Here is a 243,793-nt window from a genome sequence, read left to right as displayed (position 1 = left end):
AAGTGGAGACATGTCATTAATACAAAACGACCTTGGAACAAGGAGGCATTGGTGGGGTCATGTGCTGGGACGGTGGAGAAGGCTGCAGCGGACTGCTGGGTCAGCTGCTAGGCCCTTGGGCATAGCCTGAGGGGCCCTGCACTCTGACCGAGTGAACTCAGGGTAACCCTGCCATTGGCCATTTTGCAGGGATCCAGGGGACCTGGTCGCCAGCAGCAGCAAGAGCAGGGCACCCACAGCAGGGAGGTCAGTGAGGATCCACAGCCACCCCTGCAGAGAGACTGATGTCAAACAGGATCACACGGATGCTTCCAGCAAGGATGGCAGTGGCGAGCGTGTCAGGAGCATTGGGATGGCATTGGCTCAGGACATGAAGAGGACCTGGGTTCACATCGAATTCATGCAGGCAAAACAGGGGCATGAATAGTGACTGGGACCCTCACCATCAAGCCCCATTTTCACCTCCCAAGGTTGTTCTGAAAAACAGTCCATTCGGGAGAAAAATGCTCTAAGCTCAAATCTCATCCCCAAGGTGACTGATTCACTTTTCAGCAACTATGGATAACTTTTAAAAGATACACAAGATTAGAATGAAGGTGGTCATGGTAACTATAAAACCCAGGATGGATGCTAAGGGCTTTATGGTATAGCTCATCTCTTTTTAAAAAGGGCTGTTTCCCCCAAAGCTGAATCTTTCCTGTGACAACAGCTGTAAATTAGCCAAGGCAGAAATGGAAGACATTGAGCCCATTGCCCATAAACGCAGAACCCCGCTGTTGATGAGAAAATGCTGGCATCCCAAAAGAATAGGAAGCCAGGGGTCCGGGAAAGGGGATTCTCAGTAGCCAGGCAGGTAAAAATATCCATCGATATCTTTGCCCAGCCTTTTTGTATATGAGGCTCCCTTTGAATGTGAAAAGGAATGTGAGAGGCCTCGATTGATTAACTGAGAAAAACTCACAGTGACAAGTATTTACAATGACACTTAAATACCATTCAAGAAATAGTAATGCATGGAACGTGTGAGAGACTGTTTTTCAACCTCAGGCAATGTTTGGAGGATATTAGCAGAGACACAGTAACAGCTCCTGTAAACCCAGGAGGTAAAAGACTGAGATGTATCCCTACCCTTAAGAAATCTATTGTTTAGTTTTTAAAATTGGGCCCACACAGGCTTTGACCTGGCATTAGCACAGCACTGACAGGCTGAGAACTTCGGGACAAGGCAGGCAATTACGCGGACCCTCCACCCGGAAAGTCCCTTGCTGAATAACTGGGGACTATGAGGGGAGAGCAGGGCTTCCCAGGGGGTGAAGACATAACAAACGTGGGTTCGATCCCTGGGTTTGGAAGATCTCTTGGTGGAGGGCACGGCAACCCACTCCAGTAATTCTTGCCTGGAGAATCCCATGCACAGAGGAACCTGGCAGGCTACAGTCCATGGGGTCATAAAGAGTCAGACACGACTGAAGTGACTTAGCGTGTATGCACAGGAGGGGAAGGGAGAGGATAGGAGGTGGAAACGGAGGGGGAGGGGAGGGGAAGTGGGCCTGACACACAGCAGCTGCTATGCTGAGCCTCCAGGGGAGCTAAAAGAGTAAGATGGGACTGCCCATTTCTCGGTGGTTCCCTACCTGAAGACCTAATTGGCATTGCCTGGTGTAGAGCTGAGACAGTTCTTTCTGTCTGCCTCACAGAAAATGGGGATTTCCTTCAGAAGCTCTCCAGGGCCCAGCAGGCTTGAGAAACGGGACCCTTGTAGACAGAAGCTTAGCCTGAAGGCAGTCTGGCTCTATTACAGGCTCATTCCAGTGCTTTAGAAAAGAGTTCATCCTTCTTGCCCTAAATGGGAAGGAAATCCAGAAAAGAGTGGATGTATACACAGGACTGATTCACTCTGCTGTACAGCAAGAGCTAATACAACGTCATAAAGCAACTACAGTTAAAACAATACACAGGGATCATTGGGCAAGACAGACTGACTTCTCGAAGAGCTGGACAACACACTGCCCCATAGTTCTGAAAGGTCATCACAGTGATACTTAATGTTTTTTAAAAAGTTCACCTTTCTACCCACAGATTAGTCCTCCTTCCCTGGATACTTTAGAGCTAAGTGGTTAAAGAAAAACTAAATCAGTAGTCTGATCTGATGCTCCCAGACCAGCGAGTGGTTAGACTTTGATGAGCTGGGGTGGGGAGATTGAGATTGGCAAGTCTGCCCCTCCCTTCCCCCTTTCCCTTATCCCCTCTCCCCCACGCAGGTCCGGAAGTCCATAGGTCTCTTTTTCCAGGGGCCAGGGGTTGTCATGTGAGTGCAGGAAGGCACCCTGACTCAGCATGAGAGAACACGGTTGAGCAAACAAAAATTTTGTATTTTACAGTTGAGTTAGGGACGTGGTGGCAAGCAGAAGATGTAATTGGGACATAGTCATAATAAACCAAGGGCCCCCAGGAAGTTGGCAGGCTCCAGAGCTGGACCCAGGTAGAGAAAATTAGACCTTCCTAAAAAGCATCTCTAAAACACACCAACACAAGCAGATAGAAACCACGTTGCTTTACAGTAATGCCAATTCAGCAGAAATAAGGATCCTCCAGGGCAGATTATCTATGGTTAGGAGCCAGATGAGTCTGGTAACTGTATTATAATATTTTTCTCTTCTCCTTTGCACTCAGGAGCACTTGGCATCCTTCTTCAAGGCTATAATTACATTTGGTACCTGCAAAAGGCTTTGATAAAAGTAATGTAATTTTGTATTTCTCTGATCATTTGCTGATTCAGTAAGAGGTCAGAGTCTGCTACCAATGGCAGCTCTATGAGCAGGGACTGTAGTTTAAATATCGACTACTTTTGTACACAATGATATCAGAGGGATGGGAAGATTCCAGAGATCAGTCCTGCCTTCCTTTCTCCTGTCTTTCCTCTCTCCTTCCTTTCTCCATTTGTCGAGTGCCTCCCATGTGCGAGAGAGACAAAGACGAGCTAGACATAGTCCCTGGCCTCACAGTCAACTGGGGAAACAGCAAAGGTGGCCCTTGCTAAAAAAAAAAAAAAAAAAAAAAGAGCTAAATCCAATGGTTAGAAGTTGGTAAACCATGAAGATATAACAAAAACCAACTAACAGGAAACAAGGCGAAACAAAACAGTCCCTTGGCATTTTACCTGAGCATCAGTGATATGGGCCAAAGCTTTGTTTGTGAAGGGGTACACACTGAAGGTGTTGGCTAAGTGCTTGTTGGAGAAATTAACACTGTCACAGATGCTAGTGCTAGAGAGTGCCTCTGAGATTCTCTCGTTAGTCCTTTCATTTTACAGAAGAGGAAACTGAGACTTGGGAAGATCAGAAAGCCTTGGTCTTCACAGTAAACCAAACCTACTGGGTTCAAGTCCCAGCTCTGTCAGGGTCTCAGCTTGGAAACTCCAGGCTGTGGCTTCAGTTTGCTCATTTCTGAAATGGAGAGAACATTATCTCCTTTATAGGACTATGGTGATTAATGATGATTAAATATATATAGAAACTCTCAGTTCAGGCATTGCTTTTTTGCAGTTGCTCAGTAAGTCTTAACTAAATCTAAATTGTTTAAATCCATCATCACTAAAAGAAAATAAAAACATTAAACAATCCAATGATTCCAAATGCTGGTGAGAATGTGGATGAAGGACCATGTCCATACAGTGTGGTTGAGAGTGTAAATTGTACAACTACTTTGGACAACTGTCTCATATTCAGTGAAGTGGACAATGCACATGGCTTTGACCTGGAAGTTTTTCTATTAAGTACTTGCTAAGCTCATTCACACGTGCCAAGGAATGCTCAGTACAACAACGTATGCAGTTACCTGAACTGGAAGCAACCCAATTACCCATCAGCATCAGTCAGTTCAGTTCAGTTGCTCAGTCGTGTCCAACTCTCTGTGACCCCATGAATCGCAGCACACCAGGCCTCCCCGTCCATCACCAACTCCCGGAGTTCACTCAGACTCACGTCCATTGAGTCCGTAATGCCATCCAGCCATCTCATCCTCGGTCGTCCCCTTCTCCTCCTGCCCCCAATCCCTCCCAGCATCAGAGTCTTTTCCAATGAGTCAACTCTTCTCATGAGGTGGCCAAAGTACTGGAGTTTCTGCTTTAGCATCATTCCTTCCACAGAAATCCCAGGGTTGATCTCCTTCAGAATGGACTGGTTGGATCTCCTTGCAGTCCAAGGGACTCTCAAGAGTCTTCTCCAACACCACAGCTCAAAAGCTTCACTTCTTCGGTGCTCAGCCTTCTTCACAGTCCAACTCTCACATCCATACATGACCACTGGAAAAACCATAGCCTTGACTACACGGACCTTTGTTGGCAAAGTAATGTCTCTGCTTTTGAATATGCTATCTAGGTTGGTCATAACTTTCCTTCCAAGGAGTAAGCGTCTTTTAATTTCATGGCTGCAATCACCATCTGCAGTGATTTTGGAGCCCCCAAAATAAAGCCTGACACTGTTTCCACTGTTTCCCCATGTATTTCCCATGAAGGGATTGGACCAGATGCCATGATCTTCGTTTTCTGAATGTTGAGCTTTAAGCCAGCTTTTTCACTCTCCTCTTTTGCCTTCATCAAGAGGCTTTTTAGTTCCTCTTCACTTTCTGCCATAAGGGTGGTGTCATCTGCATATCTGAGGTGACTGATATTTCTCCCAGCAATCTGGATTCCAGCTTGTGGTTCTTCCAGCCCAGCGTTTCTCATGATGTACTCTGCATATAAGTTAAATAAGCAGGGTGACAATATACAGCCTTGATGTACTCCTATTTGGAACCAGTCTGTTGTTCCATGTCCAGTTCTAACTGTTGCTTCCTGACCTGCATATAGGTTTCTCAAGAGGCAGGTCAGGTGGTCAGGTATTCCCATCTCTTTGAGAATTTTCCAGAGTTTATTGTGATCCACACAGTCAAAGGCTTTGTCATAGTCCGTTCAGTTCAGTTGCTCAGTCATGTCCAATTCTTTGCGACCCCATGAATTGCAGCACGCCAGGCCTCCCTGTTCATCACCATCTCCCAGATCACTCAGACTCACATCCATCGAGTCAGTGATGCCATCCAGCCATCTCATCCTCGGTCATCCCCTTCTCCTCCTGCCCCCAATCCCTCCCAGCATCAGAGTCTTTTCCAATGAGTCAACTGTTCTCATGAGGTGGCCAAAGTACTGGAGTTTCAGCTTTAGCATTATTCCTTCCAAAGAAATCCCAGGGTTGATCTCCTTTAGAATGGACTGGTTGTATCTCCTTGCAGTCCAAGGGACTCTCAAGAGTCTTCTCCAACACCACAGTTCAAAAGCATCAATTCTTCGGTTCTCAGCCTTCTTCACAGTCCAACTCTCACATCCATATATGACCACTGGAAAAACCATAGCCTTGACTAGATGGACCTTAGTCGGCAAAGTTATGTCTCTGCTTTTGAATATACTATCTAGGTTGGTCATAAGTTTCCTTCCAAGGAGTAAGCGTCTTTTAATTTCATGGCTGCAATCACCATCTGCAGTGATTTTGGAGCCCCAAAAAATAAAGTCTGACACTGCTTCCACTGTTTCCCCATCTATTTCCCATGAAATGATGGGACTGGATGCCATGATCTTCATTTTCTGAATGTTGAGCTTTAAGCCAACTTTTTCTCTCTCCTCTTTCACTTTCATCAAGAGGCTTTTTAGTTCCTCTTCACTTTCTGCCATTAGGGTGGTATCATCTGCATATCTGAGGTTATTGATATTTCTCCCAGCAATCTTGATTCCAGCTTGTGTTTCTTTCAGTCCAGCGTTTCTCATGATGTACTCTGCATATAAGTTAAATAGTCAATAAGGCAGAAATAGATGTTTTTCTGGAACTCTCTTGCTTTTTCGATGATCCAGCGGATGTTGGCAATTTGATCTCTGGTTCCTCTGCCTTTTCTAAAACCAGCTTGAACATCTGGAAGTTCACGGTTCACGTATTGCTGAAGCCTGGCTTGGAGAACTTTGAGCATTACTTTAATAGCATGTGAGATGAGTGCAATTGTGCAGTAGTTTGAGCATTCTTTGGCATTGCCTTTCTTTGCAATTGGAATGAAAACTGACCTTTTCCAGTCCTGTGGCCACTGCTGAGTTTTCCAAATTTGCTGGCATATTGAGTCCAGCATTTTCTCAGCATCATCTTTCAGGATTTGAAACAGCTCAACTGGAATTCCATCACCTCCACTAGCTTTGTTCGTAGTGATGCTTTCTAAGGCCCTCTTGACTTCATATTCCAGGATGTCTGGCTCTAAGTGAGTGATCACACCATCATGATTGTCTGGGTCATGAAGATCTTTTTTGTGCAGTTCTGTGTATTCCTGCCACCTCTTCTTAATACCTTCTGCTTCTGTTAGGTCCATACCATTTCTGTCCTTTATCGAGCCCATCTTTGCATGAAATGTTCCCGTGGTATCTCTAATTTTCTTGAAGAGATGTCTAGTCTTTCCCCTTCTGTTGTTTTCCTCTATTTCTTTGCATTGATTGCTGAGGAAGACTTTCTTATCTCTTCTTGCTATTCTTTGGAACTCTGCATTCGGATGCTAATATCTTTCCTTTTCTCCTTTGCTTTTCATCAGCATAACAATAGATAAATGTAGATATCTCTATATACAGGTTATGGCTTCCCAGGTGGTGCTGGTGGTAAAGAATCTGCTTCCCAGTGCAGGAGACACAAGAAATGTGGGTTCGATCCCTGGGTTGGGAAGATTCCCTGGAGAAGGGCATGGCAACCCACTCCTGTATTTTTGCCTGGAGAATCCCACGGACAGAGGAGTCTGGTGGGCTACAGTCCACAGGTTCACCAAGAGTCAGACATGACTAAAGTGACTCAGCATGCACACACATACACAGGTTATAGACAGATAACTCTTCATATAACAGAGTACCATGTGGCCACGAAAATGAGTTAAGTACAGCAGCACACAGCACCATGGGTGAACTTTACAAACATAATATTAAGAAGGAGAAGCAAGACAGAAAAGAATATATGTGGTGTGATTCCATTCATTGAAGGTCAGTTCAGCTCAGTTCAGTCACTCAGTATTATCCGACTCTGTGACCCCATGAACCACAGCGTGCCAGGCTTCGCTGTCCATCACCAACTCCCAGAGCTTGCTCAAACTCATGTCCATTGAGTCAGTGATGCCATCCAACTATCTCATCCTCTGTCATTCCCTTCTTCTCCTGCCTTCAACCTTTTCCAGCATCAGGGTCTTTTCCAGTGAATCAGTTCTTCCCATCAGGTGGCCAAATTATTGGAGTTTCAGCTTCAGCATCAGTCCTTCCAATGAATATTCAGGACTGATTTTCTTTAGGATTGACTGGTTTGATTTCCTTGCAATCTAAGGGACTCTCAAGAGTCTTCTCCAACACCACAGCTCAAAAGCATCAATTCTTTGGTGCTCAGCCTTCTTTATGGTCCAACTCTCAAACCCATACATGGCTACTGGAAAAACCATAGCTTTGACTATATAGACCTTTATCAGCAAAGTGATGTCTCTGCTTTTGAATAGACTGTTTAGGTTTTTCATAGCTTTTCTTCCAAGGAGCAAGTGTCTTTTAATTTCACAGCTGTAGTCACCATCTGCAGTGATTTTGGAGCCCTCCCCCAAAATAAAATCTGTCACTGTTTCCACTGTTTCCCCATCTATTTGTCATGAAGTGATGGGACCATATGCCATGATCTTAGTTTTCTGAATGCTAAGTTTTAAACCAGCTTTTTCACTCTCCTCTTTCACCTTCATCAAGAGGCTTTTTAGTCCCTCTTCACTTTCTGCCACTAGGGTGGTATCACCTGCACATCTAACGTTGTTGATATTTCTGCTGGCAATCTTGATTCCAGCTTGTGAGTCATCCAGCCCAGCATTTCACATGATATATTCTGCATATAAATTAAATAAGCAGGGTAACAGTATACAGCCTTAATGTACTCCTTTCCCATTTTAGAACAAGTCCATTGTTCCACGTCTGGTTCTAGCTGTTGCTTCTTGACCTGCATACAGATTTCTCAGGAGGCAGGTAAGGTGGTCTGGTATTCTCATCTCTTTAAGGCAGGCAAAACTAAATGATAGTGTTAAGTGTTAGTGCAAACATAGGTGGAAAACTATGAAGAACAGCAAAGAAATGATTACCACACAAGTTAGGAGTGATTAGTTTGAGGCAGGAAGAGGAAAGTTTTCATGGAGACGGGTACCCCAAGAATGTGTAAGGTGTTAGTAACATTTTATTTCTTGACCCAGGTGTTACTTATATGGGTGTTCTTGCTCGCTTTCTCTTTTTAATATGAGTGTTCTCTTTGTAACCACTCCTTAAACAGCACTATTAACATAAACTGTCAGCTGTTCTGTGATTTTCTGTAAGCAGGTTAGATTTCTCAACAAAAAGTGAAAAAAAAATATGCTGAAGAAAATGGGAGAACCACCCTCAGAGATATAGGACAAGAAAAAATGTGTCTTTTAAAACATTTTAAGTGCCTGTGATTCATATTGGATAAGTAGAGACATTCAAGGCTTGTAAATTTTTATATCTGACAGAATACAGTAGCATGAGTAGGATCACATTAAGAATTTCCAGAAGGAATTTTTCAAGCCATCTAACATTCTCATCTTCTGAGTATTTCTTGGATTCAGAAGTTAAGTAACAATGATAGATAAATTTCAATCTGGCCTAATTTCAGTGTTAACATACAACTATGAAAAACCTATATATGCAAACAAGTCTTATACGATTGAGACAGGAATGCAACTCTTATTTTTCACTAGGGGATCAATTAATTTGAGAAGAACAATTTACTGACAACATGGAGTTTTTACAAGGGAAATGGGTCAAAACAGTCACTTCTTTTAGTCTGGGCCTCATGGAATTCTTTTGCCTCTGGTTTCCCCAGATCAGGCCTGATCCTCTACTCATTGGGTAAGCAGACTTGATTTTACCACTTAACCCAGAGATTTGCAGGTCTGGGGGCCTGCTGGCAGTGGTTCCTGAGGTCAGTGACCTTCCCTTAGCTTTTGGGCCCTCATCTCCACTGCCCGTTCACTGGAGAAAGGCCTCCTGTGCATCCCACGATCCCTCCCATCTTAAAGCTTCATGTCACAACCCTCCCAGTCAGTTGTCATGATAGCCCATTCACTTTTCAACATCTGTTTTTCTTTTTTTGTATTGGGGTGTAATTGATTTCTTTAAAAACATTTTTATTTATTTCCTTGGCTGTGCTGGGTCTTAGTTACAGCACATGGGATCTTCCATCTTAGTTGCAGCAGGCGAGATCTTTGGTTGTGGCATGCAAACTCTTAGTTGCGGCATGTGGGATCAACTTCTCTGGCCAGGGATTGGACCTAGGCCCCCTGCTTTGAACTGTGGAGTCTTAGCCACTGTACCATGAGGAAAATCCCTGGGGTGTAGCTGATTTACAATGTTGTGTTACTTTCTGCTGTACAGCACAGTGAATCAGTTATACATATACACATAGCCACTCGTTTTTAGGTCTTTTCCCATGTAGGTCGTTACAGTGTGTTGAGTAGAGCTCCTGGGGCTGTATACAGTAGGTCCTTGTTAGTTATCTATTTTATATACCGTATATTTTAATCCCAGTCTCCCAATTTATCCCCTGCCTTTACTCCCATGTAACTGTAAGTTTATATTCTACATCTATGACTCTACTTCTGTTTCATAAATAAGTCCATTTGTACCATTTTATAAGATTCCACATACGAGTGATATCATATGATATTTGTCTTTCTCTGACTTACTTCACTCGGTATGACAATCTTTAGGTTCATTCATGTCAACGACATATTTTTATGGCAAAAAAAGTGAAAAAAAAAAAAAAAGATCCAGCTTAGACCTCATCCTTTTATTGGCTGGCAAAATTCCCACTCCCAAAATTCCAAAGGGAGTTTCACTCTTCACAGAGAATAGGGAAGCCTGACCAAAAGTAATGGGTTTGGTCAGTTCCCCATACAGGACAGGTACCCTGGATTTATGTTCTCTTTGTTTTTTTAATTGAAATATAGTTGACCTATAATATTATGTTAGCTTTAGGTGTACTACATAGTGATTTGATGTTTGCATATATTATGAAAGGAGGGATTGTGTTCTTTTATGGAATTATTCACTAAGCTTAGTTATTTGTTTCCCAAATACAGATTTCATGAAAATCATTTTAAGTGATAAAATATGAAGGCTTCAAATTATACATTTGAGAAATGAAATAGCAAAAGGACTCTAAATGCTATGCAAATCTGTGAGGCTCAGATTTAATGCTTTCACAAAATAACCACTCTTCGTAGGCCTGGACACTTCCTCCTCACATAGGTTTCACTTAGTGATTCTGTCATCTACTTTGGGGGCATCAGCTGTCCTTCCAGAAATGAGCACAAGTAGTCCATAAGAGGGCAGAGAAATGTGTTTAAAAAAATGTGATCTACTCCAGGGAACGGGAAAAAGAGTGAAGGTGAGCCCTTTCCAACATGAGGAGAAAGAGCTACTTTCTGAGAAGAGGGGATCAAACCATTGACCAGAATTTCTTCCCTGGTGAGAACCTGAGTGCTCTCAGGTCACTCGCCTTAAACTCCATCTCCTGGAGTGGGCCAAGCCAGTTCCCAAAGCATGCCTCACAGCGCCCCTACGCTAACAGGCCACCACAAAGGACCTGACTCAAAGAACATTTCTTCCAACGAAGGAAACACTTTCTCTTAAGACGTTTGAACCATTTGTTGATGAATAGCATTCGAGCTCAAATACGCCATCCTCAGAGTGACAGTGGAGTGGCTTTGCATGGTACTTTTCTATGTTACAGCCAGGGTTTGCTATAACATAGACACAGGCCTCACACCCTGTCAGCTTGAGAACTTTAATTTATGCTTGCAAACTTTGTCAAACTCTACAGTTTTTCCTCTGACATCTTCCTGCTTTACAGGTTTGCTCCATTCCCAGGTCTGGATTTGGCAGAGGCAAAAATCAGACTTGATATCCGTTGAGTCCTAAATCATACCCTGTTGGGGGATTTCGTATCAGACTATTCCAGAAAACTTCACACGTTAGTGGACATGCCACATTACCCCAGGGAGATGCCATACATTCTGAAGAGCAGTGAATGGTTCCATATGGCCTTGATTTCTTTAAAGTACCACATCAATGTTTTAAACTAATTAGTATTTAAGATGCCAATCCTAGTCATTTAAAATAGGTTTCATACCAAGGGGACATGGTCGCATGCTCACTTCACAAGTTTTCCCAAGATGAAAAGTGGAGTATGTGAACCACTTTCAGAAGTGCTTCCAGATCCACTCAGTTGTTTTTTATCGACTCTTGTTCCTTGTTTATATGTTCAAACTTCTCTTTTATTTCTTGAAATACATTAAGCACACTTATTTTCTGCATCTGCTTATTCCAATATGCCAAATCTTCCTGTGTTTGACCCAACATTTTCTTTCCATCTGCTCTTACTTATGCAGGCTTGCTTTCTTCTGTGTTCTGTGTTTTCTGATTGTGAGCTTTTGCTCTTGAAATTTTATCTGCATCGTTTGGGGCCTAGGCTCAAGATATTACTTCAGAGAGGCATTGTGTTTGCTTCTGCCAGTTGTTTGGAGGACTCCAAACTTGAACTCTAGGTAAGTGATCATACCATCATGATTATCTGGGTCATGAAGATCTTTTTTGTACAGTTCTTCCATGTATTCTTGCCACCTCTTCTTAATATCTTCTGCTTCTGTTAGGTCCATACCATTTCTGTCCTTTATCGAGCCCATCTTTGCATGAAATGTTCCCGTGGTATCTCTAATTTTCTTGAAGAGATCTCTAGTCTTTCCCATTCTGTTGTTTTCCTCTATTTCTTTGCATTGATCGCTGAGGAAGGCTTTCTTATCTCTCCTCGCTACTCTTTGGAACTCTGCATTCAGATGCTTATATGTTTCCTTTTCTCCTTTGCTTTTCGCCTCTCTTCTTTTCACAGCTATTTGTAAGGCCTCCCCAGACAGCCATTTTGCTTTTTTGCATTTCTTTTCCATGAGGATGGTCTTGATCCCTGTCTCCAGTACAATGTCACGAACCTCATTCCATAGTTCATCAGGCCCTCTATCTATCAGATCTAGGCCCTTAAATCTATTTCTCACTTCCACTGTATAATCATAAGGAATTTGATTTAGGGCATACCTGAATGGTCTAGTGGTTTTCCCTACTTTCTTCAATATAAGTCTGAATTTGGCAATAAGGAGTTCATGATCTGAGCCACAGTCACTCCCAGTCTTGTTTTTGCTGACTGTATAGAGCTTCTCCATCTTTGGCTGCAAAGAATATAATCAGTATGATTTCAGTGTTGACCATCTGGTGATGTCCAAGTGTAAAGTCTTCTCTTGTGTTGTTGGAAGAGGGTGTTTGCTATGACCAGTGCATTTTCTTGGCAAAACTCTATTAGCCTTTGCCCTGCTTCATTCCGTATTCCAAGGCCAAATTTGCCTGTTACCCCAGGTGTTTCTTGACTTCCTACTTGCATTCCAGTCCCCTATAATGAAAAGGACATCTTTCTTCTGTGTTAGTTCTAAAAGGTCTTATAGGTCTTCATAGAACTGTTCAACTTCAGCTTCTTCAGTGTTACTGGTTGGGGCATAGACTTGGATTACTGTAATATTAAATGGTTTGCCTTGGAAACGAACAGAGATCATTCTGTCCTTTTTGAGATTGCATCCAAGTACTGCATTTCGGACTCTTGTTGACCATGATGGCCACTCCATTTCTTCTAAGGGATTCCTGCCCGCAGTAGTAGATATAATGGTCAACTGGGTTAAATTCACCCATTCCAGTCCATTTTAGTTCACTGATTCCTAGAAGGTCGACATTCACTCTTGCCATCTCCTGTTTGATCACTTCCAATTTGCCTTGATTCATGGACCTAACATTCCAGGTTCCTATGCAATATTGCTCTTTACAACATCGGACCTTGCTTCTATCAACAGTCCCATCCACAACTGGGTATTGTTTTTGCTTTGGCTCCATCCCTTCATTCGGAGAAGGAAATGGCACCTCACTCCAGTGTTCTTGCCTGGAGAATCCAAGGGACGGGGGAGCCTGGTGAGCTGCCATCTATGGGGTCGCACAGAGTCGGAATAAAATGACTGAAATGACTTAGCAGCATCCCTTCATTCTTTCTGGAGTTATATCTCCACTGATCTCCAGTAGCATATTGGGCACCTACCTACCTGGGAGTTCCTCTTTCAGTATCCTATCATTTTGCCTTTTCATACTGTTCATGGGGTTCTCAAGGCAAGAATACTGAAGTGGTTTGTCATTCCCTTCTCCAGTGGACCACATTCTGTCAGATCTCTCCACCATGACCCGCCCATCTCGGGTGGCCCCACACAGCATGGCTTAGTTTCATTGAGTTAGATAAGGCTGTAGTCCATGTGATTAGATTGACTAGTTTTCTGTGATTATGGTTTGTATGTTGCCCTCTGATGCCTCTTGCAACACCTACCATCTTACTTGGGTTTCTCTTACCTTGGACGTGGGGTATCCCTTCACAGCTGCTTCAGCAAAGCGCAGTCGCTGCTCCTTACCTTGGACGAGGGGTATCTCCTCACTGCCGCCCCTCCTGACCCTGAACATGGAGTAGCTCCTCTCGGCCGTCCTGGCCCTCGGCACATTCTGGAATGTGAAGTCAAGTGGGTCTTAGAAAGCATCACTACGAACAAAGCTAGTGGAGGTGATGGAATTCCAGTCGAGCTATTTCAAATTCTGAAAGATGATGCTGTGAAAGTGCTGCACTCAATGTGCCAGCAAATTTGGAAAACTCAGCAGTGGCCACAGGACTGGAAAAGGTCAGTTTTCATTCCAATCCCAAAGAAAGGCAATGCCAAAGAATGCTCAGACTACCGCACAATTGCACTCATCTCACGACTGAGCGACTTCACTTTTACTTTCCACTTTCGTGCACTTGAGAAGGAAATGGGAACCCACTCCAGTGTTCTTGCCTGGAGAATCCCAGGGACGGGGGAGCCTGGTAGGCTGCTGTCTATGGGGTCGCACAGAGTCGGACACGACTGAAGTGACTTAGCAGCAGCAGCACATGCTAGTAAAGTAATGCTCAAAATTCTCCAAGCCAGGCTTCAGCAATACGTGAACTGTGAACTTCCAGATGTTCAAGCTGGTTTTAGAAAAGGCAGAGGAACCAGAGATCAAATTGCCAACATCTGCTGGATCATTGAAAAAGCAAGAGAGTTCCAGAAAAACATATATTTCTGCTGTATTGACTATGCCAAAGCCTTTGACTGTGTGGATCACAATAAACTGTGGAAAATTCTCAAAGAGATGGGAATACCTGACCACCTGACCTGCCTCTTGAGAAACCTATATGCAGGTCAGGAAGCAACAGTTAGAACTGGACATGGAACAACAGACTGGTTCCAAATAGGAAAAGGAGTACGTCAAGGCTGTATATTGTCACCCTGCTTATTTAACTTCTATGCAGAGTACATCATGAGAAACGCTGGGCTGGAAGAACCACAAGCTGGAGTCAAGATTGCCGGGAGAAATATCAATCACCTCGGATATGCAGATGACACCACCCTTATGGCAGAAAGTGAAGAGGAACTAAAAAGCCTCTTGATGAAAGTGAAAGTGGAGAGTGAAAAAGTTGGCTCAAAGCTCAGCATTCAGAAAACTAAGATCATGGCATCTGGTCCCATCACTTCATGGGAAATAGATGAGGAAACAGTGGAAACAGTGTCAGACTTTATTTTTGGGCTCCAAAATCACTGTAGATGGTGATTGCAGCCATGAAATTAAAAGACGCTTACTCCTTGGAAGGAAAGTTATGAGCAACCTAGATAGTATATTCAAAAGCAGAGACATTACTTTGCCAACAAAGGTCCGTGTAGTCAAGGCTATGGTTTTTCCAGTGGTCATGTATGGATGTGAGAGTTGGACTGTGAAGAAGGCTGAGAGTCGAAGAATTGATGCTTTTGAACTGTGGTGTTGGAGAAGACTCTTGAGAGTCCCCTGGACTCAAGGAAATCCAGCCAGTCCATTCTAAAGGAGAGCAGTCCTGGGTGTTCATTGGAAGGACTGATGCTAAAGCTGAAACTCCAGTACTTTGGCCACCTCATGAGAAGAGTTGACTCATTGGAAAAGACTCTGATGCTGGGAGGGATTGGGGGCAGGAGGAGAAGGGGACAACAGAGGAGGAGATGGCTGGATGGCATCACTGACTTGATGGACATGAGTTTGGGTGCACTCAGGGAGTTGGTGATGGACAGGGAAGCCTGGCGTGCTGTGATTCATGGGGTCACAGGAGTCAGACATGACGAAGTGACTGAACTGATCTGAAACTTGAACTCATTAAGATTTAAAAATTGTCTGGTATCATGAATTTGGGTCACAATTTTATGTGTAGACTACACCATAGTTAGGAACTCTCAAGGAAGATTTAGATATCTTTTTAAAGTTCATCCAGCACTATAATGAAGACAGCCAAGTTTTAGGGGTTCTCTTCTGCAGGTCAATTCCGTGTGCACCTTCACGTTAGCTCTTTGGAGTCCCAGTTTTACGGGTGAAGTTCTTTTTTAAATATATACATTTTTAGCATATGTGAAATTATTTTTTTCCAAGTTTACTGAGATAACTTACATACAAGATTGTATAGGTTTAAGATTTTCATTATTTGGTGTATATATATATATTGTGAAATGACTGCCACAATAAGGTTAGTTAACACATCTGTGACCTCATATAGTTACTTTTTTTGGTATGTGGAAAGAATATTTAAGATTTACTCTCTTAGCAACTTTCATGTATACAACAGTATTGTTAACTATAGTCACCAAAACTTATTCATTTTATAACTAAAAGTTTATACTCTTTGACTAACATCTTCCCATTTCCCTCTTTCACCAGCCTATAGCAACCACCAGTCTACTCTCAGTTTCTGTGAGTTTAGCTTTTTTAGTTTACACATACAAATGAGATCATACAAGTTTTTTTTTTCTATCTGACTCATTTCATCTAGCATAGTGCCCCCAAGTTTCATCCAGGTTTTCACAAATGGCATAATTTCCTTTTTTATGATTAATATTCCATTATATACACACACACACACACAATGGAATATTACTCCATCATAAAAAAGGGAAATTATGCCATTTGTGAAAACCTGGATTGCCTAGAAAATCCCACGGATGGAGGAGCCTGGTAGGCTGCAGTCCATGGGGTCGCTAAGAGTCGAACACGACTGAGCGACTTCACTTTCACTTTTCACTTTCATGCATTGGAGAAAGAAATGGCAACCCACTCCAGTGTTCTTGCCTGGAGAATCCCAGGGACGGGGGAGCCTGGTGGGCTGGGATCGCACAGAGTCGGACGCGACTGAAGTGACTTAGCAGCAGCAGCATGTGTATATACATATATACAGATATATACGTACCACGTTTCCCATGTATCTGTTGACAGATACTTAGCTTGTTTCCATGTCTTGGCTACTGTAAGTGGATGTAGGGGTGCAGATATCTTTTTGAGATAATGATTTCATTTCCTTTGGATATATACCCAAAAGTGAGACTGCCGTATCATATGGTAATTCTATTTTTAATTTTTTGAGGAACTTCCATACTCCTTTCCATAGTGATCATATCAATTTACATTGGGAGAGATTTCTTATTTTGCTCATAATCTTGCACAAGCCTGAGGCTTTATCTTCTCTCAGCCCCTGTACCTTGACAGTGTGAAAACTTATGACACTATGGTTTGACAGATTTTCTAGGAGCTTGCTCACTTCCCAGGAGTCTCACTTTAACTTTGTTTTTGGTTTCTGTGGTTCTCTTTCCAGCTCAATGATTCGCTGAAAAAAATATTTTAAAATCTTATCCAGCTTTGGTTTTCATCAAGTGGTCTGTTCCAGTTATCTACCCACCATGTTAAAGTGAAGTGCTATAGAAACAAGGTTAGAAATGTATAACCAGGTGCTATGCACAGCTTAAGTACAGTTTCTCAAGGATTTCTGTTGCCTTTACTTTTTATTTGGAGCAAATCTCTGTCCTCAGAATACCAGACGGTAGCTGAGTGGAATAGGGATAATGGTGTGCTAGCAAACTGGGTCTCAGAGAGAAACACAGACTTGTTTATGAGCATTTGCCATTTCTGGGGGTTGAATATTCCCTCAGCAGCTGCCTTCAAGCTACTGGGTCAACTCACAGACCAAAGAGTTGGAAAGAGATGTGCACAGTTGTTCCTCATGCACTAGAGTGAACTAACTCTCCCTACTGCACAAGGAGGAGACGCAGGACAGAGTGGCTGAGTCGAGTGCCTGGAGGCCAGTCAGGACTCACGAGTGAGGGAAGAGGGCCTGATGAGGAAGAGGGGAACTGGAGCGCACGGGCCAGCTTCCTGTTGCCATGTGGGCATTGTGCCAGTGTCACCAGATGTGAATTTTCAAGGAGAGTTAGAAATCTAGCTTTTAGCTGAAATCTTTTTAAATGTTGGCCATTGACTCACAAACTTTAAAAATATGTGAGAGAGCCAAAAAAACACCCTAAGGGGGACAGATTTGGCCAGATATCCACCAGCTATGGACCGGTTGGGCTAGTGCTTGGGGTTACGCTTGCTTATCTAGTTCTAGCCTTATTTCTTTAGGCCAAATGGCCCATGTAAAGAAATGCTGTTAGAGAGACAGTGGAGGGTTGGGGGAAGAGCACACACCGTGGATTCAGACAGACCTCAGATTTCAAATCCTGAGCCTGCCGCTTACTCTGTGATCTTGGGGAAAGTCCGTAAAAGGAGAGCGGTGGTCCTTGTTTGAGTAGGTTGTTCTAGAGATAAACCGAGATGTTATGTGTAGGGAACCTGCCCTCTGTGTGGAGATAGTTATGGCTCTGTTATCATTCTTAAGCAGAAGCCAATTAGTCACAGCTGAAGGCAAACACTGGTGTGTGTGGAAGAAAGACCTCTAGCTCACTCTTCACAACCTTCACTGCCTTGGAATTACCTGGAAAATATTTTTAAAATATCAGTGCCAGAGCCTCCTGTTTAAGATTCTAATTCAGTTGATTCAAGAAGCCTGGTCATCATTATCTTAAAAAGTACCCCCTTCTCCTCAGATTCTAATCCTAAATGCTTTAGATTCATCATCTTATTTCACCTAGCCCACGCCAACAATCTTAGATAGTATTCTTCTCATTTTATGAATGAGGACCTAAGGCTCAATCATTAATAACAGCCCAAAGTCATATAACTGGTAGGGAAGAGGATCAGACTTAAAACCTCAGAACTTGAATTCTCAAACCCCATGCCGTTTAGCACTATTGTACATATCATATAGGGTTTTTGTGAGGCTAAAATTAAACACTGACAATAAAGTGCTTAGTTCAGGACTTGGAGCATGTTAAGTGACAAATGTTAGCTATCATCATTACCTCATAACACCAAAACAGAGAATCCTTTCCCACTTTCTCTTGTCTGTGCAATTCCATTTCAGGTAAATCTTCACCATTTTTTGGATCAACTTTTTTTCTCCCTGAAAACATACATACTTGCCCTCCAAATGAACCACAGGCCAGTCATTGTAATGACCTAGGGGAGACTCTGCCAAGGTATGTCTCACCTGAAGGGGGAAAAGAGAAGGAGAGAGGACAAGAGCTCCAGACTCCTAGAGAGAATGGTGGTGAAATATGCCTGGGTTGATGCCCCAGAGGACAAGTCTAAGCTCAAGCTCTTTGGTACATACTGTTCAGTATGTTTTCCAGAGGAGTAGTATGCGGAGAAGTGGGGAAGCAGAGGAGGGACTGATGAAGATGTCAGACAAAGAATGGGAAGCCACTGGAGACCTGAACATAGGGGCTCCTTCTTTCTTTCCTGGTGGCTCAGTCGGTAAAGAGTCTGCCTGCAATGCGAGAGACCTGGGTTCAGTCCCTGGGTTGGGAAGATCCCCTAGAGAAGGAAATGGCAACCCACTCCAGTATTCTTGCCTGGAGAATTCCATGGACAGAACAGCCTGGTGGGCTATAGTCCATGGGGTCACAAAGAGTCAGACACGACTGAGTGTTTCCTGTCTTCATTCTTGAAATAAGACACAGAAGCCAATCCAAGAGGGAAATGAGTACTTTGCTCATGGGCAGCATGCTCAGTCCCTGGTGTTTGGGCTCTGGTGTTAGAGGGAGTATCCAGCTGCAAAGGGGCTGGGCAGGGACCCAGTGCTAGTGGTGACTCCTCAGAGAACTCTGGCATCTACTATCAAAACCCCCACAAGTTGGGTGTTTGGGATGGTGAATTTACTTAGCTTACTGAAGTAAAAAATTTTTTTTAATGTTTGTTCCTCCAGTGATTCAATTTACAAATTGGAGTGGACAGTTACTACCTTAAATCAACTGTAGAAATTAACAAGGTATAATAAGTAGGGAAAATTTTGACCAAAAATTCTATTGCAAAGGTAATGTTGGCATTCCTTCCCGATCAACAACCATAACTTATTCAGCTTTCGTATACTAAACTGCGAAGAAATGAAGGACCAAGGAAGCCTTCAAGGGGAAGACAAAGGTCAAAGCAATTTCTGACTTAGAGGGAACAATCACTCTGAGTTTTCAAAGGCTTGCCCATAGGGACACATTACAAGTGTTAATTTTTTGGGTAGATTTACCAGTCTGTATGTTTATAGTCACTGCCATTTGAAGTTTTGATCTTCAACTCATTTAGAAACTTACCCAACACTGTATGTATGACCTCTTCTATTTGTCTTGTACTGCCTTTAAACTCTTGAAATACTGAAGTTTTCAACGTTTTACCCTCACAATTAAGACTGTAAAGCTTTTTGAGGAAAGTAGCTTTATTATGTCCCTACCCCCCTTTAATCACCAAGAGAGTCACAATGAGCTCAATTAATCTAGGAATCTTTAATTTTTTTCATTTTAGGGGGAAGGTCCGTGGGATATGCATTCTGTTAATGAACACACACTCAACCTGTTTTCATTAGTGAAATTCTAATGGCCAAGATCCCGGCCAGTGTAAACACATTCTTTCTATGTCTTAAAGACAAAGAATTGCCTAGATTTAGAGAAGAAAGGGGGTGATTTCTTTTACAGCATGTTAAAGTATTAAAAAGAAGCAACTGAAAGTTCTTTGGATTTTATGCTGTACCATAGGGCAAAACCTAGATGATGAGGCCTCCTGGTTCTTCGTACAAAGCAGAAAACCAGACAGCAATAAATTCTACCACACCTTCCACACTGCTAGGCTATAAACCAGATGTAAACTCGGCTTCTCAGCGGGGCAGGCCCACGATGAGAGGAGAGGGGCCGCACTGAGAACAAGCCCTAGAAGCAGAGACCGCTCTACTCCAGACTTCCACCTCTGCACACGAAGCGCAGCGACTCGCGGGCAGAGATGTCCACCCAAGAGACAGGTACAGATGGACTGGGGACATTCGGAGCAAGGGAGGAGGGCACAGACAAGGGTGTTTAGTGCGTTAAGTGTGTTGAAATCTGCTCCGGAGCCGGTGGCCACGGAGCCTAGCCTGGCGCGGCCTCCAGGATGAAAAGAAACAGGTGGCTTTGCTCCGGAATGTGAATAAGGGAGCCGAGCCCGGGCTTACAAAAGGCAGTATTCTGCAGCGAGAACACGTTGTCTCCGTAGAAGCTTGAAACTCTCACGAAACAGCGCGCGAAACTCCCAATCAGGCCCAAACGGCCGTCTGCAAAGGAAGCCCGTAGCGGGGACAGCCTTGCTGTCCCGTGAGCTGCGCTCAAAGAGGCCGCGGCGCCGCCCCGCCGCGTCCCCCAGCCGGCGCGGGCAGCCCCACGCGCCAGCCACTCGACCGAGCTGCCAGCACAACATTCCATTTAAAAATAACACCCACGTGCGCTGGTAAACAAGCGCGCGCGTCTCTCGGAGCCGCGTGCCCTGGGCGAGCCCGTGCGGCGCGCGTCCGCCCTCCTCCCGCACGTGTCTGCCAGCTCCGCCTGCGCAGCGCTAGCGAGGCCCAATCTCCGCCCCTTCGGCTGGCAGCGCACCACCGCGGAGTCCTGAGCCCTGCCGCTCCGGGGCCCTAGAGCCCCCCTGCGTTACCAGGCGTGCCCCGCAGAGTGCTTTCCAACTTTCCTTCCCTGATGCCACCTCAACGAGGCGGGACAAATCGCCTCAGGTCTGCTCCTTCCCCCCGCAACCCGGTCCTCGCAAACCCTCTTCCTTTTAACTCTCCCGTCAGCACGCGAAGGATTGGCTTCTGGGTTCGCCGTCTCTGTCCTCTCCTCCCTTCCATCGAATTTTACTCGATTGTTTATTATTTGATGGGGGGGCGGAGGCGGGGGGCGGAGAGGGGTGTCTGGGGCCTGGAGACGGGTGGCCGCGGCCAGTCAGAGCGCGGCATGGCTTGACGATTGAGCGGCGCAGCGAATGGCAATGCGGCGCAGAGATCCCGGGTCACGCGCTTGTGGATACAATGACATCATCTGTTTGTACGCGTCGAACTAGCTTGGTGCAGGGGCGGGGCCGCGCGTCACTTGAGTGACGGGTCCTGAGCAAAGCCCGGAGCATGGACTCGGGTGGATGGGCGCATTCCTGCCTACGCTGAGTTGGACCTTTTTGTGTATGGGGTTGTTGCCGAGACCGCTCTGGACTGCTTAAGATACTTCTCGTGACTTGGAAGGATGGGGCGGGATATTTATAAATCAAAATTGATAGACTCTCGGTGTGTGTGTTGCATGTAGTGCATTCTTAGTGCACGAATGAACGACTTGGGTACTGTCGTAGGATAAGGACGTGTGAAGATGTTTTTCTAAACCTGAAGAAGTGTCTTTATTTTTAAAAAGTTTAAAAAAGCACAGTTAGCTGCTTTGCCATCATTTAAAAATTAGACTCATTATTTCCCCTTCACAGTTGTTCAGAATTTGTTCTTGCATTTAGGAATATGGAATAATTTGCTTTTCTCCCGAGTCAGTTACACTTCTGCACTCGCTGGCCATGAAATTCATGCGAAACGAAACACGACTGCAGTCAAGTGTCCTACGTTAGAGACTCAGTTGCAAACCTGGTTCCTGATCAAATCTGAGAGCATCAGTTTATCGACGTCCTGAGAACACCAACATCTTCGCTTGCCAGTATTTTCACGCTGAGGTAACCCTTGCCGCCTGCGGTCAGCATCTTATCTCGGGTGTTACCTGGTGTCCGGTTCTAATGGGGAACCGGACACTAGGGCGGGCCCAGAGCCTGGCGGAGCGACGGGGACCCTTCGTCGCTGGGGAGGGTGCCAGGCGTCCTGCTTGGAGTCTGGGAGGCCACGCGACTGCGCTCGTTGAGCTTTTGGAGCTCTGCTGGCCCCCCTCCCTCGTCTCCTGAGCCAGCGCCGTGCTTTGTTGTTGAGGCTCGCAGGAGGGAGGAGGAGCCCGCCGAGTCTCGGTCCCGGCGCGCGCCCTGACACTCAAGCCTGCAGCCTCGCGGAACCGGGTCGCGCGGGCGCGCGCACACACGCACGCACGCGAGCACACCCCGGCCCGCCGCCCAGCCCTCCCCCTGGGCGGGGACCTGCCCGCCCGCCCGCCGTCAGCCTAGGTTGAGGCACCCTGCGTGTGTCTATAACTTTGTGTTGCTGCCGCGGCCGCTTTGCTTGTGGAAGGGAGGAGGAGGAATGTGGAAGGCGGCGGGGCGCAGGCTGACAGGCGGTTTCTCAGGCGGGCTGCGGCGGCGGCGGCGGCCGGAGCGCCTCTCGGCCGAGGTTGCGCGCCCCCTCCTCACCGTGCCCCAGGCCCGCGCGGGATTGTGCGTCCTCCCCCCTCGTCCCTGAGGGGAAGGAACCGAGGTAGGCGCCGGAGCTGTGAGCGGGTCGACCGCCTTCCCGGCGACTCCGGATCTGCTTCTGAGCTGGGCCAGGCGCTTCCCTTTTCCCTCCCCGTGACTCGTTGTGCGCGCCCCTCTTCTCTCCCGCTAGTGTTTTTAAAGGACTTGAGTGAAGGGGGGGAAACTGTCAAGATGGCAGCAGCGGGAGCAAGGAGGTGAAGAACGTGCTGGTCTGAGCTTTCTGGCGGCCCGGGAGACTTGGTGCTTCCTGACCTGTTGGTAGATTTACGTTCCGACTTGCCCCCTTCTCCCGTTCTTCACTGGGAAGGGGGTGTAAGGCACAACGCCCGTGGGAGAATAAGCCTCACAAACCCCGAAAGTGGCCGTTGCCGCTCGGCTCGACCCTTGGCAAATACCCACCGAGCTGCTTGCCCTCCTTTTTCCCGGCTTCCCCTTTTTCTGGAAGTGACAAGGGCCCGTTTGCGCTCGGACCCACGCTTGCCCTCTCAGCCCGCGGGCAGATAGGGAAATAAGGAGCTTCCCGCGCCGTCCCCGGGCTCGAGCCCTCCGCTGGGAGGGGGTGGCAGAGGGGCGCGGAGGCAGCAGGGCCGGGGACTGGAAGAAGAGCCAAAGACGCCACAGACTTTGGCGGCGGCGTCGCGGGAAGCACTTGAGCGGGCCCGAGCGAAACATAAACAAACGCACGCCCGCCCGCCCGGACTCGGGCTCGGGCTCGGACCGCAGCTGGGCTGCGCCAGCGTCGGCTGCTGCCCGCTTTAAAGGCGCGGCCCGCGCCCCTCCCCCGCCCCGCCCCTCCCCCTTCTTCCCCGCCCAGCCACCTAGCCCAGGAGAGACCTGCAGCTCCGGCGGCGGCGGGGGAGGGGGTGCCCCGTGCGAGCCCGTCGATTCGCTCCCGTCTCCCCAGCGGCCTGGTCTGGGGGCGGCGTCTGCTGCGCCAGGTTCGCGGGACGCACGTCTCCAGGTCTGCCTGCTCCTGGGAGGCGGGCGCGGTGCGGTCGCGAAGCGGTGGCGGCGGCGACGGCGGGCGAGGACTCGCCGAAGACTGGGTTCCAGCCCGGGATAACCAACTCTCCTTCTCTCTCCTCTCGTGCTTCCCCAGGCGGCGGCAGTAGCGGCGGCGGCGGCGGCGCCGCCTGGGAGCCCGAGCCTTCTCGGCGCCCCCGTCCCTCCCCCGCCGCACCCCGCCCCGGCGCGAGAGGAGAGCGCGAGAGCCCGAGCCGCGGGCGGGCGGGCGGGCGGGCGGCGAAGATGGCAGAGGCGCCGGCCTCCCCGGCCCCGATCTCTCCGCTCGAAGTGGAGCTGGACCCGGAGTTCGAGCCCCAGAGCCGGCCGCGCTCCTGTACGTGGCCCCTGCAGAGGCCGGAGCTCCAGGGGAGCCCGGCCAAGCCCTCTGGGGAGGCGGCTGCTGACTCCATGATCCCCGAGGAGGAGGACGATGAAGAGGACGAGGACGGTGGCGGTAGGGCCGGCTCGGCCATGGCGATCGGCGGCGGCGGGGGCGGCCCGCTGGGCTCTGGGTTGCTCCTGGAGGACTCGGCCCGGCTGTTGGCTCCTGGAGGGCAGGACCCCGGGTCCGGGCCAGCCCCCGCGGCGGGCGCGCTGAGCGGGGGAACGCAGACACCGCTGCAGCCTCAGCAGCCACTGCCACCGCCGCAGCCGGGGACGGCTGGGGGCTCCGGGCAGCCGAGGAAATGCTCGTCGCGGAGGAACGCCTGGGGGAACCTGTCCTACGCCGACCTGATCACTCGCGCGATCGAGAGCTCCCCAGACAAACGGCTCACTCTGTCCCAGATCTATGAGTGGATGGTGCGCTGCGTGCCCTACTTCAAGGATAAGGGCGACAGCAACAGCTCTGCCGGCTGGAAGGTGCGTACCCACCTGGGGCGGGCGGCCGGACCCGCCGGGCCTCCTGCGCAGTGCGAGGCGCGTCTTCGATTCGACGGAGCGCTCCTGCGGGCGCGGGGGAGAGGGGTTGGCAGGGAGAGCCTCCGCTGTGAGGTTTTGGGGGTTTTGTGTGATCCCGGAGGAGGGGCAACCGGGGACGGCCGCGAAGGTGGCAGGATGGGGAGAGAAGGCTCCTGGGGAAACCTCAGGCATGGCCAGGTGAGGCGAGGGGTTGAGGGACACCGGCGAGGGAAGGACAGACGGACCGGAGTGAATTTGCTGGATTCCTGGGTCATCGCAGAGAAGGTAGGTCTGCGGCCAACTTGGGAGTAAAAGTCCCCCATCGTGGGGGTGCGGCGAGGCCACTACGGGGGGAGTGAGGGGACGGGTTGGGAGGGGTGGATTTGTGGTTTTAAGTCAGTCGCTGAAGCGTGGTGTGTTGTGACTACCTGGATGATAACCCTTGTGCCCAAGTTTTCGGGCTTGTGGGTGTTCATTCCCACAGGCACATCAATCCAATTACAAAAAGCGGTGGTTGTAAACCTCTTCCTGGCCGGTTTCCTTTCCTTGCCTGTGTCCACACCTCTGTTCTTCAGAGATGTCCCTACAGCAGGTAGCTTCTGAGATGCTTTGGGGCCTGGCACGGGCCAGCCCTTCTACCTCAGCGGGGACTCGCTGCACCTGCTGGCTTCTGCGCAGAGGTCCGGATTCTGGCGCTGTTTGAGACAGAGGGTCCAGGTGCCCAGGACCCGCGCCCGGCGCCTCACCTGGGCCTTGGGGAGGGAGGTTTGCTGGCAGGGCTGGACCGTAATGGCTTCTACCTGTAAGTGAACCTGAAGAGAGGCTCTCTACTGTTCGTTTTCAGCCTCTTGGGGCACTGGACACGTGGTAGGGAGAGAGGTGTGGAAAGGCCTATGATGTAATGACTTCCTGCAATTGGGCATCCAAAGAGATTAACTCCTGTGCCCCTGCTGGGCCGCTGATACCCAGCGGCTTTGCTCTTGCACCTCATCCTCCTGGCCCCATCTCCCAAGACAGGAATGCATACCAGGCTAAAGGGAGCCCTGTGCAGCTGTAGACACATATCTTTCTGTCAGTTGCTTCTAGTAACAAGTTGGATTTTTTTTTTTTCCAATTATAAAGGTGGTTGCTTCCTCCTTCTGTCCCTTCCTTTGTTGTCTTTGGGGAGCTCTGTACTTCATAGATTCCAGTGGGTGTATAAAATAAGAACAGTTTGACCTTAGGTGGAGAACTGAAGCACTGGAGAGGAGCTAGTACATGAAAAAGCTAAAGAATTTAGTGTCATTGACTTTTAATTTGGTTAAAAAAAATCTTGAACTATGCCTTAAAATTTTTTTATGGTTAGTATAGGGAAAGGGTTTGATACTTTAAAAGGAAAACAAGTGCTTTGATATTGTTCCACAAATCTATCTCATCCTTGAACAAACGCTGTTATTATGAATCTTAGGTTCGATTCAATTGTATTGCTTTGCAAAAGAGTGCCAGTTTTGTGATAATAGGTTATTTATGAAAAGGATGAGAATTTTGTTTCAAAGCAGTGCTGATGTGATACTTTTAAAAATTGAGTTTTCAAGTGGATAGCAAGGGTTGATCTCAGTGTATAGTGTTAGGAAGGGATGAATTTGTGGGATCTAAGAAGATGGATTGGGTGGGGTGTGGAGTCTTTTCCAAATTTCTCACACTTGAAATTTAGTCCTACATATTTTGGATTTGGTGCAGATAATCTGTTAGTTAAAAGTTAGCTTTAAGTTAGTTAGAAAGTTAACATAGCAAGGGTTTTCACCTTTTTTATGATTTTTAAGGTTATGAAAGTAATTTTCCATAAGTAATATTTCTTGCATCATGTTTATGGTTAAAGATAATACTAGTTTATGGCATTTGAAACTTTTTTTTTAAGACTTATGTGGGAAAGTGTGGCTACCAAAAATAACCATGAATTGATACTGAATTAATTATATTTTCACATAGCTTACAGGATCTGCAATAGAGATTTGGGGCCTAGTCTTAAACTTCGTGGTTTTATATCTTAACTCTTTTTGGTCTCATGGTTTGTTTTTTCCTTCTCTGCTATCTCATTTTTCTTTAACTAAAATCTTATGAAGCGTTATAAATTGAAACTGTCCAGCAGTCATATGTTTAATACTGGGCACATATTTTATAAATATTTTATCTTTAAAATTTTACACCAGGTCCATTTCTGATTATCGCATGATAACTAATCCTTGAAGACTGTAGAGATATAATTGAGTTAGAGTTTTTGCAAGATAATCTTTACCAAAAGATGCAGCCATGCAAGAACTTCCAAATCTTTGATGATGGAGAAGGCCCTTTGAAACTGGGGTTGTGGTTTCACATTCCGATTATGAGTAATAGCCAAGCTTTTTTTTGTGCTTGTGGTTTAGTGGAGGTGGAAGAGAGGGAAAAGGGAGAGGTCAGGAGCTAATTGTGACCTGTTTCTATGCATCCAAGTTTCAGGAGTTGATTCCTATCATGATTAGTCATTTGGAAGCAGGTGTGTGCTTTTAAACCACACTACTTCCATTCTGCGTTTTACATTCAGGTTTTTAACTTCTAAAAATGTCTAGAATTCAGGTTAACCTCTGCCAGTCATGTGTGCACATAGGTGTAGTATGCAGCACCTAGGCCTTACTTCTTTTATAGTTTCTGGGCCTTTATATTAATGAGATCTTGTAACTAGAATTATCACCCTAAGAGCATAGAGCGAATTAGAAAAGAGGTCTTAGCGATCAGAATCAAGACCAGTGAATCAAAGCTCTGGTTGCATGTAAGAATTATCTGGGAGCTTTTAAAAAATATCAGTACCCAGAGAACCTGATTTAATTGGGCCGATGTGAGGGTATTGGTTGGTGACGTTGTTTTTGTTTAATTTTTGAAGTTTCTTAGGTGATTCTAATGTACAGCCAGGACGAGGTTTGCTGATATAGTTCAGTCCCCTTATTTTATAGGTGAAGATCTTAATTCTTCAAGTTAATGACTTTACTAAGATCACACAGCTGGTTAGTACAGAGATAATTAGCAGCCTGTGGCTCTAGAGATCTTTATTACACTATTTTTTTCTCTTTAAATTGATCCTTTCTAAAGGTTATGTACTAAGCACTGGGTAGTCTTACATAAGTAGAAGTTGTTTTCCTAAAAAGCATATTTGTCTCTCCATCTAAAAAATCTCGGTTATTATTTCAGCATCGAGAAGATGACTGATTATTGGTAGAGGCTGAGTGAGCACAGTGTCTGTAAAGCTGTCTGGTGCCTATCAGGAAAGAGTACTTAGGAACTGTGAAGTGACAAAGGTGGCAAAAAAGGACCATTTTAACAAAAGGAGGAAGCTCTTGGTTAACTTGAATTTGTCAGATGCAAACCGTGCCAGGGAGAAAGGTGATAGCTATCTCGCAGGTTCCCTTACCTCAGGCATTAAAGTAGAAATGAATAATCAGATGTGGTTAAAGGGGGAAAAGGTTACATTTCCTTTAACTCAGATTAAGCTTACTTGCGCTGCACCGTTAATTGAGCTGGTGAGGTCTCTGTTTCCTCCTGTCTCAGGCAGACCTCTAGAACTCCAGAGTTTACCTGGTGAGGCCCATTTTTCACTGATTCTCCTGCACACGCCCACTCATCAGTGCTTCCCATGGGTCAGGGCACAATAATATCAGGCGGCTATGAGTTTATGTGATGGTTCCTACAGCTTCACAAATGTGAGAGGACTTCTGCTGCTGCAAGTGACCAAGTCTTCCTTCATGTGAGAATGTGCCCTCTTGCTGATTCTTCGCAAGGTTAAAAGATGAGGGCTGGCCTGCCACATAATACTTGCTCACGTCCTTATAGTTCTAGCTCTTTAGATGAATGCACCCAGTTCCTTTTCACCATACTGTATTTTTTAAATATGTTATTTTAACTGCAACTTTGATGTTTAAAAATATTTTCAACAATTTCAAAACGACAGAGGCATAATAATTTCATACTGGCCTCTGATTTTGACCCCAGTCACCTTTTGGACTAACTCACTAAAGGGCCAGTTAGGGTTGTGCTGTACGAGGAATCTATCTTCAGCTTGGCCCCTGTTGCTGAAATACTGTTTTGTAATTTCCTTCGGCAGTACTGTCTTCGTCAGTGATTCTCAACTAACATACTTCCTCTTTCTACAGTGGCAGTACACTAGGGGGACTGTTTTTCTTCTTTTTCAAAGCTGTGTCATCGACCTATGAGGTGAAGAAATTGACCATTTTAGACTTTGATCTGTGAGCCCCATGTAACAGAGAGGCTCTTTTAAAAAGAAGTTAAGTGTTTGTTTTGATATGTTTATCTCCTTCTTTGAAAATGAAATGAAACTATGCAGACTTATTTTTAGGAGTTTTTAGGAGGGTTCTATTTTAAGGGAATGATACCATAGAAGAACATCTGTAGTTAAACTTTTTAATACTCTACTTATGATGCTTACTTAAAACCAGCACGATATTTTTATTTGGAAAATTTGTGAAGAAGCCTTGTCCCACTAAAAAAATCATTTACCTGATTTGCAAAAATTTAGCAGACACTGTTCATCTAAAGATCTTTATAAAAATGCAAAGATAAGACTGTTTAAGCTAGTGCCTTTTGAGAAGATACCCAGCTTACCCCTTGCTGATCAGTTTTTGGATTCCCTGGGCTGGAGAGAATGAAATTTATTTTGTTTTCATACTCTTTTGTCTTGTCTGTGAGGAACAGGCTCAATCCTATTTTTGACTCCTCGTTTTTCTCCTCACCTTTTCCTGTATCACAAATGGAGGAGCCCTGAGGGCCACTTGGACTTTCTGCTGCTATAAAAAGAGCTGGGGATGACATACATGCAGGTGGGTTGTATCAGTGGATGATGCAGCTGGTGCACAGTAAGTAAAAGACTGAAAAGAGAAAACCCTTTTTACTCATTTGCATCTCATGCCATTTCATTCATTCAGCAAATATTTATCAGAGGCATGCAGTGTGCAGGGCGTTCTGCCGGGCCCAGGGATGTAGTGGTAGCACAGGGCAGATAAGGTTCCAGTTCACAGGAGTTTGTGTTCTCTTGGGGGAAGACAGAAAATAAACATGCAAATCTGTGCCCTGTAAACTTGTCATCGTTGCCCCTTCTCTTTGCCTTTTTCCCATCTGTACTTCTGCTTTCCTTAGTGCTCCGGCTCTCTGCGGAGAAGTCACCAGCAAATGGCAAAGTGGATGCTGGGCCCTGGCTTGGAGCTGGCCTTTAGCTCTCTGCAGATCATAATTTTCAGCTTGCTTTGGAGATGCAGGGCCTCTGTCACATGGCTCCTGTAGTCTGGATCTTTTGGGGAGAAGCTGGAATTAGAGCACACTGGTAGCCCTGTACTCATCTTGGGTCCCCAGTTCTGTCTTATGGGGTCATGATATAGGACCAGCCTCTTGGCGTGGATGTGGAGCCTTGATGCAGTCAAATTGTCTGTATGACTTCTTGTCTCAAATTAAACACTAAATGAAGTCTTAAGGATTATCTAAATACTTCATTTTGCAAGTAAGGAAACAGGCAGGAGCATGTGAGTGACTAGCTCAGGGGCCCAGAAGTAGCAGGGGTGGAGTTAAATGTGTCCGTGTGAGTCCCGGGCACCAGTGTTCTGTAATGTCTGTTGCTAACCATTGTGGTTTCACAGCTGTTCGAGTCAGTGCCTCCATTTCTGCAAATTCTTACTTCATTTTCTCTCCTCGGCTCCCCTCCCCCATCCCCTAGATTGGCTGGCCAGCAGGAGAGTAGCTGTGTTTCTCTTTTTGCATTCTCTATCAGCACTCAGCTCACCTTGCTGGAAAAGCCTATTCTCTCAACCTCGCCCTACCCTGCCCACCTCCTGACTTCTGTCTGTTCCTTTTGCCATTTTTCTGTGACTCCTCTATATTTTCAAGAACAGTGTAAGAACCTTCAAAGCAAGGAAGGTGCCTACCAGACAAAAACATTTCTGATAACTTGGAGCTGCTTTTGGGCTGATTATGTCCTCAGCCCATGAGCTTAGCCTCGTTCTGGGACAGTGATACTGGAAGGGGGATGATGTGACTCAGGAGTGGAGTGATGTCATGTGTAGAATCTTTTGGATACTTGTAGCTACGAAGGTGGCCCAGACCTCCTAGTGCTGGTATCGATATGATGTCATGTAATTATGAAATGGTGCTGTGCTATCTAAGGCATTTCTTAGTGTCTTGTTTGCTAGTGTAGAAGTCCCTGAAAACTTCATCAGTGCCAGTCGTTACGCATCACAGAAACGGAGAGAAACCTGATCTTGGGATGACCTTTCCTGAAGAGAAAGTTGAAATCATGTTTTCCTTCTGTGTGTGGACCCTGCTTTATGCAGCATCAGTATTACTGTCTAGAAAGAGTCACCAAATATACATATCCACTTCAGAAGCAGAGCTCTGGTGTAAAATTAAGTTGTCCAAAGTGTTTTGCATTTGCAGATGTAAGTCTCAGATGTACTTGAAGTTTTACATAATGGATTGGTAAATACAAGTCACAGATGAAGGAAGAAGAGATAGTGAGCAGTCTGAGCTGGACCTGTCCAGGGCCAGTCTGCCTCTCTTCCGAGATGGTTTTCTGAATAGGTGTTTTGGCTACTGATTATCATGGAAAACCTCAATTCTGGTCAAATCAGTGTCCAGACAGGCTCAGCATCTCTCATCATTTTATTCTTGATCGAACGACTTCCATTTCTCAGTATTATAATTTCCCCAGTTGGAAAAAGAAGTAAAATAGCAAGCATCTGTGGAATATTGTGATGTATCACTCCTTTCTGGTGAAATACAAATGTGTGGAGTATGCTTCAAGCTGGGCTTCCCACCCCCCTCAGAATGTGTATTTTCACTTGGACCTTTTTGGGATATTTTAATCTTGAGACTTTTTCTCTGCAGCATGTCAGTCCCTACTATGAGATAACGGTACAAAGTCAAGTAGATGAAGTTTTCTGGTGGCCTGTGGTACTTGCACTCATTTGGTCCTCTCATGATTGTGTGTAGTGAAGAAGCCAGCTTATCTTCTGGGGGCTCACCATGCCTGGGTATCCAAATGCACCCCCATTCTGCAATGAAGAGGTGAGCTTAGAGCAAGGAAGCTGTGGCTCACTTGTAGGGGGAAAGGCCAAGGTGGGAAGTGGCCCCTGCCACACACAAACAAAATGTATTAGCTTTCCTTTGGAAAAGGAAACCCATAATAATTCCAGCAGATGCCTTTGACAGTTTTCAGTATGTGTTTTGTAATTTCTTATTTATTTCTGTGAAGACTTTTGAGTGTGCATGTGTGGGAGAATCTGCATCGTATTTTTTCTTGTGTTTTGGATGTCTAGTGAAATTAATAACTTGGCTCTTGGAGCCATTGAGAATTTTCTTTAAATTTAGAGCCAGCAGAGGGAGTGCACATGTCTTTAAACTGATCTTGAGTTTTTTTCCCCACATAGCTAAAATAATACCTTGGTTAAAAACACCAAAAAAAAAAAAAAAAAAAATCTGTAATATATAGTGTTTCCATGTAGGCTTATGTCATTGTTAGAAAAGGGTAATTTGGAGGAGAGAGTGTTTAAAAACCTAAGATAACTTTTTAAAAAAGGAACTTTGGTCTTCTGAGACTTATGGTCTAATTCCCATCCTCAAATAATTGAAGGCTTTCTAACTGAAAATTTTCCTCCTCTGTTTCACATATTTTTGCTACTTCACTCTTTTTTAAAATTTATTTATTTTTGAATTGAAAGATAATTGCTTTACAGCATTTTGTTGGTTTCTGCCAAACATCAACATGAATCAGCCACTTTCAGGGGAGTCGCAGTACTTCACTCTTGAAAACATGTGAATGTTCTTCTATACCTGATAGCACACGTCACAATGTGTCAAGATCAGTGGGCTCTGTGTTTTAGTGCTCTTTTGGTTGAGACTCTTGATGTTTTCCAAGACGTCATTTTCCTGTAGGTGAAAGAAAGGCAGAACCTCCATTATTCTTAATTCAGATTTAGCAGTCATGGACCCGCTAGCAGTTTTGTAATCTAAAGTTCTGTAGTTCTGTGTTCTGTAGTTTGTCGCACTCTTCACATTGCCCCGTATTCTGGTGGTGGCGGCTTATTTTAATTTGGGAGCTGTAGTGGGTTGAATAGTACCCCTCCAACCGCCCCCCCCCCCCCCATTAAGGTCCACCTGTAACCTCAGAGCGTAACCTTGCTTGGGACTAGGATCTCTCTGGAGGGAGGTAGTTACATTAAGGTGGAGTCATATCAGATTCACGTGGGCCCTGTGTCCAGTGACTGGTGTCCGTATGAGGGGGGCAGAAGACATGGTAGATTCAGAGAAGGCTGTGTGACACCACGGCAGGAGGTGGGGCAGCACAGTCACAAGCCAAGGAGCGCCAAATTGCTGGGGGCGCCAGGGGCTGGTTGGAGGCCAGGCGGGACCCTCCGCTGCAGCCTTCAGAGGGAGCATGGTGCTGCCCACACCTTGACTGTGGACTTCCAGCCTCCAGCACTGAGAGAATAGGTTTCTATTGTTTGAAGCCCCTAAGTTTGTAGTAATTTGTCATGGTAGCCCTAGGAAACACACAGGAGCACAGGGATGGAAGAGAGGAGCGTGAAGGGTTGCAGATAGAGGAGAAGAGGAAAAGAAGGTTTTATTTTTAAAATTGAGATATAATTGACATAACAACATTATTAGTGTCAAGTGTACAACATAATGATTTGGTATTTATACATGTTGCAGAATGATCATCACTATAAGTCTAGTTAACATTTTTCTTTTTCTTTCTTATGTTGAGAACTTTTTAATATTTACTCTCTGAGCAACTTTCAGATACCTAACTATTAACTATATTCACCAAGCTGTATATTGCATCCCCAGGACTGACTTATTTTGTAATTGGAAGTTTGTCTCTTTTGACCTGCTTCACCCATTTTGCCCTCTCCCTCCAAATTTATATTTAGATTAAAATTAAAATGTTAATCACTCCTAGGCTACTTTCTGGTAACTTAAATTTCTTCTTTCTTCATCCCGCTGTGAGGCACAGAAGGGAGGTGTGAATTCCCCTGATTTCCCAGTGAGAACTGCTGCAGCGAGCCTTCCACCCTCCGTTTAGCATTTAGCGTGTATCCTGGGCACCCTCCCTAACCCTCCCACTCTGCTTACTCAGTTTCTACTTCGTGAGGCTGGTGGAATGGCTGTACTTGGGGAGTGTGGACTTGAGGTTTAAGGCCAAGGTCTAGCTGAGAGCTTTGGTCTACGATAGCCTTTCAGGGAGGGAGCAGCCTGGGTCCTCAGCGGAAGGAGAAGGTTGAAGAATTCTCTTTTCTCCATCTCAGTCAGGCTTGAGAAGATAGAGCCCCATCAGATTCACTGCCGTCCATGGTGGCAGTAAGGATAATCAGAATCTCTCTGGAGTCTCCTTGGCTCTTCCTGTGGTTGGTTCAAGCCCTTTCAAAGTGTCAACACTTGAGCCTTCAGGCTCCCATCCCCTCTGTATACATTTATGTCTGCAAAACCCAGCCGTCCTGAAGGAGCATGGAGTGGTAGTCCTCATTCAAGTAGCAACAGGTGTTTCCTAGGTACCGTGAAGGTGTTTGAGTTGAATTGTTCAGAAGTATTTCAGAATTAGAATTGCATCTGTTTATGCTCATATTTCAAAATAGTATTTTGGGAAAAGGGAACCAGGATTATAAATCAATTGGAAACACAGTTTGGTTTTTACAATAGAAAGAGGAGTTGACACAAGATATTCTGAAGCCTAGTTATAATAATAATAGTAGCTATGATTTATCGAACACTATCATAGGCCAATTACTCAGGTAGATTTTTTACATCTAATATTGATCCTACATGTTAAGCATTTAAGTATAAACCCAATTTAGAGACAAGAAAATGGTTCAGAGAAGTTTAATTGCTTGGGATTCAGAGGAAGGTTTCTTTGAACGTCAACATTTTCTGCTAAGCTTTGCTGCCTCCTGAGTGTGGTGGGACTTTGCCTGGCAGTGAGTACAACAATAAGATTAAATAGCTGCCATTGAAAAAGTTGCTACTATGTGCCACAGTCTTCGTATATATTACCATCAGTCCTGATGTTAATCTTTCAGAATGCTGTCTTGAATGTTTATCTTCTGGACTGTGGCTGACTCGGGGTAACTGATACCTCTCTCTGTGTTGGAGGTGGAGTAGACAGAGACCCATGATTTAGGCTCCTGCCTTTGATTTTGTCTGAGTGAATAATTTTAAGAATCCAATCAGTGCCTGGGCTCTTAGTGGAGCAATTTAATTTGGGGATTTCTATTTCTGTTTGGACGCTGCTTTAGTAAACCACTGTTTAACCATGGTTTACTATGGGTCAGATAGTATACTAGTGTTCAGAACTAATAGAGTGATACCATAGTGTGTGGAAATCCTTAGGGCTGGGCTATTATCTTTGAGAAATTTCTGCCTTGGGAGAACAGGGTATATCTCTGCTTCTATAGGCTTCAGGTAGGTAGATGGATGGAGATAATACCACCAAGAAAGATGGATTTCAGGGAAAAAAAGACATTTATAAAAGGTTTCTGGCAGAAGTGTGGTCGAAGCCCAAACAGATCTCAAAATGAAAGGTATCAAGCATATTTTGTGAGGTATTAAGCATACTTTCCAATGCAGTTACTAACACGTTTAAAGGCAAGACAGACACAGAAAATGTTGCAAAATGCAAGCTGCTGGCCAGGTTAAAGGGTTTATCTTATTAAGGCACTTACTGCTTTTGTCTTCAAGGTAGAATATGTATGAGTAGGACCTAAAATGATGGTTTTAATTGGCCACGGGAATACAGCACCCATGCGCCCTGAGATAAAATACGGCTTGCAGAAGACTAATCCCATGTATGTGTTGGAAAAAATTTTAGAACTCTCAGTTTCACAGTAAAGATAGGTGAGTAGTGTCTGGAGAGTGTCCAGAAGATAGACTGAAACCCCGTGATAAATGTGGGGCAGGCAGAATGGCTCTGCCTGATAACTGAGGGAGCCCAGGGTGTGGGGAGCGTGGTGGGGCCAAAGGCAGTTATGAAGAAGGTGGCCTTGGCCTCGTGGACTTTAAAAGATACAACTCTGGGTATAAACCTGAAGTTGAAGGAGGGCATAGCATTACATCCAATACAGCTTGTTAGATGTCTCCTTGAAAATTGGTATTACATTAAAAAGATCAAATGGAGAGTTAGGCCATTAATCACATAATTCAAATTTCAGAACTGCTTTTTTTCCCCCCAAAGTGTCATAATAATTAATTTCTAAAAAATGATAGTTCTTTCATCATAAATTATCTAAATAATTGCCACAGTTCCATATTTCACATTAAGTTTGGCTGAATGATGTTTAAAGCCTTCTCTCACCTTCCTCTCCTTTCTCTTTTTAATTTTCATTTCTATTTTACTTAATTTTTTTTTAATGCGGTTTTACTTCTAATGCTGTAAATGGTTTCATAAAGTAAAAACACTCTCTCAACATCTTTCCGTTAGAACTTCTTGTTGGTAAATTCCTTTAAAATTCAACCTAATTTGAAAGTCAGTTTTGCTGTTTATTTTTTCTAGAATCTTTACCATGTATGATAGCTGGTCCGGAGTTTTCTGTCAGCATTCGTTTCCAGTCAAGGACTTGTTGATCTCACCCATCATGCCTTTGCATCTTGGTCTGTATTTGAGTACCTTGGTTTTTGCTTTTGCTTCCTTCCCCAGCTGGTGGAATGAGAAGGAACATGCCTTTACTCATTATTTGTCAGAACAGTCCAATTAACAGCATTAATTTGCCACTTATGAATATACCTATGATTATAAATAGACCATGGCCCACAGACTACATTTTAAGCAAGGTAATTTTTTTTTTTTAAGTAAAAATTGGCACTGAGCCCCAGTCATTCCTGTGAATTTTTTTTAAGAACAATGATCAGTTATTTTGGGGGGTATCGTTTGTGTAATCCTGAGAAACCCAGAATGGGCCTTAGAAATGTTATGGGCCCGATTCTTTCAAAGTTGTCTTCCGGCTGACAGAGTTGTGAGTGGCTTGCTTCAGCACAGTTGGGCTCTTAAGCTCCTGATAGGCAGCTTCTTAGGTGAGCTAGTATACTGTTTCTTGAAATTAGTGGCCTCGATCAGGCCTTCTATCTCCAACCCTGTCCAGTATAGATAAGCTTACTGCCTCCTCTTTGAATAGATGTGTGCCCTGTGCTGAACTGAATTTGCTAAATCAGTCCTGTTTAGTCTCCTTCCTTTACATGAAAGATCCTTTTTTTCCAGGCTGGAAGTCTAGGTGATCTGGGCCACATGTTAGGCTTCACCACAGTCAACCTTCATGTCAGTCACCAAGGTGAAATTTGGCATCCGATTATGCCACTCAGCTTACTGGGTCTTAGTTCCCTTCTCAGAGATTGAACCCCAGGCCCTCAGCAGTGAAAGCATGGAGTCCTGACTACTGAACCGGAGGGGAATTCCCTGGCATCTGATTGTAGGCATCTTTTAGTAGTTTGGGAGGAGGTGAGGGATCTATTCTGATAATCTCATAATATCGGGGAGTGCTCCAAGTTTACTTGTGGGTAGTCAATACTGAGGAGAAGGCAATGGCACCCCACTCCAGTACTTTTGCCTGAAAAATCCCATGGACAGAGGAGCCTGGTAGGCTGCAGTCCATGGGGTCGCTGAGTCAGACATGACTGAGTGACTTCACTTTCACTTTTCACTTTCATCCATTGGAGAAGGAAATGGCAACCCACTCCAGTGTTCTTGCCTGGAGAATCCCAGGGATGGGGAAGCCTGGTGGGCTGCCGTCTGTGGGGTTGCACAGAGTCGGACCTGACTGAAGCGACTTAGCAGCAGTAGCAGCAGCAGTTAGTACTGAATTAAGTAAAGCACCATGTGTCAAATTAGGAGAGCTAATTTGTGGTGTTATGGGCTCCCTGGTGCTCAGCCACAAAGAACTGGCCTGCAATGCAGGGGACACAGGTTCAATCCCTGGGTCAGGAAGATCCCCTAGAGAAGGAAATGGCAACCCACTCCAGTACTCTTGCCTGGGAAATCCCATGGACAGAGGAGCCTGGCGGGCTGCAGTCCACGGGGTCATCAAGAGTCGGACACGACTGAGTGACCAATAGCAACAACCTGAGGTAGTGAAAACTGCCATCCTCCAAATTGGGTTTTAACATAATGACTTCACAAATGAATATTTTTATCAAAAATTACCATGCTCGTTTTTAAGGTGCATATTTTTCCCACATCTTGGTTTTCTAATCACATCAGGGCTTTAAATTGATGGGTAAGTTTTAACTGTTAACACAGTGGGATAACATCTGGGCTTTGCTCTCTGGGCTCCCAGTGTTTGTCCTGCTGTGAGCAAGGATAATTTTCACCTGACTTCTGTCTGTTACCTGAGCTGAGATTCCTGCTGTGTCCACTAACCAGCAACACTACGTTCTTCTAACTGCTTTGTTTTGTGTTCATCATTCTATCTTAAACAGGATCATAAAGCTTTCATATGTCTTTTCTAGCTTGTTACCTCATGCTTCTGTCCTTAGTCAAGAAGGAAGAGAAGAAAACAACTCTATCTTGGTTTTATCATTTGCATCACATGATTTTACAGCTCTGAAAACTCACTTGTCAGTGTGGTTACTGGGGAGATAATTTTGATTACCGTGGGCTCTGAGAGTTACTGCTGTCATCTCTTCCCTTTTGCCATCCTTTTGGGAAAAAAGTAATTTTGCTCAAGGATACATTTTATTGTTTTTCAGGCAAATAATTTCTAAGTTGAACCTTGTGAGACATTAAAGCTCTTTGCCTCAAGTTCAGTTATTCATTAACTTCCGAAAAAAAAAGTACCCTTTTAAAAAAGGGTTTCCTGATACTTCCTTTGGACTGTAGCCTTGTCTTTGACAAGTGAGGGCACTTCCTTGATTATCTGGCTGTTTCTGATTTTTGAACCTGAGACTGCCAGTGCTGGGTTGAGCCTTAGCTCAGTCTCAGAATCTAAGAGCCCGTTTTACTTGTCCTAATTGCTCCCAGCTGCTGTCCCATTCTTTCCTGTTTTGTGTCATTAGACATTAGCTGAAGAGGTCTTCCTGTCCTTCTTCCCTCTTTCCCATCACCTATGATCTCTCTGGGACCTTTCTCCTGCATCAGTGGTTTTCAACCTTGGCAGTATTTGAGAATCACAGGGAGCTTTTAAAAACACTGCCGTCTAGGTCTAGTCTGAAACCATTTAGGTTAGAATCTCTCAATGTAGGGCCAGGGCATCTATATTTTTTTAAAGCTCCCAGGTAGTTATGGGTGTGCAGCTAGGGTTGAGAACATTGCTTTAGAAAAAATGAGATTTTGACTGTGGAAGTTATCAGCCAATTTAGTGATGACTTTTAGGTCTATTTCCACCGTCTGCTCCTTGGGGAGGTTACAAGGTGAATTTACTCCCTGAAAGTTCCATATAAAAAGGGAGGAGTGCTGTCAAATTGGGATCTAAGAGAACAGTTGACTTCTAAGACAAGGGCATCATTATTTAATAAACTGTGTTTAGGATTTCTTCTCTACTTTCTTTTGTGCAAATGAATGTGGCTTCTTTAAAGTTTTCCAGCTCCCACTTGTTTTTCTAGTCTCCACTGGACCCTATTTAACTAATTTTTAAGTATTAGGGAATTTGTAAGAAGAGATGCTGCTAGTTCAAGTTATGGTATGATTCTTGAAATCTGAGACAGATAAACTCATTTTTCCTCTTTTGTGCAGCCTAATCTTATGTACTAGAGGGTTCTACCATGTTCTGATGCATTAAGCTAGTGCTTCTCAAAGCATGGTCCCCACACCAACAGCGGCAGCATCACCTAGGAACTTTTTGGAAATTCATATTCTTGGCTCACCTCAAACATACTGACTTAGATATTCTAGACCAGCAATCTGTGTTGTCACAAGGCTTCCAAGTAATCCTGCTGCAAGCTCAAGTTTGAGAACCACTGCTTTTAGTCATCCGCTGAGTCCAGATTAGGAGTCAACAATCACATTTTTCATACCATCTTGACTTCAGAGGCCTGATAAAGAGTTGAAAAAGATGAACAGAGAGCTTGAAGTGGTATCTGTGGAGATGTAATTGAGTTCTTGGCTCTAGAATAGACTATCCACAGATCCTCATTTGCTGTGTAGCTTTCTGTGCAGTGAAGGTCACCAGCCTCCCTCTCACCTCCTGCCAAGTTGCTTCAGTCACATCTGACTCTTTGTGACCCCATAGACTGTAGCCCGCCAGGCTCCTCTGTCCATGGGATTCTCCAGGCAAAAATAATGGAGTGGGTTGCCATTTCCTTCTCCAGGGGATCTTCCTGACCCAAGGATCGAGCCCACATCTCCTTTGGCTCCTGCATTGCAGGAGAATTCTTTACCACTGAACCATGGGGGAAGTCCTTTCTCCTCCCCCAGACAGCAGTAATAAAGAATCCGCTCCGGTGCACAGAGGAAGCCACGTGTTCACCCTGGTGCATATACTCTGTTCAGAGAACTGTGTTTAGGTTGGATTCTTGTTGTTTGGCGATCTTTTCCCGTTCTTATTTGTTTTGGTCTTTGGGGAATGTTCCTAGTTTAAGACCAGCATCAGACATCAGCCTGACTCATCCACAGACAGACATGGGACATGTGGAGGAGAGATAAGATTAAAATGTGCTGGGTGTAATCAGTGTGAGAGGGCGAGGGAAGTGAAAGGAAGAGTGATGCTGCTTTCGTCCTGAGGTAGAGGTGAGGCATGGATCTCGGCCCAGAGTCTTAAATGGTGCTCGGCCTCTCCTACCACAAGGTGAAGCTAGGTAGAGACCAAATTAGCGGATCGCTGCTTGTCAGTATCATTGGATTCTGTAGTCCATTAAACAGGGCCTCACGATCAGCTGTATCTAACATAGCTATTGGCTTTAGGAATATAAATAGTGCAAAGAACAGGGGGTTGGCCGGGTCTTAGAAGTTCATTGCAGGACCACTTAGCAGCTGCTTCAGGATGTTGCCTGAGATTCATAAATACTCATATATCTGACACATTAAAAAAAATAGGATTAGTTTGGATTACAAATTTTTCTGCAGTTGAGTAGATACCATTTTCTGTATCAAGCTCTGCCCGAGATGACTCAGCTTGGATGCTGGGCTTTAGTGGGACAGTAATCTGGGTTTTCTTCTTGGCAATGGGGAGGGCAGGCAAGTTACTCTCCTCAGATTCACCAGGATTCTTGAGAAGGATCAAGAAGGTAGGTTCAGTTGTTGGAACATCAGAAGATTCACACAGCAGTGGGGAATGCTGTGTTGAGAGGCTTATGTCTGGGGCCAGAGTTTGGACAAGAATCCCGAATATGGTGCCATTAACACCGTGAGCAGCATTCAAAGTTGGACTCCTGGAGAGCGCTCAGGCCTTTTAAAGAAGTCACACATTAGTCAGCTGGTGGAAACCTGAGTGTCCCACATGGGGGGATGCTTCCCAAAGCAGCTGCTGCTCACAGATGAAGAGACACGTGTTAGTTCATTTCCATTTTAGTTTTCCTAAAGAATGGACTGCTGTCTGCATGTTCGGCGAGTGGGCTGGTGGTGGTGTATGTTGGGAAAAACACCTGATATTAAGGATGCATTTATAGAGGAGTACAGTGCTTTAAGGAACAGCCAGGCCAGCCAGGCTCCTAAGAAAAAGACTGCCTGCCAGCCATGGAGAAGGCGTGACTCCCAACCCAAGGACCAGAGGGGTCTGAGTCTTCAGCTCCAGTGGCCCAGATCTGAAGATGGAAGTAAGGGATGTTGGTCTGCTCAACCCCTCTTCAGAAATCCCCTCTGCCAGGTGGTAATGGAGGCCTCTGGTTTTGAGGATATGGTCCCTGAGTCCTGACTTCTATGGAAGAAGTCACAGTTGAAGCTAGAAAGTTTTTATCTCTCTCCCCCAACAATTGTATCTTTGAGTTGTACTGGTGCGAATGGTTGTAGTGTGTGCAGGCATAGCCTTAGGTTGATGCATCATTTTCATGCTGTAACTAAAATCTACTATTAATTGAACAGTTATTTATGTGCCAGACACTGTTGTGGGCTTTATACATGTTAGCTCTTCTTTAAGACAGGGAAACTGATAGGGTGGTTATGTGACTCAGCCAAAGCCACACAGTTGGGAAGGGATAGAGGTGGGATACCTCTATCAGCACGTCTCTGCATTGACTAAATAAACTCCACAGCCAGTAATTCAAGCTTTAGGAATTTTGATTTTATAGAACTGCCTGAAATCTCACTGGGCTATTTGTTCCTACCATCTCTCTCAGTTTGGTTTAAAAGAGGAAGGAGGGGAGTTTGCATGATCTTCTATTAAAGTTGAGGCAGATGTGTTACACCTGGCTTGTCACTCTTTCAGAACCTGAGAGGAACAGACTTCAGTGTGTATTTGTGGACAAGCATCCATAGTGAGCACAGAAGCCTTGTAAGACTTGCACTCCTGTGTAGTGTGACTATGCCTAGGGATGGGACCTCTCCAGACTGCCTGTTTTCTTCAAACTGCTTGCAAAACAGATTTAAGTGAAGTTATACACACACACAGAGCCCCAGGAAAAAGGATAAATCACCTTTCTTTCTTGGTTTGGTATAGGCCATTTATTTACTAGCCATAGAAGCAAGTGTGTACCAGCTTCATTTAGATTAAACACAGGGATCATCCTAAACATCTTATTTTCCAGATGTGAGGGGCAGGCCCAGTGGGCTTGTGACTTCTCCTGGAAGTGGAGGGGAAGCAGGTGCTAAAAAGGCCATGACACCCAGCCCCAGGTGCTGGTGGGAAGTAGTTTTTCATCCCAGAAGTCACGTGAAAGTCTTTATATCTAGTTGTAAGAAGTCAGAACTAGTAATGTATTTTTTAAATTATTTATTTTAATTGGAGGCTAATTACTTTACAATATTGTAGAACCAGTAATATTTTTAAAAGGAGTGTTTAAAATGAAAAATTTGCATTTTGCATGTAAATAGAAAATAAGGAGGTGTTTGTAAGATAATGCATTAATCCTGTTTAACTTCATACCTTCTAGTTAAGGCTTTCATCATGTAGATGGTGAGTGCCTCCTTCAGAAGATGTTAAGGAATGGGATTATTTCTTTTTTGAAGAGATAGTTTTCAGGACGGACTTTCGGTATTTTGTTTTCCCCTTCTTCCTGGATATTCATATAGGAACCAAAAAAACCAACAGTGCAGTAGATCAGTCCAGCCCTCGATTCTGTTCTCCACCCCTGTGTGAGGTGTGACGGACTCCACATCTGCCAGCCCTTTACTCCTGACTCTTGGTAGCTAGACCACCCTTCTGGGCACCCCCATGTAATATACCCAACATCGCCCTGTTCATCTAACCCAGACCCTGCTTCCTTAGGGATTTTCTAGGGAAAGGACTGATCTGAGAAACAGATTGATGCTAAGTTGGTGCTGGAACCTCTGAGTTCCAGGACTGAATGCCTCGGATGTTGTCTGATCTCTCCCTTTATTTTCTGGAGGAGGAAATTGAGGATGAGAGATACAAAGCACACAGGGAGGCCACTCTTAGTTGTGAGCTGCCTCAGTGGTCCGCTCAGTCATTTTTACAGAGGATGACCTGCCCCACTGTCTCATGAGGGTCTGTACACCGGCTAATACCTGCCTGGACAGATTCCTCACTTCGGACAGCCCTACACTATTTATTCTCCAGGGAGGAACAAGGTAGAGCCAGTGTGGAGGCATTCTGTGGAAGTGCACCCGTAGGAGACCCTCGGGCAGCCAAAATGCTGCCTCATAGACCTCCGGGCCTTGAAGAATGACGGCCTGGTAGCAGCTGTATAATCCAGAGTGGTGGGGCCTAAGTTTTCTTAAGTGGTTGTAACTTGGAGGTGTGTGACTATGGGAAAGAGTTGCACTGCATGTAATGTTCCCAAGAATTAGTTACTTTGTGCTGGAGGAGTGGATACTGCTGCCTGGGTCAGTGGTTTTAATTGCAGCGAATTGCTCCAAGGAATATTCCTGGTTCCATTGGTCTTAATGCTGGGCAGCCTGTACATTACATCTGTTGGGTAGACTTGGGAGTCTTTTATTGAGAATTAAGTCCCCAAAGCAGCTTTCTGTAACTATTAAAAGTCCGATTGATAATGTTTAAGCTCTTTTGTAGGCACTGGAGAAATTTGGTAGTCTTTGAAACAAGCGGTTTTTTAGGCTTTGGCATTGAGAGGAAAAGTGCCACTTCTAGTTGCTTTTAATGTTACTGGGAGCTCTCAGGCCTGGTGTTGATTATTTACAGGTCTGTAGCAAATAGGATTTCTAATGTGGTGAGTGAATCCATATGTGCCTTAAAGGTGAACTAAAAATACAGCAAATTATGTGACTAAAGCTCACGTGAATGTAAGATTTTCCAGCCACACAAGTTTTTGGAAGCTCTGGTCCCTCCCCAGCAGGTTGGTGGCAGTGGTACTGGCTTCTGTAGCTTGGGCCAGGGTCTAGGTCTTACCCAGGGCTCACACGACATGGACCTTTGGGGATAGGAGATGAGTTGCAGCCATGATTATTCATTCATCTGCTCTCATCTCACTCAGCCAACAGGGTGATGTGTGGATGACCACGATGGTTGTAGAAGTGGGCACCGCCTTAGTGAGTGTCTGGTCGGCTGAATGACAGGGATGTGCACAGGACGCTGACCTTTGTCTGCTGAGGCGGCACTGAGCAAGGCCCCTCTGGGCCCAGAGTCTGTCTCACCTGGAAAGGAGGGCAGTCTTGCTGAGCTCTGCATCCCGGCGTGTATTTCTGCCCATCCTTCATTATTTCCACCTCTGATAAGGAAACTTCTCACAGTGCAGTGTGTTGGAGTTCACTTTCTTTCGTTGATGAAAGTATCACAGTCATCAAAGAATTCTTGCACAACTTTTGCAGCCCTCAAGGAAAGGTCTGTGATAGAACACAGACCCGGCTTGACAGATAGCAGGGTGTGGGGAGGAGGGAGTTCTTCCTTTTGTTTTGGCTTGGCTGTTTGTTTGTGTGTCCCCAAGAGAAGACTGAGTCTGCTTTTTGTAAAGGAGGTTCCTCGGCTTACCCCTAAAGTGCCAAGCATTGGGTGAATTGATGAGTGGAAGGCGCAGGATGATACGCAGCACTTATGTAGTCTTTTGATGGTTTCACCTAGAATTGTGCCATCTGGAAACTCACATTTACCAGGACGCAGAGCCAATTTCAGGTGGTGCTGAGTCCAACGTGTACTTTAAAAGCGGTTTAGATTTTCATTTGGCTAAAACCTAGGAGGTTGCAGACTAATAGAATAATAATAATGATGGCTTCTCCTAAGGAGCCCTGAATAGCTTCAGAAGCATTCTGATGGGAGGTGAAAGGCAGGACTCTTTTTTCTGTTTGGTTAGTGATGAAATTGATACATGGTAGCCTGCACAGGGTCATAGAGCTGCCCCCTTTGAACGGGAAGTTAAATTCGTTAACCTACAGCTTTGACTCTTGCTTTGCTGCTAGGAATTGCTGTCTGCAGAGTCTCCACACCATAAAGGATCTTTTGCTGTCGTTGGAGCAAAGGTTTCCCATCTGGAGTCTGACTTCTGCTGAAAGTGCCTGTGTCGAAGCTTGACCAATCTCAGAGTGGGTTGGGGTCCTCGGGCCCCCCGGCTTGGGGACCAGTTGCTGGCTGTTGGATCTGGAGCCAGCTGGCAGCGCATGCGTGGCTCCTCCGCCCTCTGGAGCGTCCCGTGCCCTGGTCGGTGCTTCAGTGGGGAGTGGCTGTGTTCTTTTCGCCAGGACGACAGAGAGCCTCTGCAAGGCGTGCCGCATGCTCTCCCCACTTTAGAGATGCCTTCTACCTCCCATTAGAGTGCTTCTAAGGGCAACTTAGGAAAAGCTATTGCTATTACTATTCTATTAGTCCTCAGTGAAAACCTAAACTGCTGTAATTAGGCGCTGGAAATGGTATCATCCCACGCTGGCTTGCACAGAGTGGTAGGGTGTGCTGCCCCAGGCATCTGTACCCCTTGTTCAGGCTGCTGCCCTCATGCCTCCTTCAGGGGTACCTGGAAGAGAAGTGAGGGGCACAGGCCTGAGTTTGCTTCTACCTCATTTCCATCCCACATTCGTACAGGCTCCGTGCTTTATTATTGCTGGTCTAAAAACAGACATCAGTCTACTGTTCCTGCTGCTGCTAAGTCACTGCAGTCGTGTCCGACTCTGTGCGAACCCATAGAAAACCTGCAGAAAAGCAAAGACCACCTTTCCCTTAAGGTGTTAATTTCAAATGAAAGTTTGTTTATGCTCCTCTGTACCACCGCAGCAACTTAGTAAGACACATGCAGCGTGAGGGGATAAAACCTGAGGCCAGAGGACAATACAGTAGTCGACAGGTGCTGAGTTAGCCCACAGATCTGGCTCTTGAGTTTCACAGCAGCTGAAGGGAAGAGGGACGTAGGATCAGCTTCCAGATTTGTAATTGCCTGTAAATAAAAACAGATCAGTTTCGCAGAAGAACCATGGCATTTTCTGTTACTGAGGAACTTTCTCCTCCTAGGACATCATAAAGAGAACACTGGTCTAATGGGTGACACGCTCCTATTTGGGACTTGGTTCTCGTGAGCCAGTCTGAGCGTTCTCTCTTCATTGTATTTTGTCTGTCTGTCTAGCCTTGTAAATCCGTTTCTGACATATCAGGAGTTTGGTTGGATGTGTGTGGCTCCAGACCTAGGGAGCAACTGGGACTTACGCAGATGAAGCAGCGTGAATGAGGTTCTTTGGGAAGGGCCTCGGAGCAGCCCAGGGCAGGAGACTGAGGCTGGTGGGGAAACTGAGGAGTGAGACGATGTGGCTGAAGGTGGGTGTCTTTGTTTAAGGAATTGTGTCTACCGAGAAGCCCAGGGCTCAGCAGAAGGGGAATGTTAGGGGTCAGTTGGTGCTCAGCTCAATGTGGTGGGGTGTCTAGCTTCCGCCAGGATTTGGGTTGTGAAACCAGACTGGTTGTCGTGATGCCTCAGGGAAGGGCCAGGGAGTCAGCAAGGTGAGCGTGTTGGTTTATTGAGCACCATTCTCCTGATAAACCTGAAGATAAGATGATTCCTTTTTTAGTTGCTGAAGAATCTGAAGCTTGGGGCTGGGGCTGGCCCCAGCTGGGTCTAGTGGGTGTTTGGTACACCCAGTGGGCCCAGCCCAGCTGGCTCCTGAGTGGCAGTGAATGAATACCTAGCCTGCCTGCTCCACCTCCTGGCTTCCCCTCCTTTGTCAGAGGCCCCTGTTTCTTAGAACAGTTGCTCGGGGCTGGAATCAGCCTCCAGGTGACAGATGAAGGGATCCCGAGACTGTTTCTCTGGGCAGAGTTGGTCCCCAGACCACTCATGGAAGTCTTGTGGCTCCAGTGGAGGCATCAGATACAGGGGCTAATGGGAGTGGGGTGTCTGGCAGCGCTCAGAGCTTTGTGTGCCCACCAGTGGGACACAGATTATGTTAATTCTTACACACACACACAAGTTCCACAGTTTGCCTGTGAAGTGGAAGCTGGGCCTCGGCACTGTCCTTGTTTTTTCTCCCCTCCATTTTAGGCCAGCCCATGTTCCTACAAACAGACAAGGCATTGTGGAAAGTACAGTGTACTCGCCTGCTTTTGCATTGTCATCAGAAACCCTTGACGAAATGTTTAATTTCTCTCTGAGGTTATCTGTACTTAGTTGACTTGCCCGATAATACATTTGGTTCCTAGAACCTGGAACTTTCTTTTTGCCTGCTCGTGTTACATTAAGTCAGTCGTAGGACACACAATTATTTTTATAGAAAACTTAAGGATTCCTGCACTCTGAGATGACTCAGACCAGTGTTTCCAAACTGTTACTAGTTTGGAACACAATTAACTGGGACACACGCTGGAGAAGGGCGTCCTATTCTCTTCCCTGCCCTAGCTTTTCACTAGGCTAGCTGCCTGTCCTGTTATCTCTTGTTTGCAGTAAGGCCAAAGGGACCTGCCTTCTAAGTGTAAGGTCCCATTTAAAAGTGAAGCTGCTTCTTAAGGCTACTTTAACAGAGTTAAAAGCTGTGAAGTTCTTGAGACAGTCTGCTAACCAGTTGCATTGCCTGTGATGTTTTATTTAAGAATAAATAAATCTTTAAATTGATGAATTCAGCAAAGGTAGAGATGATAAGTGTGAGCTAAGTAAATTGCTTTTGAGCTATATATTTTTAAAAAGTCTGCTCACGGTTTTTCCCCACATTTGTGGTCACTCTCTTTGTGAGCGTGCTGATTCATTGGCATGGACCATGGACTGGATATCATAGTATTTTTTTAAAGCTGAACTGTATGAAAACTTAAGATTTACAAAAAAGACACAACTGAGGTTGTTGTACAATTACATTTGTTTAATTAATGAGCTGTTACATTAAAAAATCAAATTCCAGAAGTGTAATTAGAATCAGCTTTATAGGAATGCATGTGTTATACAAAATAAGATGTGTATGCAGAGACCCAGACTCAGCTCTCCCAGCCTCTTGCTTTCTCCCTCCCCAAGAGGCAGAGGCTAAGAAGAAACTGACTGTTGGGACACACTGAGACTGTCTTAGTGGTGACTGAAGATGTGGTGTCATGTTGGCTCAGGGAGGCAGTGGTCTGGGCTGAAGAAACAGACCAGCTTGATGGTGCCTTGTGCTTGCATGCAAAGCCTCTGCAGGATGCTTTCTGCTCTGCTGGGTTTATTCTCTGCAACTGGGTGAAAGCCAGAAAGGTAGTTTGCTCTGGTAGGACTGGAAAATGGGTAAGGTTGAAGGAATGCTGGCAATTTTTGATGAGAGGTCCTGACAGGATCTCATTCCTTAATATTTCTTAGGTAAACATTGTAAACATTCTGCAGTAGAGAAGTTAAAAAAGGACATCTCTGAGGGTCTTTCCTAACATAAAATAGCTAAGCCTATTTGGGTCTGGTAGGGCTGGGGTAGTTCGATGGAGCTGTATTTTGAGAAGGGGTGGCACCGTGCACAGTGCCTGGTGCGATTCCTGTGGGCCATTCCACATGTAGCTGTTTCCGTGTTCCAGCTTTGCTGAACTTCTTCAGAAAATTACTGTTTTTGAAAGAAGAAAATCTAAACGGTGGAGAGAAATCTAGGCTGTATTTAAGCTGGCCTTTGTAATTTTTTCCTGGTCACACACAGCCCACATTCTGGAGCTCTGTGACGTCAGCACCCTTGCCTGGAGGGTCAAGAGTTTTGACCAGCCGGGCCTCGGCCAGCCTGGGTCACACAGTCGCATGCACAAGCCGGGGCCCTTGTTTACTTCCTCTCGTGGCTGGGACATCGAGTACTAAGAAGGACTGCGCGCCTGCACACAAGTGCTCCTGCCAGCACGCTCAGCCCTGCTGTTCCTGACTGTCTTGGAAAGCTCTCCATCCGCAAGGCAGGCTTTTGTTCTTGGAGTGCAGGCTTTATACCTCAGCTACACACCCCTTCCCCAGATTCCAGAGAAGACCCACAGGCTCTCTCCCCTGCAGCCGAGCCCCCACAGAATTCTCAGCTTTAGCAAGCTGTGAACTTTCAGAGCCGTAGGAGGAGTCAGGCTGGGTAGACTGTGCTGGAGCTGCATGGCTGTCTGCACGGCATGGGATCCTGTGACTAACGTTTAGGAAAGGAGTGCTTTCCTTGGATTCTGATGGGAAAGTTGAGGGGCTTTTGGATTATACACTGTTGCCTAATGTGGATTCTAAGACACAGCCTTCTAATTGCAAGTGTATAAACTGTTTCATACTGAATGTTAGTCAAGCTTAGGTGATCCTTGCAACTTCATGAATAATCAAAATGCAAAAGATATTGCCCATGTTTGGAACTGTTGCAAAATCAAGTTTATATACATATATATAATATATATATATATATAATATAATATATATGATATATATAATATATAATATATATAATATATAATATATAAATATATATCATATATAATATATATATATAATATATATATATAAATAATATTCCCCTCCCCCCAGGGAACTTTTCATCCTCTAGAGATTTATTCTTAATCAAAGAAGACCATTTTCTATGCAATAAGTCATAATAAAAGCTGTTAAGCATTAGTATTCCAGATGAGAACAGACATATAAATGTATATAGTTAAATGTGAAGACTGCAGCTCATTAATAGGATTTAATTTAAATCACACCTCTCCTCCCCCTCCTTTTTTTGACAGGGTAATACTTTAGAGGAAAGGAAAGAGAGAATAGATAGGCAAAAGTCTTATTTACAGACTATAATGGCCAAAAATTATGAATGAACAATTGAGGCTTATGTTTCTGTCAGAATTTTGAATGGCCATATTTACAGATTCTGTCATGGTTCAAAAATTGTGCAGCTTTTCTCATCTTAATCTTGGCATTATTGCCTTTTTCCTTTAAATGTTCATTTATTTATTTGTCTATACCAGGTCTAGTGCAGCATGAAGAATCTGTAGTTGCAGCATATGGAATCTAGTTCCCTGACCAGGGATGGTTCCAGGTTCCATGCAGGGGGCCACTGGGAGCATGGAGTCTTAGCCACTGGACCACCAGGGAAGCCCCAACATTATTGCTCTTTTATGAGACTCGTATTACTGCTTTCAGACTGGAGGAAGTAACAGAGCTCATTCTAGGCCAGCCTCTTCCTTCAATAGAAGAAACTGAGGCCCACAATTTGGAGTGGACTCAGCACCCAGCTAATAGGTTAAGCAGAGTAGGCAGGAAGCTGAATTCTCATTCCACAATTTTCCTTTAAAAGAAGTTGCTGCCTGTCTCTGTGACTGTTATTAATATAAAGACCTGCTTGAGGTGCAGGTAGGGAGTGGGGGATGGGGACACAGAGATCTCCTTTTGCCTCTGGGGCATTAGAGTTTCTCATTCCCAGCCCAGGTGCGGCTGGGGCTACTGGGAGCTCTGTCAGAACCTCAGGTTTTGACACTGTACCCAACAGTGGGGCTAAGGGTGGTCCATTTACATTGAGGATAACCTTACCCATTACAGCTGGGCAGGCCTCCTAGGGATATTCTTTGCATCTGTTAGAAGAGTGCTTCCCAAACTGTATTCTCCTCTAAATAGTAGTGGGCTTCCTGATTTGGACAGTTAAAAGTGCCTTAGTCCCACAGTCGTGTCCGACTCTTTGCGACCCTGTGGACTAAAAGCCCGCCAGACTCTTCTGTCCATAGAGTTTTCCAGGCAAGAATACTGGAGTGGGTAGCCATTCCCTTCTCCAGGGGATCTTCCTGACCCAGGGATCAAACCTGGGTCTCTAAGGCAGTTAGGTTGAACACAGTTTAAGTGATATATTTTCATTTATTTTCTAAACAGGACTTCTTGAGGCAATCTCATCATATCCTTTTGGTGGTAAAGTAACTCAGGAGTCAGCATGAAACCCCAAATTCTGACTATAATCAGGCAGAAGCAGAAGGATGAGAATTAAATTAAACATAGCCCTGAAGTTCACTTTTGGGTCAGGCGTTCAGGAAGCAGCACATAAAAATTTGCTTGGATACAGTTTCCTCATAGTTCTTCAGCAGCTTGAAATATCATCTTGAGCTGGCAGTAAACAGAAATCTCAGGTTGTCATTTTTCTTTCCATCTAATCGAATGAATTATTATGTAGGGAGGTGAAACAAAACAAAACCTGTGTTCTTTAAGCCAAAGGTTTTGAGATCCACACTTCAGTTACTTAGAGGTTCCAATTACTTTGAAAGAAAAGAATAATGGTATTCTTAGGTTTTATGGTTTGACAGAAAACAACAAAATTCTGTAAAGCAATTATCCTTCAATTAAAAAATAAATACATTTTAAGAAGTTTTATGTACCTTTTAGAGTTAACCACAGCTGCCTTTTTATTTTAAAAATTTGAATAATTGTAGTATCTTGATTCAAAAGGAGTGTTACTCAGCAATAAAGAGGAACAGCCACTGATTAAAAAAAAAAGAATGATTTTCAAACATGCAGAAGGTGCAAGCTGTTTGATTTCATTTATTATGAAGTTATAGAAAATGCAAGATTCACCCATGGTGACACAAAGCAAATCAGTGATTACCAGGGATTACGGGGGTAGGAGATTGACTGTGAAAAGGGCATAAGGGAACTTTCTGGGGAGATGAAAATTGTACTGTATCTTTGTGGTGGTTACATTGGTGTATACATTTGTCAAAATTCATCTAACTGCTGAAGAAGGGTGCATTTTTGGTATGTAAATAATACATCAATAAAATTGATTTAAAAAGAGGAGAAAGTTTAGAAAGGCTATGATTGGAATTTGTGCAGCTTGAGGAACAAATCGTGCATGTTGGCCAGTTTTTCAGCATAGTAAGCCTGGCCCTTTGCTTTGACGTTCTTCATTTATTCCTGTGTTCATGACTGCTTAAGAAGCTGCCCATCTCTTCTGCTTGATCACTGTTTTTGTGATTTGAGCTTTAGAAAATTCTTTCCTTTTGGGAACTTAGAGTCCTTGTTAGTCGTCAGCAAGAATGCGTATTAAATTCCCCTGAAATTATTTTTCATGTAGGCGGCCTTTTAAGCATTAGTGGTTCTCTGGAATGGAGGTGTGGTGAAGTGTGAGAGTGTGTGTGTGTGTGGGAAGAGGGTGTGTGTCCTCAGATAATTGTGCCATGGTTCCTCACACCTGCCTAAGTCCGCTTCTGGCCCAGCTGGGGCCTAGGGGTGCACATTTGTTGTGGTTTTAGAGTCTCTGAGAAGCCATTTGTTGAGAATGGTTGCATGGGTGGTAATTTGGTGGGTAAGGGGTGGAGGATGGTCCTCAGCATTTTCATGGCTCCCTGCCCCCTGCACCTGGTCTTTAATCTCAATCCCATTAGAAGTTAGTGAGGTTATTTGTCTGTGTGTCCACAGAGAAGTGAACGCATGCCCAGGAATGTATAATTTAGAGGGTAATTTGAAACGTCCAGGTATTGGGAACATTGTTGAGTGTTTGTTCTTAAAGTTCAAGTCCTCCATGTATAATCAGAGTTAGGCTTTAAGAAAGAACAGGCTTGCTCTTAATGGATCATGTTAGCTGGAATTGGTTCAAGTGTTTTTTCTTAGAAGGGAGGATTACGCATTATAGTAACAAGATGTTCCTTTATTTCCTAGTTTATCAAAAGATGTTGATTGGGAAATAGGGTGTGTAGGTATTTTAGATCTTACTGTTTTAAAATAGATGAGCTCAAAAGAATAAGAAAAGGTAAGCTGTGCCAGAGGAGAGCTAAATAATTGGGGGTGGGGGTGGGGAAGGTAATTTTTTTTTCTTTTCTGTATTTCTCTTGGACATCTTTCGGTTGTGTGCTTGTGTTTCTGTAAACTGGCTTCCTTAGGACGACTAGAGCTGAGCAGAGAGATGGTGCAGAGCTTTACGCAGATGCTCTTCCCTCATTCTGGTTTTTCCCTCCCCAAAAAGTTGTTGGTAAGTTAACTTCAAGTTGATGGGGACCACTTGAGATTTTTATATGGGTGTGAGCTGTCTATTTGTTCACCAAATAAAGCAGATGAAGTTTATGAAACTTTAGAGAAGAAAAAAGAGTCCCTACCTCCCTCTTCCTTCCCCTTCTCAGGAGAGTTGTTAGAAAATTTAAAGCTTATCTAAAAGCCCCTCTGGTTACAAGCCAAATAAAGAAAACTCCAGGCGAGTTACTGGAGTTCTGGCTGCTTCTTAATAGAATTGAGGTACTGGCCTCCTGGCCCTAGGGTCAGGTGAGTGGCCTCAGCCCCATTTCCCTCTGTGCCCTCACTGTCCTATCACAGCTCTTCTTCCGTGGGCTTGGCCCTGCTAGTTTCATCCCCTGCTGCAAACTCTTTAAGAATACAGATGACAGAGCCGGGCTCTGCATCCCTGGTGGTGGCCCTGGTCTTCCGTGCCCCCTCACGCCCCAGTGGCCTCAGGGCCTGGCTGTCCTGTCGCAGTGACTGAGTTGGGATAGGTTGGCACAAGCAGCCCTCGTCCCCAAATCTGGCTTTGTTGACTCTGGCAAAAACCCAGCTGTTTCCAAACCGCCTCTTGACACCCTTGTGCTGTGAGATAAGAATGGGCTTCACCTGAGCGGTTTTGTGGGGTGTCTCCCCCTTCCTTTGTATAGAAACCATTTCAGAATGTGGGTTAGTGGGCTGTAGTGTCAGGGAAAATGTGTGATTTTGGCAGAGATGTTTGTGATCCAAAGTATTTTCATGGTGGTTCCCCAAACAACACTGGCAAGAACTAAGAGTTCGGTTTATCCTTTGGTATTTTAATGTTGTTCTCAAGCAGATATATATATATATATATATTTTAAGAGGCATATAAGAGTTGACTATATTGAATTTACTTGAAACATGCCTTTCTAGAGGGGAGGGGAAGTTTGTTAATGCAGTTCCTGAAGATTAGTTATTTACTTCAGGACAGAAAGGCATAATGAAAGCCGAAACTTTATAGAATCTGCCTTCTTACGTCTCTCATTTCTGAGACTTTAGAATAAAACCTGCTTTTATGTTTATAGTAATTACTATCTAAAGGGAACTTTTTGTGCACACATGAAATCATAATGACCTCTGTAAGACCACATGTTATGTGTGCCTTGCTGGTGTTATCATGCCAAAGTGAAAGTCGCTCAGTCGTGTCTGATTCTTTGTGACCCCATGGACTATATATAGTCCATGGAATTCTTCAGGCCAGAGTACTGGAGTGGGTATCCTTTCCCTTCTCCATGGGATCTTCCCAACCCAGGGATCAAACCCAGGTCTCCTGCATTGCAGGCAGATTCTTTACCAGCTGAGCCACAAGGGAAACCCAGGAATACTGGAGTGGGTAGCCTATCCCTCTCCAGGGGATCTTCCCGACCCAGGAATCGAACTGGGGTCTCCTGCATTGCAGGCGGATTCTTTACCAACTGAGATAGCAGGGAAGCTGCCACTTTATCTTGCTAGTGATAAGCTTCATAGTTCAGTTGGAAATTGATTTTGCATTATTGCAAAATATATAGGGTTAAGCATAGGATATTGCTTTGGAAGGACTGATGCTGAGGCTGAAGCTCCAATAATTTGGCCACCTGATGCAAGGAGCTAACTCATCAGAAAAGACCCTGATACTGGGAAAGATTGAAGGCAGGAGGAGAAGGGGATGACAGAGGATGAGATGGTTAGATGGCATCACCTACTCAATGGACATGAGTTTGAGCAAGCTTCGAAAAGTGGTGAAGGACAGGGAGGTCTGGTGTGCTGCAGTTCAGGGGAGTCACAATAGAGTTGGACGTGACTGAGTGACTGAACAATAGCAATAGTATGTTTCAGTATTCCAGTAAAATGTTATAGTGGTGGCAGCCTGGTCCTCTGTCATTCTGTCCAGCTTTGCTTTAGACCCTGATTCCTTTCTCCTGTCGTTTTTGTTTAAGCTTACCATTTTGTTTTTCCTTCCTACAATATTCTCTTTTTAGAATTTTCCCTAAACTTATAATCTGTCAGTATGTATTATTTTATCAAAAAGGTCAAATGCTCTATTTTGTATATGTCTCCTCTCCATTCCATTATCCCATAGCATTGAAAATATTTTTATAATACAATTTTTCCTATTATTTACGTGTTATTATCAGACCCCTTTGAGAGAGTTGTACTGCCTATGTCCAGAAAAATGTGGTTACATAAGACATTTTGCATGTGATTTGCATATAATTTTAGGAGCTTATTTTATGCTCTAAATCCCATCCATGGACTTCTGTTTAATTCCCTAATTAAAAAAATACTGCTCAAAGTAAAAGTAGGAATGTGGACTTGGATATATAGGGGGAAAAAAACCTATGTCCAGATTACTTGGAAGAGTTATGAGTTGATGAGTGATGAACATCTCAAGTATGTTTGGTAATCAGGGAAGCAAAATGTTTGTTTGTGAGGGGGTGGGAAAGTTTAAGCAGGAAATGAGAGTCCAAGATAGTGCTGAGCAGGACTATTCAGGGGAAAGAGGAGGTCACCGTGCACCTGTCCAGAGGCAAAATTGTAGAGTGTTTGGGAGACTCTAAAACCCTAGCATGATCACACATACTGTTTCTTAAAAGATTTGTGGTTAGATGAACTTGGAAAATGCTTAATATACTGTCACTCTTTAGAGTCTTGAACATGCATATCTTCTGGCTCATGTCCCTGAGGAGTCCTGCAGTAAAGAACCTGTTTTACATAGTTTAATCCAGCATCTCCCAGTTTTAGGTCCAAGGAATGCTTTCTGCAGAAAACAGTTGTCAGCAGAACACACGTTAGGAAATGAAATACTTTCTGAGGTGTGGATGACATCCTGAACTCACAATAAGCAGAAAGAAATCCCCAGAGATTAGAAAATATCACTGTGGAGGTAGCAGAAGCTAAGTGAGACCATAAGTAGGCCATGCGGTTGTGTCTTCCCGTGGTCCAAAGGGGATATGCAAGAATGTGAGTAATGCCGTTGGACTGCGTTGAGAGGCACGCAGCCCAGAAGTTGTGTGAGTTCCTACTAGGGACAGGGAAAAAAAAAAAAAAGAGCAGAGCTGAGAGTGTCCAGCTGAGCTGTCAGAAGTAATGTTGCCCGTTAAACCCAGAAGCCCACCAGTCTGAGACCAGGTAACACATGGAAGTAGAACAAGATTAACGTATCCAGGTGTAAAAGGGAGTTTCCTTTTCAGCTGTGAGGATGCTAGCTTAAGAGAAATTGTTTCTTCTTAAACAGAATGATTGTGATGTGTTTAATGAGATCAGGACATCTCCTTGCTGCCTTGTGGTATTCATACCATTCTGGATAATGATTATGTGAAATTATGGATTCCACGGGCTAAAATTAAGCCTAAATTTTGCCTTTACAGGGCAAAAGGCACTTTGATTCTGCTATGCCTCTTCTACTGTATTATTAGTCTCCTGAGCCTAGCATTCACTTGGTTAGGTGCCCCCGTGTTTTTGATATTTTTTTTTAAACATATTCTGCAGTATTAATACACTTTGATGGCTCATACTGTAGACCTGTATGTGGCTGAGTCCAGCCATACCATGTGTGGTAGCTGGAGAGCTATTTTGGGAACAAATCTCATGTTTCTTCTAATTTTTAATAAGCACTTAGGTCTGCCTGGCTTTTGAGGTGTATCACAGAGTCCATCACATGCCACCTACTACAGTACTAAAGAGAGTCTAAAATTAGGATCCGTGCTTTGGCTTTTATTTTTATTTTTTTTAAGTTAGTGATTCTTCTTCCTTTGTTGAAACTACTTCTAGTCAGCCATATTTGTTAAATAACCTCTTCCAAACCCATAAATTCTAAGCTAGAATTTGTGAACCTTCCAGCTAAAGCAAGCAAGAAAAAACTTAATAAAAAATAGAGATATAATTTCTTTCATGCAGTTTTTAGGTTCCCAGATACTTGGTGAGGCTCGTGTCTGTCTTTAAGGATCTGGTTCCCATGCAGTTCATAATAATACAGTGTTGTGGGTTCTCTCTGATTTAATTCTTGCCTTCCTCTGGACCCTCCTGTCTTCTGTCTCCCCCAGTTTAGTGAAGGACCTCCCCCTACCACCTTGCTTCTCCCGGTTTGAAACAGTCTTTTTGCCCTAGAATTGTGTTCTTCAGCGGTTTCTTCATCTTCACTTATGTCACCTCAGCCTTCAGAGGAGGAAGGGATTGGCTCAGTTCTGCTGACACGTCACTCCCCAGCTCTGTTGATGTGCACATTCACGGTGGGGATGACAGGGGATTACCAAGCAGTTGCTGAGTGATAAACTGAACCAAGGCAACCGCAAGCAGGATGTCCAAAAAAAAAACCACTGAGACACACTGGCCATGCTCTGAACCAACTGTTTATGCTGGGACTACTGGGAAAGAGGAGGAAAAAATCTAGAACTGACTCTTGAGCACAGTTTTGAAGTACACCATGAGTCAGAAGCACAATTCCAAAGGTTTGGGGCTATCCAGATTTGGGGGTGGGCTGGGGGAGGAGTGTTACACATTTTATGGAGATTGACTTACTGGAAATTCACCATCATGGAAAGAGAGATTTAGGGCAAGAATTCTGAATATGTTCTGGGAAGGCTCCCATTCATGGAATTGGTTTGGCAGACAAATGGTTTCCAGGAATGCCAACCAGACTTATATAGCAAGATGAAGATTGTTGATAGTCTCTGTTCATTTCACTGCAACCTGTAATGACTGGAAAACTCCCACCTAGGGCAGAGGCCCTCTCTCTCAAGAGAAGAGGGAGAGAGAGACTTCTTTGCTCTATCGAAAGAAGTATGATAACGGGTTTTACTCTTGGCTCTTCACTAAAATGGCCAGGGAGAGATTTCTCAAAGTCTCCTCTGTGCATGTTCTTTTTCTCTTCTTTTTTAGATGTAATTAATAGAAAGATTATTAAGTTACTCTATAAGAAACTTGAGATGTAAACTGGGTTTATTAGAAAGTTGAATGACATCTGTCTGCATATTCCTGGATCAGAATAACTTTGTAAGAGCAGGGTGTTTTTTTATTCCTTGCCCTCCATCTTCCTTTTACCCTGTTATTATTCCAATTAATAAGTAAATGACCCTCTGAACTGAAGAAGGCTTAGGAGTGTTCTTTAAAACATAAGCGTTTTAAATAGGGCTTTTCTTTTAAACAGGGCCATTTTATATAAAAAGTATAATCCTTTTAGGTATTATTTTAGGCTTATTTTAGGACCCCCGAAAATTTTTTTCTCTTTTTTAGTATTTAAATTATGGAAGTATGATAACACATTTACAGGAGACTTGGAAAATACAGAACAAAGTTACATGTAATTCCACTGTATATAGCAAGTAGTATTTTATGTAGATAAATTAAGATTTTTAATTGACGTTTCAGTATCAGACTCTCAAAACTAATAGAATGAATATACAGAAAGTAAAAGGGTATAGTAAACCTGAAAAGCACCATGAATCAATTCAACATGATTAAGATTTATATAGTTTTCATACAATAGGTTACAAATTCCATTCAAGTTAGGATACCCCCCCAAATATTTTACTTCTGTACATCTGTATGCTCTCAGCTGTGTCTAGAATTGTGTGTATGTGAGTGTCTGTGTACTTATCACAACTGGAATTTGTAGATTTATGTTTTGAATACGGTTATTTTTCCTATTTTGAATGGTGTTTACTGTTTGATTTAGAAAGTAGTATAGGGCTTCCCTGATGGCTCAGTGGTAAAGAATCCACCTGCCAATGCAGGAGACACGGGTTTGATCCCTGGTCCGAGAAGATTCCACATGCTGCGGAGTGTTTAAGCCCATGCACCACAACTATTGAGCCTGTGCTCTAGAACCCAGGAGCCACAACTACTGAATCTCGTGTGCTGTAAGGCCCATGCGCCGCCACAGGAGAAGCCACTGCAATGAGAAACCCACACACTGCAAGTAGAGGAGAAAAGCCTGGGCAGCAGTGAAGACCCAGCACAGCCTAAATAAATTGAATTAAAAAAAGAAAGCATAAATGTTTCAAAATTATAGGCTTTTATAAGGCTTCTCATAATGATCTTTTATGTGGTGTATATCTTGCCCTGGCATTGGATGGGAATTTTGTGCTTCTACAAAGATGGTCTTTTCTACTACAGAGTTGATCTTTTTTCTTGGTTAACTGTCACAGAAGACTTTCCTGAGTTTATTAATATTTTTAACTATTTCAGTGGGCTTAGTTTTGTAAAACCCTCTTCCACCTTCCTTGGGGGGGAGGGGGCGGTGGCGGGGAAACAAGCCAGTGACAAATTTTAGTCCATTAAACTCTGATTTACAAACTTAGCAATGCTTTAGAGTAAGTATCTGAGAAGTAGGCTTTGCTCCACATCCATTATATAGTTCTTTCTGTTAAGGCTTATACTCTTTCTTCAGACAAATTCCATCCCTTCTTTCCATCCTATTTATTCTTGACTGTGGATGTAGATTGTTGCATTTCAAGTTTTCTTCCAGAATGTAACCACATTCCAGCAAAAAGATGTTGCATAGATGGTTCTTTCCTAAAAGATCCTCCTGGCTATACCAGCCCTCTATTTGAGCAAAAGATTGAGTTGCTGCCCAGTAACATTGCCTCTAGATATTTGTCTTTCAAGACTTCTGAGAAGTAAGCCATTTACTTTATTTTTTTCTTTCTTATTGAGATATAGTAGACATATAACACTGTATTAGTTTTAGGTGTACAATGTAATGATTTTATATGTGTATATTATTTTGAAGTGTAACCACAATAAGTTTAGTTAACATCCATCACCATACATATTTGCAATTTTTTAAAGTCATTCACTTTTAAGAGACTACTGACAAACCTTATTGTATTACCTAGGAGGATTAGCTTAACACAAATTGGTGCTGAATATTTTCTTTCCTTATTAAAATATTTGTGTTCACTGATTAAAATGTAAAACCGCCAATTGCGAAAACAAAGAAAATAAAAACCACCTATGATTCTGTGGTTTATTGTTAACCTTTTATTGTGCTTATTTTTAATTGTTTGGCTGGCTAGTATTATGTATTATTATACCTATGGCCTTAAAACCTGTTTTTTCCTATAAGCCTCAGGAACTTGGTGGTTTGATGTCTTGGTCAGTTTTCATAAAAGGAGTGGGATTTATGGAAACTTTTCCATATCATTAACAGTTGTTAATGACTTTAATTAAGAAATTAAACATCTTATTTTGAAATAATTGTAGACTTACATGCAGTTGTAAGAAATAATACAGAAGGATCTCATATGCCATCCCCAGATTCCCCAGTTGGCTACATCTCACAAAATTCTAGTACCCACAGGCAAGTTACTGACATTGATACGTTCAAGCTATAGAACACTGCTATCACTAGGATTCCTCCTGTTGCCCTATTATAGCCATGCACACCTTTTATTGCCTCCACCCTGACCCCTGGCACCACTCATCTGTTCTCCCTTTTTATAATTTAGTCTTTTCAAGAATGCAGTATAACTGTATACAAGAATGATACAGTATGTGACCTTTCAGAACTGGCTTTTTCCATTAACCTAATTCCCTGAAGATTTATCCAAGTTGTTACACATAATCAATAGTTTATTTTTGATTGCTGAATAATATTCTATTATTTGGATATATCGCATTTTATTTGTCCATCTATCAGCTGACTGGGTATTTGGGTTATTTCCAGTTAGGGGCTATTTTGAATAAAGCTGCTATGAACATTTGTGTACATGTTTTTGTGTGAACATAAATTTCCATTTTTCTGGGCTAAATGTCCAATGACTTCGTTTTAATGATGGCATAACATTTAATGATGGCATAATGTGTTTTTCATAGCATGTTTTCACATAGTGTAATGCCCTCCAAATCCATTCATGTTGCTACAAATGACAAAATTTTGTTCTGTTTTTTTTTTTTTGGTGGAGTATATCTGTACCACACTGTGTATATATACCATATCTTCTTTATCTATTTGTCTATTACAGACACTTAGGTTATTTCAATATCTTGGCAATTGTAAATAATGCTGCTGTGAACATTAGGGTGCATGTATCTTTTAGAGTTGTAGATAAGTCTTTATGTACATCTTTTATTTCTAGAAGTGGAATTGATGCCTCAGAGTATGCATAATTTTAAAACTTTTTCCCCTAGTATCTCTTTTTATCTTTCATAAAAACCTGCTCGACTCCCACCAGCAGTGCCCATTTCCATGCCCTTGACAACACAGAGCATTATTACTTTAATAAATCTTCATAAATTTCTCCCTTACCCAGTAGCAGCATACATCCACAACTCAACTGTTAGTTTTCCAGTCTTGCTTGCCTAAAAAAACCTTCTAGAATCAGAGAATACCACCAAGATCTTGTTTTGCATGAGATTTGGGAGTCTGCTAAAACCTCACAAGACGTGGTATAAGATGGATACAAAGAATTCTGAACTTCTCTATGTTGTTTTCTTTTGTATCTCTTATTGGTGCAGAAGAACTAGACCTTAAAAAAGAAAAAACCTTTGAGATGTGAATCACTTTTTATAAAAGCTGGTTAATATAAACAACATAGTGGTATTTGTATGTGTGTCTGTGTGTTATGCTCATCTGAAGCTCTTAGAGATGAGGTGAGATTTAAGTATAGACTTTTTATGAAACTTAGAGTGGTGAGATACTTTTCTTTCTCATGCTAAAGTGTTTTAGTGTTTCTGTGTGTGTGACTAGGCAGTGATTTTCAAGGATTAAGATAAGGTTAAGAATATATATGTACTAAAACCTGGGGAACGTATTTTTGTTTCTCTGATATAAATGAAGTCTGGTTTCAGAGTTACTTTCTGGTTGGAATATGACAAACTGACATTCCTTCCAGTGTAAGATGTTTTCTCCTTTTTGTGTTTCAAGATCTATAGTTACTTGTTTTCTTCTTTACCTGTGGTACCATATTTAACCTGAATCAGTCTGATTTCAGTAAAAATTGTTTTCCTCTTAGAATAGCTAGTCACTCTTACAGAAGGTTGGACAATTTCAGAAGAGATTGTGCCCACCAACTTGTTCGGTGCTTAATTGATATGATGGAGGCAGACCTCGTTCTTACAAATAAATGAATAAAGGAGGCTAGCAGCATCTGGCATTTTTCTTTTTAAAGTTATAAGCAATCCTTACTCATTTTGCCATTTTAATACACAGGTTCATAGCTGAAGACTAATAGGGAATGTAACAAAATGAGTGAATCAAGTAAAGTATCATCCATAAAAACTATTCACTTTTTAAGGAATGATAAAACTTTCTATTGTCATTTTTTCCCAATTTCTTATGATTCTTACAACATTGGTGGTCTTCAGTTTATCTGGTGGGAGTTCTCTGTTGGCCTAATAGTTAGGATTCTGGGCTTTTCACTACAGTGACCTATGTTAAATCCCTGGTCGGGGAATTGAGAGCCATGTGGTATGGCTGAAAAAAAAAAAAAAATTAAGTATCTAAAACATTCATATGCATGTTGACCTAGGAAAGAAAATATAGTGTTGAACATCAAGTTGGTTGTTCTTATCTCCAGGTATATATAATACAGGAAGGAGTCTCTGCCAAATGCAGGAGAGAGGGTGACCTGCTGGGGGAGTGCTGGCTAATTTAGCCTTTCCCAGACTGATATGTAGCATCATTTTCCTTCATGGCAGTATGAGGGCTTTGGAATTTATCAACTTATTTTAATCTCAGAGTTTAGTTCTATTTTGAAATAAAAATTTTTCTCTGGTATGGTACATTTTAGATAGTTTTTTAATTTAAAAAGAAGTGTTTTGGTAATGATCATGGAAACACCTGTAGGTCTGGGAACTCCTAGAAAAATCTTTTGGAAGAGAAGGCAATGGCACCCCACTCCAGTACTCTTGCCTGGAAAATCCCATGGATGGAGGAGCTTGATAGGCTGCAGTCCATGGGGTCACAAAGAGTAGGACACGACTGAGTGACTTCATTTTCACTTTTCACTTTCATGCATTGGAGAAGGAAATGGCAGCCCACTCCAGTATTCTTGCCTGGAGAATCCCAGGGACGGGGGAGCCTGGTGGGCTGCCATCTGTGGGGTCGCACAGAGTTGGACACAGCTGAAGTGACTTAGCAGCAGCAGCAGCAGCAGCAGAATCTTTGCTTATGAAATTTACTAGTAATGGTGACTGAAGCCACCCTGAAAGAATATGATTTACATTTGATCAAATGCAAACAGCAGCATCAGACTTTCAGACCATTTTGACTGAAATGATGATGTTTAGTTCTAATCTGCATGTTGACTAGGAGACAGTTCGATGTCATGCAAAATTAGTTTATTGAGGAAGTCAGAAGGGGCTGTGTGTGTATGTGCTCAGTTGCTTAGTTGTGTCCAACTCTGCAGCCCCCTGGACTGTAGCCCGACAGGCTCCTCTGCCCATGGAATTTTCTAGGTACAAATGCCGAAGTGGGTAGCCATTTCCTTCTCCAGGGGATCTTCCCAGCCCAGGGGCTGAACTTGGGTCTCTTCCATCTCCTGCACTGGCAGGCAGGTTCTTTACCTTTACCTGGGAAGCCCCAGAAGATGCTAGAGGAGAGGAAAATGTACATTTTAGACAAACAAGACTTATTTTATAGCTATTTCAGGAAATTTTTGCATATGGAAATCTAGAATTATGGTGGTTTTAATAAGTAATAAAGAGGAACTGAAAGACAGCAGTATGTTTCTTGGTGAATAAATATGATGAAAATCATTGGGTTACTTTGACCCCTTCAGTGTCAAGTCAAATTTTTGTGGATTGTTATACCTTTGGGATGACTATGTGGAAGAACTCCCTGACATATTTTTTTAAAATTCTTTTTGGATTTGGATAACATTTAACAGCACCATGCCTTTGCCTGAAGTGAGTGAATAGTCCTATTCTAAAACTGTATTGGAGTGTGGAGGTTTCACATGATTTATTAGTACATCGTATTCGACATTGACCTATTTGTGAACAAGGAATATTCAGTTCACATTCATTGTTCATTATTGTGTTTGAACAACAAATAAATGCTACAGTTTTAGAGTCTGTGCTTGAACTGAAATTGAACAACAGCCTGTGAATTCAGCCAAAGAAAACAGCCAGTCTGGATGTTTCAGGGTTCCCAAAGTTTTTAAATATTGGTTTTTTTGGCTGTTGCTTTTTTGCTGTTTGGTTTGGGCCTTTTTTTTTTTTTTCTTCCTTTAAAGCATCTGGAGAATTGTCCTAGCTCTGGTGCATCCCCATGGAGAGGCCCTCACACTACTTCTGAACGTCCCGAAAGGGTGGTGATTTTGAGATATCTACCATTTTCGTGTGGTACGGCTCACCTGGGGATTGTAACAGCCCAATGAAAAGAGAGAAAGGGGTACTTAAAGCCAAGTACTTCTGTTTTGTAGATGTTTTTCATACTTTTTTACAAGGGCATGGCCTCCTGGCTTTCCTAATTTTTATTTTTAAATTTAAGATATTGCTTAGGCCAAAATAAACTTTTTAATTGAGATGAGTGGAGTTTGCAGTCACACCTTACCAGCATCCTTCTGTTTAAGTACTACTACTCTTTTTGAGTACACATAATGTATCAGACACTGCACTGGGTCCTGTACATACACTGTTTCTAATACACACTTTGAAAGTTACTCATTTCTCAAACAAGAAACAGAGGCTTAGATCAATTAAAAGTCTGCCAAAGGTGACACTCTTCATAAATAAAAGGGTGGGAATTCAGAATGAATTATCTTAATTTCACATTTGGCTCAGGGATGATTGGAATTACCCTACAAAAAGAACATATATTTGTTTTTCTTTTTTGTTTTAGCACAGGGAATATTGGAGTATTTCCAGTTTTGATAACCTGCTCAGAGAAAATGAGGGGCCTGACCAGAATGGCTGAGATGGGGAGTGTGGAAATGTAGTATGAGGTTGAGGTAGGACAGAAAATTAGGTTCAATGGAAAAGTCACAAGATACAATTATTTTGTAAAATGTGGTACTTCCACATCACTCAAAAGACCAGAAAAAAGGTTTTTCTTTAATCTTATAATGTGAATACGTGATACTTGAAAATTAATTTGCTTTGCAGATTGTCATCGGTAGAATGTTTTGGATTTTTTAATATAAGAATTACAAAAAAAAAAAAAGAATTACAAGTAAATTAAGACAGTTGTGCATTAACAAACTTTGATCTGGACAGCTTTAGTCTGAAACAGAACAATATAAATTTTAAGAGAGGTAGGGGACTTTCTTGGTGGTACAGTGGAGAAGAATCCAACTGCCAATGCAGGGGTCAAGGGTTTGATCCCTGGTCAGTTAAGATTCCTTGGAGCAACTAAGCAACTAAGTGCCGTAACTATTGAGCCTGTGCTCTGGAGCCCGCGAGCCACGACTGCTGAGCGTAAGTGCTGCAACTGCTGAAGCCCGTGCACGTAGAGCCTGTGCTCCACAGCCAGAGAAGCCACCACACGGGGGAAAGTCCTCAAACAGCAAAGAGCAAGCACAACCAAAAACCTTAAAAAGAAGAGGGGGGCAGGGTGGGGGCACAGTTTGGTATTCAGGATTTGAGGACCAGAATTCTGTATGCTTTTGATAGAAGGCTGATCACAGCCTTTTTCTTGGCTGTCCGTAATGTTCTTCTCAGTTAATGACTAATTGCTGCTCTTGCCTAGAAATCCAGAAACTCTGGAGATGAGGGATTCTTTCTGAAACGAATCCCACAGTACATCACTCTTTTTGTTTGCTGCCACGGACTACACCCTGGCTCCTCTTCCCAAGGGCGGTTTGCTGTGTGGTAGGGTGGTGTTTTCTTCATAGTAATCAGGCTTCTACTATTGTGATTTTCACTCTTTGGGTTCTTCACACACAGTGGCATGACTGCTAGTAGAGCAAAAATCAATAAGGGGGGGGGGAAGTTTTCTCAGATTTGATGTGTCTGCATAGTTCTGCCATGCTGTGATCAAGGAAGCCCCATTAAAAAACTTTCTTCTCCTTCTTCCCAGGAAGCAGCCTTGTTAGGCAGGTTCAGAAAGCCAGGGAGCCAAGAAACTTTTTTCCAGTGCTTTTATCAGCCAGACCTACTTTTACCAAGGGCTTAGTGATCAATCTCTATGTTTTAAGTGGTTACCCTGTGTATTTTGATCACTTTTTACATCAGCCGATTTGCACAGCTGGCTTGGTCGCTGTTACGTGTGTGATTTTCATTTTTCTTGCCCTCTGTGGCACCAAGGGTCAGGGTGCAGGTCCCATAAAGAAAGCTCAACAGAAGCAGGTTGAAGAGGCAATGTTAGTTTAACTAGCAAGTGTCCATGTTGAGTTTGTTTGTTTTTTTATTTTGTTATATTTGAAAAACAAATGAACCTCTGAGATAGAAGAATACTGAGGGGCAAAGTATGGTCATTGGTTCTTAAACTCATGGAATTTAGAACTGGACTTTTTAATTGATTAACTTGTTATGTTTTGTCTTTCATACCCAAAAGGGCATACTTAGGAGGTAAAAGTGTTCTTTTTTTCTAAATCACTACTTGAAATACTGTGGAAGAATAACATTTCTACACTCTTTTTTCAGAAACTTGTTTCATTAATACTAGGTTTTCTGATCCTGGTGAAGTTTTATGTCTTGAAGACTGGATTGTAAGATGCATTTGTTTCTAACCTAGTTTGTCTTGCTCTACTCAGACGCCCAGATGACTGAATAAATTCTACTCAGTCTCCAAAGCCCAAGGGAGGCCCTATATTACTTGTCTGCCATCCTGACATGTAGTAATATATAAGCATCCTTTAATGGCTCACAGATTAAATTCTTTGGATGCTTTACCTTTAATGTTAAGGAAGAAATTTATTCATTCACTCAGTAAATGTTTATTGATGCCTACTACATGGCAGGCACTGAAATGTATATTCTTTAACAGTGAGTTACCCTGGAAGAACTATCTGATCATTACCCATGTCTTAGTTCATCACCCAGCAGTTTGAGAGTCAATGGCAGGTCTGGCCTTCAGTACTGTTTATCCTGTTTGCTGCCATTTTCCATGGACCTTTGGATCATAGAATATCAGAGTTGAAATATATGTAGAAAGTACTAATCTAGTTCCCTCATTCTATTCGTCAGGAGTAATATAAGATTCCATATGCATAGTCCTAGTCAGCCTTAAGATCACCTCGAGGTTCTCTGTTTCCATTCTAAGTATATGTTTTATACTCAGAATTATTTTTTAAATGCTTGAGTTGAGTGAAATCTCTAGTTCAGGATCTTGGGAAACTTGATCCATGGATAAATGGGAAGAAGCTATCCGTGGATAACTTCTACTTAAAGATGACTGAGAATTGGCTATCACAGACTTGTGTTCTGGTATTACAAGTAGTTCTACTAAAAACTATCTTTTTCCCCCTAGAGGGAAATGGAACATGGACTAGATTAGGAACATAGTCTAAACAAAATAGAAGGCTACTCAAAGAACTTTTCAGAACTTGGATAAAAAGAAAAGCCAACCATTTTCTGGTGCTTCTGCATTTTCTCTATCAAAAACACAATCCAGAAACAAAAATATCCTGACAGAAATCAGGAAACCAAATATATCCTACCTGCTAGCCAACTCTAGGGGTTCTGAACAGAGTGTACCATTGAGGATTCCTTTTAGCTGTCTTGAGATTTATTTGAAAACCACTCCAGTGTGTGCTTATAAGCAGAAAACAATTTAAAAGCTCTTCTTTTGGCCTTGATACTTAAAAAAAAATAGGATTTAGCATTGCTGATTGTCAGTTCTCCAAAGTTTGAAGAGGACCATGCTATTCTCAAAAGTGGAAAAGAAAAAATTACAAAGCTTAACTTTTTCTTTACCCCTACTCTCCCAGGGTCAGAAAACTGGCCCTGAATTCCCGGGACAGATTTGTTTCTTCCTCAAGCTGCTTCAGCAGTGGCAGTTAATGCTCAGCAGTACAGTGTGGTTTTTTTTTTCTGTTAACACTGAGGTAGCTGGAGTGCTTTCTCCAGCTGCAAATGAGTGTTCGCCAGACCTCAAGATTTTGCCTTCATTTAAATGGATAGTTACCAGAGGACATGATGTGGAAGAGGTTAGTTCTTAAATGTCTTTTTAAGATTGGCCTGCTGTAATGTTTGGTATAAAACAAACCAATGGTTTGTAACTGGTAAGCTGAGTAAATAAATGGATTATCTCTGAACCTTATTATTTTTAGCCTTCCCCCCAAAATGAATCGTGAATGGTCATGTCACTTCCAAGAGGTTTTGTTTTAGTGAGGGCTTAGAGACAGGACAGGACCCTGGAGTTGTTCCTGGAAGGGTGGGACTGGTTGTGCTGACTGGGGATAGTGTCCACCATTCATGGAGATCACCCTGGTGTTACCTGTCCAGGTGCCATAGGGCCTCCGCTCTCGGCCAGGTTTAGCTGCTTTGTAGCTGAGTGACCCCAGGCAGAGTTGTAAAGCACTGGGCCTTGATCTCTTTAGTTTTAACATTAGCCAAAACCCTGGCTGTTTTGTCTGCTTCTTTCAAGGTGGTGATGGACATAGAGTATTGAGATTGAAGGTGGTCTTGTTTAGAAGGGAGGCAAAGGTACCAGGTAGACAAGTGAATTTGTGTCTCACTGTTATCTCTCTCTGAATAACACTATGATCACCTTTAGGATGGACGTCTTTGTGTTTCTGGGTCAGCCACATGGACCAACAAGCAACCTCTTAATTGGGAGGCAGTGTTCTTCTCACCTGTTTCTTCATGTCACTCCCCTTTAGTGGTACACATGGTCACAGGTCCCTCAGTTGCAGCTTAGGGCTGACAGCACATGTACATACATGGTGGTAACATGCCTAGAGGACTTGGCTATTGACCGCAAGGATGCTTGTTGCTTAGGCTAGAATCCTTTCATTAAGCTTAGGAGATGTGCACCTCAATTAAAAAAAAAAAGTCAGACCACACAGTCTGACACAGAAAGACAAATACTATATGATATAACATGTGGAATCTAAAAAGTAAACTAGTGAATATAACAAAAAGGAAATAGATTCACAGGTAGAACAAATTAGTGCTTAACAGTGGAGGTAAGGATGGAGATCTGATGTGGGGAGGTATTTGAAGTACAAACTGCTATTACAAAAAGAGAAAAAATATATACACACATATGTACAGTATACTTTTGAAAAGAAAATAGTTGAAATCTGTTATAACCTCTTCATTTATGTGAGTTTCTTGCAGATTTGATTATATGCATATGAACTATTTACTTAGCTACATTAAGATATTCTCTGTTCTTTTTTTGTTTTTATCCGTACTTTTAACTATTTCCCTGTTGGAGAGCCATTGGTTTTTTTCCCTTTATTTTGGTATTCTTTAATAATATAATTATTGTTTTTTATTATTTTAAAATAAAAAGACTGCATCTAACAGTCTTGTAAATTGTGAAAGTTCTAACGGGATTCCTGAACAGGAACTCACAGTAAACTAGCTGCAGGGAAATTTGCCCCACAAGAAACACAATAGAATTAAGAGAGGAGGATTCAATATTAAGCCTGTGCAAATGAGAGGCATGAGACTGGACCCCTCAGCCTAATAGTCTGAGCCTCTCCATCTTTGTGCTCTGAGTCAAAGAGGGAAAGAGAATAGGTAAAGGACTGGGTGTGTGTCTGTGTGTTTGTTGGTTTTTCTGTCCTTTACAAGTAGATGTAAGTGATAAGAGTGGGGGTTTGGCATATAATGGTTTAACAATTCAGAGAACAGCCTCCACGGTTTATTTGCACTCGTGTTTTTTATTCCTGTTGTCTAATGCCACCTTCCATCCCCACCAGTTTGTGACCCAAAGAGGATAAAGATTTTTTTCCGATAGTCTCACAGTTTGAAGTATTTGGATAATTTTACACTGAAATAAAGTTTCAATGTATTTTAAATTTCAGTGTAATTTTAAATAAAATTTTAAAATAAAAATAAGAAAAAAGAAAGAAAAAATTCTCTTAAAAAAATCCTAAGATGGTTTATTTTGAAATTGTGGAAAAAAATAATCGAATATATTGAATTGTATAATTTGAATACATTAAAGCTATAACAATTTAAGTGTAAAATTTGGATTTCATAAACGTGTATACAGTTGTGTTACACCTTAGTTGTGGTATAAAACATTTCAGACATTTTTCATCACCCCAAAAGTCCCCTAATGCCCCTTTTCATTCAGTCCCCTGCCCCTACTCCTGGCTCCTAGCTACATTTGAGCTGCTTTTTGCCTTTTCTGGAATTTTATATAAACAGAGTCATACTGTATATAACTTTTTGTATTAGCTCCAATCACTTGGCATAGTGCATTTGAGATTCATTTGTTTTACTTTTATCAGTGGCTCATTCCTTTTAATTGCTATGAAGTATTCCATTGTATGAATATTTCATTATATAAATATGTCAATCAGTTTAGTTCAGTTGCTCAGTCATACTTGACTGTAACCCCATGGACTGCAGCACTGCAGGCCTCCCTGTCCATCACCAACTCCTAGAGCTTACTCAAACTCATGTCCATTGAGTCGGTGATGACATCCAGCCATCTCATCCTCTGTTGTCCCCTTCTCCCGCCTTCAGTCTTTCCCAGCATCAGGGTCTTTTCCAGTGAGTCAGCTCTTCACATCAGGTGGCCAGAGTATTGGAGTTTCAGCTTCAGCATCAGTCCTTCCAATGAATATTCAGGACTGATCTCCTTTGGGATGGACTGGTTGGATCTCCTTGCAGTCCAAGGGACTCTCAAGAGTCTTCTTCAACCCCACAGTTCAAAAGCATCAGTTCTTCAGCGCTCAGCTTTCTTTATAGTCCAACTCTCACATCCATACATGACTACTGGAAAAACCATAGCTTTGATTAGATGGACCTTTGTTGGCAAAGTAATGTCTGTGCTTTTTCATATGCTGTCTAGGTTTGTCATAGCTTTTCTTCTAAGGAGCAAATGTCTTTTAATGTCATGGCTGCAGTCACCATCTGCAATGATTTTAGAGCCCCCCAAAATAAAGTTAGCCACTGTTTCCATTGTTTCCCCATCTATTTCCCATGAAGTGATGGGACCAGATGCCATGATCTTCATTTTCTGAATGTTGAATTTTAAGTCAACTTTTTCACTCTCCTCTTTCACTTTCATCAAGAGGCTCTTTAGTTCTTCTTCAATTTCTGCCATAAGTGTGGCCATAAATATGTCAATAGCACAATATTTTATCCATTTACCAGTAGATGGACATTGGACATTTGGGTTGTTTTTAGGTTTTTGGTTGTTGTTGTTTTTTTTTAAATTATTTTGAATAAAACTGCTAGGAATGTTCATGTTCAAGTCTTTCTGCGGCATATGTTTTCATTTCTTTGAGGTAAATAGCTCAGCATAAGATTGTATATAGTGTATGCACCTTTTTAAGAAGCTACCAAACTGCCAGACCGACAAACCAGCAAAGTATGAGAGTTCTAGTTGTTCTCCATCCTTTCCATATTTGTAATTGTCAACTATCTTACTATTTTATCTTTTGTAGAATGTATGGTGTATAATAGTAGATTTTTGTTTGCATTTGTGTAATTAGTAATGTTAAGCATCTTTTCATGTGTTTACTTGTAATTCGTATATCTTCTTTGGTCAAGTATCTATTAAGATCTTTGGCCTTTTTTAAAAGTAAGAGTATTTGTTTTCATACTAGTCAGTTATAAGAGTTCCTTATATATTTTGAATACAATTTTTTCTTCAGAAATTTGTGACTTTTTCCCCCTGTCTGTGGATTGCTTGTTCATTTACCTAACAGTGTCTTTTTGAAGAACAGGCATTTAATTTTGGTCAAGTCCACTTTGTACTTTTTCTGTCCTAAGAAATTTTTGTCTAATCAAAGGTCATGATAGTTTTCTCCCCCTCTATGTTTTTTTCAACAGGCTACATAGTTTTAACTGTTAATTTTAAGTTTCTGATCTATTTGAAGTTAGTTGTAATATATTATTAATTTATCCATTGAGCTACCTTGACACCTTAATGTATTTCTAGACTCTTTCCTGTTTTGTTGATGTATGTATCTTGTACCAATACCATACTGTGTTTATCATTATAGCTTTGAAATAAGTCTTGAAATCAGATAGTATAGGCCTTTCAATTTAGTTCTCTTTCAAAATTGTTTGGGCTATTCTAGATTTAGTCTTCTTTAATCTCTCTCAGCAATGTTTGAAATTCAGAGTACAGGTCTTACACATATTCTGTAAAATTTATCCCTAAGTGGTTTTATATTTTGATGTGATTTCAATCCTTTTAAAACTTATCAGGAGTTGTTTTATGGCCTAGAATATGAACAGTCTTGGAGAACACTTTATGTGTGCTTGAAAAGAATGTTATATACTATATGGTGTGTTCTATAAGTGCCAGTTAGATAAAGATGTCCAGCTTCATTTTGTGACCTCTAATTCTTGTGAAGCAAATTTGAAATATCCAGATGTAACTGTGGATTTGTCTCCTCTTTTCAATTCTGTTCTTGCTTCTTGTTTTTTGAAATTCTACTACTGGCAAATAAACATTTAAGGTGGTTATATTCTCTTGATACATTGACTCCGATATTATGATGGAATGTCCTTTTTCATCCTCACAGTATTTTTTGAGCTGATACTAATACAGTTACTTCAGCTTTCCTTTGATTAGTGTTTTTGTGGTATAGTTTTTTTCCCTCCTTATACTTTTAACCTGTGTCTTTGTATTTAATCTGTTTTTATATGTATGTAGATAGCACGTACATGGGTCTTGGTTTTTGTTGTTGATGTTGCTGTTGTTTGTTCCAGTCTGACAGTCTTTGCTTTTTATTTGAGATTTTTTTTTAAGACCATTTTCTATAATTATGATTTGTTAATTAAGCTACCATGTTGTTACTAGTTTTCTGTTGTCCTTTATGTTCTTTTTGTCCTTTCCCCTCTTGCCTGTCTTCTTTTGAGTTCAGTCTCCAGCCTTATTTGCTGTACTTCCTTATTTAATAATGGTTGCTGTAGGGTTTGTACATCTTTAACTGACTACAGTCAGCCTTCGAATATACCACTTTACATGGAGTGTAAGACCCTTGAAACAGTAAACTGCCTTTTCTCCCTTCCTGTTTAGTCCTGCTTTACTTCTACATATGCGATAAACCCCACAATATATTATTGTTATTTTGCTTTGAAGAGGCATTATCTTTTAAAAAATTAAAAATAAGAAAAAGTTTTTATATTTATCCAAATATACTGGCTTTCCAGATGGGATCAGTGGTAAAGAATCCATCTGCAATGCAGGAGATGCACATTCATTCCCCAGGTGGGGAAGATATACTGGAGAAGAAAATGGTAACCTGTTCCAGTTTAACCTTTTATGAAACTGCAAAGCTATTTTCCAAAGAAGCTGTACCAGTATAATAAGTTGTTTAATGTTCTTGTCTGCTAATTCCATCATCTGTCATTTCTGGGCTTTCCCTAGTAGCTCAACTGGTAAAGAATCTACCTGCAAAACAGGAAATCCAGGTTTCATTCCTGGGTCTGAAAGATCCACTGGAGAAGGAATAGGCTACCCACTCCAGTATTCCTGGGCTTCTGTTCTAGCTCTGTTCCTATTGATTTATTTTTGTCCTGGTTATGGGTCATAATAATTCTCCATTTGCCCACCTGATGATTTTTGCTTAGGTATCAGACATATATTGTTTGAAAAGTGAAAGTGAAAGTTGCTCAGTTGTGTCCAGCTCTTTGCGACCCCGTGGACTATATAGTCCGTGAAGTTCCCCAGGCCAGAATACTGGAGTGGGCAGCCTTTTCCTTCTCTAGGGGATCTTCCCAATCCAGGGATCGAACCTAGGTCTCCTTCATTGCAGGCAGATTCATTACCAGCTGAGCCACAAGGGAAGCCCAAGAACACTGGAGTGGGGAGCCTAATCCTTCCCCAGTGGCTCTTCCTGACCCTTTACCACTTCTCCTTATTTCTATCTCTTAACAGTTGAAATATGCCAAACAAATGAAATAAAAATGATTTTCCTATTCTGTTTATCAATTGGATTCTTGGATATATCTGTTAAGCTTTGATATTGAGAAACTGGAAGTGGAATATAGTATACTCTCAGCTGTAAAATTGATCTCATTTTTTCACTAGACATCTGTGTCCAAGAATAACAAAATTTTCATAGTCACATCTTTATTATTTAATTACTTAAAATAATGAATGGGCTGTTCCATGCTTGCCCCACTTTTGAAACAATTCCTCCTATAGGCTGTTGAAGTAGGAAGCTAATACCTCTGATTAAGAGTAAAGACCAGACCTACATAAGCATATGTTGTATGGCTGTATTTGAAGTCATGAGGGTATGATTAATGGCCCTTACTAGTTTAATTTGGCGTGTCTTACTCTTAAACCACACTTTAAGCTTGGTTGCAAAGCCTGACAAATGAGTCTTCTGAACTTGGCCAAGCTGAGACATGTCACTACCCTCTTGGGACCCCATTTCCTAAACCTGCCTGGGTTTCTTAGAGGTTAAATTTTAGGACTGAGCTTGCATGGAGCCATAGGGAATCTCTGCAGATCATTCTTAGCATAGGTTTGTTAAATAACATTCTTTGCCCAAGAGCATGGTTCATTTCCCAAACGAATTCTAACAGTATCCTCTGTTAAATTTTTTAGTTAATTAAATCCTTTCATTATATTTTTGGGGTCAGAAAACAGACCATGCTTATATGTAGGAGCCCAGAAATATACAGTATCATTGACTGCTGTTTTAGAGGTCTTGCATGGTTTCATGTTGCCTTTTTGATTTGTTTTTGTGTGTAAAACATTTTTCCTTAACACATTTAACAGTACATTTTTTTTGGTCTGTTCTTTTCCTTAAAAGAACAGTTTATTTCATGCAGAATCTAGATGTTTTCCTTGGAAACTGAAGTTACCAGTGTTTTGGAGATAGTACCCCTTTATTTCTTTACAGATGGAAGTGCTTTATGGTGTTTTATAGATGGATGAGGCTGTGTGTGTTTGAAGGCATGATGCTTTTCTGGTGGAGCAGGGATCATTTGTATTACGAATCTGTGTTTCTGAGTCTGAGGACAAGAACACCAAGTTATTATTTATCTTGGACAAAACTAATAATTTGTTTATAATAAGAATCTTCTTTTATTTTTCAAAAGAAGCTGTTGTTGGCAGCTTACTACTAAAAATTTCAAGTTGTAGTCTTTAATCTGGGGTAGGAATAGGAAAGAACAAAATTAAAATTATTAATGTTACTTGATAAAAGTTGTTTTACTTGATAGAGGGCCTAACTGGTGTCTTTATCACATAGTGTTTTACTATTACTAACATTCAGCAAATGATTCTCCCTGTACCTGTGACCTGCCTAAGTATCCCAAGTGTAGGCACTTCATCAATGTTTGAATGAATGATACAACCAAAACTATTAAAATATTTATTAAAATCATGTCTTACTTATATCTCTACTTGCAAAGAAACTTTTGGGGATAGCTAGTGTTTCAGTTGTTCACTTAGGATAATTTTATTTGGATGGAGAATCTATGTTCTTATGAAATCGGAGTTTATGAAATAAGAATGGGAAAAAATAGAGTGTGTAATTGGGCATATCCTGTACTGCTCAATGAATCACCAAACGAGCATAATTGCCATTAAGTATTTTGGAAGGCAAGCTTGTATATCCTTGCTCTGCCTCAATAACTTGGAGTTACCATGAGGAGCTGCAGTTCATTCAGGCTGTAGTCATCAGGGTGACAGAGTGGAGCTTCTATTCATGTGAACAAGCCTGCTGCCTTGCTGACTAAATGCTTGTGTGAGTCCCAAAGACATCAGATGACATCAGAACCATATCAGGGCCTTCCTTGGCCATTTTTAAGGCCATGTCAGGAGTCACATTCAGAGTACAGTTAGCAAGGCAACCTTCAGGAGTAAGAATTAAGTAGATGTGTAGTGCATGGTGTACCTCAGCCACTACAGGGAATGAATCTACTGGGATGAATCTCTTACCACACTGGCTAGATTTGGTCCAGTGCAGACGTGCTCTGGAAGGAGAAGATGGATCGCTTAGGAAGAAAATGCCTGAAAAAAGTGAAATCCAAACCTAGGGCCAAATTAGGTATTCGTATCCTCCTGTACGGCCATGAAATTAAGACGCTTACTCCTTGGAAGGAAAGTTATGACCAACCTAGATAGCGTATTGAAAAGCAGAGATATTACCTCGCCAACAAAGGTCCGTCTAGTCAAGGCTATGGTTTTTCCAGTGATCATGGTATGGATGTGAGAGTTGGACTGTGAAGAAAGCTGAGCACCAGAGAAGTGATGCTTTTGAACTGTGGTGTTGGAGAAGACTCTTGAGAGTCCCTTGGACTGCAAGGAGGTCCAACCAGTCCATTCTAAAGGAGATCAGTTATGGGTGTTCATTGGAAGGACTGATGCTGAGGCTGAAACTCTGATACTTTGGCCACCTCATGTGAAGAGTTGACTCATTGGAAAAGACTCTGATGCTGGGAGGGATTGGGGGCAGGAGGAGAAGGGGACAACAGAGGATGAGATGGCTGGATGGGATCACTGACTCGATGGACATAGTTTGAGTGAACTCCAGGAGTTGGTGATGGATGGGGAGGCTTGGCGTGCTGCAATTCATGGGATCGCAAAGAGTCAGACACGACTGAGCGACTGAACGGAACTGATCCTCCTGTGCTTGTAAAGTATAAAGCCTTTTTAGTGTTCTTAAAATGGTATGCAGAAAGCTACGTATATGGGTGTTTTTCTGGGAAGTGGGTGTGTAGCATTCACCAGACTTTCAGAAGAGTCCATGACTCCACAGAATGAGGATCCAGTGACCTAGAGGGATGATGTGGCTGTGAAAAGAATGCGAAAGCTTTAAACCCAACAGAAAGGGCGATATTTATCCCTGGATGCAAACCCAGCATCTCTTGGCCTTCAGCTGTGCCTGCCTGCAACATCCCCCTCATCCCAACCTCTAAATCCTTTTAAGGAATGGCTTAAGGATTTCCCTTGTGGGCAGTAGTATTTCCAATAGCTGATTAGGCTGCTGCAAGACATAGAGCTAATTTTTAAAGAACTTTTTGCTTTGGAAGAACATTTTTCTTTTTTGCCAACCCCAGTCCTTGGCTTTCCTTGAGAGTCCCAGCGGTCTGCCAGGCCCCAGCATGCTGGCCCTGTGCTCTCCTGTGGTGTTGCAGTCTTTAGCATGACATTCATTGCACATTGGTTATAAATGAGTCTGGAGTTAAACGAATCTATATTTAAAACTCAACTCCATCACTTATCAGCTCTATGACTTTGGGCAGGTTGTCACCTTGAACCTCAATTTTTCAGGTATAGGACAGGGATAGTAATACTCCCTATATCATAGGGATTAAAAGAGAAAATGGACGTACAGTGACCTGCATAGAGTTTAGGATTATAAACTTCCAATAAATTTTAGCTGTTATGGTTAAGATGGCGATGATGATGAATGTGTAATTACCCTTTTCCCAGCGTGATTGCCAGCAACTTGAGGGCAGAAACCATGTTTTATCCTTTTGTATATCGTTTTGAACTCTTAGAGTTGCTGGCTGCTTATTCAGTGTGATTTCATATCCCTGTGAGGCTGCCACCAGTCACTCCATTTCACAGGCTCGTGTCTCATGTGTTCCAGTTCTCTATGTGGACATCAGGACGCTTGTCAAGGGCTCCTGGAGACAGCCCTCAGGCAGAAATGTTGGAGTTGTTGGCTTCCTTTCATTGGCCAGGTCCAGTTTGACCCTTTGGTAATGGATGTTTGGTGAGGTTCAGTCTTGCTGAGGTTCTTATTCCATGGGTAAGACAGAGATGTGGATTCCGTTCTGTCCCCTCATAAGTAGGGGGTAAGCAGCTTCAAGTCCCTGCTGCAAATGGGGAGTTAGCTGTTTCTTTTTGTACCGTGTTTTCCTACTGGTGGCATCTCCATTCCCATCTCCACTCTCAGCCCTGCTACAAAGGCCAAGCCCTCAGTGTAATCACGTCTTTGTCAGGCTGTATTCCTCTCAGCGTAGATTAATTCACATAGAAGTCATATTCGCTTGCAGCAGCTCATGTCTGTCTTCTCCACCTAAGAAAACAGGAATTTACAGAGAGACTATTCAGAACTGATTATCCTAAGCCAGTGGTTCTCAACATGAGCAGGGGACGTGTGTGTTGGGTGGGGGTAACCCCCAGGGACATTTAGACCCTTTTGATTGTCACCACTGAGGGGCTGCTACTGGAGTCTGGTGGGTAGAGGCCAGGGAAGCCACTAAACATACTCCAGTGGACTGGACAGCCCCTACCACAGAGAATCCTCCAGCTCAAAATGTCAGTGGTGCCAAGGCTGAGAAACCTTGCCTTAAGCCTAACAGGGGTCCAGGCCATTTCACAACTTGGTGGGGAGAAGTCTTCAGCTCCCTAAAGTCAGGCCAGTCAGTGCTTGCCAGCCAGGCGATGCCTAATGGCAGGGCATGCTCAGAGGGCCTCTCCTGAATGTGGCCTCACGCTCGTGCAGACAGGTTGATAATGACGTTAGGGATGATCGTGGGTCTGATGCCACTGAGGAGTGAATTGCAAGTTCTGTCTGGAGATTTGGGAAGAGGAAGCAGAGGCATCTGAAGCTCTAAGGAGAGATCAAGGCAGCTCTCCTTAATTTCCTCTTGGAGAACAGGAGAGCTGAGAGTGGAAACTTTCTTTCTGTCTTGAGGTTTACTCTGTTCCTGAGAGTCCACTAGAATCAGCCAGAAGGTCGAGGAGGGAGGGAAGAGGGGTCTTGTCCAGTATAGTTTCTGCTTGGGATCAAGTCAAAGGAAAGAGTCCCTGCCCCAGGACAGTTATGAGGGCATGGTTGAGTTGAGATGATTTTTCCCACCTTTTTTTTTCCCCCCAGTATCTCTCTCCCCTCCTTTCCCAGTATCTCCTTGTTTTCTCTTCTCCCTGCAACTGCACAGACATGGAGGGGAGCCTTTCTGGAGCACCCTTTTCCCGCTGCTGTGATGGTCACTTGTTCAGTTTCCAGGGATCTGGTGTGGGTCCGTTTGCCTCACTCATTTGCTCTGAGCGGGAGTGGCAGCAGCAAATGGAGATGAAGTGACTCATCCTGCAAATGTCTGTGAGAGAGCCGGGGCCGCCTGTGTGTCATGTCTCCCATTCAGACATTCTTCCAGTAGTGTGCTTCTCTGGAGTCCTAGGATCATGTTGGCCTTAAAAACGAACAAACAAAAAAACTGGAAATGTTCCCTTGCCTGAGCTGCAGTGGAGGCAGCGGGAGGGTCCACCACTTCCCAGGTCAGGGAGAGGCACAGAAGGAGGTCTGAGCCTGGCAGGTGCTGTGTACCCACCTCCGTTCTGTGGCGTGGCTCCTTCTCATCTTGGGCTTGTCATATGACGAAAGCGTGCCTCAGAAGCCTTCCAGAACCTGCTGATGCCTTCCAGTCTCCGGATCAAGGAGGATTCTGTGTGTTCCCAGGCTAACCCTCAGGAGGGGTCGGGGCAGAGCCCTGGGTGTCTCTGGAGTCTTCCTGGTGACCTTATAAGCTGATCTCCTTTCATGGTTTCTGGGTCACTGGTGAGTGTGGGTGGGAACTTGTAGGATATTCTGTGGGTTAGTAAAAGATACTTGTGGTGAGTAGGTTTTCATGAACCTATCTGCACATGCAAAGCTTTCCTTAATGTCTCTCCTCCTCAATTTGGGTGGAGACCTTGCCACCTCCAGGTTCCTCCCTGAGGACAACTCAGCATTGTCTCAGGCTCAGAACTGACAGACACTGGCTCAGCCCCATTGTGGCCTCTGGGCCTGGCCCTTCAGTTGTGGAAAAGCCTGTTTTCTCCCTGGGCAGACCTTGTCAGACTTCTTGCTCCTGGGTATTTGCTTTTTTTTATGTCATTAATGATAAGAAATTACAGAGCCTTTTTCCAGGAAGGCAAAGGAATATACCCTGGTCGATCTTCTGACCTTTGTAGGAAACACAGAAATCAAGTATTTATGCCAGTTTGTGCTGATTCACTAAGGAGTAAGGAATATCAGCTAATAAAATTGAGGTCTTTGGCTATGGGTTCATACTCTGGTCCTAACAAGAAAAGTCTTTTTTCTTTCATGATACTAACTGTTCTTAATGTTTCCTCTTTGGGGCACAGTGGATACAAGAGTTTCCTCCTTTTATCCCCCTCCCTAAAAAAGAGAGAACAACCCATAAGTAGTGTTGGTTCATTTATTAAGTGAATTTTGAAGTAATGGAGAAATCTGTATTTCTCAGTGAAAATAGGTACCAAGATTTTGACATTTGGATTGTACAGCATTGGACATTTGCATTGACAGCATTGGAACAAGGAAATTTCATTCTTCCTATGAACCTGTTTGATAGTTTGTGAATGCTCTAGGGAGAAGTTCTCTCACTTGCTTGGAGAGCAAGGTCCAAATCAGGTTGTACCCGTGCCTCCCAAGGACTTGTGTCTGAACTTGAAAGCCTATAGGGTGTGTATCTCCTTTCCTTGTTTTGAAGAGACTTTTTTTTTTAGGGTAACTAATGGTTAAAAAAAATAATAACTCTCGTTTACTTTAGGAAGATTTACAGCTCTTTGGGCACAAATCCAAGGCAGTTCAAATGAAGGGATTAGGTTTTATAAATATATTTCAAGATGTGAAGGGAGAAATTATCAAGTTTATTAGACCTGTAGGTTGCTTACTTAATAAATAGTGGCAGGAATGAAGCTATGTGTATAGGATGAGTGTACTTTTAGAAAAGATTTGTAGTTGCAGGATAAATCCTGTATGTGGGCGTGGAGAGAAGAATTTAAATTGCTGCTTTATTTTGGCAGGAAATAAAGTGTAACCCACTCCAGTGTTCTTGCCTAGAGAATCCTGTGGACAGAGGAGCCTGGTGGGCTGCCGTCTATGGGGTCGCACAGAGTCGGACACAACTGAAGTGACTGAGCATGCATGCATGCGTTGGAGAAGGAAATGGCAACCCACTCCAGTATTGTTGCCTGGAGAATCCCAGGGACAGAGGAGCCTGGAGGACTACTGTTTATGGTGTCACATAGAGTCAGACACGACTGAGGTGACTTAGCAGCAGCAGCAGCAGCAATCAAAGTGTAAAAGGTTAAAGGTTTGTGTTGCATTTTTGTAAAAGCTGTAGATGTTTTAATTTCTTTAAAAACTTTTTTCTATGTGTAAAAGTGAGGGTCAAAGAAATCACAAGTACATCCTCAACTGAGTGGAAATGGGTGTTGATATTTCTCATGTTTATCATATTTTTTGCAGTTACTGAAAAAGTGTTCACTGAACACATGCCATATGTAGAGGGTTAAATATTTTATCTGGTATTTGTTATAATTTATCGAGTGTATAGAACTATATACAATGAACTGACATGTATTTGCAGTTACGGTTTTCTTAATTTTTGTTTAGTTTCCTGTGAAAAGTTCAATTTCTAAATATTTTCATGCTTCTTGGTGAGTTTGCTCAATCTTAGGATAATGATTGAAGTAATAATTTTGTTAGGTTGTTAGGTGAGTGGTCTCCCCTTTTGTATAGTCATGACAATTTCTTCCTGTAAGTTTATTGATGAAAACTAAACTCTTTATTGATGAAAACTATTCTGAAGATCCTAGGTTGTTTATAACACCTCAGTTAAAGGTGCATTCTGGTGTCTGGTGTGGGATACTTGTCTTCACTGTATTAATTGTTTCCCTATAAAGTTTAACTTCTAAAAGATACAACAGTAAGAAGAATGATTTCTCTAAAACTAAAGAAACTGGGAGGTTGTGGTGAGTAGAGTTCTAAGCTCCACAATCTGAATCAAGTCTTCTGGCAAGATCTTGACTCCCCCGTGGCTCACCTTTGGTGTAGTGAGAGCTGATGTGACTTGGGGTCAGAGCTGGGACCTACCCCCCTGTCAGCTGCCAGCTGTGAGGCCTGAGGTGAGCTCCCCACTTTGCCAGAGCTCATTCACGTTCTCTTGAAATTAGAAATAATATTACTCCGTGTTGAGTTGTCTGGTGTTACTCTTTGTTGGAGTTATGAAGTGCGGAGTGGTGCCTTCCCTGCACGGGCGCTCAGTACGTGCTGGCTTCTTTCCCTGCCTCTCCGCCTCCTTGTGAGGGAGACCAGAGCAGGTTTACTTAGAATTGTATCTCAATTCAGCTGGTGTGTTGCATAAGCGCAGTTATCTGCTTTTCCTTTCAGTTCTTGCTAGGTAGACAGCTGGTGTGGGGGAGGCTGGGCTGGGGTGTGGGGAAGTAGCTGCTTGAAGCAGAGGAAGCAGTCTGAGGCGGTTTGTGAAGGTATGCACGTCAGTATGACCTGGCCGTCCAGAAAGTGCTCCTTTGTGTCCAGTACGCTCTTTTAATTTGCTCACATTTTCTTTGGCACTGAGAAGCAGACGTTAGTTTAGTTTCACTTAGGTGTATTCCCTGTATTTTCCTGTGGTTTGCACGTAGACAAGGTGTGTCAGTTGGCCTGTGGAGAGTTCAAGTCACTTTTAGCAGCGTGAGCTCTGAGGATGGTCGCCAGCTCTTTCTGGGGATGTCGCTCACTGGTTGTGTTGCCAGTTCAGATGCCTATGCTATCTTGTCCTCCTAGCAAGTGGTGGTGGTTTTCTGGAATGTCTGTCACCTACCTTAAGGCACAAGCCTCATTGTTTTAATCCATGTTCCTTGGTTACTTAATGACCTGAGATGCACAGGCAGGCCATTGATTTTTGAAATGAAGAACTAGATAGCCAGGGAGAGCAAGATAAAATCAGTTTATGGGTTAAAGTGGATCAAAGTTCTCTGCCTTGTCAGATTTTTTTGTTATTGTTCCCAGGAATCATTGATTTCATGGATTTTTTTCTTTTAACCTTTACCATTCTTCATATTGGAGAAGGCAATGGCACCCCACTCCACTTCTCTTGCCTGGAAAATCCCATGGACAGAGGAGCCTGGAAGGCTGCAGTCCATGGGGTCGCTGAGGGTTGGACACGACTGAGTGACTTCACTTTCACTTTTCACTTTCATGCATTGGAGAAGGAAATGGCAACCCACTCTAGTGTTCTTGCATGGAAAATCCCAGGGATGGCAGAGCCTGGTGGGCTGCTGTCTATGGGGTTGCACAGAGTCGGACACGACTGAAGTGACTTAGCAGCATTCTTCATATTGCTGAGTAACATGTCCTTATGTTCTTTCTAAGATTTGCTGAGTAAAATCTTATTTTCTTTCATTTGGCATTTTATTTTCCCCACTGGCCATGCCAATATTTTGATTTTGATTTTAGATAATTTTTAAACACACAGACATACTCTTAACAGCCAGCTACTTGAAACAAGGGGAAAGATTTCACATAGGTGGTGGCATGTGAGCTAAACCTGGAGTTTCTTAAGGTGAAGAGGATGGGTAAGCTCCATGAGGGAAGACTGTCTCTAGTTCACCTTTTTCCCAACCCCTTACAGAAAGCCAAGTGTGTGGTGGGCACTCCAGAAACAGTTGTCAAGGAATAATGGCTGCAGGTAAGTGTGGACAGTGGGAAGAAAGGAACAGGTCCACCCAAAGGTCAGGACAGAGTGTGTTCTTCATGCTGTGGGCAGGAGTGGTCGGTAGATGCCCTCTTGCTTGCTGACCTGCTGGTTGATGGTGGCTTCTGAGGTCACTCCAGGGGCGGGAGAGAGGGCTCTTGTGGACATCGGATTGGGGGGTGGAGCAGGCAGGAGCAGATGTCCAGTTGCTATGCATTCGCTCCCCCTGTGGATTGGAAATGGGGAGTAAAAGAATCTGACCTTTATGCTAGGCCATTTTCAGTCTATGCATTACCAGTTGTGCTTCACCTCAAAATGGACCCAAACTGGTCAGGGGGCTTTGGGGACTGCTGAGGTGGGAGGACTTGGAGGCCTGGACCTGGGCAGTGGAGACACTCCTGGCAGTCAGCCCCATCCCTGTGTTGCACCAGACTCATCGCAGTTGACCCGTGCACAAGGCGGGCTGGCACTGCGTTTGTCTACTTATATGTAGATTTTTTTACCAGTAAATATTGCTGTATAATACAGTCTTCAATTGCTTGAATCTGAGAATTTGGAGGAACTATGGATGCAGAGAGCCAACTGTACATTGTACATGGATTAAACCCCCAGTCCCCCACATTTTCAAGGGTCAGCTGTGTTTACTGATGACTCTGCCTTACCTGGTTCACCGTGCTGATTGCTGAGTAGGATATGAAGAGTGCCCCCTCTTCTCAAAGAGTTTGCAGTCTCATTGGAGAAATAACAGCAGGAAAAAAAAAAAAAGAAAACCCAGGTAGTATATTTGCAGTATAGTTCAGTGACAAGAGCACAGATGGTAGAAACTTGAGTGCCTCGGTTTAAATCCTTTTACTTATCAGCTCCGTCACCTTGGGCAAGTGACTCCCTCAGTAAGATGGCTCTTCCCTTACTAGTATCACCTGCTCCTTTAATCCTTTACAATAGGATTAAAGGAGTCAATATATGCATATTTAAAGAGCCTGGCACACAATAAGTGCTGTATAATTACCTTGGAGATAGAGTCCCTAAGCCTCAGTTTCCTCTCTTCATAAGAACTTCACAGGGTTATGAAGGTTGAATGAGAAATTGTCTATGAAGCATCGGGCACAGAGCTTGGCAGAGACCCAAGTGTTCAGTCACCAGTAACCGTTCTCAGTCTTATTCTTTGATACTTGCCCCTTGGTTCAAATTTGTTTGGTTCTTCCTCCACAGATGTATGGGAAGTTATCATGTATTTTTGTTCTCTATTTTTTCTTTCGGTTTCAGAATCTACTTTTCAGTGCAAAATATGTGTTTTTTTAATTGGGCTGCCTCATGCCAAGAAAAGTAACAAGATTACTTCTGTGTATTCTTCTCCCCTCCTCCAAAAGCCCTGATGAACTTGAAGTCTCTGACTTGCATATTTAAGCATTAACTAAGATAAAGCATGAGCTCAGCAGGAGCTTTCTAATGGCTAATCCACAGTAGCCCATTTTCTCAGTCTTTTTCTCCCACATAAGAAAAGAACCAGCAGGGACAGGACATTTGGGTGTTCCTTCCAAAGGAATGTCACTCTAAGGGCTTGGGTGGGAGGAATAGTGGTGTTTCACCATGGAGTTGTGTCACTTGGTACATGACTTTTCTCTGGTCCATTTGCTTTATCCAGAACATGAGGTGGGGCACGTAGGAGGAAGGCGGCTCCATCAGGGTTCTAAGCAGGTGTCATAGTGTTGAAAGCATTTAAACCCACACTTTTTGCCAGTTGTAATGAAGAAGAGGTAGAACAGTACTCTACCCTGGGACAGAGTGGGGAGGACCTCCTTCCTGCCCACTGGGCACTGGTGGGCAGAGGCGAGAGGTGGGAGGACCCTTGGGTGGATGAAGAGGTTTTCACAGAATGAGTGTGGGTGGTCTTCTGACTTCTATGAGGTTTTGAACTTTCGCAGTTGGGATAGGGGCTTGGAGGATCCTGTTTGCCTAACACTGTCTCATGGTTTAGAGTTTGGGCTTTAGGACAGACCTGGGGTGCCAGTCTGAACTCCCTGACTTACTGGTAAGACCTTGAGCAAGTTCTATAACCTTTCTGTGCCCCCATTTCTTATAAATAAAATCCCAGTTGAGGATTGTATCCAGGTTATGCATATTAAGTGTTTAGCATAGTTCCTAGCAAAAAATGCTCCTTTACTATTGGTGATGAATAATAATCACCAACAGAAGTCAGAGGTGCCAAGGAGGGCAGAAAAATCAGAAGTAGTAGGCAGCATTTTCAAGAATGAAAGAGCAGTGTTGCCTTCGATCTAAATTATGAAGGGCCCCTTTAAGACCTTCTGTCAATTCAGTTCTGTAGGAAAGGCAGGTAAGGTTGAGGATGAGGGCTGTGTAATTTTCTGGTGCGATCTTACTGTGGTGTCTTAAGATCTGAGACAAAGTGGAATCAAGTGGTTGCAGGGCAGGGGCCGGGGGGGAAGAACTGCCAGCAGAAGAGGTTTGGTCTGCTGCAGTATCAGTCAAGGGGGCGGGTTGCTTATTTCTTTTCTCATGATAATATTATAAGCAAATATTCTATCTTTTCAAAAGGGATTAAGAGGAGATAGACTACTTGCTACATAGTAAAACCTCTTTCAGCAGTATTAATTCTATGATCTTAAAGAAACACCTCTCCCTACCCCTACCCCTGCCACACCTCTCCCCGCCCCCACCCCTGCAGGACACTTTAAATAAATGAACTGCTCTCTTTATGCACTCTTCTCAGGCTTTCTTGTGAATTAAGTAGCACTTGTCTTTAAGCACCTTTGAAAGGAATTCAGATGATAAACCAAAGAAAAGCGACCTTTTCATCCATAAATCCCTGTGGCCTTGCTGGTGAACTCATGATAAAAGAATTACAGACCAGGAGGTTGATTTGGATACATTTGTCTGGTTATATAAACTCTGCCCTCCTGGACCTAAGCTTGGAAAAGCCCACCTGAAGGTCTGGGGCCCTTCTTATTGCAACCAGATCATACTTGATGTTTAAAACAATTTTTAACATGACCAACTTTAAAATATTATATTCATTTAAACCCCAGATTGGCCCTTTCTAGGAGAAGATTGTTTCCTCTGGTTTAATCAGATGACAAATGATTTCAGAACTGGCTTCTAGCAATAGAATGGCGAAGAAGAGACTGGGAAGGGACAGAAAGCTCTGGTGGGAAGCAAGACCGGGGACCGATATAAAGCAGAAAGTGAGAAGGAGACAAAGAAGAGGTGAAGAGAGGAGAATGGGTTGGAAGGGAAAGGGAGAAAAAGGGCAGAAGGGTGAAAATAGGGAACGTGGAACAACCCCAAGGGGACAGAGGTGTTAGGTGGGGATGGCCAGAGATGAGGTTGAGACTGAAGGGTGGAGGCTGATAAATGGGGGGAAAGGAGAAGGGGTTCTTTTTGAGGGACATGGAGCCTGAGGGATGCCTTTGTGGCTGTGAGACTTTCAAGAGAATTTGAACATTTGAGGGGACCAGGGAGACATTGAGAACCTGAACCAGGAGTCAGCAGGGTCTTTGTGTCTGATGGGATTCCTTGCACTTGGTGCTCTGGGTGCAGAAGAAAGAGTAGAAGGCAGCTCTGCCCCTCCTTCGAGGGTTATTTTGCTGTGATCTCGTGACTTAGGCCTATCTTGTTGGATCAGCTGGTTCTGTAATACATTTCTACCTCCCAAGTTAGATCAAGATCAGTTTGTGCATAGGTCCTGCCACTTCTCTCTAATTCTTGGCGACTCAGTTCACTTTAAAAAGAAGAAAAAGCTCTATTAGATTCTCTCAAGCTCTGCTATTCTTTCTTCCTTCTTTCCTGTTACTATTAAGGAGCTATTGCTCATACTCCTTCTCAGGGAGTGATTATAGAAGATTGTATTTGTTAATTGATTAGAATGCATAAAATAGTCATGAAATTTAGGGTCTTTTGTTTTCATGGAATAGAGGTTGTTGAATGTGTGTGTGTATTTCAAAGTATAAGTGCCCTAGCCCATTTATTTTAGACATTTTAATAGTAGTCTTTCTAAAATATATTAAATTGTACTGCTTTCTTAAGCTACACTTGTGGAACTTAGAAAATATTGATGTCCATGATAATAAACTAAGTCTTCTGGTTTTGAGACGACAGAAGACTGAAGTAGTTAGGACGGTAGCTGTATTTATGCACATTCCTTTGGTGTGTTACCTGCTGTGCACTTGGGAATATGTTGATGAGTCCGTAAATTCTGAGTGATGATACAGACTGATAAGGATAGAAACTGCCAGTTTTGCTTGTCAGACTGTCTCCAGATGAACGGGGTATTGTTCCCTTTAGGGACCTGACATATGTGGTCATTTCCACCTCTCATCTGCAGACACCTGGAAACACCTGACCACACATACCTGTACTCCCATTTTCTTCCTGAAGTTGTAGGTGTGAGGATCTACGAATTGGGTGCCGATTTAAACTGCTTCACTAAGGGGCATGAGAATGTGGTCAGAGAGGTTTAAAAATATTTGCTTCATTTATGCATAAAATTTTAAATTACTGCTTCTGAGTCTCCTTAATTTAAAAATTATTATGAAAAAGTCAAACATGTTCAAAAATATGGAATACATACTTAACAGTTATCAAGATTTTGCCTTATTTGCTTAATCTGCCCTTTTTCTTTCTTGAGAAATTTAAAGCAACTCCTAGGCCAGTTATTTCACATCTGCATACTTCAGGATAACTCTTGGACAGATATAGACATTCTTACATAGCCACGATTCCATTATCATGGTTACATTTACTATATTTTATTGGTATCATCTAATGCCCAGTTTAGAATAATTTTTTGTGTGTTAAAGAAATTTTTTTTAACAGTTGTTTTGTTGGACTCAACATTCAACCAGGGTCCGCCTGTAGCATTCGGATGTTATGTCTCAAAATCAAAAGCACCCCCCGCCTGCCTTCCCCCTTTCTTTTTTCAGGCCATTGACTTGTTTCAGAAACTGGGTCAGTTGTCCTGCATGGTGTCCCACATTCTGGATGTATCAGCTTTCTTGTGGTGCCATTATCTTGTTCCTCTATCACCTGAATTTCCTGAAACTGGAAATTAGCTCTTGTTCTAGAGGCCAGATTCAGGTTCAGCCTTCTTAGTAGTGCTGTGACCTTCATGTGGCTTCACACAAGGGAAAGAAAGCCTCCTTCACTTAATTAAAGATAATCTTTAATTAGTGAGTCCCAAGCTTGGTTTAGACACAGTACTAGGCACTCTGGGGAACTGCAAAGATGCCTCACATTTCTCTTTGGAAGCAGTGACCAGCAGCATGACAAAAGATAAGTAAAATGTAGCTGGGACCAGGAAGTCAAGAGTTAGCCTTATATCAAGAGAGATTATCTTAGAAGCCTTTGAAATTTTAGCACTCTGAAACAGTTAATACAGAAACATAATGCTTTCTCCCATCCCATGGTGTCCCTGCTCTTTTCTACTGCTAGTTTTATTCCCTGTAAATCTTTTCAAAGTAATTTTTCTCTCTCCCTAACCCACTGTGTATTGCGTTGTTCAAGGCACTGTAACTTTGCTGTAGATGCCTTCCAGCGCACCTGACTTCCCACGTCTGGTCAGTGAGACACATGAAAGGCAAGTAAAGTTCATGGTAAGAAAGCAAGCTGTGCCATGTCTGACGAGATCGCCCGTGTCAGTGGCTCTGTTTCTCTACCTCCGCCTCCCCGACCCATGTAAGTTTAGAGCACAGAGACAGTACGGTATAAAAGAGTTTCTAGCAAACATCCTTGTATTTCTTTTCCTTCTTTCCCTTTTTTTTTGAGGGGATACTATGGAGAGGTTTCGAGAATGAAGTTGGAACTTTGAAGTTGTTTATACAGCCTTTATAGAACTGTTCTTTAAAACCTATGAAAAAATATGTTACCATATTATGATCTTCTTATCTGCCTCTACCTAATCCCCACCCCTTGTACATTTTTCTTTCCCATAAGAAAGTAAAATTTCCAGCTAGAAGATGTGCTCTCAGCCGAGGCTTCTTAAGTCAAGAACTTAAGCAAAAGAGGAAATTCCTCTGTATATTCAAATTTAAAGTTCTCAAGGAATATCTTGTTCACTGTTGTGTTTCAACATTTAACACTAAATACTCATTGAATAAATAAAATGAGATGTTGGCGCAGTAATGTTTACTCTTGTTTAGAAATCGCAAGTAAACAATATGATCACAGTGAAAAATCCCAGTCCATTTTGGATAAGGGACTTTGGCTTGGGCACTAGGGGGTGGATAGGGAGGAGTGTGTGTGTGTGTGTGTGTGTGTGTTGCATTGGCAAATAGGATTTCTCTTATCTGCTGATTTGTTTTAAAAAGATTGTTTTATAAACAACATAGCATTTAACTTACAGATATGTATACACACACATACGTCCTAAGAAGCTGCTGAGTAAAATTCTGGACTTCCTTCTTAAAAGAAAAGTGGCATTTCTTCCTTACAAATCACTCTCTGTTATGAATGACCAGAGATTGTTAGGGAGCAGGCTTTGATGCATTTGCTGCATGAAGGTCAAGTACTAAGATCATTATAATTCTGCCCCCTTTTGTGCGTGTAGCACAATGAGCTCTTTGTTATGGCACGGCCACATTCTCAGGATGAAGGACAGTCACGTGTTTCAGGCATTAAGAGCATGATCTACTCTTTCTTGAGTTCCCTGTTTTAAGTGGCTGTTGAGGGTAAAGTTGAAGGGCGAAGCTGATTCATGAATGGCTTTTCTCTATCTTTGTGCTACTTTATTTTTATTTCTTTACTTTTCCTTCAGAGAAGTCAATTTGATTGTGACCTCTTACAAGGAAATATTAAGTGTCATGGCTCTGAGAACCAGTTGCCTAGAGCAGTCCACAAATAGCCTTCAGTCTGGCTCAGTCACTCCAGTCTAGCTCAGTTATTCCCAATTTTTATTACCTACTTACTGGTGGAGTTTTGATTGCCTCCAAGTGTTCAGGCTTGTGGCTTCTTTATATTCTACTGGGAACTGGTCCTTTTGCTAAGGAGGCTGTGGGGATGGTGACGTGGACCTGGACCTAGTCCACCTTGGTTCAAGACACGGCTCCACTTGTGAGCTGATTGGCCTTGGGGGGAACTATTTAACTCCTCTGCTCATTTTTCTTATCTGTAAAATAGGTTAATAGTACAACTTCAGGCATGAGAAAAAAAATTGCCTGGCACGAAGAAAGCACTTGGTGAACATTAACTGCTAATGTTACATGTGTATATGTAAATTTATTTAGAGATGCAGTTCAGACATTGAGTAAGAAAAGAAAGGTGAAGATGGGGTTTCTTTCTAGGTGACAAGAGGATATTATCTTGAGCAATTCAAGTATTCAGAGATAAGACTGAGCTGGGGCTGAAGGCAGTAACACTGGAGAGGTTCAGGGATGACTTCTCTCCTGGCTTCATAGTCGTATGAAGGGAGCAGCTTATGCTTTGCCTTCTGGGCATTCTTTTTTACCCAATTCGGTACATTTGCTAATGATTTGAGCTATATAGTCATCCCTCAGAATCTATGGGGAATTGGTTTTAGAACCCCTGGGAATTCCAAGATCCAAAGTTCCCAAAATCTGTGCAAACTCAAGTCCCTCATATAAAATGGTATATTTGCGTATAACCATGGCACATCAGGTCAGGAAGATCCCCTGGAGAAGGAAATGGCAACCCATTCCAGTACTCTTGCCTGGAAAATCCCATGAAAAGAGGAGCCTGGTTGGCTACAGTCCATGGGGTCACAAAGAATCAGACACGACTGAGCGACTTCACTTTCTTTCTTTGACTTATGGCACATCCTCACATATACTTTAAATCATCTCTAGATTACTTATAATACCCAATACGATGTAAATGCTATATAAATAGTTGTAAATACAATGGAAACACTATATAAATAGATGCTGGTGTGCGGCAAATTGAAGTTTTGCTTTTTGGAATTTACTGTAATTTTTTTTCCCCAAATATTTTTGATCCAGGTTGGTTGAATCTGTAGATGCAGAACATACAGATAGGAAGGGCCTACTATAGTTCCTAGAGTAATTGAAACTAGGTTGTGTATTTGGACTTTTTCCCCTTCTACTTTGGTTTCTCTTTAGGAAAAAACCCATCTCTGATGGAAACTAGACCATTAAAAGTTTTGCATGTATAGGATTTGTTTCAGAGTAATTGGGGGAGAGAAGCAGGGTGATTGAGTGGATTGGGGATAGATATAATCTCTATATATTTAGATATAATAAGATTGCTCAAGAGGCTGGAGGATGAATAGGTAGGGGTTTTTATTATAACATTCTTTTTACTTTTGCATGTATTTGAAACTCTCCATAAGAGCTTTTTAAAACAGTTGAGCCAAAAATGCATAACAATATAGACAGTGTGATGCCATTCATATAAAGTTCTAGATCGCAAATAATATTGTGTATTGTTGGTGCATGTATACTTATATAATAAAAATTTAAACATTTGTAAAAAGTAGTAAATACTAACTTTAGGATAGTGATTACTTCCAAGGAGGGTGGAAGAGAAGGAAAATGAGCAGGGGGATGCATGGTGTTTCATCTGTATCTGTAATGTGTTACTTTTTTTTTTTTTTAAGTTACTTGAAGCTAATATGGAGCTTCCCAAGTGGTGCTAGTGGTACAGAACTTGCCTCCCAGTGCAGGAAATGCAAGAGACATGGGTTTGATCCCTGGATCTGGAAGATCCCTGGAAAAGGAAATGGCAACCTGCTCCAGTATTCTTGCCTGGAGAATCCCATGGACAGAGGGGCCTGGAGGGCTATGGTCCATAGGATCTCGAAGAGTCAGACACGACTGAAGTGACTTAGCATGCACCTGGCAAAATATTGTGATTTGTTAAAATTGAGCAGTGGATACATGGGTCTTTGTTATATTGTGTAGCCTTTTTTTTCTGTTGAAACTATATCACAATAAAAAGAGTAATAAAGCTATGACTCTGTATCAAGAAGTGTTTTTAGACATGTGGGGAGCCACACTGCAGGGGTTCTGAGCGGCACTTTCTTCCCTGTTAGAGGCGCATTGCCTGACACAGCAGTTCACAGCGTGGCCAGCACGGCCTGTGCAGCTGCACAGCAGGGGTGGGGTCCCTCATGAGTCAGGAGAGATGGTGGTGAGGGGTCAGGATGAAAGGCGGTTAGCTACGACACAGTTTTCTGAAACATGCTGACTTGTTGCCTTCATGAGAAGGTTTGAGCCACGTCATGGGGGATAAGTTAGTTACGATGACTTGAGTGTTTAGAAACAACAGAGAAAAGGGAGACTTTTAAAAAGCGTATCTTTTGTGTATAATATAATAACTGGTTCACTTGATAAGACGTCTTGGAAAGAAAGAAAGCTGGTTCTCTACTGATTGGTTGTCGGAATGGCGATCTCGTCAGCTTTTGCAAACAGAGCAGGGTTAAGCTGTGTCACTCCTCAGCCTGGCAGTCTCGCCCTTAGTTCAGGCAGTGAGAAGATCAATTGTTCTGAGGCCTGGGTTCATGGCCTGCTTCCAATATGTGACCGGCACCTCTGTTCCTCCCTACCTCCTTCCGGGAAGGAAGACAGGGATGGAGTGACCCCGTGCCTAGGTTCCAGTCCGCGTGTGACTTACTGTATTTGTAGATCGTGCTTTGAGTTCTGTTTTCTAAATTTTCAGAAATGTTATTATTTGTGTGCTTATATTTACCCCCACCCACCCCTCCATCCATATGGCATTTTTCGGTGTGTGGGACAGCAAGGTATACGAGCAGTCTTCCTCAAATGCAGTCCCAGGAGACCCCTGGGGTCCTCAGAGCAGCTGCAGGGCCCTGAGGGAAGGTGAAGTCAGGCTTGTGGGAAGGGCCTCTGGGTCTTCTAGACCCCACTTGATCCAGAGTGTTGCCACTTTTATTTGCTTTTTGAATCAAGGTTTGCCTAACATTTCATTTGGTTAGAAAGGATTCTTCTGCTGAACATAAAATATGAAAACCACTGGTGTAGAGAAAAGAGAAATCTCGGCGTCAGAGCCTGGAAACCCAGGTGTGGGCTCTGGCAAGCCTTTAACCAGAGCGAGGGGCTCTGCATGTCACTTCAGTTCTCTGCACACTGGTGCTCCTGTCTCTTGAGATGAGGGGAACGTTCAGGTGAGGAGCAATCTGGAAGTCCCTTCCAGCTCTGACATTTCAGGACATTCTATTTGGGACTCCATTCAGGTGATGAAAAAAAGGAAAAGAGTGCTGTGACTCCCAGCCTCTTCCCACCACCCCCACCTGGAAGACCAGAGGCCCCGTTAGCAAGTCCCCTGTTTGGAAGTTTGGGTTAACTTGTGAACTGCTTTCTGATAGGAGTGTATGGTTAAGATGAGAGGCAAGAGGAGCCAGCACAGTGATGTGCGTTGCTGCTTTTAAAGATAATTTACTGGTTTAGATTAGAGGTCTGGACTCTTTAGGAAAAGTGAATGGGAATTACTCTCAACTTTAAAGTTATTCCAGTTTGACAGCAGGAAAAAGGCCAGAAATGTTCACCTTATCTTGGCTAACTGATCTGGGGTGTTCTTCTAGAATTCATTCCTGTTGCTGGGTCCACACTATCTAGATGGCCTTAGGTGGGTGTGAGAAGGCTGCGCTCCCTCTGACACGTAGGCTGACGCAGGAGACCTTTCACATTAACGGCCCAAGAGGAAAGGTCACTGGGATCCGTCCTTTCTCATTGGAGAGGCCTGGAGCCCTGGCATCACTTAGCTCTACTGACCTGAAGATAGGGCGTCTTCCTTCAGACCTCTCACAGCCACCTCAGTGAGGCCCAGAACCTGCTGCTTTTCCCGTGCAAAGCATCATCCCTTCACCAGGACGCCTCTGGGGAAGGAATGAAGAACTCCGTTGGTGTCTACACTACTGTGTGTTAGCTTTTTGACTTTTTGGAGAAGCTTTCATATACATAATATGTATGGAGTTGTAAATAATAGCTAATGCTCAGCTTGTTGATCAAAACTGCATTGGACTGAAATGTGAGAAAGCCAGGTGAGACTGTCTTATTTCTTATTGTACTACACAGAAAGCATTCCCTGAGACAGAAAATCCTGCTTAAGTGTGGCTGCGACAACCCTCGGTGACAGCAATGGCAGGAGCCCTTCAGAAAGGGGCGAGTGGACCTGACCCTGTTCTAGGCAGGTTTAGGTTTGTTCCCAGGTTGATTAATATTCCCTGTAATTACAGCTACTGTAATTACAGCTACTGTAATTACTTCAGTTCAGTTCAGTCACTCAGTCGTGTCTGACTCTGCGACCCCATGAATCACAGCACGCCAGGCCTTCCTGTCCATCACCAGCTCCCAGGTTCACTCAAACTCATGTCCATTGAGTCGGTGATGCCATCCAGCCATCTCATCCTCTGTCGTCCCCTTCTACTCCTGCCCCCAATCCCTCCCAGCATCAATGTCTTTTCCAATGAGTCAGCTCTTCGCATGAGGTGGCCAAAGTATTGGAGTTTCAGCTTTAGCATCATTCCTTCCAGTGAACACCCAGGACTGATCTCCTTCAGAATGGACTGGTTGGACCTCCTTGCAGTCCAAGGGACTCTCAAGAGTCTTCTCCAACACCACAGTTCAAAAGCATCAATTCTTCGGCACTCAGCCTTCTTCACAGTCCAACTCTCATATCCATACATGACCACTGGAAAAACCATAGCCTTGACTAGACAGACCTTGGTTGGCAAAGTAATGTCTCTGCTTTTTAATATGCTATCTAGGTTGGTCATAACTTTTCTTCCAAGGAGTAAGCAATTACTTAGGCACCTTTAAAATTTTTTAATTTGAATGAATTAAGTATGGACTAACTTTGCCTGGAAAGTACAGTGAATTTTAAAAGGACAAAACTTGGATGATCAATATGTTGTGGTCTCTGTCCTATAGCATAGATTTTACCATAGATTTTAGTTTCTAAATATTGATGGAACACCATACTGCATGCATCAAACTGTGTCAGTCACTCTGAGATACAGGAAGCATAGAAAACTTACTGGTTGTGTCTCGGGTTAACTACTTGAAGAAACAGCAGCAAACAGAAGATCATACACCTGTGAAGCAGTTTTGAAACAGTTCAAAACTGCAAAGCACCCAGTGTTTGTGCTTTTAAATGTGGAGCACCTTCTTCCAGATGCAGGTGCAAGCAGTGATCTGAATCAGGTGGAGCTGGCCTAGTTGTGGGCAGTGAGCTTGAAGCTGGAATTTGAAGGAAGGATGGAGGAGGCAAGGCGTGCTCCTGGAGAGGTTTGTGGAAGGAAGCAAGCTGATTGTTTTCATTGTAGGTGGAAGGTAGAGATGCTGCTGCATGTTAGTAAGAAAGGTGGAGGCTTTGGAAACACGTGCACAACTGCTGAAAAGCTTTGCTCTGCCACAGGAAGCATTAAGGTCATCTTTGGCAGGAGAGTAATTGGGGCAGCAATACAAACAGGCTGAACTGAAACAGAGATACCCTCTGCCTCACCCCAAGCTGGCCATGTGCTTCCCCATGTAGGCCTCATATATTAGGTCACCAAGTGCTTTAGAAACAATACACTGTACTTAAGCACATATTTGGCCACCTCATGCGAAGAGTTGACTCATTGGAAAAGACTCTGATGCTGGGAGGTATTGGGGGCAGGAGGAGAAGGGGATGACAGAGGATGAGATGGCTAGATGGCATCACTGACTCGATGGACATGAGTTTGAGTGAACTCTGGGAGTTGGTGATGGACAGGGAGGCCTGGTGTGTTGCGATTCATTGGGTCAGAAAGAGTCGGACACGACTGAGCAACTGAACTGAACTGAAGCACATATTTAAACAAATTCATAACAATATGCTTCATCAGTTTCATGTGGATATAGTTCCATTTATCCTGATGTTTAATTTTTTTTTCCATCCTTTTCAGCTGTATGAACTTTTTGGCATGTTTAAGCATGTTTAAGATATTTAATCAGTTTGAGTTTTTGATCCTTTACAATTTCATGTGTACAACTAGTAGATATGAAATTGCTTATGAATCCATCTCATTAATGCCTTCCAGACTTCCTTTCTACTTACTTGCTTTGAATGATTTTACTCTTTTATGTGGAGTTTTTGCTTCCCTGGTGGCTCAGAGGTTAAAGCGTCAGCCTGCAATGTGGGAGACCTGGGTTCGATCCCTGGGTTGGGAAGATCCCCTGGAGAAGGAAATGGCAACCCACTCCAGTATTCTTGCCTGGAGAATCCCATGGACGGAGGAGCCTGGTGGGCTACAGTCCACGGGGTCGCAAAGAGTTGGACACAACTGAGTGACTTCACTTTCACTTTCTATGAGTTGATGGATCTTATTCATTCATAAGTTCATCCAACAAATACCTATTTGGCCCTACTATGTGCTAACCCACTCCAGTGTTCTTGCCTGGAGAATCCCAGGGACGGCAGAGCCTGGTGGGCTGCCGTCTCTGGGGTTGCACAGAGTCGGTCACGACTGAAGCGACTTAGCAGCAGCAGCAGTAGCATGTACTAGGCACTGTTCTAGGTACTGAGCTCCTAGAAACTACTGATTAGAAACAAAACTTAGTATTTCAGTGTGGTACAGTGGTTTTAATTAATATTGTTTCCTTTTTGATGCCTTTGAATTTAAACTATTGATTTATTTTAATACATTTCACTATCAATAGCAAAAGAAACAAACATACAAACACTATTAAAACATTTCTGAAAATGCTTTTGAAGGCAGTCAGTTTTGGGAAATTTGCCACATTAAATGTTGTTGAGTTGGTCTACATCTCCCGCCTAAGGCCCTAAAGAACCAGAACCTCCACAAATCCACTAAGGAATTTGATCACCACTGGGTTAGTTGATCCCTGAAGTCCTTTCCCATTCTAAAATTCTGTCTTAACTTCTTTGTGCCGTTTTCTCCTGCATTAACAGGATAGTAGTAACATTTAACTTACCAACTAGACAGGAGTTGTGATGACTATTTGGTACAGATGTAAAGGATAATTCCCCCTCATCCATTTTTGGGTCTTTTCCTCCTGTTGGTGGCCCAGTTGCCCCCATAGTAGCAGGGTGAGGACTGGGGAGTGCAGAAGCAGCCATGGAAACACGAGGATGTGGGGCATGCTCAGGTGTGCTGTGTGTGGTTGGGACTAGAGCGGTCCCTGAACAGACAGAACAGCCCAAATCCCTCTTGCACTTTGCTTGTAAAGGGTAAATTTTTCATTGTACCTGAAATACAGATGCCATTCCTTGTATTAAGATCTGTATATGCAAATAGGACAACTGGGAGAGCATCCTGCATACTTACATTCTGCATTCTACATGGAATTTGTGAAGAAGAATGCAAGAATATGTAAAGCTTGAAATATAAAGCCTTAATAAATCAAACTTTGAGAGCAGTACAATTCAATAAAGAAAAATACAGATCATTGATTTTTTAAGAAATACATTTAAGAGGGCTTATAAACAAGAGCCTCTGTTTGTTATAAATTCAACATCAATTTGGGTAAAACATCAGAATAGCGTGCAGGATGTTCCCATTCACATACACAAAAACTATAGAAAATAAGTAGCAAAATCTATAAATTTTGTGTCTGGAAGGGCCAAGTACGTGATTGTTTTCTGCTGCTTCACTTTTCTAATCTTGTTAGTTTTTTAGAATATACACATTCAGTTCAGTTCAGTTCAGTCGCTCAGTCGTGTCCGACTCTTTGTGACCCCATGAATTGCAGCACGCTAGGCCTCCCTGTTCATCACCATCTCCCGGAGTTCACTCAGACTCAACGTCCGTCGAGTCAGTGATGCCATCCAGCCATCTCATCCTCTGTCATCCCTCTGTCTCCTCCTGCCCCCAGTACATCCCAGCATCAGAGTCTCTTCCAATAAGTCAACTCTTCGCATGAGGTGGCCAAAGTACTAGAGTTTCATCTTTAGCATCATTCCTTCCAAAGAAATCCCAGGGCTGATCTCCTTCAGAATGGACTGGTTGGATCTCCTTGCAGTCCAAGGGACTCTCAAGAGTCTTCTCCAACACCACAGTTCAAAAGCATCAATTCTTCAGCTCTCAGCCTTCTTCACAGTCCAACTCTCACATCCATACATGACCACTGGAAAAACCATAGCCTTGACTAGATGGACCTTGGTCGGCAAAGTAATGTCTCTGCTTTTGAATATGCTATCTAGGTTGGTCATAACCTTTCTTCCAAGGAGTAAGTGTCTTTTAATTTCATGGCTGCAATCACCATCTGCAGTGATTTTGGAGCCCCCAAAAATAAAGTCTGACACTGTTTCCACTGTTTCCCCATGTATTTCCCATGAAGTGATGGGACTGGATGCCATGATCTTTGTTTTCTGAATGTTGAGCTTTAAGCCAACTTTCGCTCTCCTCTTTCACTTTCATCAAGAGGCTTTTTAGTTCCTCTTCACTTTCTGCCATAAGGGTGGTGTCATCTGCATATCTGAGGTTATTGATATTTCTCCCAGCAATCTTGATTCCAGCTTGTGTTTCTTCCAGTCCAGCGTTTCTCATGATGTACTCTGCATAGAAGTTAAATAAGCAGGGTGACAATATATGGCCTTGATGCACTCCTTTTCCTATTTGGAACCAGTCTGTTGTTCCATGTCCAGTTCTAACTGTTGCTTCCTGACCTGCATACAGATTTCTCAACAGGCAGGTCAGGTGGTCTGGTATTCTCATCTCTTTCAGAATTTTCCACAGTTTATTGTGATCCACACAATCAAAGGCTTTGGCATAGTCAATAAAGCAGAAATAAATGTTTTTCTGGAACTCTCTTGCCTTTTTGATGATCCAGTGGATGTTGAAAATTTGATCTCTGGTTCCTCTGCCTTTTCTAAAACCAGCTTGAACATCAGGAAGTTCACGGTTCACGTATTGTTGAAGCCTGGCTTGGAGAATTTTGAGCATTACTTTACTAGCATGTGAGATGAGTGCAATTGTGAGGTAGTTTGAGCATTCTTTGGCATTGCCTTTCTTTGGGATTGGAATGAAAACTGACCTTTTCCAGTCCTGTGGCCACTGCTGAGTTTTCCAAATTTGCTGGCATATTGAGTGCAGCACTTTAACAGCATCATCTTTCAGGATTTGAAATAGCTCAACTGGAATTCCATCACCTCCACTAGCTTTGTTCATAATGATGCTTTCTAAGGCCCACTTGATTTCACATTCCAGGATGTCTGGCTCTAGCTTAGTGATCACACCATTATGATTATCTGGGTCGTCAGGATCTTTTTTGCACAGTTCTTCTGTATATTCTTGCCACCTCTTCTTAATATCTTCTGCTTCTGTTAGGTCCATACCATTTCTGTCCTTTATCAAGCCCATCTTTCCATGAAATGTTCCCTTGGTATCTCTAATTTTCTTGAAGAGATCTCTAGTCTTTCCCATTCTGTTGTTTCCCTCTATTTCTTTGCATTGATCGCTGAGGAAAGCTTTCTTATCTCTTCTTGCTATTCTTTGGAACTCTGCATTCAGAAGCCTATATCTTTCCTTTTCTCCTTTGCTTTTCACCTCTCTTCTTTTCACAGCTATTTGTAAGGCCTCCCCAGAGAGCCATTTTGCTTTTTTTGCATTTCCTTTCCACGGGGATGGTCTTGATCCCTGTCTCCTGTACAATGTCATGAACCTCTGTCCATAGTTCATCAGGCACTCTATCAGATCTAGGCCCTTAAATCTCTTTCTCACTTCCACTGTATAATCATAAGGGATTTGATTTAGGTCATACCTAAATGGTCTAGTGGTTTTCCCTACTTTCTTCAATTTGAGTCGGAATTTGGTAATAAGGAGTTCACAATCTGAGCCACAGTCAGCCCCCGGTCTTGTTTTTGTTGACTGTATAGAGCTTCTCCATCTTTGGCTGCAAAGAATATAATCAGTCTGATTTCGGTGTTGACCATCTGGTGATGTCCATGTGTAGAGTCTTCTGTTGTGTTGTTGGAAGAGAGTGTTTGCTATGACCAGTGCATTTTCTTGGCAAAACTCTATTAGTCTTTGCCCTGCTTCATTCCGCATTCCAAGGCCAAATTTGCCTGTTATTCCAGGTGTTTCTTGACTTTCTGCTTTTGCATTCCAGTCCCCTATAATGAAAAGGACATCTTTTTTGGGTGTTAGTTCTACAAGGTCTTGTAGGTCTTCATAGAACCGTTCAACTTCAGCTTCTTCAGCATTACTGGTTGGGGCATAGACTTGGATTACTGTGATATTGAATGGTTTGCCTTGGAAACGAACAGAGATCATTCTGTCCTTTTTGAGATTGCATCCAAGTACTGCATTTTGGATTCTTTTGCTGACCATGATGGCTACCCCATTTCTTCTGAGGGATACCTGCCCACAGTAGTAGATAGAATGGTCATATGAGTTAAATTCACCCATTCCAGTCCATTTTAGTTCGCTGATTCCTAGAATGTCAACGTTCACCCTTGCCATCTCTTGTTTGACCACTTCCAATTTGCCCTGATGCATGGACCTGACATTCCAGGTGCCTATGCAATATTGCTCTTTACAGCATCGGATCTTGCTTCTGTCACCAGTCACATCCACAGCTTGGTATTGTTTTTGCTTTGGCTTCATCTCTTCATTCTTTCTGGAGTTATTTCTCCACTGATCTCCAGTAGCATAGTGGACACCTACTGACCTGGGGAGTTCCTCTTTTGATATCCTATCATTTTGCCTTTTCATACTGTTCATGGGGTTCTAAAGGCAAGAATACTGAAGTGGTTTGCCATTCCCTTCTCCAGTAGACCACATTTTGTCAGACCTCTCCACAATGACCCGCCTGTCTTGGGTTGCCCCGCGTGCATGGCTTGGTTTCATTGAGTTAGACAAGGCTGTGGTCCTAGTGTGATTAGATTGACTTGTTTTCTGTGAGTATGGTTTCAGTGTGTCTGCCCTCTGATGCCCTCTTGCAACACCTGCCATCTTACTTGGGTTTCTCTTACCTTGTTCGTGGGGTATCTCTTCACAGCTGCTCCAGCAAAGCACAGCCGCTGCTCTGAGGAAAGTTGAAGACAAAACAAAAAGAGTCAACAACTTGTAGCCAATTCAAGGCTAGCAAATAACAAAGATTTTGAAAAATTAGAGTCATTTGCATATGGCAGGAGTTGCACTCTAAGTTACTTTACTCCTTTCACGGAGACTAAGGTTTGAACTCTGAACTTGCCTTGTTTTGGACAGTTGCTGCAACACTCACTGGAAGGATTGTCTGATTCCTCCCTGAGTAGCAGGCAGTCTAGTTAGTGGCCCCAAGACTCATTCATCTCTTTAGTTCTCGCTGCTGTTGCAGCTTGTTTTTAGTCCTCTGCATACAGATGGAGTTCATTTGTAAGACTCTAGAACCTAATATATATTTCACATGATTTGATAAGTGCATCTAAACTTCCTAACTAAAGAATTTCTACATGTTCTCCACTTCCTAACCTGGAGATTCACTCATAAAATGTTAAATAGGCTTCCAGCCTCTTTGATTCCCCGCCTTTGGTAATCTCTGCGAAAGCTTTACTGAATGAGGAATTTTATTTTGCCTCATTTTTTTTTGTGTGTGTGTGTAGTGCTGTTCCACAGAGGATGGTTTTATTTTTTGTTCAGGCTCGTAATTTTACTGTGTAAACAACCAGTAACTTCTTTACCCCGGACCAGCTTGGTGTTTTCAGACTTGGTCTATGTTAAACTGCCTGAAGACAGAAAGGATGAGAAAGGGGCAAGGGGAAGGGAAGGCTTAGAGAGGCCCTCCAAGGACCCTAGCTCACTGGTTTTGACCACTGAGGTCACCTTAGAACTAGCACTCGTCCTCCCAAAGACCTAAAAATTATGCTCAGCGGAGATGAAAGCATGAGAATGCCAGGTCCTGAAAATGAGCAGACCTCAAAAGAAGCCAATGGCTCCTCTGTTTCGTTTGTGTCTATATTTATTTTCCTGGTTATGGATTGAAAGGACTGCTCAGGAGCAGTGCAGCATAAACTGTAGGGCAAAGGATACGTCCAGTGTGTTCGCTTTGCCATGCCCCGTCTCACCCTGTGCCTCTGGGACCCAACTGATGAAAAGTGTGTGATCTGGAGCTGAGCTGCTGAGTTACAGCATGTGGCAGGGCAGTAACACCTGACTTCAGCATGGACTGCAGCTGCGTTTGCCCTTCAGGGAATCTCTAAGTGGAAATAACTTCTAGGGGTCTCACTGGATGAATAGTGGGAAATTGCGGAGTGCCTATTCTGAGACATACCCTTCCTTAGACAGTCATTATTTTCCCAAGGTGGAAGGACAGTCTTGTGGCCACTGTAGCCAGTAGAGTCTGCCTAGCCATGTCCGCTGCTGGGAGAGGCTTGCATGCAACTCCAGGGCCAGGACCGTGCCAGCCCCTACCCATAGGCCCTGGCACCCACTTCCACACATAGTGTTTGGACTTGAGCAGACTTCTGGAGTTATGATCCTGGACCCTCTGCACACAGCATGTAGTCTTGGGCAGATTTCCTGAGGGGTCAGTGTTCTCATTTGCAGCACATAAGATAATATTGTTAAACAGTGCTTAGTGCATAACAAACACTCAGTAAGTGTTACCTTTTTAATTATGATTATGACTTATGATTATGGTTTATTATTTATTATCGGTTGCTGGTATCTTCCCTGACTTTTGCCCTGGGCACTGCCAATACTGCTGTTACCAAGGCCACCAGTGATGCCTCTTTGTTGCCAAAGCTCATGGACAGTGTTCACCTCCTCCTCTCTCTGTGCCTTTGAGCGGTGCCTGCTGTGTCTTCTGGAAGTACTGCATTCTCACAGTCATGACCACCATGGCCCCTCTTGTCTGGTGGCTCCTCTCCATTTGGGTCCTCATCTCCACCTGACCTCACATTGCCTGACTTCAAGGAGAACATCTCAGATTCTCCTCCCTTTTTTTTTCCTGTAGGTAAATACATCAGCCCTGATGACTTTCACTGCTTGGTTGCTCATCCTCCAGGTCTTGGGTCTTTCGTGACTTCCCAATCTAAATCTTAGGTCTGTCCAACCCACCCTGTTACTTTCTCTTGTGGTACTCTTGTTTTCCTTCAGGGCACTTTTCACAACTTGTAATTATGTATGTATTTGTTTGTTTTAATTATTATCTGTCCCTTATCTTTCCCTTACCCCACAGAATTGTAAAATCCATGAATGAGACTGGGAGTGTGTCTTGTTTACTGGTGTTTGTACACCTGGTGCTCGAAAGGATCTCAGTAAATACCTATTCGATTGTGTATGCAGGAGGCCCCTCTACTTCTTCCTCCACTGATCCAGCCCTGACAGTCTGTGTGAGGGGAGAGGGAGAGACTGCCCTTTGGTCGCCATTCCTTCCTGCCCCTGCCACCCTGGATCCACCCTCCATGTCAGGGAAGGTCTTATTTCTCTTTTACCTCCAGCCACGGTCATCTTGAAGTGATAGCATCCTCAAAGTTAACAATCAAAGGACTTCTGTTAGCTTCAGGTGCTAGTTCTGGGGAAGTGATCAGGATGGAATGCCCTAGGGGGTTTGCTCAAATCCTGAAGCAAAAGGAAATTGAGACTTGATGTGGGACATTTATTCCTAAGGACAAAATGTTAGTAAACTAAAAATCACTTTTCAAAAGAGCTGTTAGTCCATTAAACATATATTGTGATTTCAAGGGTTTTCTTTTCCCCCTTTTTAAATTAGGGGGAAATTAAATTGCTAAGTCTTGTCCGACACTTGTGACCTCATGGACTGTAAATTAGGGTGGTTGCAGTTTCATGGAAAGAGTGCAGAGCCCTTTGTGAGGAATTGTGTGGGAGACACCAGAGATGTTGGTAGTCCTGGCCCAGTCGCCTTGCCTTCTAGCAGAGGTGTTGATGCCCCGATAACCCATTCAGAGCCAAGACTTTATAGCTTTATTTATGAAGTGCCAGGAATGGACTCAATAGCATATTAAGAAGAGTTTAAAAGATGTTGCAAGGGACAGTTTAAACTCTGAAATAACTCTTTTCATCCCACATGGGCTTGGAGAGTGACTGCTTAGTATTCATCAGTGAAACAGATGTGAGATATTAGTCACTAAGTAGTCTTCCCTCCGAGGAAATCACCCGTCTTTCCTTCTTCTCCTGGAGATGACTCTGCTTTCAAGTCAGTGACTGCAACCCATAGTGCTGGCCTAACCGGGGGTCGCCAAGACTCTCTCCCCAGTATGCTCTCATATACAGATGAGGTCAGACAGCACACTCAAACATTACAATGCTGCTCTGTTTATTAGGTCTTCATAGATGCGATTTTCAATATCCAACCTTTACACATGAAAAACTGAGATAGTCATATGGTATCTTAATGCAATGAAGTTCCTATTCTTGTATAGCATTCATTATTCAGAATATTGCAATAGCTTTGTGACAGATCTCTTCATTTACTCATTTCCTGATTTTTGAAAATTCATTTTAGGGATGGATAGCTGACCACTGTTTGGTTCCATGGGAATACAGAGTTTTGTTTTAATACTCTTACTGGATGCTATCCCATGATGTCCAGATGGGAGATTGTTGGTTTCTTATTGGATAGGATTTTATTTTTTGGATTTGATGCTCTGGTCTTGAGTGGAGACTGATGATGTCACTGTGTCTGCCTTACTTTCCACTCATTTCATGTTGCTCCAGAGTCACAAGAGCAAGGCTTTGTCCGAGCTAGAACATTACAGTGTGTTGTAGATATTCTTTGCTCACTGGCTGTTTATGTTATTTCTGATAGTTTTGTGAAAATCATTGCTAAGGTATGGTCTTGCATAATTGCCATGATCAGTAGAAAGAGCTTTATATATTGTGTTATTGTAAAATTAATTCCTAGAAGCTAAGACCATATGTCTCTCAGCCATAATTTGCATGATACATTTTTTTTATGTCTAAAACCACGAAAGTGTTCTTTCTCTTGAGATCCAGGTGGATCCAAACCAAGAAGTGTTGAGAGCCTCATGATAAATACAGCCTCATCACTTGCAAATGTGCTGGGTCCCTGTCCTTCAGTTCAGTTCAGTCGCTCAGTCGTGTACGACTCTTTGTGACCCCATGAATCGCAGCACACCAGGCCTCCCTGTCGGTCACCAGCTCCCGGAGTTCACTCAGACTCACGTCCATCGAGTCAGTGATGCCATCCAGCCATCTCATCCTCTGTCATCCCCTTCTCCCGCCCCCAATCCTTCCCAGCATCAGGGTCTTTTCCAGTGAGTCAACTCTTTGCATGAGGTGGCCAAAGTACTGGAGTTTCAGCTTCAGCATCATTCCTTCCAAAGAAATCCCAGGGCTGATCTCCTTTAGAATGGACTGGTTGGAACTCCTTGCAGTCCAAGGGACTCTCAAGAGTCTTCTCCAACACCACAGTTCAAAAGCATCAGTTCTTCGGTGCTCAGCTTTCTTCACAGTCCAACTCTCACATCCATACATGACCACAGGAAAAACCATAGCCTTGACTAGATGGACCTTTGTTGGCAAAGTAATGTCTCTGCTTTTCAGTATGCTATCTAGGTCGATCATAACTTTCCTTCCAAGGAGTAAGCCTCTTTTAATTTCATGGCTGCAGTCACTATCTGCAGTGATTTTGGAGCCCCCAAAAATAAAGTCTGACACTGTTTCCCCATCTATTTCCCATGAAGTGATGGGACTGGATGTCATGATCTTCGTTTTCTGAATGTTGAGCTTTAAGCCAACTTTTTCACTCTCCTCTTTCACTTTCATCAAGAGGCTTCTTAGTTCTTCTTCACTTTCTGCCATAAGGGTGGTGTCATCTGCATATCTGAGCTTATTGATATTTCTCCTGGAGTAACAGGCAAATTTGGCCTTGGAATGCGGAATGAAGCAGGGCAAAGACTAATAGGGTTTTGCCAAGAAAATGCACTGGTCATAGCAAACACCCTCTTCCAACAACACAACAGAAGACTCTACACATGGACATCACCAGATGGTCAACACTGAAATCAGACTGATTATATTCTTTGCAGCCAAAGATGGAGAAGCTCTATACAGTCAACAAAAACAAGACCAGGAGCTGACTGTGGCTCAGATTGTGAACTCCTTATTACCAAATTCCGACTCAAATTGAAGAAAGTAGGGAAAACCACTAGACCATTTAGGTATGACCTAAATCACATCCCTTATGATTATACAGTGGAAGTGAGAAATAGATTTAAGGGTCTAGATCTGATAGATAGAGTGCCTGATGAACTATGGACAGAGGTTCATGACATTGTACAGGAGACAGGGATCAAGACCATCCCCATGGAAAGGAAATGCAAAAAAGCAAAATGGCTCTCTGGGGAGGCCTTACAAATAGCTGTGAAAAGAAGAGAGGTGAAAAGCAAAGGAGAAAAGGAAAGATATAAGCATCTGAATGCAGAGTTCCAAAGAATAGCAAGAAGAGATAAGAAAGCCTTCCTCAGCGATCAATGCAAAGAAATAGAGGGAAACAACAGAATGGGAAAGACTAGAGATCTCTTCAAGAAAATTAGAGATACCAAGGGAACATTTCATGGAAAGATGGGCTTGATAAAGGACAGAAATGGTATGGACCTAACAGAAGCAGAAGATATTAAGAAGAGGTGGCAGAATACACAGAACTGTACAAAAAAGATCATCACAACCAAGATAACCATGGTGTGATCACTAAGCTAGAGCCAGACATCCTGGAATGTGAAATCAAGTGGGCCTTGGAAAACATCGCTATGAACAAAGCTAGTGGAGGTGATGGAATTCCAGTCGAGCTGTTTCAAATCCTGGAAGATGATGCTGTGAAAGTGCTGCACTCAATATGCCAGCAAATTTGGAAAACTCAGCAGTGGCCACAGGACTGGAAAAGGGTCAGTTTTCATTCCAATCCCAAAGAAAGGCAATGCCAAAGAATGCTCAAACTACCTCACAGTTGCACTCATCTCACATGCTAGTAAAGTAATGCTCAAAATTCTCCAAGCCAGGCTTCAGCAATACGTGAACCATGAACTTTCTGATGTTCAAGCTGGTTTTAGAAAAGGCAGAGGAACCGGGGATCAAATTGCCAACATCCGCTGGATCATGGAAAAAGCAAGAGAGTTCCAGAAAAACATTTATTTCTGCTTTATTGACTATGCCAAAGCCTTTGACTGTGTGGATCACAATGAACTGTGGAAAATTCTTCAAGAGATGGGAATACCAGACCACCTGACCTGCCTGTTGAGAAATCTGTATGCAGGTCAGGAAGCAACAGTTAGAACTGGACATGGAACAACAGACTGGTTCCAAATAGGAAAAGGAGTGCATCAAGGCTGTTTATTGTCACCCTGCTTATTTAACTTCTATGGAGAGTACATCATGAGAAACGCTGGACTGGAAGAAACACAAGCTGGAATCAGGTAGGATAAGATTTGGCTATATATGACAAAAAGCCCAAAATTAATATTGAACTATTTTCACTAAGAGAAGTGATCTGTTCTTCTAAGTCAAAGGTAATGTACATTTTTAATGTCAGTAGATACTGATTTTTTTAAGTTTGTACCTACTTAATACTTTTGCAAATCAATTTAAATGTTTATTTTCCTCAGTTTTAAAAAAAGTCATGAATCTTAATTAAAAATAAAATTTTCTTTCCTACTGTGTTACAGTAGTTTGAATTGTATAGTTCACCTAAAGCATGAGTGTGATTTCTAGTAAAATGAATAATATCCACAGTTTGAATTTCTAAGTGTTTCTCAAGTTTACCACAGATGACTTAAATTTACGTAAATCTGATACTTTATTTACTGTGACTTTAAATGCAAGAGATAAGAGTTCCTTGGAGATGGAGAACCTGAGAAAAGAGTGTCTGCCTCTGTAATGCTGGACTTCCTGCATTGTATTACAGACGCTAACCTTATTCAGCATGGATTACTTCAATAGAGAAAATGAGGGGGGCGTTCATTTATCCTGTCAAGAAGGTGTATTAAGGGTCTTCCGTGTGTCAGGACAGAACAGGGGATGTAGTTGTGCCTTCTTTTGCTCTTTAACTCTTCCCAGTTTTTCTTCTGTTAAGAACTTATATATAACTTCTTCCTATTTTTATATCTTTCCCCCCAGGAAATATTTTAATAATTATCACCAAACATAATATCACATGAAAGAGAGCTGTCAGGAAGAAGGACAGAAAAGCTGTAAGACTTAAAATGTCCAAGTGATATCTAAATTTCAAACCTTTATTTTTTCTATTTTTCAACCTCCTATATAGATTTAAAGAGACAAAATAAAACCTATTTGCTATAGTAAGAATACCTTACTGTAGCTTAAATTGGTGTTTTTAAAATGATGCCTTTTGCCAGATTCTTTTGGCAGCTCCTCTAGACTCAAAAGCACTGGAAATGGATTACTTGCAAGTTGTTGCTAACAGTTCCTTACTGTAGATCCATTGCTACAGCCCAGGCTGGGGTCCCTGTATAATGTTAATATCTGTGTGGGGACCTGCTGCCCAAGTGGAGTGAATTGACTCCAATTTACCCCTGGATGTCTGCATTCTTTCCACATATGTCCACAAATAGCATCGGAGCAAATTAACGTAATTTTCTGATTGATGCAAAGAGAACCGAAGAAAGCTTGTTGTGTTTGGTGGTCAAAATACCACACAGTGTGAGTGGAGTAAAACTGCTGGCCCATTTTATAGCACTCTAATTGATAATTATTTCTCAAAGGGCACATTATTTGGCTGTGTGGCAACAACCCAGCCTCATTCCAGAGTCTCTGGACGTGTAGGTGCATGTGAACACTGTAGTAAATATACACCTCATTTTGCCAAGAATGGAAGTAGGTTATCCAGGAGGAAAAGGGAGGGAAAAGAAAATACCAATTTCCTATGTACCGGAACATGTCTGACTTAAATCAGTAGTTAAAAACTGAAGAGCATGAAGTTTTGTAAGGTTTTTATATTTCATAGTAGAGGCTCCAGGTTCATAGTTAATAAGCTAGAAAATTAACTCTCTTTTGGAAACTTGGAGTGTTTCAATGTGTGTGTGTTTGCTCTCGGTTCACAGGAACCGCCTAGTCCGTCTTCCTTTCTGCGGGTCTGAAGCTGCTAAATACTGTCCGAGGAATGCAGCAAATGTATGTAGAAGAGCTCGCAAAGGAGGAGGAGGGAATCTCAGGCTTCTGCCTGTGTGACAGGTGCACCGACAGTCACTGTGGCGAGATAAAGACCATGAAAGTATTTCCATCAGGGTGAGATTTGGGGTAGCTCACAGGCAAGTCAGAAGGACTAGGGAGAGCCTCTTCCCTCTAAGAACGGCCCAGGGCTCCCTGATGGAGATCCGGCCACTGCAGAAAATCAACAGGTGTTACCTAGAGGACATAATGTGGTCTGTCCTCTTGTTCAGTGGAGGAGGAAGGCAAAAGTGACAGACCCAAGCTGCTGCTCACTCTGCTCTTCATGAGCAAACCGCAGAGTTGAGCAACCCCTGACAAAGATGGTGACTGATGCGGACGAAACACTGCACAGTGGCTACAGGAGGAGCTTTTCCTTTTCCCCTGCCCCTCCCCCTCTATTCATGGTTTGCCTTCATAAAGCCTTATGGGTCCTCAGCAGAGCCAGATCAGAACCTTCAAAATGCCTCTTACTCGTGACCTCATTTTCCTCCATCTGTGTTTCTTCTCATTTATGTAGGAGTAGAGAAGAAAGTTAGCTAGAGATGAATTGCCCAGTTTTATCTGGTACAGTTAAGGAAGTGTCAGTAGTTCATAAACTAAAGTAGCAGACTGTCAGGACCTGGAAGGATCTGAGATTTGACCCTGCTGGACATGAGACTCCTGGGTCAAAGGCAGAGAATTTATTACTCACTGGTTGCCCAGCAAGCAGCATGAGCAGCCACATATTTCCCATTGCTCCATCCTTGCTCCCAAATCCCATGGGAATGAGTGACACAGATGAGTCCAGGTTGATGCATGTACATGCAGTGAGTTTGGTTAATGGAAGAGGAATCCTGAGTTTGGGGATCCTACATGTTTGGTAATGAGCAATCAGCACACCTGTTCTTCGCTCTGGAGTGCAATGTCATCGCTGTTTTTCAAGGCTATGCAAATACAGACATCTTTGAATGATAGTCTAGAACTAAGGGCTGTTCATATTTTGCTTGCAAGACCTGCAGAGACCCCGTGGAGAATTGTCTCCCAACTTGGATCATTAACCTTATGAAAAGCTTAATTTCCTGTTCTGTCCACAAATTAGCATCAGGACTTGGCTATCTTTTTTACCTGGGGAGACCCTAGGTCAGGGCAGTTTGGAAGAACCTGATGAACACGTTGCTGGAGAAACAGGGAATATCAGTCAGTTCAGTTCAGTCTCAGTCGTGTCCGACTCTCTGTGACCCCATGAATTGCAGCACACCAGGCCTCCCTGTCCATTACTAACTCCCAGAGTTCACTCAGACTCACGTCCATCGAGTCGGTGATGCCATCCAGCCATCTCATCCTCTGTCGTCCCCTTCTCCTCATGCCCCCAATTTCTCCCAGCATCAGGGTCTTTTCCAATGAGTCAGTTCTTTGCGTCAGGTGACCAAAGTACTGGAGTTTCAGCTTTAGCATCATTCCTTCCAAAGAACACCCAGGACTGATCTCCTTTAGAATGGACTGGTTGTATCTCCTTGCAGTCCAAGGGACTCTCAAGAGTCTTCTCCAACACCACAGTTCAAAAGCATCAATTCTTCGGCACTCAGCTTTCTTCACAGTCCAACTCTCACATCCATACATGACTACTGGAAAAACCATAGCCTTGACTAGACGGACCTTAGTCAGCAAAGTAATGTCTCTGCTTTTGAATATGCTATCTAGGTTGGTCATAACTTTCCTTCCAAGGAGTAAGCGTCTTTTAATTTCATGGCTGCAGTCACCATCTGCAGGGAATATAGGGTGATATTATTCCTCATAATGCCTCAGTGAGTCTGAAGTGTGTTACATGAAGCTACCTTTGAACCTAAGAATGGCTCAGCAATATCTGTTCTTGTGCATGTTTCCTCCCTTGTCTTGACGTAAAGGGATTGGTTTCAGTGGACCCTGAATGTATAATGATTTGTTAAGTCTTAGGGAAAGACCTAAGGCCTGGTTGTGCTATGAGCTCACGCGCATTTCCTATTAGCAAATGAACAACCTAAGGGGAAAGAATTGGAAAGTTCAGGAAGTCCAGGTGATGAGCTCGAGAAAGTTGGGGGAGAGAATCTGAGGGCCAGACCTGCCAAATGAGACTCAGCCAAGGAGGTAGTTGTAAAGCCAGGGGTCCTGCATCCTCAGGCATGGATTTGGAATCACTGGCAGCAAGTGTGTGGGAACCAGGGAGCCCTGGAGCGCTGTGACGCCTGCTGGGTGGGGAGTGGTCTCACCTCCAACTCTCCACCACACATGTAGTGTCTCTTATGTCCCATAGCCTCTTAGCCTCTTGTATGACTGTCCTTGCCAATTAATATTATCCCTCCTGCCCTTTGGGTGATAGATTAGTATCACAACTGACACTAGTTGCTTCCAGTTTCTTAAGTGCTTTCAAGCTTACCTAACAGTGTATGTGAGGAGATGACAGCCTAGTACGTATTAGTATTAAAATACTGCATTTGCGTCATGGTTTTCAGAGAAACTGATTTATCCTTTGCACATTCAACGTTCTTCATTCATCATAATTTGAGGGGTAGTACTAATGGTTAGCTTGCACATTTGAGAACATCCTGCTATTGCTGCTAAGTCGTTCCAGTTGTGTCTGACTCTGTGCGACCCCATAGACGGCAGCCCATGAGGCTTCACCGTCCCTGGGATTCTCTAGGCAAGAACACTGGAGTGGGTTGCCATTTCCTTCTCCAATGCATGAAAGTGAAAAGTGAAAGTGAAGAACATCCTAGATTATAAATTAAAATGCACTTGTATACAAATGGCTCAATCAGTATTTTCTTCAGGAAAAAAAAAAATGGAATGAATGCCTGGTTCTTCAGCAAATGGAATGTCATCTCCTATCTTTATTTGATCATTCATGTGGACTTTCAAGCTGGCTGGTGCTCATCTGGGAGTGTAATTGGCACCCAGGAGTGTCCGGGAATAAATGGTTGATTCACTCGGTATTTAGCAACATCATTGTATTGGTCATCAGCCACTTTTGCATCCTGTGATTTTAAACGAGAAGAAATCTTGCAAAACCAGTACTGTGAAATGCTGCTCTTGCAGGTGAGGTCCTCAGGTAGAGGGAGCAGTTCCTCAGGAGACTCCTTGCTAGCCGAATTTCCCTCGGGTGTGGAGTGGACAGAGGGGCTGCAGGCCTGAATCATTTTGTAGAGTCGACTGCTCTACTCTTTATTCCCGTAAAGAAAAAGTCTGTCAGTGGTTGTGTTTGCAGTAGCCAGCAGGAGATACTCTGTTAGGTGGCATTTGCTTCCTTTTTCTGCTTTCACCAGTAACACCTTGATTTTTGATGACTATTAGAATAATTAACACTGACACTTGGAAGGGAGCCTGCTTCCAGATGCATACACACATGTCTGTTTTATAAATACCAGCCCCAACATTTTCCTGCCCTAGCTGAAAAAATTTGCCTCCACCCCTCCAGTCTTTCCAGGGTGTGGGCCCGTGTGTAGCTGTGTGACTGTGCCCACACATTGGCATATATTTCAGAGCTACCAAGAAGAAATTCATTGCTCTTGAAATAACAAGACAGAAAAGAACCATTTTTTTCTGAACCAGACCATCTGAAGAGCTGGAAACAGTTAGTGTTTGTATGTGTGATGCTACAGCCAGTGAATTCCACGTGAAGAGAGGGATTGTACCCTAAGAAGAGAAAGGCAGTTCTCCTGGATCTCAGATGTCAAACTCTCAAGCTGTTGAACTCACCCACTCAGCACCTCTGCATCCACCCTCTTAGTGTGCTTGCATTGTCAGTGATTTCTGTTTCTGCAGATTTTGATGCCAGAAGACAAATAATAAAATAGCATGCATATGAAGCCTTAAAGCAGTTTTCTACCAGAGTTTTTGATTGAGGCTAAACAGAAGCAACCCGATCATGCTGTCAGCTGGCAGGCAAAAGACATCATGTTTTAAAATTCACATAGTTTGAAAGCAAGCTAATCATTTCTGGCTCAATAATAAACTAATTACATATTTTAAATAGTATAGAGCTGAGTCCCTGTTTCAGATTAAGCCTTGTAAATAGCAAGGTCCCTGGTAAAGCTGACATTTGCCTGATGTCTCTGGCTTCAGGACCTTAGAATGGTGCCAGCTCTTGGGGGCCTGGATAGGCCTGCCCAGGACAACCAGGTAAATTGGCTTGAATCGGTCACAGGTGATAGCACAGAGGAAGGCCTGGGCACTCAAAAGTTTATGGCAGTGATCCAGTTTGTTCATTCCCTAAAAGTAGTGATCCCAGGTCAAGGCAGAACATGTCCATAGTGTTCCTTTTGGGGAGTGTCTGAGAAAAAAGGATCATTTCTAAAAATGATCCAGTTCCAACACTTGCTTTATGGTTAGTGATTTTTTTCCACCTTTTCCTCTCCTTTCATAGTCCTAGGAACCATGTACAGAAACTTAGAGCTGAGAACATTTAATTCAGTGACACAGGTTAGTGTAGTCTTGCAAGCTCCTTGGTCACTTGGAATGGTGCCTCTGTCCTTAGTCAGTTGGGGGACTGGAGACGGACGCGCAGTGCAGTGGTTAGAACTCTGCTATAGGAGTTAGCCTTGGGCTTGATTTCAGGCCCCAGTGCCTATAGACAGTTACTGTCCTGCACCCCAGTCTCCTCCTAACAGACTTTCCATGAAAATAAAGTGAGATTAGGTTTGTGAAGCACAGAGTGTTGGCTTGGGCAGGCACTAATACAGTAAGTTCCTTCAGATTGCAGGTGAGGTAGACTTCATTTTGGATTTCTCTTGTTATCCCTGTGTTTGCTTGGGGGAGATTTAGAACTAGGCGTGTTATCTGTGGTTTCAAGGATGCCTCTGAGTGCTCTCAGCCAATCAACTGCATTACCAAGTAATGGGGGCTCCATAACACCCCAAGACGGATAGAGACAGGTAGGCATCTACACCCTGGCCGGACCTGAGACCATTCTCCCAAACCCTTGCTCCCCTGAATAGCCTACGTGCCATCCTTCTGCCCATCTCTATAATATTATTACAGAGAACCTTAAGCCTGCTTACTAGACTATGTCATTTTGTTTTGGGAAATTTGGTTGTATAATTGAAGTTTATATTCAAGGCTGAGACTTGTTGACTTTAGAAAAACCTTGATGCTATTTCACATTTTGCAATGGACATTTCCTTCCATTTTTCATATTGAGGACCATTTATTGGTCTCATGTTTTTATAACATTTCATTTTAACATATAGTTCAGGCCTGTTTTGTGGCTGCTGTCCCCTTCCCACTAATTCACTGATTAGAGGAATATTTTTGAGCACCTGCTGTGTGGCAGTGCCATGCTAGGCAGTAAAGCTGTAATAAAACATGGCATCTGGTTGTAAAGGGTTCAGTAAGTGTTAGGGGAGACAGACAGCTATTCCATAAGTTGTAAAGCAAGGCAGACTGAAGCTGAATGGATGGATGGATGGTAGATCTTATCAGTCCTCTGCTCCATGCACTTCACCTCACCTTTTCAGTTGTCATGGTAATCCAGACACTGGGACTAACGGTGTTTCTGGGTGGTATTACTGTAACACCTAGAGGCCAGGAGATCTGAGTTTGTCTCAGCTTGGCTGCCACCTCCTAGCTGATTGAATTCAGCTATGCCTTTTATCTCGTTGGTCTTCAGTTTCTTTCACTGTAAAGTTAAGGTTGCTTGTTATTAGATGAGTTTAGCAGCCCTCCATTTTCCACAGTATTACCTTTTACTGAACTTCCTGTCCTGATGATCACTTACATAATGCCATGAAAGTGATTAAACTCCAGTGCATTCCTGAATTCTGGATGTGTATTTCCAGTGCCCTTTTATTCTCTCCATTTCCACCCACAATACATTTTCAAACTGAAAAAACTTGCAGCTTTATTTTTTTAATCTTAAGTGAAAATTTTGTTAATAACAAAGCTATTTCTGTTCTACTTTGTTCTACTTTGCAGAGTCAGTTTCAGGAATGTTCTTTTATGTCATGGTTTTTAACCCTTTGAAGCATCAACTTTGTGTGGCTTGTCCTGCACGGTCTTAAGGTGTGTGTTAGTTGCTCAGTCATGTCCAACTCTTTGCAGCCCCATGAACTGCAGCTTGCCAGGCTCCTCTATCCATGGGATTCTCCAGGCAAGAATTCTGGAGTGAGTTGCCATTTCCTTCTCCAAGGGATCTTCCTGACCCAGGGATTGAACCTGGGTCTCTTGTATCGCAGGTGAATTCTTTACCGTCTGAGCCACCGGGGAGGAGAATTTAAGTAGCATGTGTTTGCCAAGCCCCTTATGGGAAAGGGAAGAGATTCAGTCACATCAGGAAGAAACCTGGAGCCAGGAGGGCAGGGGTGGCCAAATGCTGCAGCTTTAACCTGCTTTCTGGAGATTGTCTTTCCTTTGACTGCATGCATTAGTTGCTGCTTCCTCGGGGGTGGGAAGGAGGACGTGCGGCTTCCAGCCGGAGGGGTTTGGGGGTGGGGAGGCTGCTGAGGGGAGTGGATGTGGGCAGAGGGTGCGAGGCTGCCAGGGTTCTCTGTGTGCCGGAAGTGCAGGTTTGGCTGGGAGGAATGGAATGTTCCCTCTTGCCCTCCAAGAGCAGAAACAGCTGTGGAAGGGCTTGAAAAAAAATTGCTAAATGAAAAAAATAAAAATTAATATGAAAATAAAACCCACACTGGAAAACCCAACAAAACTGTCTGTAATAGCGTAGTAGCTCTTTAAGAGAAATTTCTTCCCATCTAGGACTTCTTGTTCAGTTGAGGGGAAGAGCAAATTGTCTGCCAAGCCTTTCTTTTCCCAAGAAAGCTTCGTGTGTCTCATTTGTCTTGGGTACGAAATGGGTTCATTTTACTGATCACCAGGTTGTTATTATTTTATTCCTCCAAACAAGGAACCAGAACCTACTGCTTACTGTGTGAAAACTTGAAACAAATGTTAGTTTTCCAAAGATCTCTATGGGTAGAGGATTGTCAGCAGATTTAACGGAAATCTTGTTTCTAGCTGGAAATTTAATCCTTCAGACAAATTCCCGACAATATTTATTTTAGAACATCATCTTTTAAAAATAAGTCCTTTAATGGCTTAAACTTTTAGTGTTTTAGACAAACGTAAGAGTGGAACTGGCCTGGAACTTGTCTTACACATCAGGGTTGATTATGCAATCCTTTATGTGAATGTTTTTCTTATGTGTCTGAAAGGCTATTATAGTTGGTATTCCATATAGTCAGAAACAATGGCTCTGAATTCAAGTCTGTTTTATGCTGTCATACTTTGTGTACTTGCTTTTGAAAAAATTAGCCCCAAAGTCGATAAAATGTAGTAGATGAAGGCAAGCCAGCTAAATGTCTGCTGTCTAATGAGAAGGCCCAGCCCTCACTCTTCTCCCTCACATGGGCCCTTCTTGGCCCTTTGCAGTGTCCACTCCCCGCCTCCCTCCATCCAGGGTCTTTGCACCAAGTGCAGCGACGTCGTGTTTCCTACAGTCGAGGAAGGAGAAACGGTGTGGTTGTTATTAACGTTCTTGAGATGATCTGCTTAAAATCATGTGCTTTGGATCTCAAGGGAGTTCATTAAGTAATACTTTGCTGTATTCTTAACAATGGAAGCTGATAAGTACCTCAGGATTGGGGTACGGCCTTTTCAGTGGTTATTTTTATGCAGTCTATCTTTGGCATTTCATTTGAAGGACAGTCTCTTATAAAAGGGATTATGTGAGGTTGCATTGCTAATTCAGGGAGAGCTCTGAGAATTACAGGGATCAATTACAGTCCCGGCCCATCCCTTCTGTGGCCTATATCAGTTACTACCTTTGGGAAAGTCCTCTTGCCCCTTTTTTGTCCATGCTTATCCATGCTGGGTGGAGAAGTGGCACAGGGCAGGATGGATGACTGTCCACAAGGCAGTGCAAGGTCAAGGACCCTTCCCTCTCAACTCCTCCCCCCACCTTATTTATTTATTTATTTTTTTAAGGAAGAAACCCTATCTGGACTCCAGTGATCTGATAGATTGCTCTAACTCTCCGTTTTACTCCCTGCGTATAAACACAGCTTTAATCTGTGAGCCCAGTTCTCATCCTTATCTTCTAAATGGTGGAAACTTGGGCTTAAAGACCATCTGCTGTGCTGTGTCATCAGACCTGGGGAGACTAGGAATCTTTAGCTTAGAGTCTCAGCCAGCAGAAACGTAAGGGGGAAATTCCAGGGACTCTCAGCTCTGAGCTGATAATCTGGGGAGCTTTCATATTGTGCCTCACCGAGGCTTACTCACACCAGTCTCTACAACTGAGTGCTTAAAGCCTCCACAGCTGATTGGAAGAGGCAGCCAGGGTGGAGAACTGATACCTAAGAGAAATCAGGGCATCATAAAGAGAACTGACTCTGAAAGAGCCTATCATCAAAAGTCAAAGGCAGCATCTCTCCCGAACCTGTCTCTCCATTGTTGTGCTGTGGTGCACAGCTCCCTGGGTCTCCACTGGGTTTTTCACATGACCTTTGTCAACTGTTCAGCAGTTACATATTTTAGAATTCAGGTCTTTGGCAGTCCCATTCTGACCTATCAGTGACAACAAGTCAAAGCAAGGACACCTACTTGAAATACTGGTCCTGTGTGCAGCGTAGATGAGCACTGGATTTAAAAGCAGTCCTTTATAGATCATCCCCACTGAAATCTCTCATGAGGACCAGGGCACTGCCTGCAGTCTGCTTGGTGGACATCAGTGGGTCTGGCTTGGGAGTTGACAACCATAACTCATTTTGAGATAACCAAAAAAAGGAAGTGACTGAGAAAGGTAGAGGCCTTTAAGAGTTAAATTACACAACGCCCTTTTTATTTTCAAAGTCAGTGGATTCCTTGTTGCCCTTGCTGAGAAAGATAAATTGATACCACATGTTGCTTCCAGACAAAACCCTCTCTGTATTCCAGGGGAAGCACATGCAGCTGGTGTCTGGGTTAGTGGACAGTCTTTACAAGGTAAACATGGGTTGGAAGGGGTTGGAGCGGACATAGGGTAGCAACAGTTGGGAAATTACCAGCTACTCCTGAGCAGCAAGGCACTTTGAAATACTTTTACAAGTTTGAAATCTTTTCCTGAAAGGAGCCGCCCTCTCATCTGGTTTAAAGCATATGATGCTCAGAAAACAGTAAGTGAACTTTTGTGATGTCACTGCTTCCGCGTGTGGAATCTTGACAGTTGAGAGCTGCTTTTGTGCTTGGCACTGGATGAGTAACTTGCATGCATACTTTCATTTGATCGTCCCAAAGATCCTAGAGTTAGAGAGGGTGGTTTTATTCTCATTTTATAAAAGGGGCAACTGAAGTTGGCTCAGTTGTCCAGGGTCGCAGGACACACGCCTAGGCCACTTATTCTAGCTCCGACCTGGCTGACATTGAAGCCTACCTCCCTCCGTTGGCCACCTTAAAAAATTGCATGTGTGAATTACCCACTTTGTAAATATTGGTGGAATACTTACTTGTTTCAGGTAGCTTCTCTATGACATCCGATCTAATCTACTCTGCTTGGGGTCCATCTATCTTCACAGCCAGTTGGCATAAATGTAGTGGCTGTGCACTTTAGCATTAGGGATAAACGTGTCTTGCATTAGAACACTGTCTTCATTATAGCACGAACAAGAATGACCAAATTCGGATGAGGATAGTCATCTTTATGCTGATTTCTTCGAAGAGCGCCAGGCCAAGGGAACCTTAGGCTCTGGACCACACGCCAATCAGCCTGACTGTAAAATGTGAGTGCGTGTGACTGTGAAATGTCGGCACACCTTCCTCCTCCACGCACCTGCGCACCCCTCCTTGAAGGGCTAGGCCACCAATGACAGCTGCTGTCACTCAGGACAGCTGTGGCAGCTCTGCTGCTAATTACCTACACCTGTTTTTTCTGCCCCAGAGTAGGCCTTGCTTTAGTATAAATCATTTTGTAAAAGAGAATATTGACATAAAAAGTGAATCAAAGGGTATTTATTCTTAATCTCTGCTCTGTCTTCAGACAGCTTGTGCTACAGTTGTTTTCAGGGTTTTCTACGTCTTTGGGCCCTGGCTGGGAATCGGGTGGGGAAACACTGGCATTTTTGTCCCTGACAAAAGTTTCTTCCTAGAAGTGTTTAGTTTACTGTAATTCATCAATCTCTGAATTTCTTAGTTGTGTTGTGTGTTAGTCACTCAGTTGTGTCCAACTCTCTATGACTCCATAGAATGGAGCCTGCCAGGCTTCTCTGTCCATGGAATTCTCCAGGCAAGAATACTGGAGTGGGCTGCCATTACCTTCCCCAGGGGGCTTCCCCATTGACCTTGGGTCTCCTGCATTGCAGACAGATTCTTTACTGTCTGAGTTACCAGGGAAGAAAAAAATTTTAGTAGTGGATTTAAATAACCAGAACTATTCACCTGGTTTTGGGTTGGGGTTATAGTAATTTATTGGCTTCTCTAGTAAACAAATGTGATGACAGAATGGCCTGAGATCTAGCAGCGGGAGTCCTGGTTGGTAATATTTACCTTATCACCTTAGCCTTAAGGACCTCACAATGTTTTCCAAAATGTGTATTTAGATGTGACTGGAAAAATCTCTCTAGTCCTATCAAACCGTTCCTCCTTCTCTGTCAGTTCCCAACCCTCAAACTAATGTTATATCTTACAAATTTAGACTATTTAGTATGATAGATGAATTAGTGGAAAAGCACAGAATATTTTTAACAGCAGTTTTATAGTTTAACATGCACAAAATACATTGGGAATTTAATTTAGAGCCCCTGACTAAAGAGGTCTTTAGAGAACTTAAACTGCACATTATAAAACGGTTTTATAATTGGCTGGTTTCTTTTTATAAATTCCACTTCTTCCTTCCTGGGTTTGAGGTGAGGGAGGGGCAGTTTGAAATCTTACAGAAATTATATCACCACTAACTTCCATTATCAGGGAAGGTGTTGGGGAAACACTGCTATTCTGATACGTTCTCGGGCATTTATGTTCACTTTTTCCTGTTTCACCAAAACATAGAGAACCTGGTGATTAGAATCATGACCTGTGAGGCAAAAAAGCAGACTACATTTCTGACATCTGACTTTGTTAGGGTGAGGGGCATTTGAGCTAGAAATGGACTGGGGGGACCGTACTGATGGGTCTTTGTCAATGTCCCCCCGCCGCTTCAGATTATGGATTTCATAAATGGAAGGCTAGGGACCATGAGGATGATTGTGACATAGTTTTTGTTTGCACTGTCTTAGTAATGAAACTGGAAAATCCTGTCTGAGTGTCGCGTAGGTGATATGCCTTAGGGAATGCATTCTGTCATTAGTAACCTCTAAAGCAAGAGTTGAACTAAGATTTGACACTGAAGCTGATCACCCATTTAATAAATTGGGTTTTGGTTCAGAATCTAAGTGTAGCTTGTTTGGGTTTGTATGGTAACCACTGCCCTCCCTTTAGGATGAATGCTGTGATGGCCACCTTAGTAAAGAAATGCAAACGCAGGCTATAGGATTACTCTTTGTAAAGACTTTTAAAAACATTTTTAGGAAAGACCTACTAAATTGTTACTGTTAACTTTTATTTCACAAAATTATAGTCATATAAGATTATGCCTTTGTATCCTTCGTCTTTCTTAAATAAATGTCTTTCTTTAGATGTTAAGTTAAATGATGACTTCTGTATAATTTGGTGACAGATCCGGGAAAGGTTGGGAGAAAGCATTGGAGTGGAGTTGGAAAAACAAGTTTCGGTTTAAAGCTGTGTGACCTTCTATAAGTTATTTAATCTCTCTCAGTCTGAGGCTTCATATATATGATGAGGGCATCGACTTTGTGGTTTGTTAGGAAGATTAGAGATGAGGAATCTAAAAGCGCTGACCCAGGAATGGACTCTTGTAGTCAGTCAGGCTCCATTCCTCATCCTGGCAATCAGGGCCCGGGTCTGACAGTCCTTGGTTCTGTCCTCTGTGAGGGTGTTCCAGCCCCTTTCCCACAAGGCCCTACAGAAGCTTAGCTTCTCTCTCCAAATTCTAACCAGTGGTAGCTTATAATTTAAAAAAATTACAAACATACATCACTAGGGTTAGAGTTGTAGAATAGATGACCATCCATATAGGACATTTTGGAGGTCTCTAAAGGGTTAACATTTTCATTTCTGCTTGGTTTGGAATTGGTGAAACTAAAAATTCATTTAAAAAATTGTCCACAAATGCTTTTTAAAGGGTGGATAACTGGATATTTATGACTGATCATTGTTGTTGCTGGGTGTTGGTATGAATAAACTCTTTCCAAAATCTGGAGCAGCGGGGGCTGGCCACGGGAGGGGTGGTTCAATCAGTGTCCACATCGCCCCCACAGGGCTTCAGAAACTGAAGCCTATTTTTTTCCTAACCAGAAGCTTGAGCTTAAGTTTGTGGTTCATATATCTAGTCTCCTGGGTACTCAGTAATAGAATCACCGTGCACTTGCCTGCTTTTTGAACCCTGTGGAGTGAGTTTTAAGAGCATGCTTCATATCTTTATGGAGAAAGTGTTTTACTTTTTAAAGAAATGTGATTTCTGAACCATGAGTAGACATGCCATTCTTTAAAAAACCAAAAGAGTGAAAGGGAAGCTGGGTATATAGTCTCCTGGGCACCATTTGGCTCATCAGATACTCAGCATGTCCTCTCAAACGTGTCTTTACGCCTGTCATAGAGATGCCGAGCTATGACCCATGGTTGGTGATGCTCATTGCCCAGCCAGAGCTGTCGGACTTCCTTGCATGGGAACATATACACAGAAACACTCTGAGTATTTTGGGTTATTTATGTATGGTGAAATCCCACTGACTTTCTGTGTTTTAAAAACATTCTGGTAGAACACATGTATTTGTATCTTCTACATAAATACAGTTGGTGATTGCCAGTTTTTTTTTTTTTAACTACGGTAACTTTTAGGATGGTTTGCATTTAATAGACAGCAGCAGGCAATATCTTTTGTCTTTAACTTGCAAATAAAAACTCATCTGACCTGCAGGTGCTGTTCCAGACGTGGCAGATGCCATCATCAGCTCCTCTCTTTCATAGCACACGAGGCATTTTACAGAATAGGAGACCTCCCCAGGCAATGAGCTCTGTCCATCATGTACTCTCTGTTTTACAATGGCAGTAAGAACACCCTGACTTAGTAGCGTGACTGGCTTTTGAAGTACATTATCATATATCATCCTTACGTCATCCCTATCAGAGAGGGATGGTTCAAATGCTATGGCTGTAATGAAAATGGGGAACTGAAGCTGTTGGACATAGACCGAATGGTTTGCTCAGGTCTCATGGTTGGTCGGTGACAGAGACGGGGCTGCATCAGGGTCATCTCTGTTAACTGGGCTTCCCTAAATCAGGAAGAGGATTCTTGCAAGATGGGAGCAATTGTTAGGGTTTTGAGGATATTTTGCCCTCATCTTTCCTTTTTTTAAGAATAAACCTTTTAATATAGAATGGTTTTAGATTTGCAGAGAAGTTACCAGACTGGCCCAGAAAGTTCTTGATGTTGGCTATCCACATCAAGTTTCCCCTGTTGTTATTAATATCCGATATCAGTTTGGTACACTTGTCCCAACTGATAAACCAATGTTGGTACATTATTAGTATTAACTGAGGTCTGTGCTTTATTCCGATTTCCTTAGCTTTTGCCGTATACTTTGCTTTTTCTATTCCAGCATCCCATCCAGGATTCCACATTGTGTTTAGTCAGCATGTTTCTCTTAGGCTCCCTGTGGGTCTGACAGTTTTGAGGAGAACTGGACAAGCATTTTCAACTGTTCCTTATTTGGGACTTGTCTGCTCTTTTTCTCACGAGTGGAATGAGGTGATGGGTTTTGGAAGGAAGGCCACAGGGGAGGGTGCTGTTTTCATCACGTTGTTTTGAATGCACACCATCAATCTGACTTTGCCCTTTGCTGTTGACCTTGATTACCGGGCTGAGCTGTCATGTTTCTTCACTGTAAAGTTACTCTCCCTCACCTCCCCTTTCCACACTGTGCTCTTTGGAAGGAAGTTACTGTGCTCAGATCACATTGCCTTGAGGAGGGACTGTCTGCATAAATTAGCTGGAATTTTTCTGAATGGGAGCCTCGCCTTACTTCTTCTGTCAACTCAGCAAATCTTACTCTGCCATTTTTTTCTTATGCCTGTGAGACAGGTGTGAAATTGTGGCAGGAGATGGAGTCAGAGAAAAGATAGGTAAAAATTCACACCAGTTCTGAATAGAAGTAGCTCAGAAAAGGTAGATGCTGCCTTTGTACTAGAGGAGAAAGGGACCAAAATGGAATAAAAAAGCCCTGTAGGTGATGAATCACCCTTAGAGAGCCAGGGAAGTTTGTTGCAAAATGCAAGGGGAGATGATGTGGTAATACATTGTAAGTGCAAACTTCAGTAAAGGAAGTACAGTTACAGAAAGGACAAGGAAACCTGTGAAGTCCTACAGTCCCCCGCATCTTCTGAATATGAAACCATCTCCCACACCCTGACTATGAAAATGCCATCTACAATATTGTCATTTAATCCCAAGCCAAGGAGACTCATGCAAATGCCTTTTTTTTTTTAAGCCTCTGAAATTGAGGCTGCTTTAAAAATTGCGTCAGATTAGTAACTGTTTCTCCTGGGTGCTCAGTTGGACCACTGCGGCTCATTTGCATTGTCCCTTCTCTCTCTGCAGAACTCTATCCGGCACAACCTGTCACTGCACAGCCGATTCATGCGGGTCCAGAATGAGGGAACCGGCAAGAGCTCATGGTGGATCATCAACCCGGATGGTGGGAAGAGTGGCAAGGCACCCCGGCGGCGGGCCGTCTCCATGGACAACAGCAACAAGTACACCAAGAGCCGCGGCCGTGCCGCCAAGAAGAAGGCAGCCCTGCAGACCGCCCCCGAGTCAGCAGACGACAGTCCCTCCCAGCTCTCCAAGTGGCCCGGCAGCCCCACATCCCGCAGCAGCGATGAGCTGGACGCGTGGACCGACTTCCGCTCACGCACCAATTCCAACGCCAGCACAGTCAGCGGCCGCCTGTCCCCCATTCTGGCGAGCACAGAGCTGGACGACGTCCAAGACGATGACGCACCGCTGTCCCCCATGCTCTATAGCAGCTCGGCCAGCCTGTCGCCCTCTGTCAGCAAGCCGTGCACTGTGGAGCTGCCCCGCCTGACCGACATGGCGGGCACCATGAATCTGAACGACGGGCTGGCCGACAACCTCATGGACGACCTGCTGGACAACATCGCGCTCCCTGCATCCCAGCCATCGCCCCCGGGGGGGCTCATGCAGCGCAGCTCCAGCTTCCCGTACACCACCAAGGGCTCCGGCCTGGGCTCCCCCACCAGCTCCTTCAGCAGCGCGGTATTTGGTCCCTCGTCTCTGAACTCCCTGCGCCAGTCTCCCATGCAGACCATCCAAGAGAACAAGCCAGCCACCTTCTCTTCCATGTCCCATTATGGCAACCAGACACTCCAGGACCTGCTCACGTCGGACTCACTCAGCCACAGCGATGTCATGATGACCCAGTCGGACCCCTTGATGTCTCAGGCCAGCACCGCTGTGTCCGCCCAGAACTCCCGCCGGAACGTGATGCTTCGCAGTGACCCAATGATGTCCTTTGCCGCCCAGCCTAACCAGGGGAGTTTGGTCAATCAGAACTTGCTCCACCACCAGCACCAAACCCAGGGCGCTCTCGGTGGCAGCCGTGCCTTGTCGAATTCCGTCAGCAACATGGGCTTGAGCGACTCCAGCAGCCTCGGGTCAGCCAAACACCAGCAGCAGTCTCCCGTCAGCCAGTCTATGCAAACCCTCTCGGACTCTCTCTCAGGCTCCTCCTTGTACTCAACCAGTGCGAACCTTCCAGTCATGGGCCACGAGAAGTTCCCCAGCGACTTGGACCTGGACATGTTCAATGGGAGCTTGGAATGTGACATGGAGTCCATTATCCGTAGCGAACTCATGGATGCTGATGGGTTGGATTTTAACTTTGATTCCCTCATCTCCACACAGAACGTTGTTGGTTTGAACGTGGGGAGCTTCACTGGTGCTAAGCAGGCCTCATCTCAGAGCTGGGTGCCAGGCTGAAGGCTCACTGAGGAAAGGGGAAGTGGGCAGAGCAGGTCAGTGCGTAGTATTAACAGAGCGGGGGGGGGGGGACCCTCGCCTTTATTTACATGGTGCAGTAACCTGGCTCCCAGCCAGTTCATTCCGAGTTGTACCTGCAGAACAAATAGGGCTGTCAGGTGCCCCTTTCCACAGTTTGCTGACAGCTCAGGACTTTTACTGCCAGTGAAACGAACACACACATTCAGAGGTTTCATTTTTCTTTGTATCCAGTCACCCTCGCTGACCTGTGATGCAGATACCCCTACTGGATGGATGGATGAGGACAGAGGGGCAGGGAGGAAAGGAACCTTAGGCCATACAAACGTCATGGTGCAGGACTCTGCCAGAGGACTTTCTTAGACCCTCTGGTCCAGCACTGCCACGGTCCATCTTCGGTGGTTTCTGTGTCTTTTATTCCAACAAAGTAACAATTTTTAGGTGCTTCTAATTTAACTGTAGACTATGTTTGTAGACTCTTGCCACCAGAAGCAACATCTTTCGATTTTTCACTAGTAGTACTAAGCATCTTTATCGCTAAGCATCTAAGCAATTTTAAAAAGCAAAAGAATTAAATTGAAAACAGAAGCTCTTATGTGAGGGAGCATTTATTCATGTGCTTCTTTTTCCCAATGTATAAATGATATCAGGTTCCAAATAGTGACATGATTTGTGAATGGTGACAGTTTTTTTTTTTTTTTTTTAAGTTGTGGCATTTTAATTCTCTTGGAACCAAAAAGACACAACATGGTGTGGCAAGAAAAGCATTTGATTAGAATCAGAAGTCGAGGGCTCAGTTCCACTTCTTCTGCTTTCTGGCTGCCATCTAGAGTGTGTCACTTAGCCTCTGAGCTTCAGTTTCCAGTTTTATAAAATGAGGGTAACAGCCCCTGTTACTTCATGGGGTTACTGCTAGAATCTAATATACTGAAGGGTGTGAAAGTGCTTTGTAAATCTGAAGTGGGCTATGTTCGGTGTGACTAGGTACGCACACTAACTGATGAGGTAGCAGGAAGCCCAGAGAAGTTAAGTGGTCTGCCCGAGGTCACACAGCTGAACCCAGAATCTCTGTTTCTGGAATGGCTAGAACCATGATCATGCTTATCATTATCATGGCTAGATGATAAAAATGGGAAGCACTCTGAACTGGAGCCAGAGTAGCAGGTAATACACAGCTTGCCCCTAAACTCTCCTCTTCAAGCAGTAGAAAGAGCACTGGGGTCTTCTACTGTAACAGGTTTGCACCCCCAGATGCTCCCATGTTTAGGGGCTCTGTTCTGTGTTTCAGTTCCTTTTTTTTTTGTACCATCAGCAAGCTACTTATACTCTTTAAGTGGTGTGAAAGAGAAATGAGATTCAAAGCCATAAACACCTGAGCCTTGTTTAACCCTCTGCCCTGGTGCAGGAATCGCAGGAGCCTCCCCTGGTGAGCTCATCCAGCCATGGGTAGTTGTGGAAAGGGGAATGTCGAGAGTGTTGTGATGCTCAGCTTCTCCTCTTTCCCAGGCAGAAGCAGGCCCCTAATGGCACTCAGACATCTGTTTCCAGTCACTTAATAGCCCTTGAGATGGTCAAAAGACTGCAGCAGAAGCTAAGTAGGCTGACACACTTTCATGCTGCCAGAACTCAGGCTGGTGGAGACTTGCCTCGAGAAATTTAGGTATTTGGCCTTTTAGAAGGATAGTTTGTCTTCCTTTAAGAAGAGGAATGTGATTGTGGCTTCTAAACACTTGAGTAGGTTTTAATTTTGGTTTGGTTGTAAGGAGCCTACTTTCTAGTTTACTGAGAAGAAAATGTGGTAGCAATTTTTCCCTGATGTTTCAAGTGTTTGTTTTCCATTTGGTTGAATAGCAGACCTTTCTTTTGTGTGTGTGTGCGTGTGTGTGTAATTCTGAAAGATTATATAAAAATATTTTAAGGGAGATTTAAATACTTAAGTTTTAAAAATTTATTTAAAGCATTCTTATTTTGATAATAACTACTTTTAAGATTACACATTTTATTATTATTAGAATCTTAGGGCCGTCATCTTTTTCTCAAAACATTTTGGGGGAAGTTTTTTTGAGAATATAGCTTCTTCAGTAAAAATAAAAACTAGTTACCTGAAAGTAAATTTTCCTGAAAGTAAACCAGTTTAATATGACCAGAGCAAGAGAAGAAACATACGGAAGACAGTGAAGGGCTGTGAGCGTCTGGTTTCAGGGTTTTAGAGTTTCCATCTTGCTTTGGAATGATTTGCTCCTCTAAACAGCCAGGGTCACGTGTGGCCTGACGTGTATTCTTTGCTTTTACATTTAACTTGTTGCTGTCACTTTATTGAAGATGCTCCTGAATTCACAAAACAGGCCTCAGAGTATAATCTCAGAACCCACTTCAAAATTAAGCATGCCCAGCTTCCCAAGACTTGTTCTATAATGACTTTCTTGGTTTGACTTTGTATTTTTAAAGCCAGTAGTTGTGGTATTTCTCTGGACTCTATCCCTGTCTTGCTAACTGAAGGTCACATGACCCCGAGTGGGCGCTGTCTGGTTGTGGAGTTAATGGAGCAGGTCTGTCTAGCTGACAGACAATCTTGCTGGAGAGCTGTGGCGAGATGCTTCTCTGGAGGGCTGGGTGTTTCACACATATCATTCCTTTTAGACCATGTGTGAAATCCTTTGACCTAGGGATCTATCTGGAAAAGGAAAAAATAATTGTACCTTTTTATGAGTGCCAGCTACTGGGGTGTGAAGGGCACTTTCTTCTCTTAGGCATTGGTGGAACTTGGTGCACATACTTACAGGCTGGCAGCAGGCATGTCTGTGAGCGAGTTTGCTGGCTGCAAGGCTAAGCTTCCAGTAAGCCCTCTTGAGACTGTCATGTGTCTCTTCTCAACGGGAAAGCAGCTTCAGTTTCACTGTAGTTTTGATGTCAAGAGATGCCTAAATTCACATGCTCTTTCGTTCATCTACATCTTTTGGCATTTGGAGACCCCATTAGGGAGCAACCTCGTATTTAGTTGCATTTTAAACAACTTAATGATAAGGACTGGAAAATACTTACCAGGAAGAGCCCATGTGGAGAAAAAAGAGAGACTTCTCTTCCTGTCTCTGCCAACTGGCCATATCGCTGATGACTCTTCAAAAGAGGACAGAATCAGAGAACTGTTTTTTGTTTTTTTAACCAATAAGATTGTATTTTTAATTGAAGTTTAGTTGCTGTACAATATTATATAACAGGTGTACAGTATAATGATTCATGATTTTTAAAGGCTTATACTCCATTTATGGTTATTATAAAATACTGGCTATATTCACCATGTTGTACGGAACGTCGTTGTAGCTTATTTTACACCTGGTAGTTTGTGCCTCTAAATCCCCTACCTCTACCTGGCCCCTACCTGCTTTCTTCTCCCTACCGATAACCACTAATTCTCTGTATTTGTGAGTCTGCGTCTTTTTTGTTATGCTCACTAGTTGTATTTTTTAGCAGAATCATAGAATATTAAGGGTATAAAGGATATATAATTTTGAACCTGAAACCTAACATTCTGTCCATGAAATGGCCCCAGTAAAGGGTAAGTGATGATATAGAACTGTAAAGAAATAGTGATATAACAGTGTAGAAACAGCAGGCTGCAGTGTTGGAGGTCATTTAGAATTTAAATTTAGGCTACTTCTCTGAAGGAGCAAGTCTTTGATACTTGTTGGACTAATGTTTAAGTGCTGTGATTCCATTATATCTTTAAATATTCATATAGGACTAATTCTAACCAAATACAGGCAATATTATAGGGCTACTTATGTGATGTTTTTTCTTGCTATAGATATTCCCATTAGGGAATGTAACACGTGGTGTGTATTACATGGAAAACAGGCCCTGTTACTTACACTTGTGAACTGTTGTCTAGTCTTTGGTTATGGTGTGCCAGCCTCAAGAATTATGCATCTGCAAGGATCTTTATTCTTAGTTTTAAAACACCCAAAGTCTGAACGGTCATTCATGGAGAGAATGGCTGTCTGGGTCTTTCTGGTGTTGACGACAGGGAGAGAAAGTTGTCAGAGCCCTGGAAAGAGGTTTCTGTGCAAAGGCTGGTGTGCTCCGCGCACACACCCTTTTCCCTGGAAAGAGTGACGCCAGCACTGAGGCTGCTCTTCCTGGGCCTGTTGGGTTTTCAGCGCAGCTTTGCTCACCCTTGACCAGCCTGCTGAGCATGGGGCAGAGCCTGAATGGCCCTGGCCCTTTAAGCAGTAGCATGTATATATGGCTTTTGAAAGGTGTCTTCTGGCCACAGAGGTTGTGCAGAAGCTAAAGAAGTAGAGTACTACTCCTGGAACTACTTCCAGAACTACTCCTGCAACTTCTTGTACACTGTAAGTTCCCACTAAGTGCTTCTTTTCAGAGTGTTCGTAATGCTCAGTATTCAACATCTTATAAATATTGTTTCCTATGAGTGGGAGATGGGGGTGGGTGGGTTGGGGACCCGCTCCTGTGCCGTAGCCAGAGAGATTGGCCTGTCAGAGGTCCTCCTGGGCCCGGGGCTGATAGAAGGATGCTTGCTGACACTGCTTTCTCTTCCTGACCTGGGGGACACTGGATTTTCATTCCAAGATGGAGATTCCCCACCTTGTAAGAGACTTGACCTGCTTCACCCTGGTTTGTTGTTGTGTTCATTTGATTTGAAAATACTGCCTCCTCCATCCTCCATATTGTTTTGAAGTTTAAAATTTTAAAATCTAAAATGAATTAAAACACTGTATTGTGAACTCAGGACACGTCAGGTATTTAGAGGTCCCATGGATTGGTGTTTCTCAAAATGTTTCACAGATCACTAGATCCTCAGGGTTATTCATGGTTATTAAACAGAAAATAGATCCTGTGACCAAATGTTTGAGGAATGCCGTGTGAAATAAAATGAAATAGGGTTGTTTCCTGTAGGACTTCTCAGAGCCTTAGAAGTTTAATGTATGTTATAAACTTTCTAGGATCAGATTTCATTGTTTTCTAAGTTTATTTGACGTCTTGAATTAAATCCTTATTCTAGAAACCATAGGACCCGCATCCTAAGGAAACCCCTAAAGAAATCCTGAAAGAGGTCAGCAACCTCTTGAGAACTGGGGATTCTTTGCCTTTTTTAAAAAAATGTATTTATTTTTTAATTGAAGGAGAATTGCTTTACAGAATTTTGTTGTTTTCTGGCAAACATCAACATGAATCAGCCATAAGTGTTTCTTTGCTTTTTTGGCTTCTTGATTCTTACTGGAGCCTTTTGTTCGACCTTGTCACATATCAAGCTTTTCTCAGCCACAGAGTGGGTTCTGCTCTTGAACGAGCTATCTGCCTGGCAAAAGTGTAGGCTTCATGTTGGTGGAGGTGCTCAAGTTTGTTCATTAAACAGGATTCATTCATAGAGGACCTGCAGTACTCTAGGCACAGTGGAGAGAGGAAGGTGAAGTAGGGTCTCCCCTCAAGGCGTCATCCCTGACTAGGGACGTGGGGCAGTGCCGGCAGTGACCACTGTCATGGAGAAAGACTGCTTTTCATGCGAGACTGGAGCGAAGGCCCCATTGGGCAGTGGCCGCCTTGCATGTCTGGTTTTCTGGGACAGTCCTGCTCTCAGATGCCCTGTTCTGTTATCATATGGTCTATTTCACCTGTCTTTGGCTGGGGGTAAAAACATAGGCTCTGTGCTGATCGGGCAGAGTGCAGACTAAATCCAGATCCTGGTTCCTGTTGAAAGCCCTGCAGGATACTTGCTTTTATGTTTGATTTCTAGAATTGGTTCATCACAGTTGGATGAGAGCCAGCCACCCGCTTCAAGCTCGCTGTCCCTAGGGCTCTGCTCTGAAGAGACCTGCAGATTTAAAAAGCTTTCTCTGCAGCCCATCCCGTGTTAAATAATGTCTGTGTGGTGCAGCAGAGAACCTATGAATCTGTAGCAGAAGGCTGTCATTTTCATGGCTATGTGTCATCGAGTCAAGTCACTCCATTTCTCTGAGTCTCCGTTTGCTTGTCTGTGAAATGGGGCTAAAATGGAAACCTACTCCACAAAGGCTCTTGTAAGAACTACCTGTGAGATGACCTAATTTCCTTGGCAACAGTTTAAAAAGTTACTTGTTGTTTATTGTTACTTAAAATGGCTGCAGAGGTTAATGCAAAATTAAGGAAACTCCCAAGCCAGTCTTAACACCGTTGGCACAAAGAGTAGTCACTTTCCTCAGTAAACTAAAATCGATCAGGTTTCTTTTCATTAAAAAGGTACAGTAATTTGCTGTTGTATGAAACCTTTGATGTCCCCTAGAAGTCCTACTTGCCAATTTAGGAGTCCCTGACAAAGGCTATTTTTTTTCACTAGTGCAGGACCTCCTGCCACAGGTAGATTAGGGAAGTTTTGTACATGGTACCCAAAGTGTTCCATTAGCATCTTAAAAGGACTGCCTGAGAAATCCTAGCTGTCTGGCTTCTGCTTTCTTTCCTTTGGGGGCCTGTCATACCTATTCTGTGCTGGGGGAGAGCCTCACCCTCCCCGTTCCCTGCTTCCTTGGAGTGGATCCCCTTCCTGTCAGGTGGGAGCCTGGAAATCTGACCTTCCCCCTCCATGCTGGGCCACCTCAGCCACATAGAGAAATGAAGAGCTGGTCCAGCTCTCCTAGGACCTCTTGGAAGCAGAAAGATCACCACACAATAAATGGCACAATGCTGTCAGGGGCCTGGCTGTGGACCCCACCTTCCCAAGAGTTAGTGATTTACCCCCATTCTGGCTAACGTGACCCCATTTGGGGTTCAGGAAATATGGTCAGATGTATCATTAAGATCTCCCAAATCTAGGGTCAGTGAAAACCTGGAGAAATCGGGCTATTCTTCTCCAGGAGCTTTCCTTCCAGAGAAGGAGGACCAAGCCCGGAGCCGAAACACTCCACTGGGAGAGCTGCCACGTGGTTGCAGGGGTTTTGTTCTCTTCCCAGTAACAGATGTGAACCCTACTCTGTAATTCTAGATTTCTGCTTTTTTTTAAACAACCCCTTTCTTGCTAAAATCTATGATATTCATTTATTAAAGGACGAGAAATACTTGGTCATGATGCATAATTCCAGTGTTTTTAAGGGTAAAACTTTGAACTGCAAGTCCTGGTTTGATCCACAGTATGCTCTCTCTCTGTCCGTCTCCTCCACTCCCCTTCCCTCTTTTCCTCTCCCCTTTTCTCTCTCCTCTTTCTCTCTGATGAAACTAGTCTGGACCATGACATTTTTTAAGTATTCATGTCTGTGTAGAGTGTTCAGTTTGACTCCTTAATGGAAATTAATGACCACGATGAGGCCAGAAGTTCTGAGGTTGAACTTTTAATTTCCACAGGGCCTCTGTTTGTATACATGCCACTGTAATTAATTGTAACTTCCATTAGTCAATTGTGTGTTCAGAAATGACTGGAAAGCAGTGGAGCCCAGTAATCAGAAAATGTGGTGTGACTGACAGATCTGTTAGAAGGTGTTCCCTAGGTGGTGGTGGCCCTGTGGCCAGAGTGCACTCCCGCCCAGCCCTGGTCGTCTCAGGCTGTCCTGCCATCTGGGGTGGGGCACCAAGGTGGGGAGCTCCCGGCATGTTCCACTGCAGTGCTGGTCAGGGGAGAGGAGGACCACCCAGGCCGCCCACTGTGTGGGTCCGCCTGACTCCTGGATCTGTCCTCCCACCAGACTGCCGCCCTCAGGATGGATGGGCCTTTGCCTCTTGTCCATCTTGGAGCCACCCTGGAGACCCTCGTTTGGGTTCCTCCTTCACTTCCTTCCTCTGCTGAACTGATGTGGGTGCTGCTTCTTGGCCACCGTCTGTGTTACCTGCATGTTCTCGTCCTGTCTTAGAGGTGAATGAGGGGTTTGGACTATTTGTGGAACTAAAATAGCTGATTTTGTGTGGTCAGTTTCAGAGTCACTTTTGGGAATTTTTAGATTGTCTGCAAAATCCTGCATAGCTAAAGCAGGGAAAGAAGCCTTTGGAGACCCTACTGTTCGGTGCTCGGTGGCCGAACCCTTAGCTGGGCTGGAGCATTGCAGCTACCCTTGCGCCCGGCCCCAGGGAAGATGCGGCATCCCAGCCCAGCAGGGTAGCGGCACACTGCCACTTGTCCCCCCACCCCCTCTGGCTAGTGAATGCGGTGAGGAGTCACACAGGATGGGCCCACACCCAGCAAACGTAAACAGTGTGATGTTCAGGTCATGGTTTATGGGTCTAAGATTTCCTCCTGGACTACAGTTCCCTTTTGTTTCTAAACGGTGATCTCTTTAGCCGTGACAGCAATTTGAGAGCTAGAGTAGCATGACTCTTAATTCAGGGAGCTGGACTTAAGAGGGGATGTAGTAGGATGGGAGAGGATAAATTCTTTATTAAATGCTTACTATTTAAAATTTTATTATTATAAAAGTTGAATTATTTGGGTGTTAAAACTGCGCCTTGTATTGATCCTTAGGAAGTTTCATCTTACAAGAAATGTGAGTTATAGAAACTTAATCTAAGAAGCTATCCTCCCTCCAGAAGGGGATCATTAAAGTTCTAGGTCTTGTCCCACAGGCAGTAGGTTCTGCTTGGATTCAGCAGAGATTAACTTTAAGCAGGTGTAGGTTTGAAATGCTTCATGGAAGCTGTAAGGCTTGAAAGAGCGCTAAGTGTTTGAAATGGCAGAGGGAAGAGAGGGCTGTTTCAGGAGGACATTTGTTCATTTATTCAGCCAGCAATTATTGTGCGCTTCTCCTCTGTTTCAACTTTGCAGGCTACTTGGGACATCAAGAAAATGTGTCCCTGCTGGAATGTACGCTTCTCGTGGGTGAATACCACGTCTAAGACAGTGCTCTTGAGATAATGAGATGGTCCGTAAGTGGTTTGATTTGAAGGCTATGCTCTGCTCTCAGTATACTGGGAATTCGATATGTGTGAAAAAGTAACCATTCTGGGCACTCTATGGGCAGTGCCAGGTGTGGCTTAGGAGTTAAGCAGAGGACAGCCTGGGGCAGGGGGGCCTGGAGGAACTGTCTGGATGTTTGGATCGGGAGAGCAGGCCAGGCAAGGCACTGACCCTGGCCCATCAGATCAGGTGGCAAAGCCAGAATGAGGTCAGCAGAGCCAAACCCCCCAGGTCTCTGCCAGCCACAGCTTTGGAGTATTATATGGGCTGCCCTTCCTGGAAACCTGATTTTCCTTTAGGGAGGCTCCTCAACTGAGTACAGATTTGGCCAGAATTTCCATACCTGTTTTCTTTCCCCTCATAAACTATTCGATGTCTAAAATGGCAAGTTGATAGCATTTGCCAAACAGTTTTTATAGAGCTGCACCTCCTATAATTCCCCTTCTCAGGCAGCTGTGGAGGGTGGTTCCCTTCAGCCAGCCTCACAAGCAGAGGACTGCATTTTAATCAGCCAGGCCTCTGCGGTCCCTGAACACCAGGTTGGTTTTCATGCGCTGCCCTCTTCCAACCCAGAAGAGACTAAGAAATTACCAAATTAAGCCAGAGTGCTGTGCCTCAACACCATTAGGTGTTTTCTTGAGCTGCTTCGTAGTTGGACTGTAAAGGTGAGCTCCGTAGGACTTGCTGACATTTCTGCTCTCCAACATCGGATAGTACCACCTTACCCAAGCCCTGCCGTTTTTCCTGGGGTGATACCAGCAGAAGCCTTGGATGCTGCTGTCAGATGGTTGTGGCCTGTGATAGATTGGGTGTCCCTCAGACCCTCCTTGGGGGTGAGCAGAGACTGTGGCCAGCAGGCATTTCTTTGCTGTCTACTCAGGTAGAAGCATTCATTCTCTGAAACCCACACCTGTTCTCTGAAATCCACCTGAAGTTTCCCTGTCATTGAGCAAACATGGATTCATTTCTTTTCCATCCTAAATGTTCTGTGTTTAGTCTCCAACTTACCCCAGGGGTTGCAAGTTTGGCTTAAATTATCTTTATGTTTAAAGAGTAAAGAAAGTGGTATTTCACTGTAATTTTGTGTTTCAGGCAGACTTTCCTCCAAGCATCTTTTAGTTTTGGCCAGGAAAGTGTGGCTAACCTGCGTGGATTTGCAGTTGGGAGAGTTTTGTCCCTGTGGTTCTTTTTCCTTTCCTGTCATATTTGGAACTGGGGCCCTGTTCTCTCCTCTCTGCCAGGAAGATAAAAACACTGCTGAGAAATCCGGATTTGTCACAGTGGAGTTAGTTGTGGGAGGACAGCAGCAGGAACAGTTTATGTTTTATTCCCAGATTAAAGTTGATGGGGGTTATGTTTTGTGTACAGTTTTTTGGAGGCATGGCCCTTTCTTAGAACATCATGTGATTTAGTGGTGATAATTAGGCAGAAACTTGTCTTCCCTACAGATGCCAAGGTTATAGAGGGACTTACTCTCACCAGAGACCAGATGACAGCATCCACAGATATTTTTAGAAGGGGCCTATCATTTGGTTTCCCTATTTCATTTTCTTTGCATCAACAGCCTGATTTCAAACTTAGTCTTGGGCAGGGAGTGGGGGGGTGGGGGGGTGAGATTTTCTCCCTGTTAATGAAAGTCCTGGATGGGACAGGACAGCGTCTTCCTATTTATTGTTAGTTGGCCCACTGCCTAGTAACTGCAAAGTGATGGCTGTAATCCCCTTCAGCTGTAGGCTTCCTTTTCCTTCCTGAAGTTTTGCTTAATCTGATGTGGTTTTAAACTCATAAGGCCATCAACAAACACACGTAAACCTCATAGTTAACTGAAGCATCTCACTTTAAAGAATGTAAGGCTAGTGAGAGCACCGTTCAAACGCAGGGAGTTTGTGTCCAAACCAAGTATCATTAAATCTGGTTATTTACTGTGCTCCTTTCATTTTTCCAGTCAGTCAGTTTTCCAGATGGTGTCAGATAAACATGTGTAAACATTGAGCCACCAGCGAGAGGTTAAAAAGTCTTAAGGCAGGGGCCTCAGAGGGGCTGCTTTCCTTGTGATGAACTGGAATTGTAAGGTCTTCCTCGTGAATACTGATCCTGCTGTTCCTCTTAGAAGGGTGATTGCATTTCCTTTCTGTGTTCACAGTAGTTTACAAACTGTTTGCCTTCTACCACAGAGGAACAAGTTGCCTTTCCATCCTGTGGAGTGGGGGTTTCTCTGTTCAGTTTGTCCTCCATGAGGGCCGCCTCTCAGCCTGGGCCTGGCCTCTGCCAGTTGAACTTCCAGGCGCAGGCTGTTTCCTCTGTGACCTCAGGGGCGTGCCAGGACATAGTGCCACGAGGGGCCCCAAACCCATTCTGCAAAGAAGGAAAGCGGGCAGGTCAGCACATCCCTTGCTTAATGATGAAGTTCCCTTCTAGTGTGGACCCTTGGATGCGATTGTGATGGCTGAGGCCCTCTTTTGCTTAGAACAATGCCACGTTACGGGCTTAGGTGCCTCCTGCCTTCTTCCCTCCTGTGTTGACCCGGCGCCAACATCGGAGCGAGTTGCATGCTCTGCCGCTGTACTTGGGGAATGAAGTGTGTCAACTCCCCAGCATGCACTGGTGTCTGTGGGTGAGTAATTAACACCAGAGGGAACAGGGGGATGGGGTTTGGGCTAGGTAATACTTCACAGCTCCTCTTTTGGCACTTGTAGTAAGTCAGGGTCCGGACTTGGGGACCAGAGTCCCCTGATGACTAACTGCATAGAGATCTTAGATGGTGGTTAAGTGTTACTGTGAAGGAAAGAATGAAATCCCCTTCCAAAGAACCATATCCGCACCCTGTCTGTTCGGGCCTCAGGGGTCCCAGGTGGAGCCGCTAGAACAGCACCGGTTCCAGCAGGCTAAATGCCTCACAGGTACTGATACCCGTCAGACCTTTCCTCCCTTTGAAATCAGCAAGCTGTTATTTTATAGTCCAGGATAATATTATCTAGTATCCTTACAGAGCAGAGAATACCTCCAAAAAAGCCACCAGCCAGGGAAACAATACTTGGCGAAGGGATGGAAAGAAGGGGCCTTTTCCTGCTTTATCATCTCTGCCTCTCATAAACAACCCAAGCTCTTCTTTTTGGAGCTGTAGCAAGGGTAGCTGTGGGTGTGTAATGTCACAAATACTAAGCCCTGCTGTCTTTCTGAGGGGTAGTGAAAAGGAAGATTGCCAAGCAGTCCAGTCAAGAGAGAGAAGCAGATGTAAATAACGTGTGTGTTTGAGTGAGTGAGAGGCGGGAGCATATTGATGCATTTTTCATTACTTGTTCACCTTATCTGGTGAGACGATCCAGCGTTCATGTTACTTCCCTCTCACCTTTCTATCCATTTCTTGGCCTAGAGCCTTTTTTTTTAAACCATGACTGCTGACACTGTCTCCATAAACAAGTGGTCTTGAAGCCTGTCACATCAGTTCATTTAGCTACATCTCTTGAGTGTGTGGATAAATATATGTGTGTGTCTGTATAATAAGTTTATTTTTTAATTCTCCAACTTTTCCTGGCTTGGTGGTCATATGATATCTGATAAGACTTGTGTAAATTCAGATGCTTTGAGAGGACTTACGATTTGAAGATTTCTTGGAGGCATAATAATCATGCCAACAGTAATGTTCGTTATGAAAGGGTATTCTATGGGAGGTTTTCTGAGCCATTTGTGCGTGATATAATTTTATTTCCTCTGTAGATTTTTCCTATATAAAGCAAAGTCTACTTAGACAAGACAAAGTCTACTTCCCAGGACAGTCTACTTAGAGATTACTTGGTTTTTGGTGAGGGAAGTCAAGATTACCCCTGGCCATCTGTGCAGACTGATGAAGCATTTATGGAAAGTGGCCATTTCCTCCTCTGGTGTTGGGCTATCAATGGAAAGGGTGGTAAGCAAGGTTATTTAGTCCACAGACCCAGCAGGGGAGAACTAGAAAAGCATAGCTGGCCTGTTTGGGGTGACCAGCTTCTCTGGTTTATAGCATGAAAGTCATATGTCCCAGGAAGCCCTTCAATCCAAAAATCTGAAGTAAAACCCCATCTGCAGCTAGCCCTCCCTATCTTGGAAGGGCCCGCTGAGACACCCCCGGTTTACCTGGCTTTGTTAACCTCCCCGGCCGAATAGCCCCATTTCCTCTAGGCGTTTGAACTTGAGAGCATTTTGTTATCAAGCACAGGAGTAAGGTAAGTAATCTTCAGGCTTTGTCCTTAGGTTTTCAGACCTTTGAATCTAGTGCAGCAAAACAGCCTGACTTGGAGCACCCCAGCCCAGCGGTGGGTGAGGAGACCGGGGAGGCTCAGGAGGTGTGACCCAGAGGGCCCGCTGCTGCTGTTGAATGTCCTTAACCGTCTCTGGTTTTCTTCTCTCCTCCTATAGACCCTCAAACTGACGCAAGACCTACCGAGAAAACCCTTTGCCAAATCTGCTCTCAGCAAGTGGACAGTGATACCGTTTACAGCTTAACACCTTTGTGAGCCCGCGCGTTTCCTACCCCAGCAGAGACTGTTATCGGCCCCTTCCCCTGGGTGAAGCACTTATCCTCGCACAGAACTCTCTCTATAAAGTATGCAAAACCTTCCTTGTACGGGGTGACAGCCACCTGCCAGCGAAGGACAGCACCCTGCCAGCACCGCCACCCCGTTCAGAGCACACCGTCAGCCCGCGGGCCGTCCTGTGGTGTTTTAATATCGCGATGGTTTATGGGATGTGTGAAGCGTTGTTTCTGTGTTCGTTTTCCTCTGACTCAGTTTCTCACATGCATTGACTTGGAGTCTTTTTATGTTAGAGTGTTAACCATCCTTCCCCTGGCACATTTACAAACAGAAGGTGTACCAGCTACTGCGCTGGCTTTGGGTGTCACAAACATCCAAGCCTATAGAACTCCCCAAACTAACACATTACGTAAACTAGAGGAGATTTTTCTGTCTTCTTTACTTTGGTAGAAAAGTATTCTTTTCTTAAAAAAACAACAACAGTGGCACAAGTGTTTGCTGTGTGCACCGGCCCAGAAACAGAGCCCTGCATCTGCAACCTGAAGGGTGCCCAGCGTCTGACCCCGAGTGCCTGGTCCTGAGTCAGGGCGGTCGGGGGACAGTCCCTGGTCTGCAGTTGCTGGATGGGTCTGGCCTGTGGTCTGTCAGTATCCTCAGCTCACACAGTCACAGTGATCATATGCTGGCTAGAAATTAGGACCTCTTCAAGGAAGAAATCTGCTCAGCTCTTCACTCATTGCCAAAGGCCACTAATGGATTTAGTTTGAAGAAGAAAAGAAAAGGGAAAAAAAAAAGTAGTCTTGTTTTGCTTTGCAGAAGTGAACTTACAGGTAAACATTAGGCCTGCAGTGAGAAATGTGTGGAAAGTACAAACCCGAGTCACTCTTTTTTTCTGAATGCACACCCTTGATTACTTTTAGCCTTGCTCTGTGTAATCTCATCTAGTAGATGTGTATGAATGAGAGGCAATAGCATACAAACTGATTCTTTTTTTAATATAAATAAGCTTAGGTTGTAATTATACACGTGACTCAATGGAAGTACAAGGTAGGGCCGTTTTGACCTCCCTTCTCCCACTTTTCCTGCTTGTATGGATTTCATTTTTTTTTCTTTTCAAAAAGTTATGGTGCTGTATAGGTGCTTTCTGTTTAACCCAGAAAGTGTGATTATATTAGTTGCCCTCTTTGTTAGACAGAGTAGTTGGGAACGCCTTTGGTACATATGAAACTGGGACAGTGACACTCTGATTGGCACAGCATATGCATACTTCTCCAAAAAGGTATATGAAGACTCTTTTCTTTGCATACAAAGCATTAGGCATACAAATGTATAAATATATTTTATCATGTACAGTTACAAAAACGGAACATTCTGCACGGATGTTAGGAATCCAGGCTTGTAGTTCAGCACAGATCTCCCTGCATGAGTTCTCGCAGACGTTTGCACCATGCAGTGGGCGCTGACTCCCCCACCAACACAGACATGCCACCCGACCACCTGCACCCGTCACCAGCCGCCAGGGCCCCCTTGTGCATCTCTGCTTCCTGATTCCTCTGGGGGTGACAGTGGTGGTGATAACAGCTCCTGGCATAATGAAAGTCCCATTTGGTGTTGTCACTTGTCTCTCCCGCCTCGCTTAGGTTGTCATGTGTGAGTGATGGCCCCGTTGATTTCACCCTGCCTTTTACTGAATCTGTAAATTGTTGTGCAGTTTGTGGTTATAGTAGACCTGTAGCCTATTGCCTTTTCTAAACTGCTCCAAGTTTATAATCTTCAGTTTGAAAGTATGTATAATTTTTGAAAATATGTATTCTATTCATGCAATCTGCTTCTCAGTGAGACAGACTTTTGCTTACCGTATTCCTCTGTAGTAAGGCTAGCCCCTTCCTCGAGTCTTTGGTAGTCTGCTGTCCATGAGGACTGTCCATTGTCAGTGAGAGGGGGCTGCTCTCTGGGTTCCCAAGTGATGCTGCCCTTGGTGGAGACACAGTTTGGTCAGGGACAGGGGAGGGACCAGGGGGTATCGGATTCAGGAGAGAATCCAAAGTGCTTCCAACACAAGGGCCCTGAGACTTCTCTCCTGAGCTCAGAGAAACAAGAAAACTAACAAAATAGCTATTTGCCTTTGCAGTTTTCTAGACTGTGGAAACTACTTTGGGAGTAAGAAAGGCAACCCTCAAATGTGTTTCAACTTTAAAATGTTGAATTCCTTTCAGACCTGTGGCATCTTATTTATTCTCCCGTCCCCCCCCCCCCCCCACCGCCCCAATGTTTGTTAGATTGCAGGCAGAATGTCTTACAAAATGTCCTAGAACCAGATTATAATTTAATTGAAAACAGCTGAGGGACGGACAGAGAAGGGGTGTGAGAGCAGGACAGCCATGGAACAGATCAGGAAAGTGGAGAGGGAGGGGGGCTTTGAATCTTTTCTTTTCTTTTTCTTTTTTAAAAAGTAACTCAGCATCTACATGTAGAGTATCATGGACAGCTGAGATCAGGGCAAAGTCAGGTGCCAGCATCAGTGCTAGAAAGGGTCGGGAAAGAATGGAATAGTTAGGCCTGTCCAGGATCACACAGCCTCACTCTCACCCTTGGCCACTCACCTGGAGGCCAGGATCTCTTAGACTAACCAGGTCCTGCCACAGTCAGACGAGGCAGGGCAGAGGTGCCACCTTCTGTTAAGACCCTGCTTTCAGGAGGGGCCTACCAGTGGCCACCATGTGAAGTTCTGAGTCTCACAGGTCTCTCACAGGAAGTTTTCTGACCTGGAGCGTCTCAGTGGAATACTCAGTAGCCTTTGGGTGTCTGGCAGTCATGCTTGCTTCCATCAACTCTCAGAGTCTACCCTCAGCCTCTCATTAAGCTGCTCTAGGGAGCCTTCTACTTTTTGATGGGAAATTTATAAAGAAGAGTAACAGTGTTGAAACCATGACCTGAACTCTGGGGTTCTGTTGTTACCTTCAGGGTTCCAGAACCAGAAACCTTTTACCAAAGTTAGAAAAGAGCTTTATCACAAGCCTTCCCTGTCCTGGCATGAGGCCTGACTGCCAGACTCAAGAGTATCCTATTAACTGTGAATGAATGAATCTAAGGTCAGTTCCCTTTATTGCCGAAACACATTCTTTTAAGATTTCAGAAGTTCGTCTTTGCTGTTAGCAGGTGGAGCGTGCACACACATGTACTGGTGGACTGTGGGGGCGGTCAGGGTTTGGTGTTGGGTTTCAGCCCTGTGTGTGTCGCTTCCCCACTCTGAGAAGACCTCATGGCTCACTACTCAGGACAGGTATGCCCAGTCTCAGGGTGTTATTTCAGGCAGCTTCTGAACCTGTTAAAGATGGAAGGGAGTCTATCTCATGAACCCCAACTTAAAGAATAAGGAATATTAGAATCTCTTGGAAAGCCCATCAAGAGGAAAGCAAACAGCCACGCCCATGTTTTTGTACGCTGATGCCAAGGGCTGGTGAAGGAAAATAAGTTACCTTTTCTCTCTAAAAGCAGAAACAAAATCCTGACAGGTCCGAACTGTGATTTCTTCTTTCTTGGTGTATTTGGGAAACGTTGATTATGTATAACATTTTTTTTTAATTAAGAAAAGCAAAAATTTTTTGTAGAAATTCAATCGCTGGCAAAGAGGTACAAACAGCCAGCCTCTCCTGGAGACCAGGGGTGGCAGGGTGCAGCAAGGGGAGAGAGCAGTCCTTGTGAAATCCCATTTGTCAGACCAGATCGTAACGCAGGTGCCCAGGTACTGAGAAGAGTACAGTTGGCCCTGAGTACACACGGGCTCCACATCCTGAGTCAGCCGACCGCGGATCCAGACGGCCAATTGTACTACGCCTTTTTATATAAGGGACTTGGGCTTTCCCGGATGTAGGCGGGGGGATGGAGTCCTGCAACCAATCCCCTACGGATACCGGGGGTGACTGTATATTATATTTGATCTAGATCTTTAGTGGATAACATTTTATGCAGTTTGAATGAATAAAAATATTTTCCTCTTGTTTAGTTTTATTTGTATGTATTTTACTTTGATGGATGATTGGTTCCGAGGCCTCTGCCACACTCCAGAAATATTTGTGCGGCTGCTTTAAAAAAAAAAAAAAAAAAGCTGTGTGTCTGGTCACTTATTTCTCTAAAATTATCTCATTGCCTGGCAATCAATCTTCTCTCAATATACTTGTCCTAGCACATTATGTACACAGGAAATGTAAACAGATGTGAAGGAGGACCAGAAAAAAAAATAGTTGATAATAAAGAAAAATGTATGTTTTGGCTTCACATGTTTAAATTTTTTTTTTTTTTTAAGAAAAGTTGCATGAATGGGAAAAAAATCTGTATACAGTATCTGTAAAACTGTCTTATCTGTTTCAATTTCTTGCTCATACCCCATGCAAACTAGAACTCAGTGTGGTGCATGGCCATATTCAAACACCCGAGAGTCATGCAGTTGATCCTTTGGTTTGAAGCACCTCATCCTTCCTTTCAAAGCGAACACTATCATATTGCATTCTTACTGAGGATTTTGTCTGTCCATATGTTACCATGAAATATCTCTACCACATTTTGTCTCAAGAATCAAAACCAGTTTGATTTGGGAATCTTCTCCTTTCCAAGTGAAATAGAGATGCAGTACTTAACTTTCCTTGGTGTTTGTAGATATTGCCTTGTGTATTCCACTTAAAACCGTAATCTAGTTTGTAAAAGCGATGGTGACGCATGTAAATAAAGCATCGATGACACTCTACCTTACTCCAAGAGATTGTTTGTTCTCCCTCTCCGTCTCTTTAACCTGAGAAGTGAAATAGCTGGGTTTATCTCAAGGTCTCCCTGTGGGAGAGGCACAGAGCAAAGAGACTGTCCTGAGATCTCTCAACTAAATGAATCCTGTGGACTTTTTCTCTGACCCATTTTGACCTCCATAGACAACCAGACACTTTGATAAAGCAGATTTATGGCGTTGTGCATGGTGGAGAAGAGCCACTTTCAGCCTGCCTGAGTCAGGTCACCCTGGGGGAGCTTCTGTGCAGCTGGTGGGATTTGGACTTCACGCCCCACATGGGTATCAGAGGTTTTGACCCTACGAGGGTCCTGCTCTCGGGAGTCCAGCAGATGAACACCAGTCGTCAGTCATCACTGTACCCTCCTACATAGCAAACAGCATTTAAGGCTGCCGGTGGCAATAGCATAAATATTTCCTCATGGCTAAGTTCAGGGGAACTCCACCCTACTGTAAAACTATTCTTAGTAGCACATGTTGTGGTTTTTCCTATTAATAAACATCATAAAAATTATTCAGCTTTTGGGTTCAAAGTCTTACGCAACTTGATGGACTCCATTCAAGTCAAGTAGGTAAGAAAGATTTTAAAGTTTGCCTTTGGGATAAGGTCTGTGTTGGTGGAGAGTCATGCTTCCATAAGTCTGTCCTTACCATTGTTTTAATTTCCTGTAAAGGTAAAAACCTCACCATCTTCTAAGACCAAAGCCAACTGAAAGATACTTCATTTGAGATTGCTTTCCAGTTTTGATCCTGCCTGTCAAAAGATTAAAGATGGAAATCCAAAACCAGCTATCACAAGATTCTCAGAGTTCCCCCAAGCCAAGTAAAAATTCAACTAAAATTAACTGAAGTTAAATGAACAACACTAGGTCAACGTCAAATGTGCCAGGGGCCAGACCGTGATGGACATCAAGACCACTGGAACCGGGGCCTTGACTTCTGTGAGTTTATATTCAAGGTGTCATCTGTCTGTCTGTTCCCCTGTGAGGAATAAAGAGCTAACTGTCGCCAGCTCTCCTTGCTTTCAGCTTCTTGTTTAGAAAAGGAAGAATTTGTAATGGTTAATCTCACTAACGGTTTACAGGTTTGATCTCAAAATGTTTGAGTAGTAAGGGCAAACTTCTAATCCCACGCATGTGACATGTATCAGCCAAGCCACTCACATCACAGCTGGAACACAGGTCAGAGGTGGAGGAAGTTAGAGTTCATAGCCAGGACTTACCTGCCAGATGTTCCCTGACCTTGGCCCTTGGCCACTCCCCTGGAACTTTGGGAAAAAGGAGATGGCTGTGGTGCCCTGGGTGCCTCTCAGCTCATCTCATGGTGGGCATGCTCAGGGGAGTGTGCTTGAAGAACAGAGGTGGAGAGAGGATCATCCGGAATGGGACCCCTCCTCCCTCTGCTTCCGTCGCCAGCAAGGAGACGGTTGGGTGCTGGGCGCCAAGGAGTAGACACCTTTGGAGCTGGAAGAAGAGGGGTCCTTCTGCTTGAATTTTCTTCATTCAAACGTTAAAAGAGGAAGACTTTCAGCAATATATAAGACCTGAAGAAAGTTCGATTGTGTCTGTGTGTGTCTGTAGTTCTGCCTACTGTCCATCACATAATAATGACCCAAAATGTCATTTTTGCTACCTTTCTCAGAGGACTTACTAGACACACTACAAACCTGCCCACTCCCACTCGGGGAAGAAAACTTGCAGTGCTCTTCTTGGACGGGGACATGCCCGCCTCCGTGAGCCCTACGTTCATCCACCCCACCAGCACCAGGATGCACCAGAGAGCGGGATGACAGAGAGCTGCTTCCGTCTCAGGTATCTCTCAGCTCCTGGCCAAACAGGCTCCCCCAAAGGCTGAGAGGTCGATGGCTTGGCACCCCTGTAACTTCCCAACCAAACTGAGAGCCCTGATCTGGAAGAAACCATAGAAAACTCCATAATGGTTCAGTCCAGGGGTGAACGCAAGGGTTTTGACTTTCAGCTCTGTTCTTGTATACTCTTAATTTGTCAAAGTGGGAGTGTGTTACTTTTATAAAGATAAAAATGGTTTCTAAAGAGCCAAGGTGGAGAGGCTGTCTTTGACTTCTTCTCTGAGTGGTTTGGTTGCTAAGTCATGTCCGACTCTTGCAACTCCATGGACTGCAGCCTGCCGGGCTCCTCTGTCTATGGAATTCTCCAGGAAAGAATACTGGAGTGGGTTGCCATTTCTGAGACTGGAGGGAATAACGAATAAAGTGGGAGAAAGGGTTAGGGAATAAAAGTAGAGAGAAGGAGATGATGATACTGTCTAAAAGGAATCTGATTGATAAATGAATAATATCGTTGCAAAATTGTGCCTTCATAATTTTGGATTTCCATAATTTCCTCCTGTTAACACCTTGAATATCATTATAGGAATTACCTAATCAGAACAAAGGAATTTTATGCACCTGTTAATAATTATAAAAACTATACGCTTATACAGGATGCACTGTTAGAAATGTAATTATGTATTGCTGTTGTAACTTTTATATTGACATAAGAAAAAAAGCAGAAATACTATATGCCAGTGTAAACTGTGGCTGAGGAGAAATACTAAAAGGTAAAAGCCAAAAACGAGAGAATTCCTATGTCGTGGACACTTTGGCCTTGACACTAGACTCACAACCTCAGCCGTTGGCACCATGAATAAGCTGATACTGGTTCTTGGCCACTTCGCACTTCTATGGGGGAAAAGGGGCTCTTCCTCTCACCACGATGTGTCCACTGGGAAATTCCCCAAGTAGGAGGGTAGTCTCATGCCAAGACTTGGCCCCAAAAGACAAATGTCCATTGTATTTGGCAAGTTGTTACGGAATTTTTTGTCACAATTATATGTACTGTTGCCCTGTATTTTTGGAAGGTAATGTTTTGGCACGATTGATATCTAGGAAGCATATAGATGCACACACACGGAATGTTTTCCCATCCCTGTCTAGTTCTCAGCCTAGTTCCTCCCGCCCAAAGTTTCTTGCATATCCTTCCAGAATTCCTTATATATCTACCTTTTCTTATTACACTAAAAGTACATTATAGCCACTGACCAGTATCTTGCTTTGTTAATGGTTTTCTCGCACATGGAGGAAACAGTCACAGAAAGCCTCCTCAGTTTTAGAGCTGTATGGTCTTCTGCATCATTATATCCCAATTCATTAACCTGTATTCCCCTATTATAGACACTGGACTTTGTTTCTAAATATTTTTTATTATCAGCAACACTGCAGTTACAAACTCATACATACATTACATACACATGTAAGAATCTTTGTAGAATTAATGCCCAAAGTGGAAACAATTCTGGGGCAAATGATACATATATACATTTGCAATTTTGATAAATGGATCAAATTGCCCTGCAATGTACCAATTGGATGTACCAACAGTATATGAGAAATCCCTGGTTCCCCACAGCCTTATAATTTTCAAGTTTTAAAAATAAACTTGCAAGTCTGTTTTTCCCTCTCCCTCTAAGCTTCTTTAAGTCTGTACCAAGGCAAAGAGGGCCTGGCAAGAGTGCGGAGTGGAAGATGGGAGAGGCTCAGGAGACAGACTACGGGTGGCCTGGCGATGGCCAAGGATGGAGAAGAGCTCGGTCCCGGGGCCAGCCTGCCTGGCCCGTCTGACCGCAGGCCCCGCCCCTCACGCCACCAGCTCGCACCGCCCCGCTCAGGCCAGCGGCCTGACCTCACAGCTGTGCTCCCTCACCTCCCAGGATTCCAGAGGGGAGCTGTCACCCGAAGGAATCAAGTCTGGTCTCTTTGGCACCAAACCACACACCTAGACCTATTCATAGCAAGATTGCACAACCGGCTGGAGAACAGCCCAGCCCGGCGTGGGGCGAGCAGGGCTGCTCCTCAGCGGGGTCCTGACCTGCTAGTGCCCCTGGGCAAGGCTTCCAGCTCTCGGGGCAGCGCTGTCCCCAGCAGGGATGGGTGGGGCTGGAGGGATGCCTCAAAGATCTGACCGCCTCCCGTGTTGAGGGGAACTTGTTCCTCCAAAGGAAAAGCTCTGATAACTCTCCTGTGGGCAGGTGCTGCATGTTGGCACCTGGGGTGGGGAGGGGTTGCCCTGCTTAGTGAACGCAGAAACCAGGAGGCAGGATTTTACAGAATAGGAGACAGTCACTTTACCACAGAGCCTTTGTTGTCTCTGCAGGGACCTGGCATCAGAGAGTCGGGGAGGAGCACAACTTTGGAATGGGGCAGACGTTGATCAGAGCCAGTCTGCCGTTCACTAGCTCCATGACGATAGGTGAGTCCCTTAACATCTCTGGGCCTCTGTTTTCTCTTCTGTGAAATGGAAACAAGTCTGCCTGTATCTGGGGTCAGGGGGATGACCTGAGAAGGCGCCCGGGAAGTACTGCAGTGTGCCTCCAGCAAGTCAGCAGCAAGCCCTGCCTCAGAAGTCCTCTCTCCTTATACACACGCCACTGGCCCACACCCTGTGCGGTGATGGCTTCTTATGATATAAAAACATAAAACACAATTTGACATATTAACGAACCCCATCGGTATAATTAGACTGCATAGTAATTAAACATAAAAGGTAACCAACTTGTAAGAATTTTCTGCTCTCATCTTTGATGTTCTTCAGGATCTGTTGGCAAGCAGCCATGCTTGTGGTCCACGTCCTCCGTGCCGTGTACCATAGAATCATCACCATCGTCACAGAGAACGCAAATGTCATGGCAAGACTGGCTTGGAAGACTTGTTTCTAGCCCAGGATCAGCCCCTGAATGTTGGGTGAGCCATCTCCCTCCCTCTGGGCACCAGTTTCCCCATTTGCGCCATCCACTTCATGAACCCTTCAGACTTTGTAAGTCATCACGACCAACCTGGAAATTGAGCACACGCTTTACAAACCACAAAGCAGGGATCAGAAGTACAGACACTGTTTTGAGTCAGGAAACTGGCAAATGTTCATATGTTCATTTTCCAGAAGGGAAACTGAGGCAAAGTCCAAAGCAGCCTAAAGGTTCATGGTTTCTGGTTGCAACCATCCCTTAGTCTGTCTCAAAGCCACACATTTAAGGCAGTAAGACCCTGGGGAGATAGAGTACAGAGTGCATCCTAAGAAGATGGGGGGAAAGATGGAGAAAGCGAAAAGGATGGATGAGGAAATGGGACTGGAGTTGAAGGAGGTGGAAGGGGAGAGAGTGTCTTGTTCTGTAGTGTCCACCTCAGAGGGGTTGGTGTGCCCTCCAGAGGTCAGCCCCATAACCTGTCTGGCGTTATGTGAGTCTCTCCAGTTTCTGTTCTAAAGAAGTGAAATGATACAAGGGCCCACAGGGCCCCGGCTGGAAGGTCTCTCAGACAGAGACAGGAGGCCAGAGTGATCACTGCTAGTTTGAAGGGTACAGGAAATGGCAGCAGGCTGGAACATGGCCCTGGAATAAAGGGAAACTGTCCCCTGGGGTGTTTGTGTGTGTATGTGTGTGTGTATGTGTGTGTGTGTGTGTTTGTATGTGTGTATAAGAGAGAGAGAGAGGAGACCCTCTGATATTGCTGTCTCCAGGATGGGCCAAGATGGAATTTCCTCAACAGACCACTTCCTGTCAGCTGGCCTTGTTGTGGCTCTGGTGGGTGTTTGGAGAATTAAAGAGTATCTAACCAGATAGTTTGAGGCTTTTAATTGCTGTGTTTGTGTCTCGGTGAGTGGAAAGTTTCAGGCCTCCCCACCCCCACCCCTTGGCTATACCCCTGGCTAGCTCCAGCCTTGGAGCGGAGCTGCCACTTGGGCTTTAGAAAAGAAAGGGCCAGGGGCGAGGGGGTGGGGGAGGGTGGTGTGGATAGGCACCTGGATTTGCTGTGTAAGTGCTTTGCCTTAGATAAGGTACTTAAACTCCAGTACCTTCATCTTCTCGTTTGCAAAATAGAGATGATAATGATAACCATACCTCAGCTTATTATCGTGAGGATTAAAGGAGAACAGGCATGGAGACCACTTAGAATAGATCGGGCACATGGTAAGTCCCTGCTACACTTGGTTATGTCTATTAGTACACTGAAATTGCTCAATAAATCATAGATCATAAATTCTGTAATTAGGTTGCTAAAATGTAGCCACTATACCATGTCCAAAGACAAAAGAAATGTGCTCCTTGTATTAAGTGTATCAGAAGGCATGAGGGAGCTTACTAAAAATTCAGAGTCCTTGGATCCACTCCAGAAGTGCTGGATCAGAATCCAAAGAGGCTTAAAAATCTGGCTTTTCAAGCATTTTTCCATTTCCAAACATTTCCAAGCATTTTCAAACATTCCATTATTCTGAAGTATACTAAAGTTTGAAAATTCCCAGGTATAAAAGGTAAGAATGCTCATCCACTTGGGGCATCCTCTGTAGTAGGCAGAATAATGGCTCCCAAAGATGTTGTAAAGAAATGTCTTAAAGAGATGGGAATAATGACCACCATACCTGCCTCCTGAGAAACCCGTATGCAGGTCAAGAAGCAAAGTTAGAACTGGACATGGAACAATGGACTGGTTCAAAATTAGGAACAGAGTACATTGAGGCTGTATATTGTCACGTGCTTATTTAACTTATACACAGAGTACATCATGTGAAATGCCAGGCTGGATGAAGCACAAGCTGGAATCAAGATTGCCGGGAGAAATATCAATAACCTCAGATATGGAGATGATACCACCCTGATGGCAGAAAATGAAGAGGAACTAAAGAACCTCTTGATGAAGGTGAAAGAAGAGAGTGAAGAAGCTGGCTTAAAACTCAGCATTCAGAAAACTAAGATCATGGCATCTGGTCCCATCGCTATATGGCAAATAGATGAGGAAAAAAATGGAAACAGTGTGAGACTTTATTTTCTTGGGCTCCAAAATCACTGCAGATGGTGACTGCAGCCATGAAATTAAAAGACGCTTACTCCTTGGAAGGAAAGCTATGACAAATCTGGACAGCATATTAAAAAGCAGAGACATCATTTTGCCAACAAAGGTTCATCTAGTCAAAGCTATGGTTTTTCCAGTAGTCATGTATGGATGTGAGAGTTGGACCATAAAGAAGCCTGAGAGCCAAAGAATTGATGCTTTTGAACTGTGGTGTTGGAGAAGACTCTTGAGAGTCCCTTGGACAGCCAAGAGATCAAACCAGTCAATCCTAAAGGAAATCAAGCCTGAATATCCGTTGGAAGGACTGATGCTGAAGCTGAAGCTCCAATACTTGGTCACCTGGTTTGAAGAGCCAACTCACTGGAAAAAATTTGGATGCTAGGAAAGATTGAGGGCAGGAGGAGAAGAGGGCGGAAGAGGATGAGATAGTTGGATGGCATCACCAGCCCAATGGACGTGAGTTTAAGCAAATTCTGGGAGACACTGAAGGACAGGGAAGCCTGGCAAGCTGCAGTCCGTGGGCTTGCAAAGAGTCAGATGTGGCTGAGTGACTGAACAGCAACAATGAACGATGTCTGTGTCCCGGTGCCTGGAAACTGTGACTGTCGTAGACTGTATGGCAAGGGGGAATTCAGGTTGCTAATGAACAAATTTCAGGATGAGAAGATTATCTGCCCAGTGTAATCACAAGTGTTCTTATGTGGAGTAGATGGAGATAGTAGAGTTGGAACCAGAGAGACAGTGTTCTGAGGAAGACTCCTCTGGCTTTGAAGATGGAGGAAGGGCCACCAGTCAAGGAATGAGGGCAGCCTCCAGAAGCTGAAAAAGGCAAGAGAACAGATTCTCATCTAGCACCTCCAGAAGGAATGCAGCCCTGCTTGACTTCAGCCCATGAAACCCAACCTGGGCTTCTAACCTCCAGAATTATCAAGATAATAAAATGATGTTGTTTTAAGCCACTAAGCTTGTGGTGACTTGTCACAGCAGCAACAGGAAGCAAATGTGTCCTCTTCGACCAGGACTCACATCACTGGAACTGGAAGACCCAAGAGGTCCAGCCGTGGTCTAGGGTGGGCACCCGTGGCTGACAGGAGCGGCAGGGGACGGGGATAGGCTGTCAGGTTCACAGGCTGTCTTCGTGGCTTGGCTGACCCGCTCTGTTATTTGTACCTTGTTAATTTCCACTCTGGTGCTCAGGACAGCTGTTGAGCGGGACGTTTATACAGGATGGGGGCTCAGAGTGCCTGTAAATTGGAAAAAAAAATATATATATATATAATATACATATATATATATCTCCAGAGACCCAAAGGACCTCAACCAAGAGGCCCTGAAGGACATGAACATGCACAATTGGTTCTCAGATCCTGCGGAAATGAAAAGGAGCATGGCGGAGCCTCCCCTGATTCTCTCGAGCGGGACAAAGGGAGGTTCTCACACCCACAGCCTCACTGAGATGGGGCACTGCCTGGCTTCCTTCCCTCCCCAGGCTCTTCCTGCAGTGGGCAAGCCTTCGCTAGGCCTTCCTCCTTCTCTTGCCTTCCTACCCTCCACCGTGCCGTTCTCAGCCCCCCTGCTCTCCAAGCTGCTGGGACCTACTGAGTGACAGGCACTGTGCTGACCGTCTGACACAGGCCACCTCTTCTTCCTGATTTTATTATAAAAATGTAAAAACGTACAGAAAACTTGAAAAAGTGATTACGCACATGCCTGTCACTTAGATTCAGCAATGCCTAACAGATGCCACATTTGCTTTATATACTTATCTATCAGGTGTATGCTTGTGTGTGCATACGTGTGTTTCTTTTTACCAAATCTTCTGAATATTCAGCCGTCACAACTCTTCTCCTCTAAATGCCTCAGCATGCATCTTTCAACCCCATCATTTCCCGGCAAAATACAAATTATCAGCTCTGCTTTACCCCTGAGGAATTTGAATGTAAGTATTTGAGATTCAGAGAAATGAAATGACTTATCCAGAATCACACAAATGGTCAGTGATGGAATGGGGACTTGATCCAGGTTCACCTCCTGTCTTCTGTGTGAATGGTTCTAGAGCTCAGAATTCTGGTCATCCCAGAAAAGCATGCCTCTGACTTGGGATTTCTTTCCGTGAGAAAACTCAAATCATTTCAGAGTAACAAATTTTCATCTTAACAGTATCCTCTTAAGGTGAAAGCCACCACTTGCCAAGAGGTGAGGTAAATTCTAAGATGGCAGATTGCAGGAAGAGGTTCAGGGTGTAGGCCCCAGAGGCCGAGTCTCCTGCCGCTGAATGTAGGTTCCAGCATGGGGCAACCCCGTGGCATCCTGAGTGACCTCCCATGTCAGATCCCTTAGAGCAGGAGGCTGGTGAACCGTCCTGATTTTATGGTGGAAACACAAAAGCATAAAGGGGACCTGCTCACACAAGAATTTAGTTCTCAAATAATGAAGAAAGGCCTAATAGTGGGCCTCCAAGTCTGGGCTGTTAACTACCTGAACCAAAATAACCTGGAAAACTTGTTTAGAATGAGACCCCCAGGTTTACCCTAGCTCCAGGGAATCGTATCAACTGGGGGCAGGATCCTGGACTCTTAATACCTTCTCCAGGCCACTGCTACCAATTTAAGGAAGAGAACCCATGGCCTGACCCCTTGCTGTGTACTACACAGCCTGGTACTACAGTGCACTCTGCCACTGGACTCCCTGCTAAACTGCTCTGCTTTCTCAATGATCCTTTTGTAAAAAATCTCAGTGGTTTAGTTTTTAATTTTTAATAATCTGTCTTAATTTATCTACAGTAAAATCCACTCTTTTGTGTACACAGTTCTGTGGGTTTTAACAAGTGCTTTGAGTCCTGTAGCCACCATCATAATCAAGATACAGAATAGTTCCATTGCCCCAGCAGGAACTCCTCTGTGCTCCCTGCACCCTTCTAGTCCAACCCTTCCTGAGCACTTACCCCTGGTGACCACTGGTCTGGTCCCATCTCTCTAGTTCTGCCTCTCCCAGAATGTCACTTGCATGGAATCATATGATACACAGCCTTTGGAGTCTGGCCTCTTTCACTTGGCATAAAGTATTTATGATAGGTAACAGTATTTCACACCTTTGGTTGCTTATATGAATGTACCAGAGTCATTTATCCTTTCCCCAACTGAAAGACACTTGGGTCATTTCTGGGTTTTGATGATAAACCCAATTATCTTAATTAACTGATTGTTTTCCATGGGAGAGGGAAAATCTGATATAATGGCCATGTGGTAAGAGGGGATAGGTGGTAAGTTAAAGACAGTGGCTCAATCAGGGTTCACCTTTTTAAGAGACTAAGTTCAGCCAGGGAGGATTTAAAGTTTTTCATTATAATAAACCTCTGGTCCTCCCAAATCATAGAAATAACAGCTTCTGACGGAATGCCTCAGAGCCTATTTCTCACAAATATTGGGGGTTGGGGGGAGGTCCTCCAAGGTCATCTTCCTTCTTCCCTACAGTTTACAGTGCTTTTGCCCAGCTGGATCTATTTGATCTTCCAACAGGCCCACGAGGAAGAAAGGCAGGTATTTTTACTTGTATTATTTTGAAGATAAGGTTGTGGGAGCTCAAGGAAGCTGGTAAATGTCCAGAGTCAACAAAGGCCCTCGGTTGGGGAGAAAACCTGGTTCTTCAGATTCTCCACTCAGTGTTTCCCGGCTTGAGTTTTACCACCTCTACAGATGGACAGCGTGAGAGTGGCCTTTATCTCTTTCATCTGCACGTAGGAGAGTCAACTGTTGCTCAGATCAAGTGATAGGGTGGGCAGAAAGACAACAGAACAGGTTGAAATCACGTCTCTTTGCTGGCCTCAATGTTCTCATCCATAAGATGGGTGCAATAATTCCTACCCCCGCCCCCCCCTACTGTGTCTGCAAAGATGAGAGAGCCCGGAGGAGCTAATAATCCTAGTGGGTAAGGCATACAAGGGCTTTCCTGATGGCTCAGTGGAAAAGAATCCGCCTGCAATGCAGGAGACCCAGGTTTGATCCCTGGGTCAGGAAGATCCCCTGGAGGAGGGCATGGCAACCCACTCCAGTGTCCTTGCCTGTGAATCCCATGGACAGAGGAGCCTGGTGGGCTACCGTCTAATCCATAGGGTCACAAAGAGTTGTACATGACTGAAGTGACTGAGCACAGCACAAAGGCACACGAGGCACCCCCCAAATAGAAGTACTTGTTAATTATTTGGTTTCTTACGAGGAACCATAGAAGGTGCACACCACTAATTCTGTGCAGTGGGTGCCCTCTGCTCTCAACCCTGCACGGAAATCCCGAGGCCTCACTTTCCTCTGGCAGTGACGGAGGAAACCAAAGGGGTTAAGGAGGAGTCTGGAAGCTGGCACAGCTGGGGCCCATTAGCTCCTAATGAGGGCCCAGCCCGGGAAGGAGGCCTTGCAGCTGTGAGGAGGGGCGCCCAGGGTGTCTCCTCAGAGGAAACTCGGGCTGGAAATTTTGTTTTTCTTCATTCTGAACTTGGTTTTACGCTCCAGAGGGGGAGTTCTTCGTGTCTGAACTTGGTGTTTGAGCCCTGAGGCTGGTGATTTTTGCAGCAAATGGCTCGCTGCTCCTTGCGGGGCAATATTGCTACTGATGTTGGGCCAGGGTGGTTAGGAAAGGGGATCTTCCAAATGGGGACTCAGTGGCCTGGCCACGCGGAGCTGCCTTCTCCACAAGCATGGCTGGGGGTGGAGACACTTAACCCACAGGGTGGGGTTTGAGGTAAAGCGGCCTTTCTCCTCCTCCACTCCCCTCCCTGCCCCCTTTCTCCGCATTACCGTTATTATTACTATTATTATTATTGCCCCCAGCGTTGCCTGCTTTCTGGCCTCAGGCTCCACCCGGAGAGGGGGCTGAGTTAGGAACAACTAGGCCGGAGCAGTCTCCTCGGAGCAGAAAAGGGGAGACCAGGGTGCCGACAGTTCCCTCTTGAACGAAGAGTGTCCTCTGGCTGCCGGTCTGTCTCCCACGGCCCAGGCCCCCTGACCAGCCCCTTAGTGAAGTGGGGGAAAGCAGCGGACAGGCCTGGAGAAGGCCTGGGCACCCTCACCCTCTCAGGGAGACTTCTTGGCTGCCAGGCAGCCGTGGGTGCCTGTGCCCCGTCTTCCCTCGGCCCCCGGTCCCCTCCTCGCAGCACTGGTCACACGACTGTAATCGTGCCCCCGTCTTGTCATCACTCGTGTGGCTGGCTGTGCCCCTGCTGCACGGCCACATGCGGCTGTGGGAGCCGCTTCAAACATGCTCATGGAGTGACTGAAGGTGTTGAAGAGAAGCAGGACCTCTGAAGGCATCCGCAAGAGTGAGCTGAAGGGGTCTGTGTCCCCCAAATACCTGCTCGGCATTTTGTCCTGCTGGAAAAGCCCTCACCAAGGAGTGCCAGGTAAGAGCCTGCACTCCTGCCCTTGCAGTTTGATTTCCTTTGAGTTTCTCCTTCCTTTTTCTTCCAACCATTCCGCAGAAGCAGAGAGTACTGGCTTAGTGTGAGGCACTTGTGACTTTTGTCTTCACAGCCACTGTTGGCACTGGAGGTCTGCTTCCCCGTGGGTCACCCAGACATGCAGACACCATCCAAATAAGCAAATTCCCTGCACTCACTTCACTGATTCTTGACTGTAGCTTCACACCCTGCCTCTTTGATGCTGAGGTCCGAGGGCTCCATGCCAACACACAGCAAATTCAGTCCCAGGTGTTGCAGAAGGGAGGCTGTAAAGGAACAAAAGCTGTCAAGCCAGGTGCCGCCATAGTGGGGGAGGGGAGGAGATACAACAGAGCTTCCATCCAGGGTCTCATCAGCAGATGGACGGCCGACGAGGGTACGGCATGAGGAGAGCTGGGATGGGATGAAGGACGGAGGAGGTGACCAGAAGGCAAAGCCAGTGACCCTCTGGACATGCCCTGGTTCTCACGGCCCACCCCTCTTGTTCACCTGGAATGGGGTGGTTAGTTGTCCCCTGCCCGCCCCCTCAGCAGGCCACCCTCTCTCCCTCCAGGCAGGGCTGGACAGGAAGATGCTCAGGAGCCAGTCTAACTGAGCCAGTAACACATTCAGTTGACTCGCGCTTTTATTTTCACGCATTCATTTGTTGATGTTTTTCCTCATCCTCATTGCCCAAGAGGATTGATTATGCATGAAACTGGGATGTGTATTCTATGATCTGCCTAGAGAATTACCTCAGTGCTGGCCAGAGCTTAGCATTCTTAGCCACATGGGGCTCGGAGAGGCAGTCAGTGGGACCCAGAATTCCTGGGCGTCCTGCAGGCAGGCGGCCAGCACAGTGCAAAGGCAGGTCCAGGGCAGCCCACCCCCAGGCGGAGTCTCCCTCTCCCTGAAGTCGGCTTCCCTCGCTGGCTTTGTGCCCATGGGTCTCCATGGGCTCCTCAGACCCCACTGCCCTGGCCGTGGAGGTCACTGTGGTGGGACCAGCCTCACAGCTCAGGCCAGAGAGAGGAATCCTGGGCCCTAGCTATTTTCAGAGCTAAAATTGAAGCCCATGGTTTATTTGCTCAGCACTTAATTAGACTCCAGCCTAGCACAGGGCCGCCTCCTTCCCGCCCACAAGCGAAGGCCTGACCGGTGGGTTTGGGAGCTGACGCCATGTCACAGGCAGGAGGTTGGGGCCTGGAGTATTTTTACAAACTCAAGGCTTCGGAAAACAAACCACTTGGCCCCCAGCCAGTTAGCCTAAGTCGGTTGGGAGAGGGAGGGAGCAGGAAAGCGTTATATCATCCTTCCTTCTTTGAACTGCATCGTAAATCTGCCAGACAGGAAACAGGGATCTGGAGAGGAGGGGAGAAGGGGGGCAACCAGTGAGGCTGGGCCCAGGTTACCAGCACCCTGGGAGCCTGGCTCAGGGTGGGGGTGGGGGGCCCTGCAGTAGGGGGAGGGGATGGGCGGGGTGGGGTGGGGTGGGGGTGGGGAGGGCAGGTGAGAGGGCACATGGGTCATGTTGAAAGCTTCCTGGGTCAGGTTGGGATTGGGATGAGTGTAGGTGCCTGAGGGTGATTTCTGGGATCTACTTTTTGTAGATAAGAGGTTTTAGAGCTGGAAGGGATTTTAGAGACCTCTTTAATGAGGATGTTGATGGCAACAAAGGAAAAATAAATTACCTAAAGCCACACAATTAATGAGACTGGAAGTGGGGACAGGGGTCTTCTGACTCCTAAGATGGCTATCCTCCAGGCCCCCTTCACAGTGCTGTTCCTTGCTTTAGTGGGGACACAATCAGGGAAAGGTAAGGCTCAAATGACTCGCGAATGCGTTTGGGTGAAATGACATGTTAATTCACAATAAGAGCTGATGTTGAATACTCTACTGGGGAGAGAGTTTGATGGGAGGTCCCTGAGCTCCATGGTAGAGCACTGCTGACCACCAGGATGGGGAGGCATCATCTTGTTGCTGACAGCGTTCTTGGCCTTCCCTAGTCGATAGAAGTTGATAAGAGGCCAGAGAGGAAATTCAGGCAAGGCTTTACTGGGGCTGCTGCTGCGGTGGAGGGGAGTGAAGTCAAGTAACACATTACCTTCCTTGCTTCCTGACAGGGCAGGGGAGCGGATGCGCTGGTACCTTATGGGGTGAGGGTAGGGCTGTGTCCAGGAATCAGGCCAGAGGTATAACTTGGGTAGTTTGCCTACCCATTTTGTGGTGGTGTGTGCATGGGGTACGCTCAGTACGCTGCTTTTGCTCTCAGCTTTTCAAAGTGGCGGTTGGGTTCTTGGTCTTTGTGTGTCTTGTGTCCATAATTTGCCCCAAATGCACACGCACACAGCTCTTTTTAGTCCCATATAGTTTGTTGCTTGAGGAAACGTTTGTCCAGGTGCAAGTAATAGGTCAAAGGGCTCCGGATCCCAGCCTGTCTCAATCTGTTTGTGATCAATCTAAGGCCATCTCAGCCTTGGTGTTTCTGGAAGCATCAGTTCAGTTCAGTTCAGTCGCTCAGTTGTGTCCGACTCTTTGCGACCCCATGAATTGCAGCACGCCAGGCCTCCCTGTCCATCACCAACTCCCAGAGTTCACACAGACTCACATCCATCGAGTCCGTACTGCCATCCAGCCATCTCATCCTCTGTCATCCCCTTCTCCTCCTGCCCCCAATCCCTCCCAGCATCAAAGTCTTTTCCAATGAGTCAACGCTTCGCATGAAGTGGCGAAGTACTGGAGCTTCAGCTTTAGCATCATTCCTTCCAAAGAAATCCCAGGGTTGATCTTCAGAATGGACTGGTTGGATCTCCTTGCAGTCCAAGGGACTCTCAAGAGTCTTCTCCAACACCACAGTTCAAAAGCATCAATTCTTCAGTGCTCAGCCTTCTTCACAGTCCAACTCTCACATCCATACATGACCACAGGAAAAACTTGACTAGATGGACCTTAGTCGGCAAAGTAATGTCTCTACTTTTGAATATACTATCTAGATTGGTCATAACTTTTCTTCCAAGGAGTAAGTAAGCGTCTTTTAATTTCATGGCTGCAGTCGCCATCTGCAGTGATTTTGGAGCCCAAAAAAATAAAATCTGACACTGTTTCTACTGTTTCCCCATCTATTTGCCATGAAGTGATGGGACCAGATGCCATGATCTTCGTTTTCTGAATGTTGCACTTTAAGCCAACTTTTTCACTCTCCACTTTCACTTTCATCAAGAGGCTTTTGAGTTCCTCTTCACTTTCTGCCATAAGGGTGGTGTCATCTGCGTATCTGAGGTTATTGATATTTCTCCTGGCAATCTTGATTCCAGCTTGTGTTTCTTCCAGTCCAGTGTTTCTCATGATGTACTCTGCATATAAGTTAAATAAGCAGGGTGACATATATAGAGCCTTGACGTACTCCTTTTCCTATTTGGAACCAGTCTGTTGTTCCATGTCCAGTTCTAACTGTTGCTTCCTTACCTGCATACAGATTTCTTAAGAGTCAGGTCAGGTGGTCTGGTATTCCCATCTCTTGAAGAATTTTCCACAGTTTATTATGATCCACACAGTCAAAGGCTTTGGCATAGTCAAGAAAGCAGAAATAGATGTTTTTCTGGAACTCTCTTGCTTTTTCCATGATCCAGCGAATGTTGGCAATTTGTTCTCTGGTTCCTCTGCCTTTTCTAAAACCAGCTTGAACATCAGGGATTTCGCAGTTCACGTATTGCTGAAGCCTGGCTTGGAGAATTTTGAGCATTACTTTACTAGCATGTGAGATGAGTGCAATTGTGCGGTAGTTTGAGCATTCTTTGGCATTGCCTTTCTTTGGGATTGGAATGAAAACTGACCTTTTCCAGTCCTGTGGCCACTGCTGAGTTTTCCAAACTTGCTGGCATATTGAGTGCAGCACTTTCACAGCATCATCTTTCAGGATTTGAAATAGCTCGACTGGAATTCCATCACCTCCACTAGCTTTGTTCATAGTGATGCTTTCTAAGGCCCACTTGACTTCACATTCCAAGATGTCTAGCTCTAGATTAGTGATCACATCATCATGATTATCTTGGTCATGAAGATCTTTTTTGTACAGTTCTTCTGTGTATTCTTGCCACCTCTTCTTAATATCTTCTGCTTCTGTTAGGTCCAGACCATTTCTGTCCTTTATTGAGCCCATCTTTGCATGAAATGTTACCGTGGTATCTCTTATTTTATTGAAGAGATCTCTAGTCTTTCCCATTCTGTTGTTTTCCTCTATTTCTTTGCATTGATCGCTGAAGAAGGCATTCTTATCTCTTCTTGCTATTCTTTGGAACTCTGCATTCCGATGCTTATATCTTTCCTTTTCTCCTTTGCTTTTTGCCTCTCTTCTTTTCACAGCTATTTGTAAGGCCTCCCCAGACAAGAGAAGACTCTACACATGGATATCACCAGATGGTCAACACCGAAATCAGATTGATTATATTTTTTGCAGCCAAAGATGGAGAAGCTCTATACAGTCAACAAAAACAAGACCGGGAGCTGACTGTGGCTCAGATCATGAACTCCTTATTGCCAAATTCAGACTCAAATTGAAGAAAGTAGGGAAAACCGTTAGACCATTCAGGTATGACCTAAATCAAATCCCTTGTGATTATACAGTGGAAGTGAGAAATAGATTTAAGGGTCTAGATCTGATAGATAGAGTGCCTGATGAACTATGGAATGAGGTTCGTGACACTGTACAGGAGACAGGGATCAAGACCATGGAAAAGAAATGCAAAAAAGCAAAATGGCTGTCTGGAAGGCATAGGTGAGAGGAAGCTGAGATCTGTGATGTCTCTAAAAAGATCTAGATACCAGCCTTGGAGGCACCATTGCTGTTGGATGAAACTTATGCTCAGCCATGAAGTCACAGAAACTCCTATGTTTTCCAACTCTTCCTTCCCCTGCCACAGCACTCCTGAGGCTACTTCTTCTTCTTCTTTTTTTAATTATCTATTTATTTGGCTGCACTGAGTCTTAGCTGTGGCATGCGGGATCTTCAGTCTTTGTTGTGGCTGGCATGTACGATTTTTTAGTTGTGGATGTGAACTCTTCCTGGCAGTATGTGGGATCTAGTTCCCTGATCAGGGGTCAATCCAGGTCCCCTGTGTTGGGAATGCCAGTGGACCACCAGGGAAGTCCCCTGAGGCTGCCTCTTAAATGAGGAATCCAGTAGATGAGAATAGTACAAGCCCTCCCTACACACTACAGGACCCTAAATTAAGTTAAATAATGGCCATAGCCAACATTTATTTACTTATTTTGCCAAGTGCTTCACTAGCATTACCTCATGTCATCTTGATAACTATTATCATCATCCCCCATTTCACAGTGAGGATATTGAAGCTCAGAGAGGTTAAACAATTTGTCCAAAGTAGTCCAGGTAGGACCAAGACGTGACCCAAGGGAGACTTATTCTACTGCCTATGTTTCAACTACTCCAGACTGCTTCTGCTGGTGGAAACAAAATTTCCTGGAGTATGGATGAGGCTAAATAGTTTTACCCAAGAGCAAGAATAAGACACACACACTGTTTACTACTTTGGCTAGAGGATACTGAAGGGTGAGGAGTATTGGCCCTGGAGAGTGCTTGGCTGAGAGTGAAAGTTGAACGGCAATGAGTGTGTTCTGTGTTCTGTGCCTGGTGTTTGGTGTACATTTCTGCTCTTCTGGGCAGATAGCCTAAAGATCTTCTTCACTTCTCTTTGGTACCTTGAGCCATCAATACCATATCACTTTTGTTTCATTCTTATATCTGTCTCACAACTCATTTCCATGACCTAGACCTGCAGTTATTTGGTGTCTGCTGAATGCAAAGGAAGCTGGTTCTTAATACCCAGTGACAGTCGATTTAGGCTCTTAGTTGTTTCCTCTTCACCTCCTGTTACTTGCTTCTCTGCTACTTACATTTTGTCACCTCTACCAGGAAGCACACGGGTGGAAGGAAAGCACGCTCATTGTTAGTCTTTTGTTGCCAACTAACTTTGTTAGTGGTTCCCACTAGAAAAGACTAGTGGGGAAGTGGTTAGGCATGTCGGTCACCCTTTTGCCTGTGCATTCCCTGTAATTCGATAGCCTGCTACTGCTGGTAAGTCGCTTCAGTCGTGTCCGACTCTGTGTGACCCCATAGATGGCAGCCCACCAGGCTCCCCCACCCCTGGGATTCTCCAGGCAAGAACACTGGAGTGGGTTGCCATTTCCTTCTCCAGTGCGTGAAAGTGAAAAGTGAAAGTGAAGTTGCTCAGTCTTGTCCGACTCTTCACAACCCCATGGACTGCAGCCCACCAGGCTCCTCCATCCATGGGATTTTCCAGGCAAAAGTGCTGGAATAGGATGCCATTGCCTTCTCCGAATTCAATAGCCTAGGTACCGTCTAAACTTTTTTCTTAGTTGGGCCTTGGCTGTGTTTGTGGAATTATCTGTCATCTTTCACCCATGACCCACCCTTGATCAAATTCTGTAATTGAGGAATATGGACAGCACTAGAATTTCACTGTCTCTCATTTAATAAATTACTGCATGTAAGGTCCTAGAACACTTCCTAACTCAGAGTAAACATTCAGTAATTGTTGATTATTATTATTGACATTATAACATATTGTTTGAAAAATAATACTCAATATCCAAGGCGTCAATTACTTTTGTTATCCTGAGGTTTTTTTTTTTTTTTTTTAATAGCAACTGAGATTGAGTTTTAAAGCAAAGGTTCCTAAGGGCAGGAACCAAGGTTGATAAAATAGAGCAGTACTACTTACAGATTCCTTAGGGGGAGACTTCTGCTTCCAGACATTACAGACTTATATTGGGTTGGCCAAAAGGTTCATTCATGTTTTTCCGTAACATCTTATAGAAAAACCTGAATGGCTTGTTTGGCCAACCCAATAGCAGACCAGTCCTCCATGTGAGAATAAGAAAAACCTAGATTAAAAAAGAAAAGCAACTCAGAATTATCTGTTTGGAAGCACTGGAGAGCAACTAAGACAAGGTCAAAGGTGGTAGAGGAAAATAAAACTCAAAGCAGTGAGTAGCTTAATATACAGCTGATTTCTCCATAAAGTATTTGCAATTTTGAATAAGTACAGAGATGCTGAGCAGCTGAGCAGGGTTGTTGGCAATTTCACAGGCCTAGGGAAACAAAAATTGGGATTTAAATCTTTCCAAAAGGAGGTGTTCTAGTAAATGCCCCACTCTTTCAGCTAGAAACCTTGAAGGTCTATCAGTTCAGTTCAGTCGCTCAGTCGTGTCCGACTCTTTGCGACCCCATGAATCGCAGCACGCCAGGCCTCCCTGTCCATCACCAACTCCCGGAGTTCACTCAGACTCATGTCCATCGAGTCAGTGATGCCATCCAGCCATCTCATCCTCTGTTGTCCCCTTCTCCTCCTGGTAGTAAAGCTAGCCTGAAAACAGACTAGTACTCACAGAGACTGAAATTCAGATCTGAATCAATTCAATCAGATTTAATTAAGGATGTATTCTCCTAGCTATCTACTTGCCAGAAACAAGTAGATCCTCTTTGGAGGAAGCTAACACCATCCAGAGCCTTGAATTATCATTACAATTTTTCATGCACTGTATATACATTTAAAAAACAGGCATGCCAGAAGATAGAACCAAATAACTGAAAACTAAGAGAAAAAGGATATAATTCAAACATATATGCTGAATCTCTTTTAAAAATAGTCAAATAAAAATTCTAGGACTGAAATTAAAAACTCAATGGAAGAATTTAAAAACAGACTATATACAAATATGATTCATAAATTTGAATATAAGCCAGAAGAAAATATGCAGATGTCACTATAATAACAAGATAAAACATTTATGAAAAGAGACTATGATATATATGAAAGCCAGTGTAAACTTTGTGTAATTAGAGTCCTGGAAGGAAAGGAGAGAGACAATGTAGCATAGATGATTTGAAGAGAAAATAATCTGAGGATTTAAATACTGACCAAAAAAGCATGAAGTCATAGATTCTAAAAGCGCTATAAGCTTTAAGCAGGCAAGTACAAAGAAAATAATCATTAGGCACATTACAGTAAAATAGTAAAAACAACCAAAGAAAAAACTATAGAAGCGGCCTATGTTAAAAAGCAAAATAAACAGCAACAACAAAGCTATACTTTGCTTAGAGTAACAATTGGTGGTGTTTAACTGCCCAGTTGTATCCAACTCTTTGAGGCCCCATGGACTGCAGCATGCCAGGCCTCCCTGTCCTTTTCCATCTCCAGGAGCTTGCTCAAACTCATGTCTGTCAAGTCAGTGATGGCATCCAACCATCTCATCCTCTGTCATCCCCTTCTCCTCCCACCTTCCATCCTTCCCAGCATCAGGGTCTTTTCTAATGAGTCAGTTCTTTGCATCAGGTGGCCAAAGTATTAGAGTTTCAGCTTCACCATCAGTCCTTCCAATGAATATTCAGGCTTGATTTCCTTTAGTATTGACTGGTTGGATCTCCTTGTAGTCCAAAGGACTCTCAAGAAAGAGTCTTCTCCAACACCACAGTTCAAAAGCATCAATTCTTTGGCACTCAGCCTTCTTTATGGTCCAACTCTCACATCTATACATGACTATTGGAAAAACTGTAGTTTTGACTACATGGACCTTTTTTGGCAAAGTGATATCTCTTCTTTTTAATACACTGTCTAGGTTTGTCGTAGCTTTTCTTCCAAGAAGCAAGCATCTTTTAATGCCATGACTGCAGTGATTTTTGAGCCTAAGAAAATAAAGACACAATAAGGAAATTTTCTAAAGAAAATATAGAGACACAGTTTTCAACCAAAACTTTGAAAGTAAAAATAATACAATGACATCTTTAAAAGAAAGTTAAAAGAAAATAACTGCTAACCCAGAATTCTATGTCCAGGTATTATTCAAAAGTGAAATAAATCATTTCCACCCAAACAAAAAACTGAGATGATTTATAGCTAGCTAACGGACACCAGGGCTTCCCTGATAGCTTAGACGGTAAAGTGTCTGCCTGAAATGCGGGAGACCTGGGTTCAATCCCCAGGTCGGGAAGATCCCCTGGAGAAGGAAATGGCAATCCACTCCAGTACTCTTGCCTGGAAAATTCCATGGATGGAGGATCCTGGTAGGCTACAGTTCATGTGACCACAAAGAGTTGGACACGACTGAGCGACTTCACTGAACAGACACCAAAGGAAAAAACTAAACAGTTTTTTCAGGTAGAAAGAAAAGAATCCCAGAAGGAATCAAGATACAAAAAGGAATATTCCATTGTATATGTACACACACACACACCCCACATCATATTTACCCATTCATCTGTCAATGGATATTTAGATTGCTTCCATGTCTTAGGGGCTTTCCTGATAGCTCAGCTGGTAAAGAATCTGCCTGCAGTGCAGGAGACCCAGTTCATTTCCCGGGTCGGGAAGATCTGCTGTGAGAAGGGATAGGCTACCCACTCCAGTATTCTTGGGTTTCGCCGGTGGCTCAGCTGGTAAAGAATCTGCCAGCAATGTGGGAGACCTGGGTTTGATCCCTGGGTTAGGAAGACCCCCTAGAGAAGGTAACGGCTACCCACTCCAGTATTCTGGCCTGGAGAGTTCCATGGACTGTATAGTCCATGGGGTGCCAAAGAGTGGGGCATGACTGTGTGACTTTCACTTTCACTTTCCATGTCTTCGCTGTTGCATATAGTGCTGTAATGAACATTGGGGTGCATGTATATTTTTGAATTAGAATTTTCAAATTAGAGGTTTTTCTGGGTATATGCCCAGAAGTGGAATTGCTGGGTCATATGGTAACTCTATTTTTATTATTTTAAGAAACCTCCAAAACTGTTTTATATAATGATCTCACCAATTTACATTCCCACCAACAACGTAAAAGGGTTCCCTTTCTCCCCATCATCTTCAGCACTTATTATAATATTTGTAGACATTTTTAATACGGTAAGTCCCCTATATATGAAAGCGTTCCATTCCCAGAGTGCATTCATTAGTCCAATTTGTTAGTTAACCTAGGTACCCACATAGCACAGCTGGTTATATAGTACTATACTGTAATAGGTTTATAATACTTTTTACACAAATACTACATAAAAATCAACAAAAAAATTAAGAAAACATTTCAATCTTACAGTACAGAACCTTGGAAAGTACAATAGTACGGTATAACAGCTGGCACTTCTTAGCAGTACCATCTACATCACTGCTGCTTTTATTGCTTCCAGACATCCTGATATTGAAATAAAGATACTGTACTACTGAATTATATACAGTACTATACAGCAAAGTACCCAAAAGCACAACCACTTGTAGAGTATGTAGGCATGTGACAATGTGTGCCAGACATATGAGCTCACTTACGTGACTGGACATGTAAACACATGTTCTCATCTTTGAAAGTTCACAGCTTGAAGTTTTGTATGTGGAGGACTCACTGTGATGGCCATTCTTACTGTTGGGTGATGATATCTCATGGGGGTTTTGGTTTGCATTTCTCTAACTGAAATTAGTGATGTTGATCATCTTTTCATATGCCTGTTGGACATTTGTATGTTTTCTTTGGAGAAATGTCTGTATCAGTTCAGTTCAGTCGCTCATTTGTGTCCAGCTCTTTGCAACCCCATGAATCGCAGCACGCGAGGCCTCCCTGTCCATCACCAACTCCTGGAGTTCACCCAAACTCACATCCATTGAGTCGGTGATGCCATCCAGCCATCTCATCCTCTGTCATCCCCTTCTCCTCCTGCCCCCAATCCCTCCCAGCATCGGAGTCTTTTCCAATGAGTCAACTCTTCCCATGAGGTGGCCAAAGTACTGGAGTTTCAGCTTTAGCATCAGTCCTTCCAATGAACACTCAGGACTGATCTCCTTTAGGATGGACTGGATGGAACTCCTTGCAGTCCAAGGGACTCTCAAGAGTCTTCTCCAACACCACAGGTCAAAAGCATCAATTCTTCAGCACTCATCTTTTTTCACAGTCCAACTCTCACATCCATACATGACCACGGGAAAAACCATAGCCTTGACTAGACGGACCTTTGTTGGCAAAGTAATGTCTCTGCTTTTGAATATGCTATCTAGGTTGGTCATAACTTTCCTTCCAAGGAGTAAGTGTCTTTTAATTTCATGGCTGCAGTCACCATCTGCAGTGATTTTGGAGCCCAAAAAAATAAAGTCAGCCACTGTTTCCACTGTTTCCCCATCCATCTGCCATGAAGTGATGGGACCGGATGCCATGATCTTCGTTTTCTGAATGTTGAGCTTTAAGCCAACTTTTTCACTCTCCTCTTTCACTTTCATCAAGAGGCTTTTTAGTTCCTCTTCACTTTCTGCCATAAGGGTGGTGTCATCTGCATATCTGAGGTTATTGATATTTCTCCTGGCAATCTTGATTCCAGCTTGTGTTTCTTCCACCCCAGCGTTTCTCATGATGTACTCTGCATATAAGTTAAACAAGCAGGGTGACAATATACTGCCTTGATGTACTTCTTTTCCTATTTGGAACCAGTCTGTATAGATCTGCCCATTTTTTTGTTTATTTAGATCTTCCCTGGTGGCTCAGATGATAAAGAATCTGCCTGCAATGCAGAAGACCTGGGTTTGGTCCCTGGGTTGGAAAGATCCCCTGGAGAAGGGAATGGCAACCCACTCCAGTATTCCTTCCTGGAGAATTCCATGGACAGAGTAGTCTGGTGGGTTACTGTCCATGGGATCAAAGAGTCAGAACTGACTGACTAATACACACACATTTTTTTGATTGGGTTATTTGGTTTTTTGGTATTGAGCTTTTTGAGCTGTTTATATATTTTGGCCTCCAATGCTTTGGCCACTTGATGCAAAAAGCATACTCGTTGGAAAAGACCCTGGTTCTGGGAAAGATTGAAAGCAGGAGGAAAAAGGGGCGTCAGAGAGTGAGATGGTTGGGTGGCATCACTAACTCAATGGATATGAATCTGAGCAAGCTCCAGGAGATGGTGAAGGACAGGGAAGCCTGGCATGCTACAGTCCATGGGGTCGCAAAGAGTGAGACACAACTTAGCAACTGAACAATATATTTTTGAAATTAATCCTTTGTCAGTTGCATTGTTTGCAAATATTTTCTCCCATTGCATAGGTTGTCTTTTTGTTTTGTTTATGGTCTCCTTTGCTGTACAAAAGCTTTTAAGTTTAATTACGAACCATTTGTTTGTATTTGTTTCCATTACTCTAGGAGATGGATCCAAAAAAATATTGCCCTGATTTATGACAAAGAGTGTCCTGTCTGTTTTCCTCAAAGAGTTTTACAGTATCCAGTCTTACATTTAGGTGTTTAATCCATTTTGAATTTATATTTGCATATAGTGTTAGAGAATGTTCTAATTTCATTCTTTTACATATAGCTGTCCAGTTTTCACAGCAACATTAAGTGATACATTTCTAAATAATCTTTGGATAAAAAAGAGAAAGTATTTTAGCTAAATTATAGTATAATATGCATTATATGTATTCAAAGCATGTATATAATCAAACCATAAGGGATTCCATTGAAGCTGTGCTTGAGGGTTGGGGTGGCAATTTCTAATATGAGAAGCATACATTAAAGAAAAAAGAAAGGCTGAAAATCAGTTACATAGGAATCTATCTCAAAAAATTAGGGAGGAAAAACTGAGCAAACTGAACCCAAGAATGTAGAAGAACATAATAAAGGTAAAGGTAAAATATTAATAAAGTAGTAAACAAATGTACAGTGAGAGAACCAACAAAGCCAAAAGCTGGCTCTACAGAAAGATCAGTGATATTCATAAACCTCTGGCAAGAATAATTAAGAAAAAAGAGAGTAAACAATATATTAGTATGAGGGATTAAAAGCAACACTCAGTACAGATCACACAGATGTATAAAAGAATCTCAAGGCGTGACAAATGTTTCTGCCAATAAATTAGAAAATATAAAATGGATAAATCCCTTGAAAGATACTGCACTAAAGCGGAAACAACGAAAAACAGAAATCTGAGTTCAGTTCAGTTCTGTTCAGTTCAGTTGCTCAGTCGTGTCCAACTCTTTGCGACCCCATGGACTGCAGCACGCCAGGCCTCCCTGTCCATCACCAACTCCTGGAGTTTACTCAAACTCACGTCCATTGAGTTGGTGATGCCATCCAACCATCTCACCCTCTGTCATCCCCTGCTCCTCCTGCCTTCAATCTTTCCCAGCATCCAGGTCTTTTCAAATAAGTCAGCACTTCGCATCAGTGGCCAAAGTATTGGTTTCAGCTTCACCATCAGTCCTTACATTGAATATTCAGGACTGATTTCCTTTAGGATGGACTGGTTGGATCTCCTTGCAGTCCAAGGAACTCTCAAGAAAGAGTCTTCTCCAACACCACAGTTCAAAAGCATCAATTCTTTGGCACTCAGCTTTGTTTATAGTCCAACTCTCATATCCATACATGACCACTGGAAAAACCATAGCCTTGACTAGATGGACCTTTGTTGGCAAAGTAATGTCTCTGCTTTTGAATATGCTATCTAGGTTGGTCATGACTTTCCTTCCAAGGAGTAAGTGTCTTTTTATTTCATGGCTGAAGTCACCATCTGCAGAGATTTTGGAGCCCAGAAAAATAAAGTCAGTCACTGTTTCCACTGTTTCCCCATCTGTTTGCCATGAAGTGATGGGACCAGATGCCATGATCTTCATTTTCTGAATGTTGAGCTTTAAGCCAACTTTTTCACTCTCCTCTTTCACTTTCATCAAGAGACTCTTTAGCTCTTCTTCACTTTCTGCCATAAGGGTGGTGTCATCTGCATATCTGAGGTTATTGATATTTCTCCTGGCAATCTTGATTCCATCTTGTGTTTCATCCAGCCCAGCGTTTCTCATGATGTACTCTGCATAGAAGTTAAATAAGCAGGGTGACAATATATAGCCTTGACGCACTCCTTTTCCTATTTGGAACCAGTCTGTTGTTCCATGTCCAGTTCTAACTGTTGCTTCCTGACCTACACACAGATTTCTCAAGAGGCAGGTCAGGCGGTCTGGTATTCCGATCTCTTTCAGAATTTTCCACAGTTTATTGTGATCCACACAGTCTAAGGCTTTGGTGTAGTCAATAAAGCAGAAATAGAAAAGTCCTATATATATTGAATCTATAACTTAAAATCTGCCATCAAGGAAAACTGCATGCCCAGATGACTTCATCAATGAATACTTCAAGTATTTTGGGAAGAAATAGAGCAGCAATCTTACATAAACCATAGACTCTCCCAGAGACTAGAGAGGAAATATTAGTAACTTTTTTATGAATCCAGCTTAACCTTGATACTAATTCCTGACAAACATATTACAGGAAAAGATAGGAAAATTACAGATGAAACTCTCTTATAAACATAATGCAAGTATCCTATTCAAAATATTAGCCTAAAATATATGAAAATTTATTATAACCAATTTTGAGTTTATTCCAAGAACATAAGGAAAGTTTTAGGTTCAAATTTTAAATGTGTTGCCAGATACCATTTTAACCAAGTGATCAAAGTTAACATTGTCAGTAATAACAGATATCATGTATCCCCATGTATCCCCTGATGTGATGCATTGGGGAGAGCAGATCAGATGATTGGGAGAGCACATCATCTGTATAGAATATTTCCCAAAAACTCAAAGTAAGAGACTGTCAAAGGTAAGAGTGGACTGAGGAGATTTAACCACCAAATGTAATTAATATGGGCTCCTGGAAGAGAAAAACATTTGAAAAACTAATAAAATCTGAACGAAGTATATAGTATAGTTAAAAGTACCTGTAACCCTTCAGCAGGCCACCACTGACCCACGCTTCTGCTGAGACTCCTGGACCTGCACAGGCAAGTCTGGGTCACTCTCTTGTGGGTCACTGCTCCTTTCCCCTGGGTCCTGGTGCACAAGGTTCTGTTGTGCCCCCCAAGAGTGTATTTCCCAATCCTGTGTAAGTTCTGGCAGCTCTATGGTGGGACTAATGACGACCTCCTCCAAGATGGCTTATGCCATGCCCAAGTCTGCTGCATCCAGAGCCCCTGTCCCTATGGCAGTCCACTGCTGACCCGTACCTCCACAGGAGACGCCCAAACGCAGTTCTGTCTCAGTCTCTCTGGGGTTCCTGGGTCCTGGGGTGTATAAGGTTTGTTTGAGCCCTCTGAGCATCTCTGGTGGGAATTGGGTTTGATTACAAACGTGAATTTGCCCCTCCTGCCCTCTCTCTGGGGCTTCTCCTTTGCCCTTGGATGTGGGTATCTCCTCACAGCCGCTCCAGCGCCTACCGTCTTACTGGGCTTTCTGTGACCTTGGACGTGGGGTATTTCCTCTCCACCACTCGCTGCTCCAGTGCTGTGCAGCTGCCACTTGCTGCTAAGCGTAGCAGTACATGCATGGGATCCTTTGAAGAAGGTCACCATTATCTTCATTACCTCCACCACAGTTTGGCCCCAGGTAAATAGCAGGGAGGGGACACAGCTCCACCCATCAACAGAAAATTGGATTAAAGATTTACTGAGCACAGCCCCGCCCATCAGAACAAGACCCAGTCTCCCCATCAGTCAGTCTCTCCCATCAGGAAGCTTCTAAAAGCCTCTTATCCTCTCCATCAGAGGGCAGAAGGACTGAAAATCACAATCACAGAAAACTAACCAATCTAATCAACATGGACACAGACTTGTCTAACTCAGTGAAACTATGAGCCATGCCGTGTAGGGCCACCCAAATGTGGTCCACTGGAGAAGGGAATGGCAAACCACTTCAGTATTCTTGCCTTGAGAATCCCATGTACAGTATGAAAAGGCAAAAAGATAGGACACTGAAAGATGAACTCCCTAGGTCAGTAGGTGCCCAATATGCTACTGGAGATGAGTGGAGAAACAACTCCAGAAAGAATGAAAAGACGGAGTCAAAGCAAAAACAACACCCAGTTGTGGATGTGACTGGTGGTGGAGGCAAGGTCCAATGCTGTGAAAAGCAATATTGCATAGGAACCTGGAATGTTAGGTCCATGAATCAAGGTAAATTGGAAGTGGTCAAACAGGAGATGGCAAGAGTGAATGTTGACATTTTAGGAATCAGCAAACTAAAATGGACTGGAATGGGTGAATTTAATTCAGATGACTATTATATCTACTACTGTGGGCAGGAATCCCTTAGAAGAAATGGAGTAGCCATCATGGTCAACATAAGAGTCCAAAATGTTGTACTCGGATGCAATATCAAAAACGACAGATTGATCTCTGTTCATTTCCAAGGCAAACCATTCAATATCATGGTAATCTATGTCTATGCCCCGACCAGTAACGCTAAAGAAGCTGAAGTTGAATGGTTCTATGAAGACCTACTAGACGTTTTAGAACTAGCACCCAAAAAAGATGTCCTTTTCATTTTAGGGGACTGGAATGCAAAAGTAGAAAGTCAAGAAACACCTGGAGTAACAGGCATATTTGGCCTTGGAGTACAGAATGAAGCAGGGCAAAAGCTAATAGAGTTTTGCCAAGAGAACGCACTGGTCATAGCAAACACCCTCTTCCAGCAACACAAGAGAAGACTCTACACATGGACATCACCAGATGGTCAACACCGAAATCAGATTGATTATATTCTTTGCAGCCAAAGATGGAGAAGCTTTATACAGTCAGCAAAAATAAGACCAGGAGCTGACTGTGGCTCAGATCATGAACTCCTTATTGCCAAATTCAGACTTAAATTGAAGAAAGTAGAAAAATGACTAGACCATTCAGGTATGATCTAAATCAAGTCCTTTATGATTATACAGTGGAAGTGAGAAATAGATTTAAGGGACTAGATCTGATAGAGTGCCTGATGAACTATGGATGGAGGTTCATGACATTGTACAGGAGACAGGGATCAAGACCATCCAGAAGAAAAAAAAAATGCAAAAAGCAAAATGGCTGTCTGAGGAGGCCTTACAAATAGCTGTGAAAAGAAGACAAGCAAAGGAGAAAAGGAAAGATATAAGCGTCTGAATGGAGAGTTCCAAAGAATAGCAAGAAGAGATAAGAAAGCCTTCCTCAGTGTTCAATGCAAAGAAATAGAGGAAAACAATAGAATGGGAAAGACTAGAGATCCCTTCAAGAATATTAGAGATACCAGGGGGACATTTCATGCAAAGATGGGCTCGATAAAGGACAGAAATGGCATGGACCTTACAGAAGCAGAAGATATTAAGAGGTGGCAAGAATACACAGAAGAACTGTACAAAAAAGATCTTCATGAGCCAGATAATCACGATGGTGTGATCACTCACCTAGAGCCAGACATGCTGGAATGTGAAGTCAAGTGGGCCTTATGAAGCATCACTACAAACAAAGCTAATGGAGATGATGGAATTCCAGTTGAGCTATTTCAAATCCTAAATGATGATGCTGTGAAAATGCTGCACTCAATAGGCCAGCAAATTTGGAAAACTCAGCAGTGGCCACAGGACTGGAAAAGGTCAGTTTTCATTCCAATCCCAAAGAAAGGCAATGCCAAAGAATGCTCAAACTACCGCACAATTGCACTCATCTCACATGCTAGTAAAGTAATGCTCAAAATTCTCCAAGCCAGGCTTCAGCAATACGTGAACCATGAACTTCCAGATGTTCAAGCTGGATTTAGAAAAGGCAGAGGAACCAGAGATCAAATTGTCAACATCTGCTGGATCATGGAAAAAGCAAGAGAGTTCCAGAAAAACATCTATTTCTGCTTTATTGACTATGCTAAAGCCTTTGACTGTGTGGATCACAATAAACTGTGGAAAATTCTGAGAGAGATGGGAATACCAGACCACCTGACCTGCCTCTTGAGAAACCTATATGCAGGTCAGGAAGCAACAGTTAGAACTGGACATGGAACAACAGACTGGTTCCAAATAGGAAAAGGAGTATGTCAAGGCTATATATTGTCACCCTGCTTATTTAACTTCTATGCAGAGTACATCATGAGAAACGCTGGGCTGGAAGAAACACAAGCTGGAATCAGATTGCCGGGAGAAATATCAATAACCTCAGATATGCAGATGACACCACCCTTATGGCAGAAAGTGAAGAGGAACTAAAGAGCCTCTTGATGAAAGTGAAAGATGAGAGAGAAAGTTGGTTTAAAGCTCAACATTCAGAAAACTAAGATCATGGCATCAGGTCCCATCACTTCATGGCAGATAGATGGGGAAACAGTGGAAACAGTGGCTGACTTTATTTTTCTGGGCTCCAAAATCTCTGCAGATGGTGATTGCAGCCATGAAATAAAAAGACACTTACTCCTTGGAAGGAAAGTTATGACCAACCTAGATAGCATATTCAAAAGCAGAGACATTACTTTGCCAACAAAGGTCCATCTAGTCAAGGCTATGGTTTTTCCAGTGGTCATGTATGGACGTGAGAGTTGGACTGTGAAGAAAGCTGAGTGCCAAAGAATTGATGCTTTTGAACTGTGGTGCTGGAGAAGACTCTTGAAAGTCCCTTGGACTGCACGGAGATCCAACCAGTCCATCCTAAAGGAAATCAGTCCTGAATATTCAATGTAAGGACTGATGGTGAAGCTGAAACTCAAATACTTTGGCCACTTGATGTGAAGAGCTGAGTCATGTGAAAAGACCCTGATGCTGGGAAAGATTGAAGGCGGGAGGGGCAGGGGATTACAGAGGGTGAAATTGTTGGATGGCATCACCAACTCAATGGGCAGGAATTTGAGTAAACTCTGGGAGTTGGGATGGACAGGGAGGCCTGGCGTGCTGCAGTCCATGGGGTCACAAAGAGTCGGACACGACTGAGTGACTGAACTTAAGTGATAGTTAAAAGTATTGTAGCACTGCTAATTACTTGAGTTTTGATACTTGTCCTGCTGCTGCTGCTAAGTCGCTTCAGTCATGTCCGACTCTGTGCGACCCCATAGATGGCAGCACATCAGGCTCCCCCGTCCCTGGGATTCTCCAGGCAAGAACACTGGAGTGGGTTGCCATTTCTTTTGCCAATGCATGAAAGTGAAAAGTGAAAGTGAAGTTGCTCAGTTGTGCCTGACTCTCTGAGACCCCATGGACTGTAGCCTACCAGGCCCCTCTGTCCATGGGATTTTCCAGGCAAGAGTACTGGAGTGGGGTGCCATTGCCTTCTTCTATTGTTACATAAATCAAATCTTAGGAGCACCTATGTAGAGTGCATGAGAACTCTATTTTTGCAACTCCTGTAAATCTAAATTTATGTCAAAAGGCTAAGATATCAATTAATGTAATTTACTACATGAACAGAATCAAGGGGGGAATCTTATAATCACCCTAATAGTTATAGAAAAAGCATTTAAATACAATTCAATATTTATTCATTTTAAAAAAATTTAGCAAACTATAAATATAAGGAACTTTCATAATCTTTTAAAGGGTACCTATAGATAACCCTATACCAAACAGCATGATCCCCCCTCATTTGGAAATGAGACAAACATGTCAGTTATCACATCTATTCAGCATTGGACTAGAAGTCCATAGCTCGTGTGGTAAGGAAAGAAAAAGAAATAATGTATGAGGATGAAAGAGGAAGAAGCAAAACTGCCATTATTCATCAGCATCATGGATAATATACAGAAATATATATGAATATGTGTATGTATATATATGTGTTATTTATATAGACGTAACTATAGGGAGGAGATCCAAAAGAATATATTAGACTATATAAATTAGTAAAAGAATTTAGCAAGCTAGCTGGAGGTAAGATCAATATAAAAAAATCAATTGTATTTCTATATACCAGAAATAATCAAATGAAATTTTTGAATGATGTTACAGCATTGTGATAAGAGCATTGAAAGTGGTGCATCTCTAGAGGAAGAAATCCAATGGAGGGTGTAAAACACCTTTGTGCAAAAGAATGACATGTCATTGAGCTAAGTGAAAGAAAACCCAAGTAAATATTCAGAGGTCAGAGGGCTCAATATTGTACAGACGTGCTCTCAAATAATCAACAGATTCATTGTCTCAGTCAAATTCAAAGAAATTGGTAAACATATTCTAAAATTTATGACAATGAAAAAGGTCAAGAATGCCAGAGTAATTTTGAAGAAGTACAGAATTGGAGAATTTGCACCAAAGATTGTCTGGACTTATTTTAAAGACTGCAATAATTAAGGCAGTGTTATATGGTGTGAATCAGATGCTTAGATTAAGACAAAAGTGGCAATTCAGATCAGTGAGGCAAAGGCAATCTTTTCCTAATCACACTGGGTCATTGGGGTATACATATCAGGAAAAAATGAACCTTCATAAGTACCTCACATTGTCCACTAAAACTGATTCTAGGCAGACTGTAGGTTTAAATGTGTAGGTAAAAATTTATAGTGACAAGAAGAAATATCAGTTCAGTTCAGGGGCTCAGTTGTGTCCGACTATTTGCGACCCCATGAATTGCAGAACACCAGGCCTCCCTGTCCATCACCAACTCCTGGAGTTCACTCAGACTCACGTCTGTCAAGTTGGTGATGCCATCCAGCCATCTCGTCCTCTGTCATCCCCTTTTCCTCTTGTCCCCAATCCCTCCCAATATCAGAGTCTTTTCCAGTGAGTCAACTCTTTGCATGAGGTGGCCAAAGTACTGGAGCTTCAGCTTTAGCATCATTCCCTGCAAAGAACACCCAGGGCTGATCTCCTTCAGAATGAACTGTTTGGATGTCCTTGCAGTCCAAGGGATTCTCTATTTACATGAAGTTTAAAAACAAGCAAAGTGAATCTATAGCATTATGGTCTGTGGTAGGCCAAATAGCACTGCCCCCCACCCCAAAGATATCTACATCCTAGTCCCCTAAACTTGAGAATATATGACCTAATATGGTAAAAAGTGATCTTGTAGATGTGATTTAATTATGGATTCTGCAATGGGGAGATTATCCTTGATGATCCAGGTGAGCTCAGTCCAGTTATAAGGGTCTTAATAAGAGGGAGCAGGAGAGTCAGAGCTGCGAGGTTGAATTTGAAGATGTTGGAATGAGGTCATAAGTCAAGAAGTACAGGTGGCCCCTAGAAACTGGAAAAGAGAAGGAAAGAGATTCTCCCCTAGAAGCCTCTGGAAAGAAGCAGCCCTGCAGACACCTTGATTTTTTAAAAAATTAATTTACTTTTGGCTGTGCTGAGTCTTTGGCTGACTGGGCTTTTCCCTGGTTGCGCGTGGCGAACGGGAGTTACTGTCCAGCTGCAGCGTGCAGGCTTCTGATTGCAGTGGCTTTAGAGCACCTGGGCGTCAGTAGTTGCAGCTCCCAGCCTCTAGAGCACAGCCTCTCTAGCTGTGGTGCACGGGCTTATTCGTTCCGAGACATTTGGGATCTTTCCATATCAGAAGCCGAACCTGTGTCTCCTGCAGTGGCAAGCAGATTCTGAGCCAGGGAAGCTCCAGACACCTTGATTTTTAACCCAGTGACCCTGATTTGGCATTTCTACTCTCCAGAGCTATAAGAGAATAAATATATGTTGTTTTAAAGCCACTAAGTTTGTGATAATTTGTTACAGTAACAACGGGAGAATTATTAGGTCAGAATAGTTCAGAACACTGGTTACCTCTAGGAAGGAGAGGAGGTGTTGTGTCGATAAGAGGCACAGGTAGCCTTATGTTTCTTGATCTGCGTGGTGTTTACATAATAGCAGGCTATTAAAGAGAAGCAGGATGTTTGGGGTAGGGCTCTGGCCTTTAAAGTTGACCTCCCTGAGGACAGCCATGTAGACCTTGGGTCTGATTCAGTGTAGCCATTTTTAGGTTATTAAGAAGAAGCAGGTCTGGTTCAGAATAGTCTTTTCAGCTAGCAGATGAAGGCTCTGAGGATCCAAGCATCGGCATTACAACTATTCAGTTAATAACACTGTTCCCCTGTGAGAGCAGTCTGGGATCTGGTGACCTGGTTGTCCCCAGCTTTAGTTCCAGGTCTGCACCTCACTAGCTGTGAGACGTGGGCACTGGGTATGCCACTCGACATGTCTGAGCTTTGTCTGTAGGTGGGAATACTAAAACCACCCACGCAGGGTTATCTGGGGAGCTGAACAGTACATATATATAGTGAAATATTACTCAGCCATAAAAAGGAATGGACTTGGGTCATTTGTAGTGATATGGATGAATCTAGAGTCTGTCACACAGAATTGAGTAAGTTAGAAAAACAAACATCGTATATTAATGCATATTATGGAATCTCGAAACGTGGTACTGATTAACGTATTTGTAGAGCAAGAATAGAGATGCAGACATGAGCAAATGGACTTGTGGACACAATGTGGAAAGGAGAGGATGGGATGAATGATGTATAAAATAGATTGCTAGTGGGAGGCTGTAGCTGATCCACATTGTAACAGCAGAAACTAACACAGCATTGTAAAGCAATTATACTCCAATTAAAAATAAATGTAAAAATAAAGTGATACAAAAGCACCAAGTCAAGTGTGATGCACTGTACGATTGGTTTTGTCCTCAAAGGAAAAATAGCATAGTGCTCTGGTTACCTTAGTCTACTGCCAGAGAGGTTTGTCTACTGCACCAAGCTGCCTTGGGACAGAAGGATTCTGTGGTCAAAAAGGTTTAGGAATCTCTGAATCTCCACCTCCTTGGCCTGATTAACCTTCGATCGTCCCTTTGATCACAACTGAAACATTGCTTCTTCAAGGAAGGTGTCCTGACACACTCCAGACATAGGACCTGGCACGTACCTCCAACCATCTCACCCCATGGCCTCTCCTGCGTGCTGCTTCTCCATGTACAAGGGCACATGTGTTTTTATATTATTTATACTGGTGTCTTTCCTTCTCTACTACACTGTATGCTCTATGAAGGCAGGACCTTGTCCATGTTCCTCAATCTTATCTGTCTGGCAGAAAGCTCCACAAATCCTTTTTGTTGTAGGAGAAAAACTCTTCTTCTCAATACATATTACGTTTCCATTTTGTTGTTCTGCCTCAGTGGCCTCCAGCTTCTCCACAAAATAAAACCTCATCACTTCAATGATGAGGTTTTCTTCTTTTTTCCCAATGATAAAACTATTTTACTGACTTCTCCAGAGAGCTTCTTTCCCACTTGCTCTGGTTTTATTTTTCAATCTGTTTTTTAAAAATATTTCTTCCCTGATAGCTCAGCTGGTAAAGAATCCACCTGTAATGTGGGAGGCCTGGGTTTTATCCCTGGGTTGGGAAGATCCCTTGGAGAAGGGAAAGGCTACCCACTCTAGTAGTCTGGCCTGGAGAATCCCATGAACTGTATACAGTCCATGGGGTCGCAAAGAGTCGGACATGACTGAACGACTTTCACTTAAAACTATTTATTTTATTTATTTACTTATTTGGCTGTGCTGGGTCTTAGTTGTAGCATGTGGGATCTTTAGCTGCAGCCTATGAACTCTTAGTGGCGACATGTGGGATCTAGTTCCCCAACAAATGATCTAACCCAGGCCCCCTGCATTGGGAGCATGGAATCTTAGCCACTGGCCTACCAGGGAAGACACATAGCTCTGGTTTTAAACGCACTTGATGGCCACACAAATTGCATACTGCCCACACCTGGGGGCTGTCTTCACAAAGATCGCAGTGTGTACAGTGCCCCCTGGAGTTGTGCGGTGCTATAAGCTGAGACCACTCTGCCTTGTCTTTTATCAAAAGGTTGATTGTTTTGGTGTGATTTAAATCTCCGAACCAGAGCAGGTTTCAAAGCTAATGCTTATCACCACTCCAGGTCCCCTTCCACTCTGTAACCCTACACCGACTGAATACATGCCGAAACATGCTGGAGATTCTGGTTGGATCCTTTGGGAGATCTGGGGTGCTCTACTTTGCTTGCTCTGGTTTGTGTGATCCTCAGGTCAACCCCTATCTTCCACAACTCCAGGCTATTCTTTCTGCCCAGGAAGGCCAATCCACCAAAGCCCCTCCTTCCCCTCCATAGTCTAGCTCCTACTCATCCTCAGGCCTCAATCTATAGGTTACTTCCTCAGAGGGATCATCCCTGACAAATGAAGTTAATTTAGTTCACCCCACTATTTTCTCTCATGACATTCTACACTTTTCCTCCAAGATGCCCATCACAACCTGAACTTTCATACCTATGAGTTACTTATGTAGTGATTGTCTCCCTTGTAAACCGTAAACTCCAAAAGGGCAGGGCCGATGACTCCTTTTTCACAGCCCGTGCTTGTTTATAGAGCAGGCATTCTGTTAATGTGTACTGAAAGAAAGGCACAAGAGATGAACCAATGAATGTGCTTGCTCTCAAAACAGCTTTGGACGCTTGGAAACCTGCCTGGCTTGAAAATAACTCCAAGTCCAAGCAAAACTTAAGGAAGTGTAATTTGAAGAAACAACTTGTGTCTTGAATTTGTCAATGCCAGTTCTCTGTCTATTTTGCTTTGCTTTTTCACCTCTCAGGTTCAGGGCGACCTCGCCAGTCTCTAATCTCCTGGGGCATGTACTTCCCTTCTGCCCTGTAATAACAGGCTGCCTGGGAGCTTGCTGGGCTGTGGCTTGCGAAGTCCACAGGTGGCTTCTCCTCTCTGCAGCCAGAGGGGACCTTCTGGAGAGCAGGACTGTGCATCCGCCCTCCCTTGCTCCTCCAGCCCTTAGAGGCAAGCTGGGCACACGTGGTCTTCTGGTCCTGTTGAAACAGGCTGACTGTTTGTTCCCTTGGTTCTGTGTGTGTTTTGTTTTGGTTTTGTTTTTTGACCCAAATTCATTCTTACTGGTAGCAAAGCACCTCAAAAAGCATTTATGTAGTAAAGCTGGTAACAGAAAATGCCAGTGCTTACATCCATACTCCCCTCAGTTCCTTTTTACCACCTCTTGCACACCCTAGGCCTTGGTCCCAAAACTAGCTCTGTGGTGAGTGTGGCAGGATGGCCCGCGGGGGCGCTGGCACTGCCTCGGCTGCTCAGAGAGGACACCTGGAGCTCCAGTGGCAGGCCAGCCCCAGTTGCCCTGCGTGAGCTCCAGCCTGTGCTCCTCCCTGTCCCTGTCCTGCACCCTGCACCCCTCCCAGGGGCCTCACATTATGTGCACACAAACTCTGAGTCTGAAGCCTGCTTTGGGGAACCCAACCTATGACAGTTGGTTTCAAAAGTGGGACTGGGAAGCTAAGCACACTGGAGCCAGGGGTAAACAAAAACCACAAGAAGGGATCCGAGAGCACCTGCTGGAGTGAACAGACATCGTTCACTCACATCCCACATTCACAGCCACCCAGCTTCATCCCGGAGTTTTCACGATGGAGACTGGCTACAATTTATAGGGAAAACTTACAAGAGGTGGGCTAGTTGGACCACTCACAGACCTCACTGTTACAACTAGACTGGAGGCAATGGATACCTACATAACCCTCCTCAAGCCCTCACCCTTGGCTGGCCGGCACTGCTGCTGGCTGCTCCTCTGATGGGGTGACCCAGCCCTTCATTTGTGAAGAGTGTGAGTCCCGGTTACTATGGCCGTGCTGGCTATGATTGCTGGGTTGCAGTTAACCCTGGGCGTGGGAGTGACCTCCAGTTGCCCTGAGTTCCGCACATAGTCCCGCCTGGCCCGTGGTAGCAGCGACAGAGCCTCCTCCTAACGATCAGGGTTAATTACCCTGGCCGGCGTGGCAGCTTCTTTCTTTGCCTGATGCTCTCTCTACAGCATGAGAAGCCCCCAGATGACCAAGTGGCTGCCATAGATTCAGGTTGAGTAGACCGTTTCTGTGTCTTCCTTCTGGAAATTAGGCTCTCTAGACCCACAGAACCTAAAGTTGTGACGATGGGAAGCCCAGGTTCCCCCAAGTAGGTCACTGGCAGAGATGGTGAGCGGGCCACTCCCACTACCTGTCCTTCCCTGGTCTGTGTTTCCGGTTCCTGTCCCTGTGGGCAGGGAAGACGCAGGCACGCGCAGGTGCCCAGCAGGGTCAGTCTGAAGCCACCCTCCATGAGGCTCTGCTGAGACCTCGTCATGGATGGACCTTCTCTCCTTCCCTGCACTGCTTCCCTTACTGGTTTCCTCTAGGAGCCTCTCCTTGCTAAATTACTTGTACCCAAAAGAGTCTGCTTCCTGGGGAAGCCAACCTAGGAGGGGCCTGGAAGTCAGGATGAGTGGGGTGGGCAAAACTCTCTGATTTTGAGTAGGTGCAATGGACTGAAGCCAGAGCTGAAGGGAGGAAGTTTGAGCCACTGGACAAACCCTTGAACTGAACATTGAGGGTCCTGCTCCTATTGCCACCTGATTGAAAACAGGAAGAAATATGGGCCTTGGCCATACTGTGTGTCTGATGGGGATAAAGCTTTAACTTTGAGCAATATAGAACAAATACTTTCATACAGTGTTCATAACACATTTATTTACATGCAGTGAATTTCAAAGTCAGTGAAATTATTTGCTGATAATATATAAGAGAATATTAGCTGACACTTCTGGTACCTTTCTCTGGCCAGGCACCATACTAAATATTCAACAGGATTCTCTCCTTTCATCCTTACATCTACCCCATGCAGAAGGTGCATGATTAGAAATCAGTCCCATTTTATAGGCTGAAGGAGAGGCAGAGATTTGCCTGTATGAGCTGTGGGGCCAGGATGAAACAGATCTGTGCTCTGAACTGCCCACTGTTCCACAAGTAGAGACACACGAGTGTTCCACAACATGTCTGTGGAATGCAGGGTATTTGTACACACACACAACCCATGGTTTATCTGAGTTGATGAGAAAGTGCTGCTTGGCTGGTCTCTCCAGAGAAGCTAAGGGCAGCTCTTAGCTCCTCTCATCCTACTCCTGTGCAGGAATTTGGCCGCTGTTAGTTGATATTTCTCGTGACTTCATTTGGCATCTTCATGAGGAAATCTTGGCATTACTTGGCTCTTGGATGGCAGGTGTGCCCTGTGCGAAGGGTGCAGCAGCAGCATCAGTGGCTCCCTTTTCAGTCTGGATATTCCAAAGTCTCTCTTCCGAGGCCAGAGTCACCATCTAAAATACCCTTATACTTACTGCTGTTTATTTCAAAAACAAAGGTTAACTTTCGACTCCTGGAAAGTAGTCTGTCAGGACTCTCTTGATCACAAAATGAATTTGAATTTGGTTTGGTGATTTGTGGGTCTGGATTCCCACTATCCCTGGTGTCCTTTCAGAGACCAGATACCTGTAAATGTCCTTGTTAGACTGAAAGCCTTGGATGGTGAGACCTGTGTTTTGTTCATTGCTGGGCATGGTCCCTGCCACATAGTAGGCTCTCTAGAAATGGTTGTTGAATTAGCAAATGAATTGATAACAGGCTCAAGACAGTTGGCATGGTTCACAGATAAGAGTCCAGACTCTGGGACTACACATCTGGATTCAAATCCTGTGGGCTGTGTGACTGTGGGCAGATGACCTGATTTTTCAGTGGCTTGGTTTTCCTGTCTGTACAATGGGTGTGACATCAATATACATCCTTCAAGACTGTTGGCAGGACTAAATGAGTTAGTATGTGTCAAGAACAGAGAACAAGGCCAGGCCTACAATAAGGGTTCTTTCACTGAATTCCCCAGGCTGTGACAACGGGGCTGGCATAAACTCTCTTCGCACTTGTCGCCCTTCCCTCATACCATCCTGGAGGAAGCAAGTGCTGTTGTATCCGTATTAGCTTGAAATCCCCCATTCTCATTCCCCACTGCAGTGTCTTTGTGTCTGGAGGTGGGGTTGGTGGACTGCTAGATCTCACTGCACAGAAAAGTGCTGAGATGCTTAAAAAATCTTCCCTGCAAGGAGCGAGGACAGGATAGACTTTGTTTTTCTTGAAGCAAAGCTGACAATTTATCACTGCCTGTCAAAACCTCCCTCAAAGGCATCCCCTCTCAAACTTTTAAAACTCTCTCCCTGTCAGCCTTGTCAGAATGACAAAGTCCAGAGTCATTCTGTAGAGAAGGGGGTGACAGGAGTGGGCTGGCGGCTGGAAGCCAGGTGCATAATGCTTTAGAGCAAGGAGGGGGGGGGCAGCTGGGGCTTTCATGAAAAACAGTCTGCAAGCCACCAAAGGCAGGCTGCGAAACGTTACCACTCTTGGACCACTTTTGCTCAGAGGGACTGCTTTCAATAGTCTTAGAAAGCTACCCATTTCTTTGTTTATTCAACAAATCTTTTCGAGCATGTTCCATGTACCGAGTGCTGGGGATGCAGAGATGACCAAGACAAACATCTCTGCCTGCACAGGAACTTACATTCATTAATGTCTGCCCAGCACCCACTGGAAATACTGCTCGCGCAGGAAAGTTCACTGAACCATGGCAGTTCCTCAGGGATTCTCTAAAACAAAGTTGTAATGTCCAGGCTTTTCAGCAAGTCAGCAAGGGTCACTTGGCTTCTCTGGTCATGAGGAAAATGTAACAAGAGCTCTTGTTGTCACGTGTGAGTCTCCATCCTGGCAATGGGAAGTCCAAGCCTCCAGTCAGTGTGTGCAGGACTCCATGCTCGAGAGTTAAGTCTTTACACCTCACACCCAACAGGATCGTCTCCACACACACACACCAGAAAATAACAAGTGTTGGCATGGATATGGAGAAATCGTAAACTTTGTGCACTGTTTGTAGGGATGTAAAATGGTGCGGCTTCTATGACAACAATGTGGAAGTTCTCAAAAAATTAAAAATAGAACGACCATCTGATCCAGCAATCCCCACTTGTGGGTGTATATCTAAAAGAACTGAAAGCAGAGTATCAAAGAGGTATTTACACACCCGTGTTCACAGCAGCACTGTTCACAATAACCAAGAGGTGGAAACCACCCAGGTGTCCGTCAATAGATGAACGGGTAAACACAATGTGGTTTATACAGACAATGAAGTATCATTCAGCCTTGAGAAGGAAGGACATCCTGTCACATGCTACAGCACGATGAACCTAGAGGACATTATGCTAAGTGAAATAAGTCCGTCACAAAAGACAGAATATCATGATTCCACTTACATATGTGTTATCTAAATGTCAAACTCAGAGAGATGGGAAGATGCGTGGTAGTTTCCAGGGGCTAGGGAAGAAAGAAGGAAGGGTATAGTTTCAGGTTTGTAAGTTGGAAAAAGTCTGGAGATTCGTTTCACACCAATGTTAATATAGTAACACTGCTGAGCTCTCCACTGAAAAGTGGCTAAGATGCTAAATTATGTGTGTGTGTGTATACATACATACATACATATATAATACAATTTTTTAAAACACATTTTAAAAAAGAGGCTTAATCTTCCAGTGGCCAAGGGCTATAGCTGCTACTGCCTGGACCCAAGAAGAGGAGTGCCAGGTATGTGTGTGTGTTTGTGTGTGGTATGTATGGTGTGTGTGTGGTGTGTGGTGTGTGTGTGGTATGTGTGTGTGGTGTGTGGTGTGTGTGTGGTATGTGTGTGTGGTGTGTGTGTGTGGTATGTGTGTGTGTGTGTGGTGTGTGTGTGTGTGGGTGTGTGTGTGTGTGGCTGCCTGGACCCAAGAAGAGGAATGCCAGGTGTGTGTGGTTAAGTGACTGGCACTTGTCCCTGCCAGGTGTCCAAATTCTCCAAATTTTTATCACAGGAGAGGAAATAGAATAGAGAGCAGGGAAAACTTTCAAGAGTTCAGTTCCCAACTCTGCCACTTGCTTAGATATGTAGTTTTTTTAGCAAGGTGTCTGAGCTCTCAAGTACCTCAGTTTCCTCATCTGTAAAATGGGGACAGTAATAGTCCATCATTGGCATAGGGCGAGGACTGAACAAGTCATCCTGTGGGATCCCTCAGCATTTTGTCCAATGTGCTGTGTTAGTGTTTAGAAAGTTCCAGTCTTCTTGACAGGGTTGAGGTGAGTATGGGAGAATTCATGTTGCAGTAGAGCACGGAGCATCTGGATGGAAATGCATTCAGTGAAAAGAAAATGTGGCTACTTCTGGCCGGGATAAACTGATAGCCTGAGCCAGCCGGTCCCAGGTCAGAAGTCGGAGTAGCTTTGTGTGCTATCCAGAGCTATTTTGCTCAGCTTGGAAGGCTGGAAGGCCAGCCTTGGAGCTTGGAATGACAGTGGGATGAGGGACGGCTGGCACCTCCCCAACAATATGTCCCCAGGCCTATTTCATTTTCCTTCTCTGCACACCCACACCGGGTGGGAGGAGGCAGCCCAGGTGTGTGGGGGGTGATAGGCCACATGTGCAGGAAGCTGTGGGTACCTCAGGCGGGGCCCTGGGACACACTCCAGTTCTGGGGCCTGGCGCCTCCCATCCAGGCTCCTTTGAAGAGTCACCCAGACCAACTCCTGAGGGTATGTTTTAAAACCGGTTCTTCCAGCCATTAACCCTGCAACTCCTGACAAAACACACACCCAAGCAGAGCTATTTAGGGTGGGATGGTAGATCAGGACTCTAGGAATTTGGTGCCAGCCTCCCCTGCAGGTCACTCAGGGGTTGGGGCCCTGCCAGGCCTTGGCATCATCAGCTCAGAGCTGGGCAGCAAGCAGGCACCATCTCCATGTCTGCTTCCACGGAGCCCCACTCCCTTCGGGCTGCTGTGGGAGTACACCCTCTGGTCTTGGGGCACCTGGGAGTCCTGCAGGATAACCACTTTGTAATTGTAACACTGAAGCTGAAGGATGCCAGTGAAGGATGGCTTCTTGAACTTGCTCTGTCTTTGGAGCTAGGCACTTTACACTCATTATCTCTATCCTCACACCCATTCTGTGGGGAGGGTACCATTATTTATTTCTATTTTTCAGATGAGAAAACTGAGGCTTAGAAGTGGTAAGATGCTTGCTTAAGGTCCCCAGTCTTTAAGTGATGGAATTGGTATTTAAACCCAGATCTTTCAGACTCCAAAACCTACTTATATATATCCTTTTCCCTTTCCACCTCACACTAAAGATAAAATGATCCACCTTAGCTAGTATAGTTTGCACTGCCTATCACACTTATAGGCAACTGCTGGTGTTCAGTGTTGAGGCTAAAAGTGGTTAGTAATGACATGAAACAGTCAAAAACCTTGAAACTTTTCACCTAAAATAGGATCAGATCACTCTTTTTTTTTCCCCAAAAATTCTCCAGTGATTTCTCTACTTACCAGATGAAGTTTAAACTCTTTAGCCTGCAATACAAAGCACCACAGAGAAGAGATAAAATGCCAAAACCCTGTTGCTCTTTTCTCTTTCAAAAGTAATCTTCAGTCTGGAGAGAAAAAAAATAGCTCTGCTAAGTTGGGATTGGAACCCAAGGTTGGTGAGAACATGCCCAAGGAGCAGGAGAAGGTTGGAAGGGAGTCGCAGTGCCCTTCCCCAGCCAGCGCACCCAGCCCCAGCCCAGGCTTCAAAGAGTGAAGGGCTTAGCTTTCTCCAAGGCTGTTGTTAATCTTTCATAGACAGAGCAAAGGGGAGAGAGCTCCAGGGCTGGGCAAGACCCCTAGTTTTCAAGAAGGAGGACACTTTAGATTCTGTATACTGCATTCCCACAGGTACGAGGGAGCCCCAGAGAAACTGCACTGTATGCCACTGAGCAAATGGTTTGTGCCCCTTAACAATGGAAGCACAGATCCCTAAAGGGCTACAGGGTTGACTGGAAACAAACCAGGTCTCACCTCACTTCCTCTTCTAATAGGGCTGCTGAGCTGGTTGATCAGGGAAGTGCTGATGACGTGGTATATATCTGATTTCAGGAAGCCAGCTGATAATGTCTCCCATGACTTCCTCATAGTCAAAATTGGCCAATTGTGAGCTAGAGATGCTTTTATTTGGAAGAATGCATAGCTGATTAAGAGCTTTGTGCATAGCTCAGTTGGTAAAGCATCTACCTACAATGCAGGAGACCTGGGTTTGATTCCTGGGTCAGGTAGATCCCCTGGAGAAGGAAATGGCAACCCACTCCAGTATTCTCGCCTGGAAAATCCCATGGACAGAGGAGCCTGGCAGGCTACAGTCCATGGGATTGGAAGATTTGGACATGACTTAGCGCTATCTTTTTTTTTTTAGTTGATTAAACATGTAACCTGGGGAATGCTGACCGATGGTGACTCCAAGGAGGTCTGTAGTGGTGGGCACCAAGTCTCTGGCCTGAGCCTGCTATTTTGGGTATTTTTTATCAATAACACCAAGGGCAGACGTTGCAGCCCTGGGAGAGATCATTGGCAATTTGGATACAGAAATAGGACCCAGGCAGACTGAAATAATGGGCAGGATCTAATAGTTTGAGGCTCATTCGGAATAAGAAGAAAGTTCTGGACTTTGGTTTAACAAATCTGTGACACGGGGTGAAAAGGACCCAGGGTTTTAGTGAACTGAAAGCTCCACTGAGTTCACAGGAGTCAAGCCATGGTAAGGAGCTCACGGCTCCCCTCTGCCATCAGGGTGCTCTATCCTTCCATAGGATCAGATCCATATGTGATCTGGCCACCATCACTGGACACGATCTGGAATGTCCTGTGTCCTTGCACACTTCCACACCCCTGCATGCCCTGTCCCCTCTCCCTGCCCCTCTAGATCACCTGATGGGCTCCTAGTCACTCTTCAAGACCCAGATCAGCAGCTCCGCCTGAGTGGAGCCTCTCAGGACCCTGAGGACCCAGTCACAGAGTCCTCACCTCTCTGTGCCCCCTCACTCAACACATTTCACTCCGGTGACCAGTTCACCTGCTGCCTCCTTCATGGGACTGGGCACTCCCTGAGGGCCAGGGCTCTCTCATGCCCAACAAATATTTGCAGAGAAGGTCTGGCTGTCGCCAATGCTAACCCTGTCTTTCGCTGTGTTTGTATAGGAGTGATGGGCAGAAAGGATTTCCTAATTCTGCTCACACAGAGCAGTTTGGACAACTTGAATGTGGATTTTAGTTCTGGGTCCCTTACTTCAAAAGAGACAATGAAATAGGAAGGAGGGACCCCACTGAGGAGCAAGCTGGGTGGTAAGGAGAGCAGAAGCTCTGCCACATGAGGAAAAGCAAAAAGACAGTCATGTTCAGCCAGGAAAAGAGAAGGCTTAGATGAGGATGCAAAAACTGTCTTTTAAAATGTGCGGGAGAATGACAGCAAGTGGTCATTCTCCCTGTCCAGGGAGGGAGTGGGGAGTAGGGAGGTCAGAGTCTTCTCCAGGTACTCACAGAGTTCTCACAGAGTAGGATGTAGGATAGGATATGGATAAGAGCATGGCTTGAGATTCCTGAGCCTGAATCCCAGCTGTGCCTTGGGCAAGTTGTCTCATCTCCTTGTCTGTTTCCTTATCTGTGAAATGGGATAATAATATTACCCAACTCATAGGAGGATTAAATGTGGCAATACATGAAATACGTTTAGAACAATGTCTGCTGTATTCCATAAACGTTAGCATAAAAAGCTGGTGCTGTCCCCCAAAGCCAAAGGGAGTTCTCTCTAGAGGACTGCAAACACCAGACTCAGAAGACTCGACCCTACCGCTCTGCCTGGGTGTGGAGCCCTTGCTCTTCCCTGGTCTGTGAGCTTCTGTGGGTCTGAGCCCACCTTCTCTTCCCTCTTTGCCTATAGAATCCCATCCTATCAGAACCCAAATTGTGGTTGAAGAACCAGTCCACTCCAGCCCAGTCACACCCTTAATATGTGTGGGGGCTGTGGTATAAATGACAGCCCCAAATACATGAAACTTACAAATCAAGCTAATACCTGCTGAATAGAACATGTTCTAGCCTCAATACTCAAAAGTTACACTTTCATAACCACCTGGAAGGCCACATCTTCTTTTTCCATTCATTGGTCAATGGTCATTTAGGTTGCTTCCATGCCTTGGCTGTTTGAAATAGCACTGCAATGACCATGTACTTGTATCTTTGCAAGTTAGAGTTTTTGTCTTCTCCAGATACATGCTGAGGAGTGGGATTGCTGAATCACATGATAACTCTATTTTCAGCTTTTCAAGAGTCCTCTATACAGTTCTGGTGGCTCAGAGGTTAAAGCGTCTGCCTCCAATGCGGGAGACCTGGGTTCGATCCCTGGGTCGGGAAGATCCCCTGGAGAAGGAAATGGCAACCCACTCCAGTATTCTTGCCTGGAGAATCCCATGGATGGAGGAGCCTGGTAGGCTACAGTCCACGGGGTTGCAAAGAGTTGGACACGACTTAGCGACTTCACCTCATACAGCTCTCCAGAGTGGCTACCCCAATTTACATTCCCACCAACAGTGCAGGAGGGTTCCTTTTCCTCCACACCCTCTCCAGAATTTATTATTTGTACTCTTTTAAGTGATGGCCATTCTTACCAGTGTGAAGTGGTACCTCATTACAGCTTTGATTTTCATTTCTCTGACAATTAGTGATGTTGTACATCTTTTCATATGCCTTTTGGCCATCTGTATGTCTTCTTTGGAGAAATGTCTATCTAGATCTTTAGCCCATTAAAATTTTTTCTGATTTGTTTATTTTTTAATTGAAGGATAATTGCTTTACAGAATTTTGTTGTTTTCTGTCAAACATCAACATGAATCAGCCATAGGCATACATATGTTCCCTCCCTCTTAAACCTCCCTCCCATCACCCTCCCCATCCCACCCCTCTAGGTTGATACAGAGCCCCTGTTTGAGTTCTCTGAGACATACAGCAAATTCCCATTGGCTGTCTATTTTACATATGGTAATATAAGTTTCCATGTTACTCTCTCCATACATCTCACCCTCTCTCTCTCCCTCTCCCCGTGTCCATAAGTCTGTTCTCTGTTTCTCCATTGCTTCCTTGCAAATAAATTCATCTGTACCATCTTTTTAGATTCCATATATATGCATTAGTATACAATATTTATATTTCTCTTTCTGACTTACCTCACTCTGTGTAATAGGTTCTAGGTTTATCCACCTCATGAGAACTAACTCAATGTGTTCATATTTATAGCTAAGTAATATTCCATTGTGTATACATACCATAACTTCTTTATCCATTACTCTGTCAATGAACATCTAGGTTGCTTCCATGTTCTAACTATTGTAAATAGTGCTGCAATGAACATTGGGGTACATGTGTCTTTTTCAACTTTGGTTTCCTCAGAGTATATGCCTAGGAGTGGGATTGCTGGGTTGTATGGTAGTTTTACTCTTAGTTTTTTAAGGAATCTCCATACCATCTTCCATAGTTTCTGCCCATTTTTTGATTGGGTTGGTTGGTTGGTTGTTTTTGATACGAGTTGTATGAGCTGTTTGTGTATTTTGGAAATTGAGCCCACATTAGTTGCATCCTTTGCAAATATTTTCTCCCAATTCATAGACTACCTTTTTGCTTTGTTTATGGTTTCTTTTGCTGTGCAAAAGTTTATAAACTTGATTAAGTCACATTTGTTTCTTTTTATTTTTATTTTCATTTCCCTAGAAGATGAATCTGAAAAGATACTGTTGCAGTTTATCTCAAAGAGTCTTTTATTTATGTTTTCATGTAGGAGTTTTATAGTATCTGGTCCAACATTAAGATCTTAATCCATTTTAAGTTTACTTTTGTACATAGTGTTAGATAACATTCTAATTTTATTCTTTTACATGTAGCTGTTCCGTTTTCCCAGCAACATGTATTGAAGAGACTGTCTTTTTTCCTTTGTATCCTTGCCTGCTTTGTCATGGATTAATTGACCATGGTATGTGCATTTATTTCTGGGCTTTCTATCCTGTTCTACTGATGTATATGTCTGTTTTTGTGCCAGAACCATACTGTTTTGATAACTATAGCTTTATGGTATAGTCTGAAGTCAGGGAACCTGATTCTTCCAGCTGCATTTACCTTCCACAAGATTGCTTTGGCTATTTGGGGTCTTTGGTGTTTTCATACTGTTATCTTTCTAATATGCCTTCTGGAAATACTTCTTGGAAAACTGTATTGGGAAACATTAGACACACTGTGGGAAGCCAGTGGAAGGAGAATTCTGGGGTGAGAATGGCTCTTGCCTCTGAAAATTACTCCAGCAGCCACTCCTTATTGCTAGAGAGTCCTAAATAAATATAACTTTAAAACTCTTGTTTTAAGTATTTTCATAAAATCTAAATAGAATTCTCAGAGTCCACACCAGACTGCCATTCAGTCTTCTAGAAATAGATTTAAATTATTAGACTTAATGGAAAGCTGGGTGAGACACTATGATTTTTTGAGAAACAAGAAGACAGGCCAAAAGAAAATGCTTAATGCAAATAATTCTCCTTCTCTTTTCCTCCTTGTTTTTGTCCGTCAGTTCTCTATTAAAACTTTAAATCAATGTCTCCCAGCCAGTGCTCTTACATTACACATTAGGTTGAGACAATTTGTTCCCAACACAAAGAAACCTGGTCTTTTCCCAATTCATGGGGTGGGGTGGGGAAGGTGGAGAGGGTGGGAAATTGGGGTCATGGTATAACTTTCTTCAATTTTAAGAATTTTTATGTTTAGATTTTTCTTAAAAATAACCTGAAATCTAGGCTCTAATGTGAAGTGTGATCTGATTTATCATTGATTTTACTTATGAATAACTGAAAGTGTGCCACAAAGTGGCAGAACTCCAGTCATTCTACCCTTAAAACAAACTGCTGCGCTGTAGAAGGGTGTTGAGATGCCAGCTATGTACCATTCAGATATTGGTTCAGAAGGGGAGACACTGTGAGATGTGGTTATGGTGACCCTCAGCTTCCAAGACTCAGCCAGCCCCAACTCGTCTGACCCTCCATTTAACTGCAACACACCAGACCTGGAGATCTCCCAGCCCCCATATTGGTTCAGAAAACACTGTTGCCCCAGGCAACAGAACTTGGTCCAGGTAGAATGACCCACATACATCTCAGAGGACATTGTTCTGGAATGACCTGGCAGTATAGGAAGGATTTAGGAAATGTTTTCCTTGCCTGGGTATATGGAGAGAGAGACTGTCACTGGTCAACCAAGTCTTCTCGCTCTCTAGCACTCCTTGAATGAACCCAAAAGGCAGTCAAGACCGATGAGTGGAGTGTTAAAGCTGTTCAGTTTCACCTTCTGAGCTTGGTCATGGCTGGGAGTCTGTGTAAGTCCATAGCTAAGGAGTGGAGCAGGGGACACCAACTCCAGTTCAGGATGGAGAATCCCTGAACATTTCCCCTGGAGCCTGAGGTCCTGCACCCAGTGTTTGCTGATGACCTCCTGCGTAGAAGATGACTTTCATCAATTTGTCACAAGGGACACAGAGCCTATCTTGCTATGTGCTTTGCTAAGGACAAAATCAATTCCCTGGGAATCAATAGCTGGTGGCATTTGAAGATCCCATCCCACCCAACCCCCACCTCATTACCCAGGTCACCGTGTTCAATATTTGCATCACAGCCAGAGAGGGGTTAATGGGATCCACATCTATCCTGTAGGTGATTGTCTTTTATCAATTCTAATAAGTCACCAGTATTGGCAGAATGCAGGCCAGTTTTTCAGAACAGCCAATATTTAATAGACTGCCTCAGATGATTAAGTGAAATGATTTCTTGGAGCAGTCCCAGATGTAGCTCTAAAAGTGGTCTCAGCTAATTATCTCAAAAGAAAATAATCATAATGCCCCTTGCCAGTTTAAAGATGCTTTCTGCCAAGATTAGGGATTCTAAATCTATGCTCTCCATGTCCAGAAGGTCTATGGTGAGGCCCCAGTGGAACAATGAGCACCTTAGGTTTACACAAAGTTGTGTGCATTTATTGCCATGTTCGTCAAATTGCCAAGTGGATCCAGGACACCCGACAGAGGCTAAAACTGCCAGCCTGATTTTTGGGTGCTATTTGTTTTACAGGCCCATTTCTACGGTCTCCCAATTAATTTTTCATTTTGATCTCTGCTTTTATCCTCTTACTTAGGGTGGCCTTTATAAATGGACCATTGTACCAAGGAAAGCTGCTAGCTGATTCATCAAACTGTTTTTGCAGCTAAGAAAGAAATTGTATCTTTTTTGTGTGGGGAAGCTAACACCTCACTGCCAGTTCCTCCCCTCCTTGACCAACATTAAGATATTCAAATCTAAACCTGGAATAATGTGGCCATGTTCAGCATCTTCAAAATAAAGGCAAACCTGAGTTCCCCCTTCCACCCACAGATTACATTTAAGGTCAGATTTCCAAACATCTGAGGACAGTGTCTGTATGTCTCAGTGGGATTACTAAATTACACTTGGCTTCCTGTGATGAGGTGTTTTCCTCCCCACACCCTGGCAATTACTTGCCAATTAATACAATTGAGTAACCACCTTATGACAACTTTTCATTCTGAATGTCAGGTTAACATTTTCCTTACTCTCCTCTACCCACGATTTCCTGAATTTTCAAGGCTTGGGCTGTCTCCCTTTCCCCTCTCATTCAGCTTAAAACTGGGCAGGAGTAGGGGTTGTTGCTCAGTCACTAAGTCGTGTCCAATTAGTGACCCCTTGAGCTGCAGCACATCAGGCCCCCTGTCCTTCACTGTCTCCCTGAGTTTGTTCAGATTCACATCCATTGAGTTGATGATGCTATCTAACCATCTCATCCTCTCCTGCCCCCTTCTCCTTTTGCCTTCAATCCTTCCCCAACACCAGGGTCTTTTCCAATGAGTCATCTCTTCACATCAGATGTCCAGAGTATTGTAACTTCAGCTTCAGCATCAGTCCTTCTAATGAATATTCAGAGTTAATTTTCTTTAGGATTGACTTGTTTGATCTCCTTGCAGTCCAAGGGACTCTCAAGAATCTTCTCTTGCACCCCAGTTTGAAAGCATCAATTCTTCAGCGCTCAGCCTTCTTTATGGTCCAACTCTCATATCTATACGTGACTATTGGGAAAACCATAGCTTTGACTATATGTACCTTTGCTAGCAAAGTGATGTCTCTGCTCTTTAATATACTGTCTAGGTTTGTCATAGCTTTCCTTCCAAGGAGCAAGTGTCTTTTAATTTCAGGACCAAGCATAGTGACTATTCATGTGGACATCTGAGTGAAGGATTTCTACCTGCTTCCTTTCTAAATGCACCAGTAAGAAAGGAGTGGTGACAGCAAGGGCTGCACAGAAAGCCTTACAAATCTGCAGGCTGGCGTGTTTGTGAGCCCAGATTATCTCCTGGCGCTATCTGGTGTCTGCAGAAAACAAAACCCTCTTGTCCAAGAGTTCTTTACCACCCACGCTTCATTCCCCTCCAAGGCCCACCTGGAAGGGCGGTGAGGTGGGGGTGAGTCAGTAGCAGCTGCACGGTGCCGTCCTTCTGGAGGAACTTGCACCGCATCTCTGTCCATCTTTCTCTTAGTGACTGGCTCACCTCAGGTGGATGCAGGCAGCTATGATGACCTGCTACTCTAGTGTCAGAAGACACAACTCCCTTTCTTACTCTACCACTAGCTATGTGACCCTGGACAAGTTATTTAACTTCCTTCCCCTGCTGTCAAATGGAGACCATGATGTCAACATTACAGGGGTGTTGAGATGATTAACCTGGGGGAGATGTAAAAGTGGTTAACATTCTATGTTATGTTTCTTCTCATTCATGAAATGGGGATAATACTACCTAACAATATATATTATAATATAATATAATCCTACTAAGTAATAGCCTACTAAGCATTGAGCTATGTGGAAGGCTGCAGGGAGTAAATATGTCTGAATCTTTTTTTTTAATGTTTGATTAGGATGTTAAAACCTTTAAGATTTGATGCCACAAAGGCATGAGTAAAACTACAGCAGGCTTTCCTAAAGTGGGGGGAAAAAAAAACTAATTGAGAAAGGGTCCTGAAGTCAAAGGTTTGGAAAACTCCGTAGCCTGTGTATTCCTTTTAGGGGTTTACATCATGTTAGTGTCTTAAAGTCCTGTGATTTAAAAAGGATGTTTATGATAAACTTGCTATTTGCACATTTATTTGATCACTTAAAAAATGGACACTTCTATTTATGTCACACTGTTTATACCCCAGATTCAATGTAACACACTTTGAGAAATATTAAATTACCCTATTCCTAATGTAACCTCGCCAAGGATTGGATGATACCAATTGCTGTGATAATTTTAGAGATAGATTTTAAACTGAATTGGAAATTCAGAATGGGCGTTTCTGTGACTATACACTTAGTCATCAGAAATTTTTTAACCTATGATTGAAAAAGAATGACTTCTTGCAAAGGATGGGTTCTGAATCTTCTGAATTCAGAGATACCTGCCTCTGGTTTAACAAAAAAGACACCATCATCTTTGATGCATTTTTAAAAAATCTAATATGTCTGCTAGGATCATCAAGGCACACAAGAAGGAAGTAGAGAAACCTTTATCCAGACATCCTCAGCTGAAGTTGGGTTGGGATTTTTCGTCTCACAGTTGTGCACACTTTGTCTTTACCCAAGGACCAATGCCTTCAGTTTCACATCCAACAACACAGGCAAGAGTATCTGTTGTTTATACATGCTCCCTACGATGCATGTATTTTTCTTTTTAATCCTCAGCACAACCTTTCAAGGAAGGTATTTCCTCTGTCTTACAGATGAGAAGACTGAGACTTAAGTTAACTTGCTTGTAGTAAGATGTCGAGCTGAGTTTCAAAGGCCAGGTTGGCTCTCTGAAATGCTTGTATTCTTTCTAATTCTTTTGTCACCTTCACTCCTCTTCTCCAAGATGTCTGAAGGTTTCTATGGTGGCAGGATATCATACTCCACACCTTTTCTTACCTCCATAAAGTTACATCTGTCTTAGTGCTATAGACCGACTGTGGCTCTCTACAACTCATATGTTGAAACCTAATTCCCAATGTGACGGTATTAGCATTTGGGGCTTCTGGGAGGGGATGAGGTCATAAGGGTGGAGTCCTCATAAACAGGATTAGTACCCTTCTCAAAGAGGCCCCAGAGAACTCTCTAATCCCTTCTGCCATGTGAAGACACAGGGAATACACAGCTGTGAACCAGAAAGTGAGCCCTCGCCAGGCGTTCATCTGCTGGTGACTTGATCTTGGGCTTCCCAGCCTACAGCGCTGCTGCTCCTAAGTCACTTCAGTCGTGTCCAACTCCGTGCAACCCCATAGATGGAAGCCCACCAGGCTCCCCTGTCTGTGAGGAATAATGTCTACTGTTTAATAGCCACTCAAACTCTGGCATTTTGATATAGCAGCATGAATGGAGTAAGACAATTAGGAGGAAAAATCATCTGATCACTTTAATCAACACAGAAAAAACATTTGGTAAAATGCAGCACTCATTCATGATAAAAACCCTCAGCAACTAGAAACTTCAAGTTTATAAGGATATCTACAGAAAACCCAATAGCTAACATCTTACTTAATGGTGAAAGATTAGACTTTCTCCCGAAGATCAGAAATAAGGCAAGGATGCCTGCTTTCACTTCTATTCAGTGTTGTCTTAGAGGTCCTAGCCATTGAAATCTGGAGAAGGAAATGGCAACCCACTCCAGTGTTCTTGCCTGGAGAATCCCAGGTATGGGGGAGCCTGATGGGCTGCCGTCTATGGGGTCACACAGAGTCGGACACAGCTGCAGCGACTTAGAAGCAGCAGCAGCAGCTACTGAAATCGGGCATGAAAAGAAATAAAAGGCACAAAGATCAAGAAAGAACAAATACGATTTTCCCTGTGGTCTAGTGGCTAAGAATCCCCCAGCCAATGCAGGGGACATGAGTGCAGTCTCTGGTCCAGAAAGATCCCATATGCCACAGGGCAGCTATGCCTGTGTGCCACAACTACTGAGCCTGCGCTCTAGAGCCCATGCTTCTCAACGAGGGCAGCCACTGCAATGAGGAGCCCAAACAACACAGCTGGAGAGCAACCCCCTCTCACCAAAACTAGGGAAAACTTGAGCACAGCAACAAAGACCCAGTGCAGTCAAAAATTAATTAATTAATTTCAAAATATATTTTAAAAAGAAAGAATAAATAAAATTGTCCCTACTTACAGATGTTATGATTGCTGATATGTAGAATCCCAAAGAATCCACAAAATAAGAACTAATAAGTGAATTTAGTACAATTGTACAACATAAAATTATTATAAGAAAATCAATTATATTCTTATACACTAGCAGCAAAAATTTTGAAAATGAGATTTGAAAAAGCAATTCCTTTTATAATAGTACCACAAAACCTAAAATAAAATTAGTTTAAAATATAACTAATAAAAAATGTTCAAGCCTTCCATGCTGAGAACTACAGATTATCACTGAGAAATTAAAAATATATAATGAAATGGAAAACTATTTGATTGGAAGACTCAATATTCTCCTTAAATTGATCTACAGATTCACCATTTCTCAATCAAAATCCCAGGAAGATCATTTGTAAAGATTGACAAGATTATTCTAAAAAGTATATTAAGATGTAAAGACATAGAATAACCAAAGCTAACTTGAAAAACAAAAGTTGGAGGACTTACTCTGATTTTAAGACATTATATAGCTATAGTAATCAGGACAGCCACGTGCAACTACTTGGAAAAATAGTTTCATATTCTCTTAAAAAATTAAATATCCATCTGTCAAATGACCTGGCCATTCTACTCCCAAGTAGAGAAATAAAAGAGAAAAGAAATGAGAGAGATGAAAACGTGTTCACAGAAGGCTTGTACACAAATGTCCATAGAAGCCTTATCTGAAATGATCCCAGTTGGGTAATAACCCAAATGTCCATGACGGGTAGATGGATAAAGAAATTGTGGCATATTATATAATGGTATGTATGCTTCCGTGTTATGCGTAGACGCTCAGTCGTGTCTGACTCTCTGCGGCCCATGGGCTGTAGCCCGCCAGGCTCCTCTCTCCATGGGATTCTCCAGGCAAGAATCCTGAAGTGGGTTGCCATGCCCTCCTCCACGGGATCTTCCCAACCCAGGTCTTCTGCATTGCAGGTGGGTTCTTCACTGTCTGAGCCACCAGAGAAACCCATAATGGTACGTATGCTTCTTAGCTAAAAAAAAAAAAAAAAAAAAGGAACAATCACTACACGCACAAACATGGATGAACCTTAAAATAATTATGCTGACTGAAAGAGGTCAGTTACCGCCTCCTAAAAATGCATACAATGTGATTTCATTTATTTAAAGTTTTTGAACATGTACCCTAAGCTGTCATGATAGAAAGATCAGTGGCTGCCTCAGGATGGGGGTGGAGAAAGGAATAGATGACGCAGAGGCACAAGGAAACTTTGGGGGTTATGGAAATCAATGTTCATTATTTTGACTGAGGTGATAGTTTCACGGGATAAACATTTGCCTAAACTCACCAAGTTTTACAATTTTAATTTTTGCAGTTTATTGAACATCAATTACCTTAGTAAAGTTGAAAAGATCACACCTGTCCTGGCCCATGTGTTCAGAGCTTGTTCCCAGTTTCCTAAGAATCAGATCATAAGTAATACAATAACTGAGAGACTTTTGAGAACTTAAGGAAGAAGGACCATTAAAGGCAGGAAGTTGTATCAAGAAAATTTAGACTCATTTTCTTTTTAAAAAGGGTTCTTGGTGTAGGAGAGCAAAGGAGCGAGCCGGCACCTGTTGCAGGGACTTTAACAGGCCTTTCTGGGCTCTCACGGTGCCTGGTGAAAAGAACCTGGAGGTGCGGAGGTGTACAGACTGCATGAAGATGTAGGTGGATGGCGTCAGGAGGTTGAATGACCCAGATGGTATGGATGAAGGACCTGACGTCACCCAGAGGGTAGTATTTGCTGACAGCCATCTGCCACTGCTTGGCATTTTCGTCAGTGACTTAAATGAGAACATACATTATATGCTTGTTTAATATACATTCAGCAAGAAATTGATTGAGTCCTACAGTGTAACAGGCACTGAGCTATCCCTGCACGGATTGATCTTGGGAGGAGGCTCCTGGGTCACCTAGAGCTGAAACAAGAAAGAAAATCAGTGGGATATACATACTCACAAATACCTCATTCAAAACCTTGATTTGACATGAAGAACTTGGCATACGAGAGAGAACATGGAGTTCCAGAAAGAGCTAGAAGGAAGGTGTGTGGGGATTGGAGGACATGAGGTCAGGTGGCCAAGAGGTTGCAGACGGACTTGGGTGGTTTGGGCTTTGGCTCTGAGAGGAGGGCAACAGTGGAGGCTTAGAGCAGAGAACTGACGTGGGCAGGCTTCCCACGTGGTGCTAGTGGTAAAGAACCCACCTGCCAGTGCAGGAGATGTGAGACACAGGTTCAATCCCTGGGTCAGGAAGATCCTCCAGAGGAAGGCACGGCCACCCATGAGATGCTGAAGGCTAAGGAGTCTGGTGGGCCCACAAGAGAGAGATCAGGGCCTGAGCTGGACAAGGCTGGGGGCCAAGCATGGAGCCTCCATAATGTGCTCCCCAACTCTGGCCTCAGGCCCTGTCACCATCGCCTGTGACACCACTTTGTCTCCTGGGACAGTGGAGGCAACAGGTCTCCCGTCCCTTGTCCCCACCCCCGCCCTCCAGCTCAGGCGCTTCCTGTCCCAGTCTGTGACTGTAAGCATCGAGTGTCTGAGCTTCTCTCTGATTGTCCCTTAAAAAGGTGTCTGGATTTTGGTATCAACATATCTGTCTACAAATCCTGGCTCCATTACTTAGCAGCTATGACTCTGGCTAAGTTACCAAACTTTCTGGGCCTCAGTTTTCTCTCTGTAAAGTGGGCATAAAAGTATTGACATGTACTGTGCGCTTAGTCTCTCAGTCGTGTCTGATTCGTTGCAGCCCCATGGACTGTAGTCCACAAGGCTCCTCTGTCCCTGGGGTTCTCCAGACAAGAATACTGGAGTGGGTTGCCATGCCCTCCTCCAGGGGATCTTCCCAGCCCAGGGACTGAACCCAGGTCTCCTGCATTGCAGGCAATTCTTTACCATCTGAGCCACCAGGGAAGCCCAAGAGTACTGGAGTGGGTAGCCTATCCCTTCTCCAGAGGATCTTTCCGACCCAGGAATCGAAAGCAAGTCAGGGATGTTGTTAAATATCCTGCATTGTACAGGACAGTCCCCCACAACAAAGAATTAGCCAGCCCCTGCATTGCAGGCAGATTCTTTCCCAGCTGAGCTCCAGGGAAACCCATCAACGTGTACACACTGCTATACTTAAAATGGATAACCAATAGGACCTACTGTATAGCACAGGAAACTCTGCTCAGTGTTACGTGGCAGCCTGGATGGGAGGGGAGTTTCAGGGAGATGGATACATGTATGTGTAAGGCTGAGTCATTCCCCTGAAACTATCTCAGTATTGTTAATCAGCTATATACCAATAAAAATAAAAAGTTAAAAAATATCTGCCCCAGTAGGATTATTATAAGGATTTATGCCTTTTGATTGTGTAAAATTTAGGCCGTTCCTCAGCTTTTGCCCCAGTGAATCAGAATTGCGTTATGGCCTTCATTTTTAAAAAATTAATTACATACTTGCGGCCCTGTTGGGTCTTTGTTGCTGCACCGGCTTTTCTCTAGTTGGCGCATGAGCTTCTCATGCACTGCATGAGAGCAGATGAGCTTCTCATCGCAGTGGCTTCTTGTTGTGATGGATTCTAGGACACGTGGGCTCAGTAGCTGTGGCTCCCAAGCTCTAGAGCAGAAGGTCAGTAGCTGTGGTACATGGGCCTAGCTGCTCCATGCATGAGGAGTCTTCCTGGGCCAGAGATTGGAACTGTGTCTCCCTGGCCTTCATTTTGAGACACAGGGCCAGATGGCAATAAAATTAGTAAATGTTAAAGATCATGTATGGATGTGAGAGTTGAACTGTGAAGAAAGCTTAGTGCCGAAGAATTGATGCTTTTGAACTGTGGCGTTGGAGAAGACTCTTGAGATTCCCTTGGACTACAAAGAGATCCAACCAGTCCATCCTAAAGGAGATCAGCCCTGGGATTTCTTTGGAAGGAATGATGCTGAAGCTGAAACTCTAATACTATGGCCACCTCATGCGAAGAGTTGACTCATTGGAAAAGACCCTGATGCTGGGAGGGATTGGGGGCAGGAGGAGAAGGGGACGACAGAGGATGAGATGGCTGGATGGCATCACCAACTTGATGGACATGTTTGGGTGAACTCAGGGAGCTGGTGATGGACAGGGAGGCCTGGCATGCTGCAATTCACGGGGTCGCAAAGAGTTGGACATAACTGAGCGACTGAACTGAACAGAAAGATCACTATTGGAAATGTTGCAAAGTAGCCTCTAGTGCCAGGACTTCTCTAGGCAGATACAAGGTCCATTGTAGAACTTTGTTCTGTTAAGATGGGCATCATTAAAGTCTTGGGGTGGAAAGGTCCTTGGTGGCCCCCACATTGAGCTGGAGGGGACATCAGGGGCACCCTCTCCAGCATGACACAGGCTGTCCCATCCCAAAGACTCTTGCTTAGTGGTTCTCAACTGGGGGATTGTGCCTTCCCAGAAACATTTGGCAATGTCTGGAGACATTTGGTTGTCATGACTCAGGGATGATACTAGCTTCTGGTGGACAGAGATCAAGGATGCTATCAAATATTCTACATTGTACAGGACAGTCCCCCACAACAAAGAATTACCCAACCCCAAATGTCAATAGTGCCAAGATTGAGAAACCCTGGTCTAGTAAGAAAGCTGGATTAGAATTCCAATTCTATCATATATAGCTGTGTGATTTGGGCAAGTTACTTGTTTTTACATCTGTAAAACAAGGATGACAGTATGAGCTAGCACCCCCGTAAGACTGTTGTGAGCATTAAATGAATTCGTGGCATGTGCAGTGTTTAGATCTGTGACTGGGGCATGGAGAAACCCTATCTAGGAGTTTGGTTTTGAACAATCCCTCATTAGAACCAGAACTCTGAGGTCAGAGCTCTTCCCCCAGGGACTACCCTATCCCCAGATAAGTCTTCTGTTCCCTGGGATGTGAATGCCCTTTCTCTGTAACTGACCCAGCTCTCAGACATGTTACCACGCTGGGCTCTTTTCTGGGAAGATTCTAGTGTGTCAGTGTTGAAATAAGCCTCTTACAATTGTACCCAACAAGCCAGATGTCCTGGAAGCACAGAAGGGCCACACTATTACCTTCCTTATTAGATGAGCCCTGTGATGGAGGCTGTCTCTGTCGGGCTGGCTTCTAAGACAAGAACTGTGTGCTGCCACTGTCTATTTGCCCTTTGACCAACTGGAACCTCCTTGCCTTTATTCTGCAGAGGAGTGGTCCTCAGGTACCGAGTGCTCTGGGCAGAAATCACAGAAAATATGGTGCTCCAATGACAAATGATGTGCCAAAAAATAATTTTCCACTGAGCCTGAAAATTCAGTGAAACAAACCCCCATTTTCCTTGAAGTGAAGTGGAGTGTTATTGAACAGGAAAGAACTTCCCAGAAAAGCCACATCACCAAGTAGAAGATCCTGACACCTGCATCCCTCACTCCTCTCCTCACCTCCCCTACCCCGCTCAGTTGGGCCATTAGTCTTAGTCACTGTTTCAGCTCAGACGGTAAAGTGACCCAGGTTCAATCCCTGGGTTGGGAAGATGCCCTGAAGAAGGAAATGGCAGCCCACTCCAGTGCTCTTGCCTGGAGAATCCCAGGGACGGGGAGCCTGGTGGGCTGCCGTCTCTGGGGTCGCACAGAGTCAGACACGATTGAAGCGACTTAGCAGCGGCAGCAGCGGCAGCAGCAATCCCCTCAGGAAGTAGCCTCTTCTAGATATGGGAGCTCATAAAAGATTCTCCTTTGTCTAACAGCTTCATCCTACTGTAGCCTGGACAGTGACTGTTTGACACGTAAATACTGGGGCCCCTGCTACAGTCAACAGCAAGAGCAAGTTTATTTCCAAACTTCCCAAAGTCTCGTGGGAGCCCACTTAAGCATTCCTCCCATAGACTTCCAAGAAGATCTGTTAAGCTGTAACGGCTTCAATTTGGTCCAATTAACCTCACACTGGGCTAACTTCTGCCCTTAGCTGTGTGTTGGCAGCTACTGCTGATTCCAGGTAACAGTGAAAATTAACTTGGTGGATTAAAGTAACAAAAGTTAACCATATCCTCCAAGCATGAGGGGGAACAACAACCTGCTAAAGCATTGCCCAGCAAATGTGCACCATCCACCCAGAAATCTTCACCAAAGCCAAATCAAGTGGAAATGAAGTATATGGCCAACTTAGGTCATGAGGGAGGTTTGCTTGTTTGCTTTATGTTGTCAGGTGCTTTTTATGTCCAGAATATATTGAATAGCCATTATTTTCGGCTCCTGTGATTATAAGTCTGAACCAGTTCCTTTCAAGGCATAAAGCCTTTTCAAAACTGCAACAACCCAGTTTTCTTTGGAACTTTCACTCTAAGTTACAGTTTCAGAGTAAGGCTGCCCTATCCAAGTGGGAAACCTAGAGCCTGCTGTTTGCTTGCTCACTCAGCATCCTTTAGGGGTCTCCTCCACATCCGGGATTATGCTCTTCTTTACGTGCTTTTGCATGGACATGTCCATTTCCCAGGGCTTCCCTGGTGGCTCAGTGGTAAAGAATCTGCCTGCCAATGCAGGACATGCTGGTTCGGTCCCCGGGTCGGGAAGATCCCCTGGAAAAGGAAATGCTAAGCCACTCTAGTATTCTTGCCTGGGAAATCCCACGGACAGAAGAGCCTAGTGGGCTACAGTTCAAGGGGTTGCAAAAGTGTCGGACATGACTCAGTGATTAAACATCAACAACAACAATGGGAAATGGCACTCGGACAACCCGCTCAGAGCCAACCCTGGAGACTTGCGGTCCTCTGACCCAGGAATCGGGACCCAGATTCCAACCTGCATTCCACAGAACCCTGGGGTGTTCAGGGGGTTGAGGGGAAGGAGGGAGAAGCAAATTCCAACCTCTCTTCCTGTTCAACCAGAGTACCTCCACTTCAATACATTTTTAACTTTTAAAGATTTTTAACATTTACATAGAAAAGGGCACCTATCCAGAATGTGCAGCTCAATGAGATTTTACAGACTCTGTGCACGAGTGGAACCAACCCTGCTCTGGAAGCAGAACGTTTCCAGCCCCTGGTGCACCTTTTCAGCGCTTCCCTCAAAAGGGGAGCCGTGCTCTTGATTTCTGATAGTATCTCATTGATACATTCTACACATTGAGGCCTCACATAGGTTTTTAAAAACTTCTTATTTTGGAAGAATTATAGACTTCTAGAAAGTTGCAAAGATAGTATAGCAAGGAACATAGAATTTCATATTCTTTTTCAGTGTTCAAATATTTTTTTCAAAAGAAGCTTAAAAACCAGTGGCTTAGTAGAAAATGGACAGGTTTTGGAGTTGGACCTCATGGGATTGAGTCCAAAATTCTTTTCTTTATTCTCATATAACCCAGACATGTCCATCACCATCCTGAGCTGCAGATAAGGTTCATACTACTTTCCTGTGGCTGGTAGGTTTAAGAAAAGTGAGACACTGCGTGAGCATGTGTGTAAACTGGGGGACACTGCATGGCGGTCTGGCTTCTCTGGGGCTCTCAGGGGAGAGCTGGATGATCAGGAGTGGCCCAGCACCACCTGGCCGGTTTGCAGCTTTGTTTGGTTTGCAGGCATCATTGAGCACTCAGTTACCCCAGCTCTTCTGTCATCCCTCTGCCTGCCCTGCCGGCTGTAGCCTCTCTCCCCAGCTGTTTCTGTGGGCGGAGCACCAAGCAGGTGCAGCCCAGGAGGGAGGCCTGGGGAGGGCTGACCAAGCAGGTTCAGGAGGCCGTGTCCCATTCAGCTGCCGGGGCTAGGCCTGCCCTTGGTCCCTTACCTGTGGGCTGGCCATTGTGAAACCAGCCCTGCTTCCGTGCCACTTGGAAAGACCACCCCACCCCACCCCCCATTCTGGGGAAGGGTGTGGCTCCCTGCTCACAAAAGGAGAATTCCCACTATGGATGGGTGACAAAAGGCAGCCTCAAGGAGTGCCCTTACTAAACCGGAAGGCATCTGACCTCCTGTCAGTTTTGGGAGGGGACTGAGAGCGACTCTCAGCCAACAGACCCTGAGTCATCCCAGAGAGATGAGCTGAGTTCATATGACCCATCTCAGAGGTCTGAACCTGCGCAGATAGGTGGGAGCCACCTGAGAGGTAAACCCTAGGTGGGCGGGGTCAACAATGGACAAAGGCTGTGGGTCGGCTCCTGTCCACTCTGCCCAACTCAGGCTGTACCTGCCACACCTCCAGGTCAGAGAAGGGGATGGACTCAGAGGAAAGACTTCCTCCATGGGTTGCCAGCCATCTCTCAGGTTTCAGAGCACGGCCTGACCTGTCTTTGGAGGCAGCTATGCCATTCTGGGAAATGCCCCCTTTCCTTTCTTGGTGGTTAACCTTTCTGGGACACTTTAGGGTGGCAGTCTTAAGTCTAAGGTCAGGAAGCTCCAGGGAAGAAAGGGTGAGGGTGTGGCTGGTGATGATGAGTATGCCAAGAGACAGAATGGTAGGGAGGAGCTTGAGCAATGTGGGAGAGAGGACTCGTCCTGGTGGGAACCTCAGACAGCCTGGACACCCTGTTACTTAAGATAGGTGTCATGTATTGAATTCCTGTAGGAGCCATGCACTGAGCTGAGTGCTTGGCATGTATTGTCATTTAATCTCAGTAACCCTTTGGAGGTTATTAGCACCATTAGAATGTCTAAGTAATTTGCCTAAGGTCATGTAGCTGGTAAGTGGCAGAGCTGGAATATGTTCCATCTATGCAGCTCCAAACCCCTGTCTCCTTTCTCCCTCCCCCTTGTCTGCCATGGAGACTCTCAGTCTTCTGGAAAGGGTTATTCTCACCTAACTGCCTTCCATGCTTATTGGGAGCCACTGACAACTGTTATACAAATACTGAGGGCTATTTGTATTTTAACGAGAGCCTGGGTAGCAGAACAGCCACCAGCATTTCTGGAGACTTGTGGTTCTCAGAATGAGGACACAGGCATTGCAGTTTGCAGATGCTATTCGCCTTCATTATCCCCTCTCTTTTTAGCAGACTCTAGAAGGCATCAGAATTACCTAGAGGGTTTGTTCAAACACAAATTGCTTGCCCACAACCCACAAGTGCTGATTCTGTAGGTCTGGGGTGGAACCTAAGAATTTGCATTTTTCATTTCCAGGTGCTGCTTCTGGGCTGTTCTGAGGTTCACACTTTGAGAACCACTGCACTGTAGCAATCCTGCAAGATTAGATGAGCAGGTGTTATTAATGTTTCCATCTTTCAGAGAAAAAAATTGACATGCAGGGAGGTTTGGTGACTTGGGATTAGATGACAGTTATCAAAAAGCAGGAGCAGGGCTTTAAAACAGAATGTGACATCTTATAGTTCAGACCACTGCTTCTCAACAGGTCTATGTAGCACTGAGAGTTCTGCAGTGACGATCCCCCAAATCACATGAGCCACTTCTGGGTCATTCGGGTGACCACCAAGCCTCAAGTGCCTCCTGGCTTTTTGGGGCCTGCAGGCTGTGAAGGCATTACCCTTAGTGAGGTGGGAGACCTGGGCCTCCCCAGAGCATGTGACAGGAAAAGCCTGCCAGAAGCCAGAGCCCACATTCACAGGCATGCAGACACACATCTGTGTCTCTACGCTGGTCTTCATCTAACAGCTTGCAGCCAGAACTGGCCAGCAAGGCATGAACCTTATCTTTAAGCGGAAGAGGCAGAAGTCTTAGATGGCCACAGTTAGAGATGGCTTTCAAGGCTCGCTCCTGGCAGAACTTTGGTTCAGTATGGAAGTAATGATCTTGAAGTGGCAAAAGAGCTCTGCAGTTACCCCACCATGCACCCAGTGCACAGGCATCCTCTGCCAACAGCGCTTCCATGCCAAGTGCAGGAGCCAGTGCAGACCCGCACTAAATCTACCATTTAATCAGTGTTGGCAGTTTAGTTTCAGCAAAACCAGACACTTACCTAAGTGCCGTAAAGTTTAAGGGTTTCTATTAAATTTCAAATCTAGCTTATATTTAGTTTGGATATAGTCAAGAAACATAGTGAAATAATTTAAATCAGTGTTAAGAGGCTTGAGGGATTGTTTTTTTTAAACAGAGAGACCTATTTCTTCTGTTTAAGAAATTCTGCTCATGAGATAATAATGAGATAACGTAAGTGAAAGCTTCTCTGAACTGTGAAGTGCCATATATATGTTCATCCTTGATTTTTTTCCCAGTTTCTTCTTTTTAAATAGCATACTTAAAAACTGAGGTATAGTTGATATACAGTATTATGTGTCAGGTATATGACAGTGATTCGCAATTTTTAAAGGTTATATTCCATTTAAAGGTTATACTCCATTTGGAGAAGGAAATGGCACCCCACTCCAGTACTCTTTGCCTGGAGAATCCCATGGACGGAGGAGCCTGGTAGGCTGCAGTCCATGGGGTCACAAAGAGTCGGACACGACTGAGCGACTTCACTTCACCCACTTCACTCACTTCATACTTTATCACTGGAGAAGGAAATGGCAACCCACTCCAGTATTCTTGCCTGGAGAATCCCGTGGACAGAGGAGCCTGGCTGGCCATGGTCCATGGGGTCGCAGAGAGTTGGACATGACTGAAGTGACTAAGCACGCATACTCCATTTACACTTATTATAAAAAAGTGGCTGTATTCTGCCGGGGTCCAGCCCCGGTGGATCCAGGGAATTCGAAGGGTGGACGGCGTTGGCGTGGAAAGACTTGTTTATTGATTGATATAAGATTAGATTAAGAAACTATAGTGTAGTAGGAAGATTAAGTGGAGGAAGAGGGCTGAATAGCTTGGTTTACGCGGAAGACCAATAAAATTCCAGACAAGGAATTTGCACCATCTACGTTGGGCCACCGGTGCCCGCTTGAATATCTAAGGGTGCCTCGCCTTAAGCTCCCTTTCGCGCGGATCTTAATAACCACGGCAAGTAAGTAGACCTGGCGAGCCTCCGCGCCCCAGATGAAAATTCAGCCTGAAATTAAAGTAAAGAGCAGAGAGAGGGAAAGGGAGAGAAAATGAGAGAGAGAGAGAGACACGGGGGGAGCCAGATTCCCCAGAAACCAGGCCGAGACTAGTCCGAGAAGCTGGTCCGAGAAACTGGTCCGAGAAGCTGGTCTGAGAACCTGGTCCCGTCCTTTATTGTTCAGAAGGCCTTTTATACTTTTGATAAAACATGGAGATCAATGGGCAACACAAAATTATGTAGCGTTCGCAGCCCAGACTCTTTCTATACATCATTTTGTATACAAAAGGTCTCAGGTGATTTACATTATCTTCTGGCCAAGAGGCTTGTAAACACTTTTTGGCCTTCTTCCTTAATGAATGTTAATTTTGTTTCCCCTGAAGTGTTTTTCTTTGACCTGCATCTCCTTAAAGCATTAAAGTTGCATCTCTATAGAACAAAGGCGCAGTGGGTTATAACAAAGAAGGTACTTAACTCAAAGGTCTAATGTTGCTAATACAAGGTCTACTACTTGTTTTTCTATATACCAACTATATCTAAAAATAAAGGATATGAAAATTTGGCAGCAAGCATTGACTCAACAAATGAAACTTTTAATCAGTCCTATTCTAAAGATTTTGACTCTTCGGAAGCTCCTACATTCCTAGGATGTTTTAAGCTTCCTGTGCCTCCTGCGGTCAGGAGGCCTCAAACAATCACATGCGCAGCTGTACGAGTCCTGCAGGCAGGTTAGAAAGCCATCAGAGGGGTATTTGGATTGAAACACTCTTTCAAATGCAGAAGACTAAAGCCCTGAATTGACTTTTTCCAGAGAATGTCAGAAGAGTGGAAAAGCAGAGCACAAAAGCCGGCAGATTTTTGTTGGGGTACATGCTTAGGAATTTCCAGAGGGGTCCCTGAAGTCTGAGCACGCCTTGCGTATGTCAGCTTCCTTCCTCATGACCTTGTCACGGGCGGGATTCCTCACACTGGCTCCCGGCAGTATTCCCTGTGCTGTACAATATATACTTATAGCTTATTTTATACACAGTAGTTTGTACTTCTTAACTGCATACCCGTATCTCTCTCCTCCCCACTTCTCTCCCCCCACTGGTAACCACCAGTTTGTTCTCTATATCTGTGAGTCTGTTCCTTTGTTATATTCACTAGTTTGTTTTATTTTTTTTATTCCACATACAAGTAATATCATACAGTATTTATCTTTCTCTGACTTATTTCACTAAGTATAATAGCCTCCAAGTTCATGCATGTTGTTGCAAATGGCAGCATTTCATTCTTTTTAATGGCTGAGTAGTATTCTGTTGTGTGTGCACATCTTCTTTATCCTTTCATCTGTTGATGGACACTAAAGTTGTTTACATATCTTCAGTTCAGTCACTCAGTTGTGTCCAACTCTTTGTGACCCCATTGAATGCAGCATGCCAGGCCTCTCTTTCCATCACCAGCTCCTGGAGTTCACTCAAACTCATGTCCATTGAGTCGGTGATGCCATCCAACAATATCCTCTATCATCCCCTTTTCCTCTCACCTTCAATCTTTCCCAGTGTCAGGGTCTTTTCAAATAAGTCAGTTCCTCGCATCAGGTGACCAAAGTATTGGAGTATTCCAATGAACACTCAGGACTGATTTTTAGGATGGACTGGTTGGATCTCCTTGCAGTCCAAGGGATTCTCAAGAGTCTTCTCCAACACCACAGTTCAAAAGCATCAATTCTTCAGCGCTCAGCTTTCTTCACAGTCCAACTCTCACATCCATACATGACTATTGGAAAAACCATAGCCTGGATTAGATGGACCTTTGTTGGCAAAGTAATGTCTCTGCTTTTTAATATGCTATCCAGGTCCATATCTTGGTTATTATAAATAATGCTGCATGAACATTGAGGTGCATGTAGCTTTCTGAATTAGTACTTTTGTTTCAGATATATATGACCAGAAGTGGAATTGCTGGGTTGTACGTAGGTCTAATTTTAGTTTTCTCAGGAATCTGAATATTGTTTCCCAAAGAGGCTACACCAACATTCCCACCAACAATGTACAATGGTTTTCTTTCTTCTACATCCTCGCCAGCGTTTGTTATATGTCCTTTTTGATGACAGTCATTCTAACAAGTCTAAGGTGATATCTCCTTGTGGTTCTGATTTGCGCTTCTCTGATGATTAATGATGTTGAACATCTTTCCATGCACCCATTGTTTGCCCTTATTTTCTCCCCAGCTTTATTGAGATAGAATTGACTTACAACATTATGTAAGGTTAAGGTGTACAAGGTAGTGATTTGATATATGTGTATATTGCAAAATAAGATTAGTTAACACATCTACCACCTCACATCATTACATTTTGTGTGTGTGATGAGAACTTTTAGAATATACACTTATCAACTTTCAAATATACAATACAGTATTGTGAATTATAGTCATCATGCTATATAATACATCCCTAGAACTTACTCATCTTAAGACTGAAAGTTTATAAAAACCTTTTTACCATCTTCACCCATTTTCCCCACCTCCACACCCTTCCCTTTAGCAACTGCCAATCTGTTCTCTGTTCCTATGAGTTTGGTAATTTTAGATGTCACATATGAGAGGGTGCATATATATATATATAAAGTCGCTTAGTCTTGTCCAACTCTTTGCAACCCCATTGATTGCAGACTGGTGTAGCCCACCGGGTTCCTCTGTCCATGGGAATTCTCCAGGCAAAAATACCAGAGTGGGTTGCCACGCCTTCCTCTTGGGAATCCTCCCAACCCAAGGATCAAACCCTGGTCTCTTGCATGGCAGGCAGATGCTTTACCAGTTGAGCTACCAGGGAAGCCTATAGTGTTTGCTTTCCTCCCTCCTTACTGTTCTATCTGTCCTTTTGCAAAGTGCTAGCTGACTGCCCCACCTACTTCTGTAATTCTGCGCTTCCCTCTCCCTGCCCCTCCCACCACATTCTCAGAGCAGAACCAGCCACTTGGCCCCAGCTAGGAGAGATCCTCCGTGGAGCCCAGTTCCAGGGCTTGCTGTGAGAGGGTAGATTCTATCCTGCTAGACCTGGGTGGGGCCTTGGAGGTCTTCTGGTCCCTCCTATGTGATATGAGGAAGTGAAACCAGAGACACTGGCCCTGAACTTCTCAGTACCACAGAGAGAGTCAGTGCCAGGTCCAGGAATGAACTGTCTGGGATTCATTTTCAATAAATTCTCTTTTCCCCATTCTTTCTGTTATACACCAGGATGGAAAAAGGAGCCAACTTTTCTGGAGACTCAGGACCCATTTGGCAGAGAAACACAAAGAAAAGCCAGAGAATGCAGCCTGGGGAGATGGAAGATGCCAATCAGGACTCACTAGTGTCTAGGAATGGAAGGTAAGAAGGCAGATGGAATGGTTTCTAGTGCTTAGAAAGTTCCCCTGAAATGGTTCTATGTTCTGAAGAGCTTCAGAATGAAGGCTAAGGTATTCCTGTTAAAGATATACTGAGAGGATTCTTTCTCTTGGCAGAATTCTCTTTTTTTTTTTTCCTTCTATTTTTACCCCTTAAAATGGGAATTTCAAAGGCTCACTTGCAGGAAGGGGAGAGGCCTATGAGGAGAAGGATAGTGAGTCACTGCAGAAAACCAAGGGCTTAGGAGAGGGAGGGAGCTGATGCTCTGAAACAGGGAAGATGAGGCCCTTTTTAGTCACAGCATGTGTCAATCATTGCAGCTTGGCAAACAGCAGTGAACCTAGAAGGACTTTCTTTCATACTGGAATCAGGAACCTAAGCCTTAGGATATTTTGCATTTAAGTAAATACTTTGCTGGAAATTTTTTTAAAAGTTAAAAGGATTAAAGACTTGGAATGTGTCAAATTTGTAGAATCAGGCCCAGGCATTACCTTAAGAGAGGAGTGTTTAGGGTTTTTTTTTTTTTTTTTTTTTTCCATTTTTAAACCATTGCCTCAGAAATCAGTACGTGGTGTATTTTGCTGCATGAAAATTTTAAATGGCAAATGTTTTTAGCTGTTTGAACATGAAGATACTTATCAGAAATACAAAACAGTCCAAACCCCCCTTTCCAGATCCTAATATACAGTCAGAGGCCCACAGTTCGTCTTTAATCAGATACAGTCAAGTGATCCCTGGTGTTTAGTAGTCTGAACTCTTCCCAGGACTATGGTATGTCTTAAATCAAAACCACGTCTCAGTTCTGGATATAGGTTTACATTATGAGTGGTGACTTTTAACTTCATTCCAGCTGATTTATGATATAAGTGAGGCATAGAGTTTGGCTCATAGCAGTAATTCATGTTCTGCGATGGAGCTCCAAGTTTCCAAAAATATCGTGTCATTTGGGTGGCCAGTCCAATGAACCTGAGTCATTGTCACAGGACACATGCTTGATAATTCAGCCACACCCCCTGGGCTTCAACTCCAGAGGCTGGCCAGAGAGATGTATGTGTGATTCACACCATCTAATCTGTGATGCTCTCCTTCAGGTATGACTTCATTTCCCCCAAATAATGCTTCAGTGGTTCAAATCTGTGCCACAGTGGCAGCTGGGCAGTTCGGGGAAAGAAAGGTTGTTTCTAAGTCCTCTTACAACCACATGCCTAGGTGAACAGGATACCTGTATTTCCATGTTCACATGAGAAATGCTCTCCTCCCCAGAGCCACAGCTCCCTGCCTTCAGATGATTTATACCATTGTAAGAAGGTAGGCTTGTCAGAGTATGTCAGTGCTAACAAGACCCACATCTGAGGAAGCGGCATAGGAAATCGCTCCAAGCTCCCCAAACCCTACTGTTTGTCTGTGTGAAAACAAATTAGATGTGTGCACTCTTCCAAGTGCCTCATAAAAGGCCACAGAGGAGGGCACGAGCATGAAGAAAACCACTGCCTCAATCACCTCCTCCCTCTCCTACCTGTGAGGAGCCTTAGCTGCCAGGCTCACAGGCCTTCTGATGAGGAACTAGCAGAAAGTTGGCCCACTGGCCACTCCATTAACTTGAATAAAATGTCCCATCCACACATAAGAACTCCTTTGCCCACATTTAGACCAATGTCTCAAATTTCTGATAGGCATGTAGTTAGCCCCTGACTAATTCATATGCACAAATTAATTGGGTAAATGTTGAGATCTGCTAAAAACCTGAGACCTGACACACCCCAGTGGAGGTGAGGGTCAAGAAAGCTAATGCTTCTCTCTTGTTCTTAAGACAAGAGGAGAAGAAGTCAAGCTTTCCTGCAAGGTGGATACAGCAGAGCAACCAGGATATGGGACAGGGTGGGACAGAAATGACAGCTAAGTCTATCTCACAGGCCTAATCCAAAGAGTTTCTAGTGGTTGCCTCTAGCACCTTGTTAAGAAGCATTCTGGGTGGCATCCAGGCTCACCAGGAAAGAAGTCGTGATTGTTAAGCCAAGTCTGCTTTGGACATGGGGTAGAGAGGTCGCAGAGTTTGCCATCCCGGGTAGGTACCTACACAATAGCTAGAATTCTGTTGATCAGTTCATCCAGCAGGTAAGCTAGATCAAATTTAATTTTTCCTCTGATCTCTACAGGTTTTCTCAGTATCCAATACCAACTGGAAGAAGCTCCTGCCAGCCATGTAAGAAGGAGAATGTCAGGCTCTAATCAGAGAGAGCCTTGGAGAGCTGAGGAGATTCTCCAGCTTCTTCCTGCTCATCATTTTCAGTACATGACGTCCATTTCCACAGAGGAATTAGCAGTAAGTTCTCTAAAAGGGGGGCTGATCACTGATTTGCTTGTTTTGAGGGATGAGGTAGAAGAGAGGAGTTGGGGAGACTTTGCTTTGCCCAAGAGCTGGTCACAGGAGAAGAAAGTGCTCTTTGTTGGTTGTAGCAGCTCTGGACTGGAAAGAAAAGCAGGCCAAACACCTGGGCCAGTGTACTGGGCTCTGTGCTGTCCTCCTGGAAGGACAGGTGTGGTGGTGGGGGACACAGGCAGGTGATGTAGACACTGAACAGGCAGGAGTTCCATTTAGAATGACATGTGTTGTCAGTGTGGCGCCCGCCTTCTAGCACTGATGGAGGGAGCTACGGTTTGGCTGCTGTGCAGCAGCGCACTGGGTAGATAACGTGCAACCAGGAAAGCTGGAAGAAGACTCGAGGAGCTGTGGGGACTGCAGACATGTTTATTCTCTCTGGGCAGCAGAGGCAAGGAGTCCTCAAAGACTACTGATACACTAAGACAGACAAAAGTGGCCCATCGCCAAGTGGGTGTGCAGGCCAAGTGCTACCAAGGTCAGCAATGTCATTGTTTACAAAACATAAGAGATCAAGCCCTGAGCCTTTGGAGTGGGAGCACTGACTAAAAGACCCTAGACTACCAGAGGACTAACCCTAGGAAGTATCAAATAGTGAGAACGCACACAAAGTAAACCACCTGAATACAATAATCAGCATCACCCAACTACCAGTAGCACCCTGTGCAGGACGCCTCATCTAAACAAAAAACAAAACAAAAATACAATCCAAATCATCAGACAGGATTACCACCTCATTCAGCCTTGCCCATCAGAAGAAAAACAAACACACAAAAACTCAGCACAAATCTCACCCTATATGAACCTTACACAAACCACTGGACTGATCTTAGGAGGGCAGAAACCAAAAGGAAGAAATAATTCAACCTTGAAGCCTGGGAAAAGGAGACCTCAAACACAATGAGTTAAAAAAATATAATGAAAAGGCAGAGAAATACTACACCAATGAAGGAACAAACTAGAAACATGAAAAAAGAAATAAGTAAACTACCTGAAAAAGAATTCAGAATAATGATAGTAAAGATGATCAAAAACCTTGAAAACAAAATGGAGAAAATGCAAGAATCAATTAACAAACACCTTGAAGAATTAAAGAATAACCATACAGAGACAAACAACAATTACTGAAATTAAAAATGCCTTAGAAGGAATCAATAGCAGAATATCTGAAGCAGAAGAATGAATCAGTCAGCTGGAATATAAAATGGTGGAAATAACTTCTGAAGAGCAGAATAAAGTATAAGAAAAGAACTGAAGATAGTCTCAGAGACTTCTGGGACAATATCAAATACACCAACATTCGAATTATAGGGGTCTCAGAGAAGAAGACGAAAAGAAAGGGTATGAGAAAAATTTTGAAAAGACTATAGTTGAAAATTTCCCCACCATGGAAAAGGAAATAGTCAACTCCAAGAGGTACAAAGAGTCCCACACAGAATAAACCTAAAGAGAAACATGCCGCAACACATATTAATCAAGCTAACAAAGACTAAATACAAAGAAAGAATATTAAAAGCAGCAAGGAAGAAGCAGCAAGTAACGTAAAAGGGAAACACCATACTCTTAACAGCTGATCTTTCAGCAGAAACTCTACAGGCCAGAAGGGAATGGCAAGATATATTTAAAGTACTAAAATGGAAAAAAATCTACAACCAAGATTATTGTATCCAGCAAGGATCTCTTTCAAAATTGATGGAGAAATAAAAAGCTTTTCAGACAAGCAAAAGTTAAGAGAATACAGTACCACCAAAACAGCTTTACAACAAATGTTAAAGGGACTTATATAGTCAAGAAATACAAGAGGAGAAAACAGATCCAGAAAATCAAGCCCAAACAATTAAGAAAATGGCGATAGGAACATATATATCAATAATTACTTTAAATGTAAATGGATTAAATGCTCCAAGCAAAAGACACAGACTGGCTGAATGGATACAAAAACAAGACCCGTATATGTGCTGTCTACAAGAAACCCACTTAGACCTAAAGACACGTAGAGACTGAAAGTGAGAGGATGGAAAAATATATTCCATGCAAATGGGAAGCAAAAGAAAGCTGGAGTAGCAATCTTCATATCAGGCAAAATAGACCTTAAAGAAGATTACAAGAGATAAGAAAGGACACTACATAATGATCAAGGGATCAATCCAAGAGGAAGACATAACAATTGTAAATATATATGCACCCAACATGGAGAAGGAAATGGCAACCCACTCCAGTACTCTTGCCTAGAAAATCCCATGGAAGGAGGAACATGGTGTCCATGGGGTCGCAAAGAGTTGGACACGACTGAGCAACTTCACTTTTCACAACATAGGAGCACCTCAATACATAAGACAAACACTAACAGACAAAAGGAGAAATTGACAGTAACACAATAATAGTAGAATACTTTAACACCCCACTCACACCAATGGATCAAACATCAAAACTGAAAATTAAGAAGGAAACACAAATCTTACATGATACATTAGATGAGATGGATCTCATTGATATCTTCAGGACATTGCATCCAAATGCAGAAGAATACACCTTCTTCTCAAGTGCACATGGGACATTCTCCAGGATAGACCACATCTTGGGTCACAAATCAAACAGTAAATTTAAGAAAATTGAAATCATATCAAGCATCTTCTCTGACCACAATGCTATGAGTCTAGATACCAAGTACAAGAAAAAAAGATGTAAGAAATACAAACACATAGAGATTCAACAACACATTTCAATAACCAACAGGTTACTGAAGAAGTCAAAAGGGAAATCAGAAAATTTCTGGAAACAAATGACAATGAAAACATGACAACTCAAAACCAATGGGATGTAGCTAAAGCAGTTCTAAGAGGGATGTTTATAGCAATACAGTCCTACCTCAAGAAACAAGGAAAATATCAAATAGATAACCTAACTTTACACCTAAAACAACTGGAAAAAGAACAACAACAACAACAACAAAAAACCAAAACACCAAAACTAGTAGAAGGAAAGAAATCACAGATCCAAGCAGAAAGAAATGAAAGAAACAATAGTAAAGATGAATAAAACTAAAAGCTGGTTCTTTGAGAAGATAAACAAAATTGGCAAACCTTTAGCCAGATTCAAGAAAAAAAGAGAGAAGAATCAAATCAACAAAATTAGAAATGAAAAAGGAGAGGTTACAACAGACAATGCAGAAATACAAAGGATTATAAGAGACTGTTATGAACAACTATATGGCAATAAAATGGATAATCTGGAAGAAATGGACAGATTTCTAGAAAAGTTCAATCTTCTAAGATTGAACCAGGAAGAAATAGAAATTATGAACAACCCAATTACAAGCACTGAAATTGAAGCTGTGATTAAAAATCTCCCCCAAAACAAAAGCCCAGGACCAGATGGCTTCACAGGAGAATTTTATTTAAACACATTTAGAGAAGAGCTATCCTTTTAAAACTCTTTCAAAAAATTGCACAGGACGGGATGCTTCCAAACTCATTCTATGAGGCCACCATCACCCTGATACCAAAACCAGACAAAGACAACACAAAAGAAGAAAACTATAGGCCAATATCACTGATGAACATAGATGCAAAAACCCTCAACAAAATTTTAGCAAACAAAATTCAGCAACAGATCAAAAAGCTCATACACTATGATCAAGTTGGGTTTATTCCAGGAATTCAAGGATTCTTCAATATACGCAAATCAATCAATGTGATATACCATATTAACAAACTGAAAGATAAAAACCATATGATAATCTCAATAGATGCAGAAAAAGCCTTTGACAAAATTCAGCACGCATTTATGATTAAAACTCTTCAAAAAATGGGCAAAGAAGGAACCTACCTCAACATAGTAAAGGCCATATATGATGAGCCTACAGCAAACATTATTCTCAATGGTGAAAACTGAAAACATTCCCCCAAGATCAGGAACAAGACAAGGGTATGCACTTTCACCACTATTATTCAACATAGTTCTGGAAGTCCTAGCTACAGCAATCAGAGAAGAAAAAGAAATAAAAAGAATCCAGATCAGGAAAGAAGTAAAGCTCTCACTGTTTTCAGATAACATGATACTATACATAGAAAACCCTAAAAATAGTATCAGAAAATTACTAGAGCTAACCAGTGAATTTAGCAAAGTTTCAGAATACAAAATCAATACACAGAAATCACTTGCATTTCTATATACTAACAATGGAAAATCAGAAAGAGAAATTAAGGAATCTATCCCATTCACTATTGCAAAAAAGAATTAAATATCTAGGAATAAACTTACCTAAGGAGACAAAAGAACTGTACACAGAAAATTATAAGACACTGATGCAGGAAATAAAAGATGACATAAACAGATGGAGAGATATTTCATATTCCTGGGTAGAAAGAATCAATATTGTGAAAATGACAATAATACCAAATGCAATCTACAGATTTAATGTGATCCCTATCAAATTACCAATGTCATTTTTTACAGAACTAGAACAAAAAATTTTACAATTCATAGGGAAACACAAAAGACCTCAATAGCCAAAGCAGTCTTGAGAAAGAAGAATGGAGCTGTAGGAATCAACCTTTCTGACTTCAGATTATACTACAAAACTGCAGTCATCAAGACAGTATAGTACTGGCACAAAAACAGAAATACAGACAAATGGAACAAGATAGAAAGCCCAGAATAAACCCATGCACCGATGGGTACCTTATTTTTGACAAAGAAGGCAAGAATATACAATGTTGCAAAGATAGCCTCTTCAATAAATGGTGCTGGGAAAACTGGACAGTTACATGTAAAAGAATGAACTTAGAACACTTCCTAACACCATCAGTTCAGCTGAGTTCAGACGCTCAGTCGTGTCCAACTCTCTGCAACCCCATGAACCGCAGCACTCCAGGCCTCCCTGTCCATCACCAACTCCCAGAGTTTACTCAAACTCTTGTCCATTGAGTCGGTGATGCCATCCAACCATCTCATCCTCTGTTGTCCCCTTCTCCTCCTGCCCCCAATCTTTCCCAGCATCAGGGTCTTTTCAGATGAGTCAGCTCTTTACATCAGGTGGCAAAGTACTGGAGTTCCAGCTTCAACATCAGTCCTTCCAGTGAACACCCAGGACTGATCTCCTTCAGAATGGACTGGTTGGATCTCCTTGCAGTCCAAGGGACTCTCAAGAGTCTTCTCCAACACCACAGTTCAAAACCATCAATTCTTTGGTGCTCAGCTTTCTTCACAGTCCAACTCTCACGTCCATACATGACTACTGGAAAAACCATACCCTTGACCTTTGTTGGCAAAGTAATGTCTCTGCTTTTGAATATGCTGCCTAGGTTGGTCATAATTTTCCTTCCAAGGAGTAAGCATCTTTTAATTTCATGGCTGTAATCATGATCTACAGTGATTTTGGAACCCCCCAAAATAAAGTCAGCCACTGTTTCCATTGTTTCCCCATCTATTTGCCATGAAGTGATGGGACCGATGCCATGATCTTAGTTTTCTGAACGTTGAGCTTTAAGCCAACTTTTTCACTGTCCTCTTTCACTTTCATCAAGAGGCTTTTTAGTTCTTATTTGCTTTCTGCCATAAGGGTGGTGCCATCTGCATATCTGAGGTTATTGATATTTCTCCCAGCAAACTTGATTCCAGTCTGTAATTCTTCCAGCTCAGCATTTCTCTTGATGTACACTCTGCATATAAGTTAAATAAGCAGGGTGACAATATACAGCCTTGACGTACTCCTTTTCCTATTTGGAACCAGTCTGCTCTTCCATGTCCAGTTCTAGCTGTTGTTTCCTGACCTGCATACAGGTTTCTCAAGGGGCAGGTCAGGTGGTCTGGTATTCCCATCTCTCTCAGAATTTTCCACAGTTTATTGCGATCCATACAGTCAAAGGCTTTGGCATAGTCAATAAAGCAGAAATAGATGTTTTTCTGGAAGTCTCTTGCTTTTTTGATGATCCAGCAGATGTTGGTAATTTGATCTCTGGTTCCTCTGCCTTTTCTAAATCCAGCTTGAACATCTGAAAGTTCATAGTTCACGTATTGCTGAAGCCTGGCTTGGAGAATTTTGAGCATTACTTTACTAGTGTGTGAGATGAGTGCAATTGTGCGGTAGTTTGAGCATTCTTTGGCATTGCCTTTCTTTGGGATTGGAATGAAAGCTGCTCTTTTCCAGTCCTGTAGCCACTGCTGAATTTTCCAAATTTGCTGGCATATTGAGTGCAGCACTCTGACAGCATCATCTTTTAGGATTTGAAATAGCTCAACTGGAATTCCATCACCTCCACTAGCTTTGTTCATAGTGATGCTTTCTAAGGCCCACTTGACTTCACATTCCAGGATGTCTGGCTCTAGGTGAGTGATCACACCATTGTGATTATCTGGATCATGATGTTCTGTGTATTCTTGCCACCTCTTCTTAATATCTTCTGCTTCTATTAGGTCCAGACCATTTCTGTCCTTTATTGAGCCCATCTTTGCATGAAATGTTCCCTTGGTATCTCTGATTTTCTTGAAGAGACCTCTGGTCTTTCCCATTCTATTGTTTTTCTCTATTTCTTTGCATTGATCACTGAGGAAGATTTTCTTATCTCTCCTTGCTATTCTTTGGAACTCTGCATTCAAATGGGTATATCTTTCCTCTTCTCCTTTGCTTTTCACTTCTCTTCTTTTCACAGCTATTTGTAAGGCCTCCTTAGAGAGCCATTTTGCTTTTTTGCATTTCTTTTTCTTGGGAATGGTCTTGATCCCTGTCTCCTGTACAATGTCACAAACCTCTGTCCATAGTTCATCAGGCACTCTGTCTATCAGATCTAGCCCTTTAAATCTATTTCTCAGTTCCACTGTATAATCATAAGGGATTTGATTTAGGTGACACCTGAATGGTCTAATGGTTTTCCCCATTTTCTTCAATTTAAGTCTGAATTTGGCAATAAGGAGTTCATGATCTGAGCCACAGTCTACTCCTGGTCTTGTTTTTGCTGACTGTATTGAGCTTCTCCATCTTTGGCAGTTAAGAATGTGATCAATCTGATTTCAGTGTTGGCCATCTGGTGATGTCCACAAACATAAACTCAAAATGGATTAAAGACCAAAATGTAAGACCAGAAACTATAAAACTCTTAGAGGAAAACACAGGCAGAACACATGACATAAATCAAAGCAAGATCCTCAATGACCCACCTCCTAGAGTAATGCAAATAAAAACAAAAGTAAATAAGTTAGACCTGATTAAACTTAAAAGCTTTTGCACAGCAAAGCAAACTATAAGCAAGGTGAAAAGACAACCCTCCAAATGGGAGAAAATAATAACAAATGAAGCAACTGACAAAGGATTAATTTCCAAAATATACAAGCAGCTCATACAACTCAATGCCAGAAAAAGAACCCAATGAAAAAGTGGGAAAAAGACCTAAAAAAACATTTCTCCAAAGAAGACATACAGATGGCTGATACATATGAAAAGATGTTCAACATCACTCATTATTAGAGAAATGCAAATCAAAACTACAATGAGATATCAACTCACACCAGTCAGAATGGCCATCATCAAAAAGTCTCCAAACAATAAATGGGGGAGAAGGTGTGGAGAAAAGAGAACGCTCGTACACTGTTGGTGGGAATGTAAATTGATATAGCCAATATTGAAGACGGTATGGAAATTCCTTTAAAAACTAGGAATAAAACCACCATATGACCCAGCAATCCCACTCCTAGGCATATACTCTGAAGAAAATGACACATGTATCCCATTGTTCATTGCAGCTCTATTTACAGTAGCTAGAATATGGAAGCAACCTAGATGTCCATCAACAGATGAATGGATAAAGAAGCTGTGGTTCATATACACAATGGAATACTACTCAGCTGTAAAAAGGAACACATTTCAGTCAGTTCTGATGAGGGGGATGAACATAGAACCTATTATACAGAGTGAAGTAAGTCAGAAAGAGAAAGATAAATATCATATTCTAATGCACATATTCAGAATCTAGAAATATGGTACTGAAGAATTTATTTACAGGGCAGTAATGGAGAAACAGACATAGAGAATAGACTTATGGACATGGGGAGAGGGGAGGAGAGGGTGAGATGTATGGAGAGAGTAACATGGAAACTTACATTCAGTTCAGTTCAGTCACTCAGTCGTGTCCGATTACCATATGTAAAATTGACAGCTGAGGGGAATTTGCTCTGTGGCTCAGGAAACTCAAACAGGGGTTCTGTATCAACCTAGAGTGGTGGGATGGGGAGGCAGATGGGAGGGGAGGTTCAGGAGGGAGGGGATATGTGTATACCTATGGAGAAGGCAATGGCACCTCACTCCAGTACTCTTACCTGGAAAATCCCATGGGTGGAGGAGCCTGGTAGGCTACAGTCCATGGGGTCGCAAAGAGTCCACACGACTAAGCGACTTTACTTTCACTTTTCACTTTCATGCATTGGAGAAGGAAATGGCAACCCACTCCAGTGTTCTTGCCTGGAGAATCCCAGGGATGGGGGAGCCTGATGGGCTGCTGTCTATGGGGTCGCACAGAGTCGGACATGACTGAAGTGACTTAGCAGCAGCAGCAGCAGCATGGCTGATTCATGTTGAGGTTTGACAGAAAACAATGAAATTCTGTAAAGCAATTATCCTTCAAGAAAAAAATAAATTAAAAACAACAGAAAAATGACATGTTTAAAACTACAGTGAGTGGTTTCTGACTCTTCCTCTTATAAAATGATGATTAAAGGAAAATATTGATAATTTGACTATATAAGTGGAAAAAAAAGGCACTGATCTACAGTTTAGGTAAAGAGGGCATCCATGGAGATAGAAAAATGTTAGCTTCACAGTCAAAGACTTGGCCTTTCCTTCTGTAGAAATAGAAGCTATTTCTACTTCTAAATTTATAAATCTACAAAATTACAGAAATGGACTACAGCAAGCTGACAGGTTTCTTCTGGTTTAATTTTTATTTGTGAATATCCTGAAGGCTGAACTGATCTCTAATTTCTATATCACAAAAAAGTTTCTATCCCTAGCAAACTTGCTTCTTTCACTATTTTATATTCATTCCTAAAGCACTGGGGTCAGTACCCAAATAAGTCTTTTAAGGAAAGTCAGTATAAATTCTTTTTCATGGCCCAAATATTCTTTGAAAAATGAAGAAAAACAAAACATGCTAATTTTTCCTTGGAAAATTAGCTGAGGCTATTTTATGAATTGAAAGTCTTAAAATTAAATCATTTCACTTGAAAGAAGCCAGAGAACATATTCGTTCTCAGTGCTTCCTGCCTCTTGCCTGGTTGGTGGACATTTCCAGAGAACTGCGTGCCAAAATTCTACAAGTCTGGTCTTTAAACCTGTTTTCCAAGCCTGTCCTCCAGTTGTTTGTGAAGAAACATGCCTTTCATGGTAAATGGAAACATATCCAGTGTCAAGTTCCATGCTCTTAACTCTAAAATTAGAAAGTCGTGGTGTGAGAGGAGGGCAGTGAATGTAGAAATGACGGTAGTTACTCAGAAAGAAACACAAATTAGATGGGACTGTACAGATTTTGTAATATGTGTTTTCTTTCATTTTTCTCACGAAACCAGGGATTTTTATAAGAGGAGCAAAGCAGGGGGTGGGGTGCAGGGTATGAGTCCAGCGAGGGTGAGAGAGAGCCGTGGTCCTTGGTTTTGAGTTTGTAACAAAACAGGAAGCTCCACCTCTGACCCAGCCCCAATTCCTTTCACCCCATAAATAGCCTAGTCCTCTGTTTTCTTCATTTTTACTTCTCTTTTTAAAATAATTTAAAAATTTTTTATTGGAGTATAGTTGATTGACAATGTTGTGTTAGTTTTGAGTGTATAGCAAAGTGATTCAGTTATACATATACATATGTCCATTCTTTTTCAAATTCTTTTCCTATTTGGGTTATAACAACATTGAGCAGCATCCTATGTGCTGTCTACAGTATATCCTTGTTGGTTATATATTTTAAGTATAGCATGTACATGTCACTCCCAAACTCCCAGTCTCTCCCTACCCCTGATCCTTCCCCACTAGTGACCACGAGTTCCATTCTCAAAGACTGAGTCTGTTTCTGGTTTGTAAATAAGTTCAATTGTATCATTTTTTTTAGATGCTATATATAAGTGATACGGTATATTTGTCTTTCTTTGACTTATTTCACTCACTATGATAATCTCCAGGTCCATCCAAGTTGCTACAAATGGCATTATTTCATTCTTTTTAATGGCTGTGTAATGTTCCATTGTATATATGTACCACACCTTTTTTTCTTTTCTCCATTCATCTGTTGATGGACATTTAGGACATTGTTTCCATGTCTTGGCTATTGTAAATAGTGGTGCTATGAGCATAGGGGCGCATGTACCTTTTTGAATATTGATTTTTCTCTGGATATATGCCCAGTAGTGGAATCATATGATAAATATATTTTTAGTTTATTAGGGAATCTCCATACTGATCTCCATAGTGGCTGCACCAATTTATATTCCCACCAACAGTGTAAGAGTGTTCCCCTTTCTGCATACCCTCTCCAGCATTTATTGTTTGTAGACTTTTTAAATGATGGGCATTCTGACTGGTGTGAGGTGATAACTCATTGTGGTTTTGATTTGCATTTCTCTAATAATTAGCAATGTTGAGCATCTTTTATGTGTTTCTTGGCCATCTGTATCTTCATTTTCACTTTTAAAAGCAAAGAGGAAAGGGCAACGCATGGGTGATAAAGGGTAAGTAGATAGATTGTGTCTGTGCATGTGTGTGCACACGTTTAACTTTTAGAAAGTTCTGAAAACCTGCAGTTCTATCTCCAAACTTTTCCTGCAAATCAACTTCCTCCTATCTTCTTCTTTCCAGTGCATTTGTCCTGACCCGTCTGTGTTTCTGAGCTAAACTATGGTGGTGTGTGTCCTACCTTCTGTGTTTCTGAGTGTCTGGCTGCCAGAGATGCAGAGATGGGATGAGAGGGAAGGGGTATGTGTCCAGGCACATTCTCCTGCTGGGGCAAAGATGTGGTTTTCTTTCTTTTGGCTCTACCAGACAAGGAGAAAGTAAGTAAATGAGCTCCTTGCCCTGGGTCCAGTTAATACGAGCAGTTTTGCCCTGCCAATCAAAGCAAAGTTTTGCCAGCCTCATTCTACGCCTGTTCATTTGTTTTACTTCTACGTTTGTTTAGGTCTTAGGTCATTTTACCTAAATGTTAGCTCTTCCCTTCACATGTACCGTGGTCATTTAGCCTCTGGACTGCAGGGACTGGGCTTTATTTATCTAAGTCTGTCTTCAGGGCTTGATATAGTGTCTGGTACATCAGGAGCGTTCAACAAACATTTGCACAGGCCAGTGCTCTTTAGCACACAGTCACTGATGTCCACCATGTTCAAGACCCATACCCAGGACTGTGAGTGAAGGGGTGGTGGGAGTGGGGTCACAAGTGAGTCGGGCACCTGCACCTTGCAAGATCACAGTCAGGTGGGGAGGAAAGACACCTGTGGGGGTGAGGGGGGCAGACACATCTAGGCTCCTGAGCCTCTAAATCTGACCAGTGTTTGCACATAGTAACATGTGCTTGGTGGTTAACTTTGCATGCTTTGAATCCAGGAAATACTCATTTCTTGAGTGGTGGTTCAGGTTCTGAGCCTCTATACTTCTTTCTTTTTTAAATGTACTTATTTGAATTGGAGTACCTCCATACTTCTAAAGTCAGCCTTGACAGCCTAGCAGCCACTGCTTGTGAGGCTCATCTCTCTCCAGTCTTCAAGGGGCCTTGACTGTCCCTTCCCTGGATTCTGGGCCGCCTCTTCCCCATTTCTTGCAGCCCACCGCTCGAGATGTGGAGGCCTTCTCATGAGCAACCTGGTGTGATTTCCAACAGTGGTGAATGGTTGTAGTAAAGTAGCCAGAATGCATCTCAAGTAGAACATGGGCTTCATTCTGGAAAACTCCATCAGTACTGTTGGTCTATGGAGCAGAGGGCTCTGAGGACAAGATTTGCAGCCTGGCCCCCAAGGAAGTGTGAGAGGAGTGAGGCGAAGGGGAGAAGGACACATTTATTCTCATTAGATAAAAGGTTGACAAGGCCAGCAGGGTTCCGCTGGTGGCTAGCTGGGGACAGTGGTGATGGTCAGAGACGGACAGGAGGCTGCGGTCTGGTGTTGAGCCGTGGGAGGAGCAGGGAAATCGTGGAGAGTCTGCTGCTTTGTTTTAAACAATTGAGATGATGTTGCCAAAGGGGAAAAGTTAGAAATCTGAACCTCATGGCTGAAGTTATTGGACAATTGTCCATTTATTTGACATTAAAATGTGTAAATAAACACCCTTAGATAGTGTGGAAATGCAATACCACAAGGAGATCCCAGAGGAGGGAACCAGCACTCCCCAGGTCTCCATTTTAATTTGATTTCTTTCCAGGGGTGGGTGCACTGGAGGCATCCTTTGTGCCTATGTCTTGACTGTAGATGCTTGGGGTAGGGGGTTCTAGGGACAAGATGGCAGTGAGCCTCTTTTCCAGCCTGGCTCTGACACCTGGCTTCAGAACAGTGAGACCCTTTGAAAAACTAGAGAAAGCCATGGACATATCTTCCTACTCACCACACATACCATATAGAGCATAGGAACAGATGCAGTTTCAGACTCTTCCCAGGTCCCCTGAGTTTCATAATTTCTTTGCTCTCAAAGGCGTGGCCTCCCTTAACCTCCAGAAGCAACTCTGAGCCCTTAGCACAGTGCTCAAACCTCCCAAGGCACAGCCCAACCTCCCCCTTAGCCCCAGGTCCCACTCTGCATGTTGGTACCAGGCCCAGAGGAGCTGGAGTTTCCCTAAGGTGCCAGGCAGATCCAGGCTCCAGGCCTGTGCTCCCCGGCAATCTTTCCGCCTGCTTCTCTTTCCCTGCTAAATCTCAATTCATCTCTCAAAGTTCCTTTTGCACTGATGCTGCTTGAATGAAGGCTTCTCCCCTCCTTTCAGATGGAAGTAATTGCTCTCCTGTTAGCATTTGCAAAGTGCTTAGACTTTATTACATGCATCAGATAATGCTGGCTGTTATTGCACCTCCTATGTGTGTCACATAATACTGTCTACACCAAAGGATTATAAACTACTTGAGGGCAGTTGTGTATGTCAGTCTACCAGGTATCCTCCTTATTAGGTTTCAGTGTAATGTCCAATTTTGAGGTTTGAGTGGCTTAGAAATGCTGGAAAGAATATAAAATAATGCAAAGACGCTCCACTGCCTTGAAATGAACACAAATCTGGGCAGGGATGGGGCTGCAGATGCCCAGGATCCTGCAAAGATGAAAGAAGGGCTTGGCTGAGTGTGCCTGGCAGGTCCCACTCAGCAGAGGCTCAGACCCTGACACCTTGTTCGGGGCTAAAAAGCAAAGGGGAAAGCTTAGAGAATGCAAGATGGCATGAAATGGGCTTTAAAAAATGATTGTAACATACATTTTTTTTTTTTTTTGCATATGGCATCTAGCAAGAAGTTTTCTGGCAAAAAACTACCGTCAATCATATTTTATGTGAAACTCCAACCCTCACAGCACTTTTTGACTCTTAGAGTCCCCTCTCTTTTTCTCAAACCAAAGAAGAGTTCTTTGCTCTTCACCAAACAATTTAGGCCTTGTTCTCATTTTTCACTTGGGTGTTTAAAATGCTCTCAGGAAACAGTCCTACCATTCAGAAATTCCAAATATATCCATGAGCCTTTATTATTCTTCAAGGTTACAGGAATTTTCCTTGGAAACTATTTGAATTTGCATAGAATTTTTGCCTTTCGTGTCTCTTCTTGCCTTTAAAATGAGTTTCAGTAAATGGAAGTCTCTGAACTGATATTTACTTTTTTTGTTGTTTTTTATTTTGCCACATTTAGCCTGCCTAAATATGCTTTGTCACTAAAAAACAAAAAGTAATTTCAGGCTCTCCCCCTAAAGTTCCTTTTAAAAATTAACTGGGCAAGTTATCACAGCATGTCATTTGTTACCTTAAAAACATTAAGCTGGTATTGACATTAAAAGAAGAAGCCAACTGAACATAAAAAAGACATCTTTTGGCATCTCTTTTAACAATCTGAACAAAACCTCGAAAGCAATTCCACCTTCTGGTCCCAACTTTGTAAATCAGACCCCTGAGGATGCCAAATTTCAGAAATTCTTTTTATGCCGAGACAACCCTCCGAAGAGAATGAAATATATTGGGTGTTACCAGTGGAAAGGAAAGCTTGCACATCTGAGGCACCGAGGGGAGGATGCTGCCTGCCTCACTTCTCACCCAACATTTTGGAGCGGAAAATGACAGCCTTGGCACGGCAGCCTCTCCCATACGGCAGTGTGTTGGCTGCAGAGGCACTTCCGGATCCCAGCAATCTGTCCCGTCCAGGCCCAGCACAAGCTGTGGAGCCCAACCTGGAGCTGGATTCTGCAACAGGCTCCTGCGTCACCAATGGGACCCGGGCAGAGGGACTATGTATGGCTCTTCCTGGGAATGAGAGCGCTGCCTGGCCCAGTGGGCTCTGCTAGGGCAGAGTTGAAGAAACCTCTAAAGTATATATAAAAACTGAGAAACATCTCTCCTAACACTGCCCTGAAACTATTTAAAGGGGGCACCTGGGGGGTCCTGAAATGCTCTGTATGCTCTTGTACAGTTGGGTTTGATCAGGGCTGGTGGGAAGCTCCCAGATATGGGGTCACATGATCTGAGGTCATCACACTTCCTCCTTTAGTAGGCGTGCATCATCAGGAATGTCATTTAACCTCTCTGGACCAGAGAATAACATCATCTTCTCTCTGGGCTGCTGTGAAAAGTGAGTTGATGACCTGTAAGATGCCACTAAACAGGCGGTGACATCATGGCTGTCCAGGGCTCTGGACTAAGAGCCATACCCTGAGAAGGCACCCTGACCTCCAGGCAACTAGCTTTTGATTTGTGTTTACCGAGACCTTTGGCTTCATGTTTATTTTTCGAGGCTCGTCTCTCTGCCCTGTGCTCACCTGTCCTCCTGCTTCACCGCGGACCTTTGGCCGAGCCCTTCCCCCACACCTATGCCTCTGCTACTCCCTCTGGAGGATGTGTCTTCTCCCTAACTCCACCTGTCTCCAGGAGACCCACAGGACAAGTCAGTCTCATTTACTGAACCACCATCTTTTGAGGCTATACTCTGTACCTGAAGGAAGAATCATGAATAATGAGAAACTCCAGCCCTAGAAGAGAGAGACCAGTGATCAGCCAGTTCTGGGCAATGCGATTAAGTTACAAGAGAAAAATGGGGATGATGCCCTGGAGACAACTGTGAGCCCTGCACTTAAAGATCAGGGTTAGAATGGATCTTCTTGTCAACATCGTTTCATAGGCGCCTTGACAAAAGAACCTGTGCTGTGCTCATCTAGAGAGAGATGGCAAAAGCAGGGACCGTTCAGCCTTCCAGCACAGGGTTAGTCCCCACAACACCCAGAGACCTGGGACAGAGGGGTTCCCACACTTCTCAGCAAGTTCTCAGGCCTACTGTCTGGGATGTGTCCTGAGCAGCCTGGAGTGGAGACGTCCTGTACCAAACAGAGGGTGATGTCACACCCAGGCACTTTGCTGACGTGCCTGCTGAGAGTCATTTCTTATTGGGGCCAAAGTAACACTTAGCAATCATAGTGTTTGATAAGATGGTGATGAGTGATTAAGCCACATACACTGGAGAGAAATCAGGAATGCAAGAAGTCAACCTTCCCTGACTCACCAACAGGGTGACTTTTCCCAGCCACACCCTGAAGCTGGGGGAGAGGTCTCAACGGATCCCCTACCTATAGCTGAGACGTCATCTGGAGGCAGATAAGGTGAACAGGGTGCTGGACAGGTGGACATAGTGCCAACTAAATTATACAGAAATGATTTCACTCATTCATTCATTCACTTGTCTGTAGCTAGTTTATCAAATGGGCTGGACTTGGTGGGATACAACCAGGAAATTGCTTCTTTTTCTCTCTCTTATCACTGCCCTTCCAAATTGCTGTCAAACCTTCTTTCATTGGGCAACATCTCAGGCAGATCCCAGAACTATTCGGTCCCTTTCAGGTTATTAATGAACTGTCCTCATGTTAAAATATTAAAAAGCCCAATCCAATATACATTTTACAACTGTTTCCTGCCAAATTCAAAGTTATTTCATCTTCCCTCAGCTCAGGATTCACCCAAACTCAAAAAGATTGCACAGTCTTTGATTGTTGTGTTGTTTCTTGACTTTTACTATCTGCTTCTGACTCTCCAAGGTAGAGGAAGAGTAGGGAGAACAGGAGAAGAAGCAAAAACGTCTTTTTACTCTGTGGGGTCTGCTGTAACTCAGCCACCGATATCCTCTGAATATGGGAGTTTTGGGGTACTGGTTCCTTCTCTTGTAAGGCACTTTCATGGGCTCCTTGGAAGCCCCATTCCCACCCACCCTCTCTGGCTGACTCTTAGGAACCCCCGTCAGATCCAAACCAATGGGATACTGCATATGGCCATTTAATGCCAGGTTCACCTCCCCATGGCAGTCAAGGCCTTTGGCCAGTCCTATTAAGAGGACTGAAGCCCAGCTACCATTCTCAGGATCCACGTGGTCCACAGAGGAATTCTCACCTATTGTCTCTAGACCCTGCAGTTCAGCAAGCATCCACCAAGAAAGGAGATTTTATCTCTGCTCTTGGCTGACTTCCCTACTCTCTGAATGGGCCTCTTAGAGCCAACCTCACTTGGATGGGGGAAGCACTCCCTCCCCTCCTCTGATGAGAGGAAAAGGAAAATAAATGCACAATGCTTCTTATTAGAACTCCCCTGTAGTCCGTCTAAAATCATATCTGTATACCTCTATCATCTATCTCTCTCGTTTTGGCCAGCTCCTAACAAGGCTCACATGGAAGCTTCATCTCTCTTTGGGCCACTTGTTACCCAGCTCTGCTTTAAGCCTCAGCAAAAGTTCTCAACAGAAAAATTCCAATTTAACCTTCTGTTATTCACTACTAATAATTCATTCATCCACAATATTTATTCAGTAAACACCCAGGGGAACCACGTGCCAGGATTATGTGCATGTGTTCTCAGTAAGAAGAAAAACTGACCCGGCCCTGACCCACTTCTGGGTGTTCTGGGTGGATCCACCATTACTGGCCTCCTAAAACCTTTCCAGAACACCTAGATTTGATTAATCCCACATCCTATCAACTGGAACTCTTATTCAGGGCTTGCACATGATAGCTACAAAGACAGCTGTAACTTCATGTCTGTAGTATTGGTCCCAAGTGCTACAAGATCCTAAAGTGCCTTTGAGTTGCCACTGATAACTTAATCAGCAGAATTATTTTAGTGTTGAGTGTATTTTGCTGATATCTGATTCTTTAGCAAGTACAAACTTAATTGTGTTTCTATTTTAATACTAAATAGACATATGCTCTAAGATACAGACAGTTCCCTATAATCAGAATATTTGCTAAATTATAACTTCCCATTATTTGACCAGACTGAGTTCAGAACATTTTCCTGTTTGTTTATAGAATACTTCATAGTTCTATAAAGTGTGCATATATGTACATATATATATAAATTTTTTCCAGTTTTTTTTTTGAGGGGGGGGGGCATGTGTATTTTCTTTTATTAGATTGAATTTTCCTGGTATTTTCCCTTTCATCCAAAAAATAAAAGTGCCCACTTTCCTGGCTTCAGTGGATATCTCATTGAAATATTTAACTTGATTTTTTAATGCAAAATTATGTGTTTTTAAAACCCTTCTCCTGTTCTTGGCACTACTAATTGAAAACATTCAACTTAGAATGTCTGCCTTGTTCTTGAAGTTGGATTCTATGTGTTTTGATTTTGTGGGAATTTTTTTTTCATCTCATTAAACCTCAACAGAGAAGAAAAGTTTTGATCTTGTGCAGGGAAAAACACCAGCAAATCTTTAGTGTTGCCAACTACTACATTTCAAAAAGTCTTGCATTCTAACCCCAGTTCCCTGATGTAATATATATAAATCTCATTAACCTTATAAATATGATTTTTTAGGAGCAAAGAACCTCTCCCTTCTTCCTTTATTATGTCTAATTTGCATAATAGCACCTAGTCCAAGTGTTGGCAGATAATAATATCTTAAAGGGCACTGAAGTATAAGAATAACTACATCCTTGCAGATGTTTTATGAACTATACCCCATTAGTCACTTTATATTTGAGAGGCAGAAAAATAGGTACCTAGCAACAACATGCTGCCCCTTGGGATGAAATAAAAGTCATTTTATGTCCAGAAGATATTGTCTTTTCTTTGGGGTGGGGGGTGGTGGTGTCAGGCTAGTACATGTAATTACATAGAAAACTCTCACAAGGAGACTGGGTTGTTGATTGTCCGCATGCATGATGAATGACAGTAACGATATCCCCAACGATGGCTTTTGGTGAAGGGGATGGGGCTCACTGGTAGCCTTCCAGACAAGTTCATAAGTCATTCCTGTGCAGACACCCTGAGACTCTGCTTAAGAATTGCACTTTTCCTCTGAAATGCCACCTTCCTGCCTCCCTCTCTTCCTCTCTGAGTAGATTCTGGAAGGGGGACACTGCCTGCCTCCAGAACCCAGAAGTAAGGACCTGGCACCTAATACAGTATCAGGACCCACTTTCCCCCACTGGCCACCAGCAACCACATGAAATTGCTAAGCCCACATTAGCACCCGATTAGATTGAATTTCCAGAAGGTTCTTTTCTCACAGCAATTAGGACATGTGCAAAGTAATAGGCAAGCAAAAGTGATGAAGGAATAAAGCATGGGTAGAGCAATTGTCCTCCAATAATTGTATTTTGTTCTATATGTCTCAATATTATACAATTATAATCTTTGATAATTATTACTTACTCAAGAATTATGGTTTATGAGTATTGTTCAATTGTCATCACCAATAGAATGATACTTAGGTGTGTTCTTTCTATAAAACTTCATAAGTAACAAGGAAAAAAAAAGAACCTAACTTTCAGCAAGGGGAAATTCCTTGAGGAATTCGACATATCTATGTACATTCCTTGAGGTGCTTGCATCTCAGCCAGTGCATAGGACAGCCCACCATGGCCCCAAGACCACTCTGCAGACATTTGCTGAGCCCCCGAGGACACATAGCCCTGACCTCTAGCAGTTCCCCTTCAGCAGGGGAGTGTGGCACCCAGGAGACTTCCCAGAAGCAGGTTATTCTCTCTGCGTTGTAGGGACTTGGGAGCAGGCAGAAATTCACACTTAAGTCAGTATCTTGCCTTCAAGTCTTGGCCTCTGTTAGTTAATAGTGGAATGTAAAGTGAAGCAGTGCAGTGGGGATTAGCACACGTTGGGATGCCAGGGCTGGAGGAGAGGTGGACTCTCCCTCTCTCCTTAAAAAGTAAGAACAGAAGGTGGGAAGGAAGGGAGGGAGACAGAGCAAAAAATGTTAGAAATCGCGGTGACCATTGCACAATACTGCAAATGTAATTAATGCCTGAACTGTACACTTGTTGTCATTCAGTCGGTAAGTCCTGTCCGACTCTCTGCATGGTCTGCAGCACACCAGGCTTCCCTGTACTTCACCTTCTCCTGGAATTTGCTCAAACTCCAAATTTTAGGTTATATGTACATATTGACCACAGTTTAAAAATAGTATAATATACTCCAAACCATTGAATTGTACATTTTAAATGAATTGAATTGTATGGTATCTGAATTTATATCTTAAGCTGGTTTTTAAATTTTTGATATCCATGAGTTGTGTGTGTGTGTGTGTGTGTACACACACATATGTACAAGCACAGACACAGGCCAGCGGGAGAGACTGCCAACTTCTGAGTTAATCTAGTTTGGGTGGAGATGTCAGAGTGAGGACTAGACCAAGGCATGGAGGAGAAATGTAACATATATATCCCTTGTTTAAAGTGCCCTGGAGGAAGGGAGAAAGATGTAAAGTATTATATGCTGCTGTTGCTGCTAAGTTGCTTCAGTTGTGTCCAACTCTCAGCGACTCCATGGACTGCAGCCCACCAGGCTCCTTCGTCCATGGGATTTTCCAGGCAAGAGTACTGGAGTGGGTCGCCATTGCCTTCTCTGAAAGTATTATATGATGGATACTAAAATAATATCGTCAGAGTACAGGCTTCACATACTTTTATAAGAGGGAGGCATCTCTGCTTTTCTACATCCTTTGTTTTCAAAGTCAGAGGCATGGCTAGCTCTGCTGATTGGAGGCCGGTGAAGTTGTGACAACTAATGATCATGCTGAAGCTCCTGTACTCCCAGGAAATGTCTGACTGTGCTTAGGAATGCTGCACATCTCCTTTGATTATGCCTTGGAGCCAGTGTTCCTTTTTCTGGAGGAAACTTCAAGATCAAGGAGGCATGGTTTCAAGGTCAAGGAGGCATGGTGGAGGCAATGCTGGGTCTGGGTCAAAGACTGCCTCCCTTCCTGGGAGACCTTGAGGACTGGCCAGTCGCCTGGCCTTCTTTGGCCATAAAATGTCGATGGTGATTCCCATGTCGTCTTCTTGGAGTAGCGTGAAAAGCGAAATCCAAACAAGATAACAAGTGAGCCTTCAGTGACTGTGTCACCGCCCTTGTGGAAGGTGTTCTGGATGTATATAATAGAAAACCTAATACATGAGGAAAGAAGAAAAAAAAAGACACTGAGTTGAAAGAATACTGGGAAATCTCTTAGAAACCAGGGGTAGGGAGTGAGCCTGGATGCAGAAATGCAGTCTGGAGAGCTGGAAGCTCACTCCCTCTGGCTCCTCTGTGCGTCCATCTGTCTTTATGCCCCTCCCTCTCTGCAGGCTGACTTCTGTTGCTCTGGCCTGCAGGCCAAATATGGTCACCCCGTGGCACCTGTGATTACATGCCTCTGTTTAAACAATGAGCCCAGGCTTTTCTCTCACGTCCTCACGTATGGCTCAGTCTGGGCAGGCAATCATGCCTTGTCTGCTGAGTTGTGAGTGTGGGCAGGGGTCATACCGATAAACGTCATCCTCTGTCCATCCCTGCTGGTGGACAGGTACCAGGAGAGGTGCCCTCTACAAACATGATGGCAAAATCTAGCGGTCTGATTACATTAGTCAACGGACGGGTGGCATTTGATTTTAAGAACCTCCTTTCATACTGTCCTTGTCTCTGCTGTCTTCTGTGAGTCCTGTCCTGTGAGCCCTGTGGAGCATGGCCCTGGCTGGGAGCTGGCGTGAAGCAAAGTGATGCTGGGGGTCCCTCAGAGAGTGGAGCTGGGCTTGTGGGATGGTTTGGGGGCCCAGAAGTCACCCTGCAGCTGAAGTGGGACCAGGCTGTTCTGCTTGTGCTCAGGGACCCCTGTGCATTTCTCACAAAATGTCTTGCAAATGAGAGTGGGTACAGGTCATAGGAGGGCTTCCCAGGTGCTGCAAGGGGTAAAGAACCCACCTGCCAATGCAGGAGACATAAGAGATATGGGTTCAATCCCTGGGTTGGGAAGATTCCTTGGAGAAAGTCACGGCAACCCACTCCAGTATTCTTGCCTGGAGAATCCCCACGGACAGAGGAGCCTGGTGGGCTGCAGCCCATATGATTACAAAAAGTCAGCACAGCTGTAGCGACTGAGCATGCACACGTGCATAAGTCGTAGGAACCCATTTCAAGCTAGCTTTAGCAGAGTAGGAGACTTTTTCTGGGTTTGCTTTTCTGGATCCCTCTGTCCCATCCCATCTGCTGCCCTTTGAGCCACTTCGCTATTTCCCAGCTCTCCACCCAGAGATAGACATGGTGAGTCCTACACTGATCTCCCGTGAAACGACAGTGCGGAAGATGCTGAACTAAGGGCTGCTGACATTTTTCCTCCTTTTCCTTTCATTGCCCATGGTCTGCAATTACTTGTTCCACCCTTGGCCTTCAGAGCTGTGAGAGGGTGAGCAGGTGTTGAGAGCAACTTTGCTCTTTTTGAGTCAGTCCTGTTACATGGATAAGGTCCAACTCTCTCGGGGGAGCTGGCAGCTCCTCCAAGGCCAGACCACTGGGCAAGGCTCCCGAGAGCAGTGCTAGCCTGCTTGGTGTCACAAGGAGCTGGGCCAGGCCAGCTCGCCTCTGCCCCCATGAGCAGGCTGCTTTGCAAACAGATGTACAGATAATTGACTGTCATAGGAAGACTGCAAAGGTGTACCAGGCTTGCAGAAAAGAGAAAAGAACTCTGAGCTGGGGACACTTCTGCCCCTCAGGTCTGTGCCCTCCTCCCATCTTTCCTCCACCCTCCTGTGCTGTTGGACACAGAGGAGCCAGTAACTTGCCAGTAGGTTTGCTCCATGTGTTGTGGAAGATGCTGGTGGTGGGAAGGGCAAAGGGGAGAGGGAGGGGAGGTGTGCAGATGAGCAGTCCTTACCTGCATCTAAGTGGACAAACCCACTGCAGGTCCCTGCAGGACTTGAGCCTTAAGGATTAACCCTTAAGAAGCCACCACGGCAAATAAGTACGTGATTACATTCACGGCTAGTTGCTTAATAATAATAACCGGCATCTGTTCCTGGCACAGTTTTAATCCGCTTACACTTGTCAGTTCATTTAATCTTCACAGTGCTATGAGGTAGGCACTTCGATTAGCTTCATTTTACAAACAAGAATGTCGAGGCACAGACTGGTTAAATACTGGGCCCGGTTTCACAGAGCAAATCAGTGACAGAACCAGGATTTGAACACAGAGAGTCCCCTCCAGAGTCACTCCTCCAACTGCTTCCTAGGTTATCAGCCTCTCACGATGTAGGACAGGGTGGAATCAGTCTTTGCTTTAGTGTTCTGTGATCATTTAAAAGATGCTACTAGGGAGAAAACTTATTTTTAAAGTGTAACCATTGGAAAAGCAAGTTTTAGCAACAGAAGGTTTCATGATCCATTCAAAGCTCATCGGTCAGTTTGCATGTCTCCTAACTCCCACAGGAGTAAAACTGGCTGTTTTCGCTGCCATTAGCAGAGAGGAGCCACACACTTAATGTGCAAGGGGAGGGAGGGCCAGTCATCATTTAAGCTATGTGATCTGATGAGTTGGGGGGTGGTGCTGGAGAGTGAACAAAGCTGGGAATTATTGCACTGCAGCTCACCCTGACGTTTACTGTGATTCTAGAATCTGTGAACATATGGTAACTGCTGGAAGTACCGAATAGCAGTTGGAAAGCATAGACTTAAGGAACAAACCGGCTACTCTCTTTTTGTGTGTGTGAAAAGAAACACACAATTTTTAAAAATTGAAGTATAGTTGATTTACAATATATTAGTTTCAGGTATAGAACATAGTAGTTCGATATTTTTATAGATTACACTCCATTAAAATTATTAGAAAATATTGGCTATATTCCCCATGCTGTACAATATATCCTTGTAGCTTATTTAGTTATACCTAGAAGTTTTTAACCTCTTAATTCCCTCCGCCTCTCTGGCCCTCCCCACTTCCTTCTCCACACTGGTAACCTCTGGTTTGTTCTCTAATATGTGAGTCTGTTTGATTCTATTCATTCACTTGTTTTATTGTTTAGATTCCACTAGAAGTGATTACACGCAGTATTTGTCTTCCTCTTGTCCTACTCCTGCCCTTCACATATTTTTCCACAGCCCATTTTCACTCCCAAATCTGACGAAAGTCCAGAACAAACTATTTCCTCATCTTTAATCCATCCCCCACACATCAATGTGAGAGTTTTCCCTCTCCTTTTCCAGTTTTGGTTGGACCTTAAATTCCTCATCTTTGTTGTGTGGGGCTGGATGGAGAGTTGGAAATGTCGGGATGACATCTCATTTGAGATCCGTGATGGCCCTTGGGAATTCAGGCCAAGGGCTGCTTCTCTTGCCAGTTGGCGGAGCCCCACTGTGCAGCTAGCAAAACCCACCCCTTCCCCTCCCCTGACACCCCCCTCCCCACCCTGGTCAGCAGCCTTTGCATCTTTCCCCTCTTCTCTGGCTTCTTTGGGAGCATCCTGCTGGTGATGCCCATTCCCTCTCTCTGTGCCTGGTGCTGACTCCACTTAGCCTCTGTCTTAGTCTGCTCAAGCTGCTATAACACCACAGGCTGGGTAGCGTATAAACAATAGAAACTTACTTCTCACAGTTCTGGAGGTTGGGAAGTCCAAGATCAAGGTGTCAGAAGATACGATGTCAGGTGAGGGCCTCCTTCCTGGTTCACAGACAGGTGTGTCTCCTTGCTGCGTCCTTTCATGGCAGAAGGGCTGAGGGAGCTGGCTGGTGTCTTTGTTATGAGGGCACCAATCCCATTCATGTGGGATTCATTCAACCCCATTCACCCTAACGACCTAATCACCTCCCAGAGGCCCCATCATTTTTGGGGAGCTAGGTTTCAACATATGAATTTTGGTGAGGGGGAGACACAAATATTCAATCTATAGCAACCTATTTCATTGTCTAGTTTACATGTTTTGTCTCTCTCTTCTAAACGATAAGATTCTGGAGGGTCTGCACCACGTTTTCTTCATTCACTGCCTGCCTTACTCCATCAGCAAGCAGTGCTTGTCACGCCTGTGTCCACATCCGTTCATCTTTGTAGACTTAATGTTGAGCACCCTGCCTTTGACCAAGAAATGAATCCACTACAATTCAGAGATTTTCCTGTCTTCTGACTCCTCTTTTTCTTCCCTAACCAAGTTGCTTTGGGAAATAAGGGAACTAAGGGAACTAGCTTCCCCTCCTCTCGTAGTGAGAGAGGTCTGGAAGTCAGTCTCATGGGTAAACTGAGGCTCCCCTAGATGCCTGCTGTTTCACATAACAAGTTCTCCCAGAAAAACCAGTTTGGGCAGCACATTCTTGTCTAACCACATCTCTCTGCTGCTGCTGCTGCTAAGTCGCTTTAGTCATGTCCGACTCTGTGTGACCCCATAGACGGCAGCCCACCAGGCTCCCCTGTCCCTGGGATTCTCCAGGCAAGAACGCTGGAGTGGGTTGCCATTTCCTTCTCCAATGCATGAAAGTGAAAAGTGAAAGTGAAGTCACTCAGTCATGTCCGACTCTTAGCGACCCCATGGACTGCAGCCTACCAGGCTCCTCCGCCCATGGGCTTTTCCAGGCAAGAGTACTGGAGTGGGCTGCCATTGCCTTCTCCCCCACGTCTCTCTAGAAACCCCTATACAGAGAGTGCTAGCTTCCTATGTGGTATCCACTCTCTTTCTTTCTTAGAGACAGAGATACAATGTAATTCCAGGTGGCATGTAGTCAGTCAAAGGACTATGATTTTCTGCCTCTTTTGTAGAAGATGAAAGCAGAAATTGTTGGATGGAACTTCTGGGAAAGACTTTTACCCTTCCATCCTACCTGCCTTGTTTGGGGTGTGGATATGATGGCTGGAGCTGCAAGAACCATAGTGAGTTCACAAAGAAGAGACAAAGAATCACAAAGACTCAGTCCTAATTTTCTTGATTCTAATTGATTCATAAGCCACTGATCCAATGCCAGTAATACACTGTCATTTTACATTAAACAATAAATAGACCATTGTGTTTAAGTCACTGTAACCAGTCCTGTTACTAGCAACTAACAGCAATTTCTAGTTGATACACTGAATTAGATGATAGTTCAGTGAATACTCGAAGGCCTTAGTTACAGGGAATTGAGCTCTTATAAAGGCACGGTTCTCAGAAATTCTTCCTTTGCTGACAAGCCCTGGTGTCAATATTCTCTGAGTTAAGTGAAATCTTTTTGGTGTTCCCAAATTTAACTTCTTCAGTGAAAGTGAAAAATGAAAGCCACTGGCCTCCCTCCCTAGAAGCAGTTTTAGGAAAGCAAGTCATCATCTCCCTTTGACGCGTGGTCACCTGCGACAGCATCGCTGATACCATGCCCGCGAGCTACATGTTGAAGTTCTCCAACATCTGGCAGCTGAGCTGCCACTGGCTTTTTTAAGCACAAGTAAAACCAAGCATTCAAATTGTTCCCAATTTAGCCTCTGAAGCATTATGTTGGGCGCCTCTACCTTGGTCCACAGCTGCCAGCAATCCAAAGCTCTTTCTTGTACAGACATTTTCAGTTTTTTAAATTTAGGTATTCTCACTCCCAATGGTGGTGAAGTTACCCTGGGGGAATTTTTATAGAGGCAGTCACCGTTGTGTCTTACCAACCAAAGGTGTCTAAAAGGTTTCCCTGGGGCTGGGGTGGTGGTCTTTAGAAGAGAGCAGAAAAACCTGCTGAGGAGCTGAAAGTCCTGTGTCCTATTAATGCCTTATGAAGAACATGTTCCTCTCTGTAGCCAGGCCCTCATCTCAAGCAGCCAATTTTTTTCCAGTTTTTTAATGAATTTATTTAATTTTCATTGAAGGATAATTGCTTCACAATATTGTGTTGATTTCTGCCATATATCAACATGAATTAGCCATAGGTATACATATATCCCATCCTTCTTGAGCCTCCCTCCCACTTCCCACCCCACCCCACCGGTCTAGGTTGTCACAGAACCGCAGTGTGAGCTCCCTGAGTCATACAGCAAATTCCCACTGGCCGTCTTTTTTACATATGGTAGTGTATGTTTCCCTTCTACTCTCTCCATTCATCCCACCCTCTCCTTCCCTGCCCCCCATTCCTGCCATGTCCAAAAGTCTGTTCTCTATGTCTTCAAACAGCCAGTTTTAAGTGGTAGTCATGCCATAGGGTGGGGTCGAAGTGGTGGGAATAAAACCCCACCTTCTTTCTCCTGCATGCCTGTGCAGGGTGAGAAGCCGAGTCAGTGGGAGGCAGCACTCCGGAACTGAAGGACTCCATCCTCAAGGGCTGACCATCCCATCTTGTGGACCCCTTCATCTCCAGACGATGCTGCCCAGGACCTGAGGGTTCTTAGACCACCCTCTCCTTCTGTGTGCTCCAGGTTAGTGCCACAGTCTGTAAGAAGCGAGTGGAATCAGAGAATATCAGCAGCACAAGGGGCTTCAGAGACTGCCTCACCCCACTTTCTAATTTGACATATGGATAAAACGAAGTCCATGGCAGAGAGATGACGAGTCTCAGGGCGCATCACTAGTTGGTGACTAGCTTTAGGCTGACAAGCTTGGCATAGTAATAGATAATAGCAAGAGCGCACACACACACACACACTCACACACACACACACACACACACACACACAAACTCTTGTTTAGTTCACTGTGTGCAAGGTGCTGTTGTAAAATATGTATAGTGTTGTGTGCATATTATCTTCCCCATTTTATGCTTAAGCACTACAAAGCTCAGAGATGTTAAGCAACTCGCCCAAAGTCACAGCTAGTGACTGGCAGAGCCAGAACTTGAACTCAAGCAGTCTGGCTCTGCTCTTGACCCCAGCACAGTCCTGACATACTAGCGTGCGGTCTTGACTCACTTACGGTCCAGAGGAAGGATCTCTAATAAATTCCTTGGCTAGAGGATTCCTGGCTTGATATCTTACCCTTGGAGGGACATTTCCTGAAACATGAAGGTATGAGGTACTAAAGTAAGGCTTCGACCAAAACTAAAACTAAGCAAAAAATCCATGGTCAAACAAATGTGCAAAGTTGTATTAAAACAAGTTAAACAGAATTGCTTTTACCACAGAACTTCTCAGAGCCTTCAATATGCCAATGGACACTGTGAATTTTCTAAAAGAGTCTAAAAGCATCTCCTAAACCTTTTGGAACATAGAGCATTTTTTCATGCATTGATGTCATCACACATCATGTGGCTTCTGGAAAACTCAATCAAGTTAAAAAGGCAAATTTTATTTGATGTATTGTTATGAAAATAGCTTTGACCTCAAGAATGCACTAAAATGGAAAACAACTTTGACTCAAAGATACCCTCCAGGGTTTCCTGGAACACAGTTTGAGAACTGATGTCCTAGAAAATAATATATTAAAAGTAAGACTTGAAGGACACGATCATGGGCTAAATAGCATCTTGTCCGTGTGAAAGACAAGGAGAAAAACGAATGAAAGAGCATGAATGTGTTTTAAGAATCAGTCTTTCTTTCTACTAACTCCTTATTTTCCCTTTTCTTTCTCTTCTCTTCCCTCCTTTCTTCTTTTCATTTAAAAATTCCTCATTGCTCCATAAAGGATTTAAAGTGGCTCACTCTTCCAGTAAGTCAACCTTCTTATTGATAGAGACACATGGCAGAATAAGTAAAGTGTTATTTTAGTGAGGGGGGGTGCTGTCCCTATCCCCCCAGTTCTCCTTGATTTGCACCCCTATAAATCAACCTGAAATTTCTATCATTAGCATTTTGTTTGTTTAGGTAAAGCCATGTCTTTCTAGAAAGAGGCTCTGGCTCAGATATAATTTGGATATGGCAGGAAGTGTGACGTGCTGGGCTACACCACTTGAGTCTTTGCACAAGTGGCTCAGTTTAGGGAGGTTTTCCCGAATAAGAATCCTGAGGGATCGGGACTCAGAATGGGGGAGTACTGCAGCGGCTACCCTCAGGGGACCCTAGAAAGTGAGGTACCTGGTGAGAAGTAGCTGCTGTTTTTTAGGGAGTTGTCCAAAGGTGCCTTTTATTCATTTAACAATTTTATCTGGGGTCTGCCCTGGATCCGAGGTCATTGTGTGTTTCTACTAGACTAGAGTTCTTTGAGGACTTCCCTGGTGGCTCAGACAGTAATGAATCTGCCTGCAACGCAGGAGACCAGGGTTCAATCCCTGGATCAGAAAGATCCTCTGGAGAAGGGAATGGCAACCCACTCCAGTATTGTTGCCTGGAGAATCCCATAAGAGAGGAGCCTGGCAGGCTTTAGTTCATGGGGTCACAAAGAGTCAAACATGACAGAGTGACTAACCCAGGGGTCTTTGAACCTGACCTCAACCTTCAGGACAAAGCCAGTGTGACATCCGGGGTAACCCAGACCAGGTGGGAAAATGAAACATCTGTCCTCCTGGGTGATGCAGTGTCCTCCTTTGTAACACTGGCCTGTGCAACGTCACCTTGTCCTTTTGCTCACGAGGCGGCTGACCCACAGGAAGATGCTCTGGTGCCCACAGCCTGGGGCCAGAGGGAGAATCACTGGGCGGAGGGACACTAAGGGTCCTCCCCCTCCTGAGGGCAGCTCTGCCTTCCTCGCTTCCTTGTCTTTTCCAGCCTTGGGTTTTAGGGCTCCTGCCAGGTGGCGCTAGCAGTGAATCACCACCTCTTACACTTGCCGCTGCCCGGTGCCGTATGCCACGTGTGAGTCCAGGTATGTGCCAGGTGAATCCTTAGCTGTTTGCCTGGAGTGGGCTCACGTGATTGATCTGCTCCTCGTCCAGGCAAACCCATCCAACTAAGCATTTTATAAACAATAAAACAAGTTTATTGCGGGTTTTCCACATACAGTAGTACTATACACTCCTTCAGAAAATACAGATGAGAAAGTGAAAAAGTCACCCACAATCCTGTCCCCCAGAGATAAGGACAGCCAGC

The 243,793-nt window shown here is 43.8% G+C and overlaps 1 protein-coding gene and 1 non-coding gene across 3 annotated transcripts; both read left to right on the top strand.

Annotated features, from left to right (window-relative positions):
* Positions 1-24,022: 24,022 nt before the first annotated feature.
* On the top strand, positions 24,023-139,236 carry FOXO3 (forkhead box O3). 2 transcript variants are annotated; one of them, XM_068984905.1, is made up of 3 exons: positions 24,023-24,655; positions 124,189-125,624; positions 138,875-139,236. In XM_068984905.1, the coding sequence occupies exons 1-2, from the start codon at positions 24,038-24,040 to the stop codon at positions 125,587-125,589; spliced, it is 2,019 nt and encodes a 672-aa protein (XP_068841006.1). In that variant the 5' UTR covers positions 24,023-24,037; the 3' UTR covers positions 125,590-125,624; positions 138,875-139,236. The 2 variants fall into 2 exon arrangements, with proteins under 2 accessions (XP_068841006.1, XP_068841007.1); XM_068984906.1 differs by lacking the exon at positions 124,189-125,624 and having other exon boundaries at positions 24,038-24,655.
* A 25,776-nt stretch (positions 139,237-165,012) lies between these two features.
* On the top strand, positions 165,013-165,085 carry TRNAF-GAA (transfer RNA phenylalanine (anticodon GAA)). The gene has a single exon. It is a non-coding gene; the product is annotated as a tRNA-Phe (tRNA).
* Positions 165,086-243,793: the final 78,708 nt, after the last annotated feature.

The sequence above is a fragment of the Capricornis sumatraensis genome, chromosome 13 (assembly GCF_032405125.1).
Source record: "Capricornis sumatraensis isolate serow.1 chromosome 13, serow.2, whole genome shotgun sequence".
Lineage (NCBI taxonomy): Eukaryota > Metazoa > Chordata > Mammalia > Artiodactyla > Bovidae > Capricornis > Capricornis sumatraensis.
Note: the sequence above shows the minus strand (reverse complement) of the source record. Positions and strands in the feature narration are given on the sequence as shown.

Coding starts and splice junctions, on each gene's coding strand:
- FOXO3 (XM_068984905.1), top strand. CDS start 24,038: ATGGCAGAGGCGCCGGCCTCCCCGGCCCCGATCTCTCCGCTCGAAGTG. Junction 24,656..124,188: donor ACAGCTCTGCCGGCTGGAAG/GTGCGTACCCAC, acceptor CTCTCTCTGCAG/AACTCTATCCGGCACAACCT.